Source organism: Hylobates moloch, unplaced genomic scaffold, assembly GCF_009828535.3.
Source record: "Hylobates moloch isolate HMO894 unplaced genomic scaffold, HMol_V3 SCAFFOLD_5, whole genome shotgun sequence".
NCBI lineage: Eukaryota > Metazoa > Chordata > Mammalia > Primates > Hylobatidae > Hylobates > Hylobates moloch.
The window spans coordinates 44,263,573-44,551,930 of record NW_026652280.1 but is presented as its reverse complement, the minus strand read 5'-3'; the positions used below and the strand labels follow the sequence as shown (position 1 = coordinate 44,551,930).

At 40.9% G+C, this 288,358-nt stretch overlaps 6 protein-coding genes and 1 long non-coding RNA gene across 25 annotated transcripts in view; 3 read left to right on the top strand and 4 right to left on the bottom strand.

Annotated features, from left to right (window-relative positions):
* MAPRE2 (microtubule associated protein RP/EB family member 2) overlaps positions 1-31,070 on the top strand; it is a 169,454-nt gene extending 138,384 nt beyond the window's left edge. For all 3 annotated transcript variants that reach the window (XM_032152522.2, XM_032152521.2, XM_032152523.2), the window contains 3 exons: positions 14,974-15,113; positions 20,071-20,229; positions 28,291-31,070. In XM_032152522.2, coding sequence (XP_032008413.1) covers positions 14,974-15,113; positions 20,071-20,229; positions 28,291-28,365 — 374 coding nt within the window. In that variant the 3' untranslated portion in view covers positions 28,366-31,070. The remainder of the gene's footprint in view (positions 1-14,973; positions 15,114-20,070; positions 20,230-28,290) is intronic.
* Positions 31,071-94,409: 63,339 nt separating this feature from the next.
* On the bottom strand, positions 94,410-131,901 carry LOC131383451 (uncharacterized). Its single transcript, XR_009213489.1, has 4 exons — positions 131,823-131,901; positions 107,006-107,121; positions 99,520-99,629; positions 94,410-94,564 (listed from the first exon to the last, which is right to left on the bottom strand). It is a non-coding gene; the product is annotated as an uncharacterized LOC131383451 (long non-coding RNA).
* Positions 131,902-131,956: 55 nt separating this feature from the next.
* On the top strand, positions 131,957-139,328 carry ZNF397 (zinc finger protein 397). Of its 3 annotated transcripts, none has more exons than XM_032152515.2 (4): positions 131,957-132,037; positions 133,305-133,853; positions 134,059-134,200; positions 136,156-139,328. In XM_032152515.2, the coding sequence occupies exons 2-4, from the start codon at positions 133,383-133,385 to the stop codon at positions 137,202-137,204; spliced, it is 1,662 nt and encodes a 553-aa protein (XP_032008406.1). In that variant the 5' UTR covers positions 131,957-132,037; positions 133,305-133,382; the 3' UTR covers positions 137,205-139,328. The 3 variants fall into 3 exon arrangements, with proteins under 3 accessions (XP_032008406.1, XP_058294430.1, XP_032008405.1); XM_058438447.1 differs by having other exon boundaries at positions 131,993-132,601; positions 133,305-133,796; XM_032152514.2 differs by having other exon boundaries at positions 131,993-132,601.
* Positions 139,329-144,072: 4,744 nt separating this feature from the next.
* ZSCAN30 (zinc finger and SCAN domain containing 30) lies at positions 144,073-183,207 on the bottom strand. Of its 12 annotated transcripts, none has more exons than XM_058438453.1 (7): positions 183,062-183,189; positions 161,361-161,440; positions 160,544-160,730; positions 160,121-160,348; positions 155,064-155,574; positions 154,641-154,776; positions 144,073-145,515 (listed from the first exon to the last, which is right to left on the bottom strand). In XM_058438453.1, exons 5-7 carry the CDS (start codon positions 155,469-155,471, stop codon positions 144,584-144,586), a joined length of 1,476 nt encoding a protein of 491 aa, XP_058294436.1. In that variant the 5' UTR covers positions 155,472-155,574; positions 160,121-160,348; positions 160,544-160,730; positions 161,361-161,440; positions 183,062-183,189; the 3' UTR covers positions 144,073-144,583. The 12 variants fall into 12 exon arrangements, with proteins under 12 accessions (XP_058294436.1, XP_058294437.1, XP_058294438.1 ...); XM_058438454.1 differs by having other exon boundaries at positions 161,361-161,402; XM_058438455.1 differs by having other exon boundaries at positions 160,544-160,639; positions 161,361-161,402.
* Positions 183,208-183,304: 97 nt separating this feature from the next.
* Positions 183,305-201,452, top strand: LOC116468612 (zinc finger protein 271-like). Its single transcript, XM_058438445.1, is given in 4 exon segments — positions 183,305-183,369; positions 184,007-184,229; positions 198,945-200,289; positions 200,291-201,452. Coding segments are annotated over 3 exon segments (2,010 nt in total). The 5' UTR covers positions 183,305-183,369; positions 184,007-184,180; the 3' UTR covers positions 200,907-201,452.
* Positions 201,453-225,208: 23,756 nt separating this feature from the next.
* ZNF24 (zinc finger protein 24) lies at positions 225,209-237,451 on the bottom strand. 4 transcript variants are annotated; one of them, XM_032152510.2, is made up of 4 exons: positions 237,325-237,451; positions 233,177-233,679; positions 232,777-232,924; positions 225,209-230,740 (listed from the first exon to the last, which is right to left on the bottom strand). In XM_032152510.2, the coding sequence occupies exons 2-4, from the start codon at positions 233,594-233,596 to the stop codon at positions 230,202-230,204; spliced, it is 1,107 nt and encodes a 368-aa protein (XP_032008401.1). In that variant the 5' UTR covers positions 233,597-233,679; positions 237,325-237,451; the 3' UTR covers positions 225,209-230,201. The 4 variants fall into 4 exon arrangements, with proteins under 4 accessions (XP_032008401.1, XP_032008402.1, XP_058294426.1 ...); XM_032152511.2 differs by having other exon boundaries at positions 237,315-237,410; XM_058438443.1 differs by lacking the exon at positions 237,325-237,451 and adding an exon at positions 236,791-236,947 and having other exon boundaries at positions 225,923-230,740.
* Positions 237,452-256,285: 18,834 nt separating this feature from the next.
* Positions 256,286-265,716, bottom strand: ZNF396 (zinc finger protein 396). Its single transcript, XM_032152509.2, is given in 6 exon segments — positions 256,286-257,019; positions 257,859-258,035; positions 258,038-258,202; positions 261,671-261,815; positions 262,091-262,579; positions 265,599-265,716. Coding segments are annotated over 5 exon segments (999 nt in total). The 5' UTR covers positions 262,508-262,579; positions 265,599-265,716; the 3' UTR covers positions 256,286-256,924.
* Between the last annotated feature and the right edge of the window lie 22,642 nt (positions 265,717-288,358).

Sequence of the window (288,358 nt, the reverse complement as noted above, 5' to 3'; positions counted from 1 at the left end):
TGTAATAATACAAGGAAAAGATGCATTTTTCTTACTAGCCCCATAATTAGCAAGACTTCTCTTCAAATAGATGTTAGTACTTCTCATTATTATGTAGAACACTGTTTCTTTCTTTCTTTCCTTCCTTCCTTTTTTTTTTCTTTTTTTTTTTTGGACAGAGTTTCATTCTTATTGCCCAGGCTGGAGTGCAGTGGTGCAACCTCTGCCTCCTGGGTTCAGTCAAGCAATTCTCCTGTCTCAGCCTCCCGAGTAGCTGGGATTACAGGCATGCACCACCATGCTTGGCTAGTTTTGTATTTTTAGTAGAGATGGGGTTTCTCCATGTTGGTCAGGCTGGTTTTGAACTCTCAACCTCAGGTGATCCACCCGCCTCAGCCTCCCAAAGTGCTGGGATTACAGGTGTGAGCCACCACGCCTGGCAGAACATTGTTTCTTTTACCCAACCCCTACCCCATATTAGCATTGCATCCTTTTGACCTGTTCATATTAAGAAACTCCCATTGCTAAGCTGCATACCATTTAATGCCTACTCCCTTAGCTACATCAAGACTTGGAGCAAATAGAAAGAAATATTCTAACGGCCCAACTAATTAAATTCTTGTAGAAGATCCCCTACTCCCTGGAAGAAGAGAGGTAGCAGTGGTTTTGTTCTTCTGGTTACATATATAAGATGTATAAAAGACATTGCTAGACATTGAGATACCTTTCTCCTCAAAGAATAACTGAAACTGCATTTCTCTACATTTTAGTCTGTTCAGGCTTCTATAACAAAATGCCATAAACTAGGTAGCTTTGTATAAACAACAGAAATGTATTTGTCACAGTTCTGGGGACTGGGAAGTCCAAGACCAAGGCACCAGCAGATTCAGTGTCTGGTGAGAGCCTGGTCCACATACATGGTGCCTTCTCATTGTTTCCTCAGATGGCAGAAGAGGCAAGCCCCCTTAGGCCTGTTTTATAAGGGCATTGATCTCATTCATGAGGGATCTGCCCTCACAACCTAATTACCTCCCGAAGGCCCCACCTCTTAATACTATTGTGTTGGGGATTAGGTTTCAACGTATAGATCTGGGGGGGGACACAAACATTCAGACCATAGTACTTACCTCTTATGATGATAAAAACCACAGCATAAAATATGAGCAGTGCCCTGCCTTGCCAGGACACTGAATATTTCTGAGGTTAAAATATTGAGCAGAGAGAAGAGCAGAAAATTATGAGGAATTCTGGAGTTTCAAATAGGAATCTCCTGGCAGTGTCTGTAGAAAAGCCCAAGGGCTTCTTCCTAGGAAGAGCCGTACATTTTTCATTGCCATCCTAATTTCTTTGCTTACTGAGGTAGCATTTTTGACAGATGATTTACTAATTCAATTTGCAATTTTTAATTATTTTGGCTTTCTAGGTCAAAGTATGTACATGGTTTTAAAAAAAAAAAAACTAGAGTGTTTTAAAGCTTAGAGATCAAAACCTACAGAATGTTGTGATACTATTACTTTGTAACTCAGAATCTGAATCTTAATATGAATAGAATTTTTCATGAAAGTTAAGGAAAATGAAAACATTTAAAATGTAGAAGGAAGGCCAAGCACATGCCTGTAGTCCCAGCTCTTTGGGAGGCCAAGGTGGGAGGATTGCTTCAGCTCAGGAGTTTGAGAACAGCCTGGGCAACATGGCAAAACCCCATCTTTACAAAAAATACAAAAATTAGCCAAGCATGGTGGCACACACCTGTAGTCCCAGCTACTCAGGGGGCTGAGGTGGGAGGATCACTTGAGCCTGGGGTTCAAGGCTGCAATGAGCCATGTTCATGCCACTACACTCCAACCTGGGCAACAAAGTGGAACCCTGTCCCAAAAAAATAAAATATAGAAGGAGTCATCAGTAATATTAGCAAATATTTATTGAGCACATATTAAGTGTCAGCTATTATCCTAAGAACTTAATATGTATTCAGCAATTCTAAAAGACAGATCATATTATTACCCTCCACTTTAAAGTTGAGGAAACTGAGGCACGGAGAGGTTTAGTAACTTGCCAGGGTCACGCACTAGAAGGAGAGGACTTAAGATTTAAGGCCTGACTCTGTGATTCCAGAATCCATGTTCTTTCATCATTGTATTATATTGCGTCTCTCATATGTCATGGATGTGGTCTTGTTTTCTCCTCTTACCTCCTCCCCACACTATACTGAACCACAGTAAATTTCACAGCCAAATTCAAATTACATGATGTATGGAGGATATAAAAAGCTCTGCAACGTTGCTTAGGCTTGAGACAACAGAACACATGCTGTTCTATTGCGATGACATTTATTTTTTTTATCGTGATTTTTCAAAAGTTCAAAAACATTTCCTTTCATCCTTACAGTAGGTTCTAGGGTGAGAGAGAGTTACTATACTGTAGAGTTACTGTCTACATTTATAGATGCAGGAAATGTTAAAACCATTTGTTCCAGGCCTTTTATCAGCTCAAAAGCAGAAGTGTATACAAAGCCAAGAATATTGAGCCCTAGATTAGTAGAATTACTAATCTCCGATTTTTTAATCCTTCAAGTCAATTAGCTGTCTGTGTGAATGGTCTGGGTGATCTGAAAGTGAAGGATAGACGCGATTGGCATGTATTTGGGCACGCAGAGTCTGTTCCTTCGCACAGAGCTCTGCGGAGGAGGGCGAGGGTCTCCATTGTTGTCCTCCCTGCACTGGAAGGCAGACCATCCTAGCCCTTTTTAAAACAGCATTGGGTCATTAATCTTATATAGCTGTTCCTGATATGTGTTGAAATATTAATTCTATAACTAAACCCCATGTGCTCATCTGATGGATCATTCCTTTTCTCTCCATAGGAATAATATCAGATTTTACTTCTCAGCCTAGCTGTAAACCTCGCCAGGCCACGCAAGACAGTGACTTAGCATTCATTCTTAGTTTCCACGGCAGAATATCATAGATTGTCTGTGAACCTATTTTTCTTTATGTTTGATACTTTTTTTTTGTTACTTAGTATATTGGGCAGGAATCGAAAACAGCTTTGACTTGTAGAATTTTCTAGAATCCCTTTGAATTGGGTGAACTGCACTATAACTCAACTCTGTCTTGTTCAATCATTGTTCCCCCATTGCCTGGTCTGTAGAAGGTCCTCATATAATTATTGAGTTGATGAGTTTAAGTTGAATCATTGCAGCATTCATCTGGATCAAGGAAGATGTAGTACTCAGTCAACACATGGCTGTTTTTGAAGTGCTCTCCAGTCATTTCCATCACCTGAGAAGCCCCTTACACTGTAACTTAGAAAGTATGCTAGTACACTACACAGTAGCTCAGAAAATGTTTCCTTTTGAAATTTTATTTCAGTAGTTTTTGGGGTACAGGTGGTTTTTGGTTATATGGATAAGTCCTTTTATGGAGATTTCTGAGATTTTAGTGCACCCATCACCTGAGCAGTATACACTGTACCCAATATGTAGTCTTTTATCCCACACTCAGCCCCCAACCTTCCCCACCCCCGAGTCCCCAAAGTCTGTCATATCACTCTTATGCCTTTGCATCCTCATAGCTTAGCTCCCACTTAGAAATGAGAACATGCACTATTTGATTTTTCATTCCTGAGTTATTTCACTTAGAATAATGGCCTCCAGCTCCATCCAAGTTGCTGCAAAAGATACTATTTCATTCCTTTTTATGGCTGAGTAGTATTCCATGATGTATATATACCACATTCTCTTTATCCACTCGTTGGTTGATGGGCATTTAGGTTGGTTCCGTATCTTTGCTATTATGAATTGTGCTGCTATAAACATGTGTGTGCATGTGTCTTTTTCATATAATTACTTCTAGAAAATGTTTCTTAACAGTTCCTACTTCTTGGATTCCTTGCTCTTTTTGTGAAAGCTTTACCTGAATTCTCATTCACTCTTTTTTACTAATTGATTTAGTTTGTCAACAAATGTTTTTTGATGCACTATAAGAGATTCTGGAGGTACACGGTGATTCTGACAAGACCCCTATTTTCAAGGAAATTACATCCTAGTGGGAAAATCTGACAATAAATAGGCAATAATAATAAAGAGAGGCGAGTTCCCTCAGCATATATAGGAAGAACACCTGGGCTAGTCTTAAACATCTTTTATAAAGGTTTCTGAAAAAAGTAAAGTTCAAGCAAAACTTAATGAATAAGTAGATGTTAGCCAAATGGAGGTGTGTTGAAGAACATTCCAGGCAGAAAGACAAGGATGCTGAAGTCAAAAGAATGTGCTCCATTCAGTAAAGTGCATGTTGTTCGGTGTGTATGTTGAGATATGAGACCGCAGAGGGAAGCAGGGCTCTTCTTATTGTTGCTACAAAAATAAAATCACAAACTTAGCAGCTTAAAACAACACTTACTCATTATTTCACAGATTGTAAAGTCCAGGCACAAGTTAGCTGGGCTCTCTGTTTTAGGATCTCACCAGACTATAATCCAGGTATCCACTGGGGTGGTGGTCTCATGAAAGGCTCAACTGGGGAAAGATTTGTTTCCAAGCCCCCTCAAGTTGTTGACAGTTTCCTCAAGGCTGCAGGACCGAGGCTTCAGTTTCTTGCTGAAAGCCACCCTCAGTTCCTAGAGACCACTTGGCACCTCCTTGCCTCATGGGCTTTTCCAACAAAGATGCTTACTTCATGGCAACTACTTCTTCAGGGCAGTAGGGGAAGTCTCTCTGGTGTGTTTTCCAGCAAGACAGTCATGTAGTAACATAATGGTAAGAGTGACTCCCATTACCTTTGCCATGTTCTGTGGGTTAGAGTCAGGTCACGGATCTTACATACACTCAAGGGAAGGCTATCATACAAAAGCATGAACACCAGGAGGTGGAGATCATTAGGGCAAGGGGATTACTGTAGGATTTGTTTGTCACACCGAGGTTACACTGTATAGTAGGGAGTCATGGAAAAGTTTAAGCAGGAGTGTGCTTTGTATTACAGAAAACACATTAGAGAGGGCACAGTTAGAATCTCGTAAACCAGCTAAGAGGCTTTACAGCAAACCACGTGGGAGAAGACAGTGGCCTTAATGAAGGTAGTAGCCATGTGGGTGATGGAGACCCTAAGATGATACAGTCAGCAAAATTGGATGATTAATGGGTTATGGGAAGTAAAGCAGAGGAGGAAATCGGGGATAAATGTTACACACGTTTCTGACTTAGTAGTCGGTTGATAGAAGCAGAGATCCCTGGACCAGGAGCCTGGTGAGCACGGGGCTCACCTCGGAGTTCTCCCTTCCCTGAGCTCCAGCCTGCCCTGTGGCCTCAGACCATGTCTCTCTTAGCAGGAGAGTCTGGATAAGATGGTGTTAATGGAGCACAACAGGCTGGCCACCATCAGAAAAACAACCGCAAACACTTGTCTTGCTAGGTATTGGTCAACAGGGGCTCTGACTGGAGTCTAAAGGACAAGACATTATAAACTTAGTACTTATGTTCCCCCAAAATGACCATTCTAGTGTATAAGCTTTTTGGTTAAATGACTGCTGCATACCCGGAGTGCAGTAGCACCCTCGATGTAGTTGTTGTGGTAACACCTGTGTGTCGTCTGCCCAGTGGGCTGGCTCAGTGTGCTGGGCTCTGTCACCGTCTTCCCCTGTTACTGCAGTAAACAGGTGAAGGGGGTACTCCTCTAAATTATTGTTGGGATGTGGTGTGTGTGGTTTTCACTGGGGTGAGTGAGCCTCACCATTTCTGTTGCTCTGAGAATGATCAAAAAATAATATTTTAAATGAACATAGTGATTGGATGTGATACCTAATGTGTTTTAAAGGACACTTAATATTTTACCAAAATGTGAGGTGTGAAAAGTCAGTAGTTTATCGAAAGAAATAGCATGTTGAAATAACTATTTAAAAGAGAATTTTTAATACTTGAGCCACTTTAAGATGCAGAACGCTTTCCTGTATTTTTCCCCCTATGAAAAATTCTCTGAAACCAGAGTGACTCAAGCAGAGCCTGGAAAATACTGGAGAATCACATGATGGCTAAAAATAAGCACATCATCTTTAGCAGGGACAGTAAGCAGCAGGGCAGAAGTAACTCAGTATGTGAAGGCTCACACTCACTGGACATGCTCAAGAGAGTCAGGCCCTCTGTCCTTGGCAGGGGCAGGCTTTGAGACCACCAGTCAGTGAAGAGAGGTCCTCAGGTTCTGGCCACTCTGTGCCGCAGCAGCCATGCCCTCGGCAGGCCCCTGACCTGCAGCGCGCCTCACTCATATGCTCTCCCAGGGGCAAAGCCATTCATTTTACACTGTAATGACCCCTAAACAGTGGATTGGGAGGGAAACAGGCTGACTCATAGCTCTCGTTACTGCCCGTTTTCTCTTAAGCCCTCCCCTTGGAATCAATAGCACATGCCATTGATCACAGAATGTCTTTTTGTTGCTGTTAACATTGCAAAACATAGGTTTTGTGAAATTGCTGGACATTTGGCGACTGTTCTGTAGGGTAAAGAATAGGGTTTCCTAAACTATAGCATTGCAAGTACTTTACCAAAAACACAACAAATCTTGTCTTGGGCACTCACTGCTCATACCCAGGAAAATTACTGCAGTAGCCACCTAGCTGGCCTTTCTGCATCTCCCCTCAGCCTCCCTGGTCTGTTCTCAACACAGCAGGCAGAGTGAGCCTTTTGAAAGCAAAGCTAGATCATGTCACTCTGTTCAGGATCCTGCAGTGGCTTCCCTTTTCCTTTGCGAGGTCCTTTGCGACCGGCCCTTCCAGTACATCTCTGACCTTCTATCTACCTACAGTATCCCATTCTTACCCTGCCCCACTCACCTGAGCTGGCTCCTGAGTGGAGAAGGCAGGGCCTTTGCACCCCCATTCAGCATTTCCTCTGCCTGGCCTGCTCTGCTCCTGGCTGTCCAGATGGCCACCTTCCTCTCCTGCCTCAGGTCTTGGCTCAGGTCTCACACTCACTGTGAGAGACCTTGAAGAAGGAAGGGTTACTCCCGCAACTGGCATGTTCCCTGCAGGGAACCTGGAAGTTGTGACTATGGAGTTTGTTACAAGATCTGTTGGCTTCTGTGAAGAATGATACTTCTGAGCCACGGTGACCCCACACAGGAGGTTCTCGCCTCCTGTGTCTGTGCCAGACTGCTGCAGGACTCCCAGCAAGAGGGGCACCTGGCGCTGCCCTGCTGGTGCTTGGTGTTCTGACCTCTGTTCTTCTAGGTGGCCTTGGTGTGAGTGTGGCCCATGAAAGTACCATGGGTCTGAGTTGAAAAACTGAAACTGGAGGAAGACCTGTAGTGGATGCTTAGGCCTTCCATGAAATTCCTATTTAAAATGCTACTCACCCACCCCCAGCCCAGCTGTCTCTACCCAACCCTGCACTGCTTTTCTCTTGTTCATAGCACTTATTTTCTAGTTTATTCTATCACTTACTAATTTATGTTATTATTTATTGTCTAATTCCCCTGTTAGAATGTTAATTCCACAAGGACAAGCATCTTTTGTGTTTCATTCATTGTTTGATCTCAACTGCCTGTTAGCTTCCCAGGTACATAATAGGGTTATGGCTCAGTAAAAATTTGCACAAGTGAATGAATTAGGATAATTTAGAAGAAGCACAGACGAAGATAGATAGGGAGTGCATGGAATGGAAGGAACCTGTGCCTTGGAGCCCATTGGTGGGTTATGGGTTAATCACATTTTTTGGTTCTAAAAACAAATTTATTGAAGCTGAGCATATTTACATGATGCAGTTGTGCATCTTTATACAGTAGTTGTTCACTCTGTAAAAACTGGGTTAATCAATTTTTATAAAAATTGTTCTTTAAATAAAAATGAGCCTTATTTTCTACTAAGAAATTTCAGCTGTTTTTAGTAGTATCTAGAAATGGGAAACAAGTGCACTTTTGCATCATTAGTTGAATCAGGTCTCATTTGCTGAGTAATAATAGTAATGTAAGCTACCATTTATTGAGCGCATACTATGTGCCAGACCCTTGTGTAAGCATTTTCCATGTATTAAATCATGTACCCCTCCCAACTCTGAGAAGTTGGCACTGCTCCTCCTTTCTTAAATGTAAAGCAAGCAAGGTGGCCACAAAGCCACACTAGTCAAGAAGTAGTGGAGCTGGGACCCCTAAGAAGGCTCTCTGGCTGCAGAGCCCCCACTCTTGACTACTGCACTCAATCCCTCCCTAGAGGCAGGTGAAGGATGTCCAATTCCATACCAGGTCTTCATTCCCATGAGATTGGTGTGGCTAGTGCCTGCCGTGTGGAGCTGCCCCTAGCTGCTCAAGGAGGACTGCCCACTCTTAAGAGCCTCCGCTGAAAAGGAAGAGCTGCAAACCTCACCACTGGCTGCACTGGTCAGAACAGAAGTCATAAGGGCTGTAAACTGCCAACTTCAGAATTAAAAAAACAGCCTCCTAGTAATCTCGTGAATCAGAGCATCCCAGAACCCTGTTAAAGTTTCATTTGGATGGAAATCTGTCCACTGAGGTGCTTTTTTGCCCTCAGCTCAGAGCAAATTACAGAATCTACAAAGTGACAGTATGGAGGCAGTTTTGAAGGAAAGACCAGGTCAATATAACTTGAATTTGCAGTAATCAGAATTCTGTAGGGACTGGCAACCCTATTGCAGTATGAGGGCTGTGGTGTCAGTTCAGTTACTGAGGAAGTCCTCTTCCTATGGAATTCACTCTCTTCATCAGTCTAGCCCATACCCTTTCTCCAGCAATGATATTACTTTTTTTTTTAACCAAGCTCATTATATGTTAAAAAATATAATCTCTTTGCCAAGGTGCAGGGGATAAGAAAGTAATATCAGATCCATCCACAATGAATCAATACAGATGCAGTGTATCTTCTGCCATAGTTGTTCACCTCTGGGTTTTCTTCAATTGAGTGAGAAGGGCTAGGAGGATGGTTTGGGAGGGGAAGGGGCTCTCAAAGTAGAGAAAAATTGGGAATGACCATGACCAGAAGAGTGGTGGCCGCCTGCATGTATGTGTGCATGCGCTCATGTTTTTAATGTCTCTTGTCAACAGTATTACTGTCATATTTTTAGCTCCTCTGTTTATGATTTTGGCAAAAGGAATAATATGGCAGATTATGTGAAAAGAATTTCTAAATTCCAGCAGAGTCTTGGCCATGAAGGATAAAGCCAAGTCCAGTGCTTTGATTTGCTTCATCCTTCTGAATCCATTGGGCCTCATACGCCCAACATGTTGCAGCATTTTCCATAAACATTAAGCAAGCTACTAGTTATTGATATTAGACACAGCAATGCCCTGGCTTCACTAAGGCAGTGAATCCGACCACTCCGAATTTTTTTTACAACTATGGTTAAAATGTCTTATAATCATATTTATACCCCCAAATCCTAAAGGCATTAATTAAGACACAACTGCTCAAAGACTAGCGTTGTAAATCATGTCCAGTGAGCAAATTCAGAGAATTACAGGGACTTGGACAGAATTTATGCTTATTTTCCTCTGCTTCTGAGATTCCTTTTTATTTTGAAAGGTAAAATTATGGAGGTAGAAAAGCTTGAGGGCAAAATGGTTACTTGTAAACAGGGCCACTACTAATTATGTTCTCAGGACATCATCAAATGCAGCTTGAAAAAAAATTTGAAATGTTTGAATCAGCTGCAAGAAAAAAAATCTATATCTGTATTACAGCCAAAGTAGGTGCACTGTCTGTAAAAGCTATTATGTAAATGTTTTCCACATAAGCATCATTGAGCCAAGAGGCCTGGTAAAGGTACAGAAGTCAAATCACTGATGGAGTGGGGCATTCTGGGAAGCAAGAAGATAGCTATTGAGGACTTTAGTATCTAAAACCAGGATTGGATGCTGTCAGAGACATGTTTGGAGCAGTTTACGAGATTGGAATACAGATGGTAGCTCACATAAAAGTATTCTATCAATGTTAAGTTTATGACATTGATAACTGTGCAGTTTTGTGAGAACATTCTTGTATAGTGCCCAGGTAAGGGGGAAAGAGTATCTGGCAGCCTCAGAAACTTTAGAGTGTGGTTGTTAGAAGACAGCGAGACCTAGAAAGCAAATAAACAAAAACAAGTTCTTAACTCTAAAGAGTTATGCTATATGTTAGGATGTTGTCTATTATTTATTCTGAAAAAACATGAAATCATTGAATATAATGAGGACAAAAGGTTTCATTTTTATTTTTATACATTTAGTATTTCTTAATCATGTGACAGCTGTGAGGGGTAAATTACTTCCATTTCAAATTGCAGCTTGGGATGATTTAATGAGCCCACTTTACATTTATTTGAAAACAAGCTTTTAGTTTAACCGTTAATTATGGGGTTTTTTTGTTGTTGTTGTTGTTTTACCCAAACCTCGGAAGATACTAAGATCTTTCCCATGCCTTTCCGGTTCTTTAATTTCTTCACATTTATTCATTTGAAGGTAAAAATGTAGTTAAGTAGGCCTGATCTCACATATCCTCATGCATCATTTATTTTCCTGTTACCAGTTTTTCTCCAAACAATAGAATTTCAAGATCCCTCTCATTTTAAATATCAAATACTAATTACCTAAGTGATTGATTATTAAATGTTTAGAATTTTTTTTCCATTTCTTCCTTCACTCAGCCTGCACTGTGTCCCTGTTAGTGAGGCTTAACAGTGGGGCAGAAGCGGTGCTTCCATCCCACATGTGCGTAGGCGGTGGAGCAGCAGAGGTTGCCGAGCCTCATTTTCATCGCCTGCACCTCTCTCATCTCAGAGGGATCCAGGAGGTGCACGTGTGCGTGCCAGTGGGAAAGCCCTGGGGCCCTAGGCCACCACCTGACCTTTGCCCGATTCATGAACACAAATGCCATTTTAGGGCCGAGACTCTGCTGAACCACAGCTTCGTGAGTCCAAGCCACACAGGCAGGTTGAAGTTGGGCTCTGTTAACAGCAAGGGATATTTCCTCAAGGGAAGAAAACAAAACAAAACCTGTTTCCCCAAGTGGCTGTGTGTGGCTAGAAGAGGGAGAGCATCAGTAACTGCAGCAGCTGTGCCCTCCCTCCCTGCCATGAGCCATGCTGAGCGCCTCCCGCGGCCGGGGATTCTCCCTGCATGTCTCACTGCTCTCCTGGCCAGTGTCCTCTGCTTCTTCATAGTTGCTCTTCCCTGATAATGTGGCTTTGCCCAGGGGTTTGGCTTGCCATGACCCCTTCTACATCTTATCAAACATTTCAGTTTTTTTTTCAAGCTCTATTTGATAATACCCTGAGAATATAATTAGTGGTAGCCCTGTATTGTAAGCAATCAGCTTGTTTCTTCCATGATTTTTTCTTTTTAAATTGACATCAGACTGGATAAGGCCAGATACCAGAACATGAGTGTGTCTGATGATCCTAGCTCAGTTATTGCAACCACTTTGTTGTTGCTGACCTGCCTATGAAAGACTGCCAGGGTGGGTGGGTCATCACATGCTATCTAGGGAAGCCTCCTCTGCAAGGCTGTGTCCCTCAGGAGGGGCCAGTGAGCATGGCAGAGGCTTGGACAGCCCAGCGTAGACCACTCAGAGTTAAGCATATACTGACCGAGTTTACTCCACCTCTCCTGATTGTGTAGGTAAGGAGCCTAAGTAATTTACACAAGGTAATCTTGAGAGGAAACTAAGGAGGAACTCTCTTTCTGGGAGGCTGATGGTTTTTATTTGGTTTCCTTCTTGTCTTGCTGGTTCTTTGTGTCTGTGACTTTGACACTGGCATCAGCTCCTCAAGCTTCCCCTGGTGTCCTTACCCTGGAGAGATGCCTCTGCTAGGTCTTATATAATGAATTATAAAAACTATTATTGAATTTCTCTGTGTTAAGCACTGTGATTGGTGGTGAGAGCATAAGGTGACTAAAACAGATGAAACACCTATGTCCTGGGGTTTACGCTCATGGGAGAAGTAGGCATTAAAGAAATAGCTGTACCACAACAGTGGAAAGTGTTCAGGGCACTGTGGCCTCCCAGACAAAGTGACATCTGAGCTGAGACTGGCAGGGTGGTAGACCTACTTGCTCAGAGGAGGTAGGGGACAGGAAGGAGGCAGAGGGAATACAGCCTGAATTGCATGGTGTATTAGTTCTTACAGTGCCGTAAAGAACTGCCCAAGATGGGATAATTTATGAAGAAAAGAGGTTTAATTGACTCACAGTTTCTCCGGGCTGGGGAGGCCTCAGAAAACTTAAAATCATGGCTGAAGGGGAAGCAAACATGTCCCTCTTCACATGGCAGCAGGAAGGAGGAAGTGCCAAGCAAAGAGGGAAAAAGCCCCTTATAAAACCATCAGATCTCGTGAGAACGCACTCACTATCACGAGAACAACATGGAGGTAACCGCCCCCCATGCTTCAATTACCTGCCACAGGGTCCCTCCCACAACATGTGGGGTTTATGGGAACTACAATTCAAGATGAGATTTGGGTGGGGACACAGCCAAACCACATCACATGGGATGGTCATGGAGTCATAGAACCCTGGCTTATTCCTGAGAACACTGAAGGTGCCATACCGGAAATTCTTAGATAGCTGTTGCTCTATGTGAGACTGAGCTGGAGAACAAAGACTGCATCTTAGACATTTTTAGGGAACTCCAGTGCATGGCCCATGGCAGGCACTTAACAATTATGTGTGTAAGGGGTGTTGATCATAGGTAGTCTTCACACTGCTTTCTGTTAGACTTCCTTTATATTAAAATATGAGGTATTGCTTATAAAAAGATCTGAAAGAACTTGATATTTCTGAGCTGTCTCCCCAGCTGTTAGGCTGGTGGCTGCCTCAGAGAAGATTCTTTGCCAGATCAGGTGTCCTCACCCTGCCTCCCCTGCCTGCTCATCTACATTGTTTTCTACACCCAGTTGGTTTGTCTTTGGGTTAAAGAACTTGGTCAGCGGGACATGGAAGTAGTGTTCCAGCAGTGTTTTATATGGGCTTCAACAGAGATGAAGCCCATATACCAGTCACATATACCAGTCACAAAGCAAAACATCAGCTCTCTAGAACGCTTGGGAAGCTCTTCTGCATAGGTGAGGTTTCCAGGGATCTGCAGATTTACCCTGAGAATATTCAAACTATTTTAAGTCTTTCCCAATTTAACCATTCTCATTTTAAAGTATATTAGGCACCTCCCTGTGTTTTTAAAGAAGTTTATTTTAAAAAAATTTTTAACAGAAAGGCATATATTTAAAGGCTATAATGCTGTCAGTGCTTCTAGAGGGTGTGACTTGCATCCCGAGCTAATGACCCCAGGCACCTGAAGACACAAATATAAATTTTATGGTCTTTCTGTTTGCTACTTTGTAATTAGGATGTTGGTTGAAACTCGTAACTGCTATCACATACCTGTCTTTATAACCCTTCGGTTCTTGCTAATCTGTTGGTACTAATAAACTGTGAAGTTGGAAATAAATGGTAAAATTGGAAACCGCATCACTAAAAGTTTTATTTACTTGTTTACATGGTTAAACTTTTGCTCTTTAACCAAATACATGTTCAGCTGAGCATTGTGCTATGCACTGGGGTTACAAAGATGAGTAAGGTGTGTTTCTTGCTCTAAATAAGAGCAGGGGTTGGGGGATTAGGCCAGTGGGAGCACAGAGAAGGAACACCTACACCAGACTGAAGGGATAGTGGAAAACAGAGATGCCACTTCACAGGGACTGTGTTCAGAGGAAAAGGGAATGGGCGGGCCCCCAGTAGTGGCTTGGAATTTCATAATCCATGAAGTACATTGCGTATACATTGGGACTTCTATTTTGGCCGCAGAGGCCATTCTTGTGTCTGTGCGTTGTTCTAGGTAGTGAGAGTCTGTTGTGAGCTGAGCTCCAGATAGGCGAGGTCTTACCTGAAACTAATGGTTTTTCTTTTTTCCACTTCACAACATCATTAGTGATGCTAAGTGGATCACTTCCTTAAGGTGCTGACTCTCAGATCTCCCCATTGTAAGGGTGTGTTTTCCCCTTTAGAGTAACACATGTAAATATGTTGTGCCCCAAAACCCTCTCAGCTGAAGTTTACATGTCCAGTGATGAGCCCTTTGTGAATCGCTTATTAGTTACGGATGTTGCAAAATTGTGATTTATTTTCTAGTTCCAGCATTTCTTGTACATTTAGTGGCTGCCAGTGTTCTTTAAAAAGGATTGAAGAGATCTTTATGTTCTTTTCTCTTCCCTCTCCCTGTCGCTGTCTTCCAGCCCATCTCTTTTTCAGTCATTATAGATTAATAGATTTTTATTTATCCAGTGCATTACAGTAAATGAAGCTATTGTTCTTCCTGATATTCAACTGTACCAAGTGTGACTAGTTGGGAGCCCCTTCAAGCTCTTGATATAAATCCTGGAGCACCTCCTTGCTTTTTGACACAAGTTATCCTAAGCTTACGCTGAACACTCCCTGCACCATCCCTAGAATCAGCCATTTCTCAAGAAGCCCTTTTATTGCAGAATAACATTTAGAAACCAAAGTTTGGGCATCAGGAGTGCCCACTGCTATGGAGATGTCATTGCTCTTAGGTGCTTTAGTGGCTAAAGCTAGGAAATGTTTTAAAAGAGAAAAAAATACATTTGTATTGATATTTCTTCTGAAGTATTAATTGGTTATGAGATCTTTTCTCTTGTTTGTTAGAAATTCAATTAGAGTGATACTTTTAAGTTTATCTAAAAAACCTTTCCTCTTAAAAATGTTAAAATCCCTTTGTTCTCTTACTCTTACATCTCCAGAGGGAGAAGGGGCAATGGCATTAACCTCATGTTACTTGAGGAAAAAAAAACAGCACTCACAAAGGTGAGATAAGTTGCCCAAAACAACCGTACTTTAACTGTGTACACTCCTGCTGAAATATTTATACTCCTTCTGTATCAGAAGGGATCACTGGAGGTATCTCTTATATGTTGCTGTAAGCTCCTTTTATATCATTCATTTTCTGTGTATCTAAAACACACTTTTAATGTTGCCAGTATTTATCATTTATTCTGATTGCTTTCAGGTGCAGCTAAATCAAGTCCAGCAGCTAAACCAGGATCCACACCTTCTCGACCCTCATCAGCCAAAAGGGCTTCTTCCAGCGGCTCAGCATCCAAATCTGATAAAGATTTAGAAACGCAGGTTATACAGCTTAATGAACAGGTAATGCATCAGCTCTGGCCACGCCTCTAGGAGCAGTGATGTGTGTAAGAGGTAGGGGGCCTAGGATCCCCTAGGACTGGGGTAAGGGAGGGAAGGTAAGGAAGAATCCTTGGTTTCAAGTAAGTAAGAATAAAAAGAATTGTTCGAAGACAAAGTCAGTAGCCCATGATGAATAAAAAGTGTTAGTCACAAATCTCAAAGCTGTACATTAAGATGGGGCAGATGGCTCAGCCTTGCTGCAGACTTCAGGCCACCTTCCCCTGCCCTGCTCCTCAGGACTGTCATGAGCTCCAGGCTAGACCATAGCCCATCCTGCCCACTTCTGGCCATTCTAGATAGTGCTGCATTAGGGTCAGTCTGTCTCCCTCTCTCTCCCTCCCTCTCTTTTTAAAGGCTGGGTCAGGGTTAGTCTGTCTCCCTCCCACTCTCTTCTTTTTTCCCTTCTTCCTTTCTTTCTTCAGCTATTAGTAGTTGAGCTTATTCTATATGAAAGATATTACACTTAATGCTGGTAATATAATGGTAGTAAAATAGATACCTTTCCTTCCTTCATAGAACTTGGAGATAACAGTTGCACACAGTAAGTTATTACACAAGCAAAACAAAAAACCTGATACTCCCCACAATGGCAGAAGTTGGGTGCTTTAGGAGCACCTAACCCAATATTTGGGGGATCTGAAAGGCCACAATTGTGTTTTAAGTAGAAGAGCTTTCCTTTTAATTTAATATTCCTCACAGTTATGGTAAAATCTAACTAGCTCCACTGTCTTTGAAATTTTCATTATAAAATCTTAGGTACTGGTCGTCTTTCCTAAGATTATATGTAGCTTAAAAGTAATAAAAGCAACGGGTAGTGGAGGGCCCATAGAGGAGAGCCTTTTATCCTGGCTACCCTGCCGCTATGAGAGAAGCCTTTACTTCAGGGCCCCAGGCTGTTCCCAGCCGCTCACTGGGCCAGTCGTGGTGATTAATCTTATTCTTGATGAGCCAGCAAGAGTTTAAAAACAGCTTTTGTGATAATTGTATATTTGTAATCAAGAATCTAGTTTAATGTAGGCAGTTTCTTAGCTAGGGTGTTTCTTTACAATTCTGATCACTTTATGGAAAAAGGTATAAAAACAAGCCATCCAGCAGGTAGGACTTGGATTTGGAAACTAGAGTGTTCTAATTACCTGCTGATTCTCAGTTCGAGCCCTGTTTCCAATAATTACTTCTTCTCAATTAAAAGGCAGTAAGGACAGTCATAATGAACCTTGGTCCACATGCCTCAGGCTCCAAGAAAATCAGAGTAGACCTAAAGGCTGTAATGCCTTGGACCTAAAGTTGGTCCTCCCATATCCATGGGTTACCACATCTGCACATTTAAGCAGCCAAGTATTGCAAATATTCAAAATAAAAAATAGCAATACAAACATAAAAACTAATACAAATTAAAAACAATACAACATAACTTTACATTGTATTAGGTATTATAAGTAATGTAGAGATAATTTAAAGTATACAGGAGTATGTGCGTAAGCTGTATGCAAATACGATGCCATCTTGTATCGTCTTGTATCAGGGACTTCAGCATCCATGGGTTTTCATATCTGAGGGACATCCTGGAATCAGTTCCTCTCAGATACCAAGGCCCAACTGTAGAACTCTTTTTCCTTAAGGAACCCAAATTCTTTTGGTATCTTCCTTATCTTGTGTTTCTTCACGACTCCTCCCTCTCTTCCCCATCTGCCACACCCAGTGTCCCACCTCTCCAGCTCAAAGTATAACCACATGGAAACCTTGAGATTCTCTCCCTGTTATAGCCTGAACCAGCCAGCCCCACTTCCCCTCCTTGGGGCTGGCTCTAGGCTCCTGTTAGCTCTCCAGATCACACACAGAGCCCCATCCCCAGGGAACTCAGACCTCTAAAATGCCTCCACTAAACCATTCTACCATCCACAATGCCACTCAGAGAACTGAGTGAGAAGAGAGAGGAATGGCCCAGTTCCACCTTCCTGTTATAATCCTTTCATTACTTCCAAAACGCCTCCCTCCCCATTTCTGCCCCCGACACCTTCACACCGAGGAATGTGCCTGCCCGTGTCTGTCCCTCAGAAGGAAGACACACCCTGAATTGTGAGTCCTTCAATCAGTACTACTGAGCACTTACTCCAAATTTATATCCGTGGTTCACTGTTGCCGTTCCCTCCTTTTTCTGTCTTGGAGCCAGCAGGATGCCCCCTCAAGCCTGGTAGGGGGGCCCCACAGGCATCATGTTGTTGGAACAAAGGACACTCGGGTGAGGAGAGGCTGAGGGCAGACCCCGATGCTGAAGAGTGAAGCATAGTCATCATTGAGAAAGAGACAAGTACCATAAACTTAGAGGAGTCTCATTCGCTTGGCCTCCTGCATTTTCTCAGGCAATTTCCCATGATGCACTAAAGAAGTACCACTATGCTAGACCATTCCCATGATAGAAATGAATCAAAAGATTTAGGAAAAGTCATAAAGAAAATAATTAGGGACTCGTTCTGTATAGTGGGTTAGCCAACCAGAAGTGGGTTGGAGTCCGTGGATTAGCCCACTGGAAGTAGGTTGGTCATCACTCAGGGAGCGCGGGTGGGGCTGGAAATGGGTGTCGGTTAGCCCAGGCAGAGACTATAGCCATCACTGAAACAGCAAGGCCTGCAGGAACCTGCAGTCTATGGCCACACTGGGAGGAGTTGGAAGAATCGTAAGAAGAATGCTGCTTCTCGTTTTCTAAGATCCATCTACAGCATCTCCTTCATCGCTTAAGCATCTGCCACAACACAAGAGGGATGAGGCTGGCATTGGTCTTTGTGAGTGGGACTATGACAGTGGAATTTTGCTTGCCAATTGATCTTTCATCATATAAGTTAGCTAGTGTTGGTTTTTACTAGGGAATGTTGGTAGTGGCAGCTGTTACCTAATGCATGTGGAATATCACTGAAGCCTGATTTGCACTAAAGGCTTGTCTGGAAAAGCCTCAGCTATTTGTTCATTGTGCAGAAGAAAGCCCTAGGGAGCCAGACAGACCTAGTTTTCGTGGGTTGGATGTGTCCTTGCCTGGTATAGGGGGCTGGGGGGTGGTGGCACATCTAAGCTGCCACAGATCCATCTGCCGGCACTAGCACAGGGTTGAGATGGATTTTGTGTCCAAACCTGGAGAGAGGTTGGTTTGTTTTAAAGCAGGAAAGGATTTCTAGAATAAGAGTTATCTTTTTTCTGGAATTTAAGCTGGTCGCCTTCAGTTTTTTTTACATCTTACAAATGTGCAAGCTATAGTATTAATAGAAATGAGTTAAAAGCAAACTGGTTCTCCACTGCTTTGTAAGCAGCCACATGGGGGCGTCAGTGAGGGTAACCCTGAATCTACAGGATGGATATGGTTTGCCAGGCGCACAGGAAGAGGATGGACACTGCATGGACTCAGTGTGTGTTTAAATGAATCAGTAATTCCCCATGGATAAAGCATACACAAAGGCCCAGAATTATTAGAAGGAGAGAGGAGGAAATTTTGCATTCCAAATGTAATTTTTTTGAAATTCTATTGGGGTGATTTTTAAGTAATGACAGAGAGATTTACCTAAGGAGGGCCATGAAGGACTTAATTTACCACCTGAAGCATATACCCTACATAAAAATAAAGGGTTTAAACAAGTGGGGATCCTCAGAGACCAGGAACGGGGTAATAGTTTGGGCCTGAGTGTAGCTGCTGCACGTGTAGGACTATGGTAGACTGAGATTTGAAACCAGATCTAGTCACAACCCCGTCAGGGTTTCTTTAGCTCTGGGTGTCCGAGTTCTTGGACCCTCTTTTGACCACTGCCTCCTCCCTTCACTTGGACTGTTGTGTAGCCACCCTGAGAAGCTGCACAACCCTGGAAACTCTGTGAACCAGGATCGAGGGGAAGAAAGAGGAATGAGGGCTACTGTGGTGAGGGAATAGGCCTTCCTTGCCCTCCTGCCTTCCCAGTGACGTACCCAAAGCCCGAACTAGAGAAATTGAGACGGATCCACTCAGCCAGGCTTTCGGTCTCACCCAGTTTTCCTCATGTCGCGAACCCCCAGTTTCTCCCTGGAGAGCGTTTGTCTAATGTGGCTCAGTATCATTTGTGAAAGGGTCTAGCTAAGGGTGGCTTCCATGTAAGTGATCTTAGGGAGGGAGAGTCCTCAACATAAATCTAAATAGCTGTGCTTACACCCTCTCTCTTCTGCTTCTCTTTCCTCCTCCCATTCTCCATTTCCTGCAGAAGATGAACAAGTATTTCAGTCTGTTCAGGCCGCTAGAGCAGAGTACTGTAGACAGGGTGGCTTATAAACAACATAAATTTACCTCTCACAATTCTGGAGACTGGGATGTCTAAGATCAAGGCGCCAGCAGATTCGGCATCTGCTTGAGGCCCCATTCTTCACAGATGGCACTTTCTCACTGTCTTCACATGCTGAAAGGATGAATGAGCTCGCTTGGGCCTCTTATCAGGGCACTCATCCTATTCATAAGGGCTCTACCCCCATGACAGCCACCTCCCAAAGGCCCCACCTCCTAACACCATCACCTTGGGTGTTAAGATTTCAACATATACATTTTGAGGAGATACAAGCTTTCAGACCATAGTAACAATTAGAGGAAAGATATGTTCCAGCCTATGTTAGCAGGAGACGAAAGCTCACTCCCAGCCTGCGGGGAACTGCACAAGCAGAAGGACCACTCTGTCCGTGGTTAATAAACGCTCAGTTGCCTGAAGGGAATGACCAGAGTGCTGTGGAGAATTGGATGTTTTGGCCCAGGGTCAAGCTCCAGACAACAGCCCTGTTGTTTCTCCCTCAGACTTACACACTGGTTATTTCTGCTGCTCTCTCTCTCCCTCTTTTGGATTTTATTCAAAGAAATTGCTGGTCACTTCTTATACTATATTTTGGGTGGGTTTTTTTCTTCACTCTCACTCCCTTGCAGGTACATTCATTAAAACTTGCCCTTGAAGGCGTGGAAAAGGAAAGGGATTTCTACTTTGGGAAGTTGAGAGAGATCGAGCTACTCTGCCAAGAACACGGGCAGGAAAATGATGACCTCGTGCAGCGACTAATGGACGTCCTGTATGCTTCAGAAGAACACGTAAGTGTGAGGAGCACGTGACTCCTGTGGTCAAAGCACAGTAGATCAGCACGCCTTAGAATACTTCCCCAGGACCTCAATGAGAATTACTGCTCAGCCAAGTGCACTTGATAGTCCCAAAGGAATAACCATCATTATCATCATGATCCATTGACCCATGCCTATGGGACAGGCAGTCATAAATTAATCTGGGAAGAGATGGGTGGGGTGGGGAAGGCTTTGACAGAAAAATATGCTTATGCAGCCAAACTCCAAGTGGTCTGCAGCTCTCTGAGCAAATGAGCATTAAGAATTTGTATACGGATTCCTCCTTCTTCATGCAAATACAGAGTATAGTTAAAGGAGAAAATAATCTAGATGCTTTTCCCATCCCCAGAAGCCCCATAATTGGCTGTTTTTATTCCGTAGCTGGTTGTCTTGGTTACTCATTGCTAGGACAGACCAGAGCTGTGGGACAGCCACATGCACACCTCCTTTATGGGGAGGACCTGCCACCAGAGTTGCTGTTCAGAAGTGCTGATGGAGACCCAGGATGTGGCTGTGTCAGCGTGATGAAAAGCAGATGTGAGAAACGGGGGAGGAATAAGAATCTAGGAAGCAAAGAGAGAAAGGGGGCAGGATGCATGGCAGAGACTGAGGCAAGGCACCCCAGGTCTGCCAGTGCCAGGAGAGAGAGGCCCAGCAGCCAGAGGCGGAGGTGGGAGCCCAATGTGGCTTCGCCTTCCACAGAGCCAAGTTGAGGGGTTGAGGTGTCCAGCTTCTCTTATGCCAGGCTGATGCTAGTGGAAGTGTCCCAGTCTCTTGGTGTTCTGAGCCTGTGATGTTCTGAGGGCCTCCAGTGGAGTTGTATGTGTTGATATTTCTATAGGACATAGCAAGCCATCAGCAAGTTTACTCTCTTATTCCAGCTGAATCCCAGGCAAATGTTTACTCCATTTATGCCTCAAAATACTAGCAGTGAAATTCTCCTAAACTGTAAGGCACTGTATCTGTGGTTTGGAAGCTCTCTACCACTTTTTTTTTTTTCATTTCTTCCAAATATTTTGGTTTAAATTATTTATTGGTTATCAATAGCTCAAAATTTGAAGCCCTGAGAATCCACCTGGTTTCCATGATGGCTTCATAAAATACGGTTCTCAGTATTTTCAGATCTGATGGAAGAAACCAGAGACTGATTTGTAGTATGTCCGCAGCTGCCACAGTGTCACATATATGACGTCCTGTGTGTACAGAGTGCTTGCCCTCTGTAAGCACTAAATGGACTATGGTTATTCTCTTCACAAGCTTGTTTGAGGCTAAATCAGCTGAGATCTCCACAGCACCGTGAGACTGAGCGAATGGCGCTGCTGTCTGCGATAACGCCTGCTAGTGGGAATAAGGCCGGCGTGCAGGATCAAAACTTCTTCCCAGCCCTGCACTTCAAACAGGGGGAAACCCTGAGTCTAACCTCATGCCAGATTTTGTCCAAAGAGGGAGTCCATGTGCAGGAGCACTGCCCGACAGTGAACTCCAAATGAAGTGTGGGAGAGGTCCACTGAATTCCCGGCTAAAGATGGGTGGACAGCCTCAGGCAAGAGCTCTTGCCTCCTGGGTGTGATTTCCAGGGGGTCTACCTAGATGACCGCACTCAGTTTCTGTTCTGCCACACCCATCACCACCCGACCCCACACACACATACATCCCAGCACCACCTTGCCACCATCCGGATTCAGAGAGCCATTCTTGCAATGTACATGCAACTAAAATGCAGGCACCCCAAGAAGAAATAACACTTTAAGGCCTCATCATTCATTAAGACTAAGTAATAAGTTTAGCAGACACCTCTTCTGAGACACCTGGGTTGGGGTTTGAGGTAGAAGGGTCTAGGACTTGATGTATATTAGCTTATTAGCTCCTATAATTCTCTAGAGAATCCTATTAGGTAGCTGTTGTTGTCATCCCATTGTACAGATGAGGGAAACTAAGGCAGCAGAGAGGTTGAATAACTTTCCCAAGTCTAAGAGCAGAATAATTTCCATTTGAACCCTGAAATCTGAATCCTGAGTTTATGTTCCCTTCTCCAAGTCTGAGCCACCTTTTAAGTGGTATTACGACAGTAGTAATGGCTAATACTGATTGAGCATTTAGCATGTGCTAGGGATTGTATTCATGTACTACATAGATTTCTGACCTTAACCACATCCCTGTGAGGTGAGTAATTACTTATCTACATTTTACAGATGAAATTACTCACCCAGTGGCTCATAGTTAATAAGCTCCAGCACTAGGATTTGAACCCAGGTTTATCTAACTCAGAGGCTAAAATCATAAGGACTGAGTTACCTCCCTCGCCGAGTGTTGGGTACCGTGGAGAAGGGAGGAAACGAACATAGTACCAGTTGGGGAAAGCCTCAAGATTAACTTTCTAATTGACAGTCTTCAGTTGAACACGCCCTGTGTGTGAAGAAGAAAGTTTCCAAATTTTTACGTGGGTTTTCTCCAAATAACTCCCCTTACCTCGTTTTGTTGATTTTCACCTTCAAAAGCCTAGTTGTGGCCTCTTTTTCTGGGCATTCATCTGATTTTAAATCAGCATCCACAAAGAACTTCAGTTTTCTTCTGGCCAGTTTGTAACTTTTTTAAACCCACTTTGTTGTTGTATCTCTGGCACTGCGCTGACATCATCAAATAGATTTAAGGGAAGGAAGAGAGAGGGAAAGAGACAGAGGCATTGCCCTGTAAGTATATGCTGGGGAGTACCCAAAATTCAAGAAGAGAATTACTCAGAGTAACCAGGCAGTTGAATCTGGCAGAGAAAACAGCCTTAACATAAATTGCATGTGTGGGTTACCAGAGCAAGATGTTCAAATGCAGTTGCTGACTTAATTTTTCTAGTTCCAGGGTATTTTTATTGCAACTTTGTGTCTGTAAAACTCCAAAAGAGACACATCAGGCTATACTGAGTTTTCTACAGAGAGTAAGCCGTTTGAGCTGGAATATGCCAGGTGTCCTCGTTTGGAATGTGACAAGACCCATTTGGTTAAACCTTGGTTTTTATGCAGAAAGAAAAGAAAGACTGCAGTGGGCCTGGACGCCGTGCTGGGTGCTTTCCATATCCTGTGCATGCATGACTCTGCCGAGAGGCTCGGGAGCAGCTAGGTACTCTCCTTTCTGCCCCCCAGCACTCCACCTCCCAGAGGTCCAAGAAATCATCCTAGATATCTTAAGGCCTCTAAGCATTTTCATTTCTTCCTGAGAATATGGAATCTGGTTTCTCTGGAACCACCCAGAAGCACATAGCCAGTCCTGCACTGGGGGAGTGAGCCTTCCTAAACCTGTACCCTTGCCTGCCTTCCCCTATGTCTATGGTCTGGAAAAGCATCAGTTTTGAAAAAGATGTGCTTAGTGGTTATGATGCCACCATACACCACTGCCCCCATCTCTGGGAATCCTGCTTTTGCCCCACTGTGCTTTCCCCTGACATTGTGTCCTGTTTTCTGGCCAGCCCCACACTTGTGTGGTGGGTAGATTTGCACCCATGTGCAGGGATGATGTGCATGGCATCTGGGAGGAAGTGCCAGCACTTTGTTCATGATGCTGTTGGTACAGCTGTGTGTACAGAGCTGAGACGGCACAGATGCCTGGTGGTCTGCCTTTCCCAGAGCCCTCCTGGAGCTAGAAGGCCAGGTTGCAGCACGTGCTGTTCAGCTAAACATAGATGGACATGCTTTGCTTTGACATTTGAGGTAGGAGTATTTGCTGGGGAGATCTCTTCCCCTGAATGATTATTTAACACTCTTATTTGGTGATGATTGGCCTCTGATTCTTATATTTAAGCCATCCCAGAATATGATGTTTGGAAGATGTGAAAATCCAGGTGGGAGTTTTGAGCAGAAAATCAACAGAGGTGGTTCAATTCCCAGTTGTAGAAACCTAATGGAAGTTTCCAGAGCAGATACTTATTCTCATTATGTTTTCCCCTGATACTTAACTTGGAGCCACAGGAGTCTGGGCTGAGGCATTGGCTACCTGCTCCCTGTGGATTCTGTCAGCTGAAGGGCACCAACTTATGAACAGTTACTTGTTTCCTGTGGGGACAGGCTGTGTTTCTGTCACTGGAGGGCCTCTTGTCACTGGGCTAAGTGCTGGCTATAGAAAAAGACCCAACCCTACCTCAGAGGAGCTCCCAGTCCCAGTAAGGGAGACAGACAGGGACGTGACTAACTGGAATATGGGTCAGATGATAACAAATGTAATAATGGAGACATAAATAAACTTGCGTGGGGAGCAGATAAAAGCTGCCTGGAGGACCACGCAGAGACTTCACAGCGAAGATGGTATTTGTGTTGGATGTTACAGGGTGACTGGGAACATCAACAGCTATCGAGCTAAGGTAGGGAGAAGCTCCATGAGCAAAGCAGAGGAGAAAGACCAGCAGCCACAGCTGGCGTGGTGGCAGGAGACAAGACTGCAGGGTGGTGCCTCCCACAGCTAGGAAGCCAGGAGCTGGTGGAGCTTCCTGATGGGCCTTCCTCTCTCCTTTGCCCCCATTTTCCTCCCACAGTGGCCTAGAGCCTTCTTCAATACCATCTTCCAGTTTGCCTCTCTATCTAATGATTATAAGGAAACTAAAGAATGATAGTCTTCTTACAATCACTCACAGCTAAACGGAAAGATGTGAATAGATTGATATGCACGTATTAGAATTATTAGGTGATGCTCTGGTGCATTAGTCTCATATTTGGTATAGGTTTCGCCTGGCCTCCTACTTAGACATGGGTTTAAGTTCTTCATTCTTGTATAAGGCATAGAAAAAGATTGTTTTTTCCTGTGAGCCTGCAATAGCATTGTGTGGGCTGTGAGCTCTCAGTTGTGATTTGTAACACCCCAGAATTACAGATGTGTTCTGCCAGACTCTCAGACTGCCTTAACTTGCAGGCCAAGCATGAGCAATCCATTGATAAATTGGGAGCTTTGCTGGTATTTCCCAGTGAGAGTTGTCTGGGGTCCACAGTTCCTGCAGATGCATGACATCGCAGAGGGGTCCTGTAACTGAGACTTAAGCTGGGTATGCATGAGGAGCAGCTGCCCTGGGCATCTGGAAGCCTCAGAGCCATAGACAAGGCCAGCAAACCTGCTGCCTTGTTGGATGTGTTTGGAAAGGAGGCCTAGCCTAGTGGCTTCCTGGCCCTCTAGTTTGTTACAGGCTCAATGATTACTTGAATCTAGGTCTTTCAACTTTAGCTCCATTAGCCCACAATAAACTCCCAGTTGTGACGTGAGCAAATGAGAATTTCTGCAAAATGTAAAACAGATCCTCATTTCTGAAATCTTCTTTTCAGCAGTCTAACATGCACAGAAACAATTATATAAAGAAAAGCATACTTTAGACCAGCTGAAGTTTGAGCAATACAATATGGAAGACACTACACTCACGTTCAAGAGTTAGGATGCTGAATAAAACAACATAACTCACCGTGGGGGGCTCAGAGCCCGGCTGGAGAGACAGATGTGTAGCCACCCAGCAGGAACACATGCGGGACTGTGGTGCGCCCTCCCACTGAAGCAGAAACTGAGGATAGGAAGCTTGGAGAGGGAAGCCATTAACTCGGGGCTGCAGGCAGTGAGAGAAGCTTCAGGGAGGAGTGGCTTTCTCGTAATTTAGAGGAGCATGTGGCGGGACAGACAGCCGGGAGTTCCCAGCCCACCATTCTTGTTAAACTCCCTTGAATGTTAGTTTCATTCTTCTCCCCTGGATGAGAGGAGAGCACTGGCTTAGGAAGGCCAGTAACTGTTTCTTGTCCTGCATTGGCCCAGGAAGAAGTTCTCTCCTGCTCCCCTGAGCATGTGTGGCCACACTGTCGGTGAGGCACTGACTCTGAGCTGAGAGGACCAGCCTCACGTGTGCCAGGCAGAAGGCAAAGCAGTGTGCAGAGGAAGTGCCAAGAGCACAGCTGCTGTGATGTCCAGGGGTCTGGGGTCGATCCGGCAGAAGGGCAGTAAAGAGGGGATCAGGGCTCTGAGATCTCCCCGAGGTCAAAGAGCACCTGCAATTAAGGAACTCGAGAGTACAAGGGTCAGGAAGACACATGATGTGATCAGAGAGAACAAGAGATTGGGCCTAACATTCCAGAGGTAGAGCCAGTTCTAGGTGGTGAACACAGGGTGGTCATGGGATAGATAGGGAGAGCTCACATTTGCTGAATAAGGGGCCTGTCGGCACACTAAGAGACAATGCCAGATTTTTTCCCAAGTTTTCAACACAATGTCACTGTCTACTGTTGATTGACACAGAAAGGGTTACTTTTTTAAAAAAATTAGTTGCACTTCTAGAATATATTCCAGAGTTCTCCCACTAAGAAATATAATCACAGCTCACATTTCTATTTACCATGTGCCAAACACGCTTCTAGGCACTTTACCTATTTTAACTCATTAACTTCTCTGTTGGATTCCAGGAGTCCTTTGATTCATTGACTAATGAAATGCATTGAAAATGCTCCTACATAGATACTCTTATCCCCAACTTTACAGATGAGGAAACTGGGGCCTAGAGCAGTTAAGTTCTAGACCCAAACCCACACGGCCTGTAAATAACAGAACTGGGATGTGAACTCGAGTCCATGTTGTAACCTTGACATTCTACTTACTGCCTCTCAGAAAATAAGTGGCTCGTGACCTTGGCTGATAGTCTGATAGTCTCAGTCATTCATTCTTGAATCCACTGCAATTTGTTCCTCTCAACACAACACGGATTGAGTCTTACATAAGAAAGATGTGGTACCGAGAATCCTATCCCTGACCTCAGTAACCTCAGCATCCAGTGGGTGGGGCCGAAAGGGTCAAGACAAGATTCCAAATCAGTGTCATAGCAGAGGAAGAAAACAAATGCTGCAGGAGAAGAGAGAAGGAATTCTGGCTCAGTGAACGTGCCATATTTGAATTGGCTAAAGATGGGTTTGTCCTAAGCTCCAAGGAAGAGGGGCCTGACAGACAGGGAAGGGCTTGGGCAGTTCAGTGCTCAGGAGCCAGCGTGCCAGGTGTGCGAGGCATGGGCACTTCCGTATGTCCCAGCACATGCTCCAGACTGCATCACAGAAGCTGTGTGCCCTTACTGAGAGAACAGGGAACTCCTTTGATTAGCCATGCTCCCTCAGCTTGGGTAAAAAACAGCAAATATTTTGTGTGAGTTCAGAAAATGAATGAATGTGCAGATACAGCTGATTGAGGCTAGTGCTCCCGGAGTTGGTGTTCATGCCATGCTTCACTGGGTTAGATAAAGGAATAAATAGGGCTGTATATTTCTAAATAGTGGGAAGAACAACTCACCTATCTGATTCTCAGTTGATAAACATAACGTAAGCCAAAAGGGCCCCAAGCAGTCTAAGTAGATGTCCCAAAGTCCTTGAGCTAAAAGCTCCTGAGCTCCCTCGTTAGGAGGGGCCTCCTTGCCTGGGGCAACCCAGGAAATGTGGCTGCTGTCCTTTCCTTAGCCTGGGAACCTCTAACACTGCTGCTCTGGTATCTAAGCCTACATCAGGTTAGTAACAAAACAAAGGGTCTCCTTCAGCCCGGCACTACCGAGCAAGAATGACAGCGAGGGAGGGACTAGGAAATGGAGCAAAAGCCCACATCCCTATCCATTAGTGAGGAGTGACACCCCCCCCCCGCCCCACAACATACCAGGGAGGCCAGGGGTGCTGCTTTTATATTACAACAGCTTTACTCATGGTTGTCACGATGCTCTTGAGTCATTGTGTTTGGTTTACTCTTTTACAAAGGTTAGGAAAGTATGCCATGTATTCTAAGATTTCCTTCCAAAACAAAATAGTTGGGTGCCTAAAGCCTGATGACTGTGCTTTCTAGAATGATCTGTTCTTTGATCGCATGGGGAAGCTAAGGCGCCCCTGCACGTTTCGGACACCAGAAGCTGGGAAATGTTTGCATGGCAAGTTGTGCCTAACTAAGCCTGGTGCCCTCCACAGCCTTCAGACGCCATGCTGGCAGTGGCAGTGGACTGGGACGCTGCAGGGCCCCATTCCCAGTCAATTATCTCAGCTGAAACTTCTCCCCCGCCCACAGGAGGGCCACACAGAAGAGCCGGAAGCAGAGGAGCAAGCCCACGAACAGCAGCCCCCGCAGCAGGAAGAGTACTGACCTGTCCCGGCTGCTCTTGACACTTCCATTGTGCATGGGAACGTTTCTTCTGGAGAATTGGAACATGTGTGGCCCCAAGCTCAACAGAAACCAGTTGTTCCCAATCTGCCGTTACCATCAACGCACTGTTGCATATGCCAGCCACTGCGCTTGGTTCCCATTTTCTTTGCCAAGGTGTATTAGCGGACGGCCCTCTGGCCGCCTACCCGAGAGATCGTAGGGTCACATACATCCAACTTCACCACTTGGCTGCTTGAGATTGGTTCTGCTCTTTTCTTCATTTCTTTCCAGAACAACTCTTTCCCACCCCAACACCACTGCCACCACCCCTCTTTTTATCCTGGTGTGAAACAATGGTAATTTGATATATGGTATTTATATTGGCATTTTTCAACCCAGTGTCACTAGATGTCACACACATTTGTGGTGCTTTGATGTTTGCAAGTCTAACCTCTGAACATAAATTTGGTCAAATAATTGGAACAAAGGGAAACAGATACTTGATATGAAAGCCATAATGACGGTGACTTGTGTCGTGGGGGAAAACATAAGGTCAGTTTCTCCCTCTACTCACAATACTAAAGGGAAAAAATGGATTCAAAGCTAGGATTTCAGGGCCCAGCAGTGTTCCTCCATCAGCATGTTAGACAGCTACACAGAATGTTGTTAGTTTTGAAAGACATTCACTCAAGGAAAACACCATCTCAACTTTGCCCTCTCACCATGTCCCTTGCCCCCATGTAGCCCATTTCCCAGGTTATGCTGTTTTCTTTCTCAGGATCCTCTTTGGTGGGCAGCCACTCCCCGAGATGTTGCCATCAGTTTTCTGCAGTCCAAAGAGGGTCTGGTTAGGTACAGGTCTTCCTGCCTCATTCCTCTTCCTCTTTGTGTAGGTTTCCGCCACAAAACTGTCATTCACTCTAGGGGACCCCTACTAAAGGGTAACTTCAGGTGTGCAGCCCTGAGCTCCAAGGCTCTGCACCATGCCACACACTTGCTGTAAGGCTAGAAGACCTTATTAATAGGATCATAATTGCAAGGGAGAATCATGGTTCTGCAGTCTGGTGTAGACACTGGAATACCAGCACAGAAAAATCTATGCCTCCCAATATCTTCTAGAATAAAGAATTTTCCTTCTTTAACACAAGGGCCCTCCTTGTCATTGACCTTAGCTAAACCATGGCAATTCATACATAGAGGAAACATTAATGAATTAAAAGCATTCCTTATTTTTTTAACTAATATTTGCACATTTTCTTAGCCTCTTTCCAAGTCTTTGCCTCTTTTTTTTTCTTTATTTTTATTTTTTCCTTTGACAGATGGTATCCCTTCCTGGATCATTCATTTCACCTTGGTTTCTAACTTTAGATTTACTTTCACTTGTTATTTGACTTAGCAGGTGCAACAAAAACAAGAAAAAAATGTGCCCACCCCACTTTCCGCTTAACTGAAAAGCTCAAAATAAATTTCTGAATTATGTTCCTGAAGCTTTGAAATTTCTTTATTAATTGATGAAATATGAATTCTAAATTCTAGCATTGAAGCTTTTCACCAAGTCTCTCCAAAATAAATCTTTTGCAGCAAAGTGATATTTATTGAGTTATATGGAAAAGATGGCTTGTATTTTTGAGATTACAACACACTGTGCAGAATTGGACAGATGTTCCGTGGTGTTTGGTTTCCCTTTCTTCTCTCTCCTGCTTACTCTGCATTATAGCGGCAGCTTATTTCTCTAAGGCTGGACAGCCTGGCTCTCGGCAGTGACGTCCTCCCACACCTGGTCACAAGTAGTAGTGGCTGTGCTATACACAGCATCATGCTTAACAGCCTGTTGCCCTTCTGAGCCTGTTGTACTCACTGATCTCTTTAAAAAAAAAAAATAGCTCTTGTAAAAGGTCACAATAACTCTATGCAGCTGATACTGCAGTGGTTCCTAGGCCATTCTTCATCTGCTCTGGACATCTCAGTCATACCCAATGCTCGGTGGCTCATGACCAAACTCCTGTCATGTGGATGCACGTGAGTGGGTAGCAGGGAGTCAGGATCCTGCCTTCTCCGGCAACCCCTTACTGCTGTATAACTTGCATAAGCCTCCCTGGTGACTCTTGCAGGAACCACTCCGTTGCCCTCCAGCTCCCCAGCCTTCTCAGTTATCAACATGCTGGCCAGATCTCTTAGCCTGCAAAGAGAACTTTCCCCAGTCACTATAGACCATTCTCCTTCCCGAAGGCATGGGGCAGGCCATTCGTTTATTTAGAGAAGAGCTATGCATTCTTTCTGGTCCCATCTTAAACGTCTTCTGTTGTGCTGCACCCCAGATGGTGTCTCAGATGCTTTGGGGAATCTTTAACAGCTGAATTTGAGTCAGTCCTCTTAGGCTGCACCTCCAGCCTCTGTGCAGACCCCCACTCGTTTCCCGTGGATGGTGGGACCCCATCATTCTCTCATCTCGGCATTCAGGGAACACTTTCCTTGGCGGCCCCTGGTCACATGTCATCGGCTGGGCAGGAAGCATCCCTGGGTGCGTGCTCTGCTCCTCCCTCTCAGGAAGCCCAGTTTCATCCTTAGTCCCCCCTCATGCCCATTGTCGGCTGGTTATAGCACTTCCACTGCTACTGTCAGATAGGAAGTGATCGAAGCAGGGGGCAAAGAGAAAGCCCATATTTGTTCAAAGCAGAAAAGCAGGAAAAAAAAAGAAAGAAAAACACCTGTTGACCTGAGAGAAGTAAATTCCAGAAGGGAACCAAGAACTCTTCCCTTCCCTGGTGAGTATTTCCATTATTCCGTTAAGGTTTAATATGCATTCAGATTACTTTTACTAAATAGTACACCATAAAGCTTTTGTTATATATTAAATGTAAACTGAAAGGAATGTAAACATATGTATTGTTAATTATAAATATAGATAAGTAATGACATAATAGATGAAAAAGTCTTATTCAGATGTATCACATTCATTTTACATTACCCACCTATTGTCGCATGGTAGAATAGTTTTTTGTCTCTGAATATGTGAATAACTTGACTTGCATTGATCTTTTTACATATTTAATAAAAAAAAAGTATATGTTAAAATCTGCCTGGAGTTACAGATTCTTAAATTTTTATGCTGAAGCTTCCCTTTTCAGTCAGCATGTGAATAGGAATAGATTTGTGTGGATTTACACATCTATCCACATTTTATTATGATTTCCAAGGGGCAGGGGTTGTCTTTGTTTTTATTGATGGCAAATGTTAACAAGAGTTACAGACTCGTATTTGATATCAAATGTAGCAGCTATAATACCTTTTAAAAACTTTACCAAAAAAAAAAAAAAAAAGACATAAAGAGAAAACATTCCCTTGGGAAACATTCCACCTGCAAGCAAACAGAATCCTAGCTCCTGCAGGTCCAGCATACTCCATCTGGACGAGACAGTGCTGGGCAAATAGGAAACTGTGGGAGAAGCAGGCAGATGTTTCTAAGTACAGCTTTGCGGCAGAATGACCTGCTTGACAAAAACCCTTTGAATAAGTGTTTGTTGACTTTAAACGGCAATGATTTATCGACATGAGCTATAACCGTAATAACAATTTAACAGATACAGGAATAGGTGAAAAGAGAAATGTATTTCAACTGGCCCAGTAATCACCTGTGGAGACTGCAGAGCAGGCCCCAGTGGGATGCAGACATTACCCTGGAGCCTGCAGGTTACTGGGCTTCAGCTAATATGCTTTTCACCCTGAAGAGTGCCAGCCTTCCCTACGCTGCTTCCAAGCACCACCTAGAGGCCAGTTTGGTTTCTCTACTGTCCTTTGGCCACTATTTTCCAGTCACTTGCCTTTAGGCACATTTCTATTAACATAAGTGGGAAAATAACAGAAAGCAAAGATGTTACCCCTCTTCTCCATCTACATTCATTTCCTCCCAAGGTACACTTGTGACAGAAGTTTGTGAGCCATTACCTGGGTTTGAAATCTCATGCTCAAAGTACACGTGTGTTTCCCATTTAATCCACGAACTCTGGGGTTTTAAACACTTGATCTTATACTTAGACATTTGTGCACAGACAAAAATACATGTGATTCATCTTACAAAATGTACACTGGTGGACTCTAGTAAATCTGTCACTGATGGTTCAAAGGTGGTGAAATAACATGCTTGTTCTATTTTATTAAATCTGACATCATTTCTAAAAATTTGTTGCTTCTGGTACTATGGATAGGCTCAAGTCCAGAGACACCCCTTCCCAAAAAAAAGTTAATGGAATTCCATTGAATTTGAGTTATAAAATGCCAATTCTCTAAAACACACACACAGACGACTTGTTTTATTCCTTTTAACTGCTAGAACACAACTATGATCATTAATTAAGGCTGCTATCACTAGTAATAACTTTTACTGACCCAGTTTCTCAGCACTGAGGCAATGTTGCCAAATAGCACAAATGATGGATAAAAACATCTCCCTGGATGTCTAATAGCTCCTGTCTTGCCGAACTAGGAACTCATAAAAGGTGTTTTCCACTCATTAGAGGAGTCCTGGCTTTATTTGCCTAAAGGAAAGCAAAGCTAAGGAGAAAATCCATTGATCCCTGGAGGACCCTCATGTGGCATTGGGACTTTGGATCACAAGACTGCCCCACGGGCAGACCCCCCAACTCTGAGCCGGACCCCGTGTCTTATATAGATTAGGAGTACACAGAAGGTGCATTTACTGAGGCTGTGCTTCTGTTTTGGGTTTACAAATGTAATCAAAATGGAAGGCCCAGCTGAAGTTAATTTGTTGGATGCCTTTTTCTCTCAATTCACTGGAAAAAAAAAATGTTTAACTTTTTAGCTTCCAAGTTTTAATTTCTAAAACAGGTTTCTTGTGGTATTTTGCAACGATTTTATCATCAAGCCTGGTGATAAATTGTTTTTAAAGGGTAAAGATGTATTAATGTACCTTTGAATTTATAATTCTCAGTAGGAAACTAGCCCAAGACCTAAATGTTTTCTTTTCTAGAGAATAAAAAAGTTAAGAACATGTTTCCTTCTGTGTAGCTAACATCCCTCATATTTTTACACTATGGTATTTCTTTAGGTCTTGAAGGTTATCCATATAAAATAAAAAAAATTAAGATATGTTTAGTAAAATGTTTTTTGTCAAATCTGAGAGCTTAAACTTTGGAAATTAAAAAGTAATGAAAAGGTCTCATAAATGTGTTCAGAACTTACTACTAGGATGCTGTCTTCTAATCTGATATATTTATTATGCAGATGAAACATGAACTTCTAACGGAACAGTTTTTCTTCCAGCTTGAAAGATCTTTTAGAAAAAGACCACAGAAAACCAGGCCAAATGTTAGTCTCTTTTAGGCTAAGTTATGTCAAGATAGGCTCAGAGGCCATCCTGTCCTGCAAACAAAGACGTTGTCCAGTCACCTGAGCTTTAAAAAAAAAAAAATGCAGAGAAGGAAAATGTGAATTTTTCCCCAGAACTTTTTTTTTATATTTTACTTTAAGTTCTGGGATACATGTGCAGAATGTGCAGGGTTGTTACATAGGTATACATGTGCCATGGTGGTTTGCTGCACCTGTCAACTCGTCATCTAGATTTTAAGCCCCACATGCAGTAGGTATTTGTCCTAATGCTCTCCCTCCCCTTGACCCCCAACTCCCCAACAGGCCCCGGTGTGTGATGTTCCCCTCCCTGTGTCCATGTGTTCTCATTGTTCAGCTCCCAGTTTCAAGTGAGAACATGTGTTTGGTTTTCTGTTCCTGTGTTAGTTTGCTGAGGTTGATGGCTTCCAGCTTCATCCATGGCCCTGCAAAGGACATCATCTCATTCTTTTTTATGGCTGCTTAATATTCCATGGTGTATATGTACCACATTTTCTTTATCCATTTTCATTGACGGGCATTTGGGTTGGTTTCATCTCTTTGCTATTGAAATAGTGCTGCAATAAACATACATGTGCATGTGTCCTTATAGTAGAATTATTTATATTCCTTTGGGTACATACCCAGTAACGGGATTGCTTGGTCAAATGCTATTTTTGGTTCTAGATCCCTAAGGAATTACCACACTATCCTGCTCTATGGTTGAACTAATTTACATTCCCACCAACAGTGAAAAAGCGTTCCCACTTCTCCACAGCCTCGCCAGCCTCTATTGTTCCTTGACTTTTTAATAATCACCATCCTAACTGGAGTGAGATGCTATCTCCTTGTGGTTTTGATTTGCATTTCTCTAAGGATCAGTGATGATGAGCTTTTTTTCATGTTTCTTGGCCACATAAATGTCTTCTTTTGAGAAGTGTCTATTCATATCCTTTGCCCACTTTTTTTTTTTTTTTTCCTGAGATGGAGTTTCGCTCTTGTTGCCCAGGCTGGAGCGCAATGGTGCAGTGTCGGCTCACTGCAACCTCCGCCTCCCGGGTTCAGGTGATTCTCCTGCCTCAGCCTCCTGAGGGTAGCTGGGATTATGGGCACGTGCCACCACACCTGGATAGTTTTTGTATTTTTAGTAGAGACAGGGTTTTGCCATGTTGGCCAGGCTGTTCTTGAATTTCTGACCTTAGGTGATCTGCCTGCCTCAGCCTCCCAAAGTGCTGGGATTACTTTTTGATGGTTTTTTGTTTTGTTTTGTTTTTGTAAATTTAAGTTCCTTGTAGATTCAGATATTAGACCTTTGTCAGATGGGTAGATTGCAAAAATTTTCTCCCATTCTGTAGGTTGCCTGTTCACTCTGATGCTAGTTTCTTTTGCTGTACAGAAACTCTTTAGTTTAATTAGATCCCATTTGTCAATTTTGGCTTTTGTTGCAATTGCTTTTGGTGTTTTTGTCATGAAGTCTTCACCCATGCCTATGTCCTGAATGGTATTTCCTAGGTTTTCTTCTAGGGTTTTTATGGTTTTGGGTTTTACATTTAAGTCTTTAATCCATCTTGAGTTAATTTTTGTAGAAGGTGTAAGGAAGGGGTTCAGTTTCAGTTTTCTGCATATGGCTAGCCAGTTTTCCCAGAACCGTTTATTAAATAGGGAATCCTTTCCCCATTGCTTGTTTTTGTCAGGTTTGTCAAAGATCAAATAGTTGCAGATGTGTGGTGTTATTTCTGAGGTCTCTGTTCTGTTCCATTGGTCTATATCTCTGTTTTTTTTTTTTTTTTTTACCAGTACCGTGCTGTTTTGGTTACTGTAACCTTGTAGTATAGTTTGAAGTCAGGTAGGGTGATGCCTCCAGCTTTGTTCTTTTTGGTTAGGATTATGTTGGCTATACAGATCTTTTTTGGTTCCATATGAAATTTAAAGTAGTTTTTTTCTAATTCTGTGAAGAATGTCAATGGTAGTTTGATGGAAATAGCATTGAATCTCTAAATTACTTTAGCAATATGGCCATTTTCACGATATTGATTCTTCCTATCCATGAGGATGGAATGTTTTTCCATTTGTTTGTGTCCTCTCTTATTTCCTTGAGCAGTGGTTTGTAGTTCTCCTTGAAGATGTCCTTCGTGTCCCTTGTAAGCTGTATTCCTAGGTATCTTATTCTCTTTGTAGCATTTGTGAACAGGAGTTGATTCATGATTTGACTCTCTGCTTGTCTACTGTTGGTGTATAGGAATGCTTGTGATTTTTGCACATTGATTTTGTATCCTGAGACTGTGCTGAAGTTGTTTATTAGCTTAAGAAGTTTTGGGGCTGAGACGATGGGTTTTCTAAATATGGAATCATGTCTTCTGCAAACAGAGACAATTTACAATTTGACTTCCTCTCTTCCTATTTGAATACCCTTTATTTCTTTCTCTTGCCTGATTGCCTTGGCCAGAACTTCCAATATTTTGTTGAATAGGAGTGGTGAGAGAGGGCATCCTTGTCTTGTGCCAGTTTTCAAAGGGAATGCTTCCAGCTTTTGCCCATTCAGTATGATATTAGTTATGGGTTTGTCATAAGTAGCTTTTATTATTTTGAGATATGTTCCATCAATACATAGATTATTGAGAGTTTTTAACATGAAGGGATATTGAATTTTATCGAAGGCCTTTTCTGCACCATTGAGGTAATCATGTGGTTTTTGTCATTGGTTCTGTTTATGTGATGGATTACATTTATTGATTTGCATCCCAGGATTGAAGCCGACTTGATCGTGAGGGGTAAGCTTTTTGATGTGCTGCTGGATTCCGTTTGCCAGTATTTTATTGAGGATTTTCACATCAGTGTTCATCAGGGATATTGGCCTGAAGTTTCTTTTTTCGTTGTGTCTCTGCCAGGTTTTGGTATCAGGATGATGCTGGCCTCATAAAATGAGTTAGAGAGGAATCCTGTCTCTTCAATTCTTTGGAATAGTTTCAGAAGGAATGGTACCAGCTCCTTTTTGTCCCTCTGGTAGAATTTGGCTGTGAATCCATCTACTCCTGGGCTTTTTTCGGTTGGTAGGCTATTACTGCCTTAGTTTCAGAACTTGTTATTGGTCTATTCAGCAATTCGACTTCCTCCTGGTTTAGTCTTGGGAGGGTGCGTGTGTCCAGGAATTTATCCATTTCTTCTAGATTTTCTAGTGTGCAGAAGTGTTATAGTATTCTCTGATGGTAGTTTGTATCTCTGTGGGGTCAGTGGTGATATCCCCTTTATCATTTTTTATTGTATCTATTTGATTCTTCTCTCTTATTAGTCTAGCTAGTGGTCTATTTTGTTAATTTTTTCAAAAAACCACCTGCTGGTTTCATTGATTTTTTGGAGGGTTGTTTTTGTTTTTTTGTTTGTTTGTTTATTTGTTTGTCTCTATCTGCTTCAGTTCTGCTCTGATCTTAGTTTTGTTTTTTTTTGTTTTTTTTTTTGTCTTCTGTTTTGGCTTTGTTTGCTCTTGCTTCCCTAGTTCTTTTAATTGTGATGTTAGGGTGTCGATTTGAGATCTTTCCAGCTTTCTGATGTGGGCATTTAATGCTATAAATTTTCCTCTAAACACTGCTTTAGCTGTGTCCCAGATATTTTGGTACGTGGTGTCTTTGTTCTCGTGGGTTTCAAGAACTGCTTGATTTCTGCCTTAATTTTGTTATTTACCCAGGAATCATTCAGAAGCAGGTTGTTCAATTTCCATGTAGTTGTGTGGTTTTGAGTTTCTTAATCCTGAGTTCTAATTTTATTGCACTGTGGTCTGAAAGACTGTTATGATTTTAGTTCTTTTGCATTTGCTGAGAAGTGTTTTACTTCCAATTATATGGTTGATTTTAGAATAAGGGCCATGTGGCCCTGAGAAGAATGTATATTCTGTTGATTTGGGGTGGAGAGTTCTATAGATGTCTGTTAGGTCCACTTGATCCAGAACTGGGTTCAAGTCCTGAATATCCTTGTTAATTTTCTGTCTTGTTGATCTGTCTAATATTAACAGTGGGGTGTTAAAGTCTCCCACTATTATTGTGAGGGAGTCTAAGTCTCTTTGTAGATCTCTAAGAACTTGTTTTATGAATCTGGGTGCTTCTGTATTGGGTGCATATATATTTAAAATAGCTCTTCTTGTTGCATCGATCCCTTAAATGCCCTTCTTTGTCTTTTTTGATCTTTGTTTGTTTAAAGTCTGTTTTATCAGAGACTAGGATTGAAACTCCTGCTTTTTTTTTCTTTTTTTGGCTTTCCATTTGCTTGGTAAATTTTCCTCCATCCCTTTATTTTGAGCCTATGTGTGTCTTTGCACGTGAGATGGGTCTCCTGAACACAGCACACCAATGGTGCTTGACTCTTTTTCCAATTTGCTAACCTGTGTCTTTTAACTGGGGCATTTAGCCCATTTACATTTAAGGTTAATATTGTTGTGTGAATTTGATCCATCATTATAATGCTAGCTGGTTATTTTGCACACTAGCTGATGCAGTTTCTTCATAGTGTCATTGGTCTTTATATTTCGGTGTGTTTTTGCAGTGGCTGGTACCAGTTTTTCCTTTCCATATTTAGTACTTCCTTCAGGAGCTCTTGCAAGGCAGGCCTGGTGGTGATGAAATCCCTTAGCAATTGCTTGTCTGGAAAGGATTTTATTTCTCCTTTGCTTATTGAAGCTTAGTTTGGCTGGATATGAAATTCTGGGTTGAAAATTCTTTTCTTTAACAAGTTGAATATTGGCCCCCACTCTCTTCTGGCTTGTAGGGTTTCTGCCGAGAGATCCACTGTTAGTCTGATGGGCTTCCCTTTGTAGGTGACCTGACCTTTCTCTCTGGCTGCCCTTAACATTTTTTCCTTCATTTCGACCTTGGAGAATCTGAGGATTATGTGTCTTGGGGTTGATCTTCTTGTGGAGTATCTTAGTGATGTTCTTTGTCTTTCCTGAATTTGAATGTTGGCCTGTCTTGCTAGATTAGGGAAGTTCTCCTGGATAATATCCTGAAGTGTGTTGGTTCCATTCTCCCTGTCTCTTTCAGGTACCCCAATCAATTGTAGGTTTGGTCTTTTAATGTATTCCGCTACTTCTAGGAGGCTTTGTTCGTTCCTTTTCATTCTTTTTTCTCTAATCTTGTCTGCATGCCTTATTTCAGCAAGGTGGTCTTCAAACTCTGGTATCCTTTCTTCTGCTTGATCGATTCAGCTATTGATACTTGTGTATGCTTCATGAAGTTCTTGTGCTGTGTTTTTCAGCTCCATCAGGTCATTTATGTTTCTCTCTAAACTGGTCATTCTAGTTAGCAGCTCCTGTGATCTTCTATCAAGTTTCTTAGCTTCTTTATATTGGGTCAGAACATGCTGCTTTAGCTCAGCAGTTGGTTATTACCCACCTTCTGAAGCCTACTTCTGTCAATTGGTCCATCTCATCCTCTCTCCAGTTCTGCACCCTTGCTGGAGAGGTGTTGCGATCATTTGGAGGAGAAGAGGCATTCTGGCTTTTGGAATTTTCAGCATTTTTGCGCTGTTTTTTCCTCATCTTCATGGATTTATCTACCTTTGATCTTTGAGGCTGATGACCTTTGGATGGAGTTTTTGTGTGGGCATCCTTTTTGTTGATGTTGATGTTATTGTTTTCTGTTTGTTTGTATTTCTTCTAACAGTCAAGCCCCTCTTCTGCAGGTGTGCTGCAGTTTGCTAAGATCTACTCCAGACCCTGTTCTCCTGGATGTCACCAGTGGAGACTGCAGAACAGCAAAAATTGCTGCCTGCTCCTTCCTCTGGAAGCTTCGTCCAAGAGGGGCACGGGCCTGATGCCAGCCAGAGCTCTCCTGTATGAGGCATCTGCCAACCCCTGTTGGGAGGTCTCTCCCAGTCAGGAGTCACAGGGGTCAGGAACCTGCTTGAGGAGGCAGTCTGTCTCTTAGCAGAGCTGGTGTGCTGTGTTGAGAGAATCTCCCTTGTCAGGATCAGCTGCTCTCTTCAGAGCCGGCAGGCAGGAAAGGCTAAGTCCACTAAACCTGCGACCACAGCCGCCCCTCCCCCCAGGTGCTCTGCCCCAGAGAGATGAGAGTTTTCGGCTGTAAGCCCCTGACTGGAGCTGCTATATTCCCTGCAGCGATGCCCTGCCCAGTGGGGAGGAATCTAGAGAAGCAGTCTGGCCACAGCCGCTTTGCTGCACTGTGGGGAATTCCATCCAGTCCAAACTTCCCAGTCTCCTTAGCACTGTCAGAGGAAAACTACCTACTAAAGCCACAGTAATGGCCATCGCCCCCCTTCCCACCAAACTCAATCATCCCAGTCCGACTCCAGACTGCTGTGCCCACAGTGAGAATTTCAAGCCAGTGGTTCTTAGCTTGCTGGGCTCCATGGGAGTGGGACCCGCTGAGCGAGACCGCTTGGCTCCCTGGCATCAGCCACCTTTCTAGGGGGGTGGACGGTTGTCCTGTCTCACTGGAGTTCTAGGCGCTGCTGGAGAATGAAAAAATCCTGCAGCTCAGTGCCTGCCCAAACAGCTGCCCAATTTTGTGCTTGAAACCCAGGGCCCTGGTGGTGTAGACTTAGGAGGGAATCTCCTGATCCGTGGATCGCAAAATTCCGTGAAAAAAGCGTAGTACCCCGGGCAAGTAGCACAGTCCCTCACTGCTTCCCTTGGCTGGGGGAGGGAGGTCTCAGGCTCTGTGCACTTCCCGGGTGAAGCGACGCCCCACCCTGCTTCTGCAGCTCTCAGTGGGTCACGCCCACTACCTAACTAGTCCCAATGAGAGGAACTGGGTACCTAGGTTGGAAATGCAGAATCACCCCCGCCTTCTGCATTGGTCTCGCTGGGAGCTGCAGACTGGAGCTGTCCATTTTCAGTTTTTCTTTGGAGAATGGTTTTGACGTATCTCAAGATGTTTCCCAGTCATACCTAAGACATCATCACCACAGCACCCAGGGTTTTGTTTAGTTTTACTTTCTCAAAAGTTTGGATACCATTTACTTCTGGATGAGAACCATTCCTTTTAAGCCAAAGATTTAACAGGCACAGAGTGAATGGTTGTGTTTGTCATATCCACAGTAGATATAAAAACGCTCAAATGTAAGAATTTCTCTCTCCTGAGAAGACAGTGGTAGAAATTGACAGGCATATTGTATCTCCACCATTTTTTAACTAAGCAAAGACTCTACAGCGTGGTTAACTCCTAGTTAGAACACACGATTTTGTTACATAATAGCCAGTTTACATACAACCTAAAAGCAATACTTTGGACCACACAGCTATGCACTCAACATATAACATTGTGAAATAACTTTATTTAAGTCCTAAAAAGAGAATGATTATCAAAATCCAGCATGCTTCATTGTGATGTTCTGTGACCCAAACTGGTTTCCAAGCTGCTGTGAATGCGTCTCCCATTTTCTTGTGTGACTGTCCTGCATTCCACAAAGCCAAAAAAGAAAAAAGTGGATTTATGTATAGAAGTGCCCCCAAACCCAATATGTATGTGCTTGTAGGCCTAAACTTATTATAAGCTTTGGAAAACCTAGAATGAGGGCTCCTGAACAGTTGTAGCTTTCCAAGCTGTGCCAGTATGGGCTTCCACTCCCTGGTTGACTCCCGTTTTCCATGGGAGTCCTTTTATGTAGTTTTCCTTCTTAAGGAAAGAGAGAGGAGAATAGAAAAGGCGACAATCGTATGAGACGTGGTCCCTCTTGCCTTCAAGATATTTTAAGAATATTCATGTGTCTGGGCCTGGGTGCGGTGGCTCACGCCTGTAATCCCAGTGCTTTGGGAGGCCAAGGCGGGCAAATCACCTGAGGTCAGGAGTTCGAGACCGGCCTGGCCAACATGGTGAAACCCCATCTCTACTAAAAATGCAAAAATTAGCCAGGCCTGGTGGCAGGTGCCTGCAATCCCAGCTACTTGGGAGGCTGAGGCAGGAGAATCACTTGGACCAGGGAGGCGGAGGTTGCAGTGAGCTGAGATCGCGCCATCAAACTCTAGCCTGGGGGACAAAAGCGAGACTTCGTCTCAAAAAAAAAAAAAAAGACTATTCATGTGTCCTTCAAGTCACTTGTTGCTGTTTTTAAAACAGCATGCTGAGGGATTTGGTCATATCATTAGCCCAGACATAGCCCGACAAGACCAGCCCTGTGTAATGAGATTGGTTTGAGGTAGGAACTGTACTTGCTTTGTATGATGGGCAAGAGGAGACCCCAGGCTCTGGATAGGAAGCTGAAGGGTGACTAAGGGTGGATGAGACAGAGGGCCTGCGAAGAGGACTCCACAGAGGCTACACGCAGGACAAGAGCAGCACTGGACTCCAGGCTTCATCCATCATATGGAGGTCTGTGGTCATTTCACCCATTCACCTTGCTTCTCTGGAGAACCCAAACCCCGGAAACCACAGAGGGAATCGACTGCTGCTTCACAGGAAGGGCTTCATTCATGGTCGCATTTCTTTACTGATAAAGATATATTGAAGCGTTGACTGCCTCCTCAAGAAGAAACAGGAAGTGATCATTACCAAACAGAGGCTCCCTTTAAATTTAAAATATATAGCCAAGAAAGCGGGTAACACTACCTAAGAAAGACCCCAAATAAATGTTTAAGCTAAAAAAAAGCAGAGGGTTGGGGATAGGGCATGTTTTTGTTTTGTCTTCCAATTTCACTCTTTTTAAAGGCTGAGCACCAACTATGGGCGAAGCACAGGAGTCAAAAGTAACTTTACTCCTAAAATACCATATCATTATCCTTTTTTTTTTTTTCTTGCTCTGTCGCCCAGGCTGGAGTGCAGTGGCCCACTGCAACCTCCACCTCCCAGGTTCAAGTGATTCTCCTGCCTCAGCCTCCTGAGTAGTTGGGACTACAGGCGCATGCCATGACACCCAGCTAATTTTTTGTATTTTTTAGTAGAGGCAGGGTTTCACCATGTTGGCCAGGCTGGCCAAAGTGCTGGGATTAGGCATAAGCCATCACGCCCGGCCTCATGTCACGATCTTTAAGTTATTCTAATGGAGCTCTATAGAGAGGGGTATTCTGAATCCATTAAGTTAGGTCTTGCCTTAATCCAAAAAAATAAACGAAAGCTGTCTGCATATTTTTAAGGCAGTATATTACATATAAATGAGGGAATCAGCATGAAGGGAAAGTAAGGCAGGAGGGAAAAGACGAAGGCAGAGGTAAAGTTAGGAGCCTTACACATGCCCTGAGGTCTTCTAGACTTTACTAGGACTAAAGGAGAAAAAATGACCCTGTGCTTCCTAGTAGCCAACAGAGAGGAAAGTACAACCAGCCCTCCGTATCTGCAGGGTCCACATCCACAGATCAACCATGTTATCAAAAATATTTTTAAATAAATCGAAAATAATACAAATTTTTTAAAAAATACAATATTAGAACTACATGTAGTCCCTGATATACAATGGTTAAACTTACAGTTTTTGGACTTTATAATGAGTTTATCAGGATATTGAATGCATTTTCAACTTATGAAATTTTTGACTTAAAAATGTGTTTATTGAGAAGCAACCCCATTGTGAGAGCATCTGTACTTACTTTTACATTGCATTAGGTATTATAAGTCATCTAGATATGATTTAAAGTACATGGGAGAATGTGTGAGGGTTGTATGCAAATACCATACCAATTTCTATCAGGGACTTGAGCATCCGTGGATTTTGGTAACTGGAGGAGAAGTGTGTGTGGGGGTGGGGTGGCGGAGGAGGGGTCCTGTTTAAACAAATCAGTTACTTGGGAGCACAGATACTTAGCCTAAGAGAAATTTCTTGGTGTTACCTCCTAGGAAGAAATTAAATGATGTAGGGAGCCTGACCTTAACAACGTCTCACAGCAAATACAGTAACACTGTAATAGGACTGCTTCCAACTATCCCTGATGATATAATGCCAAGATGCGGTTCAGTTGAAAGCAATGTACCACGGACTGGAACTGTCTGTGCATGTAAACAGCTCCTGGGAGGTTGGGCTTCATCCCAGGATAAACTAGAATCACAGGGCAGTGATGGGGGCGAGGGGAAGGGCACTGCAAGTGCTACTCCCTGCAGCCTAAGTTTAGTAAATACTGAATGGCAGTGTGACCTTGGCAACTACTAGAGGACAGACGCTGAATGCTGCTGATCAACACCCGGTTCTTTTCCCAAATTCCCAACAGTCAGCACATGGAGGGGAGGGGCTGTTCTCAGGCTACAGGCTGAGGAGCCCGGCCAGGCCACAAGCCACAGGCCACCCAGCCCTGGTGGGTGGGAGGAGGGGGGCCACGGTCCGGGTCACACTTTTCCCCAGAAGCATCATAAGGGTTTGACTTTTGTGTCTGTTTTGCGTTTGGTTTTGGTTTTTCAATTATCCTTGGCAATTTACTGATAGGGAAATTTTCAGTGTAGACTATAGATATGAAGCTATTAGCTGTTCCACACTCCTGTAAGCCTTAAAATTGTCCTGGAGAAAGCCCACTGACAGAAGGTATGCTTCCTAAGTCAAAACACAAGTCTGTAGGGGAAAAGAGAGTATTTTAATAAAAATCTTCTTATATCTATAAAACCCTTTGCAGGTTGCAAAATGGCTTCAAAGATGATAATTATTAAAGGAGAAAGAGAAAAGGCTTTGAAAATTACCTAACTGGATTCCAGTTCCAGCTACACCACTTCTACCTGTGTACTTTTAAATAAATTGCACATAATTTCTGAGCCTCAATTTCCTCATCTGAACATATAGATGATACCGACCTTGCACAGTTGTTTTAAAAAATAAGTAAAGATGGTGTGTATAAAGTACCTTGCACATAGTCGATACTTAATAAATGGTGGCCAGGCGTGGTGGCTCACACTTTAATCCTAGCACTTTGGGAGGCCAAGGTGGACGGATCATTTGAGGTTAGGAGTTTGAGACCAGCCTGGCCGACATGGTGAAACCCCATCTCTACTAAATAAATAATAATACAAAAATTGGCTGGTGTGGTGGCATGCACCTGTAATCCCAGCTGCTCAGGAAGCTAAGGCACGAGAATCGAACCCAGGAGGCGGACGTTGCCGAGAGTCAAGATTGCGCCACTGCACTCCAGCCTGGGTGAGAGTGTGAGACTGTCTCCAAAACAAAAGGCTGGGTGCGGTGGCTCACGCTTGTAATCTCAGCATTTTGGGAGGCCGAGGTGGGCAAATCACAAGGTCAGGAGATCGAGACCAGCCTGGCCAATATGGTGAAACCCTGTCTCAACTAAAAATAAAAAAAATTAGCTGGGCGTGATGGTGGGTGCCTGTAATCTCAGGTACTCAGTATGCTGAGGCAGGAGAATTGCTTGAACCCAGGAAGCAGAGGTTGCAGTGAGCCAAGATCGTGCCACTGCACTCCAGCCCATGTGACAGTGTGAGACTCCATCAGAAAGAAAGGGAAGGGAAGGGAAGGGAAAAGAAAGGAAGGTTAGCTATTATTACTAATTTTGGCTTCAATAGCAATCCTGTGAGGGAGGTAGTACAGATATTATTGATATTATAATAATAATCTTATTAGCCTGATACTAAACATTCCAACATCGCCCACTGCTTTCATTGCCCTGCAGCAAGAGCAGTCCTAGGCAGCCATATGTTACGTGGTTCAGAGTGAGCGTCTAACCCAGGGCCAGTCAGTATTTAGGGTTTTCAAGTGACTACATGGTCTGCCTCTATGATGGCAATTAGATCCTCCCTCTGCTCTCCCCTCCCCTCTCATTTGCACTAAGGATTGAGAACCTTAGCAGTGAATACCAGAGCTTGAAAGGATGCACAGGGAACGAAGCCACGAGGAAGGATCACAGCATGCTGATGTTATATATGAGCAGTTGCTCTGAAGTAGAAAAAAGGTGAAAGTGGTCAAAAGAAAGACCTGGGCACGGGGACTCCCACCTGTAATCCCAGCACTTTGGGAGGCTAAGGCAGGAGGATTGCTTGAGGCTAGGAGTCTGAGACCAGCCATGTCAACATAGCAAGACCCTATTTCTACAAAAAATGTAAAAATTAGCTGGGTGTGGTGACGCACACCTGTAGTCCTAGCTACTTGGGAGGCTGAGGCAGGAGGATGGCTTGAGCACAGGAGATTGAGGCTGCAGTGAGCTATGATTGTGCCAGTACACTTCAGCCTGGGAAGCAGAGCAAGACCCTGTCTCTAAAAAAAGAAAAGGAAAAAGCAAACATTCAGGAAAGAACCGAGGAAGGTTTTAAATACGATTTTCTGGAATCTAGTTGACCAGATTTATAAAGCTCACATTTATGTGTAATTAACCTAAGTCAGAGGTAACTTAAATGAGTCACTTCCTTGCAACCTAAGACATTCTCATGAAGTGAGGCTCTTGAAAGGGAATAACTTTCCCAAGTTTATAGAACAGAAGGGACCTTCAAGACAATCCAGTGCCAAGCCCAGCTGAGCACCCAGATGACAGCTAGCATCACCTGCCAGCCCTGTGCGGGAAGAAGCCAACTTGGGAGGGTGGAGCCAAGATGGCCGAATAGGAACAGCTCCGGTCTACAGCTCCCAGCCTGAGCGACACAGAAGATGGGTAATTTCTGCATTTCTGTTTGAGGTACCGGTTTCATCTCACTAGGGAGTGCCAAATAGTGGGTGCAGGACAGTGGTGAAGCGCACTGTGCGTGAGCCGAAGCAGGGCGAGGCATTGCCTCACTCGGGAAGTGCAAGGGGTCAGGGAGTTCCCTTTCCTAGTCAAAGAAAGGGGTAACAGACAGCACCTGGAATATCGGGTCAGTCCCACCCAAATACTGTGCTTTTCCAACGGGCCTGGAAAACGGCACACTAGGAGATTGTGTCCCGCACCTGGCTCGGAGGGTCCTATGCCCACAGAGTCTCACTGATTGCTAGCACAGCAGTCTGAGATCAAGCTGCAAGGCGGCAGCGAGGCTGGGGGAGGGGCGCCCGCCATTGCCCAGGCTTGCTTAGGTAAACAAAGCAGCCAGGAAGCTCGATCTGGGTGGAGCCCACCACAGCTCAAGGAGGCCTGCCTGCCTCTGTAGGCTCCACCTCTGGGGGCAGGGCACAGACAAACAAAAAGTCAGCAGGAACCTCCACAGACTTAAATGTCCCTGTCTGACTGACAGCTTTGAAGAGAGTAGTGGTTCTCCCAGCACGCAGCTGGAGATCTGAGAACGGACAGACTGCCTCCTAAAGTGGGTCCCTCACCCCTGAGCAGCCTAACTGGGAGGCACCCCCCCAGTAGGGACAGACTGACACCTCACTCGGCCGGGTACTCCTCTGAGACAAAACTTCCAGAGGAACTATCAGACAGCTGAATTTGTGGTCTCACGAAAATCCGCTGTTCTGCAGCCACCGCTGCTGACACCCAGCCAAACAGGGTCTGGAGTGGACCTCTAGTAAACTCCAACAGACCTGCAGCTGAGGGTCCTGTCTGGTAGAAGGAAAACTAACAAACAGAAAGGACATCCACACCAAAAACCCATCTGTACATCACCATCATCAAAGACCAAAGATAGATAAAACCACAAAGACGGGGAAAAAACAGAGCAGAAAAACTGGAAACTCTAAAAAGCAGAGCACCACTCCTCCTCCAAAGGAACGCAGTTCCTCACCAGCAACGGAACAAAGCTGGATGGAGGATGACTTTGACGAGTTGAGAGAAGAAGTCTTCAGACGATCAAACTACTGTGAGCTACGGGAGGAAATTCAAAACAATAGCAAAGAAGTTAAAAACTTTGAAAAAAATTAGAAGAATGGATAACTAGAATAACCAATGGAGAGAAGGGCTTAAAGGAGCTGATGGAGCTGAAAGCCAAGTTTCGAGAACTATGCGAAGATTGCAGAAGCCTCAGTAGCAGATGCGATCAACTGGAAGAAAGGGTATCGCTGATGGAAGATGAAATGAATGAAATGAAGCCAGAAGGGAAGTTTAGAGAAAAAAGAATAAAAAGAAATGAACAAAGCCTCCAAGAAATTTGGGACCATGTGAAAAGACCAAACCTACGTCTGATTGGTGTACATGAAAATGACGGGGAGAATGGAACCAAGTTGGAAAACACTCTGCAAGATATTATCCAGGAGAACTTCCCCAATCTAGCAAGGCAGGCCAACATTCAGATTCAGGAAATACAGAGAACGCCACAAAGATACTCCTTGAGAAGAGCAACTCTAAGACACATAATTGTCAGATTCACCAAAGTTGAAATGAAGGAAAAAATTTTAAGGGCAGCCAGAGAAAAAGGTCGGGTTACCCACAAAGGGAAGCCCATCAGACTAACAGCTGATCTCTCGGCAGAAACTCTACAAGCCAGAAGAGAGTGGGGGCCAATATTCAACATTCTTAAAGAAAAGAATTTTCAACCCAGAATTTCCTATCCTGCCAAACTAAGCTTCATGAGTGAAGGAGAAATAAAATACTTTACAGACAAGCAAACGCTGAGTGATTTTGTCACCACCAGGCCTGCCCTAAAAGAGCTCCTGAAGGAAGCACTAAACATGGAAAGGAACAACCGGTACCAGCCACTGCAAAAACATGCCAAATTGTAAAGACCATCGTGGCTAGGAAGAAACTGCATCAACTAACGAGCAAAATAACCAACTAACATCATAATGACAGGATCAGATTCACACATAACAATATTAACGTTAAATGTAAATGGGCTAAATGCTCCAATTAAAAGACACAGACTGGCAAACTGGATAAGGAGTCAGGACCCATCAGTGTGCTGTATTCAGGAAACCCATCTCACGTGCAGAGACACACATAGGCTCAAAATAAAGGGATGGAGGAAGACCTATCAAGCAACTGGAAAACAAAAAAAGGCAGGGGTTGCAATCCTAGTCTCTGATAAAATAGACTTTAAACCAACAAAGATCAAAAGAGACAAAGAAGGCCATTACATAATGGTAAAGGGATCAATTCAACAAGAAGAGCTAACTATCCTAAATATATATGCACCCAACACAGGAGCACCCAGATTCATAAAGCAAGTCCTGAGTGATCTACAAAGGGACTTAAACTCCCACACAATAATAATGGGAGATTTTAACACCCCACTGTCAACATTAGACAGATCAATGAGACAGAAAGTTAACAAGGATATACAGGAATTGAACTCAGCTCTGCACAAAGTGGACCTAATAGACATCTACAGAACTCTCCACCCCAAATCAACAGAATATACATTTTTTTCAGCACCACACCACACCTATTCCAAAATTGACCAAATAGTTGGAAGTAAAGCTCTCCTCAGCAAATGTAAAATAACAGAAATTATAACAAACTGTCTCTCAGACCACAGTGCAATCAAACTAGAACTCAGGATTAAGAAACTCACTCAAAACCGCTCAACTACATGGAAACTGAACAACCTGCTCCTGAATGACTATTGGGTACATAATGAAATGAAGGCAGAAATAAAGATGTTCTTTGAAACCAACGAGAACAAAGACACAACATACCAGAATCTCTGGGACACGTTCAAAGCAGTGTGTAGAGGGAAATTTATAGCACTAAATGCCCACAAGAGAAAGCAGGAAAGATCCAAAATTGACACCCTAATATCACAATTAAAAGAACTAGAAAAGCAAGAGCAAACACATTCAAAAGCTAGCAGAAGGCTAGAAATAACTAAAATCAGAGCAGAACTGAAGGAAATAGAGGCACAAAAAACTCTTCAAAAAATTAATGAATCCAGGAGCTGGTTTTTTGAAAAGATCAACAAAATTGATAGACCACTAGCAAGACTAATAAAGAAGAAAAGAGAGAAGAATCAAATAGATGCAATAAAAAATGAAAAAGGGGATATCACCACCGATCCCACAGAAATACAATCTACCATCAGAGAATACTGCAAACACCTCTATGCAAATAAACTAGAAAATCTAGAAGAAATGGATAGATTCCTCGACAAATACACCCTCCCAAGACTAAACCAGGAAGAAGTTGAATCTCTGAATAGACCAATAACAGGTTCTGAAATTGTGGCAATAATCAATAGCTTACCAACCAAAAAGAGTCCAGGACCTGATGGATTCACAGCCGAATTCTACCAGAGGTACAAGGAGGAACTGGTACCATTCCTTCTGAAACTATTCCAATCGATAGAAAAAGAGGGAATCCTCCCTAACACATTTTATGAAGCCAGCATCGTCCTGACACCAAAGCCTGGCAGAGACATAACCAAAAAAGAGAATTTCAGACCAATATCCTTGATGAACACTGATGCAAAAATCCTCAATAAAATACTGGCAAACCGAATCCAGCAGCACATCAAAAAGCTTATCCACCATAATCAAGTGGGCTTCATCCCTGGGATGCAAGGCTGGTTCAACATACACAAATCAATAAATGTAATCCAGCATATAAACAGAACCAAAGACAAAAACCACATGATTATCTCAATAGATGCAGAAAAGGCCTTTGACAAAATTCAACAACCCTTCATGCTAAAAACTCTCAATAAATTAGGTATTGATGGGACGTATCTCAAAATAATAAGAGCTATCTATGACAAACCCACAGCCAATATCATACTGAATGGGCAAAAACTGGAAGCATTCCCTCTGAAAACTGGCACAAGACAGGGATGCCCTCTCTCACTGCTCCTATTCAACATAGTGCTGGAAGTTCTGGCCAGAGCAATCAGGCAGGAGAAGGAAATAAAGGGTATTCAATTAGGAAAAGAGGAAGTCAAATTGTCCCTGTTTGCAGATGACATGATTGTATATCTAGAAAACCCCATTGTCTCAGCCCAAAATCTCCTTAAGCTGATTAGCAACTTCAGCAAAGTCTCAGGATACAAAATCAATGTACAAAAATCATAAGCATTCTTGTACACCAATCACAGACAAACAGAGAGCCAAATCATGAGTGAACTCCCATTCACAATTGCTTCAAAGAGAATAAAATACCTGGGAATCCAACTTAAAAGGGATGTGAAGGACCTCTTCAAGGAGAACTACACACTACTGCTCAATGAAATAAAAGAGGATACAAACAAATGGAAGAACATTCCATGCTCATGGGTTGGAAGAATCAATATCGTGAAAATGGCCATACTGCCCAAGGTAAGTTATAGATTCAATGCCATCCCCATCAAGCTACCAATGACTTTATTCACAGAATTGGAAAAAACTACTTTAAAGTTCATATGGAACCAAAAAAGAGCCCGCATTGCCAAGTCAATCCTAAGCCAAAAGAACAAAGCTGGAGGCATCAAGCTACCTGACTTCAAACTATACTACAAGGCTACAGTAACCAAAACAGCATGGTACTGGTACCACAACAGAGACATAGATCAATGGAACAGAACAGAGCCCTCAGAAATGATGCCGCATATCTACAACTATCTGATCTTTGACAAACCTGACAAAAACAAGAAATGGGGAAAGGATTCCCTATTTAATAAATGGTGCTGGGAAAACTGGCTAGCCATATGTAGAAAGCTGAAACTGGATCCCTTCCTTACACCTTATACAAAAATTAATTCAAGATGGATTAAAGACTTAAATGTTAGACCTAAAACCATTAAAATCCTACAAGAAAACCTAGGCAATACTATTCAGGACATAGGCGTGGGCAAGGACTTCATGTCTAAAACACCAAAAGCAATGGCAACAGAAGCCAAAATTGACAAATGGGATCTAATTAAACGAAAGAGCTTCTGCACAGCAAAAGAAACTACCATCAGAGTGAACAGGCAACCTACAAAATGGGAGAAAATTTTTGCAACCTACTCATCTGACAAAGGGCTAATATCCAGAATCTACAATGAACTCAGACAAATTTACAAGAAAAAAACAAACAACCCCATCAAAAAGTGGGCAAAGGACATGAACAGACACTTCTCAAAAGAAGACATTTATGCAGCCAAAAAACACATGAAAAATGCTCATCATCACTGGCCATCAGAGAAATGCAAATCAAAACCACAATGAGATACCATCCCACACCAGTTAGAATGGCGATCATTAAAAAGTCAGGAAACAACAGGTGCTGGAGAGGATGTGGAGAAATAGGAACACTTTTACACTGTTGGTGGGACTGTAAACTAGTTCAACCATTGTGGAAGTCAGTGTGGCGATTCCTCAGGGATCTAGAACTAGAAATACCATTTGACCCAGCCATCCCATTACTGGGTATATACCCAAAGGACTATAAATCATGCCGCTATAAAGACACATGCACACGTATGTTTATTGCGGCACTATTCACAATAGCAAAGAGTCAGAACCAACCCAAATGTCCAACAACGATAGACTGGATTAAGAAAATGTGGCACATATACACCATGGAATACTATGCAGCCATAAAAAATGATGAGTTCGTGTCCTTTGTAGGGACATGGATGAAATTGGAAAACATCATTCTCAGTAAACTATCACAAGGACAAAAAACCAAACACCGCATGTTCTCACTCATAAGTGGGAATTGAACAATGAGAACTCATGGACACAGGAAGGGGAACATCACACTCCGGGGACTGTTGTGGGGTTGGGGGAGGGGGAAGGGGGGAGGGACAGCATTAGGAGATATACCTAATGCTAAATGACGAGTTAATGGGTGCAGGAAATCAACATGGCACATGGATACATATGTAACAAACTTGCACATTGTGCACATGTACCCTAAAACCTAAAGTATAATAATTTAAAAAAAAATTATATTAAATATAAAAAAAACAAAAAAACAAACAAACAAACAAAAAAAAGAAGCCAACTTGGACATCCAGCCCCCTTGGGCCTTCAGATGACTCCAAGCATCTGTTCATCTGACAGCAACCACAGGAGAGACCTCAAGCAAGAACTGCCCCACTATCCCATGGAACCATAAGAGATAATAATAAATTGGTTCAAGTCACTAAGTTTAGGGTGGCTTCTTGTGACACAGCAACAGATAACTAGAACAATGTAGTTGACAGTGAAGGATAGATTTCATTTTGTTATTTTGTACAGGCATTATGCAAAAAGAATGTGAATTGAGTCACATTTATGCTGTAACAGCTGTGAAATAATTTGAGCATATCACTTTGGTGAGCTTCATAAAATTAAGTGTAAAATGAGGGAATGAGACTAGGTGATCTTTGACATCCCTTCTGGCACTTAAAAATTCTGATTCCCAATAAACTACACAACAAAAAACAACATGGCCCCCAGGGGATAGTTCCCTGAGCTAGGCAGAGCTTTCCTACCCTAGAAGCGGAGGATAGGAGGGGTGGGGAGAAGGAGGATAGGAATCAAATACAAGTATTTTTTATAGGCTGCTTCCCAGCACATAGTAGATGCCCAAAAAAGTTGTTTGAATGAAATGTCCCTTTCCTGGGTGCTTTGATTTAATTTGTTTTTCTCACTCAGTTATTTGATCTGAGGTCACGTCCCCCAGGAATCAGAAACACAGACAGGTCCAAAGTGAATTTTCGACATAAACGAGTTTTTAAATGATCTCCATTTTGTTCCTTCACTCTCCTCTATAGATTTATATTGAAGTTCCCAAAGTGTTCCAGGCAATGGGCATGTCTAAGCAACCTGTTGCCTCTTGGGTTATCCCACTCAGGGGGCTGAGCAGGTGGAAGCCACAGAGAAGTCACACATTATATACAACACTCATTCTTCATACAACCCACTCTCCGCAATAAGGAAGTGGCTACATCTGCCTCCACCTCATTTGTGGCACTTTTTTTCCACTTCCTGAAAAGAAACAAAGCATCATATATTTACCATGCACACTGTGTCATGGCCATTACTCAGTTTTTGATGCAGTGGATGGGACAAGTGTCAACTCCTCCAGCCTTTCCAGAGACCCTGTAACTGCAGAGAGGACCACAGGCCCAGGAGAAACAGGGCCAGTGAGAGACTCTGATGTCACTCCTCAGACCAACATCACTCTGCACTGTTGAACAGCAAACAAACACATATTATGGTGACCAGGGAGGTAGCTAGGCTAAAAGAAGCTCATTCAAAATCACCTTTATCTATAAAAATTTCCTCTTCTTCCTGCCCTGCTCTCTCCCCACAACTTCCTTCTCCTGAAAATACCTTCCTTGAACTAAGAACTAGAAAACCTGGGTTATTTCCAAAGGGAAGGTCATGGGAAATGCTTCCTTTGGACAGATTTCTTCATTGGTTATGATTTAAAAAACAGCTCAGGGGTAATTTAAAACACATATTTTACTGGACATGCGGTTCACTTCCAACACAGAAATCATGCTGTATACCTTTCTCCGTATTCCCAACTTCTGAATATCCAAGGAGGAAATCCAGTCATTGCCTCATTCATGGGGATAATGACTCCCAATTGCCCCATGAGAACCCACAGCACACTCTGCTTTAGCCACCTCTAATGATAACAAAGGCAGTGACCCACAGATGATCTATTCTCTGATCCTTCCCACATGCACTGAGTCATTCTTCTACCAGCTCAATGAATAAGGACTCATATTTTAAGTGTGGCAAGTTCTTGGGTTATTTACTGAAACTTACTCAGCTTCCTTCTCTGGAACCTAGAGACAATAGCAGTAGTCTTGCTGTATGCCCACAGCCTGGTATACAATAGGTGCTCAATGAATAATAGTGACATACATGTGCAGGGCACAGTGTCTCATGCCTGTAATCACAGCGCTTTGGGAGGCTGAGGCAGGAGTATTGCTTGAGGCCAGGAGCTGGCCAACTAGCCTGGGCAATGTAGTGAGACCCCATCTCTAAAAATACAACAATAATAATAATAATCATCAATTAGCCAGTCATGGTGGCATGCACCTGTAGTCCTAGCTACTCTGAAGGCTGAGCCAGAGGTTCAAGGCTGCAGTTAGCCTTGATCAAGCCATTGCATTCCAGCCTGAGTGATCTCTTAAAAAAAAAGTTACATACATGAGCACAGTGTATAATTAACTACCTATATATAATTACTAGTGAGATTATTTAGCTAATTTCTTTTCTTTTTTTTTTTTTTTTAATAGAGACAGGGGTCTCACTATTGTTTAGGCTGGTCTTAAACTCCTGGCCTCAAACAATCCTTTCACCTCAGCCTCCCAAAGTGCAGAGATTACAGGTGTGAGCCACTGCGCCTGGCCCATTTGGCTAATTTCTAACCTTTTACTGCTAAACTCCATGCACCATCACCATGTAGACTATGTCTGCCTGGCTCACCATCCTATCCTTAGCAACTAGCACACTTAACTAATACAAAGAAGGTGCACAATATACTTATGAATGAATGGAATGAAAAGTGCCTAGATGTAAGTTTGCTAAAAGGATGTAATAAAATAATACGTGCAAAGAGCTTATTATTGTGCCTGGCACATAGTTATACATTGTTGCCTGCTGCAATTAGTGGTGGTGATGGTGGTATTGGTATAGTTTCTCTCAGTCCATACCCAAACTAAAGTGTGATGTGCAAGAGAGATACTCTCTCTGTTCTCCAGAGACAGCCACCCAGAGATGGCCCCTACACTACTGCTCCTTATTAGGCCCCCAGCACAACCATTAGCACTTCTAGCTCTAAATTCCTGCCTTCCCTTCCCACAGTTCATCCGCCTGCCATACATTCAACTTTCTAATGTATGTTGAGTCCCCAGAAGAATAAAGACTTTCATGGCTAACTGCTGGGTGGTAAGCTTTCTGCGCAACACTGGGCACTGGATCTACAGTGCTTTTTGGATCTACACATGGTCTCTTTTGACAGAAGAGGATTGGAGATCATCAGTCACCTACCATTGTTTTAGAAGTCAGAAGTAGCTTGCCTCAGGTCACCACAGGTTTCTTCTGAAGGGATTAGATCTTCTCTTTTAACATATTAGGTTGTGATTGCTGGTGCTGAAGGCTGTGTTCACCCTAGGGCATGATTTTAGGGGAGGGACCATTTTGTCTACAAATTTAATGTCCCCAGCACCTAGTAGTTTTGATCACATAACAGAACTCAGTTTACCAAATAAAAATAAAAGAGAGAAGGGAAAAGGTGCAGTGGTGAAGTTTAACATCAGAATTATTTCCTGTATATTCATTTTTCTCTCCATTAACACAGAGAATAAAAATTTAATTTTACATCAGAGAAAATTTACAATCCAGGTGGTCAGAACAAAAGAGATGAAAATGCAGAATTGCAGAGAGCCATGAAGCATAACGTGACTCTCATGAGCATGGAAGTTTAACATCATGACTTTTAAAAACCTGTCATTTAACATATGATGTGTTTTCAAGCCTCAGAGACTGAATTCCATCAATGAATATTATATTCTGACTGCGTGCTTGTGTTTGATTTTGAACTTTCCTTATATAAGCCTCAAAACCAAAATTGAAAAGCCGTGTACAAGAAAAATAAAATGTCAAGTTAGAAAAAGATTTAGCAACACTGTACACCAATGATTTCAAATGTGATTCTGAGACCCCTGGAGAGTCCCCAAGAGCTTCTTAGGAAATCTTCTAAGTCAAAATTATTTTCCCAATGAGCCTGAGATGTTATTTGCCTTTTTCATTCTTATTCTTTCACCAGTGTACAGTGGATCTTTTCCAAGGTTACGTGAGGTGTGATATCACAGCAAATAGCATGCAGAAGCAGATATCACAGTCCAACTCTCTAACAGTCCAACTGGCAGAAAAGTAGTGCTTCTAGCAGTTGAGAGCAGCCACGTTGAGACTGGTGAAGTCAATGAACCCAGTGCTGGATGGCAGGTACTAAAGGTGGAGATGTCCTGCCAATATCAAGATACAGAACTGCAGTGGAGGTGAGTGGTCAGAACCAGGGATGCAGATTTAAAGGTTAGTCCTCTGTAATGACAAGTAGCACCCCGGCAGTGAATAACCCTACGGAGTAATGAATGCAGAACATGGAGATGTCCAAGGCAGCATCTGTGGGGACGGGCACATTTTTGGAGCGGGAGATAAATAAGAACCTAGATGTTGGGAAAGACTCACTGAGTGACGAGCTATGCAGGGCCCTGAAAAAAGTACCTTGGCATGACATAGCTGATAGACGGAAGGAAGGACAAAAGAGAGAAAGAAGAAAACCAGAGGGGACAGCTTCAAGGAAGATTGGTCAACAATATCAAAGTCACATGAAAGACACGAATGGTCAATTCCGATAAGCTAATGGATTTGACAAGAACTGGGTCATTGTCAGCTTCAAAAGAGAATTTTTAGTAAAGTAATGAGGTCAAAACAGCACATGAAAACTGCATGGGGAAAAGTCTAAAAGCAGAGCCCAGCATGGTGGCTTAACTCTGTAATCCCAGCACTTTGGGAGGCTGAGGCAGGAGGATTGCTTGAGCCCAGGAGAGCCAGGCCACAGTGAGCTATGATGGCATCACTGCACTCCAGCCTGGGCAACAGCATGAGATGTTGTCTGTAAATTTTAAAACTTTTTAAAAATAAAAATATCTGAAAGCAAAAGGAAAAAAATAAAAAGGACACAAAATCCAGCAAAGAAAGATTTTTGGTTTAAACCAAGACCATATACGGACATGAAGGCAATCCCCAAGGACCTCAGAGCCACTGAAGGTGCTGAAGGCAAAGGGAGGGTACCAAGGTATCTTGTGGGTACCAGGACACAGACTCTTCTCTTAAAACCACCCTGCTCATAAGACTACTTCCTGGTCCATCAAAACAGAATCCTAAGGAATCCTATTATTCACAGGTCAGCAAATATTAGGATGATGATGTAATGGTTAAAAGATCTACTCTGGTCAGATATCATTTAAAAGGCAACATTCAGATTTGAATAGGTCTTTTCTTGACATGAAGTACAAATAATAAAAATCCAAGCATCAGAATTTCATGTAGGAAAAGAAATTGCTAAAAAAAAAAAAAAAAAAAAGAAATTGCTATGACAACCACAACTCAGTCTCCATAGAAAATATAAATAGGAACCAGAATGAGAAAATTATAGAGAATTTTTTCTGATTTGGAAACAATTTCAACTATGATTCTTTAATGTTTTGCTCATTTGGCTCTAATATGAGAACAAGAAAATATTCTTCCATTTCAATAGCTTCTTTGTACTACAAATTAAAATGACCAGACCAGCACGTATTGGAATGAAACTAGAAACCAACACCATCTAGTGACTTACTCCACCAAGATACCCCATTCCCTTTACTGCTAACTTCTAATATTTAAAGGACCACACCTAAAATTAAAGAATAACTTGCATCAAATGCATTATATTTATATTACAGGCCAAATAGTAAAAGCAGATAACAGGGGATATGAAATCACTGCATCTTCAACTGCTGGGTTGTAAAGCTTCAAGTCAGTTGTAAAGGACCAAAGTTTCGTACCTTTTCTCCAGCATTTTCCTTTAACCATGACTATTCTGGACTCCTGCTATGAGGTTTGCTATTATCTGGATGATGAGAGAAGGCAGAGTAGGGCAGAGTCCAATATTCCCACTTCTCTCAGGATAGCCGAAGCACTCCCTGGAGCCCACTCTCCCGAAGCCAGAACAACGAGACCTGCAAGCCCAGCTGGGGTCTCCAGGGATTCGTTCTTTTGCACAGTGCTTTTGACTTAAGACATTTCCATTGCAAAGTGAGTGAGCGGATTGTATATAGCTCTGTAATTAGCCAGGTTGTCCAATGCTGCCCAGGGCTCTTTAGAGTTCTGCCTCTGACCTGCCCTTGTATATGCCCTCACTCAGTCCAGTGTCCTCAGATACAGTGCCCTCGCTTCAAGCCCAGTTTTTCTCTCCCTCCACTGGCGTGCTTCGCATCTGGTCTGGCACCTTACTCAAGCTTTGGCCTCGATTCTGTCATTTAATCATCCATGGCTCTGTGCTGTGCAGCTCACGGGCCAAGCCAGCCCTGCTCTTCCCCTAAACGCATCTCCAGCTCCAGGAATCTGTTTGGAACTTCAAGCCACTTCCTTGTTGGGTGGAGTGGTTTGGACATGGACCAATTCTAACTACAGGCATTCTCCAACAGTATCGAGCTTCCTCCCATGGCGCCCAAGTTCAACACCTTCCCAAACAGAAGGAAAATGATTCACTGATTCAGTGTGCCTGACAAAAACAATCAGTACATGAGAGAACTTTTGATGCTGCTATGGAACCATAAGAAGAATCATCCCCTGTATTACCCAAACTAATTAAAATCTGTCAGTTATGCCATAATAAATAAATTATAAGTTAAAACATTAATGTCATCATATGCAGAGTATATTTTGATAGGTCTTCCATAAATAAACTTACATAACTTGTAATCATTAGCAGGTACAAATGTCAAAACATACAAGTCATCCGAATTAAGTTCAAGTTCTATGAATCCAAGATCTTTAGTTTTGAGAATCTTCTATATACCAACCCATATAAACTCCAAGTCTTAATACAGGATCATCAAAGCTCAGGGCATCCTGAGATAACTTCAGCCATCCCTAGCACCTGAAGGCCTGGGCAACATAGTAAGACCCCCATCTTTACTAAAAATTGAAAACAAAAACAAAAACACATCTAAATAGCTAGTTGTGGTGGCATGCGCCTGTGGTCCCAGCTACTCAGGAGGCAGAGGTGGAAGGATTGCTTAAGCCTAGACTTTAAGGCTGCAGTGTACCATGATAGCGCCACTGCACTCCAGCCTGGGAAACAGAGTGAGACCCTGTCTCAAAAAAGAACAACGATAGATAGCTAATAAATATGCAAGTTATATTCTGCCTGGATCTATCAAAGCAAGCCTGGTTCAAGGATTCACATTAAACTTTGGAGGAGCCTTTGCCAGGGAAATGACAGTAGTGAGGCCTTGAGATCCTTATTGACATTGGACAAAACAACACCGGATATGAATATAAACATGGGATAAAGCCAAACATAAAGTAAAGACAAAAAACAAGAAGGCAGGAGACACCAAAGGGAGCAAAGCTTCCTGCAACCTATCTCTCTTCAGGCTTTTCTACAGATATGCCCTGCAAAGAAAAATACACAAATTAGCATTAGAAGACTTTCTAGTGATCATGCTAACTCTCAGAAGTCTAACATGCTTTCACCTTTGCCACACAGATGTATTTGAGCTAAATACTATCTTTTAAAAACATCGGGATCAGGCCAGGCACAGTGGCTCATGCCTGTAATCCCAACACTTTGGGAGGCAGAGGTGGATGGATCACCTGAGGTCAGGAGTTCGAGACCAGCCTGGCCAGCATGGCAAAACCCCATCTCTACTAAAAATAAAAAATAAATTAAAAAAATTACGCAGGCGCGGTTGCAGGCACTTGCATTCCCAGCTACTTGGGAGGCTGAGGCAGGAGAATTGCTTGAACCCAGGAGGCCGAGGTTGCAGTGAGCCAACATCATGCCATCGCACTCCAGCCTGGGTGACAGAGCAAGACTCCATCTCAAAAAAAAAAAAAAAAGAATCAAGATCCCCATTGTTGAGCACACTCTGGTTTTCCTGCCTCAGGGCTCTTTCCCCTTCCACCTCTGATTTCCTAGCAACCAGTGAACAAGGTGCAAGCCAATAATGGAAAAGAAAAAGGAGGATGGGAGAAGTTCAGACACTGCCTTTAATCTACTTCACTGCTCTTTGTTCCCACTAAGGCAGCAGGCCTGGCTGGGAACTACAGTTTGTCTTATGAAAGATCCCTCTTACTGGACACAGAACCTATGTCAAGCAGAATTTCATGAGACTCAGTGTCTTTTTTTTTTTTTTTTTTTTTAAACACCATTGCTGGCTTGAAGACTATGTCTTTTTCCAGAGGATCTAAGACGGAAACTGTGCCACACAGCTAGTGAGTTTCACAGCTGAGCTTCAAATTCAGCCCGATCAGAACCAACAGCCCCTTACTTTTTCCTCTAGTACCTTCTATTTTACCTTTTTAGGTTTAAATTTACCCGTAAATGCTGTGCAAAGTCTGCATAAAGGCAAGAAATACACAGCAAGCGGACAGAAAAAAACCAGACATTTATAAATGAAGACTTGTTTTAATTCCACGATAAGTTGTACCATAGTAAAAACAACAGAAATATTTTACTGTCTTATTATAACATAATATAGTTCTTGACCAGACATACTAAATTGCTCCCTGTAGCAGTAATGGCATCACTAACATAATAAGTGGTGTTGTTATATATATATGTTATTTTAGAAGTACCAGCTACAGGTTGTTAAGGTGTTTTAAAACCAGATGCCCATCATTCCTAATGAGAACATGATAGAAATCTTAAATTTCAAAGAAAATATCAATGCCAAAACAATAAATGATTTTAAATGTTCCTCCCACAGAATGCTGATTCTACATACCATGGCCAAGTGTACACATGTAATCATTAGCAGGTTCACTGGCACACAATGGACCAGATGCGAATGGGACTCTAAATCGCTCATTTAAGAATTCTGCACGTGTACCCCAGAACTTAAAGTATAATAAACAAATAAATTTAAAAAATAAAAATAAAATTTTTTAAAAAAAGAATCAAGCTCTCCAGACGCTGTTGGTCCTGAAAGACTGAATCAAATCAACCAATAGAGCACATACAGTGGGAAAGGGGATGTGGACGTCATCCAGACCAACTGCCCATTTGGCACATGAGTCTCCTTATAAGATCCCCAACATTCAGTCACCTGGATGCATGCCAGAGTGAGGCTAGTCACCCAGTGACACTGACGCAGAGCTCAATACATCCCGGAAGAGGCCACCGCTCCCGCTTTGAACAGCTCTGTTTCATAATTTGTTGTGACCATCAGAGCAAACAAATCAGTGATTGGTCTGAGGGCATGGCATTGAGTTTATTTTCCTCAGTAACACAAATAAACAAGAATGTCTCCAATCAAGTAAATCTAAAGGTAATTGTGACATGTATGTTTAGCCTAGTTGAAACAGATCAGGTAACTGGGCCAGCGAAGAAAGGATACCTAAACCATATGAACAAGCTCACATGAGGCATCCACATTATGCAGAGTTTTTGTCCTCTTAAATAAATTTGCCACCGACATAAAAAAAAAAAACCCTTAGATTGCTGATTCAGTACTGATCAGTAAATGCAGCATTTCAGCCAAAGGAGCTGGGTTTCATCGTTTGTATTAGAGTCATTGGATATAGTGGATCTTTCTCCAGCCAGCTGACCTAGAGAGGGGGGATGCTGCATGGAGCTGAAACTGGCAACGTGGAAGTTGCTGAACTACTCATATGGTTTGTGTAATTCGCTGAAATAGTAGAAGAACTAGCTTTCTAGATAGAAAATATAGGCATTGTGAACTTGGAATGTAGAGTGTTAAAAAGTAATATCTTACCCATACCACAGGCTGCCCAGGTAATGAACTGACACTCATATCAATTAAAAAAAAAAAAAAAAATTTAGAGAACCACTTTTTCAGTTCTTAAGCACTATTTTCATCTTTAATATTTTTGTTTGTTTTTCAGTATCTTTTTCTCAGAGGGAAGGTTTCTCCCTGAAATAGTGGAACAGTTTAAGGGCTTGTAATCTAAGTAAATAACCTAAATATATCTTCTCCACATGTACATGCTCAAGATTACAACTTGTATTCTCTGAGTTTACTAAGCACTAGAGTTTGACTGTTTCTCATTAAAAAGAGAATGGGAGTAAGGCAGAAATTCAATAAATGTTCAAGTAAAATACAGCCATCCTAACATCTGTATTATATTAGAGGAGACACAAGACAAAACATTGACTCTTGAGGTTAAATCTAAATTTCCTGCTGCAGTCCTGAAAGAGTTTGAGAGTCTAGATCAAAAAAGCAACAAAGAAAATGGGACCAAAAATGTCTTCAAGCATATTTCAAAAGCTATTAAATGCCTACACTTAGTTATTTCTTAGAAGCACCAACTTAGTCAGCAATTACCTAATAGCCACAAACAAAAATCAATAAAAATTCTGTGCCATGCTCAAATCCTTTTCCAAGTCAGAGAATATGCACCTGGAGTCTGTGTATCATAGGAGGTGTCAAAGCACCTCCTCTGATTCTTATCTCTCTTACGAGATGTTGTTGAATTTCCACATCTTCCTCTGTAATGTATTTTTACATCACCCTTGAATTTCAAAAGATATTATTTCAGCCTCCTTTTGGAATTGACTGATCTTTAATTTTATAACTCATACTGCAAGAAGAAAATCCAAGCTCTCAATGGGTCAGAGGGCAATAAGCAAGACAGATTATCACGGCAAAAACTAAAGAGCATGAAACCATGACCAGGATTCAGGATATTCTGTCCTTAAGCCTGGCTTGCAAGTCTACAACCTCTTCCTTGTCAAACTGGGGAGAGAAACTGAGATTTGAGGAAGTAATGTTGACCTACTATGTGGCTATGTGGAAGCTTCTCTAAAATGCTGCAATTAGTCAAAAGTATACAGAGAGAGGGAGAGAGAGAGAGAGATGAAGAGTTTGTTATTCTGAACTCAGAATGAAATAGCCTCTCATACCAAATTCCGGGGGAGAGTGAGGTGCATATTTCTAAACCTTGCACATTAGAAAAATTTTCTCAACCACGAAGATTCTGATTTAATCAAGGAACTAGGATTAGAAGGAGAGATTTACCATGAAGTCATTTTAGACAAGTCTTGTATCAGTTTTCTTTTTTTTGATGGAGTTGTTGCCCAGGCTGGAGTGCAACTGGCGCGATCTGCAACCTCTGCCTCCCAGGTTCAAGCAATACTCCTGTCTCAGCCTCCCGAGTAGCTGGAACTACAGGCACATGCCACCACACCCGGGTAATTTTTGTATTTTTAGTAGAGACAGGGTTTCACCATATTGGTCAATCTGGTTTCAAACTCCTGACCTCAGGTGATCTACCTGCCTCGGCCTCCCAAAGTGCTAGGCTTACAGATGTGAGCCACCGCAGCCGGCCCTATATCAATTTATATTTCAGTTTCAGCATCTAAGCCTTTTACTAATTTATGTATTGTCCTATCTCAACAGATTATTAGCTCTCCACTGGAGTCAAACACATCCTATCACTATTCCTTCTACCTCACTGGTTACTCCTTCTCAGTCTGTTTCGCTGGTTTCTCCCCTTAATGTTAGAAGGTCCCAGGGCTCAGCTCTTGGTTTTCTTCTCTGTCATTACTCACATCCTTGAGAGCTCATCCAATCTATGTATGCCCAGACTCTCAAATTTATATTTTCAGCTCAGATCTCTCTCCTGAACTCCAGACTTCCATCAACTGCCTATTTAAAACTCCAATTGGATGTGTAATAGACATCTCAAGCTTCACATGTCCCAAATTGAACTCCTGATTTCCCCCTAACCCATCCTACAAATTTTTTACTACCCCTACAGGCCTCCTGTTCTCAGCTGATGACAGCTCCATCCTTACAGTTCCTCAAGACAAAAACCTTAGTGTTGCACTTGACTCTCGCACTCCACATTTGATTCATCAGAAAACCTGTTCTGGAGGCCAGAAATCTGAAGTCAAGGTGCTGGTGTTGCTTTAAGCCATCCAGTTTGTTCTGTTGTTACAGCAGCCCTAGGAAACTAATACACCCATTATTTGGGGGCCATAGATTGAGCTGAGACCTGGTTAGATATTCACATTTTGAAATTATGCAGGTTGTAACACATTCCCTGAAACTGAAGTTCTTCAACTGATTATCTTATTTCTGAAGTGACTTTGTAATTATTACTTTAGAATCATTTCATTGATAAAATACATCATTGGGAATAAAGGAATTGTCTTTCTACTGTAGTTATCATAAAGATCCTCTCATTGCAGAGAAACGGGAACACTTATATACTATTGGTGGGAGTGCAAAGTAGTTCAACCATTGCAGAAAGCAGTGTGGTGATTCCTCAAAGAGCTAAAAGCAGAATTACCACAGCAATCTCATTACTGGGTATACACCCAAAGGAATATAAATCATTTTATTATAAAGACACATGTACAAATGTACAATAATGTTCACTGCAGCACTATTCACAATAGCAAAGACATGGAATCAACTTAAATGCTCATCAATGACAGATTGGATAAAGAAAATGTGGCACATATACACCATGGAATACTATGCAGCCATAAAAAAGAACGAGATCATGCCTTTTGCAGGAACACAGGTGGAGCTGAAGGCTGTTATCTTTAGCAAACTAACGCAGGAACAGAAAACCAAATACTGCATGTTCTCACTTACAACTGGGAGCTAAATTATAAGAACGTACGAACACAAAGAAGGAAACAACAGACACTGGGGTCTACTTCAGTGGGGAGTGTGAGAGGAGGGAGAGGAATTGGAAAGATAACTATTGGGTACTGGGCTTAATACCTGGGTGATGAAATAATCGTACAACAAACCCCCATGACACATGTTTACCTATACGACAAACCTTCATATGGATCCTCAAACCTAAAAACCAAAAAAAGTTTAAAAAAATAAAAGCCAAAAACAAAAAGATCCTGTGTTGTGAGTCCAAGAGGGGATGACTAAACGGCCTTATAATTTCTACATGCAAGCTGGCCTACAAAGCTGAAGGTTAGAAAACATTCTACACTATTAATTGGCAAGTACATGTTTGAATTGGATTCACAAAGGGGGAGAAATTTTGGAAAATCATTCAAATTTTCCAAGTATGACTAAATTCAACCTAATTGGATCAAATTTTAGAAAAATGTCTGGCTTCAGTTATCTGGACCAACTGTCCACAGTTCCTTACTTTCTAGAATAATATGCAACTAAGCTCTTGGCTTTGACAGCGTGGTACAACTATATTCTAAAAGGTAACAAACAAGAGCTACTGTTTTAAAGTTTATACTTCAGGAATAAACTCAGTTCCTTTGCAGGCTGAGCAACTCAGCTTATTAGACCTTTCATAGATAGGAGGATGAGAACTGAGTCACATTTGGGCATGAAGGACTTTGAATTGTTTTCTTCCTGCTGTGCCTTCAGATCAGATGACATCTGCCCAGCCTCATTTTTTCCTAGAGCTAAATGTCAATAACTAAGTATTTCCACGACTGCACTGTGCACAGGTCTAAAAAGAGAATAGTTAAAGTTTAAACATGCCTGTCAGTTACTGGATATTTTCCAGCAAATGAAGAATCACAATTAGCAAATCAGATAAACAAACGTCTTACTAACACTGCAAATTACAATATAAGTCTATCATCTATTGAGCAGTTTTACTAAAGCTCCAGATGTTTTTTAGACATTATCTGTAATCATCACAAAAACTATGCAAGGAAGATGTTACTCTCCATTTTACTAGGGAGAAAATGAAGTTCAAAAGGCTGACTGGCAGAATTAGGGTTTAAACCGAGACCAGCCTGGCTGCAGACTAAGCCACTGAACAACTACCATTACAAAGAGCCAGTTCCAACTACTTTCCAGAGCTTTACCTGTATTACCTGGGTCTTTAGTTTTCAGAATAGCCCTCACAGATGGGTATTGCTGTGATCCTATGTCACTTATGACAGGACAGGAGTTCAGGAAGGTTAAGGGACTTGCTCCAGGTCTCACAGCTAGTGGGCTATGGAACTCAAGTTGAATTCCAAAGCCTTTCTTCCATTAATATAAATACTTCCCTGTATTAAGCATTGGCCTAAGCTACTTAGAACCATTATAACCCACTCTACAAGGTAGTCCGTCTTCTCCCAATTTGCCATATGAGGAAGGTGAGGTTCACAGCGAGGACTTGACTTTTTGTGTCACAAAGCCATCAAGTGGCAGAACTGGGGTGAGCAGCCGGGTCTGAGGATTCCAAGCCCACGCTCCCGCCACTGCCCCAGGGTGCCTTGCACAGGACATTTAATAATTAAGCCAGTATCTTGTAGAACACCAGGCTAACTGTCAAGGGCCTAGTAAGGCAAAGGAGAGCACTTGAGGCAGCATAAAGGATTCAAGTGAAACAATTTGATGATACAGTAACAGCAAGAAAAAGTAAGATCCAAGGCAGCAAAAGGCAAGTTCACACTGCCAATGCACAGAGCAGCAAACATTCTCTATTTTCCAAGTAATCATGCTCTTAATTTGATTTGCATAAATTGAAATAAGTAAATAAATAGGTAAACATACATAAGCAGAAGAGGAAGGTATACCTTGCAAGAAATGAGCTAGGTATCAAGTGAGAGAGGCCAGTATCAAGAATTTCTATTTGTTTTATTGATTTTACTTCAGTTTCAGAGGCTCATTCCTGCCCGTATTCCAACCCTTGTTTTCAGTAACAGAATTCTCCTGCCTCTAACCAAAATGTTGGTTTGGCAGGAAATGAAGAGAAGGTCCCTTTTGAATTCAGACTATTGCTCTATGATAAACTCTTCTCCCTTGGGTGAGAATCTGAGGTCCCTTTGCCAAAAAGGCAAAGAGTAAGTTTACCAGACAATACTAGTCTTTCTGTGAAGTATTACAGTGTTACAAAATACTTCCACATACATTTTCTCACTGGATACATCCTCTCACTTTAGCCTTAGGAGGCAGACAAAGCCTACATCATAATCCTCATTTTACTGAGAATAAAACTGAAATCCGATTAAGTGACTTGTTCAAGACCATACTGCCAGTAAAACCCAGACTGGGACCCAGATATTCTGTTACTAAATCTCAGGTCCTTCCCATTCCACATTGGCACTAGGTTTTGTCTTGTTTTGTTTTGAGGCAGGGTCTCGTTCTGCCGCCCAGGTGGGAGTACAGTAGTGCAATCACCACTCACTGCAGCCTTGAGCCCCTGGGCTCAAGCAGTCCTCCTGCCTCAGCCTGCTGAGTAGCTGGGACTATAGATGCACACTACCATGCCTGGTTAATTTTTTTTATTTTTATTTTTTGTAGAGATGGAGTCTCACTATGTTGTTGCCCAGGGTGGTCTCAAACTCCTGGCCTCAAGTGATCCTCCCACCTTAGCCTCCCAAAGTGCTGGGATTACAAGCATAAGCCACAACACCTGGCCAGCATCAGGCTTTAAATTACCTGTGAAGTATCTATAATCATGATTACTTTGGGAACTAATGTTACCTAGGTCTCTCTCCTCCACCACTACATCCACCAGCCTCTTCACCCCACTGCTCACTGAGCATGGGGTTCCCAGTCCTCTTACTTCTGTCTAAACCTTCACTAAATCAGAATGCATAGTTCAACCAGGCCAGACTGATTGGGGAAACTGAGACACATTTCTAACAGGACTTTCGCTTTTACAGCCTCACAATAACTACTATTGCAACATTATACTAAAAATAGCGCTGATGTTATTCATAATAATGACAATAATTTATTAAGTTCTGATTATATATCAGGTACTTTACATATTTAATCCTCTCCAAAACTTTATGATAAAAGGTCCACAATCCTTATCCACAATTCTGAAATACAAAAAGCTCTGAAAACCCAAATATTTTTCCCTAAGTATATGCCAAACTCTTCTTCTGGTAAAACTTGACCTGAACCAACATGAATTTTTAAAAACTAATCTTCATTTATCCACTTAGAGTGAACATTCATACATTTTGCTGCCACACAGGTCACGTGTTTGAATTAGGGAGTGCTGCCCTAGGCCCTCCTGCCATGTCATATCTTATGTTCTTTGGAGTATATACACTTTTTTCTTTCTAAAATCAAAATTATCTAAATACCAAAATACATCTGGCCACAAGAATTTCAAAGATCCCCACTTTTCAGATAAATGAACTGAGATTCAGAAAGAATACATTTTTAGTATACATTTCCTCTAAGTCATCAGAGCCCTTTTACTAATGTAATAGTCAATACTTGTTATAGGCTGAATTGTGTCCTCCCAAAAGTCATGTGTTGAGACCCTCATCCCCAGCATGACTGTATTTAGATATGGGGCCTTTGAAGAGGTAACTAAAGTTAAATGACGTCGTAAGAGTTGGGCTTTAATCCGATAGGGCAGGTGTCCTTATAAGAGGAAGCAAAACCGTAGCACTCTCTCTCTCTCTCTCTCTCTCTCCCCCTCCCTCTTCATCCCCCTCCCCCTCCCTTCCTCCTTCCCTCCCTCTCTCCCTTTCCCCCCCATCCCTCCCCCACCCACTCCACCTCCCTCCCCACCGCCGCCCTGCACAAACACAGAGGAAAAGTCGTGTGAGGACACAGCAAGAAGGCAGCCATCTACAAGCCAGAAAGAGAGGCTTCACCAGAAACCAATCCTGATTTTGGGACCTTGGTCCTGGTCTCCTAGCTTCCAGAACTGTGAGAAAATAAATGTCTATTATTTAAACCACTCAGTCTGTGACAGTTTATTTATTTATTTTTTATGGCAGCTCAAGCAAACTAATACAAATTTTTTTTTTATTGGGAAACGAGTAGTTATTATGTCTGCATATAAGCTAATATTTGTAGTTAAGTGGACCACTTCAATATATACCCCCTTCAAACTATTTTAAAGGCCACTGGCTCATGGCTGATCTGAGAGAGCTGGGATTGCATTTATCATCTGTTGTCACCCTATCCAGTCTTTCATGAGAAAAATTCAGCAAACAGCAATGATTTACTATGTGCCAGGCACTGCTCTAAGTGTTTCATGTATATTAACACATTCAGCCTTCGCAACAACCCCTTGAGATAGACACTATTATATCCACTTTACAAATGATGAACTTGAGGCACGGAGAGGTTACATATATTGTCTCACTAGTAAAACTGGCAGAGCAAGCATCTGAATCTCAGCAGAAACCAAACAGGAAAAAATCCTTTTCCTCATAGTGCTTATAGGGAAAGGTAGGGCAGAAGGCAAATAAATAAAATAAATAAGCAAATTATATAGTAAAGTAAAAGGTTATAACTCCAATGGAGAGGAATTGTCTAAGCATTTAACAACTAGACCGGGCACTGTGGCTAGCTGGGCACCGTGGCTCACACTTGTAATCGCAGCACTTTGAGAGGCCAAGGCCAGTGGATCACTTGAGGTTAGGAGTTCCAGACCAGCCTGGCCAACATGGTGAAACCCCATCTCTACTAAAAATACAAAAATTAGCTGGGCATAGTGGTGGGTATTTGTAATCCCAGGTACTCAGGAGGCTGAGGCAGAATTGCTTGAACCTGGGAGGCAGAGGTTGCAATGAGCCAGGATTGCACCACTGCACTCCAGCCTGGGCAACAAAGTGAGACCCTGTCTCAAAAAAAAAAAGAAAAAAAAAAAAAAACTGTCTCACAGTGAATGGAATACCAGGTTTGGTGTCTGAAGGGTAAAAGAGAAATTTCAGCACAAATATACTAAATAATAAACTAAAGCAATCAAAACAATGCCTAAAAATAAATATATTTGTTAAAAAAATACATAAGAACCTTATGTAAAACTACAGAAGAACTATGATGGAGTCACAGGGGCCAGATTGTCCCCTCCTACCTGAAGGAATAAAAATTTTTAAAAACCAGACTATATATATGAAACGGTGATTCTCAAGACATACTGGATATCAGGTAATGAAGGACAGTGATTTCTGAGAGATGAGAAACAAATGAAGTGAGCCCTGTGATTTACCCAGCCTACTGGCTTGAGAGAATTTGAAGGCCATGGTACAGGGATGCAGAACCACAGTATAACCCATTATGAGATGCCACTAAAGCAGTACTTGAAGACAAATGTGTAGCTCTAACTGCCTATAAGAGAAAGAGAAAAGAAGAAAGGTTTTCTTTGAAAACCTTTGAATCAGTAACCTCAGCTTCCACCTTAAACTGGAAAAGGAAGAGCAAATTCAACCCTAAGTAAGATGAAAAAAAGATGATAAAGAATAGAGTTGAAATGATCAAGTGGAGAATGGAACAACAATAAAGAAAAATAGATGAAACCAAAACCTGGTTCTTTGAGAAGATGAACAAAATTGATAAATCTCTAGCCAGGCTGATCAGGGAAAAAAAGAGAGAAGAATCAAATTATCAATACTCAGGAATGAAAGTGGGGCTATCACTACATAGTCTACATATATTTAAGGGAATATTATGAACAACTTTATGCCAATAAATTCAACAACTTAGTTGAAATTAACATGCTCCTTGAAAGACATAAACTACCAAAGCTCACTCAAGAAGAAACAGATAACCTGAATACCCCTATAACTACTAAAGAAATTTAATTTATAGATTAAAATGTTCTGACCAAAACCAAAACAAAGAAACAAAACTTTTCAAGCCCAGCTGGCTTCACTGGTGCACAGGTGGATTCAACATTTTCTCAGCTACTAGGGAGGCTAAGGAAGATCACTTGAGCCCAGGAAGTCGAAGGTGCAGTGAGTGGTGATTGTGCCACTGCACTCCAGCCTGGGCAACAGAGTGAGACAGTATCTCAAAAAGAAAGAGGTATCATAGACCAAAATATAAAACCAAAAACTATAAAACTTCTAGAATAAAACATAGATGAAAATCTTTATGACCTTGAGTAAGACAAAGATTTCCTAGACACAATACTAAAAGTATTATCCATAAAACAACAAGTTGATAAATTAGACTTCACAAAAACTAAAACCTGTTGAAATTAAAAGAAAAGCCACAGACTTGGAGAAAATATCTGCAAAACATATATCTTATAAAAGATTTGCATGCAGAATATAAAAAGAATTGTCAAAATTCTAAACTGAGAACACACAAAACCAAATATAGATATGGGCAAAAGACATGAACTGACATTTTATCAAAGAAGATATACTTGTAGCAAATAAGTACATGAAACTATGCTCACCCTCATTAGTAATTAGGGAAATACAATTAGAACAACAAGAGATAGCACTACATACCAAATAGAATGGCTAGAATTACAAAGACCCACAATAGTGAGCGTTAGGGATGGTAATGAGTACCTCTCATACACTGCTGGTGGGAATGTAAAATAGTATATTTACTTTGGAAAACAGTTTAGTTTCTTCAAAAGTAAAATATATACCTACCACATGATCCAGCAATTCCACTCACAAGTATTAATATTTATCCTAAAGAAAGTGTACATCCATAAAAAGACTTATCTACAAATGTCCTTAGCAGCTTTGTTTGTAATAAATAAAAACTGGAAATAATTTAGATGCCCATTAATCAGTGAATGATTAAACAAATTGTGATATATGCATACAATGAATTACTCCTGAACAATGAGAAGGAATTTACTTATGATACACATAACAATCAGGGTAAATCTTAAAACAATTATGCTAAATAAAAAAAGACAAAAAAGCTTTCATATATATGAAACTCAAGAAAACGCAAACTAATCTACAATGACAGAAAGCAGATCAGTGTTGCTGCCTGCGCTGAGGAAGGGGAAGATGAGGGTGGGAATCAGAAAGGAGCAATTATAAAAGGGCACCAAGGAAACTTTGAGGGATGATGGATATGCTCATTATCTTGATTGTGTTGATGGTTTCATCAGTGTATACATAACACCAAAACTTACCCAGCACTATCTGCACATACTGTAAACATGTGAAGTTTATTATATGTCAATTGTAACTCAATAGATCATTTTTTACATTAAAACACAAAAAACTAAACTGAATTTTTCTGTCAAATTTAGTGATATTATACTCCTTTTACAGATAGGCATGACTGACTGCAAATAAACAAGTGGGCCCTGTACAAAAGCTGGGAAGGATTTAAAGTTCTTCAAAAGATTGTTATTAATGGGTCAGATTCAGAGACAATCAATAACTCTATTTCAAGGAGGAAGAGATTTGCTATCTTTCTTTGCCTTCCTTATAAAAAAAAATCAAGATTTCAAATATTTTATAAACAACTTTTAGCACAGTCAATAAATTTGTTTATTATGTATTCTGATTATCTACTGTTGCATCAAAGCCCACTCTAAAACTTGGTGTCTTAAATGCAGTTTGGGCAGAACTCAGCAGGAACAGCTCATCTCTGCTTCACTCAGAGTAATTTAGACTGGGAGCTGGGACTATCTGAAGGTTCACTGATCCAGTTCTGATGGATGAAACTGGCTGTCAGCTGAGACCTCAGTTGGGGCTAGACCTACAACACCAAGCCTCTCCATGTGGCCTGGGCTTCCTTACAACATGGTGGCTCATCCCAAGAGAGAGTCAGTCAGAAGCTGTGTCACCTCTTTTAACCTAGTCTTTTAAGTCAAAGAATTTGCAGACAGTTTTTTAAACCACCATACTGTGCTTATCAAAAATGCAGATTCCTCACCATTCCTTTCAAATATATGGCCATATCAGGAGCTTTAATGAAAGGAGCACTGCACCAAGACTCTGGGAAACTAGATTCAAATTCTGATACAGATTCAAGACTTTCAACATTTATGGATGTTAATTTTCCATGTTCAGAATAAGGACTAGAAAACTGGTGTGTTACAGATGAAGTTGAAGTGGGACAGAGAGATGCAAGGAGACAGATTGCACAGTTCAGGTATTTAGCAGAGAAAGGCAGTGACGGCAACTGGCAAAACACCGTATCTAAACTCCAATAAGATGCTTAAAACCACTGATGGGTCAATCCCATTAAAGCAGAGTGGAGAAGAGTGGTAGGCCTGTCAGCAGCCACCAGCAGTGACATCTTGCAACAGATAGCAGATGGCTTTGAGGCCACAATTGGGTTTTGGTACCCCTGTCCCTGGGCAGAACTGTGCTTCCTCTGGACCCTCAACTTTCTGCTATTATTGAATCAAGTCATATAGAACTATCATTGCATGCTTATATGACCAACTCTCCTGCTAAACAAATATGCTCCATATAGGCAGGGAATGTATTTTATTCATTTTTGAATCTCAGCACCTGTCACGTTACCTTCATTGCCCGGGACTCAGCAGGTGCTCATGAACAAATGGAACTGAACTGTCAAGGTCAGAATGGAAAGCCGGTCTCAAAGGAGTAAGAGTTTAGGGCAGATTGTCAGGCCAGGATTTAGAACTCAAGATAATAAAGGCCCAGTTATTAGATGTTGCGTTGGTCTAAATTCTATAACCAAGACAGACCATCAGTGACCTGATTCAGTGCTGAGGTCCTGAGTATGAGTGGCAACAAGGCCAATCTGCCTGAACTCTTAAATAAGGGCTCCTTAATTTTCCCCAAAATGAATCCTAAAGCCTGGGGTATAAGCCCTCAGGAAGGGAACAAGTAGCAGGGATAGGAAGATCTGTAGCTATCCCATGTGAAAGAGAGCAGCAGGCAGCCTGTGAGACTCTTTCTGCTCTTTGCTTCTAAGATCATTCTGCTTGGAAACGGGGCTGCCTAAGACCCAGTACACTCTGGATAACATGCCTGGGCATCTCCCACTGTGCCATGAGGCTTCTCCAGGCCAGACTTCTCTGCCGTGAGCCCATCTATCTGACTGCTTCTAGACACCCACAGGCATCCAATAGAGCTCATCGCCATCCCCCAAACCACTGTGCTCCTCTGCATTCCCTGACTCTGACTCCAAGCAACAGAATCGCCCCCAACCAGCTGGCCAAGCAGAAGACAGGCCTTGATCATGACTTCTTGCCTCACTCATTCCCAACTTGCAGTCCTGTTCCTTATCATCACTCAACATGGTCTCCTCTTCCAAGACACCCTTCCCTGACCCTGAAAGAGTTGCTGTGCCCTCTCTCCTGTCTTCCCATGGCATACCTTGATCATACCCTGCCATACTTTCGACTTCCCCACTGGACCGGAAGTATCTTCAGATCCTGGACCACGTGTTACTATACTGACCAAATGAAATGTTTGCTCAACAAATGTTTGTTGGCCAATGAATCAACAAACAAATTAATCCACAGTTCTTGTAAACCATGCCACCACCTAGCACTTCCTAACCCCTGACCCTTCTTCCTTTTTCTCCATAGCACTTACTGCCTTCTAACATATCATAAATTACCTTCTTTCTTTTGTGATCTCTTTGTCCTCAACACCGCTCCTTGAATGTAAGCTCCATGACAAAAAGGATTTTTTTGTTGTTTTACTTCTGTATCCCAAGGGCATGAATTGTGCCTGGCACTTAGTAGGTACTTAATAAATATGAATGAATGCTGAGTCTGTGCTGCTCGGCAAGGTTCAGATGGCCATGGCATTGTCTCGGCAGCTATTCCTCTAGGTTCTCTAGCAGTCATGCCTCCCAGTGTGCTACCCTTTCCCCATCTGAGACTTACTTTCCTCGTTGGCCTGAACAACAGCTTATTTTAGGGCAGCTGCTACTGCTGCAGAATCAGCTACCAAAAAAAACACTTCTCATCTCAGCATCTGGAAAACTCACTTTGTGTTTCAACTCTTATGTGCTCATGTGCCAGGAAAAGTACCTTTTTCATTTTTTACAGTCAAATACTCAAGTGACTAGAAAATATTATTTTCAAAATGCATTTATGAGGAAATAGTTGGTTCCTGAAAATTCAAATGTTTGTCAAATTTTAAGATTTTTTTAAAAATTTGGTTTCAGGGAATATTAAATTTTGATGTTCCTAAGTCAGTGCTAGGAAAATCACCTCTATTTTTATAATAACAAAGTCAAGGTTAGGGGCTGCCTATAGTCAGGAAAATTATGTTCTCTTTTTAAAAAATTCATATGAGGTCTAAAATGCCACTAAAATGATGTTTTCATGATTCCTTACATAAGAAAGGAAGAAACTACTGTTCTTCAGCACTTACCATACGTAGACACTTTAGATATGGCATACTGTTTAATTCTCATGACTCTGGAATATAGGTATGACTACACCCGTTTCAGAGTTGAAGAAACTCTAAATCAGAGCAGTTCAGTAGTTAATGTGATATATTAATCCTCAACAAAAAGAAAGAGATCTGAAATTAATATGGCAAAATAAGATTTGACACAGATAAAGGGTGGGTAAGCAGTTGTTCTCGTATATATTTTTCTGTGAGCTTTGAGATACTTCCTAACAAAAAAAAAAATCAGTAAATGATGGCAATACTTCACCCTCATTACAGTGCCAATTAGGAGCAGAGCCCACATGCAAATTCACACCTGTTTGATTCAGAAGTCTATGTTTTTTCCACAATATTGTGCTGCCTCCCCTGAGTAGAAGCTATTATATATGCTTGAAATAATATATAACCAAGTTAGAAGACCTGCAAGGTCAGTGTAACTCATCATTAAATAGAATTCATATTAGCAGTACTAATAACACAAATGTGACAAATATTTTGGATTCATATACTACCTTTTATCCAAATCATTGAGATGATTCCATAACCCTAGACAAGGAGATTTGGAAAAGTATCCCCTGTTCCTGTGCATCTTTGGCTATTGCCTATAAGCTTAAACCCAGACTCTCTTTCTTACAATTCAAGACAGAATTAAAAATAAGGAGCATTAAATTTAGGAAATTTTATGGTCAGAGAAGAAAATGTGAATAAACCAAAGAAAGTAAGTAGGTAGGAGGTAGCTGAGAGTGAGTTCTGGAAGAGGAATGAGAGAGAATTTTGAGACTCAAAGAATAAGAATAGGAAAGAGTGGGAGGGAAATGATTATATAAAGAAAAAAACATTAAAACAAGCAGAAAGTGAGGTGAAGTCTGAAGGTGGAGAAAGACAAGAGTTAGAGACAAGAAAAGGAGAAGAAAAATTAAAAATTAAAGAAAAGAGAGAGGTAAAGAAATCGTGAGGTAAAATGAATGGCATAAAGGAGAAGGCAGACACAGCATGCCAGTCATTTCAGAAATTAGTCCCATGTCCTGCCATGTGGGTTTTTCCCTCCCTTTACTTATAGTTACAAGATAGCAACTTTAAGTGATACATTTTGCAATAGCAAGGTAATAAATTAAAAGCATCAATGAGCAAACAGACCTCTCACAATGAAAATTAAGCACTGAGGAATGCTAATTTCAATTCCTACATGACATAATGCTTAGAAATGTGGCATGTGGCACCTAAACATGATGTTGTTCTGGAACCATTTTCAATTCTGCAGTGAGCCTCCAGACCACAGGCTGCTGCTACAGACTTGATTTCTTCCATCCCTAGTCCAGTCCACCAAGCTGTGGATTGGAATCTGACTCCATCTTTACTATCAAACAAGCAGGAGGAATCTTCATAGCATACCCCTAAACCCACACCCTTTCCTACCAGCATTCTTAACCAGCATGATGATGCGTGGAGCATCGCATCACATCAGCAGGAACACACATCAGTGAAAAGGTACACTGTTATGAATGAGTTTTTCTTCCGCTTTTTCAGGGGATTTTTTTTTTTTCAGAGATTTGCTCTGTCATACATACAATTATAATTTGTCAATTAAGAAAATTTTTCAAAAAAAATTAACCATATGCCAGACGATCTATTAAAGATGATCTTTATGTATAGGCAGTTTCTTTTCTTTTTTTTTTTTTTTTAGACGGAGTCTCGCTGTGTCGCCCAGGCTGGAGTGCAGTGGCGCGATCTCGGCTTACTGCAAGCTCCTCCTCCTGGGTTCTCCTGCCTCAGCCTCCCCAGTAGCTGGGATTACAGGCGCCTGCCACCACACCTGGCTAATTTTTTTGTATTTTTAGTAGAGACGGGGTTTCACCGTGTTAGCCAGGATGGTCTCAATCTCCTGACCTCGTGATCCGCTTGCCTCGACCTTCCAAAGTGCTGGGATTACAGGCGTGAGCCACCGTGCCCAGCCCTGTATAGGCAGTTTCTAAGGAAAAGTGACACAAATATATATACAACATAGACACACATATGTGAACCTATAAGCAACAAGCATATCTCACCCACTTTGCCATTATTTCAACCTCCTACCATTGAGAACCACTAACTCCCAACCTCCCATTGTGATGTTGAAAACTACCCCAAGCGGTACAACCACCAGAGCCCTGGATCTTCACTCCCCTGGCCCTTTCCTCGTACCTTCTGCCCCATCAACACTGCAGCCCCACTTGGCATATCCCACCCATCTCCATGACTGACCCAGCCTCCCACCTGCCCAGCCAGCGCTGTTTCCTGCATGGGACACCCCATGTGAAGCCCTGAGGGCTGCATTGCTGCTGCAGGTCAGGGGCGGAGTGAACGTTGTCCTCAGGCTCAGAAGAGCTGCGTTGGAGCCTTACTTACTAGTTGTGTGGCTGTGGGCAATTGATTTAACCTCCGGAAGCTTCAGTGTCTTTACGTTCAAAAATGGGGACAGGATCTCTTCTACTGTCTTCATAGGATTGTAGTGAAGATTTTGTGAGCCTAATATATGGGTAAGTATTTTCTAAGTGCAAAAGTGATATACACCTACTCAGAAGTAACCTTTTTACAGATATAAGGTGGTAAACAGTGGCTTAGTTTTATAAATTACAGTATAGTGGAAAGGTCACTGGCCTGAAAGTCAGGAGACATGGATCTGGTCTTGCCTCTGCTGGATAACCCTAAGCAAGTCCCTTAACCTCTCTGATCCTTTGTATAGTTTAATGGTGTTACTAAATTTGAAGATCTCTGACAACCCCTCAAGTACCAATAATCTGTGAGTTTAGAGCAGCATTGTTCGACCGCGCATGTATTAAGCTTTTAGGAGCCAGCCTGGGAACGGAACTAACCATATAACATTGCTTATATGGAAAAATGAGTTCTGAGCACCAACAACTAGCTTACAAGTGAATTTTTGGAACAAAATCAATTCACAGTTTGGAGATTGCTTGTGTCACTACGATAGATTTCCATTAAAAACAAACAAAAAACTGAAGTTGGGAAATATCTCCATGCTGTTCTGGAGTTGATTTTCCACAACATTGGTGCTCTGACACTGGATGAGATTCAATTTTTAGTTAACCAAACCACCATCATTTCTAAGGACAAAGTGGATTTCCCCTTTGGCACATGATTGTGTGTTTGTGCGTGTGTGTGTGTGTGTGCAAGCATTGCAGGGGCAGGGGAGGGGACTGACATAGGATTTTATTTAAAATGTGACATTATATGAAATTATGTTATAAAACGTGTACTGAATTTTTAGAAAAAGAAATCTGCAATAGCCAAACACGCTTTTATTGCTAATCTTTATATTTTTCCTTATATTATTCTAACATTACTCTTTAAAGTGAAAAAAGAAAGGGGGTAATGTATTCCTTAAAAATTATAATAAAGGCAATGGGATTATTACTGCTCTCTGGAATTAAAAATTAATAAAAAATTAAAATACTTCCTTCCTCAATTGCCCTCCTCCTAGCAGGGAAGATGTGGACTTACATTAACCCAAGGGTCCCGAGTGCAGCAGAGAATCTCTGGGCTGACTGCCCCTATTACAGTGATGAACAGAGAAGAATGTGCTGATAGATGGAATCCCAAAATATAGAAAAGTGAGTCTTTAATTTGGCTGGCCAGATTGATCAAAATTTCAGTGGGGTTATTTTCTTACTATAAGAGAGATTCAAACGGTTGTAGTAACCGTTTGAGGGTATGAAGGAGAGTGGAGAGATCCTAGGATATTGTTGTCATAGAATCTTAGGGATATAGAACAAAATCTTATCCTTGCCAAGCTCTGAATGGGGGACAACCCAGATGGAGGAAGAACCAACAGACCCAGAAACCTGATTTTAAAATCCCACGTAGAGTGGCTCCCATTCAATTTCAGAACCCAGTTCAAGTGCAGCCTCCATTCTGCCAATGGGCCCTGTCTAACTCAAGGAGATCTGGCAAAAAACAAAACAAAACAAAAAAACCCTTTTGTTCCTCCTCCAGAATCAAGAATCCAAGGAGCAATGAAAATGTCACAAAGGCAATATAAAGAAACCTCACTGTTGTGACACTGGAAAATAATTCATTTACCCAACTGTCGATCCATTCCCTTTGAGGTCCTAACGATCCCATGCTTTTCCTGCTCCCCCCATCCATCATAAACTTCCATGGCACAGGCAAAGTCCCCCTGAATATTCATGGCAGAAAGCCATTCCATCATGACCCAATTGATCACAGCTGCTGAGTGACAGAGGCACCAAATATATCATCAAAAAAGGAAAGTTTATGGACATACAGAGGGAAATAATAGACAGTGGGGACTCCAAAGTGGGGCATGGGGTAGGAAGGGGGAAAGGGTTAAAAAGTTACCAGTTGGGTACAGTGTTCACTATTTGGGTAATGGGTACACTAGGAGCCCACACCTCACCATTATACCATATACCCATGTAACAAACCTGCACATGTAACCCTTCAATCTACAAAAATTTTTAAATTTTAAAAAATAAAGGAAAGGTTGTAAACACTGCTTCCAATGATCTCATAGCTGTTTCGTTACCTAAATTGATTGTGAAGATGGCAAAATTTAAGTGGTAATTTTTAATTATTCTAGAAACAGAAAAACATTCTCCACAGAACACTATTGGAAATAATTAAATCAATGCCGCACAGACACAAAGAAATTATAATATTCTTTCTCTAGTGTATTAGTTTATTTCTCTATGCTGGATTTCATTCCAGAAAGGACTTGTGGTAATCAGAATGCCTTACAATCATGTGTTAAAGGCTCTGTTCTTAAAATGGCATTGAGTTTGTTCTTCAGGGTGAAACTACTTTGTTCTTGGCATTTCTTATGGGAACTGAAGTCAGGCCAAAGTGTTGCCAAACCAGAGCTGAGAATCTCTGGGCTGACTGCTCCTCCTACAGTGATGAACAGGTAAGAAGGTACTGATGAATGGAATCTCAAAACATAGAAAAGTGAGTCCCTAATTTGGCTGGCCACATTGACCAAATTTCAGTGGGGACACTTTCATATTATAAGAAGAGAGAATCAAACTAAAAGAAACACAGAAAGGGCCTGTTGTTTATAATGGAAAAATTGAGTGTATATAATAAGTAGCTAAAATGCAGTGTTAATGGGCTCATCTTACATGTTCCAAAATTAATGCTTTGGTGGATGGTTTTTAGGATAAAAATAACCACAACCTAAGAAATCACAATTATGAGGACGTTACTCTAAAACATTTTTCTCACATATTTTCTTTCTGTTGCAGATTAAGCTGTATACACTGTTGAGAAGTTAATGCTTTCCCATTCAACAAAATTTTATGTTCTACTCATTTTGTGGCTTATGATGAGATGCACAGATGTTTTTTCCAAAGTCATGTTTAAAACATCATATTTCTAAACAAAAATAAAATGAACTATCCATGGTTAGGTTCCAGAAATAGTCTGCCACACAGTTTTTCAGAAACAGTGCCAAGAATCCTGGCAGCTAATGTATAAGTCATTGTCCTTTTCCCAACCACGGTGGTATTGTGTCTCATGTACTTTCCAGAAATTATTACCATCCAGTAGATATTAACATTGTCACCCTCTGACAGTATAACATATTCATGGAAATGAAAAATCAAAAACAAAAAAGGTGAGTAATATCATTTTGTCAATTGTCAGACCTCTAATAGGAATCAAATTAGGGCTTCCAAGATTTAGCTGACTGGGCACAATGCTAAGCAAAGCGACAGCACTAGACCTACTTCCCCTCTGCAGGAGGTCAAAACAGCCCCTCAGGGGAATCTTTGTCTTAGTCAATAGATCCTTTTGAGATTAAGACCAAAGCAGGCATGTGTTAAAAATATGATCGTTGGAGGATTTGATCAGCTGATTACAATAAAGATGACACTGAAGTGGCTAGCATGTATTGATCATTGCTATGAGTGAAGCATCATACCAAAGGCTTTATATAAATTAGCTCGTTTAATCCTTACAACAACCCCTTGCGATAAGATTATCAACGCCATTTTATATATGGGGAAATAAGCTTGTAATGACTAACTTGCCCAAAGGTACATGGCTAAGAATTAGTAAAGCTGTGATTCAAATTCAGATGGGTCTGTGTGCCGACTTCTTCATTTGCCAGATTCACTCTCCACCTAACTTCAGTGCCAGGTGGTCAACCTCTATAAACTGCATACATGGGTGTCAGTGTCCTTCCTTCTGGATTCCAGTTGATTCATCCAATGGGAGCCAATCAGGAGATCAGAGGCTGGGGTACTTATTCCCTGGGCTCCCCTGCTGTGGAGTCACCTCAAGCTGTCTATGTCCCTCAACTGAAGATCACTGTGCTTCCCAAGATGGCACTCTCTACAAGACTCTCTCCCTCAGCTTCCAGGAACCAGTCTCTCCACTCCTTCACCCCTTCAAGCCAGAGGCAGTAACAGCTATACTGTTGCTAGCTCTGAGGTTCTGCACCATCCAATGTGATTTCACTTTATCCTTGTATATAGTCCCTGAATTAAATCTCTCATAAATTAAAATAATTTGAATGTATCTGTTGATTCCTGCTGGGACCCTAATAGAGTCTGATTCCAAAAATCATGCTCTCAACCACAAGGTTAAACTCCCCACTAAGTTATTTGAGAGTATTAGGTGTTTGTGCTCTAGGATAAAATTAACTGGACACCAGTATTACCTTAGGTATAGCCTTGAACACCGTGAGGTCCCTGGAATTACAGTCTTTGTTAAATCATTTCCTTACACCTTACTTGTATTACTTTATTCCTTTCTAAATCATATTACATTTTATATTATGGATGGAATTATCAGTTTAAATATTAATACTTATAAAATCAATAATTTCTGATGAAATTTGATCTTTCAGAAAAAAATGGCATGTTTTTCCTTTCTAGGTCTCAATTGTCTAGGACTTGGCTTTCTTTGTTTTTTGAGAATCTAAGCAGTAAAATAAAGACTGCTGTGAATATTTGTGTTCAAATTCTTTAGAATATTGAATGGCAAAGTAGCTTCTGCTGTCTCTTCCTCTTTCTTTTAAGGATAGTGGCCATATTGGATTAGAGCCTCATCCTTATGACCTCATTTAAACCTAACTACCTCTTTAAAGGCCTTACCTCCAAATACAGTCACATTCTAAAGTACACACAATTTAATCCACAATGGACGCATTATAGATTTTGTTGTTATAACAGCTTTTTATTGTTATAACAATGCTGCAATGAATAGTCTTGTAAATGTATCTTTGTACATGTGTCAGTATATCCATATAACAAACTCCTAGAAATAGAACTGCTGAGTCAAAGAAATATTTACATACATACTGCCAAATTGCCCCAAATTTGAACCTCCATCAACAGTGTCTGCGAGCAGTCATTTCCCCTCACACCCAACACATGGCATATTATTGAACTCTTTTTTATCTTTTCCAATCTGTAAGTGAAAAAATACCTTATTTTAATCTGCTGCTTTTAATTATAAGTGAGGTTTTCTATAATTTTTTATAAGATGATACCATCTTTTTTTATATGTGTTATCATTTTATAGTGATTGTTTACATTCTATATATTATTTTAGGGGATTAAAATTGCTAAAATATATTTACTTGAGTCTTATAGGCCACTATTGGCACTTTGGTTCCAATATATCTGATAATCCAATATAAAGAAGCAAGGCCACACATGCTTTGCATAGAGTCTGTTCTAAATAAGTACTTGCTGAATGAAACTGGTAATGATCCCATTTACTATCAGTTCTCAGTGCTAACAAAACAAGTCCCTAATTATCAGTCCATTGTTGAGTGGTTATGCGTCTCTCAATATCTTTAAATTAAGTCAAGTCTTTTTTCCTCTAGGGATTATTTTCCAGTTGGCATGTAGGTATGACCTAACCTAGTGTTGTCAAATTGGTTGAAAGAAAAAAAAGATTGGTTTTAACTTTAAACTTACCTGGAAAAGTTGGGCAAATAAATCAAATTTAATTTTTAGCCTAGGACTAGAGCATACTAAACTGTTCTTGTGCACCACTATGCTTTTAGAGCTTCTGTAAGGCATGATACCAGAGCAGCCTCAAGATAGGAGTCCCTATTGGAAATGGGCATTCAGTATGAACCAGGACAAGTTCAAATGAATAGGCAAGTTGTCGGGAGAAAGATAAATATGTTTACGATGGAACATAAAATTTTAAAAAGAAAAATTGCCTGCAAGACTTTGGCTGAGTGTATTTATTGGGATGGGGGCCCCATAGTGAGGGAGGAGATCGTTTTTATATTTAATAGAACTGTCCATGTTTCCCAAGTGCCTCTTAATAGCAGCAGTAATATTTACGAACAGATACACTAGTCAATTCTGTTTGCCACATGTAAATCGAAAAGTGCATGTTAAGTTTCCCATGTTCCAGGATTTCGTCATGTTTTTGGCAAGCATACAAACACATAAGGAGACCTTTTGTTAAACCACGTAACTCTGATCTTGTTTATGAGCTCTAAAATTAAATTATCTTGCATAAATGCTCAGACGGTAATTTTCATATTAGTCTCAATGGGCCACAGTACCACCACAAAAGATTCAGTCACAATTCATTCTGTGACACTGGGCAGCCTGTCAGCTTCATTGGTGGTACAATGTGCTGCTTCATGGGAGTTTCATGACCTACAGACTCCCAGGCATTTGCAGAGGGAAAGAGTAGCTGGAAACACTTTTGCCAGATCTGCGGCAAACACATTTACCATTGAATAAAGAAAATATACTACATACCAATGCAATAGAAGGAAGACTATAGTTCAGAGCCTGCAAACTTTTTCTGTAAAGGGCCAAATAGTAGGTATTTTAAGTTTTGCAGGCCATACAGTCTCTGTCACAGCTATTAAACTCTGCTTTTGTATCACAAAAACAACCATAGACAATACATAAATGAACAGGCATAGGAGTGTTCCAATAAAACTGTATTTACATAAAATGGATGGCAGGCCAGATTTGGCCTGTGTGCCAGTTTAACAACTCCTGCTTGAGACTATGTTGATCCCTCTCTTCTCTAAGATTTTCCCTCGTAAACATACACAGTTAACTATGTGTCAAGCCCAACTGAGCTTTTTAAAAATAATTCCATCCTCAAAACAACTCTATTATTATCTCTCCAATTTCATAGATGAGAAAACTTAGGCTGAGTAACTTTCCCAAGGTTGTACAACTAGTAAGTGGTAGAGCTAGAATTCAAACCCTGGCAATCAGACCTCAGAGACCACAGCTCGCCATCCTCTCCTGTGAGGTTTTAAACTGCGCTAGAGTTTGCAAAAATTCATCTGCCCTTCCAGGCTCTTCAACTCTGGCTGGTACCCAGAGCAGATTGTTCTTGGGGTCCCAGGTTGACTCTAATCCCTTGTTAGACTTCTAGAAAAGAAATACAAGGAGATTCTGAGGTTTCCAAGTCTACCCTGGTATTTGGAGATTCTCAGATGCCTTGTAATGGGCTCTGGAGCTTTATCCAGCACCTTTTCTCAATTTGCTATAAGTCAAGATGTTACTGTGTTCCCTAAGAAATAATTTAGGACAATATTATGCTACCAAAACATGCTATTTAAAAAACAAGAGAAGACACTAGAAACCTGCCATATTTCAGGTAAAATTAATGACTCTAGAAATAAAAATGTAGGCCCATTCATCATGTGAGGACATAGCTAGAAGGTGCCATCTATGAACCAGGAAGCAGCCTTCACCAGACCCAAATCTGAGGGCATCTTGATCTCAGACTTCCCAGCATCCAGAACTATGAGAAAAAATATCTGTTGTTTATAAACTAGGAGGGAGAAAGAGATTTACCCAAAGTTCTCCTATAACCCAAAAGTATGGTTCATCTGAATGAAAACAGATGAACTTTGTCATCTTAAGTAAGGGGATACTATCGTGAGGTTTGGAATTTATCTCTTGTAAATCTGAAAAAAGTAAACAAATCCTAACTATTGGTATTCTGATAGCACTGAGGACAGGAGTTGAATTGTAAATTGCTGCTTACCTAGCATTCTGCATGACTTGGTCTTCCCTCACCACCCTATCTTACCATCTGGATTTTTCTTTTGATCGACACTTAACTCTTTCAGTAGGATTAAAACCACCATCCCAGATAATTAAAGATGAAAGTAAACTGAACATTCCCTTTTGGAACTTGGAAACTCCCTGCGGTTGCCAAAAAGAACTTGAAATGCTTTAAGATAGAGATTATACATTCAGTCAAATCAGCAATTATAAATTACTAGCTTTGTGCAAGGCTTTAGAACATAAGCAGAATGAGAAAAGAGGTTATTCTCTGAAACAGCCTCTGGGAAGGGGAAGTGGGTGTTTTCATATCCCATTCATAAAACCTAAGGACAAGTCCATTAACTTTTCTCTGGTCTTTACTGCAGAGCAAAGAAAATCCACTGTTTCTATTTGTTAAAAAGCTTCAGCTTTTATGTCTTGTGAGAACAGAGAATGCTTGACCCTAAGGGGCCCACAAATCTTATGCGGGACCTTTTTTGTAAGTTAAAAAACAAAACAAGGATATTTTATCATGCAAATGTGTCTTGTCATTCATTAGAAAACACCACTGTGGTATTGTGACCTGGGTTCATAATAAGCTCTGAAGTGTTCATCCAATAGGAAAGATACGAAAGAGCGGAGGAGGAGGAAACATGTGAGGCCTACCATGTGCCAGATGCTGTGCTAGGAAATGTAATATGCATTGTTACACTAAGAAAATAGCTAGCTGTGGCCTGGCTCAGTGGCTCATGCTTGTAATCCCAACACTTTGGGAAGCAGAGATAGGCAGATCGCTTGAGGCCAGGAGTTGGAAACCAGCCTGGGAAACATAGTGAAATTAAATTAAATTTATTTAAAAAAAGAAAAAAAGGATAGTTGAAAATATCTTCTGTCTTCACTTTTTGTTTCATTTTCATTTTGAGATGGGGTCTCTTTATGGTGCCCAGGCACCATAAAGAGAGCTCCTGGTTCAAAGGTTTCTCCAGCTTTAGCCTCCAGAGTAGCTGGGACTACAGGCACACACCACCACGCCCGGCTGTGTCTTCAATTGTTGAAGATTGCCGATAATCATTTAAAATATTTGTCATCTCAACTGCTCTCTGGAAAATTTTAATTTTATTGGGAAAGCATTTCTTTCTTTTACACTAACACCCTCATTTAAAGCAGGCCAAGGAAAACTTCACTTTGAAGTCTTTATCCTGCTCGAGGTCAAGGATTGTACCTGCCCATTTTGTAACTGCTGTGAGAGCAATGGAAGCTCCGCAGCACTTTTAGTTATCAAGCTCTTCCTTTCCATCTCCCAATCCCCATTATAGACTAATATATTTTTCAATATGAAGGCTCTTGTGTGTTCATGACTGTGATAAATGAAGCATGGCTGAAGTGGCTTTGCAAGCAGCTGGAATATCCCCTGGAGAAGTCATTTACATAATTAAATCTTGGAGTATCTGAACATGGTTCAGACTGTGACCTACTCTTGCATCTGAGGTGCCTCAGAAGCAGTGTCGTATCATACACGTCCTGCAGCTGCTTGATCAGCTTCGCTTCTCTATCGAGCCTTCTCATTGTGACCTGGAGAGCTTCTTCAAATACCACCTACGAGCTGCCTTTCCTTCCCACTTCCCCTGAAAACTCACTTTCCTTAACTTAAACTAATTTTATCTTTTTGCTGTTTTCTGTGTGCCCTGGATATTGGAGGGATTATTTAAGCTGTTTTAATTTTTAAAATAAAGAATATGGGGCTCTGATTATAATCATTTACTGAGTACCTAGGAATGACGTCATACTCATTGCTCTGGACAATTTGTGTTTTCTTTATACAGATAATTCAGCTCCCTCATGTAATCCCCATAGCAACCCAGAGAGGTACATATTATTAGCCCTATTGTACAGAAGAGGAATCTGACCCTTACAAGTTAAGTTAGAAATGGATGGGACAGTGATAATGATTGAAACCTAAGTTTTGACTCCCGAATCCCACTGCTCTTAACCTTTAGGCAATATTGCCCATCAACTTCTCTTTATTCAAAATGCCTAACACAAAACCACACATAAATGCATCCTCATAAATTATCTTCAGCTATATATTTAAACTATATCTTTTTTTAATTACTGTTGTAAGGCTACATGTAGATAAGCTAGTTCTCAACATTATTTTGTTTGTGGATGCCATAATTTGACAAACACTACGGACCCTCCCCCCAGACAAAAGCACACATGCCACATATAAAACAGGTCTAGATGGCTGCCAACTTTAAGGGTCTCTTTCTGACAGATTGGACTCCTTCTCAGTCATAGGCTAATGTTGCCAGGTCACCTCTCTGCAGAGGTGAACGGCAGGTACTCTCATTGTTTGCTTTTATTTCTACTGAAGTGAAATGTACCCTTTCCATTACTACACCCTGGCCATGACACCAGGAGATGGCTTACAATAGACTTTCACACTGCTGAGTCCCCATGTCTCTAACAATGACATTAAAAACAGTGTGACCTTCTGCTCCATCAACCTCAGGGATGTGGTGTTGTTTTGCTATGCCAGTACATTTTTCCCTCCTGTTGAAATAGTCTTGACTTGTATATTACAACACATAAAATAATAAGGCACAATTCGTTTTCCTAACACAGAAACTTTCAGAGAAAAAGGGTTTGACCACAAGGCATAATAAAAAAAAAATACCTAGATATGAAAGGCAGTCTAGAATTCTATGGTAGTTAAGACACCAAGTTTTGGCTTAAGGTGGCTATGAATTCAAGTCAAGGTTCTGCCACCTACTTCCTATGTGACCTTGAGCAATTTACTTAACCTCTCTGAGTTTCTTAATCTGTGAAACAGGGACAATACTACATTCTGCATGGTGTGAGTTAATGTTAAATAAGATTTGATGAGAAATACACAGAGTATGGCATAGAGTAAGCACTTAATGATGAGTGCTATTATGATGTTATTCATGATAACAATTTTCAATGCACTGGCTATCTGGCATGATTATTAAAAAAAGGTATTCTAGTCAATAGACATTTTCCATATATATATTTATCATTGTTAAAAGTAATATGTGGAATTAAACTGTGGACATTTTGCCTGTACCCAAAAGGAAATTCAATCAATTGAATTACTTCTTTTTATGGAATTAGAATATAATAAAAATGCTTAAAGATGAAATTATATGATTACCCTATATTTTAATCATTTGGAAAGATCCTCTGGGCCTAGGGGTATAGTAAGAAATATTAATCATCATTATTATATAACAGATAGGAAGAAATACAAAGTAAGAGAGGCTACCTGATGATAAAATATCAACTATTCTTTTACTGTAGTAAAATATTCTATGATGTATCCTTTCATTAAGAAGTCATCTGGAAGATTTACTTTTATTGAATTAAAGGTCAAATTGAAAACTATAGATACCGGGCACTGCCTGAGCAACTTTATGTATTCTCTGTTATCATGACTCACAACTCCCTAGCAGGATAAAGATTATTATGACTCCTTTATGTTTAAAACAATTGTGTAATACACTGTGTAAAGTAACTAGTACACTTGGCCCTCTATATCAAAGTAGCTAGCACAGTTCTTCCTGGATATTCATGGGGTATATCCTCTGTAAATACTAAAATCCAAGGATGCTCAAGTCCCTTATAAAAAAAAAAGGTGCATTTTTTTGTTTTGTTTTGTTTTGAGACGGAGTTTCACTCGTCACCCAGGCTGGAGTGCAATAATGGCATCTCAGCTCACTGCAACCTTCCTTGCCTCCTGGGTTGAAGCGATTCTCCAGCCTCAGCTTCCCAAGTAACTGGAATTATAGGTGGCCACCACCAGGCCCGGCTAATTTTTGTATTTTTAAGAGACAGGGTTTCACCATGTTGGCCAGGCTGGTCTCAAACTCCTGACCTCAGGTGATCAGCCTGCCTCAGCCTCCCAAAGTGCTGGGATTACAGGCGTGATCCACCACGCTCAGCCTAGTATTTGTATATAACGTACACATATCCTACCATACACTTTGCTAAAATAAAATAAAATATAAAGAAGAATCTCTAAGTGAAAGGTTTTATTTGCGAATATATATAAAAACAGAATTGCAATTTGGGGTGTACTCACAGACCAGGGTGGTCTTCAGTATGTCCAAAGAACAAAAGAAAAGATTGAGGTTTCATTGGGATAGGGAAATGTAAAACATTTCAAAAGAAAGTTCACTGGCGCTAATGAGGTCTTTCTGAGTGAACAAACTGTGATTGGTGAGTGATGGCAGTAGGCAAACCTCTTAGAGTCAGGGCAGGTCCATTCCGCAGCTACTAAAGCTGGTCTTAAGATTATAGCAGGTCATTTCAGGGGCTGGGATTGCAAGACAGTTCTTGCAGCAGGCACTTTGTACCCTGAGTGCTTTTTTTCCCTGTTCCTTCGAAGCATAACTCCAATTTGTATCATCAATTTTCACAACTTTATATACTCTCTATATTACTTATAATACCTAATACAATGTAAGTGCTATGTAAATAGTTGTCATACTGTATAGTTTTTTATTTGCATTTTTTATTGTTGTATTTTTTTCCCAAATATTTTCCATCAGCAGTTAGTTAAATCCATTATGAGAAATCCACAGATATAGGAGGGCCGAGTGTAATTAGTACATCGAGATTCCAATATTGGCCTAATTTCCAAAACCATGTTGTTGCTACCATTCTCTGCTGCCTGCCAAATTATACAAAGAAAAATACAGAATTTTCCTTTTTTTTTTTTTGAGACGGAGTCTCGCTGTCCCCCAGGCTGGAGTGCAGCAGCACAATCTCGGCTCACTGCAAGCTCCGCCTCCCGGGTTCGCACCATTCTCCTGCCTCAGCCTCTGGAGTAGCTGGGACTACAGGCGCCTGCCACCACGCCCGGCTAATATTTTTGTATTTTTAGTAGAGACAGGGTTTCACTGTGTTAGCCAGGATGGTCTCGATCTCCTGACCTCGTGATCCGCCCGCCTCGGGAAAAATATAGAATTTTCAAACCCATCAGGATCTCTGCAAACAAAATGTCTTACTAGTTCCATCATCAATCTGATGGCCTCCTGAGGGGGGAAATGGCAAATTTTAAAGAATATGTATACAGAATCTGCTCTCTCTAGAATAAAGAGGGAGATTTCAAATTCGGAAAATAGAAGGTAAGAAGTTCAATAGAGGCTGGAGTGGTGGCTCACACCTGTAATCCTAGAACTTTGGGAGGCAGAGAGTGGAAGATTGCTTGAGGCCAGGAGTTCCAGACCAGCCTGGGCAACAAAGTGAGACTCCCTTCCCTACAAAAAATACAAAATTATCTCAGCATGATGATGCACAGCTGTACTTCCAGCTACTCAGGAAGCTGAGATGGGAGGATTGTTTGAGCCAGGAGTTCTAGGTTACAATGAGCTGTGATTGTGCCACTGCACTCCAGCCTGGGCAACAGAGTAAGAACTTGTTTCAAAAAAAGAAAAAGAAAAAGTTCAATAGAACTCTGATCTGAGACAACAATTCAATTCAAAAATACAACACTCTTTTTCTGGTTTATAATGTGTCTTCATATGAATGAGCTGCCATCCCAAACTAATTAAAACATCAGTTGTAAACCAAACTTGGCAATTTGATTACTTACTAATTTGAATAAAGCATTGCAAAGGGCAAAGGGAACATAACTGTATGCATAAATCACGAGAATTTCTCCAATTTTAATGAATCATATTTTTAGGAGATAAGCCACAGTTAAAAGTTAGTTTATGTGCCAATTAAGGAAGCTGTAATCATAAATAATTTGCCTATGTCTGGAATAAAATTTAATCAATTTAGAATCATTTCCTTTTCATCTGTGCAAAGAAAAGAGTACCAACTTATTTATGTAATTATTACCAAGAATTTGAAAAAATAAAAAGTATTAGAACTCAAGGACTAGAGTAGAACCAAGCATCAACTGGCAATCTAACATGAACTAATAATTCAGGCACTTCTATAGGTGCTGCTTAGCCCTTGAAATGTCTCCTGTATAGCCAAGAAGACTAATGAAAGATAAAGATCTGTTATGAGTTTTGCTAAGTCTCACAGAATACAGAAAATAAAGAAATTCTGTAGATTTAATTGTTTTATCCCCTTGAGACCCCTGGCTTCTCAAAATGGTACCAGGCCCCTTTGTTGTAGACGTTATCTGACTTAATTTTTCCATTAGGATCAAATTGTTATCAAGAGCCAGAAGTGTAGGTACAAAATGAGGTAAAATGTCTAAAGGTAAAATAATGCAAGTTAAGGCTCAGTTAGAAAAGCCAAGAAAAGCACTTAGATGCTTTGTTTTATTCATGAGACTGTGCCAGCAATCACTGACAGAAATGAACCAGTCAGGAAATCTCAGCCAAAGCCAAAGATTTCTTGAGAACTCAGTCTTCTCTCTTGAGCATAGCTGTGTCATGCAACCTAATAATAAAGTCCAGAAACCATGTTTTTCATAATTTTATGACAATACACAGACATGTTCAATGTTATAATGACTGTATTAATAGAAATCAAAGCATAGCACTCTGTCTCTGAATATAACAGAGGCAATGAAAACTTGCAGCCTGGACAACTGTTCTAAACTTTAAGTAGCAACAGAATTCAATAGCGTAGGAAGGGGTGATCAGAGTTTAGGAAACCTCCTCTCATGGTTGCTTAGGCATTCATTTTTCCAGCTCTTCATTTTTCCTTAATTTTCCTTTTTAAGCCACAGAAGCACTAAAGAAAGTTTGGGAAATAATTAAAGATCATCACCCATATCCCTGCCACCTTAAAACAATTACCACTTGTAATATTCTCATGTAGTCTTATTTTTTCATATATATAAAACCCCATTTTTTACATCAATAGGAATATATTACATGCACCTTGCTTTTTTTCACCTAAAATGTTTCTTAGAGAGAATTTAATATTGGCATGTAGAGCTGTCTCATTCTTTCTGACAGCTACATATTTGTTTGATGTGTGGATGTAGCATAATTTATTCACCCAATTCCTACAGAATAAAAGGAATTGGGTACGTTTTGCTGTGACAAATAATGCTGCAACAAGCATTCTAGTACTTAAATCTTTATGCAGATATGCAAGATATTGGTGGGATAAAATCCTAGCCGTGGACCTTTCACTTGAAGCTTTATGTAATTAAAGTCATTGAATAGACACATCTATCTATTCAATTTTGCATCCTGGATATCTCATATTGGATATTACACAGAGTGAACATTTTCCGTGTTGTTGTATAGCCTCCAAGATTAAAGTTTTAATGGTTTATTATTTCTTATTATGCGGATACACTCAACCTTTCCTCTATTGCGAGACAGTTCAACTGTTTCTAATTATTTGCCTCATAAAGAATGCAATGACTATCCACATCCCCTGTGTCTTACCCTTGGCCCACTTGCACTCTCTTCTCACTGCATTTTTATTCACAGGGAGAGGGACCCCCATTCTAGAACATGCTCCAGGTCCCCATGACCCTGGAATTCCCTAATTAATCCCAAGTCCAGTTTCTAGGCCCATGCATCCCTCTTCCCTGCATGCCAGGGGTGGTTGTTTGGGGAGATGCAGAGGGATGTGGAACTAGGGCTGCCAGCTGGGTCTCCACTTGCATGCACACATGGCCTATGTCCAGTAGGACATGAGCTAGGAGTGGCAGGAGAAGCAGGGAGCAGTCCCTGGACCTCCATTTATACTAGCTTACCCAGGCCCCCTAAATGTTGGAATGGTTTTACTATGACACCCTTACCTTGTTTTCCCAGATTCAATAGAGTTCTCTAAAGTAGATCACTGGATTAAAAGTAAAACCGATCAACCAACCAACAACAACAACAAAAAAACCCAAAACTTCATTTTCCAAAGTTATTTGTAAACTTACCTCTTTTGCACACCTGTCATATATTGCCAAAAATTATCATTTGCCAAATTTAAAGTCCTGTGCCATGAGAGATGATTTGAAATTGCAAAAAGGACAGTGGCAAGGAGAGCAGCCGACTTCACTTCTGATCTGTACTATCAAAATCCTGCTCTAGGGCTGGGCATGGTGGCTCACACCTGTAATCTCAGCACTTTGGGACACCAAGGTGGGCAGATCACCTGAGGTCAGGAGCTCGAGACCAGCCTGGACAACATGGTGAAACCCCGTCTCTACTAAAAATATAAAAATTCTCTGAGCATGGTGGTGCACACCTGTAGTCCCAGCTACTAAGGAGGCTGAGGCACAAGAATGGCTTGAATCTGGGAGACTGAGGTTGCAGTGAGCCAAGATGACACCACTGCACTCCAGCCTGGGCTACAGAGCAAGACCCTGTCTCAAAAACAAACAAACAAACAAATAAACCACCTTGCTCTATGAATTAGAGATCACTTTTCATGCCTGCATTTTATTTTTTATTTTTTTTGGAGATTTTATTATATGAAATCTAATGTCCTTTTTTATTTTTAATTTCTATGATTTTACATAACCAATTCAAACTTAAATTTTAAAATGCATTACTTTTTGTTCAAGCTCCTGGAGACTTTTACTGATCCCCCTATTTTGTATACAAATGTTTGGGTGTTTGTTCTTCGCTTTTCATAGTTCATTTGAACTTGAGTTCCTCTTACATGAAGAACATTATGGTGAAGAGAACAAAGACAAAATGAATGGCTTCTCTCTCAAAATACTTATAATGAGGCTCACATTAAAAATGAGGCTCACAACCTGACACTTAGCTTTTCTACTCCTAGGCAAACAGGGGGCAATGTACATCTAGTGCTAATTAAATTAAATACCCAAATACTGGGTTTTCAACAAACACAAACAAATTCAGAAGAGTGAACTATACTACTTTACTTGGAGTATCAATGACAGCCTAAGTAACAGAAGAATAAACCTGGATAAGAAAAACGCTCTGCTTAAGGACTTTCCCTGGTTACATGCTGATTACTATCGCAGTTGATGCTGATCAGTGGGGTTTTCACCCCTAGGAAAGGAATATCTATTTCCATCCCAGGATCCAGACTTTCACTAATGACTACAATTAAAGCCACTGTTCAATTAAGGCTTGAACAGTGGATGGTAACTACATAGTATAACTATTGGCCAATTTGGAGAATTTGGAACATAATCAATGAAACAATATCAATATTTATCATCCTAATTTTAAGTGACCTCCAAAAAACAACATGATGTTACATAATCTTTACATAATCCCTTTTTACTCTTTATAAATTATGAGAAATTCTTAAATTATGTTTTCTGTAAATTGTTAGCAGAAACATGATTTTCTCTGAGTCTTGCTGCTTGGTATAGATCACAACCCTAAGGAAAAAAGAAGCCTCCAGTGTTGTCCTTCTCTGGTGGGAAGTTAAGTAAGATAGTGCTCAGGAAGGGAACATCGTATGCACAGACATTTGTTCTCCCAACACAGAACTAGACTGAGATCTCCTCACATGCTTCTATCTATGGAATCTAGAATGAAAAAGAATTTTAAAAAGAAGTCGAACTCGAGAATGTTTTAAAAAAAATCTACTTCGTGGATTTTTACAGTCAATACAATATAGTCTTATGGTTCTTTCAGCGTATATACTTAAATTCAGCCTATTAAAATAGTATAATACGAATTAAACTTATTAACCAAAATTAAGAGTACATGGTGCTAAAACGATTGGTTGATTCAGTGACAGTATTTATAAGTACACTATAAACAATTCCCAAACTGGCAATCATCTTTAGAAACTTTAAATTTTTAACGTGGCTCAAGTCTGACTCTAAGCTTTTGGGTTTTCCATCTTAAGAAGCTCCCCTCCCTTACTCCCACATTGCCGCCCACTACATTATAGAAATATTCTCATATAGCTTTATTTGTTACATTTATATCTTTATTGCATCCCACTCATCTGTATTTGAACAAGCATTGCAAAAGATACACAGCAAACTGTTAACTTTGGTTATCTAGACTTTGCCTTTATACTGTATAACTGGATCCGTTATAATATACATATGTATTGCTTAACAAAGAAAGAAAACAGGCTGGGTGCAGTGGCTCATGCCTGTAATCCCAGCACTTTGGGAGGCAGAAGCTAGAAGATCGCTTGAGCTCAGGAGTTCTAGACCAGCCTGGACAACATGGCGAAACCCCATCTCTACAAAAAAAATACAAAAAGTAGCCGGGCATGGTGGCGTACACCTGTAGTCCCAGCTACTATGGAGGCTGAGCCCAAGAGGCAGAGATTGCAGTGAGCCGTGATTGTGCCACTGTACTGTAGCATAGGCAACAAAGAGAGACCGTTTCAAAAAAAAAAAAAAAAAGTAAGAAAAGAAATGAGAAGAAAAGAAAAAACAAAAACAAAAAACAAAGAATACTGTCTAGCTCTAAAAAACCATAAATGTAAACATTACCATGTTCACTGCCAAAATGAGAAAAAGAATAACATAAAACAATTCACTGGGGAATGTTCAAATGTAAAAGCCAAATATTAATCCAGATTCTAAATAACCAGTCCTTGTAAACTATAGAATAGTAACTTTTTTTTCTTTTCCCTCAAATGATTTAACCAAATGGAACAATAAATAAACCCATATTCCATGCCAGATAAAATTAAACTGTGGTTCACCTAAAGATCAAGCTTAGGCTAATTAGTAAAAGGGGCCAGACCAGACGGTGATAACCAGCCCAACGGAAAAAGAAACACATGATTAAGCAAACAGATGGCCACCTGCAATTTAATGAGCAGACACTTTTTGATTTGGTTTGATGGCCCAACTAGGGAAGGTCTTTAGCTTAAGCTTTTCCCTTGAGAGCCCTGTATGGCTGGACTCCAGTGATTTGTTCAGGTTTGAGCCCTTTTCCTCCCAGAAATGGCTTCCACAATTCATAAAAAGCTTAATGTTTATATCAAACAAGCACAGACCAGGGCTCCACACTCCTTTAGATGGGCATGCTAACTTACTCTTCACTTCCAGCCTCCGGAAAAAGCAGAGTGGAAGGAAAAAAACAATGCTTTTTCATTTTCCAGCGATCTTGTTTAAAAAAAAAAAAAAAAAGATTCGACAAAACTGTATCTTACTTAAATCATTTCAAGACCCACCTTAAGTCAATGTTAGCAAAAATTTGTTGACAGCCGTATGAAGGTAGAATCAGGCCACAGGATAAGGCCCAAGGATGGAAATGGATGAATTCAGGAGAGAGAAACAAGGTACAGATTTAAGAAGGGGCCAAAAGCATGCCTTCATATATTTCTCAATTTTGTTTAAAATGAGCACATCCTGTACCATTTATGATCAGCTCCAAAAGGTCTTCCCTAGAGCGAACTGTCCATACAAATAAAAAAGTGCCTGTTTATTAAATTGCAAGTGGCTATCATATGTAATAGAAAGAAATTCCAAACATCATAGATATTTCTGACAAGGTATAAGCAGAATATATACACCTTTAAGTATTTTCTCTTTCACGTAAACATTTATAAAAACCAGGTGAAGTAACAAATGGTAGAAAAGGAATTATGGGTCAGTCTAGGTATGAATTTTTCAAGGGGTTGCAGCTCAAAAAGTATTTAAATAAATAAAAACTGGTGGTTTTTAAAGTCAGTCTGAAGTTACTGCCATAGTATCTTGGGTTTTGTTTTTGTTTTCTAGATTTATATATATACAAAGCTAGGGAATGTAAAGAATATAATACATATTATAATATATAATAAAATATATATTGTATTCTTTTTCTAGCTTTATATATGTACATATGTGTTACATACTTATATATGAACATATATAAAGCTAGAAAAAGTATATGTAAGTGTATATATAAAATATATAATATATGAAATAATATAATACATAATATATATTTAATAATACATATATATATGGTTCTCTGTATTAATTCCCCTTAAAAATCAAAATTTTCCAAATTATTTCTCCCAGAGTCAATATCCTTTTCATTCACAGCAAGTTCTAAATTGAAGGCTTACAAATTAAAACTCAAACACTTTTTTCCCAAATAACTTCACACACACGTTAAACAGGAAAAGGAAGTTAGAGTTAGGAACTGCGAGGCTATAAGAATTTTTCCCAAAGGATTGGATATGACTGCCAACAATTCCGTGGTTTTAGCTGCTTTCAAAAAAAGGAATGTGATAATAGCTCCTGGGTGGAATAATTTTGGCTGGACTTGATTAAATCTAAGCTTAAAACTTACAGAGAACAGCTTGGACTGCATTTTCTTTTTTTTTTTTTTTTTTTTTTTTAAAAACAGCATTCAATTTCATTTTACTGTGTCTTTGCCAGATTTGGGGCCTTTGGGGAGTCTGGCACTAGATTAGACACTAACAAAGCGAGCTGTAATACCCTGGGTAATATGAGTTACATAACTCCAATCAACACTAATGAGCGTGTGTCTCTCTAAAACCCTGCACGTGTAATTTTGGAAAGGAGTCCTAAATGATTTTAAGTCCCCTTCCTTTCACAAAGCGCTATCTTATTCAGCTCCTAGAAAGTAATCATTACAAAAAGCACTAGCCACACCCAGCTGGTATTTTTGTTTGTATTCTACTGTCTTTTTCTTTTGGTAAATAAATCATCTTACATTCCCTAGAAAAGCATCTACATTTTGCAACCAATATCTTAAACTTTGTTCTTGACATTTTTCTGGTGACTTCAGGACACATGATTTTAACATCATTGGTGAGAATTTTAGAATACTTGAAAAAAATCAACTATATATTAGAGAGCTCCTCAACTCTTTGTTTTCCAAATTCTAATACAAATAATATTCAATACTAAATATTGTTCTATTAGTTTCTGGGTCCAGTACAAGATGGATTTCTTCCCACTCCTTCTGCTAAGTACGGCTAGAATCTCTGGATATTATATACTAAATACACATAAAAAGACTCTGAAAGGTAGAACAAAAAAAAGCAGCCTGTCTATGGACTTCATGATCCAAGAAAGATGCAGTGATAAGTTTCTTGGGTTTTCTTTTTCTTCACGTATTCCAGATGTGGAGCTGGAAAAGCCAGCAGCTTAGAAACACCAAACAGCCCAGAAAAAAACAAAATCTCTCAAGAAAAGCAAGCACTCTCTAGCTAAAAGACCTAGAAGCAGCAGCCTAGAAGGAGAGAAAACTTTTTTAGACACTAACTACTCTACTCCAACCAAACACCATGAAAAAAAAATGTGAACCCCACCAGGCCCCATTAGCAAAGGGCAAATGGGAAGCCTACACTTCTATCTGCATCCAGCTGTAATAAGGTATCACTCCCTGTGCCAAGCCTCTGTCAGAGAAGAATAAGTGGGGAGCTGGGACTTTCATCCCTGCTTGACAGTAACAAGGTACTCTTCTCTCTACTCAGGTAGTTTCAGAGAAGACTGAATGAAAAGCCTGGACTTTCACCAGCACCCAGAGTTGATGACACCCCCAACAATACAGCATCAGTGGGGGCCACCTGGAGAACAGTAACAAGATGCCCTTCCCTGTCCCAGCCAGTGTGGTGTCAGCAGAGGTCTAGCAAGAAGACTGAACTCCCACCTCTATCCAGCAGTAACAAGGCAGCCTCTCCATCCTGGGTGTCAACAAATGCCAAGTGAGGAACCTGGACTCCAACTCCAATATGGCAGTAACAAGGTGGTACTACTCTTGCCCCACCAGTGTGGATTCACAGAACGCCTGCTGAAAATACAAGATTTAAATAGGATCCAGAGTAGTCTCATAACAAAATACCTAATATGTGCTGGATATAATTGAAAACTCACTCATCATGCCAAGAACCAGGAAAATCTCAACTTGAATGGGAAAAGATAATCAATAGTCACTGACACCGAGATGATACAAATGTTGGAATTATCTGACAAGAATTTTAAAACAGCCATCACAAAAATGGCTAAGAACCCACTTGAAACAAAGGAAAAATACAAATGAAATAAAGCAAGTCTCAGCAAAGAAATAGAAGATATAAAGGAGAACAACATGGGAATTTTAGATCTGAAAAATACAATAACCAAAATTTTAAAACTTACCAGATGGAATGAACAGCAGAATGGAGAAGACAGATTAAAGAATCAGTGAATTTGAAGATAGAGCAATAGAAATGACCAATTTACCAATCTGAACAACAGAGAAAAAATACACTGAGAAAAAGATGAAGAGAATTTAAGAATTTGTGGGACTATAACAAAAGATCTAACATTCATGCAACTGTGGTCTGAGAAAGAGAGAGAAAAAAAGGCAGAACTGAAAAGGTAGTTTTTAAATGTATGCCTAAAAATTTCCCAAAGTTGGCAAAAGACATAAACCTACAGATTCAAGAATCTAAGTAAACTGTAAACAGAATAAACACAAAGAAATCTACACCATGACACAGAATGGTCAAACTGAAAACTAAAGATAAAGAAGAAAGTCTTGAAAGCAATGAGAGGAAAAAACATCTTACCTATTTTGGGTGGTAAATGGAAGGCGGTGGAAGAAACAGTTTCATTGACAGCAGATTTATCATAAGAAACCACGGAGGCCAGAAGGAAATGGCACAATATTTTTCAAATGCTGAAAGAAAAAAAACCCTTATCTAGTAAAAATATCCTTCAAGAATGAACAAGAAATCAAGATAGTCTCAGATGAAAGAAAAGTAAGAGAATTTATTGTTAGCAAATCTTCTCTAAAAGAACAGCTAAAAGAAGTTTTTGAAATAGAACAGAAATGATAAAAGGTATCTTGAACATCAAAAAGTAAGAACAAAAAAAGTAAAAATTGGAGTAAATACAATAGATGTTCCTTTACCTCTTGAGTTTTCCAAATTGTGTTTGATTGTTGAAGCAAAAGAAATGTTAACACCATTTGATTTGTTTCTTAATACAGGTAGCAGAGATAATTTAAGATCATTACATGATAAATGGGGGTAAAGGGGCTTTTAAAAAGTAAGGTTTCTATACTTTATTTGAACGGTTAAATGTCAATACCAGTAGACTACAATAGGTTGTATATATATAGAGAGAGACTACAATAGGTTGTATATATATACGTGTGTGTGTGTGTGTGTGTGTGTGTGTGTAATATAACACCCAGAGCAACCACTAAGAAAACAAAACAAAGACATACAATTAAAACACCACAGATAAATTAAAATGGAATTTTTTTTTTTTTGAGACAGAGTCTCTCTCTGTTGCCCAGGCTGGAGTGCAGTGGCACCACCTTGGCTCACTGCAGGCTCCGCCCCCCAGGTTCATGCCATTCTCCTGCCTCAGCCTCCCTTCGAGTAGCTGGGACTACAGGCGCCTGCCACCATGCCCGGCTAATTTTTTTGTATTTTTAGTAGAGATGGGGTTTCACCATGTTAGCCAGGATGGTCTCGATCTCCTGACCTTGTGATCTGCCTGCCTTGGCCTCCCAGAGTGCTGGGATTACAGGCGTGAGCCACTGCGCCCGGCCAAAATGGAATTATTTTTAGAAGTGTTTTAATAACTCAGAATAAGGCAAAAGAGAAAAACAGAGGAAACAAACAAAAAATAAAATGGAATAATTAACTACTAACATAGCAATAATTGCATTAAATAAAAATAGTCTAAATTTACCAATTAAAGAGATTGGCAAAGTAGATTTTTTAAAAAAATTAAAAGCAAAAACATGACCCAACTATATGCTGCCTACAACAAACTGCACACAACTTGGATGGCACTCAAGAGCATTATGCTAAGTGAGAAAATCCCTTCTTGAAAGAACACATGATATATGATTCCATTTACATAACATTCTAAAAATGACAAAATTATAAATACAGAGAACAGATTAGTGGTTGCCAGGGGCTAGGGATAATAGGGCTGGAGGGTGGAATAACTATAAAGGGGTAGAATGAAAGAGATCCTTGTGGTGACAAATAGTTCTTTATTTTATTTTATTTATTATTTTAAAGTCCTCTCTCCATCTGCGCTGAGGGGGGCAGGAGATGAAGGACTAATTCCTTAATTGCAGTGATTGTTATACAAATCTACACATTATAAAATGGCATAGGTCTATACACACACATTGTATCAGTGTCAATTTTCTAGTTTTAATACATTTTTCCAACTTTTTATTGTGGTAAAATACATATAATACATAAAATAAAATACATGTAAGAACAAAAATCTTAACCATTTTTAAATATACACCTCAATGGCATTAAGTACCATTCACAATGTTATGCAACCATCATCTCCAATAACTTTTCATCTTATAAAACTGAATCTCTATACCCATTAAACAATAACTCCCCATTAAGTAACCCTTTCCTCCCCCTATGCCCTGGCAACCACCATTCTACTTTCTGTCTCTATAAATTTGACTACTCTACATACCTCATATAAATGGAATCATGTAGTATTTGTCTTTTTGTGACTGGCTTATTTCACTTAGTGTGATGTCCTGATGGTTCATCCATGTAGTAGCATATGTCAGAATAGCCCTCTTTTTAAGGCTGAATAATGTTCTATTCTATGGATGTATCACATTTTGTCTATCTATTAATCCATGATGGACAATTGGGCTGCTTCCATGTTTTAGCTATTGTGACTATTGCTGCTATGAACATGGGTTTAGAAATATCGCTTCAAGTCTGTATTTTCAATTCCTTTGAGTATATACCCAGAAGTGGAATTGCTGGTTCACATAGTAATTCTATTTAAAATTTTTTGAGGAAACCACACTATTGTTTTCCACAGCAACTAGACCATTTTACATTACCACCAACAGTCCACAAAGATTCTAATTTTTCCACATCCTCACAACACTTGTTATTTCTGTTTTTTTTTAATTGGTAGTAACTATCTTAATGGGTATAAGATGGTATCTCATTATATTGTTTATTTGCATTTCCCTAATAATTAGCTTTTCATGTGCATATTGGCTATTTGTACATCTTCTGTGGAAAAATGTCTATTCAAGTCCCTTGCCCATGTTTGAATTGGATTGTTGTTGTTGTTGAGCTTTAGGAATTCTCTGCTTATTCTGAATATCAATCTCTTATCAGATATATAATTTGCAAATATTTTCTCTCATTCTGTAAGTTACTTTTTTTTTTTTTTTTTGAGATAGGATCTTGCTTTTTTGCCCAGGCTGGTCTCATATTCTTGGGCTCAACTGATTCTCCTGCCTCAGCCTCCTGAGTATTTGGGACTACAGGTGTACACTACTGTGCTCAGCTGTAGGTTGCTTTTTCATTCTCTTGATATTATCTTTTGATGCAAAAAATCTTTAATTTTTAAATTTTTTTTTTATTTTTTGAGATGGGGTCCTGCTCTGTCACCCAGGCTGGAGTGTAGTGGCATGATCAAGTTCACTGCAGCCTCGATCTCCCAGGCCCAAGCAATCCTCCCACCTTAGCCTCCTAAGTAGCTGAGACTATAGTCCCATGCCCCCACACCCAGCTAATTTTATTTTTTAAGTAGAGATGAGGCCTCACTATGTTGCCCAAGCTGTTCTGAATTCCTGAGCTCAAGCAGTTCTCCTGCCTTGGCCTCTCTAAGTGCGGGGTTATAGGCATGAGCCATCATGCCTGGCCAATTTTTAAATTTTCACGTAGTCTAATTTGTCTATTTTTTCTTTTGTTACCTGTGTTTCACATTTCAGTCTAGAGTTTCTAGCCCTTCTGGTAACCCCCAAAGTTTCTAATGAGAAATCAGCTGATAATCTTATTGAGGATCCCTTGAAAGTGATGAATCACTTCTTTCTCACTGCTTTCAAGGTTCTCTCTTTGTCTTTTCATGGTTTGATTAAAATGTGTTTCAGTGTACGTCTCTTTGAGTTCATCTTATTTGGAGTTTTCTAAGCTTCTTGGATGTTTATATTGATGGCTTTCATCAAATTTGGGGGACTTTCAGCCATTATTTTTTCTTTTTTCTTTTTTTCTTTTTGAGATGGAGTCTCACTCTGTCACCCAGGCTGGAATGAAATGGCATGATCTGGGCTCACTGCAGCCTCTGCCTCCTGGGTTCAAGCAATTCTCCTGCCTCAGCCTCTCTAGTAGCTGGGATTACAGGTGCCCACCACCACGCTCAGCTAATTTTTGTATTTTAGTAGAGACAGGGTTTCACCATGTTGTCCAGGCTGGTCTTGAATTCCTGACCTCAGGCAATCCAGCTGCCTCAGCCACCCAAAGTGCTGGGATTACAGGCGTGAGCCACCGCACCCGGCCAAGCCATTATTTTTTCAAATATTCTCTCTGTCCCTTTCTCTCTTCTTCTTCTAGAACTCCTGAAATGTGTATAGTCATCCATCTGCTTGATGGTGTCCTACAGGTCCCTTAGGCTCTATTCACTTTTCTTCAAACCTTTTTCTTTCTGTTTCTCAAACTCAATAATTTCCATGCCCTACCTTCGAGTTTGCTTATTCTTTTTTCTGCCTGCTCAAACCTGCCTGTGAATCCCTTCAGTGAATCTTTAATTTGTTATTGTATTTTTCAGCTCTAGAATTTATTTATTTATTTTAGCCTTTCTATTTCCTTACTGATACTCCCATTTTGCTCATGCATCATTTTCTTGACTTTCTCCACATCTTTCTTTTGTTGTTTGAGAATCTTTAAGACAGTGGTTTTTAAATCTTTGTCTAATAGTTCTGCCATTAGGTCTTTTTCAGGGACAGTTTCTGCTTATTTTTTAAATGAGCCAAACTTTCCTGCTTCTTTGTTTTCCTTGTGATTTTGTTGTCAAAAACTGGACGTTCAAATCAAATAATGTGGTAACTCTGAAAATAATATTCTCCTTTTGCTGTTTGTCTGCCATTGTTTCTGTTATTCTTTTTGTTTTTCTGATTGTTGTAGGCTGTTACAGTGCCTTTTTCTAAGCAAGTATGGTCACTTTCTAATTTCCTCATATATCCAGTTGCTTTTGAATGTTCCAGTCTTTAATGTCTGGCTCCCGAAAGGGAGACAAAAAAACAAAAAACTCAAGAGTAGGGGAAATATAGAACTGGCCCTTTAAATCCCCTGGATGTCACTTCAGCCAGAAGGAGAAAGGCTTGCAACAATGGGGGTGGTGTAGCAAAAGCAGCAACAATGGAGCCAGGTGATCAGAAGCAGCACTCAGCAATCAGAGCACAGATCCCCCATATTTGTAGAACAGGGCCCTTTTTGCCCTCCTTGGCTTCCACAAGCTGTGTGCAAGCTGCTCCAGGAATACATAACTAACTATCCCAGGACTGGAGGTGAGGGATATGAACTGTTACTGTCCTAACAGCTGAAATTGATTTAACTTAACTGCAATTTACTTGTGCAAGCCACTCTATAGAAATTGTAAGCCTTCAATTCAATAGATGCCAGAGTTCCAAAAATATTTACATCAGACAGATTCTGCCAGTGCAGTTGCTGTCTAGGTGAGGAGACAGATTCCTGAGACTTTTTACTCTGCCATCTCCCCAGAATCCTTCTAGTTTTAATATTGTACTCTCTAATGAGATGTAACTCTTTATGCAGTTCCCCCAGTTGCTACAACTTATGGTTAAATAAGATGGTTATATAAGTTATATAAATGTTTACATCTTATGTGCATCTTCTCCAATGACAAAACCACTGGGGAAAACTTGGTAAAGTGTATGTGGGACATCTCTACCATTTTTGCAGCTAACTGTGAATATTTAGTTATCTCAAAAACAAACAAAAAACAAACAGAAAAAAAAAAAAGCTTGCCAAACTTGAAATTCAGGCTCTATTACTGTCTGTGTGAACTTGGTCTCATTTAACCAATCTGTAACTTGGCTTTTTCATCCATAAAATAACAGTATCTACCAAGTTATGGTAAGAAATAACCGAAATAACATATCAAAAGAAAAACTGTTTACTTAGATCCCAGTTGTCACTTTTCACTTTCACTAAGCCATCATATCCCCTGTGACCTGCACATACACATCCAGATGGCTGTACACATCCAGATGGCTGGTTCCTGCCTTAACTGATGACATTACCTTGTGAAATTCCTTCTCCTGGCTCATCCTGGCTCAAAATCTCCCCTGCTGAGCACCTAGTGACCCCCACCCATGCCTGCCAGAGAACAACCCCCCTTTTTTCCTTTACCGACCCAAATGTTATAAAACGGCCCCACCCCTATCTCCCTTCGCTGACTCTATTTTCGGCCTCAGCCCGTCTGCACCCAGGTGATTAAAAAGCTTTATTTCTTACACAAAGACTGTTTGGTGGGCTCGTCACATGGATGCAAGTGAAATTTTGGTGCCGTGACTCGGATTGGGAGACCTCCCCTGGGAGATCAATCCCGTCCTCCTGCTCTTTGCTCCGTGAGAAAGATCCACCTACAATCTCGGGTCCTTAGACTGACCAGCCCAAGGAACATCTCACCAATTTTGAATCAGGTAAGCGGCCTCTCTTTACTCTCTTTTCCAACCTCTCTCATTATCCCTCAACCTCTCTCCTTTCAATCTTGGTGCCACACTTCAATCTCTCCCTTCTCTCTTTCCTTTTCTGGTAGAGACAAAGGAGAACTGTTTTATCCATGAACCCAATACTCTGGCGCCGGTCACAGACTCGGGAAGACAGTCTTCCCTTGGCATTTAATCACGCAGGGATGCCTGCCTGATTATTCACCCATGTTTCAGAGGTGTCTGACCATGTGGGGACGCCTGCCTTGGTCCTTCACCTTTAGCAGCAAGTACCGCTTTTCTTGGGGGCAAGAACCCCGACCCCTTCTTTCTGTGTCTCTACCCCTTCTCCACTTCCCTGGGAGGCAAGCACCCCCATCCCTTCTCTCTGGGTCTCTACCCTCTCTTTTCTCTGGACTTGCCTCCTTCACTAAAGGCAACCTTCCACCCTCCATTCCTTCTCCCTTAGCCTGTGTTCTTAAAAACCTGAAACCTCTTCAACTCACACCTGACCTAAAACCTAAATGCCTTATTTTCTTCTGCAATGCCACTTGACCCCAATAAAAACTCGACAGTGGTTCCAAATAGCCAGAAAATGGCACTTTCAATTTTTCCATCTTACAAGATCAAAATAATTCTTGTCGTAAAATGGGCAAACAGTCTGAGGTGCCTGACGTCCAGGTATTCTTTTACATCAGTCTCTCCCTAGTCTCTGTTCCCAATGCAACTCGTCCCAAATCTTCCTTATTTCCTTCCCACCTGTCCCCTCAGTCCCAACCCCAAGCATCGCTGAGTCTTTCTAATCTTCCTTTTCTACAGACCCATCTGACCTCTCCCCTCCTCGCCAGGCTGAGCTAGGTCCCAATTCTTCCTCAGCCTCTGCTCCTCTACCCTATAATCCTTTTATCACCTCCCCTCCTCACACCGGGTCTGGCTTACAGTTTTGTTCTGTGACTAGCCCTCTACAACCTGTCCAGCAATTTCCTCTTAAAAAGGTGGCTGGAGCTAAAGGCATAGTCAAGGTTAATACTCCTTTTTCTTTATCCGACCTTTCCCAAATCAGTTAGTGTTTAGGCTCTTTTTCATCAAATATGAAAAACCCAGCCCAGTTCATAGCCCATTTAGCAGCAACCCTGAGATGCTTTACAGCCCTAGACCCTGAAAAGTCAAAAGGCCGTCTTATTCTCAATATACATTTTATTTTATTACCCAATCTGCTCCCAACATTAAATAAAGCTCCAAAAATTAAATTCCAGCCCTCAAACCCCACAACAGGACTTAATTAACCTCACCTTCAAAGTGTACAATAATAAAGTAGAGGCAGCCAAGTAGCAATGTATTTCTGAGTTGCAATTCCTTGCCTCCACTGTGAGACAAACCCCAGGCATATCTCCAGCACAGAAGAACTCCAAACGCCTGAACCGCAGCTGCCAGGGGTTCCTCCAGAACCTCCTCCCCCAGGTGTTTGCTACAAGTGCTGGAAATCTGTCCACTGAACCAAGGAATGCCCACAGCCCAGGATTCCTCCTAAGCCATGTCCCATCTGTGCAGTACCCTGCTGAAAATTGGACTATTCAACTCACCTGGAAGCCACTTCCAGAACCCCTGGAACTCTGGCCCAAGGCTCTCTGACTGACTCCTTCCCAGATCTTCTCGGCTTAGCAGCTGAAGACTGACACTGCCCGATCGCCTTGGAAGCCTACAGGACAATCACAGACACTCTGGGTAACTATCACAGTGGAGGGTAAGTCCATCCCCTTCTTAATCAATACGGAGGCAACCCACTCCACATTACCTTCTTTTCAAGGGCGTCTCCCTTGCCTCCATAAGTGTTGTGGGTATTGACGGCCACGCTTCTAAACCTCTTAAAACTCCCCAACTCTGGTGCCAACTTAGACAATACTCTTTTAAGCACTCCTTTTTAGTTATCCCCACCTGCCCAGTTCCCTTATTAGGCCCAGACACTTTAAATTATCTGCTTCCCTGACTATGCCTGGGCTACAGCCACATCTCATTGCCGCCTTTTCCCCCAGTTCAAAGCCTCCTTCACATCCTCCCCTTGTATCTCCCCACCTTAACCCTCTACTCCCTCCTTGGTGATACCTCTACTCCCTCCTTGGTGACCGATCATGCACCCCTTACCATCCCATTAAAACTTAATCACCCTTACCCCGCTCAATGCCAATATCCCATCCCACAGCACACTTTAAAACGATTAAAGCCTGTTATCACTCACCTGTTACAGCACGGCCTTTTAAAGCCTAGAAACTCTCCTTACAATTCCCCCCATTTTACCTGTCCTAGAACTAAACAAGCCTTACAGATTAGTTCAGGATCTGCGCCTTATCAACCAAATTGTTTTGCCTATCCACCCCATGGTGCCAAACCCATGTACTCTCCTATCCTCAATACCTCCCTCCACAACCCATTATTCTGTTCTGGATCTCAAACATGCTTTCTTTACTATTCCTTTGCACCCTTCATATCAGCCTCTCTTCAGTTTCACTTGCACTGACCCTGACACCCATCAGGCTCAGCAAATTACCTAGGCTGTACTGCTGGCTGCAAGGCTTCACAGACAGCCCCCATTATTTCAGTCAAGCCCAAATTTCTTCCTCATCTGTTACCTATCTTGGCATAATTCTCATAAAAACACACGTGCTCTCCCTGCCGATCGTGTCCAGCTGATCTCTCAAACCCCAACACCTTCTACAAAACAACAACTCCTTTCCTTTCTAGGCATGGTTAGATACTTTCGACTTTAGATACCCGGTTTCGCCATCCTAACAAAACCATTATATAAACTCACAAAAGGAAACCTAGCTGACCCTATAGATCCTAAATCCTTTCCCCACTCCTCTTTCTGTTCCTTGAAGACAGCTTTAGAGAATGCCCCCACACTAGCTCTCCGTGACTCATCCCAACCCTTTTTATTACCCACAGCTGAAGTGCAGGGCTATGCAGTCAGAATTCTTACACAAGAACTGGGACCATGCCCTGTAGCCTTTTTATCCAAACAACTTGACCTTACTGTTTTAGCCTAGCCCTCAAGTCTGCATGCGGTGGCTGCCGCCGCCCTAATACTTTTAGAGGCCCTTAGAATCACAAACTATGCTCAACTCACTCTCTACAGTTCTCATAACTTCCAAAATCTATTTTCTTCCTCCCTCACACCTGACACATATACTTTCTGCTCCGCCCCCCGCTCCTTCAGCTGTATTCACTCTTTGTTGAGTCTCCCACAATTACCACTGTTCCTGGCCCAGACTTCAATCTGGCCTCCCACATTATTCCTGATACCACACCTGACCCCCATGACTATATCTCTCTGATCCACCTGACATTCACCCCATTTCCCCATATTTCCTTCTTTCCTGTTTCTCACCCTGATCACACTTGGTTTATTGATGGCAGTTCCACCAGGCCTAATTAACAGCAAAGGCAGGCTATGCTATAGTAGAAGCCACTAGCCCACCTCTTATAACCTCTCATTTCCTTTCCATCATGGAAATCTATGCTCAAGGAAATAACTTCTCAGTGTTCCATCTGCTATTCTACTACTCCTCAGGGATTATTCAGGCCCCTCCCTTCCCTACACATGAAGCTCATGGATTTGCCCCCACCCAGGACTGGTAACTCTTAACTCCCTGTTAGAGTGGATAGATGATCTTTGCTGGCAGGGGACCCTCCAATACTTTCACCCTGATGAAGTTCTATTCTTTACTTTTATACTCACTCTTATTCTCATTCCCATTCTTATGCCACCCTCTACCTCTCCCCAGCTATCTCCACCACACTATCAATCTCACTCACTCTCTCCTAGCCGTTTCTAATCCCTCCTTAGCGAACAACCGCTGGCTTTGCATTTCCCTTTCTTCCAGTGCCTACACAGCTGTCCCCACCTTACATGCAGACTAGGCAACATCTCCTGTCTCCCTATACCTCCAAACTTCCCTCCTGAAGAACTCATTTACTTTCTAGACAGGTCCAGCAAGACCTCCCCAGACATTTCACATCAGCAAGCTGCTGCCCCCCTCTGCACTTACTTAAAAAACCTTTCTCCTTATATCAACTCTACTCCACCCATATTTAGACCTCTCACAACACAAACTACTATTCCTGTGGCCGCTCCTTTATGTATCTCTGGGCAAAGACCCACTGGAATTCCCCTAGGTAACCTTTCACCTTCTTGATGTTCCTTTACTCTTCATCTCCAAAGCCCAACTACACACATCACTGAAACAATTGAAGCCTTCCAGCTCTGTATTACAGACAAGCCCTCTATCAATACTGGCAAACTTAAAAACATTAGCAGTAATTATTGCTTAGGAAGACACCCTGTATTTCACTCCCTCCTTGGCTACCTCCCCTTGCTCGTCAGATTCTCTTCCCAGGCCCTCTTCTTGTTTACTTATACCCAGCCCCGAAAATAACAGTGAAAGGTTGCTCGTAGACACTCAACGATTTTCTCCTACACCATGAAAATCGAACCTCCCCCTCTACGCAGTTACCTCATCAGTCCCCATTACAACCTCTGACGGCTGCCACCCTAGCTGGATCCCTAGGAGTCTGGGTACAAGACACCCCTTTCAGCACTCCTTCTCACCTTTTTACTTTGCATCTCCAGTTTTGCCTAGCACAAAGTCTCTTCTTCCTCTGTGGATCCTCTACCTACACGTGTCTACCTGCTAATTGGACAGGCACATGCACACTAGTTTTTCTTAGTCCCAAAATTCAATTTGCAAATAGGACCGAAGAGCTCCCTGTTCCCCTCATGACACCGACATGACAAAAAAGAGTTATTCCACTAATTCCCTTGCTTGTCAGTTTAGGACTTTCTGCCTCCACTATTGCTCTCGGTACTGGAATAGCAGGCATTTCAACCTCTGTCACGACCTTCCGTAGCCTCTCTACTGATTTCTCTCCTAGCATCACAGACATATCACAGACTTTATCAGTCCTCCAAGCCCAAGTTGACTCTTTAGCTGCAGTTGTCCTCCAAAACCGCCGAGGCCTTGACTTACTCACTGCTGAAAAAGGACAACTCTGTATATTCTTAAATGAAGAGTGTTGTTTTTACCTAAATCAATCTGGCCTGGTGTATGACAACATAAAAAAACTCAAGGATAGAGCCCAAAAACTTGCCAACCAAGCAAGTAATTACGCTGAACCCCCTTGGGCACTCTCTAATTGGATGTCCTGGGTCCTCAATTCTTAGTCCTATAATACCTGTTTTTCTCCTTCTCTCATTCCATTTAGTTTTTCAATTCATACAAAACCATATCTAGGCCATCACCAATAATTCTACATGACAAATGTTTCTTCTAACAACCCCACAATATCATCCCTTACCACAAAATCTTTCTTCAGCTTAATCTCTCCCACTCTAGGTTACCACACCACCCCAATCCCGCTCAAAGCAGCCCTGAGAAACATCGTCCATTATCTCTCCATACCATGCCCCAAAATTTTCGCCACCCCAACACTTTACCACTATTTCATTTTATTTTTCGTATTAATATAAGACAGGAATGTCAGCCCTCTGAGCCCAAGCTAAGCCATCATATCCCCTGTGATCTGCACGTACACATCCAGATGGCTGGTTCCTGCCTTAACTGATGACATTCCACCACAAAAGAAGTGAAAATGGCCTGTTCTTGCCCTAACTGATGACATTACCTTGTGAAATTCCTTCTGTTGGCTCATCCTGGCTCAAAAGCTCCCCCGCTGAGCACGTTGTGACCCCCTACCCCTGCCCGCCAGAGAACAACCCCGCTTTTTTCCTTTACCTACCCAAATCTTATAAAACGGCTCCACCCGTATCTCCCTTTGATGACTCTCTTTTCGGACTCAGCCCGCCTGCACCCAGGTGATTAAAAAGCTTTATTTCTCAAACAAAGACTGTTTGGTGGTCTCTTCACGTGGACGCGAGTGAAAGGGGATATGAACTGTTACTGTCCTAACAGCTGAAATTGATTTAACTTAACTGCAATTTACTGCTGCAAGCCACTCTATAGGAATTGTAAGCCTTCAATTCAATAGATGCCAGAGTTCCAAAAATATTTACATCAGACAGATTCTGCCAGTGCAGTTGCTGTCTAGGTGAGGAGACAGATTCCTGAGACTTTTTACTCTGCCATCTTCCCAGAATCCTCCTAGTTTTAATATTGTACTCTCTAATGAGATGTAACTCTTCACCCAGTTTCCCCAATTGCTACAACTTATGGTTAAATAAGGTGGTTATATAAATTATATAAATGTTTACATCTTATGTGCATCTTCTCCAATGACAAAACCACTGGGGAAAACTTGGTAAAGTGTACATAGGACCTCTCTACCATTTTTGCAGCTAACTGTGAAAATTTAGTTATCTCAAAAACAAAAAAAACAAACAGGAAAAAGAAATTGCCAAACTTGAAACTTAGGCTCTAACACTGTCTGTGTGAACTTGGGCTCATTTAACCAATCTGTGACTTGGTTTTGTCATCCATAAAATAACAGTATCTACCAAGTTATGGCAAGAAATAACTGAAATAACATATCAAAAGAAAAACTGTTTACTTAGATCCCAGTTGTCACTTTTTGCTTTCGTTGCAATTGCTTTTGGCATCTTCATCATGAAATCTTTGCCTGTGCCTACGTCTTGAATGGTATCGTCTAGGTTGTCTTCCAGGATTTTTATAGTTTTGGGTTTTACATTTAAGTTTTTAATTCATTTCAAGTTAATTTTTGTATATGGTGTAAGGAAGCGGTCCAGTTTCAATCTTCTGCATACGGCTGGCCAATTCTCCCAGCATCATTTATTGAATAAGGAATCCTTTCCCCATTGCTTGTTTTTGTCAGATTTGTCAGAGATCAGATAGTTGCAGGTATATGGTCTTATTTCTGGGATCTCTATTCTGTTCCATTGGTCTATTTTTTTTACCAGTACCATGCTGGTTTTGGTTACTGTAGCCTTATAAAATAGGTTCAAGTTGAATAGTGTGATGCCTCCAGGTTTTTTCTTTTTGCTTAGGATTGCCTTGGCTATCCAGGCTCTGTTTTTGTTCCATATGAATTGTAAAATAGTTTCCTCTAGATTTGTGAAGAATGTCAATAGTGGTTTAATAGTAATAGCATTGAATCTATAAATTGCTTTGGGCAATATGGCTGTTTTAATAAAATTCGTTCTACCTATCCATGATCATGGGATGATTTTCCATTTGTTTGCATCTTCTGTGTTTTCTTTGAGCAGTGTTTTGTAGTTCTTGTAGAGATCTTTCACCTCCCTAGTTAGCTGTATTACTATGTATTTTATTTCTTTTGTGGCAATTGTGAATGGGAGTTCATTCCTGATTTGGCCCTTGGCTTAACTGTTGTTGGTGTATAGGAATGCTAGTGACTTTTGCACTTTAATTTTGTATCCTGAGACTTTGCTGATGTTGTTATTATTTAAAAAAATCAAAAGATAACAGATGCTGGTGAGGCTGTGGAGAAAGGGGATAGCTTATACACTGTTGGCGGGAGTGTAAATTAGTTCAGTCATTGTGGAAGACAGTGTGGTGATTCCTCAAAGACAAAAATACCATTCAACCAGCAATCCCATTACTGGGATCCCATTATACCCAAAGGAATATGAATCATTCTACCATAAAGACACATGCGCAGCACTATTCACAATAGCAAAGACATGAAACCAAGCTAAATGCCCATCAATGACAGACTGGATAAAGAAAATGTGGTACATAAGGCCGGGCGCAGTGGCTCACGCCTATAATCCCAGCACTTTGGGAGGCCGAGGCAGGTGGATCACGAGGTCAGGAGATCGAGACCATCCTGGCTAACACGGTGAAACCCCGTCTCTACTAAAAATACAAAAACTTAGCCGGGCGAGGTGGCGGGCACCTGTAGTCCCAGCTACTCGGGAGGCTGAGGCAGGAGAATGGCGTGAACCCTGGGGGGCGGAGCCTGCAGTGAGCCGAGATTGCGCCACTGCACTCCAGCCTGGGCAACAGCGAGACTCTGTCTAAAAAAAAAAAAAAAAAGAAAATGTGGTACATATACACCATAGAATACAATGCAACCATAAAAAAGAACAAGATCATGTCCTTTGCAAGGACACGGATGGAGCTGGAGGCCATTATCCTTAGCAAACTAACACAGGAACAAAAAACCACATACCACATGTTCTCAGTTATAAGTGGAAGCTAAATGATGAGAACACATGGACGCATAGTGGAGAACAACACAAACTGGGGCCTTTTGGAGGGTGAAGGGTAGGAGGAGGGAGAAAATTTTAAAAAATAACTAATGGGTACTAGGTTTAATACCTGGGTGATAAAATAATCTGTACAACAAACCCCCATAACACAAGTTTACCTATGTAACAAATCACTTGTACCCCTGAACTTAAAAGTCAAAATAATAAAATAAATAAATAAAAAAAAAAGAAAAGAAAAACCGTTCTGTGAGTACTAAGTGATTACTCTTACATTTCTGTTTTTCCTGTGTTGTAGAGCTGGGCAAGATCAATCCTTCTTTCAATCTTTGATTATTTGCATGATCTAGTGCATGTCCAAATTATACAACTATTATCCAGAGCCTACATGACTAATAAAATGTTTTCAGCATTTCTCCATCACATCTTAGAAAACATTGTCCTTCAGGATAAACACAAAAGGACTAGACACTGAGTATACCAAGGTGCAGGCACAAGCAGGCTTATCATCTGACTTTATTCACACCTTACCTTAATGATCAGAATATGCCTTCCAAAGCACAGGATGCTTACAACCCCATGTTATTCATCAAATAAAAATAAACAAAAACCATATTAATGTTTAATAGAGCAAAAGACAATTAAGAAAACTGGCACATGTATAGCCAGACAAATCCAGGGGAAAAGAATAAAACATGAAGCTAAGAAATAAGTCAAGCATATATGGGGAGTTACTATATGAAAAGGTTGTCATCTGAAATTAATGGGGGGAAAGATGAACTATTTAATAAATGGCATTGTAATAATTAGATAGCCACCTAGAAAAATACATATGTTACACCCATATTCTACATCAGGACAAATTCTAAATGGATCAAATATTTAGATATGAAAATGTAACAATAAAATGCTAGAAGAAAATAGAATCTTTTTAATAATCTTGAAGTAAGAAAGACTTTTCTAACCATGACACAAAATGAAGAACCCATAGAAGAAACAAATGATAAAATTCACTATGTGAAAATCAAAAAGTTCTGCATGGTAAAAACAAAAACAAATCCAAAAACCAAAAAAAAAAAAAAAAAAAAAAGAGGAAAAAATACTCATATAATAGAAGGTCAATAATCTTTTGAAATGCATATGGTTATTTCTTATAACATTGCTTATAATAGTAAAATATTGGAAACAACCTAAATTTTCATCACTAGGAGGCTGATTGAATAAATTATGGTTTAATAAATTATATGTTATAGAATATTAGGCAATTGTAAAAAAACTGAGAAAGCTCTTTAAGTAAATAATATGGAAAGATCTTTAGGTATATTATTAGCTTTCTAAAAAGCAAAGTGAAAACTGGGTGTATAGTATGCTACCTTTTGAGTAAAAGGGGTAAAATAAGGAAACGTATTTTTTCATTGCTTCTGTAGACACAAAGAAACTCTGGAATGATTTATAATAAACCAATTATGCTGGCTATCCAGAGGATAGGCAGGTAAGTGGGAAATGAATAGGTAATTACAATTTTTCATCTTATACCTTTTGCAATTTTTTGAACCATTAAAAAATTTATCTGTTCAAAAATTGGATTACAACATTTAAGCAGATGCGAAAATATTATTTTATTCATTTTAACCTCCACTAAAAAATATCCCAAGAGATTCTTTTTTAGACTGAAAATATTCTGGAAAACACCTTCTAATCAGAGACCAGGAGACTTAAGATACTACAAAAAGCCCCTGGATTAAAATGCTGAAAGATGACTTCCCATTCAGCTGTCTAAGAAATTAGTTAAAATTTACTTTAAAATATGAACAATGGGCTGGGCGCAGTGGCTCATGCCATAATCCCAGCACTTTGGGAGGTTGAGGTGGAAAGATTGCTTGAGCCCTGGAGCTCAAGACCAGTCTGGGCAACATGTCAAGACTCCGACTCTACAAAAAATACAAAAATTAGCCAGGTGTGGTGGCACATACCTCCAATCCCAGATACTTGGGAGGCTGAAGCAGGAGGATCCTTGAGCCCAGAAGGCGAAAGCTGCAGTGAGCCATGATTGTGCCACTACACTCTGGGTGACAAAGCCAGGCCTTGTCTAAAAAACTAATAATGGTAAAGTAAAATAAAATAAAACATGAACATCGTATAATTTTTTGCAAATCTTAAAGGTATTAACAATTGAACCATATAAAATTCTGAGACCTAGCAATGCCATACTATATTAAAGGGACATAAAATATAAGAAAAAGATAACAATTAAGGTAAGCAATTGTGGGAGGAGAGAAAAAGGCTTTGCAGTAGACAGGTGAATAGTAGAAAAATATCAAAGATCTGCAGTTCATTACAGGAGTAACTAAAGTTTGAGAAAAATATTCCAGCAGGTCATTATATGTGTGTACTCTGTGTGTGTGTGCTTGTTTAATTGTTCATTTATTTATTTATTTTATTCATTTATTCATTCCAAACTGGCAACTTTTCCTTTCATTTTAAATACACAATTTAAAAACAGGAGGGAACTGTATTCCCAAAACTTATAGACCTACAGAAATAAAAATTGACTTAGAGGCCAGGAGCCCTGGCTCATGCCTGTAATCCCAGTGTTACTGGTGGTGGGTGTCCAGGTTCTTGGTGTCTTGAACAAAGAATTGGACAAAATGCACAAACAAAGCAAGGAAAGAATGAATCAACAAAAGCAGAGATTTATTGAAAACAAAAGTACACTCCACAGGGCAGGAATGGGCCTGAGCAAAGGGGCTTAAGAGCCCCAGTTAAAGAATTTTCGCCTTCCTTCCTTCCTTTCTTTTTTTCCCTCTGTGGCCCACGCTGCATTTAATCTACTCGGCTCGCTGCTGCCCCACACCGCGGACTGCCTGGGACTGCCAGCGTTCGCCAGCCTGCTTTTCCTCCTTTGGCTGCAGGCGCGGGTTCGCCATATTGGCCACGCTGCTCTCCGGCTCCTGACCCCGAGTGCTCTGCCCGCCTCGGCCTCCCGAAGTGCTGGGACTGCGGGCGGAGTCTCGCTCACTCGGTGCTCCGTGTGGCCCGGGCTGGAGTGCGGTGGCGTGGTCTTGGCTCGCGGCAGCCTCCACCTCCCAGCCGCCTGCCTTGGCCTACCAGGTTGCTGGGATTGCAGCCCCTGCCCGGCCGCCGCCCCGTCTGGGAGGTGAGGAGCGCCTCTGCCCGGCCACCCATCGTCTGGGAGGTGAGGAGCGCCTCTGCCCGGCCGCCCCGTCCGGGAAGAAGTGAGGAGCGCCTCTGCCCTGCCACCTCGTCTGGGAAGAGAGGAGCGCCTCTGCCCGGCCGCCCCGTCCGGGAGGAAGTGAGGAGCGCCTCTGCCCGGCCGCCCCATCTGGGAAGTGAGGAGCGCCTCTGCCCGGCCGCCCCGTCTGGGAAGTGAGGAGCGCCTCTGCCCGGCCACCCATCGTCTGGGAAGTGAGGCGCGCCTCTGCCCAGCCACCCATCATCTGGGGAGTGAGGAGCGCCTCTGCCCGGCCGCCCTGTCTGGGAAGAAGTGAGGAGCGTCTCTGCCCAGCCACCCTGTCCGGGAAGAAATGAGCAACGCATCTACCCGGTCGCCCTGTCTGGGAAGTGAGGAGCGCCTCTGCCCGGCCGCCCCGTCTGGGAAGAAATGAGGAGCACCTCTGCCCGGCCGCCCCATCTGGGAAGAAGTGAAGAGTGTCTCTGCCTGGCCGCCCGGTCTGGGAAGTGAGGAGCACCTCTGCCCGGCCGCCCCGTCTGGGATGTGGGAAGCGCCTCTGCCCGACCGCCCCGTCTGGGAGGTATACCACGGAGGCCAGAAGCAATCTGGGGGCTGGACGTGGTGGCTCACGCCTGTGGTCCCAGCACTCTGGGGGGCCGAGGCGGGTTGATCACTTCGGGCTAGGAGTTCGAGACCAGTCTGGCCAACATGGCGAAACATATGAAAAATACAACAGACAAACCAACCAACCAACTCAGTGACAACAAAACAGGTCTATCCTGGAGTCATACTCTAATTTTTTCTATTTTCCTCCCTTTCTGATCCTTTATCCCACTTTCTTTTTCTTCCTCTTCCTTCTCCTTCTTCATCAAATAGAGGATTGAGTTATTATCACTGATCCATATAAAGTCCCTCTCTCATTTATTTTGATTCCCACTCCCCATTTCTATTCCCCGTCTTCCCATGTGCAACCTTCCTAATATGTTTGATACGCATCTTTTTGTTTGTATGTATTTTTAGAAAATGTTTATTGTTTTTGTACGCAAAAAAATTAATAATAAAAAAAAGAATTTTCTGGGGCTTAAATACCCTCTAGAAATTTCCTATTGGTGACTTGGTGTACACCCTATGTAAATGAATCAGTCCTAGTGGTTGCAGAAAGCAGCTAATCAAAGGCTGAAGTGAAGTTACAGAATTACATCCTATGCAAACGTCTGATTGGTTTTGAAAAGCAACCAATCAGAGGCTTAAGTGAAGTTACAAAGTTATACTCCTATGCAAATGAAGACTTGGCCCACTACTAGCCTGATTGGTTGCATGAAGGAACCAATCAGAGGTACTTTCAATTTTTCATCTGCCAGGCAGAAAAGCAGGGGCAATACAAAGGGAATAGCCTCTGGTCCTTTTGTTACTTGGCTATGAAGAGTTGGGGTTTTCCTTTTGCTTTACTTCTAGGAAGTCAGTGTCAATTGGCCTTAGGTTCTCTGCCTCCAGACCCTATTCTTCTGCCTTGCCAGCACTTTGGGAGGCCAAGGCAGGCAGATCCCTTGAGGCCATGAGTTCAAGACCAATTTGGCCAACATGGCAGAACCATGTCTCTACAAAAAATACAAAAATCAGCCAGATGTGGTGGCACATGCCTGTAATCCCAGCTGCTCGGGAGGCTGAGGCATGAGAATCGCTTGAACCTGGGAGGTGGAGGTTGCAATGAGCCAAGATCACCCCACTGTAATCAAGCCTGGGTGACAGAGTGAGACTCTGTCTCAAAACAAACAAACAAATAAACAAAATCTATTTAGAGAAGAAGTCTTTACAAAACGTTAACCTAAATTATAAGATGGGGGACAGTATAATTATAATATCGGTAAGTGACCACAAAAAGTAAACATGATCATTCCTGAAACACCGACTATTAAGTCCAGAGAGATTATAAACATACACACTTTTATAACTGCTAGTCATTTCTGTCTAGGCTTTAGTTATTAAGTTAAATTATTTACATCTAAACCATGAAAAGAATTCACAATTTTTCTGAAGTTAAGTTTTTTCTTCAAGAGAAGAAAGAGAAAGAAATTTTACAATGAGTAACATACACTTTAGATGGAAATCTGACAATATAAAATTGGAGTTTAAATTTTTTGTGGGGCTGGGCATGGTGGCTCATGCCTGTAATCTCAGCACTTTGGGGGGCCGAGGTGGGTGGATCACGAGGTCAGGAGATTGAGACCAGCCTGCCCAAACATGGTGAAATCCCATCTCTACTAAAAATACAAAAATTAGCTATGCATGGTAGTGCGCACTTGTAGTCCCAGCTACTTAGGAGGCTGAGGCAGGAGAATCACTTGAACCCGGGAGGCAGAGGCTGCAGTGAGCCGAGATCCTGCCACTGCACTCCAGCCTGGGCAACAGAGCAAGACTCCGTCTCAAAAAAAAAATTTTTTTCGAAGATGTAAATTTAAGTCTGTATTTGTCAGTAGCCTCCTACCAAGTAAAAAATATTTACATTAATCTGGTGATACGGTTTGGCTATATCCCCACCCAAATCTCATCTTGAATTGTAGTTCCAATAATCCCCACATGTCATGGGAGGGCCCTAGTGGGAGGTAACTGAAACATGGGGGCGGTTACCCTATGCAGTTCTCATGATAGTGAGTTCTCTTGAGATCTGATGGTTATATAAGGGGCTTTTTCCTCTTTGCTTGGCACCTCTCCTTCCTGCCATCATGTGAAAAAGGATGTGTTTGCTTCCCTTTCCTCCATGATTTTAAGTTTCCTGGAGGCCTCCCCAGCCATGCGGAACTGGGAGTCAATTAGACCTCTTTCCTTTATCAATTATCCAGTCTTGGGCAGTTCTTTATAGCAGTATGAAAATGGACTAATACATCTGGTTTGTTTTTTATTTTCCATAATCTAAGCTGGGGTTCAGAGTTCTTCCTCAATTCTCCCCAAGCACTCTATATATACTGTACCTACTTTTGCTGTTCTAGAATACTCTTGATGTCTCTGTCTTACCCTAGATGGATTCTAGAGGCCCAGTCCCTGTGTCCTTTATTTACGGTTGACCCTTAAACAAAAAAAATTTTTGAACTGTGTGGGTCTGCTTATATGTGGATTTCTTCAACCTTTGCCACCCCTGAGACAGCAAGACCAACCTCTCCACTTCCTCCTACTCCTCAGCCTACTCAACATGAAGACGAGAAGGTTGAAGACCTTTATGATGATCCACTTCCACTTAATGGATAGTAAATATATTTCTCTTCCTTATGATTTTCTTAATAACATTTTCTTTTCTCTAGCTTACTTTATTATAAGAATACAGTATATAATCATATAACATACAAAATATATGTTAATCAACTGTTTATGTTATGGGCAAGGCTTGCAGCCAACAGTAGGCTATCAGTAGTTAAGTCTGGGGGGAGTCAAATGTGGGCTGGGGCACGGTGGTTCATGCCTGTAATCCCAGCACTTTGGGAGGCTGACGCCAAGGCATGAGGAGCACTTGAGGCCAGGCATCAAGACCAGCCTGAGCAACTTAGCAAGACTCCCCCATCACTCTCCCCACAAAAAATGTATATGTATATATGTTAGTCTGGCCTGGTGGTGCACACCTATAATTCCAATTACTCAGAAGCTGAGGCAGGGGGGTCATTTGAGCCCAGGAGTTCAAGGCTGCAGTGAGCTATGGTATGCCACTGCACTCCAGCCTGGACAACAGAGTGAGATTCTGTCTCAAAAAAAAAAAAAAATTATGCGCTTTTTTTTTTTTTTTTTTTTGAGACAGGTTCTCTCTCTGTCACCCAGTCTGGAGTGTGGTGGTGTGATCTCAGCTCACTGCAGCTTCAACCTCCCAGGCTCAGGTGATTCTCCTACCTCAGCCTCCCAAGTAGCTGGGACTCAGGTGTGTGCCACCACGCCTGGCTAATTTTTTATATTTTTAGTAGAGATGGGGTTTTGCTATGCTGCCCAGGCTGGTCCTGAGCTCCTGGACTCAAGCAATACTCCCACTTCGGCCTCCCGGAGTGCTGGGATTACAGGTGTGAGCCACTGTGCCTGGCCGATATGCAGATTTTTTACCTATATGTAGGTGCATGAGTTCCCCTAACCCCCAAGTTATTCAAGGGTCAACTGGTACTGTGGTATTCACAGAACCTAGTACAGTGCCTGGCTCATTGATGCTTAATAAACATTTTTTGTATTTAATTATTTAAAAATTAAGACATAGTAATATTTTGTATATTAATGACATTTTAAATACCCAACATTTCCATTTAGGCCAAAGTTATTTAGTTTTCACATACACTGTCACTTAATAAGTGATGCTGAATTTATAAGACTACGTTTAAGAGAAATTCAGCCTTAGGAGATTCACTGTAAAATTCTAGTAAACAAATTCTTCAGGGATAATTTTCTTTCTCTGTTCATATAACTCAAAAGTAGCTATAATAAAATTTGTTTTTTGTTTTTTGTTTTTGTTTGAATGAAGTTTCGCTCTTGTTGCCCAAGCTGGAGTGCAATGGTGCAATCTTGGCTCACTGCAACCTCCGTCTCTCAGGTTCAAGCGATTCTCTTGCTTCAGCCTCCCAAGTAGCTGGGATTACAGGTGCTCGCCACCACGCCCGGCTAATTTTTTGTATTTTTGGTAGAAACGGGGTATCACTATGTTAGCTAGGCTGGTCTCGAACTCCTGACCTCAGGTGATCCGCCAGCCTCAGCCTACCAAAGTGCTGGGATTACAGGAGTGAGCCACCGCACTTGGCCATAAAATTAATTCTTTTACAGCATCTTTATATTCAATTATTTTGTAGAAAGTATTCAAGACTATTTGGTTCCTTAGGATGTCATATAATTTTTATTTATAATTAAAATATTTGATAAAGCCTTTAGATATTTAAAATCCAAATTTCTATGTCCAGAAATTATGTGTTATTGGGAATGAGAAATTACACTGCAGGCTTCGCCAGGATCCTTCTGAACGTGCCCTGCTTTAAATGGCCAACAGGGGGCAGCATGTTCTAGGGAAATGTCTCCAATCCTGCAACAGTCTGTGACGAAAAACGGTCGCAGAACTGCCACCAGAACTCTTGGACTGTGGAATGCATGGAATGCAGGGTAAACAAAAATCTATTTACTGGCTCCAGTCAAACTACTTCTAAAGCAGTAGAAGTCATCTTATGGTTTCAATCATTTTACAATTAGTTTCAATACCACCACTAATTATCACCTGCTTGTTAATGCATAATAATAGGTGAATATAACACAAAATAGCAAGTTTCCTGTCAAGCCAGAGAGGAGAGAAGAAAGAGCTAAAATAATCTTGGGAATATGAAATATTGAAAAATGCTTAAGTAATCTGGAACACTTATTATTTGCACACTTAATGACCTTTCAGTCTAACATGATTAATATGTGATTTTTTACTGTTTATAATACTAACCCCTTATACATATTATTAACATAGATACTACTAATAGTAATGCACTCAGATAACTATAAGAACTAGTGAGGATTTTTAGGCTAATTAATGTATTCATTCTTTGTACAAGTAAATTCTGTAAAAACAGAAAAATTTATCCTATGAAATAGATTGACATTCAATATCACATATTTTACTATAACTGTAGGATGTTACTAGTATGGGGTCCTTTTATAGACTAATATACAGTAGTAAAAATTATGGTAAAATTGTAGGCAAGTTAGATTAGAAAGATAATTACTTTTTTATTTTGTTCAATTTGGTTAGATTTGTTCTTTAGCAAAAGGCATTCATTTGTGTATATTCTTAATTTTACTCTGCTATGTTGTCATGTTTACCTACAGAAACTGTTAATTAATAGTACCCTTGATTTCGAAGCTTGAAGAGATCCTGACATTCCCTCTATTTAAGGAGTCTTTGACTCCCTACTTTTGATGCAGTTTCCTAGGATACTGAGAAATCAGTTGCTATTTAAACATTGGCTAGACTTGTCTAACTTCAAATAATTTACTTGAGACTTGTTTAAAATTATATTAGCCACTAAGCTTAGAAATGTGTCAAGTAGGAGTCAGGTTATGACCTCGTACTTCAAATGAAACTTGAAGACTTGAAGACTTGGTTGGCTCTCATAATCTCAGCTAGTCCTCACTGATGGCTCTATGGCAGCACAGCACTGGAGAAGTACAATCAGGAAACATCACTCTAGTTCTATTATACAGTTCACTTAGTTGATGAGTGGTGAACCAATTATTACATTTTCCTGTACCTCAATTGTATGTAAACAGTGTAGATATTTGTTAAATGTTTGTCGAAGTGATTATGACGATGATATTACTTTGGTTTTCTAAGAAATCAAAAAGGAAATTTACAAATAAAGAACTAAATGGTAATGAAAAGTTCCTTTTAAGGATAATTTCTAAATATGAGTAATTTTAACTTTAAAAAGAAATTAACAGTATGCTCAAAGTGCTTTGCCAGGTCCTGAGAAGACTAACATAAATAAGTTAAGAGGAGCAGTGGCTCACGCCTGTAATCCCAGCACTCTGGGAGGCAGACATGGGTGGATCCCTTGAGCTTGGTGTTGGATCCCAGGAGTTCAACACCAGCCTGGGCAACATGGCAAACCCCATTTCTACCAAATATATATATATACACACACACACACACACACACACACACACACACTTATTAGCTGGGTGTGGTGTCTCACGCCTGTAGTCCCAGCTACTCTGGAGGCTGAAGTGGGAGGATTGCTTGAGTTGGTGAGGCAGAGATTGCAATAAGTAGAGATCAGGCCACTGCACATAGCCTGGGCAACAGAGTGAGACCCTGTCTCAAATAAATAAATAAGTCAAGAGGAGCATATCATAACAGAGCCCTTCCTAGGGAGCTGAGGAAGGTTTCACAAGGAAAATAACATAATCTGGCCTGAAGGATGCTGAAAATTTCAACCAAAAGCAAAAAGATTATTAAAAATAATAGGCCTGGTGCGGTGGCTCACGCCTGTAATCCCAGCACTTTGGGAGGCCGAGGCGGGCGCATCATGAGGTCGGGAGATCGAGACCATCCTGGCTAACATGGTGAAACCCCGTCTCCACTAAAAAATACAAAAAAATTAGCCGGGCGTGGTGGCAGGCACCTGTAGTCCCAGCTACTCGGGAGGCTGAGCCAGGAGAACGGCGTGAACCCGGGAGGCGGAGCTCGCAGTGAGCAGAGATCGCTCCACTGCACTCCAGCATGGGCGACAGAGCGAGACTCCGTCTCAAAATAATAATAATAATAATATACGGAGCAAATTCAAGGAAGTTGGACAGAATAGGATAATAGAAATGGCACATCACCTTTGGTGCCTGAGTATGTGGGGTGTACATGAGTATGGGTCAGAAGAAGGAAGATGTTAGATGGTATGGCAAGGGTATGTACCTTATATTCAGTGGACATGGCAAAGCAGCAAATATTTATAAAATAGCATGATTACGTAATCAAATTCATATTAAGACTCTGGCAGCAATCTGAAAGATGCATTGGACTAAGAGGAGAGATAAGAGACAAGGACTAAAAAGCTATTACAAGAAAGACAGCAAAGACCGGAATTGAAACAGCAGTAAGAAAAAGAAGATAAATTTGAGTTATTTCAAATGATGCTTTAATAGGACCACAGTTAAACAATGGCCAATTTTTCTGGTCCCTTACACTGGCCCTAAAATTTCTACTTAGTCTTGACAGTGTGAGGCAAAAAGGAAAGTTAAGAAAGTAAGATAATTATTCTATTTTAATAATTCATAATAATAACATGATTAATAATAAAATTTAAGATAGAGGAAGGTAGTCGAATTCGATTTGGCTGTGTGAATGTTGAGGCATTGGTGAATTGTCCAGAAGAGACGCTCACAGAAATTGGATATAAGATTTAGGGCTTGGTAGACAAGTCAGGGTTGGAAGTACAAATTTGGGGATAGTTTATGCATAAGTGGAAGAATGAAATCACTGCCAGAGAAGGAATATATATGGAGAAGAGAGGAGTGTTGAAGATGACTTCAGAAGGAAGTAAGCAGAAAAGAGGAGGCAGCTGTAAGGCAAAGGTGTGGATAGAGAGGCAGAGAAAAAATAGTGCCCAAAATCTAAAAAAATGGACAAGTTATCAACAGTGATAAATGCTAAAATGCAGGAAGGCTAAGGAATGAGATGTCATTATGTTCAAGGATGCAACGTAAGTGGAATGGTAAGAGGAAAGTGGATTGCCTCAGGTTGAATAGTAAATGAGAAGTGAGTTTGTATCCTTATTTCCATACTTCCATAATTTCCAAAAATCATACTTTGTGTGAAAGTAAATTATAGCCCTAAGAGTGTTCAATATACTCTGTAAAGAGATGGAAATGTACAACATAACTAGAATGTGCAAAAATGTGATAACTCTGGCTCTTGAAGAGGTAAGCTTCAGCTATCTAAAATGCCACTAGAATGAACATCTTATTTCCTCGACAGCAATGTCCAAAATGCATTTTTGTTTTTAATGTTTTTTAATACTGTACTTAATGCATGAGCACCAACAGTAGAAAGAATAGAAAACCACCATAGCCAGTGGGAGATATATCCAGAATCTGCAAATCAAAGGATAAAAACTGCAATACTCAAAAGATTCCAAGAAAATAGTATTTTATCTTTAATGTCTATTTTTCACAGTATTAAATTAAATAGCACTCTTACATTGATCTTAACACTAGTGTTCTTTAGTTCATTTACTAAAAAACAAACAAAACAGGGTTTCTGTTCCTGTTTTGATCTTAGAAGTAGATAAGGACACCAATTATATTAAACTGAACTTCAATTCAAACCACTGTCAAATACTTTTTGGTATTACAAATTTGGTAAATATGGGCCGGGCATGGTGGCTGAAACCTGTAATCCCAACACTTTGGGAGGCCAAGGCAGACAGATTGCTGAGCCCAGAAGCTCGATACCAGCCAGGGCAACATGGTGAGACCCCATCTCTACAAAAAAAAAAAATTACAAAAATTAGCCAGGCTTGGAGATGTGCACCTGTCATCCCAGCTACTCAGGAGTTGAGGCGGGAGAATCAATTGAGCAGATTGACAGAGTAAGGCTATGTCTCTAAAATAAAAATTTAAAAATAAGTCCATTAAAGTCACTCAGTGAGGCCCTGGTTGGTGCCTTAGAGTGGTAATCCTGGTATATACTATAAGGTCTATAACGATAAATGTAGAAATATTTTTATCAGATTTAGTATCTGCTGTAGCCAAAGAATGGTACACGTAGACATTTACACATAATTGTTTAATGGATGGATCAGAATCCACATCTGTCTGACCCTAAAGCCTGTACTCTGTCTACCAGATCACAGTTTCCTAAACTAATTGACAGTAAGAATCATCTGGGGTATTTGCTAAAAAATAGATAGAACCCCCTCCCCCAGGTGTTCTGATTGAAGGCCTAGAAATGTTTATTTTTAATAATGACCCTAAATTGTTCTTATCATTGGGCATATCCAAACCTGCAGAAATATTCCTTCTTCTAGCCTCCACATTCTCCCCACCGACTCAATACCTCCTCCCACAAATAACAATACACGTTTATTGTGCACTGTTCTAAACGTATTGATTCACTTGATGCTTACAACAATGTTATGAGGTAGACACAATAATTATCCTTATTTTTCAGAAGAAAAAACTGAGGTATACAGAGTTTAAGAAACTTGTACAAGGTCACAGAAGTAAGAATTAAGAGAGCAGAGATTTGAACCAGGCTTTCTCCAGAACCTGAACTTCTAATCATTATATTACTCTGTCCATACTCACTTGCCCCTTCCTCCCCAAGATGCTAGCCCCAAAAGTTCCCTTTGGATAATCATTTCCATAATCGGTAATGAAAGTCAATTTATTGTCTCTGTGTACTTGATTACATCAATTTCAAACTGGTAGATTATAAATAAAGGAAGTTCCACAAGAAGCTATTCAACTGGATATTTTAAATATAAGAAGTAGCCATTTATAAGAAAAGTATTACCTGCAGCAGTATAATCCCAGTCATAAAAACATAACGTATAAAATAATATATATAAAATAATTTTTAAAAGCTACACATATCTAGAAAGATAAGCAAATTATATTGTACCACCTGAAAGATATTTAAAAATAAAAGTATATTTGGCATTTAGGAGGCTTTAAGATAATTTGAGGGAATATATAAATTAGTTATTCATTTACCACTATGTTGCCAAGCAAGATTAAAAGAAATAAATTTATTAGACACTGTCAAACAGAAACCCAATGAGTATTAAATAAATTCACTGTCTATCAAGAATTCAATTAAAATCGAAATCTCCTTTTAATAATGATAGCTACAACAAAAGAATTTAGGCACATAATACAAGCTCAAGGCAACCAGATTAGATTTTTAAACATATCCACAGATTAGATTTTTAAACATATCCACCTTATCACATATAATAGGTGTAATGAAATGAGGTGAGTGTCTTTTATCACTTAATTCCTACAGCTTTTTTTTGATGCTTTCTCTCCAAAAGTGCTCGTTTCCTACCCACAAAACTATGAGAACGTGTGTTTTTCTTTTTATTACTCATACGCCATGCTTTTAGGCATTGCCATTTTTTTTAAAAAAAGTTCTTAGAATGTATCTATGTATCATGGTTGAATTATCCCTAAGACAGAACAGAATCCCAGTGGAAGATCTTTCTGAAGTGGCTGACAGAACTAAGAGCTGGGGTGGGACCCTGTCAAATGATTTATCATTGTGATTAACCTGAAAAAAGTAAAACAATAATAACAGCCTACCTGAAGCTTTAACTCTGTTCTATACATGATAAATACAAGAATGAATGTCAGGAGAAACCACAAAGGCTTTCTTTCACATTAGCAGCAAACAGAAACAACAGTAACTAAGGCCTTTGTTTACTGTTGTGGATACTACAAATAAGCACTGTCAGGCTCTGTTAATACATCCTATTATCTGTCTCTGAAAAATACAACTGCTAAATTAGTGACATCATGGAAGAGCCATAGAATACAATAGTACAGTGGCTATTCTTGATATCCTGTAATTGATGATGTGGTAGCTTATAGCCACTGGCCAGTGCTGGAGGCTCAAGGTTGTTTATACCTCTACCATCCCTGTGTTTTCTCAGGCCCTCAGAAATCTCACTACAAACCCTCCAGCCACTAGCCCCAATATGTGTGTTTTGCTTCCTGCCCACACATCTCCACTTTGCAACTTAACTGCCACTGTAGTAAGAAAGACTTATCATCAGTTCCTATCTCACTCATTCTCACTCTCCCTGCTTCTCCCTGCAAGAGGACCCATGGCATACCATGCATCTTATCCTCTAGAATTGTGAGTAATAAAAAACTCCTTTTGTAAAGGCAATGGCCTCTGTGTCTGTCATCTTACCATAAATGATAAAAACAAATCCTGGGTTCATATTAAAATAGTCTAAGCATATTATTAAAAATGTTCCTACCTGTATACTCCGTTTCTTTGAATGCTTCAAATACTATCACTAGTTTTTGCATCAATACTTCGTCTTGTATATATGTATTATACATTCATTCATTTATTCATCAAAATATCTACACAGTGCTAGGCCATACAGGAGAGACAACAATGGAAGACAAAATCCTTCCCGTCATGGAATTTATACTCTAGGAATTACAGTGATGAGTGAGGTGAAAGGGTATATATTTTACTTCATTTGAATCCCTACTTTTCTTCTCAGTGTTTCACATACACAAATATGTCATAATATTTGCTGAATGAGAAAATGATTTGGCCAGGCGTGGTGTCTCATGTCTGTAATCCCAGCACTTTGGGAGGCTGAGACGGGAGGATCACTTGAGCCCAGGAGTTTAAGACCATCCTGGGCAATATACTGAGACCTCGTCTCTATGAAAAACAATTTTTTCTATAAAAAATAAAAATAAAATGATTCCTTTCCTTTGTGCATCAGAAGCCATTTTCTCTATTCTTTATTATTGAATAGTTGTGTACAGTTAAGAGACTTTCAATGGGCTTATCTCACTTGATAAATATCATAAAGTAGACTGATGTTGTATGATACAGTAATTCAAGCAGTTGGACTTCACTGAATGAGAAACCTTACTCACTAATCACTGCTAATGCCTGGAGCTGACATTATTTCACACCTGTCATACATATCATTAAAAAAACAGAAACAAAAATTAAGAACACCTGGAGGAGGAGAAAAACAAAAATTATACTTCTCTACCCTTGATTCAATAATTTTGCAAATATTTTCACATCAAAGCAGACTGGATATGTGTGAAATTGGGGATGAGGGAAGATGGAGGGAATGATTTCAAGGGCATTGATATAATCGATAGCACTGAAAGTTAAATAAGTCATGGAAATTGTTGGCTAAGGTCCTTAAGGGGCTCTAAGGAGGCCCTAAGACCCTACAGTCCTAAGGGGTAATCAGTTGCTCTCTCAGTGGGAACTTAAACTATGTCCCAGAAACTAGCTCTAAATCTCTAATCTACATCTCTTGCAAGTAAGTAATTATTAATATTTTATATTTTAAACATACATAACATCTTATAAGGAAGGACAGGAGTCTGGATTTTTTCTCAGTGTCTCACTTTCTTACCTATACAAGGGAATCAGATTACCTATCAAAGCAGATATTACTGTTGCAAATTCAACATTCATCATTTATCTCCCTTTTCTGCCTTTTTAACACAGCCCTAATTTCATGCATTCTCCCCAGAGTGTCTGTGTCCTTTAGGAGAGGCTGGCCTTCTCCTTAGCCCTGGGATATAAATTTCAATTGTCCTAATCCCACCATGGAGGCCTTACCTCCCTTGTTAGTGATAGACATAAGCACTCAAAGCAATTTCAATTAATAAGACATGACAGAGAAATCTGCCAGGGTAAAAGAGTTTCCTCAATCTTATAAAGGGGCAAAAGATAAAGGTGTTCCCCTTTTTGGTCTCTGAACATTATCTGTAATCTGGAACTGAGGGAATCATTTTAGGACCATAAACGAAGCCAGACCGGAGAACAACACACTTAAAGATGGCAGAGCCAAAAGAAGGAAGAAACCTGTGTCCTTGACAATATTGTCCAGATGCAGAAGTAACCAACCCTGAGAATGATTTTATCTCCATGCATCTAGCTATTAGGATTTGTTTTAAAAAGGCTTAAACAGAAAGGACATTTAGTAAGGTTCCTGTTACTGCAGCCAAAAGCATTTCAACTGATATGCCTTCTCACTTTCAATAGTTTCATTCTTACATAGTAAGTTTCTCAATATAACAAGGTGTGTTAGGTTGGATGCAAAGATAATGGCCAAAATTTCCTCCTATGATCAAGCTGCTTAATGTCTATTTCCCTTTTCCACCATTCTAGTCCTTCTGTCATGGAATACTGCAGAAAAATATAATGCCACTTCCAGACTCAGGTTTCAAGAGAATTAGCATCTTTCCTCCTCCTTCACTCTCTTGGAAGCCAGTCACCATGTAAGAAAGCTTAGGCTAAACTCCTGAATGGACAGAGGCCTTGTGGAGAAGAATCAAGTAACTTCAGCCAAGAGGCAACACCAAGACTTCAGCAATGTGAGTGAAGCCATCTTAGACCTTCCACCCCATTTAAGTGAAGATAGCTGACACCTCATAAAGCAGAGACTAGCCATCTCCGCTAAGCCCTGCCTGAATTCCTGGCAACAGAACTGTGAGCAATAAAATATCTGCTGTTTTTAGTCACTAAGTCTCGAAGTGGTTCATTATGAAGCAATTGATAAAATTTATAAACAAATTAATATTATTTGGTTTTTTGCTTTGTAAAATTGCTGTAGTCATTTCACAATGATAAAGAATTATTTAGTGAGTCACTTATAGCTTTGAATGCTAATGAACATTTTTCTCAATTATGTGTTTTAACAGTCTTGGCTCACAAAGGACAATTTGTTTCTATGTATGTATGTATCGCTTTGTTATTATCCTATGTACTTTTTTTAATATAACATTTTAAAAATATGTAACATTTAAACATTAAAATGTAGCATTTTAAAAATAAATACAAATAAATGAGAAACGATTTGCAACAAATGAGTTGCTATCCTTAATAAGCAAAAAAATCTCACAAATAGAAAAGAAAAATCTTACTCCCTTAATTTTTTAAATGGGAAAAGCCATCTCTGAAGAACCATAAATGGTCAATAAACACGAAGGGGGACCATCTTAAGCTCACAAAGTTGAAACATGAGGCATCATTTTTCACCGACTAAATAGCCAAAGAAAAATTTAAACAGTAAAACAATACCAGCAAGCTTCCACTGAAGAACGGGAAGACCCTAAGATAGGCTCCTGGATTCTATGATACCAGTCTCCTTGAACTATGGGGACGTGGGCGTCCCTGGTCACAAGTTGCCTGACTTTGGGCGATGTCTACAGCTGTAAATTTGGGATTATATAGCCACAGCACAGAGCTGTTGTTAAGGCTCCAGTGATACTCATAGGCAAGAGCAATATAAGTGACTGTTAGTTTTTGTTCAGCCTACTCATCCTTACGTTTACTTTTGTCGGAAAAGAACTGGAATCACAGGAAAATCTGAATTTTTTTTTTGAGACGGAGTCTCGCTCTGTCGCCCAGGCTGGAGTGCAGTGGCACATCTCAGCTCACTGCAAGCTCCGCCTCCCGGGTTCTCGCCATTCTCCTGCCTCAGCCTCCCGATTAGCTGGAACTACAGGCGTTCGCCACCATGCCCGGCTAATTTTTTGTATTTTTAGTAGAGACAGGGCTTCACCGTGTTAGCCAGGATGTTCTCTATCTCCTGACCTCATGATCCGCCCGCCTCTGCCACCGCGCCCGGCCGAAAATCTGAATATTTCAGTGGAAAATTGGGAGTGGGATTCGGGAATTACTTGACACCAACAATGGTGGGTGGCACCGGGAGAAAGCTAGGGTGGGGACGGCCCAGGCGGGATGCAGAGCCCTCCAGGTGCCGCCGTTCACAAAGACCCCCAACTCCTAACGCACCCTCACCTGGGCTTGGAGGTTTCGCCGGGCTAGCGGCCACCGGGAGAAGGCGGTAGGAACGGTAGAGCCCGCGGCTCTGATTGGCTACCTCAGAGCAAGGGGCGGGGCGGCGGAGGACCCGAAGGGCGCGAGAGCGGAACACTGCGTACGCGCACTTCCGGTCTTTGTGGCTTGCAGCTCGGGGTGGGCGGCTCATTTCCTGGCCGCTCCTGGGCTTCGCGGTGAGGGACGTGGGCCCCTAGGAAGATGGAGGTGGGGTTGGGAGCGCGCGCCGGACAGTGGAGGAGCCCCGCTCCTCTGCCTGCCTATCCCCAGGTCGCGGCTCCTTGGCCTCCGCGGCGTCTCCAAGCGACTGGGGAACTCAGAGGAGGCCCGCACTCAAACTCCTGCTTTCCAAAGGAAAACGCAGTTCCGCTGACCCCGTGACTTCGCAAATGCTGCGGGTTTAACCAAGAATATAAAAATAGAAGGGCTAGTTAGTACGGCCGGACTGGTTAAACCTTAAATTTGTAGGCTAAATATTCTAATTAATCTCTAACGTTAACCGTAGTGTGAGGAATGAATTTTACTCGTCTGTCCTGACAAACTAAGGGCATACACTCCTATCGGTATCTCGCCATCCTAAAATCAGGTCAAGTTTGGTCTGTGTCACATTTAATACCTATTTGTTACCATATTTTGCTTTTGAACATTTTTACTCTTGGGATATTCTAAGCTTTTTAAGAACTGACGGATCTTTTTGCTTCTTTTGTGTATGTGGTACCTATCATGTTTTTGAACACGTGGTAAGCATTTTACAGATACGTCTTGGTTCTTGGTCAATTCCTCTGTAGACTCATTTATTCATAAGCAAAAATCTTAACCTAATGCTCAGTAAGTGCCTTAGTGTTTGTTGAAGTAATTCGGTAAACACCAAATGTGATCAAATGAGAAATATCCAATATTTACATCAACTCATATTTAATGTGAACTTTTAAAAAAATGTTATTACTACCTTAAATGAAAATCAACATTACTTGCTTTAGAAAGTAAGTAAAAATGAGTGTTTAAAATCAGCATTACTAAATTCTGCCTAAATATTTTTACCTTTGGAAGTGTGATTCTGAAGCCTGTATTTTATTTAAAAGAGAGTTCTACAAGTTTTATTAATACATACATGTTAAAGATACATTTTTCTCCTTGATACATTCAGAATTGAAAGAGAGTTGGAAAGGAAGTTTTCTTACTATGTGATTGATGTTAATGTTGATTTCACATGCTTAGGCTTCTAAAATAGTTTCTTCTAACATTAGTGGTAGGAATTCTTCATAATGGGAGACACTAATTGAGGTGAATGATTTTTAGTTTATCATCTCATTATTGTTTTATTTAGTGATAGCTCCAAATCTACTCCTTTTCAATATATTACTACAGTTACTCATCTTTATTATTACAAATACTTAGAGATTTTATTGATTGCTGTAAGTTAACTGCTTTTATATCCTTCAGGAAAGAAGAGATTACTCACACTCCTCAAGCACAGAACCCAGTTGTACTGAGCTTTTTGCTAAGCTGTTTCAGCCAAGAATGGCTGTGAAATCTGGAGTGATTTCAACCCCGATACCTCAGGATCCTCCGGAACAAGAACTAATACTAGTGAAAGTAGAAGATAACTTTTCCTGGGATGAGAAATTTAAGCAGAATGGGAGTACTCAATCCTGCCAAGAATTGTTTCGTCAGCAATTCAGAAAGTTTTGCTACCAGGAGACACCTGGGCCCCGGGAGGCTCTGAGCCGACTCCAGGAACTTTGCTATCAGTGGCTAATGCCAGAGTTGCACACAAAGGAGCAGATCTTAGAACTGCTGGTACTGGAGCAGTTCCTGAGCATTCTGCCTGAGGAGCTGCAGATCTGGGTTCAGCAACATAATCCAGAAAGCGGCGAGGAAGCTGTGACCCTGTTGGAGGTTTTAGAGAGGGAGTTTGATGACCCAGGGCAGCAGGTGGGAACAGAGAAAAGTGATGTGGGAAAAGGAATTTACAGCCTGGAGCATGTAATGGTATCGTAACAGTAGCATAAAAATTTTTATGTCTCTACTGAACCCTAACCTGAAGTGACTAATAGAGCCATACTTGTCTATACCCTTGAATGGTCTTTTTCCCCGTCCTTCATCCCTGGAGATGTCATCATTGACCTGAGATTTTTACTAAGCAAGTTTTCCTAGGGATTTTCTCACAAAGCTAACCATATTTTACTGATTTCAGGTCCCAGCTAGTCCACAGGGACCAGCAGTGCCATGGAAGGATTTAACATGTCTCAGAGCATCCCAAGAGTCAACAGACATCCACCTCCGGCCCTTAAAGACACAGCTGAAATCCTGGAAACCGTGCCGTCCCCCTAAAAGTGGTGAGGAATGGGAAATCGTCTGGAAACTCTAGACACTTAGGCCTCTGTTTTTGAGAATGCAGAATTAATTGCACTTGACAAACTTGCCACATGTGAACCTCACCTTTATTATTCTAAACCAGAGGTGCTCACTTTAGCAGCTTTGTATTCACAGCTCATGAATTGCTGTCAGCCCTCCTGTGTCAGTTTCCCTGTTATTCATTCATTCATTTCATTATGTTGTAACTTTATAAAGCGTCAATGTCTGGTACTGTGGTAGGCCCCGGGTCGCTATCTTAAAGAGGTTTCAGGTCTAGATGGGTGATGGACAAATAAAAAGACAGTTGCAATGTAGTAAATTATAGAATATAAGTAGGCACTGGGTACTGTTGGAGCACATCTAAAGGCACCTAACCCAATCTTAGAGGATCAAGGAACACTTCCTGAAGGAAGAAAATCTAAGCTAAGACTTGAACTATGAGTAAGAGAAAGCCAGGTAAATAGGTGGCAGGAGGAGTAGCCCAAGTAAAGGCCATACCATCCCGAAGGTGTGAGAATACAACCCATTCTGAAAATTGCAGGTAGTTTAATTTGACTTGAATGGAGAATTGACAGGTGGTAAGAGAAGAACCAGAGAGGAAAATAGGATCCAAGTCATGAAGACCTGTATGTCATGCTAATTTGTATAGTTTCTTAAGAGCAGTGGGATGCAGTTGAAGGATTTTGGACAAGGAGTGACGTAGTTTGATTTGTAGTTTAGAAGTTAGCTGCAAATGGAGAATCATGTGAGGAAGGCAAGAGTATAGTCCTATTAGAGACTGCTGTAATCCAAGTGGCCACAGTGTATTCAATCAATATGTGTTATGGTGAGCGGTGGAGAACATAAAAGCTGACTCCTGTTTATCAGCATTTAAGTTGCTTTGCAACATCTGGTAATTATTAAAACTGGAGTGTGAGGGAGAGGAGTTGAGGATGATACTGAGGTTTCAGTCTTCAACAGTCTGGTTAATGGTACTGTTCATGTGAATGAGAAAACATAAGGAAAAACAAATACATCTGATGATGTGTTTAGGTTGGTACATTTGGTGCTTGTAAAATATTCAAAAGTAAAATGCCCAATTAGCATAAGACTCTAGAGCTTAATAAAATATGGATATAATTGGGGATCTGAGCAGACATTAGTCAGACAATAGCTTACAATGTGTAAGTTGTAATGGAAGCCAAGGGTAGAGAGTTTCTAGAGCCCAAAACAGAATCTAGAGGAATGTTCATGTTTGAGTGATTTACCCTAGAATCTAAGAAGGAACAGCCACAGAAATCAGGCTAATACCACTGGCGGAGAATGTCTCTAGAAGGAAGGTGTGATCCTCAGTGTCAATGCTACAGAGAGGCTAAGTAATAATCTAGAAAGTGCCTATTGGATTAAAGAGCTATGAAGTGACCTTGATAAGAGTAGTATCAGTGGAAGTAGGGGATGGGGCGGTGGGGGGTGGGGCAGGACAGTAAGGCAGAAACCAGATTGTGGAATGAGGATACTTTCACTTGAAAGGCTGCAGACAACTCTTTCAAGAAACCATTATGAGAGAGTGAGGTTGCGAAACCACTATGAGAGAGAGTGAGGTTGCTTGAGGGAAATATGTAGGCAAGAAGGTTGATTTTAAAAGGTAAGAGACACTTAAGCTTATTTAAAAGCTGATGAACAGGAGTCAGTTGAGAAAGATTGTAAATAGTAGAAAAAAATTGTAGGTAATTTATCAATTGATGTCTCAAAAGAGGCAGGAAAGGATGAAATTCAAAGTGTAGATGTAGACTTTATTATTAGATAAGAGAGACCCCCTTTTGGCCAGTTGAAAAAAAAAATACTGGAGGACAGTGACATCTTTGTAGGTAGAAGCTTCTGTTTTCTCTTCATGTAGAAAGTATTGACAGTGACTAGAGAAATGTAATATCTGTTTTTTTGCTACTTATTGTTTCAGATTGTGAGAACAGTGAAACAGCAACAAAAGAGGGCATCTCAGAAGAAAAATCACAGGGACTCCCTCAGGAACCTTCATTTCGAGGAATTAGTGAGCATGAAAGCAATTTAGTGTGGAAGCAAGGAAGTGCTACAGGGGAGAAACTAAGATCTCCTTCCCAAGGGGGCAGTTTTAGTCAAGTGATCTTCACAAACAAAGCTCTAGGAAAGAGAGACCTTTATGATGAGGCTGAAAGATGCTTGATTCTAACTACAGACTCTATAATATGTCAGAAAGTTCCTGCAGAAGAGAGACCTTATAGATGTGATGTATGTGGGCACAGCTTCAAGCAGCATTCCTCTCTAACACAACATCAGAGAATCCATACTGGAGAAAAGCCCTATAAATGTAACCAGTGTGGGAAGGCCTTTAGTTTGAGGTCCTATCTTATTATTCATCAGAGAATTCATAGTGGTGAGAAAGCATATGAATGTAGTGAATGTGGGAAAGCTTTCAATCAGAGCTCAGCCCTCATTAGACATCGGAAAATCCATACTGGTGAGAAAGCTTGTAAATGTAATGAGTGTGGCAAAGCATTCAGTCAAAGTTCATATCTCATTATACATCAAAGAATTCACACTGGTGAGAAACCTTATGAGTGTAATGAGTGTGGGAAAACCTTTAGCCAGAGCTCAAAACTCATTAGACATCAGCGAATTCACACAGGAGAGAGACCCTATGAATGTAATGAATGTGGAAAAGCTTTCAGGCAGAGCTCAGAGCTGATTACTCATCAGAGAATACATAGTGGAGAGAAACCCTATGAATGTAATGAATGTGGAAAAGCTTTCAGTTTGAGTTCAAACCTTATCAGACATCAGAGAATTCATAGTGGAGAGGAACCTTATCAGTGTAATGAATGTGGCAAAACCTTCAAAAGGAGCTCAGCCCTTGTTCAGCATCAGAGAATTCATTCTGGGGATGAAGCTTACATATGTAATGAATGTGGGAAGGCTTTCAGGCACAGATCAGTCCTTATGCGCCATCAAAGAGTCCACACTATAAAGTAATTTGTGAATACTGTGAATAGTGTAAATACTTCAGTCAGATTTTTATGTTTGTTAGTCAAAAGAGTTTACTTTGGAGCAAAACTCCATAAAGGTTATAAAATACTAGGTCTTGAGTCTAGCTTGCTTTGTGCAGCATTTCCCAGTGCTAGTGTAAAGTGACTTGAAAGCTTTTCCTGTGACTAATCAGAACAGAATACAGAAGAATCATTACTTCCAGCTCTTCTCTTTTTAGGAATACTCAGGAAATACGAAAAGTGGGCATGTAACATTGAAACCTCATTTTGTATGAAAGTGTCATGAAAAGAATATAGCAACCCAGGCTCTGTCACTGCATCTGATTGTTAGTGTGCCAGGTTATGGAGCTGGTGTGGACTGTGTGAGGCACTTTGTCTCAGGAAAAAAAAAAAAAAAAAAAAAAAAAAAAAGACCAATAAAGAACAGTGACAGAGCAGCAAGAAAGGTGGGGAAATGGCTTCATCAATGATTTGTTGAGCCCAGGGCAGGCCAGGAATTAGGCGTGAGAAGAAAGAATATAATTTACCCAAAGGTTATTTTTTGAGTACCTACTTTGTCCCAGGAACTAGGAATACAGTGGAAAACAAGACTGTAATCTCTATAGTCTAATGGGCAAGGCAGCCAAACAGGCAGTGAAAGTGGAATGCTCTTATGTGACCTTAAAGAGCACCTGACTCAGCCTTGGATAAGGAAATGGGGGAAATGGCCTGAAGGATGAGGAGGAGTTAGCCAAGGTGGTACTCCAGGGAAGTGGTACCCCAGTAAAGAACAGTAGCCAAAGGTCAGAAACAAAGTGTGGATCGTTCCTTGAGTTCCTGTTGTAGTGAGGTCTTGTCTGTCAGAGAAGTCTGGGTCTGGCCAGACTCTTAAGCAGTGCCAATGAAGAAGTTCCTGTTAATAGACAAAACCTGGAGCCCTTGGGCCACAGGGTAGTCAAGAGCTTTGTCTTGGTTTATGTGACCCCAGGGAAAGGGCAAATATGTGGTTTCCTTGCCCAACCTGTAGGCTATTCTAGAACTTCCATGAGGGTAGTGGTGGGAATGAGGGTGAGAAAGAGCCCAGCCTATACCTCAAGAGTCTGTTAGAGTGTTAGGACTCTCTCTCCCATCCGTAAGATTCTCCTTTGATCCTTAAGATTCTCCTTTGATCCTAAAGACAGTATCAGAGCTGCTGTCAGGTTTCTTATAATTCCCAAGGCTCTGGATCAGAAGCTGCCATATCATTTGTTTCTGGGGCTATATGCCCACAATTCCTAGTACATTCCCTTGGGCTTTGGTGCTCAAAAAATATTTGTCAGTTGCTGGGTCTGTGACATTCTTTGGGCACCTCGCACATGTTCAGTTTTGTCTTATGTCACCAGTATTTCACAATATCTTTTGCAGTTTTTTTTGTTTGTTTTTTTTTTTGAGATGGAGTTTCGCTCTTGTTGTCCAGGCTGGAGTGCAATGGCGTGATCTCGGCTCACCGCAAACTGCCTCCCGGGTTCAAGCGATTCTCCTGCCTCAGCCTCCTGAGTAGCTGGGATTACAGGCATGCACCACCACGGCCGGCTAATTTTGTATTTTTAGGAAAGACAGGGTTTCTCCATGTTGGTCAGGCTGGTCTCGAATTCCCGATCTCAGGTGATCCGCCCGCCTCAGCCTCCCAAAGTGCTGGGATTACAGGCGTGAGCCATGGCACCCAGCCATCTTTTGCAAATTTTATTAAAGACAATGCTAAAAGGAAGTGACAACTGAAACTAATGGTCATAGTCAGTCGAGACTTCCCTTTTTTGAGGGGCTTAGCAGGAAGAGAATATTTAGACTGATGCTTAGTGTAAGATGGAATATTGTACAGGTTAACCAGCAACACAAAGACATATTCAAAAGACCTAATAGGTCGGAAGAATAACACACCACACCAAAAACAAATCTGTATGGAAATCTAGAATCATGTGCATAGAAAAAGAATTTTCATGAGGATAAAAAGAAGCAAAGAGAAGTAATGCTCTTGTTGGGGCGTACATCAGTGGACATGTGCTAACCAGTAAGAACAGGCCGGGCGCGGTGGCTCACGCTTGTAATCCCAGCACTTTGGGAGGCCGAGGCGGGCGGATCACGAGGTCAGGAGATCGGGACCACGGAAACAAAAATTAGCCGGTCGGTGGCGGGCCTGTATCCCATACTCGAGGGGGTGAGGCAGAAGGCTGAACCGGAGGCGGACTTGCCTGCACTCTAGCCTGGGCGACAGAGCGAGACTCCGTCTCAAAAAAAAAAAAAAAAAAGAACAGCAGGAGGCCTAAATGCTCATGTTTAGGGAGAGAATATGGAAAAAATGGATGGGATTATTTGGAAAAGATGTAGGATGTTAAAATACATGGTAAGAGCTACTCAACTCTTGTTTTCCTCCTTTTCCATAGATAAAGACCTGAACAAACTGAAAAGATAGGACATTAAGTAGGAATTGTAAAACGGAAATACTCTTTATATAAAAAAGCTCTACTGTATGTCAGTAAGCAATGTAATAGATAGGCCAAGCACAGTGGCTCACACCTATAATGCCAGCACTTTGGGAGGCCAAGGCTGGAGGATTGCTTGAGTCTGGGAGTTCAAGCCCAGCCTGGGCAGCAAAGTGAGACCCCATCTCTACAAAAAATAAACAGAATTTGTCAGACGTAGTAGTGCATGCCTGTAGACCCAAGTATTTGGGAGGCTGAGGTGAGAGGCTCGCTCGAGCCCTGGAGGTCGAGGCTTCAGTGAGGCAAGATCACACCACTGCACTCCAGCCTGGGAGAGCAAGACCCTGTCTCCAAACCAAGAAAAAAAAAGGAAAAAAATAAATGTAATAGATACTTGCTAAGGGCTTTGTATATACTTATTAATGTTATTTCTCAGCACGTATGTACCCGATGAGGAAATGAAGGCTAAAGGTCATATATCTACAAAGTGGGGAGGTCAGACTTTGAACCCACAACCTGACTTTGGAGCCACTTCAGTATACTGTCTCCCCATAAGAAAGTTCCAATAGAAAAAAAAGGCTACTTAAGTAGGGAAATCACAAAATAAGTGCCAATGAACAATAAATGTTCAACCTCACTACAGTTAAAATGTATATTAAAGCAAGAGTTGAGATGACACTTTTCCTTATAAAACAGACAGGGATTCAGGGACATTGGGACTCTAATGCTGCTGGTAAGACATGAATACATACATACTGTCTCTGGCAATCAATACCAGAAGGCTTAAGCATTGCTTGTTGACTTTGAAATTGTACCTGGAAATTTATGTTTCAGTAACCATCATGAATGTACACAAAATCCTGAAACTGTTAAAACTGATGTCACAGGCTGGGTGCAGTGGCTCATGCCTGTAATCCCAGCACTTTGGGAGGCTGAGGCAGGTGGATCTCCTGAGATCAGGAGTTCGAGACCAGCCTGACCAATATGGTGAAACCCCGTCTCTACTAAAAATACAAAACAATTAGCCGGTGTGGTGGCATGCGCCTGTAGTCCCAGCTACTTGGGAGGCTGAGACAGGAGAATTGCTTGGACCCGGGAGGTGGAGGTTGCAGTGAGCCGAGATTGTACCACTGTATTCCAGCCTGGGTGACAGTGAGACTGTCTCAAAAAAAAAAAAAAAAAAAAAACTGATGTCAATTAATATTAAATGAAGTATTCATGATATATTGTTAAGTAAAAATATTAGAAAACTATATGTACAGTATGATCCTATGTAAAATATATATTTATGTATTAAAAGAAAACATAAACTCAAAGTGCTATACTGGTTATCTATGGGTGCTGAGGTTGTAGGTGATGTAATTTTTTTCTTGTACTTTTTTGTGTTTTCCAAATTTTTCTATAGTAAACCTCTAATACTCTTAAAATTAGGGGGGAAGAGTGAATGGAATCCCAGGATACTTGAGAAAATATTTTAAACGCACTTGCTTTTCATAGCATCTCTTGTCTCTTCCAAGTTTCAGGAAATTAGCTAACTTGTTAACTCTGATCCCTTCATCACTGGTAAAATGACAGTGGTAAACATAACCGTCTCACACCTAGTATATTTAAAAGTCTACAAATTATAAATCCGGGCGCAAAAGGAATTCTTGCCTGAAAGATTTACAGTTGAGAAAAGCAATAGCTTTGAAGTGGAGAGCTTTGATTATTAGAGTTTTTCCATGTATTCCGTAGCCATAAGGAAGTCACCTTCCAACTCTAGACCCTCACTTTAAAGGAGCTGATGTAGATGATCTCTTATGGTCAAAGCTTCAATATTCCACTCTTTATGAAATGGAAGGGGCACCAATATAAGGTGGATGTCAAAGGAAATTTTTTCGTCTTCACCACTCTTGCTTGGAAGAAAAGTAATTCATGCCTTTCCCTTCTGCTCAGGGCTGTCCTGTTTCTCTTGGTATAGAAGCAGTCCGGGGAGTAATAATGTCTACCTTAAATGAGTTTTACACAGATTTTAAAAGATAATGTGCAATTTAGGCAGTGTTCTTAACTTTGGTTTCCTGCCTTTCCCCTTCCTCATTTCCATAGCCTGCAACTAATACGTCCAGCTGAAAGGATTGGAAACTTAAAGCAAATCTGACCCTCATCTCTCCAAGCTTATTGAGGACCTGTTGAGGGAGAAGGAGGTCATGGCAGGTCCACAGGTCTAAGCTTGGTCCTTCTCAGCAATTAGTGTTGAAAATTCCAGTCTGGTGCATACAGTCACCTCTACTAAAGGGAAGAGAAAGTCCTAATTCTGGTGAACACAGGACGTGTTTGTGTTTAAGAGGCTCCTTCTTGCTCTCATTCCCGTTGTCTTTCAACAACAACTAAATCTCAGATGTCCCCTCACTTTGGTTAACCGCAGCCCCAGAGACTGGCTATTTTAGTTTCCCGACATTTTTTGGCCCAGAAAATAGAAACTGAGAACACCAATTCCCTATCTTCTTCCCACAACCTCTTCCCCATCATCCTAGCATTATCTCCATTCATGTTATTGTGTTCCCTATTCCTGAATGAATAATTTCAAAGCAAACTTTTAAAACTCAAATTTTATTGCAATACTTCTTGCATTACACTCTAATAATAAATGGTTGAAGTATAAATTTTGAAATTAGTTACCAAAAATCATTTACTAAACAGTAGTTTTACTAAAAATACTAGGATTGGGAAAAATAAACACTAATAGAAAGTACTCCAAAATGTTAACAGTGTTTCTATGGGCAATGGGATTGGGGGTGGTTTATACTTTCTCATTTTCTGTATTACCAACACTTACAATTCACAATCAGGAGAAAAACCTATTAAATGATATTTAAAACTAAATCTGTCACCTATAGGAAAAGGCAACTCACTATCCATTTGAAGGATCCCTTTAGACTTCTGATCGACCTCACTCGATAACTGCATAACCTCTGGACACAAAGAGGCTGAATTGTCCCGCGCAATTTCACCTCCCCTATTACCCACAACAGCAGTGATATGGTTTGGCTCTGTGTCCCCACCCAAATCTCCAATTGTAATCCCCAGGTGTTGAGGGAGGGTCCTGGTGGGAGGGGATTAGATCATGGGAGCAGATTTCCCCCTTGCTGTTCTCATGATAGTGAGTTCTCATAAGATCTGGATGATTGATAAATCCCTGGCATTTCTTGTGAAGAAGATGCTTGCTTCCCCTTCGCCTTCCACCATGATTTAAGTTTCCTGAGGCCTCCCCAGCCCTGCAGAACTGTGAGTCAATTAAACCTCTTTTTTTAAAATAAATTACCCAGTCTCAGGTAGAATATTTTTAGCACTGTGAAAATGGACTAATACAAGCAGTGATCACCAAGTCGTCTTTAGAAATGACACTACCTAGAAGGATATCTTAGAAGAGGAATCAAACTTTCTCTTAGGTATTAATTGCCCTCAGCAATTGTGGGTTAATTAAAACTGCCAAAATAAAAATTAGCAGAGTTACAGGCAGAGGTTATAGCCCATACAATGGCATGAAGATAAGATAGGATCTGGAGACAGCCCATCATCAGGACTCTTCTCTCCAGCAGGAATTAGTTGTCATAAAGCCTGGCTCAGAATCCCCATGTGTTGGTTTTCCTCTTCCTACTTATAATCACTGAGTTGGGGAGCCTATTCTAGACCCAGAATGACCTGTGAGACTCTGAAGTGCTCAGGATTAGTGTGGTGAGAGACTCTGGTGCATTTTATGGGAAAAGGCATGTATACACACAGGGAAAGAATGCATATCAGAGGCTAGAGAGACAGTGGGGACTGGAGTGTTTGTGTCCCATGACTCTGGGACTCAGGAAGTGGGAAGCATAAAGGAACACAGTGATCTGCCTTTCCAGGCTCTGCTATTCCCCATTCCCTGCCCACACCCCTCCTTACCAGGCTTGCAGACCCTGAGCTGTTATACTTGAGGGCAAGAAATACTTGTTGAATTACTCCCTCAGATTCATTTTTTTTTAAATTAGGTCTATGACAATTTCTGCAGTAGAGAAGAGTCTTGATGGAGTGTCTCCAGATCCTGTTCTCTTCTCCCCTGCCCTTGCTGCCGTCTACCCACCTTTACGTCTGAGATACTATCATATCCAGGAAGTCTTTAGTGACTCATAGACCAGATTTAGGTATCCCTGCCATGTACTTTGGTGGAAACCCGCATTTTTCCTACCAAAGCACTTACCACACTTTACTGTAATTACTGTTTAGTATATATGCATATCCTATTAGTCCTTAACTCTGGGAGGGCAATGACCATGTCTACCTCAACGCCTAGCACATAGCAGGTGCTCAGTAAACAAGTAGACCTGAATTAACCTCAGCAGGAAGCTCAGGATTGAGGAGACAACTGGCAAGGGGGCAGAATGAGGCACCATTCCTCAGGTACTATTTTACTGCCCCAGATATTATTAAACTAATAGCATAATTCAATATTTTCACTACCTCTCAATTCAACATTTCAGATAGTTCAATAACTCTCAGCACATGCCTCCACCTGCCAAAATACAAATGCTCTTGCCAGGCACATTTGCCATCTTATAAGAAGCTCTTTCAGGATCTCTGCCCCAATCCTCGCATTACTGTGAAGGTGCCCAATGGAAATTATATCTGAGTTGGCAGGGAGTGGAGTGAAGGGGATATTGATGAGTCTCATCCAGAAAAGGGTTAGGCATTTCAAGGAAATATCTACCATTCTTTTTGGAGAAGACTTGGGTAAAATTTTTCTTCCATTTAACACTTCAATAATCATAACAAACATCTTTGTGTGGATGTCTTCTTATAGTACCAAACTGGGCTGGAAGGACAGAAGTTCTGCTCTCAGGAAACTTTTCTGTGGAGTCTCACCCCTACAGTGAACTCCTTGCATTTCACAATTGTACAACTCTTACCCACAGAGTTAAACTCTGGTGTGTGTTCTCTGATGCTGCATAAGGCCTGACCTATGCCTAAATGTTTTTCTACATTCACTACATTCGTAAGGCTTCTCTCCAGTGTGAATTCTCTGGTGCTGGGTGAGGGCTGAGCTCTGATTGAAGGATTTTCCACATTCATTACATTCATAAGGTTTCTCTCCAGTGTGAATTCTTTGATGTTCAATAAGGATAGAACTCCTACCAAAAGCCTTACCACACGCAATACATTCATAGCCTTTATCTCCAGTGTGAATTTTCTTATGCTGAATAAGGGCTGAGCTCCGGCTGAAGGCTTTCCCACATTCTCCACATTCATAAGGCTTCTCTCCAGTGTGGATTCTCCGATGCCTGATGAGCTCTGAACTGCCCCTGAAGGCTTTTCCACATTCACAACATTCATAGGGTTTTTCACCACTATGAATTCTCTGATGTCTAACAAGGTCTGAGCTCAAACTGAAGGCTTTGCCACATTCTTTACATGCATAAGGTCTCTCTCCAGTATGAATTCTCTGATGTCTAATCAGCTTTGAGCTCTGGCAAAAGGTCTTCCCACAGTCAAAGCACTCATAGAGCTTTTCCCCAGTGTGAACTCTCTGTTGTGTAATATCATTTGAATTCATACTGAAACTTCCTTCACTCTCATGAGATTCAAGTACACTGTGTTCTGTGGGGATTCTTCTGTTAAAGGTTACCAGACTGAAATGTCTGTCCTGGGAAGGAAGCTGACTGATTTTGTTCCCTGCAGCATTTCCCTTTTGCTTCTTAGAGTTGTCCAGACCTCCCAAAGCTTCTTCAGCTATCTGTTCGGAAGGTGTTTCTCCAGGAAGTTTTCCTGGAGATATCATAGCTGCTGAGGCTACACATTCAACAATTTCTTGCTTCGCCATCAACACTTTGCCAGCCACCATCTTGCCATCTAAAAATGTGAATAGAAAGTGTAAGTATCATTTACTTACCATGACAGAAGAAACTGTTGTAGCAGGAACACAAACCCAATGAAATAGGTATTTACCTATTAGGAGGACAGTTCTCAAAACTAGATTCCCAATCTAGAATTCAGAGAAGTGGCCTGGGGTAGCAAAATATGGCCCCCTCGGAGAGTAAGGTAGACAAAGAAATGAATTAGCATTGGAAAAGAGGGATGGTGAACAAGGAAAGACATTAATTAGACGGAATTGTGATAAACAGGAATATTGGTGATAAACCAGGAAGCTAGAAGACAATCTTGGGTTAGAGAAGATACGTTTTTAGGTAATGAGATAATCAGGAAAAAAAAGTTAAAAGGAATGATCAGGATAAAGAAAGATATCTAAGAGTCTTAAATCTGTGGTCTTCTATCAATATAGGAGAGCAGAAGATATGATTAGGAAATGCTTTGGGAGTTAGCACTGAACAGAGGTAGCTGGGCAGCAACTAGAAAGCATTAAGGCAATTTCAGATTCTGATAGGTTCCAAATGAATTAAATAATTATAAGTAAATAGAGTAAGACACAGACCCGGAGGAAAGAAATACAGGTTCCTGACTCATTCTCAGGTCAGGTGGGAATTTTTTTAACATTAAAAAAATTTTTTCACTTAAATCATCCATGGAATACAAAAGAATCTTATAGTTTTACTTTTTAAAATGTATAAGTATCAAAGAAGGGGATGGAGGCAACTCCTCCTTTGAGCATTTAAACATAAAAATATGACTGCCCAGAGCCAGACCTTCTGGCTCTCACAAAACATGCCCCATCTCTAGTAGTCTCCTGTTATGAGTTACTGGAAATCTCTCTAGATAACTACAGTAACTCATAATAGAAGGCTACTAGAGGTGGGGCATATTATATCAGCCATCTACTAGTTATATCTAGAGATTTCTAGTAACTAGAAATGGCTGATATAACTTGAATTATTTTATTCTGAAAAATACATCTTCCCAAAAGCCCTCTCAATGTATATGCATTTTACATATCAGGAAACTGAGGCTCAGAGAAGCTAAGTGAGGCCATAGAAGTAATAATTGTTAAGAGTTAGGATTCAAATAAAGATTCTTAACATCAAAGCTTGTAATCTTTATGCTATCTGCCTTCCCTATTGGAAGGATGCAGGGCTGTAGTTGCACTGAAACAAAATATAACTTAAAAATCATTTAAATTTGGCTTTGCAAAAGCATTATGCTTTTATATAAAAATGAATACCTATTTCTGAAATTGAGTTCACAACACTTCAAACACAACAATAAAGCACCACAGTTGATACCTGATCAAAGCAGAGGGCTGTCTGGCTTCCCGTTTCCCCCTTCCTTACCAGAAATTAAACACAGACAACATCACCTCTAAAATTCATATTGTCCTTGGATTTTAGATAAAATTTAAATTATTCATGGTTTCATTTATTCAAAAAGAAAACATTTATGAAAAATATACTTGCATACAATAGAGGCATAAAAATTAAAAGTACCAAATAGGTTAAAGTCAGAGACCCGACAACCTAATGAGAAATTTTCTGAAAGTAATAAATAGGTCAAATTATTAAGAGTATCAATTATAGGGTATAAAGTGGCAATATAATTGTGTAGGGACAAAATCAAGGGCAATGAAAATTAGAAAACCAATGTAACTTATGGGATTTAAATATGTCTTCAAATTCTATAACTATATGAAGTCAAATTATGAGACCAGAGAAAAACTTTGCCCTCAGATGTATACATCAGGAAGACACCAAGATTTTTATTTGTTCAACTATACATTTATTATTATATTTTAAAAATTGGCATAAATAGCTAACTAGAGTAATTCTTAGAAAAGACAAATAGAGATTACAAGTAGAGACTGGGCACGGTGGCTCACACCTATAATCCCAGCACTTTTGGAGGCTGAGGCAGGCAGATCGCTTGAGGCCAGGGGAGTTCAAAACCAACTTGGCCAACATGGCAAAACCCCGTCTCTACTAATATGAAAAATTAGCCAGGCATGGTGGTGCACGCCTGTAATCCCAGCTACTCAGGAGGCTGAGGCACAAGAATCACTTGAACCAGGGACGTGGATGTTGCAGTGAACCAAGATCACACCACTGCATGACAGAACAAGACTCTGTCTCAAAAAGAAAAAAAAAGATTACAATAAGAAATGGTCACTTGATTATTTAAAATACTTGCATAGAGATAACCCAATTACTATCTCCCAAGAATGAAAACTAATTTGTAATCAGGCCCAAGTCTGGAGGCTGGAGGGTAGGGTACAGATTTATAAGAGGCTCTTTGGAGGAGAAATAGGCATAGGTATCTCTGTTAGAAGAGCTCTTCTGTTTGTTGTTGTTGTTGTTGTTGTTTGTTTGTTTTTGAAACAGTCTTGCTCTGTCACTCAGGCTGGAGTTCAGTGGTACAATTACCAGTCACTGCAGCCTTGAAATCCTAGGCTCAAGTGATCCTCCCACCTCAGTCTCCCCAGTAACTAAGAGTACAGGTGCACATCACTGCATCCAGTTAATTTTTAAATTTTTTTTGTAGACACGGGGTCTTGCCATGTTGCCCAGACTGGTCTTGAACTCCTGAGGTCAAGCAGTCCTTCTGCCTCAGCCTCCCAAAGTGATGGAACTACAGGCATGAGCCACCACACCCAGCTAGCTTTTCTCTTTAACACACTTCCTGTTTTTCTTATTTGTTCTCTGGGGTGGCTCCTCAGTGAGTTCTGCCAGCTCAGCAGTTCAGTGAGCAATTCCATCCTGTTTAGTTTAAAATCCTTTTAACTAGGGATGTGGCCTTCAATTGCATATTGACAAGTAAGCTTTTAGCCTTAATGCTATGTCAGTGATGTTCCACTGCCCACCCAGTTCCCCTTTACCAATATGATGCCTCCTTCCCTCAGCCACTGTGAATGTTGGCTCCTCCAATGATCTGAATGTCTGTGTCTCCCCAAAATTCATATGTTGAAGTCCTAACCCCCAAGGTGATGGTATTAGGAAGTGCAGCCTTTTGGAAGGTGACTAGGTCATGAAGGCTTAGTGACCTTATAAAATAGGCCCTATGGTGCTCATTTGCCCCTTCCACCACGTGAGGACACAGTGAAAAGGTGCCATCCATGAGAAAGTGGGACCTTACCAAATAAGAAATCTGCTAGCACCTTGAACTTCTCAGCCTCCAGAACTGTGAGAAGTAAATCCGTGTTGTTTACAAGCCACTCAGTTGATGGTATTTTCTTATAGCAGTCCTAACTGATTAAAACAACTCCTGACTATACAGAGTTGCCTCCTTCTGTGGAGAATTACCCTGGCTGATAAGAGCCACTTGGCCCTGGAAGTAACTTCCACCCTCATTGCCCCATCTCTGCCTGAAGAAGAGACAAGTCTGCAGTGCAATTATGCTTCAGCGGCCCATGAAATGCTCCAAGGATTAGACCAAGGCTAGATTGTAACTGAGACCACATCATTGCTTGCTCTTTTCCCTTCCTAATCCTGCTTCTCTCCCTCCATTACAGATTTTTCCTGAAGAACAGATCCTCAATAAATCACCTACACCCAAATCTCCATCTCAGGCTCTACTTCTGGCAAGGCATATCATGAGGCTAGTGAAGCACCTACAAGAAACTTATAACTCAAGGTTGTAAAAATAGCATGGTGACTCTTACAATCATATCACAGTGGGCCCCTCCGGCAATTTAAACCTCATGACCTAGGTGAAAGCTGTAAAAGGATCTGCATTAATTCTTCAGAGGCAGGGCTAAGACTTTCAAGACTGAAAAGAGACTAGCATAACGAGACTTAACAGGAACCCAGTCAAGGGCATTCATGGCCATGGGACCACACATAAATGGAGAATGAGTAAATTTTGCTAAGTCCAAAGACATTGGAGAGATAGAACCACTATCACTGCTATGGTGACTGAGTCAACAACATACTGCCACTATGAAGTAATAAGAAAACAAAAAGTTAAAAAATGTAACAGATAACAGTTGGAGAGTGAATATATTTTAAATCAATCAGATCCTCATTAGAGTATTTTATTTTGTCTTGATCCCCAAACTTCACATGAATGTGGAGAAACTGAAGCATGTCCAGAGAAAAGTGGCAAGATATCCAGACAGACAGAACACAGATGGGATCAGATGGAGTGAGAGGCTTAGTTAAAACAAGGTCAGGGGGCTGGGCACGGTGGCTCATGCCTGTAATCCCAGCACTTTGGGAGGCCGAGGCAGGTGGATAACAAGGTCAGGAGTTCGAGAACAGCCTGACTAATATGGTGAAACCCTGTCTCTACTAAAAATACAAAAATTAGCCAGGCGTGGTGGTGGATGCCTGTAGTCCCAGCTACTCGGGAGGCTGAGGCAGGAGAATCGCTTGAACCCGGGGGGTGGAAGTTGCAGTGAGCCAAGATCGTGCCACTGCACTCTAGCCTGGGCGACAGAGCCAGACTCCATCTCAAAAAAAAATAAAATAAAATAAGGTCAAAGTGCAGTGTACTCACTGCATTCAAGTATAGATTATGTCTTATGAGGACTCTGTAAACTAAAGAAAGTGGATTATGAATAAATTAAAGCTGGGAGTATTTCATATTGACAGAAGGAAGAATTTTAATATAGTATGTTTGCTAGGGTTTCCATAACAAAATACCACAGAATGGGTGGTAAACAACAGAAATCTCTTTTCTCACAATTCTAGAGGCTAGAAGTCCAAGATCAATGTGTCAGCAGGTTTGGTTTCTTCCCTCTCCTTGGCTTGCAGATGATGGCCACCTTCTTGTTTTTTTGTTATTGTTGAGATAGTCTCACTCTGTCACCCAGGCTGGAGTGCAGTGGCACAATCTCGGCTCACTGCAACCTCCACCTTCTGGGTTCAGGTGACCCTCATGTCTCAGCCTCCCAAGTAGCTGGGGCTATAGGCATGCACCACCATCCCTGGCTAATTTTTGTATTTTTAGTGAAGATAGGGTTTCACAGTGGTCTCGAACTCCTGACCTCAAGTAATCTGCCTGCCTCAACCTCTTAAAGTGCTGGGATTACAGGCATAAGCCACCGCACCCAGCCACAGATGGCCACTTTCTTGCTAGGTCCTCACAAGATCATCCCTTGGTCTGTGTTGTGTCCTAATCTCTTCTTTTAAGGACATCAATTATTTTGGATTAAGGCCAACCCTAATGACCCCACTTTAACCTTTATAAAGGCCTTATCTCTAAAAAAATGCAGTCATACTCTAAGGTTCTGGCTGGTGGTTATAGCTTCAACATATGAATTTTGAAGGGACACAACTCATCCCATAACAAATAACAAATATGAAAAAGCCCAAGAAGCACTTACCACAGTCTCTGTTCCTTAAGATTTTAAAAAAAGAAAGTAAAAATAGTCTACCTAAATGATTTTGTCATTTACCTGATTTAAGGCAGGGGACTTGATGAGATGAATTTTCTTTTTTAAAAATTTGATTTAAGTTCCAGGATGCATGTGCAGGACATGCAGGTTTGTTACATAGGTAAATGTGTGCCATGGTGATTTGCTGCACCTATCAACGCATCACCTAGGTATTAAGCCCCACATGCATTAGCTATTTATCCTGATGCTTTCTCTCCCACCCCCACAGGCCCCAGTGTGTGTTGTTCCTCTCTCTGTTTCCATGTGTTCTCATTGTTCAGCTCCCACTTATAAGTGAGAACACGTGGTGTTTGGTTTTCTGTTCCTGTGTTAGTTTGCTGAAGATAATGGCTTCAGGCTCCATCTATGTCCCTGCAAAGGACATGATCTCATTCCTGTTTATGGCTGCATAGTATTCGATGGTGTATACATATCATATTTTCTTTATCCACTCTATCATTGGTGGGCATTTGAGTTGATTCTATGTCTTTGCTATTGTGAGTAGTGCTGCAATGAATATATGCATGCATGTATCTTTATAATAGGATAATTTATATTCCTTTGAGTATATACCCAGTAATGGGATTGCTGGGTCAAGTGGTATTTCTGGTTCTAGGTCTTTGAGGAATCACCACACTGTCTTCCACAATGATTGAACTAATTTACATTCCCACCAACACTGTAAAAGCGTTCCTACTCCTCCACAGCATTGCCAGCATCTGTTATTTCTCGACTTTTTAATAATCGCCACTCCAACTGCCATGAGATTGTTTCTCATTGTGGTCTTGATTTGCATTTCTCTAATGATCAGTGATGTTGAGCTATTTTTTATATTTTTTTTGGTGCATAAATGTCTTCTTTTGTGGTCTCTGTTCATGTCCTTTGCCCATTTTTTAATGGGGTTGTTTTTTCTTGTAAATTTGTTTAAGTTTCTTGTAAATCCTGGACATTAGACCTTTGTTAGATGGATAGATTGCAAAAATTTTCTCCCATTCTGTAGGTTGTCTGTTCACTCTGATAATAGTTTCTTTTGCTGTGCAGAAGCTCTTTAGTTTAATTACATCCATTTGTCAATTTTTGCTTCTGTTGCAATTGCTTTTGACATTTTCATCATTAAATCTTTGCCCATGCCTATGTCCTGAATGGTATTACCTAGATTTTTTTCTAGGGATTTTATAGTTTTGGGTTTTACATTTAAGTCTTTAGTCCATGTTGAGTTTATTTTTGTATAAGGTGTAAAGGAGGGATCCAGTTTCAGTTTTCTGCATATGGCTAGCCAGTTTTCCCAGCACCATTTATCAAATAGGTAATCAATCCTTTCCCCAAAGCTTGTTTTTGTCAGGTTTGTCAAATATCAAATGGTTGTAGATGTGCAGTCTTATTTCTCAGATCTCTATTCTGTTCCATTGGTCTATGTGTCTGTTCTTGTACCAGTACCATGCTGTTTGGGTTATAGTAGCCTTGTAGTACAGATTGAAGGCAGGTGGCATGATGCCTCCTGCTTTGTTCTTTTTGCTTAGGATCGTCTTGGCTATAAGGGCTCTTTTTTTTGTACCATATGAATTTTAAAGTATTTTTTTCTAATTCTGCGAAGAATGTCAATGGTAGTTTAATGGGAATAGCACTGAATCTATAAATTACTTTGGGCAGTATGGCCATTTTCATGATATTGATTCTTCCTATCCATGAGCATGGAATGTTTCTCCATTTGTTTGTGTCCTCTCTGATTTCCTTGAGCAGTGGTTTGTAGTTCTCCTTGAAGAGGCCCTTCACTTCCCTTGTTAGCTGTATTCCTAGGTATTTTATTCTCTTTGTAGCAATTGTGAATGGGAGTTAATCATGTTTGGCTCTCTGGTTGTCTATTGTTGTACAGGTGTGCAGTACAGACATAGAGATATAGGAATCTCTGTATATAGGAATGCTTATGATTTTTGCACATTAATTTTGTATCCTGAGACTTCGCTGCAGTTGCTTCTCGGCTTAAGAAGCTTTGGGGCTGAGACGATAGGGTTTTCTAGACATAGGATCATGTCATCTGCAAATAGAGACAGCTTGATTTCCTCATGATGAATTTTCAAAACCCGTTTTAATGTAGCACCTGCTTGGTGCAGAAGATACTTAAGAGGGCCTGCTTGGCTAATGGTAGTATCAAGGTATGATGCCTGGGGAAGGTTGGAAGGCAGTTTCCCAGAAGAATTCAGTGGATGGATGGTATAGACTCCTTTGGTGAATTGCCGAAGTCCAGGGTCTGGCCCTTGGGCTTAGGTCCTCATATACCTAATTTTATCATCATACAAAAAATAGATTTATCTCTTGGGGTAGACTCTTATTAACTAAGCCTGTGAGACTCAGTAATAAAAACAGAATGAGAATTAATGAGTAATGTAACCATCACATGGACTGGACTGAACAAATGCATTTTCTTATTACAGCTAAGCTTCATGGGAAGTTAATAAGATTGCTTGGTGAAGACGAAATCAGAAGGATAGTCAGATTTAACAAAAGATTAATGAGAACAAGCTGGTATGCCTGATATATCTGCTGCCCACAAGGATGATTTTGCTAATAACATAATCAAAGTCCCTTCAGTTCTAATCCCTGGCATCTGTGACAGCTATCAATTTATTGCCTCAGTTTCAAATCTGCCCTTCATTGTCCTGTCTGTGATACTGGAATATTTGCCAGCTGGCGTGATGTGAGCTTTATCAATAGAGGGGGTTGCAGAGGAACTGAAGAAAGGGCTTTTCTTCCTGGTTCTGGCATGTTCTTTGTGTTTGTTTCTGTAGCATATGGGACACCCAGCAGTGCACACCCCAATGAGTTCCAAAGGCCCCATCCCTATGGGTAGCTTCCCAGCAAGTTCTGTACCAGGTCAGCTCCCCATGGGGGGCTTCTAGCACCCCAGAGTGTGGCTCCTCATTGAGTTCTGCCAGATCAGCACTGCAGTGGCATCTCCATCCAGTGGGCTGTGACTGTGCCCTCTCCAACAAGGCCTGGATCTAAGACCTGGCAGGATAGGGGAAGTTGTGGCACCCTCCTGCAGATTTGTTCTTACCTTGGATGTTCTGCCTCAGCCCTAGAGACACTCTATATCTGTAATTCCTGTATTCTTTTGAGTTTCACTTTTTGTTATAACACTTAGTAGTTAATAATTCTTAACATTAAACTTTCCCTGTTCAAGTGATTATGTGGTTTCTATTACTGATACTGTATTCATCTCCATCTTAGGGACTGTCTTGCCAATGAAACCAAAATTAAATAACAGAATACTGAGCTTTGAATATTATGGATATTTAGCCAGGCATGATGGTGTACAACTGTAGTCCTAGCTACTCTGGAGGCTGAGGAATGAGGATCACTTGAACCCAGGGGTTCAAGGCTGCTGCAGTGAGCTGTGGTTGCACCACTGCACTCCAACATGGGTGATAGAGTGAGACCCCATCTAAAAAAAAAAAAAAGAAAGAAAAAAAGAAAAAGAAAAAAATAATTATGGTTATTAGAGAATTTTACTAAAGACTTTAATTCTTAACTCAAAGTTACAAATGATACTGGAATTTCAGATTCTAGGCAGAGCCTAAGGAAGAATATTTCTAGGCAAAGAAGCCTTTCCACAATACTTAGTGACAGCCACAAGTGGCTGTCATTAAGAAAATGAACCGTGCCACCGATGATAACTCTCACCTCCATCCTCAACCCCAAATGGACTGGGGCTTCTCACCTCTCTCCTGGAAAGCCTGGGACTCCTGAGTCTCAGTCTTGCACTGGTTCTCTAAGGGTTGCACCGGGCTATTCAGAGACTTCAGTGCTGTGGATGTCATTTCCTGCCAGAACATTTCTTGGCCATGAGTTGTGTCCTAGGAGTAATCAAGTACCAACACTATCATTCTGAGGATACACAAGCAGAAAACTCCTAGAGCAACAGGGCAGGAACGGAAGAATCAAAAACTCATTCAAATGATTAGAGAGAAAAAAAACAGGACCTTAAAAGCCCTAGTGACTTGAACCCAATGAGTGAATAATTAATAACCCAAAAGAAAGAAACGGTATAATTCTCTGAGAGCTGAGTCAATGCTCCAGTCATAATTATGGCTTCCCCATTAACTTACAATAGATCAAACAAACAAAAATGTTTACTTCTTACCTGCTGCCTTGGCTCCTCCAGTTCCTTTTCCAGCTCCTCCAGCATAGTCACGGCTTCCTCTCCATTCTCTGGCCGATGCTCTCGCAGCCAAGCTTGCAGCTCCTCAGGAAGGATGGCCAGGAACTGCTCCAACATCAGCAGCTCCAGGATCTGCTCCTTGGAGTGCACCTCCGGCCTCAACCACTGACAGCAAAGCTCTCGCAGCCGGCTCAGAGCCTCCCGAGGGCCAGTGGAGTCAGAGTAACTAAACTGCCTGAACTTCTGCCGGAACACCTCTTGGCTCCAGGGGTTTCCCTGAAGGCCAAAGTCCTGGCCCAAAACATAATTTTCTTCTTCAACCTTGACAACTAGAAGTCCTTCCTGTTCTTCTGGAGCATGGTAGGCCAAGACTGTGGCCTCTCCTGACATTCTGGGCAGAGACAGTCTGAAAAGGCTGCCCAGGTGAGGCAGGGAGGAGATGGAGATTTGCGTCTGAGAGATTCCTTCTGAATTCCAACTCCCCAGGACGCTCCTGAGGGTGAACAATGCTCACGTTACATAGGGAAAATAATGTACTTGGAATATAAATACAGGTTTTTGAAGCCCAGTTGCCAGGGAGCATAGTGCTGTAAAGAAAACTGACTAACAGGGCACTTCCACATAAATGATACATTTATAGATGACTCAGGATTTTTTCAGGATGTGAAAGAAAAATGTTAGTATGGCCGAAATCAATTTGGCCTTTAGTAATACTGTTAGAAACAACATTAGGGATAATAAAATAGTGCTTGTAGATTATAGAGAGCAAGAAAAGCACTATAGTATATGATTACATCTCAGAAATAACCACTATTTTATTGAGCACTAGCTTGATACTTAACATAAATTTTATATGCTTTTCCTAACAACTCTACAAGGACAATCAAAATTATGCCCATTTTCCTAATGAGGCTACTGAGTCTTAAGTTGACCAAAGACAGACAGCCAGTGAGCAGCAGAACTGGGCTCTGCAACCAAAGTCTTTAGCTCTTTCTATTATGCTGTGGGGCATCCCAAAAGAAGGGAACTCACACTTAATAAATACCTACTATGGGCCAAGCACTTTACAAATACTATTTTACTGGAGCTTGACAATAACACCATCAGGTATTATCATCTAAATTTTACAAATGAGGAAACTAAAGTTCTTAAAAGCCAAGTAATTTGTCCAAGGCTACAAACCGGTAAATAGCAAAGTCAAGACATGAACCCAGGTTGCAACTATACGGTACTTGCTCTTTTTATTTCTTTTTATTACAGAATGGGTTGATGCCCAGGACAATCTTGGCTGATACTAAATTAGAAAGATGGTGAAAATGTTAGGAAGGGATCATGGAGAATGAGCAAGGTGAATGTAGAAACAAGGAAAAATTATTATTGACTTTTAAGTCGCAACATTCTGAAACAGCACAAAGAAAAATGGATTCTTTCAACAAATACTTCAGCATTTACTCTGTGCTAGATAGTGTACTAAAGAGCAGTCTCAGAATTAAAAGATCTGTACCAAAGGACTCTTAGTTTATTATGGAAAAGCAACACGAAAACATAGTGATAAATCCAAGGACGGAGCGAAGTGGGCAAGGTAGCACAAGGGAAAGATGACTGACCAAGACCAAGGAGAGAGGGATAGGAAGAGCCAGAAAGAGCTGACTGGAGGAGACATCTCAGCAGAGTCTGATATGAGTGAGCTGAGTGAGATGGAGAGGAAGGTCACTCAGGCAAAGTGAAAATGGGTATGAGAGAATGTGGCCCACTGAGGAAACGGAAGGTAGTTTGGGGAGACCAGATTAATGGTTGTCACTTCTGACTACGGCTCAAAATCAGCCACGAAACATGAACCCCAAGGCTGACTTCCTGAGTCAGAATCTCCATGGGACAGGGCTTTAATAAGTGCCACAAGAGCTTCTGATGAGCAGCCTGGTTAAGAACTCTGCGCCAGACCCTGGGGCACGGTTAATGAATGGTGAGAGAGGAGGTCTGAGAGGTTGAACTACAGAGTTTGCATTTGATCCCCATGGCCACAGTGATGGCTGGAAGGTCTGTGTGCCCACCCAGAGAGTGGCGTGGAGAAGACATGGGAAGGGGTTTGTTGCAACCATTCAGGAGAGAGACTGTGAGAGACTGAACCATGGGAGGCTAAAGACAAAAAGATGGGAGATTTGACAGGACTTGACACACTGTATAAGGGTTTGGAAGAGAGATGGGTCAAGGACTCAAGTTTGTGGCTGGCCCTTGTGACTAGAGGATGATGGTGCTATTTGCTGAGCTATTCATTAAGAAAGTTAGGTCTGAGATGCCTACGAAGCAGCATCTCCTAAACCGTGCTTTGCCAGATATTAATAGATTTTTCATACACATCTAAACACAAGAAACCTGGGGATATTTCTCCTCTTCATTTTTTTTTTTGAGACGGAGTCTCGCTCTTTCGCCCAGGCTGGACTGCAGTGACGCTCTCAGCTCACTGCAAGCTTTGCCTCCCGGGTTCACGCCATTCTCCTGCCTCAGCCTCCCGAGTAGCGGGGACTACAGGCGCCCGCCACTGCACCTGGCTAATTTTTTGTATTTTTAGTACAGACAGGGTTTCACCATGTTAGCCAGGATGGTCTTGATCTCCTGACCTCGTGATCCTCCCACCTCGGCCTCCCAAAGTGCTGGGATTACAGGCGTGAGCCACCGTGCAGGGCCTTCTCCTCTTAATTTTTTAGTGTAAAATACTAGAGACCAAGCACAGTGGCTCATGCCTGTAATCCCAGCATTTTGGGAGGCCAAAGGCAGGAGGATCACTTGAGTCCAGGAGTTTGAGATCAGCCTGGGCAACATAGTGAGATCCTGTCCCCAGAAAACATTTAAAAATTAGCCAGGTGTAGTGGCACTCACCTGTGGTCCCAGCTACTCAGGAGGCTGAGTTGGGAGGACTGCTTGAGCCTGGGAGGTCGAGGGTATGGTGAGCATGATCGCTTTACTGAACTCCAGCCTAAGTGACAGAGTGAGACCCCATCCCTATTAAAAAAAAATACTACACACGTTTCTTTAGTTCTTATTATGTGACAACAGACATTTAAAAAATTTCATGATATCTTACTCTGAGCAGGGTAATAGGAAAAGTTTTTTTAATGAAATTTTGTGACAACCAATGAATGCATTGTTAGATCTGTGCATGGATGTGTACATAGCATTTCTCAAGAGCTACATCACATTAATGTGTGTTCTTCATTTAGTGACCACTAGTCTATGTTATGTACCTTGCCTTTTAAATTCAATATATTTGTGATATTATTCCATTTTATTGTAAATATTATGCCTCACCAACTAGTCCTCCATGGGTATGTGGCTGAGGGAAGATCTTGGTCATAAAGACTCGACCTCTGCTCCTTCCCCATCTCCTTCACAGGTCCAGCCTCTGCTACATCAGTCCATCAGGTGAGCCCTAAGTCCTCTATTGTCACTCTCTACTTTCCTCCTAGGCCACCTCATTCTAACCTTCAGTTACCATCCAGTCTAGACCTCCTATCTGAATTCCTGACCTATTTACCCACGGTTCCTCACTCCCACCACAACTACTCTTGAATTTCTCAAAAGGACCTCAAACTCAGCACATGCATAACCAACTCGTGATTCTTTCCACCCTAAACCTGCTCCTCTCCCAGTGGTCCCTCTCAAGAAGTAGGAACATCCATTTGGCTCCATAGCCAGAAACATGGAAGCATCCCTAACATGGTCCTTTCCCCCACCTCCTTCCTTCCTTTAAATCCTGTTAATTTTATTTTCTCTTCAAGAATCTGCCCTTCCCCATCTCTGCGACCATCTTCATCCCAGCAACTATCCCATCACACTGCACAACAACTCACCAACTGGCTCCCCACATTCACTTGGTCCCCATCAGTCTGTTAGCTACATTGTAACCACAGTGATCTTTACAGATTGTAAATCTGATTACATTCTTCTGACCAGTTTTTTAAAAGTAAAAACAAATCTTCTAGCTACTGTGAGCTTAGGTACAGCCCTTCCCTTTGGGAGAAAGTTAGTCCCCAGTCCTAGTCCGAGCAACCCAGATGGAACCTCCAGGGTACTTTTGGACAATCCTGACTGCAGCAGCATCACTGTTATTACAATGTACCTGTATTATAATGTAACAGATATTATAATGTATCTGTTTGCTTAATTTTAATAGAAAACGCTGAGGCTTCATTACAGAGTCAAGCCCTGTTTACCTGCTTTAAGTGTCTTATTTCATCTTCAGAGCACTCCATGGTGTAAATTCAACCGTTCATTTGAAGACAAGAGAGAAGTTATGTAATTTGTTCCAGGTCATGTGGCTTGTAAGTGATGTAGTCTGGACTGTTCTGAAACCAAATAATCTGACTCCAGAGTCCTTACTTAGACGCCTACTCTGCTAAAATGCCTTTTCACATCTGGACTCCCCACCAAATCAAAGAGCCCTTCAGAAGAGGACCGTGTTTTTCTCACATTTGGTATTTGAGTGCCTATTTGTGCAGGTATTTGTGCCAGGTGCTGAGCAAAGAGTTATAAACAAGACAGCGTCTTTGCCATTACAGAACTTAAAAATAGTAGAGACAAGCAGACGTTAAACACAAAGCATACATAATTACCTAATTTAATTGTGACAAAAACTACAAAGGGGAAGGCAGAACGTGTTCCGCGAGTGACTGAGAAAGACCTAGCCCAGACTCGGGGAGCCAAGAGGAAGGCTGAGACTCGTCTCAAAACCGAGCTTTGGCCGCGTGAGAAGTGGCCGGAAGGAGCCCACTGGCGAGTGTCAGACTCCTGAGCCTGCAGCCCGACACAAGACACGCTGGGTAAACGCCTGAGGAGTCAGCTGACCGAAAAGGCGGGTGGCTCAGTGGGCAAATGGAAACGGATGGCGGGATTGACCGACGGAGCGGCGGGCGCGACCCCAGATACAGCCGAGGCCCGGCCTGTGGCCAAGGGGGTCGAAGAAAGGCGGCGCGGAGGCCGGATGCGGGACAGGGACGGTTTGGGAAGCACCCGGGACCGCCCTGCTGGACCGCCCCACTCACCCTTCGCTCTACCGGCGGCGGCGGGCACCCACCCCCGGGAGAGAGAACAACTCCCGGCCGCATGCGCGCCGGAAGTAGGGCGGGCGGGGGGGGGGGGGGGGGGGCGCCCCTCTAGGAGCCCGGAGGACCGCAGCTTTGTGGCAGGCGCGGGTCGTGTCTCGCAGGAGCGGGGCGGGTCCGGCTCAGACCTGGCAGGGGCATCGCAGAGTCCAAACGGTTGACGCGCTGCTGAAAGGGTGGGGAGCATAAGATACATATTAAATATAATTATATATTCTATATATTTTAATACATACAAATATACGTATATATTCAAACATATTTTTCCTCGTTATGTCGCGGGCTGGTATACCATCGAGAAAATAAAAACCGAGAACCCATGATCTCTACATTTTGAGAGGAAGAGGAGCTGACCACGCTCACCGCGGACGTGCTGACTGCGAAGACGACAGTCCTAGGAGCTGCGGGAGGGCTCGGGTGGGGACGGGTCCTGCCCAGGAATGCCGAGGACGCCAGGTGCTGCGGAGGGGTCGGGGTGGGGGGCAGGAGAAGCTGTAAAAATTTCCTGGTGGACTCTGCCCTCGAGCTGCGCCTGGCCGCATGCTGGATGCTGACACAAGAGGAGGAGGAGCGCCACAGGTTTCCCGCGTAGGAAGCGGCAGGAGCCAGGGCACAGCGGGGCGGGGTTCAGGGCACGCTCAGAATTGGCCCAGCATCTTAGCTGGCCAGAAACTAGGCTAAGGGGTTGGTTAGAGTGAGTTAGGTTGTGGAGAGTGTCAAATACCAGGCTCAGGTGTTAGAAATGCATTGAATCATCAGTGCAGGGTATTCACATATAACGTGGCTGGAACAGTGTTCAGGGCGGTGTCTGTACCGTATAGAGTGGATTAAAGGACAAAAGAGATGAAAGAATGCAGGTGACACATGAATTTAGCAAAATATAACATTCTGTGAAAATATGATTGAAAATAGGGCAAGGGATGACATCGCCAAGGGAGGTCTTTTGGAAAATAAACGGGATTGTGAAACACCAACATTTTGGAATGGGGAGGAAAAGGAGATCGAGAAGAGGAGCTACTTAGGGAGCGCCCAGATGGTTCAAACATCATAAAAGCAACAGTGTTTCAGGAGAGGGAACAGGTGACTAGCAGATGCTGCAGAGAGCCGAAAAAGGGTGAGAACTAAGCTGATGGTGGAATTAGGGGGAATGACAGAGGAGGGCAAGAGAGAGAGATGTTACCTGTGGACTGTCCTTTCCGGTGGTTCAGAAGAGTTGGTAAGACTGAAAATAGACAATAATCTCGTTTGAGAATTGTGATACTGCAAGAAAGGAAAAAGGATATTGGTTGAACTAAGCAACCGGATTTAAAGTATTCTTATTTTCAAGGGTAGTGGAGAGCTAATTTGTAGAAAAGAAAAGGCAAAGTTTAGTAGGCACAAGAAATTGAAGATGGAAGAAAAGAGATACAGCTGATGGGGAGGAAATGAGACCAGATGGGCTGGTGAAGTTGTCTCAGAAAAGAAGGAAGTGATTTGTTCCTGAATACGAGGAAAGTGGAGGGTGAGTGCAAGAGAGACGGGAGAAGTTGAAGATGTTTATGTCAGATGACTCTGACCACAAAGGTGTTAATCAGAAGATGTTACAGTTGAGCCAGACTTTGAAGAATGTTACGACGGCCAATGACTGGAAGAGACGACTTCAAGTTATGTTCTATATCTACTATCCAATATGGAAGCCATTAGCCATTTATAGCTATGTGTAGGAAAGCAGCCTGTTGCATGACAAGAGTAATGCTATCTTGAAGTGAAACATCATAATAACCAGTGTTTGACTCTTGCATACCAAAGCGAAGAAACAATGCCTATAACATAGATAACCCCTCATAAAGAAACAATACCTGTAGCATAGAAAACCCCTCATAAAGATCCTTATCTAATTTTCCCACTGGTCAGAGTTTTGCAAGAGGGTCTCAGACATGACCAGCTGCACATGTTTTACCAAAAAAAAAGAAAAAAAAAAGCTTGCAATAGAAAGAATAATATCTGCAGGGCAGATATGGGGATCCACCATCTTAAGTCCTTTCGTCCCTACCAAATGTTTCCTTCTGAGAAACTGCATTTGTCAGCTCAATTCTCTCAACCTCTGGGAGTAGGTTTACATATATTTGCTCACTTGATATATGGCTGATAGGAATTGAGGAAGTAAAATTTTCATTTCACTGAATTTTAATTAATTTACATTTAAATTGCCACATGGGATTAGGGGTTCCATACTAGACAGCGAAGCTAGCATATACCGGTTAAAAAGAACCCAATGAGTGAAATGAACAAAGTAAACATAGCACATTTCTAATGAAGCAGATAAAATAATGACTGGCAAAAAAAAAAAAAAGACTGTAAAATTGTCTTCTACGTAAAAAGTCCATAAGGTTTATACACAGAACATACGCAATTTGTTCATTCCCTTAAAGGATCTAGCAACACACTTTTTAATGTAACTACCCAATTTCCCCATTTTTAATGAACAGATGAATACCAGTATCTGCTAACACTGTGGGGAGGGGAGGGGAGGGGAGAGTGATATATATCTAAGAAAATTAGCGACTTCATCAATAATAAACATTTCTCTATCATTTACTTATTTTCTTTTAAAAAATGTATTAACACCGAATAATGCATGGATTTTAGATAATGAAGTATCAATTTTGGTCAACTGATTTTGACAAATATGTCATATCAGTGAAAGATGGTAATAAAAAGAAATGAGTGTGAAGGTATATGGGATCTCTGTACTATCTATCTTTGCAATAATAGATAAATTGAATTTTAAAATATCTTAATAAAAAGAAGGCAGGAATAGGGGAACGAGGGAACAAATACCTTGTCTGCCCTTCTTTGCTGTGGGGCTTCAATAACCTGTTAGACTTACACACCATATCCTCTGTATCTTTTATATGCTCTTTTTAATTTTTGATCCTCATTTGTATATTTTACCACTTATTTTCCAATCACTAATTCTTTCTTTAGTGATAATGTACTTTAAAACATATCCCTTGAATTCTCAATTTCTGTAATTGAATTTTTTAATTCAGAATTTCTCTTTGGTTCAAGTTCGCATCCATTATTTTATTTTATTTTTTGAGACAGGGTCTCACTCTCTTGCCTAGACTGGAGTGGAGCGGCGTGATCTCAGCTCTCTGCAACTTCCGCCCCCCAGGCTCAAGCAATTCTCCTGTCTCAGTCTCGCAAGTAGCTGGGATTACAGGCACAGGTCACTACTGTGTCCAGAATTGGTGGGTTCTTGATCTCACTGACTTCAAGAATGAAGCCGTGCACCCTCGCGGTGAGTGTTACAGTTCTTAAAGATGGTGTGTCCAGAGTTTGTTCCTTCTGATGTTCGGACGTGTTCGGAGTTTCTTCCTTCTGATGGGTTTGTGGTCTCACTGGCTTCAGGAGTGAAGCTGCAGAGGTTCGCAGTGAGTGTTACAACTCTTAAGGCTGTGCATCTGGAGTTTGTTCGTTCCTCCCGTCTGGAGTTGTTCATTCCTCCCAGTGGGTTTGTGGTCTCGCTGGCCTCAAGAGTGAAGCTGCAGACCTTCACAGTGAGTGTTATAGCTCATAAAGGTAGTGCAGACCCAAAGAATGAACAGCAGCACGATTTATTGCAAAGAGCAAAAGAACAAACCCTCTACAATGTAGAAAGGGACCCCAGCAGGTTCCGGCTGCTTGCTCGGGCAGCCAGCTTTTATTCCCTTATCTGGCCCCACCCACATCCTACTGATTGGTCCATTTTACAGAGAGCTGATTGGTCCATTTTATAGAGAGCTGATTGGTCCATTTTGACAGGGTGCTGATTGGTGCATTTACAATCCCTGAGCAAGGCACAGAGTGCTGATTGGTGTATTTACAATCCTCTAGCTAGACTTAAAAGTTCTCCAAGTCCCCACTAGATTAGCTAGATACAGAGCACTGATTGGTACGTTTACAAACCTTAAGCTAGACATAGCGTGCTGATTGGTATGTTTACAAACCTTGAGCTAGACACAGCGTGCTGATTGGTGTGTTTACAAACCTTGAGCTAGACACAGAGTGCTGACTGGTGCATATACAACCCTCCGGCTAGACAGAAAAGTTCTCCAAGTCCCCACCTGACTCAGGAGCCCAGCTGGCTTCACTTAGTGGAACCCGCGCCAGGGCCGCGGGTGGAGCTGCGTGCCAGTCCCGCACCGCGTGCCTGCACTCCTCAGCCCTTGGGCAGTTGACGGGACCGGGCGCCACGCAGCAGGGGCGGCACCCGTCTGGGAGGCTCCGGCCACGTGGGAGCCCACCGCAGGGCAGGGAGGGGGGGTCTCAGGCATGGTGGGCTGCAGGTCCTGAGCCCTGCCCCACGGGGAGGCGCTAAGGCCCGGCGAGAATTCGATTGTGGCGCGGGCAGTTCTGTGGGACCCCGTGCCCCCTCTGCAGCTGCTGGCCCAGGTGCTAAGCCCCTTACTGCCTGGGGCCAGCAGTGCTGGCCGGCCGCTCTGAGTGCAGGGCCCACCGAGCCTGCACCCACCTGGAACTCGCGCTGGCCCAGTTCCTGCCCATGCCTCTCTCTCCACACCTCCCTGCAAGCAGAGGGAGCCAGCTCCGGCCTCGGCTAGCCCAGAGAGGGGCTTCCACAGTGCAGCGGCTGGCTGAAGGGCTCCTCAAGCATGGTAAGAGCAGACGCTGAGGCCAAGGAGGTGCTGAGAGCAAGCAAGGGCTGCTAGCACGTTGTCACCTCTCACTACCACCTGGCTAGTTTTTTGTATTTTTAGTAGAGACAGGCTTTCACCATGTTAGCCAGGCTGGTCTTGAACTCCTGACCTCAAATGATCCACCTGTGTTGGCCTCCCAAAGTGCTGGGATTACAGGGGTGAGCCACCATGCCCGGCCCATATCCATCATTTTAGAAAGTTTTTCTTTTTTTTTTTTTTTTGAGATGGAGTCTCGCTCTGTGGCCCAGGCTGGAGTGTAGTGGCACAATCTCAGCTCACTGCAACCTCAGCCTCCCAGCTTCAAGCGATTCTCCTGCCTCAGCCTAGCTGGGATTACAGGCATGTGTCACCACACCCAGTTAATTTTTGTATTTTTAGTAGACGTGGGGTTTCACCATGTTGGTTGGCCAGGCCGGTCTCAAACTCCCGACCTCAAATGATCTGCCTGCCTCATTATCCCAAAGTGCTGGGATTACAGGCATGAGCCTCCGCACCTGGCCCATTTTAGAAAGATTTTTATGGTAAAACACACATGCCATTAAATTTACCATTTTAACTATTTTTAAGTGTACACTTCTGTATTAGTCCGTTTTCACGCTGCTGATAAAGACGTGCCCGAGACTGGGCAATTTACCAAAGAAAGAGATTTAACTGGACTTACAGTTACATGTAGCTGGGGAGGTCTCACAAATATGGTGGAAGGTGAAAGGCATGTCTCACATGACAATAGCAAGAGGGAGAATGAGAGCCAAGCAAAATGGGTTTCCCCTTATCAAACCATCAGATCTCATGAGACTTATTCACTTCCACGAGAACAGTATGGGGGAAACCACCCCCATGACTTAATTATCTCCCATTCCCTCCCACAACACATGGGAATTATGGGAGTACAATTCAAGATGAGATCTGGGTGGGGACACAGAGCCAAACCATATCACCTTCAGTGGCATTAAGTGCATTCACAATGTCATACAACCTTCACAAACATCCATCTCCAGAACTTTTTCATCTTCCCAAACTGAAACTCCATACCAATTAAACAGGGATTCCCCATTTCTCCCTCCCCCAAGCCCCTGGCAACCACCATTCTACTTTCTGTCTCTCTAAATTTGACTACTCTTAAGTACCTCAAATAAGTGGGATCATACAGTATTTGCCTTTTTGTGACTGGCTTATTTTACTTAACATAATGTCTCCAGGTTTATCCATGTTGTAGTATATGTCAGATTTTCCTTTCTTTTTAGGGCTGAATAATATTCTATTGCATGTATATACCACACTTTATTTATCCATTCATCTGTTAACGGACACTTGGGTGGCTTTGACCTTTTGGCTATTTTGAATAATGCTACTATAAATATAAGAGTACCTTTAATCCATTTTTAATTTTTGTATATAGTGTAAGGCAAGAGTCCAACTTCATTCCATTGTATGTATCCGGTTTTCCCAGTATCATTTCATGAAAAGACCACCATTTCCACCATTGAATGGTCTTAGCACCCTTGTTAAAAATCAATTGACCACGTGTGAGGGTTTACTTATGAGTGCTCTATTTCATTCGCCTGTATGTCTATTCTTATGCCAGTACCACACTGTTTTGATAATTGTAGCTTAATGAAATCAGGAATTAGAGTCTAATAAGTCATTCTAAAAATAGCGTCTGGTTTTCTGTCAAATTCTTCTCAATCTTGTCTTTTATGTCCCCGAATAAAAAATAGTATTTTATCCAAATCTAATTATCCTAACATAAGAAACTACAGTGATTCTACTTCTATCGTCAATTGTTTCTGCTGGTTGTTCTTATCTCGCTTGTCTGGTTATCTTCTATCAGGAATTTTCATGAAAAATTGATATGGAAATAATTTGAAGGTACTCCTCTTCTTTATTTTATTTTTTGAGATGGAGTCTTGCTGTTGCTCAGGCTGGAGTGCAGTGGTGCGATCTCGGCTCACTGCAAGCTCTGCCTCCCAGGTTCACACCATTCTCCTGCCTCAGCCTCCCGAGTAGCTGGGACTACAGGCGCCTGCCACCATGCCCAGCTAATTTTTGGGGGCTTTTGTTTGTTTGTTTTTTGTTTTTGGTAGAGACAGGGTTTCACCATGTTAACCAGGATGGTCTCGATCTCCTGACCTCGTGATCTGCCCGCCTTGGCCTCCCAAAGTGCTGGGATTACAGGCATGAGCCACCATGCCTGGCCGAAGGTACTCCTCTTCTAGAGAGAATCATTGTTTGCTTCTGCCAGATATCTGGGAGCTCCAGTAATTGCAGGTCATCACAAACCAGTTTTAGGTACTGAGATTTTTCTGGGTCAACCAGATGACTTGCAGTTGGGCTACAGTCTGTGGAAGGGCTGGTTTACTACAAGTTCACCTTTATTCCTAGAATGTAGTTGCTTTTGGGTATAATTCAAAGTACCAAGGTCCCAACCCTTAGTCTCTGATTCCAACTTTCTTCTCTCTAGTCCTATGAGGCTATCAAAAATGACATTCAGTACCCTCAGCTGCCTCTTCCAGATAAGCAGATAATCTGAAAGTGAAAGCCCACTAGATGCTTTGGTTCACCTCACTGGACTTAGATCATTTTTTGGATCTTGTTCTAGTATTCTGTACTACCTTGACAGTTCTAATGCCTTCCAGCTGATTTTCATATTTTTATATGGATTTACTGGTTGTCCTTAAGGGAAGTGTGATCCACATTACTCACTGTACCAATAATGGAAGCTGAGTTCTGTGACTTTAATTTTCCTCTAAAAGATAGTATCTTTTGAAGAATAATAAGTTTTTAATTTTAATGTGGTCCGATTGAACTTTCCTTTTTATATATATTGGGCTTTACTGCCTTTTTAAAATATTTCCTTCCCTACTGTGAATTCATAAATATACTTTCACATATTTTCTTCTACAAATTTTACAAAAGGTTTGCTTTTCTCTCATGTATTTAATATACTTGTTATTTGCTTTGTTTTTTTTTTGTTTGTTTTGTTTTTTTTTTTTGTGAGACGGAGTCTTGCTCTGTCGCCCAGGCTGGAGTGCAGTGGCGTGATCTCGGCTCACTGCAACCTCCGCCTCCCGGGTTCACGCCATTCTCCTGCCTCAGCCTCTCCGAGTAGCTGGGACTACAGGCGCCCGCCACCACGCCCGGCTAATTTTTTGTATTTTTGGTAGAGACGGGGTTTCACCGTGGTCTCGATCTCCTGACCTCGTGATCCGCCCGCCTCGGCCTCCCAAAGTGCTGGGATTACAAGCGTGAGCCACCGCGCCTGGCCCTGTTATTTGCTTTGTGTGCAGTTATGAGGCAGAGATCTACAATAACTATTTCTAGATGAATAACTAATTATCCATTAATCACTTACTGAATTGTCCTTCTTATCCACACTGGTTTTCATGCCAGCTCATTCACCTACATTATTCATCTTTGATCCCACATATAGTGTTATGATGGAGATGGATATAGGCTATTCCATCCATCTATAAAGTTAGCATCATAAGAATGATTAAGATTACATGAACACTACAGGTCACTCAATATTGCTTACCAATCTTATGTTTTTCTAGTAAGCTCACCTTTGCACAAAGCTTATTTCAACCATCTTCTCAAGCATTATTCTCCTCACCCCTCATTCTTAAATGATGATATAACCTCCTTCTTCCCAATGAATTGGAACGTCCTCAGTTTCCCACTAACCTACCTGAGCTTGCACCCATTCTCTCCTATCATCTTAGCATAGGAGAAGGGCCACTCATATCTAAAGACCTATTCTTCCACTTTTATCTTGGATCCCATCTCCTTCCCCATCAATCATATGCCATCAACAGTTCATTCTCTTCCTGTGTTATCTACTCTCTCTCTCCTGGATTCTTCCTGCTATCTTTTACACATTTACACATTACATATCTTTCCTATCTTAAAAATTATCAAGCCACCAACCAAGCAAATAAACCATCCCTAAACTCCACTATTACCCTATTTATTTTCTTTTATTCATAACTGACTTATTGAAGTTGGTCTGTAATGACATTCTCCATTTCCAGATATCCCTTTTTTTTTTATCATGCTGGTTCTCTTCAACGTTTGCTTTTTATGAAGAGGTGTTGGATTTTGTCAAATGCTTTTTCTGCATATTTTGTCCTTTATTCTGTTGATATGGATTTGATTTTTAAACTGATGCTCAGATGGATTCCTGGGATAAATTCCACTTGGTTGTGGTAGAAAATCCTTTTTTATATGTTACTGAATTCAGTTTACTAGTATTTTGTTGAGAATAAGAGATACTGGTCTGTAGTTTATGTTTCTTGTGATGTATTTGATTTGGATATCAAAGTAATATTGGCCTCATGAAATGAGATCAAAGATATTCCTTCTTCTTGTTTTGGGGAGGGGGAGAGTTTGTGAAGAACTGGTATTAATTCTTCTTTAAATGTTCGGTAGAATTCACCAGTGAAGCCCTTGGGCCTGGGCTTTTTCTTGTGTGTCTTTTTTTTTTTTTTAAATTACTAACTCAATCTCTTTATTATATCTATTCACATTTTCTATTTCTTCTTTAGTCAGTTTTCTGCCTGCAGGGCATGTCAGAGACCTTCACAGCAGCCCCCCCATCACAGGCCTTGGGGCCTAGGAGGAAAAAATGGTTTTATGGGTGGGGCCCAGGGCTCCCCTGCTGTGTGCAGCCTAGGGACTTGTTGCCCTGCATCTTAGCCACTCCAGCCATGGCTGAAAGGGGCCAACGTAAAGCTCAGGCTGTGGATTCAGAGAGTGCAAGCCCCAAGCCTTGGCACCTTCCATGTGGTGTTGAGCCTGTGGACACACAGAAGTTAAGAATTGAGGTTTGGGAACCTCTGCATAGATTTCAGAGGATGTATGAAATGCCTGGGTGTTGAAGCAAAAGTTTGTTGCAGGGGTAGAGTCCTCATGGAGAATCTCTGCTAGAGCAGTGTGGAAGGGAAATGTGGAGATGGAGTCCCCACACAGAGTCCCCAACAGGGAACTGCCTAGTGGAGCTGTGAAAAGAGGGCCCCTGTCCTCCAGACCCCAGAATGTTAGATCCACTGAAAGCTTGCACCATGCACCTGGAAAAGCCACAAACAATGCCAGCCTGTGAAAGCAGCCAGGAGGGGTGCTGTACCCTGCAAAGCCACAGGGGCAGAGCTGCCCAAGGCCATGCAAGCCCACCTCTTACATCAGTGTGCCCTGGATGTGAGACATAAAGTCAAAAGAGATCATTTCAGAGCTTTAAGATTTGCCTGCTCCGATGGATTTCAGACTTGTATGGGGCCTGTACCCCCTTTGTTTTGGCCAATTTCTCCCATTTGGAATAGGTGTATTTACCCAGTGCCTGTATCCCCATCATATCCAGGAAGTAACTAACTTACTTTTGATTTTACAGGCTCATAGGCAGAAGGGATTTGCCTTTGGATTTGGACTTTTGGGTTAATGCTGGAATGAGCTAAGACTTTGGGGGACTGTTGGAAAGGCATGATCATGTTTTGAAATGTGAGGACATGAGATTTGGGAGGGGCCAGGGGCAAAATGATATGATTTGGCTGTGTCCCCACCCAAATCTCATCTTGAATTGTAGGTCCCATAATCCCCATGTGTCATGAGAGGGACCTAGTGGGAGGTAATTGAATCATGGGGGCAGCTACCTCCATGCTGTTCTTATGACAGTGAGTTCTCACGAGATTTGATGGTTTTATAAGGGGCTTTTCCCCTTTTGCTTGGCACTTCTTCTTACCACCATGTGAAGAAGGACATGTTTGCTTCCCCTTCTGCCATGATTGTTAAGTTTCCCAAAGCCTCCCCAGCCGTGCTGAACTGTGAGCCAATTAAACATCTTTCCTTTATAAATTACCCAGTCTCAGGTATGTCTTTATTGGAAGCATGAGAACAGACTAATACAGTAGGCTATACCATCTAGGTTTGCGTATGTATACTCTATGATGTTCACACAAAGACGAAAGCACCTAATGATGCATTTAGCAGAATGTATCCCTAGCATCAAGTAAAAGATGACTGTACTTCCTTCCTTCTGCTGCTCTGTTGTTGTTAAGTTTGCTCTCATTTTTAGTTTCTTAAGGTGGAAGCTTAGGTTTAGATAATTTTTTTTCTAAAATAGACATATTAAAGCTATAAAATTTCCTCTAACCATTACTTTTGCAGCATCCCATAAAATATTTTATGTTGTACTTCACTTTTATTCAGTTTAAAGAATTTTCTAATTTCTCTTATGATTTCTTCTTTGGATCATGGGTTATTTATATTATGTTATTTAATTTCCAAATATTTGTGGAGTTCTCAAATTATGCTGACTCAATATGCCCTCTGGGTCAGTGGAATCCTCACTGTCCCCAACCTCTTGGTCTATAGATACCCAACTGGTCCTATCCTCTGGACTCTAAGAGGCCTCACTGGTCCCTGAGCCACCCTCAGCTGAGGCGGCCCTGCCATCTCTGCCCTTGGTACTGTCCCCACCCTCTGGGTACCTCGTTTCCTGCTTTGGAATACCAGAAGTTGGACTGCTTTTCTTCTTTTCATCCTGTCTCTGTCCTCTTCAAAATTAGCAGTGTTTCTGGTGATAGCATTGTCAAAATCCTTGTTAGTTTTCTATAGATTTTAAGAGAATCCATATGATTAGGCACAAGGATTCTCTATAGATCCTTCCTGGGTAACCCAATTTCTATCCTGGATTCTGCTGAAATAGTTAATTGGGTCCATAAATCCCACACCTAATCGCTTCACCAAAACGTTTGTCCCAGTGCTGTCTCCAGAGCATGCTATCTGAGATAGGCTGAGAAATTTCCAAATCATCAAATGATTTTTGCTTAACAGTTTCCTCCTCAGTGTATCTCTTTCCTCTCATATTTTACCATAAGAAGGAAGGAAAAAACAAGCTACACCTTCTACTCTTTGCTTGGAAACATCCTCAGCTAAATACTCAAGTTCATTAGTTACAAGTTCTACTTTCCACCCAATAGCACAGCATGATTCAGCCAAGTTTCTGCCACTTCTAACAAGGATTGGTTGTTCTCTAGTTTCTAATACATGTTCCTCCTTTCATCTGAGATCTCACCAGAAGTATCTTTAATGTTATTTCTAGCAGCATTCTCTTCATAGCAATATATGTATTCCCTAAAATGTAACTTTCTCTACTGTCCTCTTTACTTCCTTCTGAGCCCTTACCAGAATCATCTTTAATCCTCCTATTTCTACAATCTCTTCAAGGCTTTTTCTATTAAGAATTTCAAAACTCTTCCAGCTCAATCACTTACTCAATTCCAAAGCCACATCTATATTTTTAGATATTTGTACATAGCACCCCACTTCTGGTACCACAAACAAGAAGGCATAATACAATAGAAATATACTCTCTCATAGTCTGGAGGTTAGAAGTACAAGATCAAGGTGCCAGCAGGGCCATACCCTCTCTGAAGGCTCTAGGGAAGTGTCTGTTCCATCCCACTGTCTTAGCTTTAGGTTGCTGGCAATCATTGGCATTCTTTGCCTTTTGGATGCATTACTCCAATCTCTGCCTCCATCATCACATGCATTCTCCTCTGTCTCCTCTGTGTCTGAATTTGCCTATCTCATAAGAACACCAGGCACTGGATTAAGGCCCACTCTAATCCTTTATGACCTTAACTTGATTATATCTGCAAGGGCCCTGTCTTAGGCCATTCAGGTTGCTATAACAAAAAATATCCTAGCCTGGGTAGCTTACAAACAACAGAAATTTATTTCTCATAGTACTGGAGGCTGGCAAGTCCAAGATCAAGGCACTGAAAGATTTGGTGTCTGGAGAGGGTCTGCTTCCTGGTTCATAGACAGCCATCTTCTCACTGTGTCCTCATATGGCAGAAAGCCTTGGAGCACTCCAAGTCCTATTTTATAAAGACACTTAATCCCACTCATAAAGGCTCTGCCCTTATAACCTAATTACCTCCCATAGGCCCATGTCCAAATACTATCACATGAGGAGTTACAATTTAATATATGAATTTTGGGGGGATATAACATTCAGCCTACACAGACCCTATTTTCAAGTAAAGTTATATTCACAAGTAATGGAGGTTAGGGCTTGAACCTATCTTTTGGAGGGATACAATTCAATCCACAACAATGTGATTAATATAAACCAAGATTTATTTAAACCACTGTGGGCCAGAAGCAGTGGCTCATGCCTGTAATCCCAGCACTTTAGGAGGCTGAAGTGGGTAGACTGATTGAGCCCAGGAGTTCAAGACCAGCCTGGGCAACACAGTAAAACCCCGTCTCTACAAAAAACTAGAAAAATTAGCCAGTCATGGTGGCATGTGCCTATATTCCCAGCCACTTAGAAGGTTGAGGTGGGCGGATCACTTAAGCCCAGGAGGTTGAGGCTGCAGTGAGCTGTGATCACACCACTGCACTCCAGCCTGGGTGACACAGTGATACTTTGTCTCAAAAAAAAAAAAACAAAAAAACAGACAGAGAGAGAGACAGAGAAGGCAACCACCATTTATAAAGAGAGAGAGAGAGAGAGGCAGAGAGAGAGACATAGAAGGCAAGCAACACTTACTGAAAAAAAAGAAAGAAAGAAAACACACACACACATACACACACAAAAAACACCATGACTTGGCTTTCAGTTATTTAACAGATAAAGATTTTTCAAGGTGATGCCAATGACCTCACTGACTAAAAACAAAGGGAATTATCTGACCTGAACTCAACTTTAAAGATCTTGGGAAATTATAGTATTTCTTGACACAAGGCCAGTCACTTCTGCCAAAGTGAACCTTGGGAGCTGTGATTACACTGGCCATTATTTTCTTTTCTGAATCAGAGTTTTCAGCACTGTTTCTGAGTTTTAGGAAGTCAGTGTCAACTGGACATGCACACTGACATGTCAAAGATGTCTTATTACCCATAATTTAAAGATCTTATTCACAACAAACGTGTTAATACTTGTTAATATTTATTTGAGCAGCAGCCTACTTGTTAATATGAGCAAAAGGCAAGTTAATTTTTAATGTGGATTCACAATTTTGATTTATTTCCTTTTTCCCCCCAGAACTGGAAATTGATTTTTAAATTGAAATCCCTTCCTTGTGAAAATTGTTTACATAGTCTAAGTATCAAAGAAAATTAATTTCCAATACAATACATGATAAGCAAAAGTCCACATGTAGGTCTTTATGTTCATTTATCTGAGGAAGAAGTTTGTAGTTTTTATCCTTTTCTTAAATAAATTTACTATCTCAAAAAGATTGAGAACCACTGCTCTAGAACGTATGCCTAAGTTAGACATATATTAGTACATATGTTAGTTTGACCTAGTTTCCCCCAAGTGAAATGAGAAATAGAATTCAGGTAGAATATTAGTGGTGGCCTATCAGTTTCATTCTTGAGAATTTTATATCACTTCCCATGCCTGTATTATCACTCCTAATATCTCTGGAAACCCTTCAATTCCATTTACTTCATTGAGAGGAACTTCCTCAATGTCAGCTGGTATGGACCATAGTTGGCTCTAGATTTGTTTTGGCCAGTCCAGCAAACAAACTCCAAGTTAGCTCATGAAATTCACACACAGAAAGCAACATCTCTGGCGAGACTCCATAAAGCTACAAATCTAACATAATCTGAAAGAATGGTTTGGCTTCCTTGGTCAAACACCCAGAAAATCTACGTTCATATCATCACTTTTGGGTAAAAGGTTAACAAAACACTTTATCTTTGTACATGAGAATTAACCTTTGGTTAATTTTCTCATTGTTTTATTGAAAACTTATTAATAGGTCAATTATGTTACCCAACAATATTGTTTATGGTAAAAATGTTTCCTGATTACCAAAATAATTATAAATGAACTATAAATACTGACTATGCTAATGGATACTATAACTTTGGGCCTCCCTGAGTATAGTGACTCTTGTAATTGGCAGGTCTTTTACAGAAATTCTAGAAGCTATGTCCATAGAGTTGTTATAAGACATATTAGCTCCTGTGGAAGTTTCTAATCCAGATGCATCCCACAGGCGCCCAGTGTAAGCCTCATCTCCTTGCATCTGAGCTGTCAACTTGGAATGGAAAGGCCAAAAAAAAAAAAAAGCCTGGATGCTTGTGTAAAACACTGAGTACCACTACCACTAAAGAGGGGTAGGTACTGCCTACTGGTCAGCTGTGGCTTCTGTCCTATCCTTCTAAGTGAATCTGATGCCAAGGGTGATCTGCAGTAGTCTTGAAGGTCTAAAAGTCTAGTTGAATTCAAGAAGAACATTCTGTTGGGCAATGATATACACCCAGCTTCTTTTGGAAACTACTTGAAAATTTATGTTTCTTCCTTCTCTCATCTTCTTATCATCTAACACAATATGTGTTAATAGTTAACTTTATATGTCAGTATTTAAGTTATAGGATATGAAAGAAGGAGTGTTATCATCTGGGAGCAGAATAAATGCCATTCATGGACCAAAAAAAAGACTATTTTCCTCTTTTGGGAAATGCTTAGCATGTTAATAGTTATGTGATAGTAGTGTTATGTAAGGTGAAAACACAACTTCATTATTATCATAATTTGGAGAATTAAAGTATGGCTTAAAGAAACATGTATGGTACTAAGTTGACAAGGGGCAGACCATGATGCTTTTATAATGTGTCATCTTGCTTAGAGTGCACCAGTTTTCCTAGAATTATTTATTTTATGTTTACAGTTTGGGTGGGCCAAAAAGGCAATTTTTGGGAGATGTGTAATGTGGAAAGGAAATAGTAGCCATTTGTAGTTCACATATGTTGTTGCTGACTGGTGACTCACTTTGTTGACTTATTTTGTTGCAGCTTGGCCTGCAACTACTCTACCATCCTCTGGATCCTCCTTCAGCTTCTCCAACTCCTGGCCTAGGTATGTGTGTTTATGACAAACAGCCCCAGCTTCTGAAGGATACCCTCACCACCAAGGTCAAAGGCAACAAAAACTAACATGGATTTCAGTCCATTTTCATGAGGTTCAAGTTTGTACTTGTGACTTCCAGCCTGACCTTGACTTCTCCCACTTTACTTCCATCTTCCTTTCTGACTACTCTGCCAACATCAAATTCTAGCATCAGACACAACAGCATTACAAGACTGCCTAACTAGCTCTCGTAATTGTGTAAGCCAATTCTCTTTAACAAATCCATATGTACATGTACATATATTCAATTACTTGTTGTGTGTCTCTGGTTGAACACTGACTGATATATCAGGGATAAAGAAGGTCTTTTCATTATGAAAAAGGAGTCAATCAAGAAGCATAACAGGCTGGGCATGGTAGGTCACACCTGAAATCCCAGCACTTTGGAAGACCGAGGCGGGCGGATCACCTGAAGTCAGGAGTTTGAGACCAGCCTGGTCAACTTTGTGAGACCCCGTCTCTACTAAAAAAAATATATATACAAAAATTAGCTAGATGTGGTGGCACGCACCTGTAGCCCCAGCTACACTGGAAGCTGAGGCACAAGAATAGCTTGAACCAGGAGGTGGAGGTTGCAGTGAGATGAGATCATGCCACTGTGTCACGGGATACTTGGGGTGTTGCTTTTCTGGTCAGAAACCTCTGTGGCCAGCGGTGCCTTTGCCTGAGTTTTGCTTGGGCCCACTGGGATCGTTCCACCCACTCAGCCTGCCAGGCTGCGCTTGGCTAATGCTACCAGTCTGGATCTCACCCCTGCCAAGGGTGAGCCAGGCGTGAAGTAGCAAGGGGTGTGTGAGCGAGAGAGTGTGGGGTCTGGCCACTGCACACAGTCAGGCACGCTGGCTGCTGCAGCAGGGTGGGCAGCTCCAGGTGCCAGTATGGGCCCTGGCTCACTGCAAGGCTGTGTCTGGACTAAGTACACTGCAGTGGTGCCCAGAAGCTTGGAGACTCCAGGAAATGCAGGGCCCCAAAGGGAGTCACAGTCCTGGCTCAGGGAGCTTCCTGGTCTGGGCTCCCTGAAGGCCACAGCTCTTCTCTCCTCTTTGCCTGCAATGTAGTGAGCAAGGGGCATGTTTCAGCTCTGTTTGTGTTACAGCTCTTTCAGCCCCACCATTCAGCAGGTCTCAAGTTCTTGTCCTGCATCCAGAAAGAATGAGGTATGCGGACAAGTGGAGGCTGAGCAAAGTGAAGAGGAGCTTTACGGAGAAGGACCCATTCCAGGGTCTCCTCTCTGCAGGCAGCTTGTCCCATCATCTCTGCAGCTGTCAGCAAAGAGGAGGCCCTAAAGTGGGTAACTCCTCTCTGCAGGTTGGTCCTCCTGTTGTCTCTGCAGCTCTCAGCAGAAAAGAGGCCCTGGAGTAGGTAGCTCCTCTCTGCTGGCAGGTCTTCTCCCCAAGTCTGGCTGAGTCCAGGGAATTTTATGGGCCTCAGAGAGAAGAAGTGCATGTTGATCGGTCCATTGGTGGCCATAGGCAGGTCCAAGAAAAAGCACCACCAGTTCCCCCTCCAGTCAGGGGGACTGGTGGCCTGGCCATTAGCCTTCAGGCCTTCTGGGGACCTGCCCCTTTCTGCCTCAGAGCATGTCGCCTCCTACTGCTTTCTATGGTGCCCAGGCTGTTCGTGGGGACAAGCACCTGCAGGAAAATGCCGAACTGCCCTCAGCCTTCCCTCAGCCTCCCTCCTATGTTTGTCAGCACCCAAAATCTGGAGGGGGCTGAGGCAGCAGGGGAATGGCCTGTCAGCACTGCCTCAAGTATGCGCACAACTGGCGGGCCACAATAGCACACTGGCTCGGCCCCAACCTTGCTCCTAGATCGGAGCAGTCACCAGGAGCAGGGAGATGCCAGGCAGCAGAAGCAGATACATCCAAGCCTGCTGAGGTGGGGGTGCCTTCCCAGGCCCCTAGAGTGTGCAGAGATATCCAGGTTGGTCCGCAGCCAACCTGGGTGGCTACAGCTGCACAAAGGAAGTGGGGGATGCAGGAAGGGCTCATGCCTGTTCCGGCACTCCTGCCTGCTCCGGCACTCCTGCCTGCTCCCAGCCTCCAAGAGCATGGTCTGTAGCAAGGACTTGGGTGGCTGCAGTTGCACCCGGGAAAGCGGGGCTCCTGCCTGCTCCCAGTCTCCAAGAACACAGGGAGGTTCAGCCAGCAGCCATGAATTGGGCAGCTGCAGCTATGCCCAGGCAGCTCCCACCCACCAACTTGGAAGGAACTGGGCTCCTGCTTGTTCCCGCTCCCTCTGGCTCTGTGAAGCTCGCAGCATGGGCAGAGCCTCCTGGCTGCAGCCAGCATCTTGGCAGTGGCCACTCGAGATGGTCCAAATGGCCCACCGTTGCCATCAACAATACTCCAGCCTGGGCAACAGAGTGAGAGACTCCATCTCAAAAAAAGAGAAAAAGGAAAAAGAATAACAATCCTAAACATTTATGCAAATTGTGAGCTTCAAAATACATAAAATTAAAACTGATAGAATCACAAGGAGAATAGACAAAACCACAATTATTGACAGAGAATTCAATACTCATCTTTCAATAATTACTTTTAAAATTAGTAGAAAATCAGCAAAGTATATAGTAAACTTCAATAATACCATTAACAAACTAACAATAATCAAATAGTCGACCCAACAGCAGCAGAATATATTAATGTATCCTTCTCAAATGTGCATGGAACATTTATGAAGACAGACCATGTTTTGGGCCATTAACAAGTCTCAATAGATTTTAAAGGATTCAAGTCATACACAGTATGTTCTTTGACTACAATAAAATTAAATTAGAAATATGAGAAAAATCTCTAGAAACCCCCCAAATATTTAGAAACTGAAATAATCCAAGTTCAAAGTATTCTGAACTGAATGAAAATAAAAACACAACACATCAGAATTTGTGAGATGCTGCTAAGGCAGTACTTAGGGGAAAATTTATAGCACCAAATTTCTATAACCCAAAATAAGAAATATCACAAATCAGAGACCTCAACTTCCACTTAAAGCAACCAGGAAAAAAAAAAGCAAATTAAACCCAAAGCAAGGAGAAAAAAGGAAATAATAAGGGACAGAGTGGAAATTAATAGACCAGAAAATGAAAGACAATTTTTAAATAAATGAAAAGCTGGTTCTCTGTAAAGATAAAAATGACAAAGCTCTGGCCTATCTGACAAGGGGAAATGGGAGAAGATACAAATTACTAATAGCGAGAATAAAAGAGGTAACATCACTGCAGATTCAGCAGATACAAAAAGGACAAAGTAATATTATAAACAACTTTATGACAACTTATACAAAATGGGCTGATTCTTTAAATGATACAAAATACTAAAGCTTACTCTAGAAGAAATATATAACCTGAATCGCACCATATCTATTAAAGAAACTGAATTTGTAATTTAAAACCTTCCCACAAAAAAACTCTAGGTCCAGATAGGTTCACTGTGAATTCTGCCAAATATTTAAGGAAGAAATAAAACCAATTCTGTACAAACTCTTTAACAATACTGAAGACAACGGGATGCTTTTTGAATCATTCTTTGAGGCCCACATTACCCTGATCCCAAAACTAGACGACATTATAAGAAAACTATAGGCCAATACTCTTCATGAAAAATCCAACAATATATAAAAAGGATAACACATCACAGTGAAGCAGGATTTTTTACAGGAATGCAGGTTTGGTTTAATGTTCAAAAATCAATCATTGTAAATCACCATATTAACAAACTATCTTCTCAAAAGATACAGAAAAGGCAATTGACAAAATCCATCCTACATTCCTGATATAAATTCTCACCAAACTAGAAGTAGAAAAAAACTTCCTCAGTCTGATAAGGGGTATCAATCAAAAACACCACAGCTAACATCATGCTTAACAGAGAAAGACAGGATGCTTAAGATTAAAAAAGAAAAGACAAAGATCTTCACTTAAGATTGGAAAAAAGACAAAGATTTCCACTTTCTTCATTTCTACTGAACATTGATATACATAAAGATCAGTTTTACTTCTTCTTTTCCAATCTGAATGCCTTTCTCCACCTCCCTTTGCCTGCCTTACTGCGCTGAAAATAAGAAAGGCATCCAGATTGGAAAGGAAGGAGTAAAACTGATCTCGTATGTAGAATATCTGATGGAATCTACAAAAAAAGCTAGTAGAACTAATAAATGAATTTAACAAAGTTGCAAGATACAAGATTAATATACAAAAATCAATTGTATTTCTCTATATTACCAACAAACAATCTGAAATTAAAGGAAAAATACAATAGCATCAAAATATATTAAATACTTAGGAATAGATCTGTCAAAAGTTATGAAAGATCTGTAAAATATTAAAAAGAACTATAAAATATTGGTGAGAGATATTAAGGAACACCTAAATAAATTAAGAAAAATATTGTGTTCATGGATCAGATGACTCAATATTGCTTTAACATGTCAATTCTCCCCATATTGATCTACAGATTCAATCCAATCCCAATCAAAATCTCAAATAGCTTCTTTGTAGAAGTTGACAAACTGATTCAAAAATTGATATGGAAATGCAATGGACTTAGAATAACCAAAACAACAAAATTAGAGGTCTCACACTACCTGATTTCAAGCCTTATTATAAAGCTAGAGTAATTTAGTGTGGTGTTGGACTAAAGAGAGATAAGTAGATCAATGAAAAAATAGAGAGGCCAGAAATAGACCCACACATATATGGATAACTGATTTCACAAAGCTTAAAGGAAACTCAGAGGAGAAAGAAATGGTACAGAACAACTGAATATCCACACACCAAAAAAAAAAAAAAAATTAACTTTACCCTAAATCTCAGAGTTGTATGGGTACAAACAAATTAATTCCAGATGGATCAGAGACCAAAATGTAAAACCTAAAAATCCTGGAGGAAATCTTGGTGACCTTATTTTAGGCAAAGATTTCTCAAATATCATACAAAAAGTATGATCCATAAAACAGCTAATTGATAAACTGTGCTTCATCAAAACTTAAAACTGATGCTATGCAAAAAATATTAACAGAAAGAAAACTGAAGGCACAATATATTTGCAAAGCATATATCTTCTTCTTCTTCTTCTTCTTTTTTTTTTTTTTTTTGCAATGGGGTCCTGCTCTGTTGCCCAGGCTGGAGTACGGTGGCATGATCACCACCCACTGCAAGCTCCACCTTCCAGGCTCAAGCAATCCTCCCACCTCAGCCTCCCAAGCAGCTGGGACCACAGGCACACACCACCACATCTGACAATTTTTTGTATTCTGGGTGGAGAAAGGGTGTCACCACGTTGCCCAGGCTGGTCTCCAGCTCCTGGACTCAAGCAATCCACCCACCTCGGCCTACCAAAGTGCAGGAATTACAGGCTTGGGCCATGGCGCCTGGCCACAAAGCATATATTTGACAAAAGACTGGTGTCCAGAATGGACGAAAGATTTGTACAGATACTTCACCAAAGAATATACACAGATGGCATATAAGCACATTACAAAATGCTATATATTATTAGTCAGTATGGAAATGCAAATTGAAACCACAGTGAGATACACAGTGAGTTGGTAAGGATGTGGAGGAACGGGAACTCTCATGTACTCATGTTAGGAATGCAAAATGATACAGCCACTCTGAAAAGTAGTGTGGCAGTTTTTTTAAACATTAAATATACATCTACCATGAGAGAGGGGGGAAAAAGCATATGTCCATATAAAGACGTGTGTACATGAATGTTCTCAGCTTTATTTGTAACAGTAAAAACCTGGAATAACCCAAATGCCCATGAACTGGTGATTGGATAAACAAACTGTGATATATACATACAATGGAATATTATTCAGCAACAAAAATTAACTATTGATACACACAGCAATAGAGATAAATCTCAAAACAAATGCTTAGTTTAACAACTCTGACAAAAAAAAAAGGACATTCTGTATGATTCCATTTAAATAAATATCTAGAAAATGCAAACTAATCTCCAGTAACAGCTGACCAGTGGAGGGGGCGTTGGGAGAGAGCCATTACCAATGGGCAGGAGGAAACTTTTGGGGTTTAGATGTGTTTATTATTTTGATTGCAGTGATAGTTCCACAGCTGTATTCATTTAACAAAACTTATCAAATTATATCCTTTAAATATTTGCTGTTTATTGTATGTCAGTCATACCTCAATAAAGCTGTTTTGTTTTGAGACAGAGTCTCGCTTTGTCACCCAGGCTGGAGTGCGGTGGCGCAATCTCGGCTCACTGCAACCTCCGCCTCCTGGGTTCATGGGTTCAAGCGATTATCCTTACTTGGCCTCCCAAGTAGCTGGGATTAAAGGCACACATCACCATGCCCAGCTAATTTTTGTATTTTTAGTAGAGACAGGGTTTCACCATTTTGGCCAGGCTGGTCACAAACTCCTTACCTCAGGTGATCCACCTGCCTCAACCTCCCAAAGTTTTAGGATTACAGGCCTAAGCTGCGCCCGGCCAAAAATAAAGCTGTTTTTTAAAAACTATCTGCACTCCCTACTTGGGAGGGCTGGACTCAAGTTCCCACATCTCTTTCCTCTTACGGGTATATTAAGGTCTTATTCATACATCCCTAAATTTCATATATCCCAACAGGGACTTAGGCTGGGACAGGAAGCCCTCTTCCTCCACCTCAACTACCACTTAGCCACTCACCATTTTCTCAAACCTCTTCCTTTCCCCACCAGACAGCTTAAACCAAGTCACACGTCTCATTGGTCTCAAACCAGAAATGAGGTCCCAACTCCTCATTTCCTAAGATATTTCCATGAACACAGCAATATCCTTTCCTACCCTGATTACCCCGCACCCTCCATTTTGGGTCCTTCTCATCCTGATCAGTGAGAATTGTTCTAGCAAGCAAACCTTAAATAGACCTCGTACCCTTTCTAGATTGCAAAGTAGATAAAAATCCAACTTTCCGTTAATTCAGGGATTAATTACTGAGCATCACTTATTTCTTGGGCTGTGGTTCTCAAAATGTGGTCCCAGGACCAACAGCTTCAGGATCACCTGAGAACCTGGGCTGCCACCGCCCCCTCCCCCACTACTAAATCAGCAACTCCGGAGTTGTGGGGCAGAAGTCAGTATTTTAACAAGGCCTCCAGCTGATTCTGATGCGCGCCACTCTTCTGGGGGTGTAAAAAACCAGAGAGGACAGGAAGAAAGTTAGAATTAAAGCATACCTACGAATCAGATAAGCGATAGGGGGAGGGGTGGTTATTTGAAAAACGATAACTAATTAAGAACTTGTATGTAGTAAGAAAACCTACCCTGCCCCAGAGAGTTTTCCCGAAAGATAATGGATTCCGACATTCACTTCAAGAACCGGCAGACAGAGCAGCAAGGGATCTGTCGCTGGCCAAGCAGGTCCCTGGCTAAGACACTGGTAGGGACAGCTCGCGGCGGTTCGGGGGTTAATTCTCGGCAACCCTCCCTCACCCGGTGCCCCACCCCCGCCCTGCGCCTGCGCGGTGAAGCGCCATAGAGCTGAGCACTCCTCCCAGATTCCTAGAGCGGACAGGGCGATGGCGGGTTCGCCGGGTGTGAGGCTTCACAGCGGTCCGGTGACCAAGTCGAGGTAAGGGTGATGTCGGCTCGCGGATAGCAGAGGAATTCCGGGTGATCTTGCCTAACGAGCGGCCTCACAGCGCCACCAGGAAACTGCGTGGTTTCTCGAGTCCTTGGAGAGTGAAGGCCCCCGGGGTCGCTCCCGGGCACGGAGAGCCGATTGGTTCACGGCCTAGTGTTCGGTTTGTCCCCAGTCAGCCCTTGCTGGCCTTGGGTTCAACCGAATGAACGCCAGAAACTCTGTGGGGTGGGTGGAGTCACCAAGCGTGGTGCATCCACACGAATCAGCCTACCGTACTGAGAAAGAGCCACCTGAATTTGTGAGTGTTGGAAAAAGCAAAAGGGGAAGAAAAATGATCAGTAGTGTTATTTTTGGATAGGAAGGGCAGCTAATAACGTAGTGTTAAACACTAGAATTCACTGTAAAATTCCCCCCTCTGCGTTATCTTTCCAGTTATACCTTTTTTTGGTAGCATTAACCCCTAATTTTGTTTGAACATTTCTAGACTTGGAATGGGGAATGTGTGTCTTAAGTGGGTTAATCCCCTGGCTCTTGGATGATGGGGAGGAAGCCTAATACATTCGGAGAGAAAAGCAACTGGAAGTCAAATGAGATTTTTTGTTTTCTCCTTCTTTTATATCTTGAGGATTTTTCTGGTGGTCTAGTCTCAGAGATCACATCTGTAGTCAGCACAATGATTCCCTTCCAAGCCCAATGGTGCCCAGTTGCCTCCAGGTCCCAGACCTTTATGTGGACAAGAAAAGCTTACAGAGGAAATGGTAATTCTCCACTTGCACCCTGAGGTGTCCAGTTGCAGCCCATGGAGATCCAGTTCAATTTTGAATCTCAAGAACATCACCTTCTGTCAGGTGAGAGGCAGGGTATTATATCTTTGTTAGTGGCTTTGGTGGGGTGGGGAGGACGAGGGGGTGTCACCCTATGCTAGTGTCTTCAAATGATCCCCCTTAACTCTGTTAGGCAGTATTACCTCTTTAGTGTACCAAGCATAGTCACATGACTTTATTTCAAAATCTGGCAATCAAATTCTCATGCAGCTCTCTCCACTTTTTTAAGACCCCAAAGTCATTCATTTTTCCCTGTATAATGACCTCATTGCTAATCTGTCAGTTTTGGTCATTTTTCTTATCTACTGTAGGGGCATAGTTAAAAGTTCTGGAGTCTGACAACCTGGATTCAAACAGTAGTTTTGTCACTTAACTGGCTCCATTAAGTTACTCATGTATTTTACGATTCTGTTTCCTCACTTTTCAAGTGCATAGTAATTCATACCTTGAAGTTATTTTGAGATTTGTATCTATGTATTACTCCAGAATAAAGAACCCCAAAATTTAGTGGCCTAAAACATCAGACTTCTTAAACCACATTATTTCTTATTGTTCTGTAGGTCATCAACTTGAGCTGGGTTCACCTGGGCAATTTTTTTTTTCTCTTGGTGTTTTCTGAGGTCATTTTGCAGTCATCTCAGGGCTGACTCTACTGGGGCCAGGGTCTAGGATGGTTTCAATCACATTGTCTCAATGTCAGACTGTTAGTGCTGGCTATGGCTTGAGTCCTCATGTCTTCAGCAGGCGACCCTGGACTTTTTCACAGGACAGCTTGTTTCCAGTCAAAGAGAAGGCAAGCTCTTTTCATACCTACGTTTGTGTTTCATCTGTTAATGTCTCATTGATGAAAGCAGGTCATATGACCAGTTCTAAAGTCATTATAGAAGGTAACTACACAGGGATATAGGTACTGGGAGATAGGATTCACTGGGGTACACTAATACTATAACAGGCCAGGTGCAGTGGCTCACACCTGTAATCCCAACACTTTGGGAGGCCAAAGCAGGAGGAATGCTTGAAGCCAGGAGTTCAGGACCAGCCTGGGCAACAAGGTGAGACCCCATTTCTACAAAAATGTAAAAAATTAGCCAGGCATGATGGTGTGTGTGTGCCTGTAGTCCTAGCTATTTAGGAGGCTGAGGTGGGAGGATTGCTTGAGCCTAGGAGTTCAGAGGCAGCAGTGACTTATGATTGCACCGCTGCACTCCAGCCTGGGTGACAGAGTAAAATGCCATCTCCAAAAAAACACCAAGAAAAAAAACTAAACAAGATCCTTAACGTAAAACTCTGAGCACAGATTTTGCTTACAGTAAATTCTTTATAATTGGTAGCCACTATTATTTTAAGTAAGATAATTTTGATCGCAGCGTTTTTCAGGTGTTCTGTAGGGTCTCATTTCCACATCATATGTTACTTCTTTTTGGTTTGTCCTCATTGCGCTGTTTTTCCTATGAGTCACCTTCAGTTGTTCCTTTTCTCACTCTAGATCTTCTGCTTCTTTTTAGTCTTGGAGCATCTTTATTTTATTTTACTTAGTTTTTCTCTCCTATATCTAGAACTTGTCCTTCCTTAATAATCTATTCCTAGACATCTAGCTCTTATCTTTCCTGAGAATCACTGCAGAATTGGACCTCCTCCTTGCAGTTTTACATAAATTGATATACTTAGTCCTTGTGTTTGTCTCTTAGAATATGTATAAAATAACATTTTATTATAGAGAAATACAGTTATACTAAAGTCAGTTTGTAAAGGAGAACACAAAACAAAATTTAAATAACCTTCAGCTCCACCCTCTAGAAATAGTCACTACTAACATTAATATATCCTTAAAATCATTCATCTAATTCACCAAATATTTATTATTGATAAGTGTTTACTAATAAGATCATACCTTATTAATTACTAGCCATATAATATTAGTTATTAAGGGTTTGCTATGTGCCAATAACTGTTCTAAGTGCTGGGGATATAGCAGTGAGCTGAACACCCAAAGCCTTTGCTGTCAAAGTGCTTATATGCTAGTGGAGGAAAGGAGAAAATAAATGAATGCTCATTATATTATCAGATAATGATAATGGTTATGGAGAAATTAAGCCAGGATATATCAGTCAGGATTCTAGCAGGAAACAGATGGCTCATTCCAGTGCAGTAATTCAAAGTTTCATGAAGAGGATGGGCATGATTACAGAAATCAGCAAGGGATGGAGAACAGCCATGGATCAGACAACACTGGGGAGCAGTTACTACCTGTAGGTCTTCGGGGACCAGGGGAAAGATTGATTACCAGGCCCTGGAAAGTATAGCTGTAGAATTTAGCCATCTGATAGGAGCTCTGGCCTTTGCTAAAAGGCTCAGCTAGTGGCCCAGCAAGGAGACAGCCAGGATGTAGGGTGACCAGTTCATCCCAATTTGCCTGGAATTTAGCACTGAAATCTGCAATAGCCCCTTCAGTTTTAAGCAAACCAGTACAGTTAGTCACTCTACTATTTTCCCACTTGTTCCCAAATCTACTTGCATACCAGAGGGCATGGAACCCCAGGTGGTGCAGTCTGTCAACATTAGTCTCCTGGTACAGAGCAGGGTGGGGCACAGAGCAGGTTGGAGAGTAGATCTGGAGGGGTAAAAGGACAATATTCATTATAATCCACCACTTTTATCCTGCAATATCCACCCCAACATAGCCGAAAAACAAAGTCCCTTAAGCTGCCATTTCATTTCAGGTTGACATAATTAAATCATATTCCCACCGGAAACCTGGAATTTAACTACCACTAGTGCCCTTCATATAAAACGGTGAAGGAGATGGGGAAAAGACATAATTAACATAAAACATGACGGCTACTGTTTTTGCTATTCACAAAGCCTAAATTGATAATCCTAATTTTCTTCTTCCATTACCCGTTTATATCTCCCTTACTCTCTGCCAGCACCTTGGTGGCATAAATTTCTTTACGTAGTTAAGTAATATAAAGCTGCTTTCCTGGATGATCTGGGTCCTCAGTAATCCTGCTTCTTTCAGGCTGCTTCAGTGTACCATTGACTAGGCCTACTAGACATGAGAGGACTAAGATGCATCCTATTGAATCCTCTTGAGTTCCAGACATAGACTTTCTTGCCCTTCCTATGTTGCCGCAACCAATTCCCCCTTGGTAATTGAGATCAGCCATCCTGGCCAGTAAAGTGATCCCTTCTATGTTGGTTCAGCAGCATGAGGATCCCAGAATGACCAGGAGACAGTTTCATCTTTGAAATTAACAAAATCATGACTTCGTTCCATGGTGGAAACATTTCTCCTTTGAGCACTAGAACTTCAAACTCACCATGCCAACAATTATGGGGATAGGAAGCAAAAATAATACAAGCAAATTATTAGGTCTCTAATAAGAGGAACCATTCTCACTCTTCCTCCACCCTTGGTTCCTGTACCTGTGTATGTATTCTGGCCACGGTGAAAAAAACAATATTTATTGTCCTTTGATTTAAGGCATATATTGCATCTATATGACAGCACCCCAGACTTACAGGGTGTTGTGTTGTTGACATAACTCAGCCTTTAGCAGATCATTCCACATACTTTTGGATTAATGGGCATATGGCAAGACCTATGAATTACATGTATGTGAATTCACTGCTATACTTTCTTTCCTGAAAAATGAGTTATTTGGAGGCAACAGAGTATCGAATACCGTGGTAATAAACATAACCTTAAGTCAATGCAAATTTGTACCTGGACTATGTATTTAATACTTTGTAAACAAATTGCTGCCCTCTTTTTGATAGAAGTGGTTCAATGTAATGAATCTGCCCCCATTTCCAGGGAATGGTACCTTTTTAGGGGCATGGTTTTGGTTTTGGCTGTTAGCTGCTTGGCCACATAGCAGTTGTGATAGGCATATCAATCTTAATGAGGGGAGGTCCCTATTGTTGAGCCCATATATAGTTTTCATTCCCGCTGCCATGACTACTTTGTACATGAGGCTATTGGATAAGCATTGGAAAAGGGACTCATTGACAGTCATAAAGTAGATCGTCGTGTCTGTCTGATGGAAAGGCTTCTCCACAGTGGATGCCCTTTGGTGAGGATTCACATGGGACACAAATATATTCACATTCATTGCCCATTCTGGGAATTCCATCCTCATACTTTTCCCCCAGAATCTTTGCTTCCAGTCCTCCAATCTTATTCTTTCCAGGTACCTACATAATCAAATAACCCATTAGTCACTACCCATGGATCAATATAAACATATATCTTAGGCTATGTTACCTTTCATGAAAAGTGGACAACTAGGTACATATGTGAAATTCTGCCCACTGGGAGGATTTGCCTTCACCAGTGTGTTTGAGGCCACTTCTGAGTAGGGGTGTAAATGAAAGCTATTTACTTTTGGCTGGTGCCACTCCCCACCATTTGTAAACCAGTTCTGTAATTTTTCCTCGGCTGTTAACTGATAATAGGAAATTCCCATGAGACTATAAACATAAATTGAGGGGCAGAGGTAGTGAAGCAATAGGACCAGGTACTATGGAATCCTAGTCACTTGCATATGGAATTTACTTTTCTTCTAGACTTTCTTTTGCAATGGAACGTTGCTTTGTGTGTGATTTGGTGGAATAACAACCAATACACAATGAGCAGTCTGATGTGTAGTCATTTGGTGCTCTGTGTTCAAGTGTGAAATCTCTGTCAGTGCCCAATAGTAAGCCAGGATCTGTTTTTCATATAGAAAATTGTTGCTGACAGAAGATGTGGCCCTACTCCAGGGTGGTTCTCTATGGAGGCTTGTGAGAGGCTCTATACAGCATCCATGACTGCCACTGGCACTTCCAATACCATTAGTTATCCTGGTAATAAGAGTCTCACTCAAAAGTAGCAACGTTACAAGTTAATTAAATTGGTCATTTCAGCTCATTGAGCTGTGGTATCTGTCACCTCAAAAATGCAGAGGCGCTCCAAGTCTTACACCTCCTTGCAATGGTAAAATTTGGGTAGAGCTATAAATGAAGTGAGAAAACAAGCCATATGACTATCTGAGAGTGTTCCAGGAAGAGGGAGTAGCAAATCCCAGTGGCTCCTAAATGTATCAGGAACAGAGGGAGCCTGGGGTAGACAGGTATTAGGGGTGGTAGTGGAATGAAATGAGGGCAGAGAGAAAGAAAGGGACCAGATCATGTGGAACCTTATAAACTATAGTAAGGACTTGGAATTTTATTCCCAATGTAATAGGAAGCCATTGGGGTTCTTTATACAGGATAATGAGAAAGGTAAGTTAGGGAGAAGAAATCAAATGTTTTAAGAAGAGAGTAATCAACTATTCAAATCAATCCAGAAAAAGATTGAGAAGTGACCATTGGCTTTGTCAAGATAGAGCCTATTAGGGACTTTAATAAATGCAGTTTTGATGGAGTTTCAGAGATAAAAGCCTAATGACAATGGACTAAAAAGAGAATAGACCAAATGTTGGTTACAGCATAGAACAATGTGAATTCCTCATACACCATCCTGATGGAAGTCTAAATTGGTTCAACTACTTTGGAAATACCTAGTTGAGACCCAAACAAGTCAAGGTTATATAAATTTGATATATAACTTATAGTTTATATAACCTAGAGAAACATTTGTATATATGTACCAAGATAGATATACAAGCATATTTGTAACAACATTGTTTATAATAGCAAAATGTTATTGTTTTTTGAAAGAGAATAGGTAAATAAATTGTAGCGTATGTTACGCTGTAGTAGCAAACATGAATGGACTACAGCTACATACATCAACATGGGTGGATCCTCCAGGCGTAATGTTGAGCAAACAAAACAAGCCACAGAATACAAGTAGAATTCCATAAATATATAAAGTTCAAAAACATCCTGTTTTAGTCTGCTAGTGCTACCATAACAAAATACCATCTACTGGGTGGCTTAACCAACAGAAATTTATTTTCTCACAGTCCTGGAGGCTGAAAGTCCCAAATCAAGGGACCAGCAAAGTTGGTTTCTCCTGAGGTCTCTCTCCATGGCTTGCACATGACTTTTCTCTTCACGCGGAGAGTGGCTTTTCTCTGCATGCATGCCTCCTGGTGCCTCTTCATCTTCTCCTGAGAACACCAGTCTTATTGGATTAGAGCCCTCCCTATGACCTCATTTAACCTTAATTACCTTCCTAAGGGCCCTCTCTCCAATCGCATTGGGAGTTAGGGGTTCAACATATGAATTGGGGATGGTGACAGGGAGGGAGGGGGCAGCGCACAAGCACAAGTCAGTCTATAACACATGCAAAACCAAACAATACTTTCTTAAAAATACAAATATTTGGTAAACTCTGAAGAAAGCCAGAGAAGGATAAACATAAAATTTAGCACAGTGATTGCAAGAGTAGGTGGGGGAAAGAGATTGGAGGAGGAAGACAGGAACAGGGAAGCATGCAGAGGGGAATTCTAGCGTATTGGAAACTTTATGGTAATTTTTTTTAAGTTGAATGGAAGGTTCAATTTTGTTTGTTGTATTATTTTTTAATTGTACATATATGCATATAGATGTATCCATATTTTTGTATATAAAATAATAAATGAGAAAGTAAAGTTTTTCAAGGAGAATTGCTATAAAGGGAAACAAATAAAGCAATAGAAGGATGGAATATAAGGTCAAGGTTTTTTGTGTTGTTGCTTTTTAATATATTTTTACTGACTTTTATTAAATGTACTTTAGTCAGGCATAATTTATGGACAATAAAACATACCTCTTTTAATTGTGCATTTAGATGAGGTTTTAGATGAGAATAGAGTCTCCCTCTGTCACCCCAGCTGGTGTGCAGTGGCACAATCATAGCTCACTGCAGCCTGAGCCTCCCAGGCTCAGCTCAATTGATCTCCCACCTCAGCCTCCCAAATAGCTGGCATTACAGTTGCACATCACCATGCCAAACTAATTTATTTTATTTTGTAGAGACATGATATTGCTATGTTGCCAGGGCTAGTCTCGAACTCCTGGGCTCAAGCAATCCTCCCACCTCAGCCTTCCTGAGTGCTGGGATTACAGGTGCGAGCCACCACACCCAGCTTGCTTTAGATGAGTTTTGACATGTATATAGACCATGTCCACTACCCTCCCAAGCAAAACATAGAATCTTTATATCAACACCCTTCTTCCAAATTTCCTTCCAGTCCATCCCCATCCCTAGATAACCATTAATATGCTCTCTGTGACTACATATTTGCTTGGGCTTCTCTAACATTTCATGTAAATGGAATCATACTTGCCTGCCTTCTTTAGTTCGGCATAATGTTTTTGAGATTCGTCCATATTGTTGCTTTATCAGTAATTCTTTTTTATTGCTAAATAATATTCCATTGTATGGATATATTATAGTTTGTTTATTGATTCACTTGATGATGAACATTTGGATTGTTTTCATTTCTGGCTGTTAATAAAGCTGCTCCAAACATTTGTGTACAAGTCCTTGTGTGGACATATGTTTTCATTTCTCTTGGATAAATATTAGTATCTAGAAGTAGAATTGCTGGGTTGTATGGTAAGAAAATGTTTAACTTTATGAAAAGCTGCTAGAATTTTCTAAAGTAGGTATACCATTTTGTATTTTCATCAGCAGTGTTTGAGAGTGCCAGTTGGTCCACAGACTAGTCAGTATTTAGCCATTAACTATGTTAGTTGTATTGTCAGTAATGGGTATTTACCAGTAGCTCCTTGAGGTTGAATTTTATTTCCCTGATAACTAGTGATACTGAGCATTTTGTCATGTGCTTACTAACTATTCATATAACTTATTTTGTGAACTGTGTATTCTAATCTTTTGTTCGAGTTGTATTGTTTTTGAGTTGTAAAAGTTCTTTGTATATTGTAGATATATAATCGTCAAATATATGCTTTGTGAATATTTTCTCCCAATCTGTAGCTTGACTTTTTTTCTCAGTAATGTCTTTTGAAGAATAGAGGTTTATAATTTTGATGAAGTATAACTTACATTTTTTATTTTATGATTCATGCTTTTGGTGTCCTATCTAATATCCTTGTCTGCCCCCAAATCATAAAGATGGTCATCTCTGCTTTCTTCTAGAAGTTATATACTTTTAGCTTCAATGCTTGGATTTATGTTACATTTCCAGTTAATTTTTGTGTATAGTGTGAGGAAATAGTTGGGGTTCATTTTTGTCATTATGATATCTGCTTCTGACACTTTTGTTTTGTTTGTGTGTTCATTTGTTTTTGGAGACAGGGTCTTGCTCTGTTGCCCAGACTGGAGTGCTGTGGTGCAATCACAGCTCACTGCAGCCTCAATCTCCCAGGCTCAAGTGATTCTCCCACCTCAGCTTCCCAAGTAGCTGGGACTACAGGTGTGCGCCACCACACCTGGCTAACTTATATTTTTTATAAAGACAGGGTTTCACCATGTTGCCCAGGCTGGTCTCGAACTCTTGTACTTAAGCGACCTACCTGCCTCAGCCTCCCAAAGAGCTGGGATTACAGGCATGAGCCACCATGCCTGGCTTAGTTTCAACACTTTTTGTTGAAAAGAGTTTGTCCTTTCAATATTGAATTACCTTGCCACCTTTATTGTAGATCAGTGGTACATACGTTTTTGGATCTATTTCTCAAATCTGTTCTGTTCCATTAATAGGTATGTCTGCACTTATGCCAATGCCACCCTGCCTTGATTACCGTGGCTTTAGAGTAAAGCTTGAAATCTGGTAGCGTAACTACTCCAGTTTTGTTCTTCTTTCTCAAAAGTGTTTAGCCTCTTCTATGCCTTTCTATATAGAGTTTAAAACTAATTTGTGTTCCCCAGTGGGCAGGTGGATGCATACCTGCCCCCAAAGGCCAAGGGAGCTGAGAGGCCACATAAAGAGGCTAACAAATCCAGTTTCCTAGAAAGAATCACTTAGTAGAGATGAGGAGAAGTCATGTCTGAGGTGGCCGCAAGATTGTGGATCCCCACCCTCATCCTCAAGAAAACACTCTTTATGTAGCAAGCTTTTTTTTTTTTTTTTTTTTTGGTAAACATGTGCAGCTTGTCATGTCTCAGACCCTCTTAAAAACTCCGACCACTGGGGAAGTTAGATAAGCATCTTTATGAGGGGTTATCCCTGCTACAGGCAACATTTCTTTATGAGGGGTTATCTATGCTACAGGAATACCTTGGCATACAGGAGTCAAACATAGGTCATTATGGTGGTTTCATTTCAAGATGGCATTACTCTTATCATCAACAGGCTGTTTTCCTCGAGTGTGTCAGTTCATCCAAAAAAAGACCTGCTGGGATTTTGATTGGCGTTGCTTTGAATCTGTAGATCAGTTTGGAGAGAATTACCATCTTAACAATATTAAATGTTCTTATTTATAAGTAATTGTATATTTCTGTTCTTTTTTAGTTTATCTGAGCAGTTTTGTTTTCATTATGCAAATGTTGCACATATTTTGTTGAATTTCTAAGTATTTCATTTTGGGGTACAATTAAACATTTTAGACTGTGATTGTTAATTGCTTGAATATATAAATACAGTAGGGTTTTGTATTCTGTTCTAGTAAACGGATTTAAAAGTTCCCATAGCTTTTTTGAGATAGGGATTTTTTGGTATATGTGATTGTGTAGTCTCTAAAGACAGTATGACTGTTTTCTTTCCTATTTGTATGTGTCAGTTATTTCTCATGTCTTATCTTATTGGCTAGGAATGTTGAGTAGAAGTGGTACAATATTGAAGAGAAGTGATAAGAGTAGGCATCTTTGCCTTACCCCCTTGTTCCTAGGAGAAAGGCATTCAGTATTTAACCATTAACTATGTTAGCTGTAAGTTTTTCTTTGCTTTTTATTGGAGTAGTCAATTTGCATAGAATATAATTGATATGCTTAGATTTAAATGTACCAGCTTCTTATTTTGTTTTCTTTGTTTTTTATTCCATCTATTTCTTTTTTTCCTTTTTGTCCAATTTTAGATTATCAGGTTTTTGCACTTTTTCTTCTGTTAGCTTATTATTTATACAGTCTTCTATTATTTTAACAGTTATCTCATCCTAGGCTTTCTCATATGTGATTCTGTGAAAGAATTAAGCCCCAACGCTATCAGGCTGTCTTATACATCTACTGTGGTATTAACTGTGTACCATCATTGGAGAATTAAGAAAATAGTCACTCAATTCATTTTCTGTTTCATTCTCTTTTGGAACTCTCGTTGAAAAAGGCTGTCTTAGAAATTAGAACATGTACACTGGATTTATTAGAGTTTAATTTACTACTTCTAAGACAATGCTGAGACCCTATAATACTGTAGTTCTTCTTATCCCCTCCTCTTGTGCTATTTTTGCCATATATTTTAATTTATGTATTTTGTAAACTCCATAAAACATTCATATTGCTTTAATCAGAAAGTACACATTTAGATTTACCCAGACACTTTACTTTTCCAGTGCTCTTCATTCCTGCATTACCTTGCTTTCATCTGGGATATTTTTTATTCTTGAAGAATTCCGTTTAGTATTTATTTTAGTGCAGGTATATTTTTAAAAACCTTTCTTGGTTTTTATTTAACTGAAAATATCTTTATTTTAACTTTTCTTGCAGGCGTTTTATCTTATTATGCAAGTCTATGTTGGCACTTCTTTTCCTTAAGCACTTGGCAGATGACATTCCATTATCTTCTGGTTTTCATCATTTCTATTAAAGTTAGGGTTGAGAGAGAATTCTCCATGGGCTCTTGTGGATCTACACATCTTTTAAGTAAAGGAATTGCCTGCGTTTGTTCTGGACTGTTTTAAGAATGTTGTGGCCGGGCACAGTGTCTCACACCTGTAATCCCAGCACTTTGGGAGGCTGAGGCGGGCAGATCACGAGGTCAGGAGATCAAGACCATCCTGGCTAACACGGTGAAACACCGTCCTACTAAAAATACAAAAACAAAATTAGCCGGGCGTGGTGGCGGGCGCCTGTAGACCCAGCTACTCGGGAGCTGAGGCGGGAGGATTGCTTGAACCCAGGAGGCAGAGGTTGCAGTGAGCCAAGGTTGCAGTGAGCCGAGATCGCACCACTGCACTCCAGCCTAGGCAACAGAGCAAGACTCCATCTCAAAAAAAAAAAAAAAAAAAATGTTGTATAGCAGGCAACCTTTGAATATAGTGATAGTGTCTCCCTCTAAAGCAGAGGACAGGTGTCCTTATGTCCCTGCCTCAGGGTTCCTGTCCTGCAACACAACTTACTTGTGTCACCTTGTGGGAATTAGGGTTCAGGAAGGCAAATACTGCTATTCTGTCTAATGCTGTTGCTGTGAGTAATAAACTGTCATTTGTTTCTTATCTAGGATTCTCATGTCTTCTGCCAGGGGCTGTGAAACTGGGTAGATTGACTCGTTAGCTTGCAAGCAGGGTAAAATCCCAGATTTTTCAACTTTTGATAGTGTTGGTAATAATGATGGGATGCTGACAGAGACATGACTTTCTGGAAGAGGAAGTATAAGGGCCTCACGGGCTCTTTAACAGATTTTGAGGGAAGTCCGTGAGAATTGGTAGTGAACATGTTGACCAAATTGTATGGTTAACAGAGCAATAAATGTTTCTTCATTTTATTGCCTCTTAATGAGTAGGAATTCAGGAGGTGATTGCAAGCCAAATCCAGGAAGAACGTTCAAAGACAGCTATCTAAACAGTACCCTGATTGTTGCTAACTCTCTTCCAGGGGAACTTCAGCCTCAGTGGTCGGCCTCAGGTGTGTGCCATTGTAACAAATAGCAATTAGGATTCATATTGGGTGGACAAAAGTGTCCACCCACTTTCAGACAGTTACAGAGATATGTAGCTACACTGAGCATAAAAGGAGGAAAATTGATGAACACTATGGACAGAAACCAGGTGAATTGTTAGAACTTTGGCTGGTTTGCTTGTCTTAGTTGCTTAAAGATTAAAGAAGAATGGAAATAGCTGAGCCATCTTACTACTTAGTCCCTCCTGTAGTCTGTCATGCCAACCTTAGATCCCTTTGCAGATGACAGTAAAAGTCATTTCAGAGTTCTTTTGCAGTGGATCTAAGATGTGATAGAGGAACTTTGGCACCCTAGGAGAGAGGGGGCTTTCCCTCAGACAGACAAAACTCCTGCGAGATACCATGGACAAGATATTAACTTGTATCCAGGCTCTTACAGCTCCACACTGCAATTACAGTGCTGATGAAAATGACCAACTTGATATGAAGAATTAGATAAAGTGTACTGTTGTTACTGTTTCTATATCTGAATGTTTAGTAGGTATTAGTTCTTGTATTTCAGTATCACTTAAGTCCCAGAGGGGATCCTCCCTATTGCAAAGAACTGAATATAGGGAAGTGCCAGAAGTCCTTTGGGACCCCTAACAAACATAATGATTCCTTTGAGCTAGTCTTTATTTATAACTAATGATTCTGCTAATTGGAGCCTTTGGCAAGAGGGAAGAAGCCTTCACTTGGAAGTACCCCTTTAGGTTTTAGACTTTCACCCAAATTGAATGTGTTGTCAGCTCTCCAGACCATTTGTAGTCTGACAGTGATATGCCTTTTGTAATAAACACCACTCAACAATGGGCTGATAGCCAAGAAATTCGATGGGAACCGGTGCTGTGGCATAGGCCTGTAATACTAGCTACTTAGAGGGCTAAGGTAGGATTGTTTGAGCTCAGGAGTTTAAGATCAACCTGGGCAACCTAATGAGACTGCATCTCAAAGAAAGAAAAAAAAAGAAATTCAGTGAAGCTTTCATGTGCCCTACCATCATAGGTATCTGGTATTGTTGAGTATAGGAATGGCTCCTCAAAAGTCAACTCAAAAAAGGTATCTAACTCTACCTTCCCAGCCTTTTTCTGGTTCACACTCCTTAGTAAGGAAGTTTGTTCACTGAATATGGCTGTTTCCAGAAAGGGATTATGTCTTCTTGGTCACTTCCTTAGAAATAACCAGGACAAAAGAGGTAGAAATTTTTTATAGACCTCATTTTGAAAACTTAAGATTCTGTTCTGACCATTCCTGGGCATGATGTTTCTTTCTTTCCCCTAATCGCAGTTGCTGGCCAGCCTGGTTGGTGGTAGGTATACCTTCCTGGTTACAGCCTAGCCAAAATGGAGCTTATGGGGTTCAAATTTAATTCTGGTCCAGCTATCTGGATTCTTTTATTGGATAGCATGTCCTAAATCATAAAGATAATGATCACTCAGTTGATTGCACTGCTTGCAGAGTACACTTACAGTGGCTCATATAGACCATGACACAATACATTTTCTTGTAACCAATTTTCAGAGTGATTTATATTATCACTTTGTGGTCTGTGTTTACTGCTACAAATTGTCGTATACAAATATAGATCCCTTTTTTTTTTCCGTAATTCAATAGTTTTACTTACTTTGGTATGTGAAAGGAAAATAAATCTCCAGACCCCAAAATCACTAAGCTAAAAGGAAAAGTCAAGCTGGGAACTCCTTAGGACAAACCTGCCTCCCATTCTATTTAAAGTCATACCTCTGCTCACTGAGAGAAATGCATATCTGATTGCTTCCTTTGGAAAGGCTAATCAGAATCTCAGAAGAATGCAGCCCTTTATCTCTTATCTACGTATGATCTGGAAGCCCCCCTCCCTGCTTTGGTTATCCCACCTTTCAGATCGAACCAGTGTACATCTTACATATATTGATTGATGTCTCATGTGTCCCTAAAATGTATAAAACCAAACTGTGCCCTGACCACCTTGGGCACATGTCATCAGGACCTCCTGAGGCTGTGTCACGGGCATGTCCTTAACCTTGGCAAAATAAAATTTCTAAATTTACTGAGACCCATCTCAGATATTTGTGGTTCTCAGGTATATTCATTTAAAAAAATAGCTAATGCATGCAAGTGATGAAAGAGTCAAGCATTATCAAACTCTATGCAATAAAAAGTTTCTCAGAATTCCTCATACTCCTCACCATGTGACTCCCAGTTTTCTTCTTATTGTTATTTTCCTGGATATTCTTCCTAAAGACATTCCTATGGGCAGAACTAGGATGGCCCTCCATTTGAGTGAAAATAAAAACCATAATTTTCATAGTAAGATGAAAGGTATGCAGCATTATCCCATTTGGAAGCCTATTGATGTTTTCACATAACAAATTGAAACAGTTGTATGAAAACTCAATATTGAAGTGATTGCTGTACTTAAGGACTGGGATCATTCTTGTTTGTGGCTTTATTATATAAGGTATTGAGAGCATAGTACATGCTCCACTGGTGTGTTAACAATCAATCTTGTACCATTTCTAAAAATTGATAGAGAAGATGCAAATAAAGTAATTGAAGCATTTTCTTTTCCTTGTTTTTGTTTTTCTCTTTTTTGTAAATACCATACTTTTAATCCAAATCGATGGGTAGTGGTAAGATAAAGCCCAACCAACTTCTTTATCTTTTTTGAGATTCACACTGCTTGCCTTATATATGTTAATAAAATGCTTGTGTATTAGTTCTAATTTAGTCACAATTTACTAATCACTAATTAGGTTTCAGTATTCCTAGATCTCCTGTGACAAACATACAGAGCATATCTGGTACTTCACTTCTATAAATGATTAATGTGATCCATTACTTATTGAATCTTTCTAGGTTTCCTCAGAGGGTAATGTTCATTTTTTGGAACACTCACACTATGATCACATTTTATAGGTAAATACTAATCTGTGTCACCTGAAACTTTCTTACAATATACAGAACACATTCCATTTGGATTTTGTTTATTGTTCCAGATGGTGAGAACAAGACCAAGATTGGAAAGCCAGCTTCAGAGGAGGGAATTACAGCAAAAATTGAACCATTGACAGAAGAGTCTAGCAGTCTCAGAGAGAATGTTCTCCAGGATTCTGAAGGCAGAGAATTCTGTGAATTTGGGGATAAATTAAATGAAAAAGATCAGAACGTCTTTAAAAGGAGACCTCATAACTGTGACGAATATGGGCAAAGCTTTGTTTGGAGTACAAGCCTTTTTAGGCATCGAAGAACCCACTGTGAGAAACCTTATGAATGTGATAAGTGTGGAAAGGCCTTTAGTGTGAGCTCAGCCCTGGTTCTGCATCAGAGAATTCACACTGGAGAGAAACCTTATTCCTGTAATTGGTGTTTTAAAAGTTTCAGTCGGAGCTCAGACCTTATTAAACACCAAAGAGTCCACACCGGTGAAAAACCTTATAAATGTGATGAGTGTGGGAAAGCCTTCAGTCAGAGCTCAGATCTTATTATACATCAGAGAATCCATACAGGAGAAAAACCCTATCAATGCAGTCATTGTAGTAAAAGTTTTAGCCAGCGCTCCGATCTGATTAAACATCAGAGAATCCATACTGGAGAGAAGCCTTATACTTGTAACCAGTGTAACAAACATTTTAGTCAGAGTTCTGATGTGATAAAACATCAAAGAATCCACACTGGGGAGAAACCATATAAATGTGATGTGTGTGGGAAAGCCTTCAGTCAGAGCTCAGATCTTATTCTGCATCAGAGAATCCACACTGGGGAGAAACCATATCCATGTAATCAGTGTAGCAAAAGTTTCAGTCAGAATTCAGACCTTATTAAACATCGAAGGATCCACACTGGAGAGAAACCCTATAAATGTAATGAATGTGGGAAAGCTTTTAATCAGAGCTCAGTCCTTATTTTACATCAGAGGATTCATACTGGAGAGAAACCCTATCCCTGTGATCAATGTAGCAAAACCTTCAGTAGGCTTTCAGATCTTATTAATCATCAACGAATTCACACTGGAGAGAAGCCTTACCCATGTAATCAGTGCAATAAAATGTTTAGTCGAAGATCAGATCTTGTTAAACATCACAGAATTCATACAGGTGAGAAACCCTATGAATGTGATGAATGTGGGAAAACCTTTAGTCAGAGCTCCAACCTTATTCTTCATCAGAGAATCCACACTGGAGAGAAACCTTATCCATGTAGTGATTGTACTAAAAGCTTTAGTCGCCGTTCAGATCTTGTTAAGCATCAAAGAATACACACTGGAGAGAAACCATATGCATGTAATCAGTGTGATAAAAGTTTTAGTCAAAGCTCAGACCTCACTAAACATCAGAGAGTACACTGGTGAAAAGCCTTATCATTGCAATAGTTGTGAGAAAGCCTTCAGTCAGAGTTCTGACCTTATTCTTCATCAGAGAATTCACACTGGAGAAAAACCGTATCTATGCACACAGTGCAGCAAAAGTTTCAGTCAGAACTCAGACCTCATTAAACACCAGAGAATCCACACCGGGGAAAAACCATATAAATGTAGTGGGTGCAGGAAGGCTTTCAGTCAGTGCTCAGCTCTTATCCTACACCAGAGAATCCACACTGGGGAGAAACCAAATCCATGTGATGAGTGTGGCAAAAGCTTTAGTCGGCGTTCTGATCTCATTAACCATCAGAAAATACACACTGGTGAAAAGCCATATAAGTGTGATGCATGTGGGAAAGCCTTTAGCACATGCACAGATCCTATTGAACATCAGAAAATCCATGCTGGGGAGAAACCCTACCAGTGTGTTCAGTGCAGCAGAAGTTTTAGCCAACTCTCTGAACTTACTATTCATGAGGAAGTCGATTGTGGAGAAGACAGTCAAAATGTGATGAATGTGAGAAAACCTTTAGTGTATACATCAACTCTATTCAGTACCAGAGACACCATACCAGGAAAAAAATCTAATGAATGCTGTTGATATTGATGAGTATGAAAAAGGTTTTAATCAGTGTTCAAGTCTTATGCTACATTAAAACCACACTGGATCCATGTATGGTGGCTCATGCCTGTAATCCCAACACTTTGGGAGGCAGAGGTGGAAGTATCATTTGAGCCCAGGAGTTTGAGGCTGCAGTGAGCTGTGATCCCACCATTGCACTCCAACCTGGGCAACAGAGCAAGACCCTATTTAAAAAAAACACCAGTACCACACGGGAGAAAACATTAATTCAGTTTTTATAATGAAAGTTTAACTCAGAGCTCAGACATTACTAAAATTAAGAAAAATTCTCCAGCCTGGCCAACATGGTGAAACCGTGTCTCTACCAAAAAATAAAAAATAATTAGCTGGGCATGGTGGCAGGCGCCTGTAGTCCCAGCTATTCGGGAGGCTGAGGCATGAGAATCACTTGAACCTGGGAGGTGGGGGTTGCAGTGAGCCGAGATCTGCCACTGCATTCCAGCCCGGGCAACAGAGTGAGACTCTGTCTCAGAAAAAAAAAAAAAAAAAGAAGAAAAAGAAAAACTCTGAGGAAGAGTCCTGTGAGTTGTGGGAAAACCTTCAATGTGAAAAACATTTTTACTGAATGTCAGTATACCACAATAGAAACATTTCTATCTTTTCTATAATGCTGGAAAAGCTCTAGTCTTATTCAGACATAACCTACAGGAAGAGAGTTGTATTACTGTAAGAGATCTAATGCAGAACTTATCGGATATTGTAAAAATCAGTGTGGGAGGTATTCAGTCAAAAGTCAGAAGGAAATGTATTATTGTTATAATGTCAAACCTTTAGAGAGCCTAAATTACCAGTTGCATATCAAATTTTTTTCGATAATGTAAGGAAAACTTAAATCCTCTCCATATCCTAATTGGCATTTATAATAAAATGACACTTAACCTTGACAGCTAGAGTCTTTCTTTATGCTAATGCTAGATATCTATTTTTAAATTCCACGTGTGTAAACATGCTATACTATTCTGATATTAAACTTACTAAGTACATAATTCCAGTGCCCCCTTTTCTCGAAGTTTTGTTTTTAGTTTTAGGGGGTATAGTTTTGGTTTTCCTAGTGCACATCAGTTTGTGCAAGTTCTTGTAATGTTCACAGCAAATATAGATTTATTTTGCTTTGAATAATTCAGCCCCTAAACTTTATTGGTTTGAAAGTTCTTCACTACCATTTAATCACAGCTTCTAAACATGTGAAACAGAATCTTTAAAAAAATTTTCCATATGTCAGAGTGTAGAGATGTTTCTAGCAGCATTTATCTTGTCATCTATAGATTGAACAAAAAGTGGTAGCTGTGAAATTGTGATTTATAATAAATTTATAATAAATATATATTTGGTCTTCATCCCCTGGTACAGAGCTCCTAAAACTCTTGAAATTTCCTGAGTAGTAAGAATAAATAGGATGACAAGCCCTTTAACCACACCTGAGTTTATGTTAATGGGATTACTTTTGGAAAGACAGAACCACAGGATGGGGGCTAGTTGCCACGAGAACCAACCATGTGATTAGAGGGTTGGAACTTTCAGATCAACCCCACCCTACCTTGACCTCTGGGAGGAGAGAGGCTGGAGACTGAATTCAGTCACCAGTGGCCAGTGATTGAATCATTCATGCCTACGTGATGTGGCCTTCATAAAAAACTAAAGGACAGGATTCAGAGAGCTTCCAGGTTGAACTTGTTGAGATGCTAGGAGGGTGGTGTATCTAGGGAGGGCATGGAAGCCCAGTGTTCTTCCCGCACACCTTGCCTTATGCATCTCTCATCTGGCTGATCCTTCATTGTGTTCTTTTACAAGAATCTAGTAAATAAACTTTTCCTACATTCTATGAGCCATTCTAGCTAATGCTGAAACTCAAAGAGGTGATTGTAGGAACCTTGGATTTATAGCCAGTTGGTCAGAAGCACCATTGAAAACATGGACATGAGATTGGTGTCTGAAGTGCAGATTGGTGTCTGAAACTGACACAATTGGTGTCAGTTGTAGAACTGAGCCCTTAACCTGAAGCATCTATGCTGATCTGATTCCAGGTAGATAGCATCGAAATTTAATTACAGGGCACTTAGTGGGTGTCCACAGAAAATTGGAGAATTGTTTGGTATGGGAAAACCTCATACACTTCTGGTGTCAGAAATGTGAGTATAGAGAAGACAATAAGTTTTTCCTATACAGTAGCTAAAGTACCTACATGATTAATTTGTATAGTATATTCTGTGTAAAAATAAAGACTTTCTGATATTTTTTTCAAGTGGCAACATTCAGACTTTTTTGATTTCTGACATACATACTGAAAGCAGGCAACATACATGCAAAGTTTTCCACTGAAAAATAGAAATAGTTTGAAAAAATAAAAAATTCAAATTGTCCTTCTGGTATTAACAATTTGATAAGTTCTGCTACTAATTAATAGTACTACAAAGTTGTTTACTTTGATTGTCCCCCATAATTGTCCAATTAATATTTTAATTTAGCAGACATTGTTAAATTCTATTCCTTCCTTAGGAGTGTGATGCTAAGGCAAGGCCTTTTGGGAGGTTTTGTAGTACATTAAAAGAATATACTATCTCTTCCAATGAAGTGTATATTGTATAGTGATAGAGACTAATATGTACAGAAAACACATGGCTCAATGTAATCATAAAGGTAGGACAGGCTTGTAAGAACTCAGAGTCAGGGTTCAATTCTAATTAGAAAAGGGAGAGCTTTGTGGAACTCCTGAAGTTTTAGCCTTGAAGGATGGTAATAGAGGCATAAAGGCAGGGAGGGAATAATCAACAAAGGCACAAAAGTAAGGAAGTGCAAGAATTGTGGAGCATGGTGGTTATCATTTATTCAATAAATATTCAGTGTCAGGCATTGTACTGGTTCCTGTTGAAGAGGGGCGAGGGAAGGGCCCCTGCCCTCAAGAAGCTCACAAACAGTTACGATGCATTAGGAAAATGCTTATTGAAACATATATTTCAAAGGGTAAGAATAATGTGGAAATGAAAATCAAGTGGGAAGAAAAAGGAGTGTGATGCTAAACAAGCAGGCACTTTAATTTTCTGGGCTGTAGCTAATTATCTCTAAAACAAAAGTACTTGGAGTGGTTAGACTAGATTTTATGTTTCTGCATTTTATTCTCAAAGTAATGAAAAGCCATTAAGGTCTTTGAATGATCTTCCTACTTTAAAAAGAGTTTCAGATTAAAAGGGGGAGAGAAACAACAGAAAGGAAACCCATTTTTAAAGTCTGGAAATAAAATCACGAGGTCCAGAGGTAGAGGAGCTAAAAGGCATTGACATGATGATAGGTTGAGAAGTGGGTAAGAGAAAGGTAAAATTTATTATCTGTTCTTTGGAGAATTTAAAAAGCAAAGAAGAAAAAACAGGGTGGTCTCCAAATCTGTTTCTGAAGTTTAGCTATCTCTCGTGAGAATACATTTTGAGAGCTTACTACACATTTCTCTATTCAGTGTCCTATGGGTAAACTCAAATTCATGAACTTAACACACACACACACATCCATGATTTCCTCCTCCTGAATTCCCTATCTTTATGAATTACACTACTAAACACCTTGTCATCCACATAAAATAACTGGTAATCAACCTACACTCCTGACCTCCAGTTTTCCAAATCTAGTTGCTTACTAGGTCTTAGAAGTGGGTTGCAAAATTGCAAAATTCGAACAACTGTCAAGAATATAGAGTGGAAGGGAAATACAGAGAAATGGGCCTGACACTTTATGCCAGTTGATTCTTCCAGGCATTTGCTGATTCTTGAACTGACAGGGCAAAGGGCCAAGAAATCTATTCAAAGAATGGAAGGTTAAATGAAACACAGCTGACTCATGCTAGGGAATAAAAATTAGAGTATAAATTGCGCCAAGTAGGTAGTGTCTTTGTAAACACCCCACATTCTCAATGTAAACATTATATGGCTACACCCCAAGAGAGGATAAAACCTGACCAAGTCTTAAAAAGACTGAATGCAATGTCAAGTAAGGTCAACCTTTTAGTGAACTAAGTTATCTTGCCCTAATCTGGCTGCTAGCTAGAAAAGAGGAAAGGGTGAATCCTCTCTGGAGGATGGCTATCCAGATTCTACAATTTTTCATGCACAGTATGTTCAATCAAAAATTTTAGAATCAGAAGCATCAATATGAATTCATATATACATTTTATGCATACACAGATGGATTATGCAGAAGCAGTTATAGAACATACATCTATACATATGTTAGTATGCATACATACACTACCTAGCTCTTTGAGAGGATCTAGAAGAAATGACACCCGAGCATCAATGAGCATAACTAGACCTTGGTTTCTAAATATCATTCTCCAAATAAAAGGAACCAGGGCTCCTTTGAGAAATGACTGGTTGTAGGGCTAGGACAGGGAAAACGCAAGATGAGCCTAGAGCATCTTGTAGTACAGAAAGTAGGTAAGAGTTCAAAAAACAAAAGGATAGGGGCATGTGAAAGGAACATAGGAGACAAACTGAAGGAGTTCCCAAGGCCAAATAAGCATACATGCATCCGTGCTGATATATAGGTATGGGAGAAGAGACAACTCTTCCTTATGGAAAAATTCCAAATTATATATTTAGATTCTCTCCTCCAGAGGAAGCTGGAACTGTTGACCTACTTCCAAAGAATAGAGTATGGAAAAGGAAAAACTACAGTGGAGAAATCTGACAAAAGCTATCATAAGGCAGGGCTTGTCAACCTTAGCACTATTGACATTTTGGGGCACATAATTTTTTGCTGTGGGGAGCCGTCCTGTGGACTTATTGGACATTTGATACTATCTCTGGCCTCTATACACTAGATACCAGTGGCAACCCTCCCCCAGTTATGACAGTCAGCCAAAAATGTCTCCAGCCACTGCCAATGTCCCCTGACGGGCTTCTCACCTGCCTAAGATGCACCACCTAAAGTGTAACATCATCAGTGAGTGATATTATGTGAATATTATGTACCACTTGGTATGATGTTACAAGAAAGTCACTTCAAATTGTAGTATTCTTTTAAAAAACCTATAATCCCCAAATTAACTAAAATCAGAAATAAAAGAGGGCATGTTACTGCTGTAATTTCAGAAATAAAAAGGATTAGAAGAAACTGCTAGGAATAATTGTACACCACAAATTGGATAACCTAGATGAAATAGACAAGATCCTAGAAACACACAGCCTACCAATGAATTGTGAAAAAGTAGAAAATCTAAATAGAACTATGGCTAGTAAGATTAAATCAGTAATCAAATACCTCCCAAAAAAATAACCCAGGACCAGGTGGCTTCACTGGTGAATTCTATCAAAGAAGTAACACTAGCCGGGCGCGGTGGCTCACGCCTATAATCCCAGCACTTTGGGAAGCCTAGGCGGGCGGATCACAAGGTCAGGAGATCAAACCATCCTGGCTAACACGGTGAAACCCCGTCTGTACTAAAAATACAAAAAACAAAATTAGCCAGGCGTGGCAGTGTGCGCCTGTAGTCCCAGCTACTCGGGAGGCTGAGGCAGGAGAATGGCATGAACCCGGGAGGCGGAGCTTGCAGTGAGCCGAGATCGAGCCACGCACCCCCACCCGGGGCAAAAAAGAGAGATCCTTTCTCAAAAAAAAAAAAAAAAAAAAAAAAAGTAACACCAACTTTTTAAAAATTCCTACAAAATATTACAAAGGAAGGAACAATTCCAAATTCATTTTATGAAGCCAGCATTAATCTGACACCATGCTCGACAAAGACACTACAAGAAAACTACAGACCAATGTCCCCTATAAATAATCCTCAACAAAATTCTAGAAAACACAATCCAACAATGCTTTAAAATAGTTATACACCATGTCCAGGTAAGATTTATTTTTGAAATTCAGAATGATTCAACATACAAAAATCAATCAATGTAATACATCACAGTAACAGAATGAAGGAAAAAACTGTGATTAACTCGACTGATGCAAAAAAGCTGACAAAATTCAACGCTTTTATGGTACACTCAACAAACAAGGAATATAAGGAAACTACTTCAGTATAATAAAGGCCATATTTTAAAAAAAACCTACAGTGAGCATTATAATGGTAAAAGACTGAAAGCTTTTTCTCTAAGAGAAAGAATATGCCTGCTTTCACCACTTCAACATAATACTGGAAGTCCTAGGCAGATCAGTTTAGCAAATAAAAGAAATAAAAGGCATCCAAATTGGAAAGGAGGAAGTAAAATTATCTCTATTTGCAGATGACATAATCTTATATGCAAAAAACCCTTAAGATCATACACACACACACACACACACACACACACACACACACACACACACGAACTAATATATGAATTCAGCCAAGTTGCAGGATACAAAATCAACACCCAAAAATCAGTTACATTTCTATATACTGGCAATCTACAATCTAAAAAGGAAATGAAGAAAACAATTTCATTTACAACACCATCAAAAAGACTAAAATACTTAGCAATAAACTTAACCAAGTAAGTGAATGACTTGTTCCCTGAAAACTACGAAACATTGCTGGAAAATGCGAAAGAAGGCACATGTAATTGGGCAGATATCCTATGTTCAATACTACCCAAAGAAATCTACAGATTCAATGCAATCCCTATGAAAATTCCAATGACAAGTTTTGCATTAATAGAAAAACTAATTCTAAAACTCGCATGGAATGTAAAGGGATCTCAATTAGCCAGAACAATCTTGAGAAGCAATAAAGTTGGAGGTCTCACACTGCTGATTTCAAAACTTACTATAGCCAGGCGTGGTGATGCATACCTATAGTCCAAGCTACTCAGGAGGCTGAGGTAGGAGGATCCCTTGAGCCTGGGAGTTTGAGAACAGCCTGGTCAACAGAGTGAGACCAAGTCTTTGGAAAAAAAAAAAAAAAATACAAAGCCACAGTAATCAAAATAGTGTGGTACTGGCATAAAGACAGACACTTGAGGAAGACAAGAAACTTTTAATCTGAGGAATGTGAACCTCCTTTAAATTATCAGGCCCAAATAGATATTGAAATGTGACAGTAGTCACCTTTTACTCCATGCTTGAGTTAACTATTTCTAATCTACCTGCTATAGGGACTCTAGACTGTCACCACCAAGTAGCCATAAACCTAACAATGCCTTACCCTGGACACCATAGCTCATACCCTGTAGTTCAACAATGTATAGCTAATCACTAATCAGTGTTATTTCTATAAACCAATAAGAATTCCTGAAACTTTTGTAAATTGCTGTCTCTTTTGATTCATCCTTTTCTTTTTTCTTTAAAAGCCTCAAGACTCTTCTTTGCTCTCTGAAGCACTTCCCAGTGGTTCCCAAATTCCAGTCCTCAACCTTGGCCAAAATATACTCTCTACATTAATTTTGCCTCATTTTCTTCCTGCAGGTCAATACACATAGACCAGTGAAATATAATAGAGAGCCCAGAAATAAACTCTCCCATATATGATGAAATGATTTTTGACAAGGGTGTGAAGACCATCCAATGAGGAAAGGACTATTTTCTCAACAAATAGAATTGGGAAAACTCCATATTCACATGCAAAAGAATGAAGTTGGACCCTTACACTATACCATATACAAAATTTAACGACAACAACACAAAAGATCAAAGACCTAAACATGAGAGCTAAAAATATAAAGCTCTTACAAGAAAATAGGGGAAAACCTTCATGACATTGGATTTGTCAATGATTTTACTGGATATGACAGTAAAAGCACAGGCAACAACAAAACCCGATTTTAAAATGGGCAAATTGCTTGAATAGATATTCCTCCAAAGAAGATATATAAATGGTCAATAATCACCTGACAAGATGCTCAACATCATTAATCATTAGGAAAATGCAAATCAAAACCATGATCAAGGCCAGGTGCGGTGGCTCACGCCTGTAATTCCAGCACTTTGGGAGGCCGAGGTGGGTGGATCACGAGGTCAGGAGATTGAGACCATCCTGGCTAACACAGTGAAACCCCGTCTCTACTAAAAATACAAAAAATTAGCTGGGCATGGTGGCACGTGCCTATAGACCCAGCTACTCGGGAGGCTGAGGCAGGAGAATCACTTGAACCCAGGAGGTGGAGGTTGCACTGAGCCGAGATCGCACCACTGCACTCCAGCTTGGGTAACACAGCGAGACTGTGTCTCAAAAATAAATAAATAAATAAATAAATAAATAAATAAATAAAAACCATGATGAGATACCACTTCAAATCCATTAGACTGGGTATTTTCCAAAGAAACATACAAAATCAGAACTTGTTAGCAAGTATGTGGAGACATTGGAACCCTTGGGCATTGCTTATGGGAATGTTGGTGGCTCCTGAAAAACTTAAAAATAGAATTGCCATATGATCCAGCAATTCTACTTCTTGATATATACCCAAAAGAAGTAAAATCAGGGACTCAAGCAGATATTGTACATCAATGTGCATGGCGATTACTACTCATAATAGTCAAAAATTAAGGAATAATATCCTGTCCTGAAAAACAATTTTAGGAAGAAATGAAGAGGCATGGAAAGAGTAAATCTGAAGGTAAATGTAAATGAATATTGACTGCAAGATAATAATCCCTAAAATCAGGACATTCTCAAGGAAGTAGTAAAGTACCAATTTATAATGGATTCTAATAAAAACCAAGGAGGCATGTTATAATCTCTAGGGTAAAACAGGAGTATATCTAGCAACTTAATGGAAGGTAAAATGCATTAATTAAAAGTATTGATTAAAAGAATGCAACAAAAATAGAAAAAGAAACATAGAACAGGGAAGACAAATAGAAACAAATAGAAACACAGTAGATATAAACCCAAATACATCCGTAATTATATTACATGTAAGCGAACTAAACGACAAATATTCTTCATTTAAAAAATTAATTATATGCCACTTACACAGGACACACAATAACTATAAGGACTCAGGAAATTTAACAGTAAGAGTACGGAAAAAGATGCAATATTCAAACACTGAAGAGAGCTGTTAAATAGCTTTACTAATGTCAGAAAAGAAGTAGACCTTAAGACAAAAATATTACTAGAGATAAAGTAGAACATTCTATTGATTAAAGAGTCAATTTGGCAAAAATATAAATATTCTTAAAGTATATACATCTAATAATGAGACAGAGTAGGGATGGGACTCAGCCTACCACCACCAATGTATTTTTTCATAACATACTTGCTGACCAGAGGTTAGCAAGCTCTCTGAAAAAAACTAAGATAAGCAGCATCCCACCATAAATCTCACTCAAAGGAGTTAACCCTGTTGCCCTGATGTGCACAAGACCAGAAGAATGATCTTTAACACATGCTTCATTATAATACTAAATTTCCCACATATCTGCCATTTTGTTTCGTTGAGGTGTTGTTGTTGTTTTTAGGAGGGGGTGTTGTTTGTTTTGAGACAGGATGTCACTCAGTCACCCAGGCTAGAGGGCAGTGACATGATCACAGCTCATTGCAGCCTTGACCTTCTGGGCTCGAGTGATCCTTCCACCTTAGCCTCCCAAGTAGCTGGGACTACAGGCGCACACCACCATGCCCTGCCTAATGTTTTTATTTTTGTAGAGACAGGGTCTCACCATGTTGCCCAGGCTGGTCTCAAACTCCTGGGCTTAAGTGATCCTCCCATCTCACCCTCCCAAACTGCTGGGATTACAGGTGTGAGCCACGGCACTCAGCTTATCTGCCATTTTGATCATGTGACATGTATGTTACCATGATTCCTTACTGCATCTGCCCACTCTGCATTCCATCCTGCACATGTAGTGATGCTCACCTACCTCATGAATTATGCATGTCATCCTCGTTAAGACACCGTGATGCAGTCTCCTCAGGGAGTCAGCCAGAGAACACTTTTTCCTGTGCTATTTCCCTTATGCCCAACATTTCTGGCATAAGTCTTAATAAAAGTTAATCTCAGAAAAGTTTGTCAGGTCTCATATTAATTTCTATTACATTGAGAGCTGACAATGTCATACTAATAACATATTTCTTGGGAACCATGAAGGGATTGTGAGGATTTTTGTCCTTATTCTGGGGTTGAGAGCTAGCGGGACTGGTTGATGTGACCCTTTTTGCAGCTAATGAGGAGGTACCTGAACCTTTGATTCAGTGTCACCACAAATGGTAAGTCTTCCTCTGGCCTCATGGGGCCCCTTGCTCACCCATAAACAATGTTCTCTTTTCCTTTCTATCTTCATTTGCTCCTTTCAGCACTCCTTTTGTTTTTTCTTCACTTTCCCCGTAGTTTTACTATTTTGGATTGCCTTAATAGACATCTGTGAGAGATGAATTAAAACAGTTTCCCCCAGGGTCTGATTAACCTGGCAGGCAGCAGGACAGGTTGCGTCCCTCCCCTGGCCTACGTGGTCTGGTTTGGGTTTCAGTCCCGAAGAATCAGGCAGACTGGTTTGGGCTGGAGTCCCAAAGAATCTGGTTTCTGGCACTCTGGCTGTTGACTCTGTAACTTTGTTTAAAAGCCCTCTCTACTTCATTTCCCTGTGTCACACTTAGTGGGGAAGAGAGATCTGTGACTTTTCCTGATGTTTGTCTGTCCAGTGTGTAGTCCTGTCAGTTTGGGTAGACTGCCTGAGATGGTGCCAGGGACACCTGGCTGGTCTTAAGGAAAGCATCAGGGATGCCTGGATGTGACAGTCAGTGTTGGTTTTCTGCACCGTAAGAAAAGTTGAGAGCTCAAATGATTAACCTGCAACTATGGAGTTAAGTAGAGTCTTCTAATACTATCTTCCTCTCTTCTGCCTGCTTTGAATCTGTTGCTACTAAGCTGTTGGTGCTGAGGTAAGACTCATTATTTATGGTCTAACTGAAATATAAACATTGGAAACTCATTTGAAACTGAAAGAAACAAAGGGTAAAAGAGGCTTTTTAAAACAAACTATCATAGAGACTGCTTTACCCAAATTTTGGTCCACAACTTTCCTTGGATTATCTATTGGGGTAAACAAAATTTAGCCATGTGAACAGGTTCCAATTTTGTAAAAAAAAAAAAAAAAAAAAAAAAATCATTTGGATCCATCTATCTTTTATGATGTGTTGACTTTGTATTGCTATCATATATGGATAGAATTCTGAGGTAAGAGCTATTGGATCTTTATGTGTATATATACGTGTTTAGATGTGTTTATGTGTGTATGCATTATGTTAAGTGTTGTGTCTAGCATGCTACTAAATTGGCTTATAAGTAAATGAATACTCATAAATTAAGTCCAATGCTATTTTAGTTTATATGACTTTAGCAATCTTTGACAAAGATCATTTTAAAGATTATTGGCAAAATAAAAACATCTTCAAAATTCATACCTTTGGCCTCAATTAGGCAGGTTAAAAGACTGTGCTTGCTAGATGCTTTAACATCATAAACTGCTTCTGTAATTTTTGATAACTGTTCAACTTGCCTGCTTGGAAGCCATTAGATTCTAGGCAAGGCCCGGGGACATGTGGAGTTAGCCATGCCCCTCACTATGATGGAAAAGAGTCAGATATTATCCTCAGTTCCTGTCTCCTAGGCTCTGCACCTGGTATATAATTATAATTGCTTACACTAAAACTTAAAAGCGATTTTTTTTTTATAAAAAGGCATGGGGATGTGGTTTATTAAAGAGAAAGTAATTTTTTCCAGTTTAGAGGGTTTAAAAATTATTTTGAATTAAAGAAAGGATAAAACTAAAGGTTTAAAGGAATTGTAAAAGATTTATAAAAGACTACTCTTGTAAAAAAAAATTACATGTGGGAGCAAGTTGAGTTACAACTAAAAGGGTATTATTTACTTTTTCCACAAATTAAACATTAAAATAAAAGCACATGATGCAAAGCCAAAATGGGGGCCCATGTGTCGAAATAAAAAGGGTTTCTCGGAACGTTAAGTTGCTCTAACCAAAAATTGTAAAGGGTTATTTATGGGCATCTTACCTTGTGGTCAAACTAAGTAAAATTAGATAGATTTGTTTAAAAGATTTTATTTAAAATTAACCTTAATGCTAATAATGCATTAATACAAAGGTAGAATTTGGTTTTCTCTTTTAAACAAGATTTTTCTGTAATAATTAAAAAGATAATAAAAGATTTCAAAAGGAGACAGATTCAGTTGGTCTTATGATGTCTTCACCAGATCTTATTGTCTGGAAAACCAAGTCTCTACCAAAGAATAAAAGTTTTACTTTTAAAATATCTTTAAATTATTATTATTTTTGCTAAATAAATGGCTTATAGTGACCTGGGATTCTATTTTGTGATATCAAGTGTTTTAAACATTTGCTATTGACAAATTTTCCAAGATCAATTTCTAAATTAAATCTGTTTTTTTGGTCCTAATTAACTTTTTAACTATTAGGTCCCCTGAAGTCCAAAAAAGACATATTGAGCTTAGTTGGTATATTAAGATCATATAGAAAACATTGTCAAATATAAAATGGTGTTTAAATTTCTTTGGGTCATAGTCATATAAATATGTTATTAATTTGTGTTCCAAAATTGTATTTTTGGAACAAAATACAATTTTTTTCCTAATTCTCATTCTGATTTGTCTATAATTCTGATTTGTCTCAGTATTTGTTATCAGTAATAATTATGGTTATGTGAAATTATTGTGTGCCACAGAGATGGCTAGATTTCCTTGTTAATTGTGTCTTTAACTGTGACTGTCCTAAGACTTTTGTCATCCACGGATAATTGTTGTCTTGATCCTTTTCAAAAGGTGGTTTATAATCAGCTATAAAACTCTCATGGGTGCCCTTGAATGAAGGTTTCTGATAACTTTAGAGATTTTGCCATTGAAATAGAAAAAAAAAACTTCCAGGACTTGCATAGAGAGCCAATGTGTTCATGAGGACTGTTGGCCCAATATTGGGCAGAACAAGAGTTAATTGCATGGACTTAACTAGTAGAAGACTGAAATAGGCCAGGCAAGGCAGCTCATGCCTGTAATCCCAGCACTTTGGGAGGCTAAGGCCAGAGGATCACTTGAGCCCAGGAGTTTGAGACCAGCCTGGGCAATATAGGGAGACCCTGTCTCTACAATCAATCAATCAATAAGCTGGGCATAGTGGCATATGCCTGTGGTCCCAGCTACTCAAGAGGCTAAAGTAGGAGGATTGCTTTAGCCCGGGAGGATGAGGCTGCAGTGAGCTGTGATCACACCACTGCACTCTAGTCTGAGTGACAGAGCCAGACCCTGTTTCAAAACAACAAAAAAGACTGAAATAATCTTTCTTAGACCTTTTTATTTAAAACATTGCTGATCCTATTTGTTAAGTTTTTCAGAATCAAGAAAACTTTTTTCTCTTTTAAGCTATTTATACCTTTTAACAACTGAGTAAAGTATACTTCTGTAAGCAAAATTTGGGGCATGATTTCTTTCTCTCTAGTTAACTTCTCCAGAATTTGAAGATTATTTGTGAGTATTCTTAACTTGCAGCAATATAGTTGGTTGCCTAAGTGCAATAAGAATCTGTCTTCTTTTGTAACAGGCACAATTAGAGACACTTTTTGTTTTATTAAGGCTTTGACTGGAATAGCATGCTTTCAGATTGCTTTTAAAAATTGGGGATTACTTACTTAGAGAACCAATAAAAGCTCCTTGGAGGAAATCATCTCATACTTTGTCTATGCAGTCCCCGCGCAGGGTTCCTGACCTGTGGAAAAGAATGTCACTTTCTGACAGGTCCAGGAGCCTCCAAACTATTATAAGACTTCTAGAGGAAAGGAGTTCACCCAATTCATACAAGTATTTGTAGGCGCAAATACATCCACAGTGGGGTTTAAGGCTTTAAAAAGTCTAACCAGAGATTCCTATGGAATAAAGTTCCAGCAAAACCAATTTTTTTAAAAAAAGGATACTATATGGCAAATGATTATTCTTGCTATACTTTATGCAAATAATCACACCAAGTATAATAAGATAAAACGGCCAGGCATGGTGGCTCACACCTATAATTCCAGCACTTTGGGAGGCCAAGGCAGGTGGATCATACGAGGCCAGGATTTCGAGACCAGCCTGGCCAACATGGCAAACAAAACCTTTTCTCTACTAAAAATACAAAAATTAGCTGGGCATGGTGATGCACATCTGCAATCCCAGATACTCGGAAGGCTGAGGCACAAGAATCACTTGAACCCAGGAGGCAGTGGTTGCAGTGAGCTGAGATTGCACACTGCACTCCAGCCTGGGTGACAGAGCAAGCTTCTGTCTCAAAAAAAAAAAAAGGCTAAAACTTACTGCAAGATAAGTTTCAGTCTTGTCATACCATGTCCTAGCATGATTTATCTTTGGTAAAACTGGGAGACTGGACAGGAAAATTACGTTTTGTTTAAAAAGAAAATGTATAGTGCACCAGTTATTGGATTCCAGTTCTTGTCTGTTGTTTTTGAGTTTTTATTATTTTCTACAATTTGGATTGGCTCTTCAATTCTTTCTGGGTTCCAAACCAACATTTTCATAATTTTCTTCTATTTTTCAGACTAGGACTCAATGAAATTGCTGCTCCCATGTTCCTGAGGCCCTGCAAGCTGAAGCTTATTTCTCATGATACAAGCAAGAAAAATCTGTCAGATTGCCACCACCTTCCTCCCTGGTAACTAAAGATATTTTGAGTCTAACATATAGATACATTGTGTCCAACATTAACTTTTGTTTTTCTTCTGTTTCCATAGAAATGCCTCTTGTTAAAAATCTGTTTGCCTTCATTAATATAGAGGCTCAGCCTGTTTGCCATGCCACCTCCTGGAATAAGACACGGTTGTTTAACTAAACTAATCTATTCTCAGGACTAGGAAGCTGACCCAACAAGAGTGTGGATAGTCGAAGCTCGTATCTTCCAGGCTTCAACAGTACCCAGTCAAGTTGATGATGGAACAACATATACTATACTAGGAGTATCTAAATCCCTATAAATCATTAGATCAGTCAGCAAGAGATTTTTACAACCTCCAATGTTAGGCAAGGATAACAGTCCAGTTCAGGAAGAAGCAGCTCCAGAAGACAAGACCTCCATCCCCTTCTCCTTAAGAATAAGGAGGGTAAAATCTCTCAGGGGGAATGAAACAGGGTAGGGATGGGACTCAGCCAGCCCCCATCAATGTATTTTTTCATACATACCTACTGACCAGACCTTGCAAACTCTCTGAAGAAACTAAGATAAGCAGCATCCACCATAAATCTTACTCAAGGCACCATATCTGCTGATTGTGGAACCTTGAAAAACCAAAATAAGCAACACCCAACCATGAATTTCACTCAAAGGAGTTAACCCTATCACCTACATGTGCACAAAACCAGAAGAATGACCAATCTTTGACCCATGCTTCATTATAATACTAAAATTCCTGCCCAAGGAGGGGCTTATCTGCCCTTTTGTGGTCATATATGTTACCAAGATTCCTTACTGTATCTGCACACTGCATTCTATCCTGCACATATAGTGACACTCACCTACTTCATGAATTCTGCATGCCACCCTCCTTAAGACATCACAATGCACTCCCCTTGGGGAGTCAGCCCAAGAACTTTTTCCTTTCTGTCTCCCTTATGCCCAACCTTTCTGGGGGTAAGTCTTAATAACCCTTGTCTAGGAAAAGTTTGCCTGGCCTCATCTTCATTTCTATTACTAATTTCTGTTGAGAGCCAAGAACCTCATGTACATAACAATAATTTCACTCCAAAATATATAAAGCTTAAATTGACAAAACTAAAATAAGTGATAATTCTGTAATCCTAGTAGGAGATTTTCACAATTCTCACAATTTTTTCTTTTATGTATTTATTATCATGACCTCTACACACTGAAACAACTCTCACATTTGTAAAAGATAGAACAAACAGAAAAAAAATTCTAAGGAATTACAGTGTAGGTTGACAATTTAATTAACAAAATGGCCTCACTGATGTATAGATAACAGTGCAACCAATGGCAGAAAACTTATTCTTTTTAGATGCACAGAGAAAATTTACCAAAACTTAGCATGAACTGGTTTATAAAGCAACTTACAACAAATCTCATCAGATGGAAATCATTTAGAGTAGTGCTGTCCAATAGGACTATTTTTGTCCTATTTATATTGTTGAATACAGTAGTCACTATAGTCAACACAGTAGTTACTAGCCAGATGTGGTTATTGAACACTAATATATGACTAGTGTGGCTGATGAACTAAATTTCATTTCAAATTAGTTCAAATAGCCACATGTGGTTAGTGGCTATCATATTGGAAAGCGCAGACTCACCATATATTTAAACAATCACACACACACACACACTTACAGTGTAAATAACCCATGGGTCAAAGAAGTAAGCACAATAGAAATTAGAATATACTTTTATCTGAATGATAGTTGTGGCATACAGCTAAAGTCCTGATTAAAGATAAATGTATTCAGTGTATGTATTAGGGAAAAAAGGCTGAAATGCAATGATCTAACTATCCCAAGAAGTTATAAAAAGAAAGCAAATAAATCTAATGAAAGTAGAAAGAGTTCAATGGTAAGGAGTATGAATTAATGAAATAGAAAATAAACATTTACAAAAGGAAAATAAAGGCAAAATGGATTTTTTGAAAATAATAAAATTGATAGTCTCCAGTAAAACTGATCAAGAAAAAAAGGACTGTCTGTCAAACAAAGAATGCAAAAATGTCCATCAGCCCAGATCCTGTGGTCATTACAGATATAATATAAGGGATAATACAAAATTAGCCAGGCGTGGTGGCACATGCCTGTAATCCCAGCTACTCGGGAGGCTGAGACACGAGAATCGCTTGAACCCAGGAGGCAGAGGTTGTGGTGAGCCAAGATTGCGCCATTGCACTCCAGCCTGGGCAACAAGAGCAAAACTCCGTCTCTAAATAAATAAATTAAATAACCTTAAAAAATTGAAAATCTGTCCAAAATATACACAAGAAGAAATCTAAAATCTGAATAGCTCTGAGTCTCTTAAGGAAATTAATTACAGTTTAAAATTTGCTCATAAAATGTATTCTAGGCTAGATAGTTCAATGAAGAATACTTTCAGCATTAAAGGAAAAAATAATTAATTGTACACAATCTCTTCAAGGTAATGGGAGAAGATGGTATACTACCCAACTAATGTTATGGAATCTGTGGATTATGCTCTTTAGAAAGGTAGATTTCCTCCCTCTAACAAGACCAGAAGGAGCCTGGTTTTCCCTAGAATTCTCCTCACACCTCCCCAGGACACCCTCCAGGCCTTTGTCAGGTAGTTACTGCTGAGCCTTTCATCATCATTTAAAGGAATCTCTTTCCAACAGTTAGCATTCACTTCTCTGGCAGACTGAATCTAACTATCTACAATATGACAAAATATACATTTATCACTTACATTACACTCCTCTACACAAGGTGCTTGTTATTTGTAAAGATGGTTTTCATTTAATTTATTTTGGTCTGTTTACTCAATAATATAACTAATTACACAGGACCAGTCAAAATTCCAGACTGCCAGTTGGTCTAGGGGGCTCCTCAGGAAGCCCCAAAGCAATGAGAACATTCCTTCCCAGTAAGCCATGCTATAGGGAAGTAAGTGGCTATATAAACCATGAGTTAGCAAACTATTTCAGGAAGGCCAGATAGCCACTGGTTTTTGCAAATAAAAAGTTTTCATGGAACATAGTCATGCCCATGTTATCTGAGGCTGCTTTCTGCTATGATGGCAAAGTTAAATACTTGGAACAGAAACTCTATGGCCCTCAAAGCTGAAAATATTTACTATCATGTCCTTCAGAGAAAATGTTTGCTGACCCCTGATCTAAATGAGAATTTTCTTCCTTTTAAAATGTTTTACTGATTTCCTGCTGATTATAAATTTACTGATAGCTTATTGTAAAAAAAAAAAGAAAAAGAAAAAATAACATACAAGAGAATAAAGATAAAAGTCATGTATTGCCAGAAGCCTACTTAGCAAATTGTATCTATAATGGTAAACTAATTTTTTTCTATTATGTCGTATTTTACATGTCCATAACATAGCTCTATAACATCATTTAAAATTATGTCTATAATGGGTGGATGTTAGTAATTCCTTTCTTGATATTCCTCCTTCTCCCTCCCTGACCCAAGCTTTCTCAGTAGCCACAGCTGCCCTGATTTTCCTTTAAGTAATGCGCTGTTTTCCTGAGACATTAAGTTTTGTTAACTTTGAATTTTGACAATTTCAAAATTATATAAAAATTGAAAGAATAATACAGAGAATTCCTGTATATCCTTTACCCAGAGTCCTCAAATGTTAACATTTTACCATATTTACTTTATAATTCTCCATCCTACCAACTCTATCTAATCTTCTTACCTATCTAGACATTTATCTATATATAACACATCTAGACATACTACTATACCTATTACTCTTACATATACCTATCTAGGCATATTTTATATATATGCAATATGTACATATATACATTATATGTATATATATATTTAATTTTGGAGAGGAGAAAATGTATACAAATTTATTTAATATGTATACACAGGGAGAATCACAGAGTGATTGCCCCACATATGTAGAATATTTGTCTGAATTATTTAAGAGTAAGTTGCAGACACTATGCCCCTTTGACATTTATGTAGAGTAAGATGGGAGAGCATTTTGAGCAGAGGAGTGACATGGTCTGACTTATGTGATCTAGGGGCTGTGTTGAGAACTGAGTGACGTAGGGCAAGCAGGGAAGCAGGGAGGCTATTAGCCTGAGCAACTGGAAGGACAAAATTACCGTTTTCTAAGAGGAGGAAGACTAAAGGAGGACATGTCTGGGGAAGAAATTTGCTTCTGGGTATATTAGGTTTAATATGCCTAATCAGTCATGGTACCAAAGCCAGTTTATAAGGCTGCTTATGTTTTCAGGGCCAGAATTTTCTCCTCTTATGATACTGATGATTCTCTAAGATTGCACCATCCACCCTGGAGGTTGCTGACTCCCACTTGATTGCTGGCCTGCCACTCATCGTATGCTGTTTTCTTGGATCCTGACCTCCTCAGTGATTGCTGCTGGAGAGGCTGAATCGTGCAACCTGGAAGTGCGGAGTAGCTGATGCTCTGTGGTGGAAACCAACCATATAGAGGGAGGAGTCTGCAGAGAAGTCTTTTCTTTCTTCCTCACCCCATAGTAAGGTAAGATGCAGTACTTTAGTTCACATGGCTTGTGCCTTGAAAATGATCAGTGACACTAAGCAAACAGCTGTGCCTTTAGAAGCTACAGACAGCTCAGTAACACCTCATATTTGCTTTCTCTCCTCTGCTTCACTTCTCATTTACCTTCAGTCATGCTTTTCTTGAACTGCATCACCCTAATTTGTCTTAGTAATATGGTTTTGTCTTAGGCCCTATTTTCTCAGGAATCCAGACTAAGACAGGTTTCATAGTGGAGATGTTTATTAGGCAAAGGGATACATGAGTCTGAAGTTCAGAGAAGAGGTCTCTGGGCTGGGGATATAGATTTTGGATTTGTAGATAGTATTGAACAAGATAAGACCATGAGATCAACTAGGAAGTGGATATAGCTAGAAAAGAAAAGAGAGCTGAACACTGAGCCCTCAGGCACTCCAATATGTAGAAGGAAGTTCAAAGAGGTGAGGAAATGCCAGCATTGAGACTGAGAAGAAACAGCTCATGAGGTAGAGGGAAATCAAGAGTGTTGTTCAGGAAGCCAAACTAAAATATGTCAATTATACAAAATACTATTCATTGGTAAGCAATGTAAGTCTGAGAAATGAGAATTAGAATCATCAACACTGAGGTTATCAAACTTGGCTAGAACTCTATGTTGAGAAAAATTGTATAATATATAGTAATGTCACACCTCTCATTCCTGATATAATTTGTATCTTCTTTTTCTCCTGATCAATTTGGCTAGAAGTTTATCAATTTTACTGTTATTTTTACAAGATACTTTTGGTTTAAATTGAGTATAGAAATTCATTTTTTGCTCTTGTTTTTCCGCTTCCTATTTTATTGATTTCAAATCTAATCTTTATTTCTTTTCCTCTCTTTATCTTGGGTTTACTTTATTCTTATTCTATCTTATTAAGTTGGAAGCTGAGATAATTGAGAACGTTTTTCTACTATAATTGCTTTATTGCTATGAATTTCCCTCTAAGTAATACTTTGGCTGTATCTCATAGATGATGATGAAGTTAATGATGATGATAATGATTTTAATATATATTTTTTGAAGAACTGTTTTAGGTTCACAGCAAAATGGAGCAGAAGGTACAGAGATTTCCCATATATGCCCTACCCCCACACATGCATAGCCTCCTCCATTGTCAACATCCCCCACCAGAGTGGTATATTTGTTACAACTGATGAACCTATGTTAACGCTGCATTATCACCCCAAATCCATAATTTACATTAGGGTTCACTTTTGGTGTTGTACACTACAAGGGTTTGGACAAATTTATAATGACATATATCTACTATTATAATATATACAGTAGTTTTACTGTCCTAAAAATTCTCTGTGCTTTGTGTATTCATTTGTATTCATCCTCTCTCCCCTCTACCAACCCCTGCAACCACTGATCTTTTGGATGTCTCCAGAGTTTTGATTTTCCAGAATGTTATATAATTGGAATCATACAGTATGTAACCCTTTCGTACTGGCTTCTTTCACTTAATAATATGCATTTACATTTCCTCTGTTTTTTTTCATGGCTTGATAGCCCATTTATTTTTAGCACTGAATAATATCCCACTGTCTAGATATTCCATAGTTTATTTACCCATTCACCTACCAAAGGAAGTTTTGGTAGTAAATGTAAATCTAATCTTTATTTCAAATCTAATCTTTATTTCTTTTCCTCTCTTTATCTTGGGTTTACTTTATTCTTTACTTTATTCTTATTCTATCTTATTAAGATAGATAATTCTGGCCCAGAATGTGGTCTCTCTTGGTGAATATTCCATGTGAACTTGAGAATAATGTGTATTCTGCCATGTTAGATGAAATGGTATATAGATGTTCATTATATCCAGTTATTGGTGTTGTTGAGTTCAACTATGTCCTTACCTGCTGGATCTGTTCATGTCTGATATAGGGGCATTGAAGTCTCCAAGTGTCATGGTGGATTCATCTATTTCTCCTTGCAGTGTCATCAGTTTTTGCCTCATGTATTTTGACAATGTTGTCAGGCACATACATGTTAAGAATTGTTATGTCTTCTAGGAGAATTAATCCCTCTATCATTTTGTAATACTCCTGGTTGTCCCTGATACCTTTCCTTGTTTTGAAGTCTGCATTTTCTGAAATTGATATAGATGCTTCCACTTTCTTTTGATTAACATTAGTATGGTACATCTCTCTCCATCCATTTACTTTTAATCTATTTTTGTTTTTATATTTAAGGTGGGTTGCATTGCTTGTAGACAATATATACTTGGGTATTGTTTTTTGATCGACTCTGACAATCTCTTCCAATTGATGCATTTAGACCATTGATATGCCAAAGTGATTATTGACATACTTGAATTACCATCATATTCGTTAGTTTTCTATTTGTTGTCCTTGTTTTTTGTTACTATTTTTGTCTTCTACTCTTTCTATGCCTCTTGTGATTTTTCCTTTTTTAAAAAAATGTGGTCTCACTATGTTGCCTGGTTGGTCTCAAACTCCTTGGTGTAAGTGATCCTTCTGCCTCAGCCGCCTGAGTAGCTGGTCGATAGGCATGGGCCACTGCACCTGGCTCATGGGTCTTGTAATTTTAATTGAGCATTTTATATGATCCGCCCTCCTCGGCCTCCCAAAGTGCTGGGATTACAGGTGTGAGCCGCTGGGATTACTGGCGTGAGCCACTGCGCCTGGCCAGGTGTTGGGTATTTAAAAAATACACACACATACACACATTCGTGTCTGATACAGGGACATTGTATTCTTGAACTTTCTTCTGGGATGTGTTTAAGTTTTATCTTCTCAGGTCTTGCTTTTAAGTTTTACGCAGTGTTTAGGGTTTATTTTTCTCCACAAAGTAGGCAAGATCCTTCCCTAGTACTCTAACCAGGAGTTTTTTCAAACCTCAGCACTACTGCCATTTGGGGCTAATTCATTGTTATAAATTGTAGGATACTTAGTAGCATTTCTGGTCTCTACCCACTAAATGCCAGTAGTGCCATCTCCTCTGGTTGTGACAACTAAAAATGTCTCCTGGGGGACAGAATTGCCCTTGAGAATCACTGCCCTGATGCTCTATGAATTATGAGGTTTTCTACTCTGGCTGCCATTCCTGTCTCTTTGTGAGTTCTGGTGATTTTTCCCTCTAATCCTTTTGGATAATTCTTTCCCCAAACTCAGGTAGTCTCCTTACATATATATGGTCATAAGTACTCAACTGAATACTTGAGAGGGACTCTGCAGATCTCCACTGTTGTCTTTCTGTGCACTTATCTCCTCTCTGATACTCTGTCCTGCAAAAGCTAGCCACCTTGGCCTCCCAGGACTTCTTGCTCCATCTTCTCAACTTAAGAAAACTGCCAGGCAGAGGCCTGAGCCACCCTCCCCGTGCTGAGGCCTGGAAATTCTCCCCAGGCAAGTAAATGGGCAATCCAAGTTTGCCTCATTTGTTTTTTGTCTCTCGGGAATCCCATCTTCCCATTCTTTGCCTCTGTCTGCTATATTTTGTCTGATATTTTATTTATTCAGGCAGGTTAGATCTGATCCCTGTACTCCATCTTGGCCCGAAGGTTTTTGTGTGACAAAAACAGCATATTTTTATGTTAATTAGAAAAGTTCAGAAGACAGGAAAAACTGATAATGTGGGAAAGGTGAGGATTATTGGAGTATGTCTTTCCATAGGTGTGAGAAGACAGCTTGGATCTAGTGGAGAGGTTAGCCTTAGGCAGAAGCAGACAGTTGATCTAAAGTTCAGGGGAAAGAAGGAAGCTGTATATAGACTATATAGACACATTTTTTTTTCTAAATACGTATTTGTTGTGAATAATGGTGTGATATGGATGGGGAGAGGTATACAGATGGAACATTTATATAGGTGTATAGAGAATAAAAAATGTTACTGGGATGTTACTAGGATTATGGATTCCTGTGACTTTTTGGGTGATTTTTATTTCTAAACTTTTCCTATTACCTTCATAAGAAAATATGTAAAGAAACATTTTAAGAATTTAGATAAACTAGATGGAGTTTTTTGTTCAGCTGTTCTCAGAACCTTGTCACATTACTCATTTGCTTAAAACCTCTAAAGGTCTCTCATTACATTCAAAGAAAAAGTTATAGTTCTATCAATGGCTGACCAGGTCCTCCATGATCCAGCTTCTCCCTGCCACCCTCACCACATTTGTCTTTGAACTCACCTAGTTCCCCCCATGTTCATTCTGCTTTAGCCGTACTGGCCTCTTTGGTTTCTTGCACAAATGGGGCATTGCTCTTACATCAGCTTGCTTTGCAGTTGGTCTTTTCATGCCTGGAACATTCTCCAGTCTCATGGCTTGCTTCCTTATACTATCTTTTCTCCAGTGTCACTTTCTCAGTGAAAACCTTCCCTGGCCAGCCTATCTAAATTGCACTATCTTTCCTTCTTGACATTTTGTATCCCTTTCCTATTTTCTCCCTAACCACTTGTCATCATATGACATACAATATGCTTTCTTAAAAAACTGTTTCTCACTTACTTTTGGTTTTCCATTGCCACATACAGTTTTTCACACACACAAGCAACAGATGTAAATCCCAGAACAGTGCCGGACCCAGAGTAGGCATTTAAATGTGTTGAATACAAGCTTGCAAAATGTTTTCCTCAATTTTGAAAGACATCATCTCTTTGAAAACACCATCTTGGGAGATGTGATTAATAGAGGTGCCAGGTGACATAGAGCACTGCTACATTTCTGGCCGTGGGGCTGCTCAGGTCTGTGTGTGCTCATTCAGGTCTTGAGTCTGCAGGCCTGAGAATGAAACAAAGAGCCAGAGAACCATGGAGTTGGGATGGAGGTCATTGAAAGGGCTCCAAGGGTTGTATACAGGGAATGCTTGAGGGGAATCCCCCAAGAACAATGGTAGGAGATGGGTACAGCTCTCAGCAGTGTAACCCTTAAAGTCCTAGGTTAATGAGTCTAGAGGAAGAGTAAGAAGAGAACTGCCAAAGAGGCAATTGTGTAAAAAGCTGTTCATCCACATTCCCAACATCAATGTTCAGTTACTATTGGAATGTAAAGTGTATGTGTGAGGGGTGTGTGTTATAGGGAGAATGGAGTAACAAATGGCAAAAGTTGACACAGGCCAAATCATGGAAGGCCATGCTAATTTTATTAACTTATATAGTGCATAAAGTCTAGAATTTAAAATTACAAAGGTTTTCTACAAATCAATAAGAAAATACAAATAACCTATATTAATCAGAACAGAAACCCAATTCAATTATCTTAAACAAGAAAGGGACTTTATTGGCTCACAAAACTTTAAAGTCCGGAGGTAGGGCAGGCTTTAGGCACAGCTGGATCTAGGGCCTCCAGAAAAATGACATCAGAACTTAGTTCTCTTTCCATTTCTGCTAGCATCCGAGTTTCTCCTCAGACAGACTCTCTCCACATGGTACAAATTCAGGCTCACATGGTCCTTGGTTCCTGGGATCTCCATAAAGCCTTCTTTCCAGTAGTCCCAGCAGAAGTTCTGTTGAGGGCTCTCCTTAGCCTAGCTTAAGTTATATACCCATTCTTTAATCACTGTGGCTAGGAAGCTGTGGGACTCAGGAGGCCAGGCCTGGTCACATGCTCACCTAAGCCACAGGGAATAGGTTCCCCACAAATAAATAAAGGTTGTGTTACCAGAATATGGGGAAGGAGATGCTGAACAAATAAAAACAAGATATCCACATATAACCCAACAGAAAGCAGGTAAAGGATACAAACAATCCACAGTAAACTATAAATGGCCAATAAACATGAAAATAACCCCAATCTCACCATTTTTTTTATAATCAGGGAAATGCAAAATAAGAAAAGATTCTTTTTCGCCCAACAGATAAAAACTATCAAGTGTAGGTATGGTTATATGGGGAAATGAACATTTTCCATACACTTGGTGAAAATACAGTTATGAAGGCCTTTGGGAAGACTGAAGGTGGACAGAGAACAAACCCTTTGACCCAACAATCCACCTTACTGGACTCCAGACTAAAGAAATATTCACACACATGCACAAAGACATCTGAATAGGATGTTTACTTTGGCAATGTAATAGCGAGAGGAAAAAAAATTAAGGGAATAGTTAAATAATGGCATTTTCATAGTATTTAATCATATTCAACCATTAAAGAAATTTAAAGACCTGTTATCTTTTTTTGAGACCAAAATTTTAAAAAGCTACAGAATATGAGATCCTATTTATGTAAAAAGTGTTTTCATGTGTATGTATATTCATATGGAAAGGTGACTAGAGGATGTATGTTAAACTGTGTTAAGTGGAATGTGATTGGTAGCATTGGAGAAAAGGGTCTCTCTATTCAAAGAACTGTGTTTTTTATACAATGAGAAGGTAGTCATTAGACTTTCATAATTAGAAAAAGGAAAATGGGCAAAAGCAATTCATAATAGGAAATGCAAATGGCCAAGAAACATGAAAAGATGTTCCTCCTCATTAATATCCAAAGAAAACAAAGAAATTTTGCCTATCAGATTGGCAAAAATTTTTAAGGATTCAGGGTTGGCAGACTATAGGCAAACAGGCATTCTTACTAATGATGGAGTTGTAAATCTTTTTGGTGGTAGTTTTCAAAACTGCAAATGCGAAATCTGATCCAATAAATTTCTAGTTATTCATCCTATAGAAATACCCACACAAGCAGCAAAATACATGTACAGGAATGTTAATTACACTTCTATCTATAATGAACCTAATTATCAATCCATAGGGAATTAAATAAATTACAGAATATTCATGCAATGGAATAGTATATAGTTATGAAAAAAGAACATCTTCAATGTGGGGAGAGAGGAGGCAAGTCTCAGTGTAGTGCATGTGAAATGGCATGTGAAATGGGGTTATGTCCTACTTTATATGGTAGCTGAGGATTAAGAGTTAATCCATGATAAAGCACTTCAAACAGTGCCTGTCACAGCAACCACAGGTGTCAGCTATTAACACATTATTAAGTAAGTATATGCCTAAATGTGGAAGAACAAATGAAATTATCATGACTGTGAAAGGAAATATCCTTTTTCATTTTACATTTGTGCACTGTAAAAAATTCAAACCAGCAATGTTTAATAGCTTTCACATTTGTTAACCATAAACACAAATTAATCAAGGTTTAATAGCCACCACCCATGGCATGGTGAATATGTCCCTGGAGTCTACAGAACCAGATTTGAGTTTTATCTCTAGGCCACATGCAAGTCACATGATCTCTGAAATCTTGCTTTCCTAGTCTACAAATCTAAGTGAGATAGGTACAGTGTCTAAGCCAATGCCTGGCATGCAGATTATTTCAGTACATGTAACCCTCCCTTCAATTTACATGAATATGAGACATATTGCTAAAGATCAAGTACCAACTGGGTATGACTACAGAGAGTTTAACCTCCAAGAAAGCCAGAAGAAAAAACCAGCAAATGCTCAGTGGCTACTGGGCAGGTATCTGCAATCTGCATGACCTAAAATGACTGCTCATTTGCTAACCAAACGGATACTCTGGCGATGCCACTGCTTGGCAACTGCCATATCACCACTTCATCAGAAGCTAGGCACTCCCCCAAATTTCTTGATTATCTGTGTGGGTAATAAATGAATGTGTGGATGGAATTTAAAAATCACTACATAGTACTTAAAATCAATTTGTCTAGTGGGGACTAAGCCTAACCAGAGATAGAAAGTACACATCTCATCATTTCCTCTTCTTGTGTGCCACCATCCAGTTTTTTTTGGTCCAGTCCCTTTTTCCCGCAGAGCTTTGCCTTAGCCTCAGAATCCTTTCTGAACAATGCAGGTATTAGAGCTGCCAAGACAAAAACAGTATTTGCCAACCCTAATACTACTTTTTCTACACTCACATTACCAAATATCTTTGGCATTTATGACACATCTACCACAGGGAAGCTTCCTTGTATATAGGAACTGTATAACGATCTTAAAAAGCATGACATAATAGCCATTGAGAGGTTGCTCCCTTCTTACCTACTCTGATACAAGAATTCTGTCATCCCAGCCGTCTTCCAAATATGCCACCTCAAAACCTACTTGGAAAGAAGCCAGTTATAAATAAATAAATCACATCATTTATCTTAGAGCAGAGGAGTTTACAGCTTTATTGGACATTGACTTGTTTCCCCTCAGCCACAAAGAGAAAAAGACCCAAACAAAAGTCCCTACATTTTCTTGTATAACTTAAAATACATTATATCATTACTACATATTTATACTTCAATAAATCTTAATCTATAAAGCACATTTTTTATAATTGTTATCAGAAAACCTATAAACAAGCTCCATTCTGCCTCACTTTTCCACCAGCTGGCCTAGCATTTATTACTATGCTTTTTAATAGGCTCATGCAAAATCTCACCTTCCATTTTTAAACTTGATCCAAGCACCAGATATAACCAAAATCTCTGAACTAGGAAATACTTGTATTCACATGGGTCATTTTCCACACAATGATGCCCATTATAAAAAAGCCTCCTCTCATATTCTATAATTTAACTTCCAGAGTTTTCCACTAAACAGTAGAACCACAGTACTTGGAATTCTCAGCCAAAGAGTATATAATCCTACTACTACAATGTATTACTTTAATACATTTTTTAAAATGTGTTAAGACTGAAAATTTAAAAAAAATTCAATTCTGATAGGTTAATAAACTAGTTGTTAATAGTCTAGTTGTTTATTTTTTAAATAGAACAGTCCATTCAACTTAATATGTAGGTACAACCTCAATGCTATTAGAGATTGATTAGTTCTTTAAAAAGATTCACAAAGTTCCAAATTGTGGTAAGAGTATGGTGGACTCACCTCTGAACACTGGAGAGCCAGCTAGCTCTTTGAACCGAGTCCTCCTCCCCCTCCAAATACAACACCCTGGTAAAAGAACTACAGTTCTGGGAACCTCACAGGTGACCTCCCCTGAGGAATGCTCAGACAAGGGGAAGAGGCTAACTCACATAAAACAGCAAACTACTATGATTTACAGTGGAAGAAATACCTACCTACTTATGGTAGGATTACAGTACCTAGCACAGTGCCTTGTCGGTAGAAAATGTTTAATAATAAATGCATGGCTGCTTTTTTAGCCTGACGTTCAACCCTTTTGTACCAAAGGAATAAAAAATAGGTAACCTGATACTTGCCCACCTGTCAGGGAATTTTCTGTCCTTAACAAAGATGAAGGCAAAATAATGATGAATTCGATCATCTTTTTCTAAAAGCCATGACAGACCATTACCCTTAAGTTTACATTTGCCTTCAACACTGCCATCCCCTACAAATTTTTCCCTAGTGTTATAATTTCTACCTTCATTATTTTACAACTATTTGTTTAGACTGTATGCTTTTTAATAATATATGGGAAAACATTATTTTCATTAGTAAGATGACTCCAAATTATAGAGAGGATGAGTAGCTTTTGAATTTTCCTGCAGGCAGAATATAAATTGATACACTTCAATTCTTAGATCAAAGTATTTGTATATCTTCCCCAATCAAGGTGTTCCATTCACTTTTTGATGTTTTATCACCATCACTTCTTATCTGAGATCTTATGGCTCATTTTGAGGCTCTTAGCCATCCTTTATCCTCTATTTTCTCAAATGCATATTCAAATTAGGTAAAAGGAAACAAGGGTAAATTTTTAAGATGGTTTAAAATGGTTTTCAGACTTTGTAATTCCTGTTGCCTTTTAATATATAAGGGAATGTATCCTTATAAAGAACATTTCAATGATCAATGCAGAAATAATGTATTTGTCTTAAAAAAAAAAAAAGGAAACTTTCAAGAAAGGGACAATGAATCAGGTAGTTCATTATTTGGAGAAGTAATACAGACTATAAACATCACACGGCAAATTTAGGCATTAAGACCTGAATTAAGTTTAAAATTTCAGTTTCTAGGCAGGTACACCACCATTTCTTTCAAGATAAAATCATAATGGTGAGTGAAGATTTTTACATTTCCCAGTGGATTTTCTGACAGTCAATAGGGAAAAAACTATTCTGCATCATTTCATATTTTAAATTTTGTCTTCATTTCTGAAGAAAAAGACCTGAGTGCTGATTTTTTTTTTTCAATTTCTTAAACTTTCACAACATTCAGAAGTTTTTCTGCATTGTGTCTTCTCTGATGTCTAAAAAGATTTGAGCTTTGACTATACGATTTCCCACACTGAACACATTCATAAGGTTTCTCCCCAGTATGGATTCTCTGATGATTAATAAGCCCCGAATTCTGGCTAAAGGCTTTCCCACATTCAAGACATTTGTAAGGTTTTTCTCCAGTGTGGACTCTCTGGTGTTGCACAAGAATGGAACTTCGGCTGAATGCTTTCCCACACTCAACACATCCATAAGGTTTCTCCCCACTGTGAATTCTTTGATGAAGAATAAGGGCTGAGCCCTGACTGAAGTGTTTTCCACATTCATCACATATATGTTGTTTCTTTCGAGAGGGATTTCTCTTTCTTTCAAACCTGCCCTTGGGGAAACAGGTTTCTCCATATTTAAAAATTTGAGGAACACCCATATTGAGAGTGCCAGGAACTTCATGGGATTCTACTGCTGAAGGAAGCTCCTGCTTTGGAGCTAGTGCTCCATTTTCAGTCCTACCATCATCATCTGAAATAAACAGAAAATGTAAATATCATTCATTATCTATTAAGGGAAAAAGAAACCTAAAAAAAATTTTTTTTAATGAACTAAAATAGCTTACATACATCTATAAACCACTCTGACACTGGTGTTAAGGCCTATTCTCAAAAAAGAAAAAAATGAAATTACTCTGAATAACAGTGTAACATCATGATATAAGAGATATCTGAATAAAACATAGGCAAGTGGTTTACAAATGGTAGTCAGAACACAAAGGTCAGAAAGATGGTAGATTCTAAGATGGTTAGGGAGATAATCAAAGTGATGTGGCTAGGTATGGATGAAACTTTGTAAGAATACAAATAAAATAAAATTGGCCACTAGGAAATCATTATAATGTTCTTTTACTTTGAGAAAGGGAGAAATTACATCAAAATACAAAGATGTAAATTAAAAAAACATGTCAGAAAGTGGCTATTTCTGAAATGAACAAGACAAGTCAGGTCACAGCCATGTTAGACTAAAAGCAGAACACAGGAGTCTTGACAAGGGGCTGAAGATAAGATGGGGGCATCCTGTGTTAACCAAAGACATGACATAAAAATTCAGTATGCCCCTAATAAATGAAAGTTTTCCAATAAAAGAAGCTTGTTGCGTGTGGTATTTGTCATGGTACTTGGAAAAATGGTTATTTCTAAGCCTCAGTGAAACATGTCCAATGAAAGAAAAGCCTGAATTACCAACATGGGGTAGCATCACTCACATGCAGGCAAAGATAACAGCAAATGTCATTTAAGACTTTTCTAAAACTTCATGCCTTAAGGAGTAAAGATCCAGTTCATATAGGGTTAGCAACTGCCTTCAGCAAAGAGGAAAACAGTAAATAATTAACAAAAAGATAGTCAGGAGATAAGGCTAAGAGAGAGAGACTGAAAGGTTAGAGGAGGATAGTGAGGCTTGGAGACTTGAAAAACAGAGGAGTGAGTGTGAAGATTAAGTGGAGACAAATGGCACACAGGAAACAAATTCCCAAGTGTGGAAGAGACTAGACAGCTGAAATAAGGAACACAGGTGAAAAGTCACTCTAAAATTCAGATGATGAAAAGTTGAAAATATTGCCCCCACATATCAAGAATGATACTTCTCAAACTTTATTGCACAGAAGAATGTCCCATGAAACATGTAAAACTGCAGATTTTCAGCAGACTTCAGCCCCACCCCAAAAATTGATTGGCTGGCACTGTCCCCTCAGATGTGAAGAAAACCTGCTCAGACCTCATTCAGCGGCATACCAGCAACATCTCCAAATACCTCAAGGAATGATTACTAAAGCAGAGTCAAAGTTTCATTTTAGTTCATATAAACATGAGAAAGCAATCCAGCAGTTTTAGGAATATACTGGGCCGTATCAAAGGATACACATAAGTATATGGCCAATATATTGGGAAAGACTGGTCTCGTGAATTAATACAACTTTGAGCTTTTAAAAAAGCTTTTTCTGCGTTTAAAGCATGTTATAGCTAAGGAGCCTTTTGCATACTTAGAAAAAGGAAAAAAATCACTCCAAATATTTCTACAAAAGAAGCTTCTTAGAAGAAAATGACTCTAGATAGACATTGAAGAAAATCAGAAATAAATATTTAGAAAGACTTCAGTGATATACAACAAAGAGATTAGAAGAGGTTTTCAGGTAAGCTTACTGTACCAATGGAATTAGGTAGGAGATTGAAAGTAAAAGGATGTAAAACGGATGACAAGTAATACTGAATGCAAAATAGAGGGACTTGGTCCATGGGTGGGTGCTGGCTCAAAGTAAGGCAAATGCTAGCCTGACATGGGCAACTCTTTTTAGGAAGGAGACTGAAAGGGAAGAAAAGGCTGAAGATGTTAATGTCTAGGAATAAAAGGTCTGAGGCCAGCAAAATCAACTTAATCAGAAAAAAGCTGAGGTATTAGATTAAGAGTGATATGATCCCCCCCACCAGTGAGAACAAGGAAAGTTCTGAACAAAAGGCCTACACTCTCTTTCACCCTCTAGCCCACACAAGAGTTCTGGTCCTCACCACAGTGCCTTAGGGAATGGAGCTCCCAGGATGCCCACTTGAGCTGGTTCTCCACAGCATCAAGCTCAGAACTTGGTAATCCCTGAGCTTCTTCTTGAGATACCATGTCTTCTACTAGTACTTCCCGTTTTCGTCGACGGAAAGAAACCTGGAAACAGAAAGATTTGATTCAGAGAAGGAACTGTAATGAGAATCAGAACTAAAAACATGTAAGAGAAACCCCATAAAACAAATACTGCAGAAGCCTAGATGGCAAAGCAGCAAGATAACAGGGAGTGGTAGGGGAATGGGGGAAAAGGCATAAACATAATTCTAACTTAGTTGAGTGGAATTAATTCAGCAGCTTTGCCTACTACTATGCCAGTGTTTCTGACACAGGAAATGACACAAGCAGGCTCACCGGTTGTCCAGGGTCATCAAGTTCACTCTCCAAATCCTCCAGCACTGTCACTGCCTCCTCTCCATTCTCTGGATGATGATCTCGAACCCAAGTCTGTAGCTCTTTGGGTAGGATGGCAACAAACTGCTCCAGCACTACCAGCTCCAAGATTTGTTCTTTTGTGTGCGTCTCTGGCCTGAGCCACAGACGGCAAAGTTCTCGGAGCTGGCTCACAGCCTCGCGGGGCCCAGGTGAATCCTGGTATCCAAACTGCCTGAATCGCTGTCGGAAAATCTCTGGGTCTGGGAGATGGTTCCAGGAGATACTTGATCCCTCTTCACCATCAGGATCCTCCTCCAACTTCACTCTCAGAATTTTGTCCTCTTCATCTGGAGTTGGGATGATAAGTATTGAATCTTCTTCCACTGACTGTGCAGACATTCTGATTTATAAAATTTCAAGAAAAGACAACTGAGGCAGAATATAAGCCTCAGGGCAATATCCCGTTTTCTTCACAGGCACTCCTGAGGCATAAGAAATAAAAGATATATAAATAAGCAAAAATATCCTAAGAATTTGGACTTACACTGGTAAAAGTAAAAGATACTTGTTCTTTGACTGAGTTAAAAATTCCAATCAATAACCTACACCAGGAATTGGCAAACTACAGCTTCACAGCCAAATCTAGCCTGCCACCCATTTCTGTACAACACTTGCACCAACAATAATTTTCACATTTTTAAATGGCTGTGGTCTTCACCACAGTGCCTTAGGGAACAGAGCTCCCTAAAGTCAAATGAATACCTAATGATATTTAGGGAATGGAGCTCCCCAAAATCAAATGAATACCTCATGACATGTGAAAATGATATGAAATTAACATGACTGTGTCCATAAATAATTGTACTTATTCATACTTCACGCTACAATAGCAGAGTTGAGTAGTTTCAACAGAGTAGATGGCCTAAAAGAACCCAACACAGTCATGCACTACAAAATGATGTTTGGGTCAGTGAAGGACCACATAGATGACAGTGCTCCCATAAGATTATAATGGAGCTGAAAAATTCAAGATTCACCTAGTGACACTGTAGCTGCTGTAAGGTCAATACATTACTCACATGTTTGTGGTGATACTGGTGTAAACAAACCTGCTGTGTTGCCAGTTTAACACATACAGTTATGTATGGTACATAAAACTTGATAACAATAATAAAAGACTATGTTACTGGTTTATGTATTTACTATTTATACTATACTATTTTAGAGTGTGCTCCTTCTACTTATTAAATAAAAAAGTCAACTGCAAAATGGCCTCAGGCAGGTCCTTCAGGAGGTATTATAGAAGGCATTGTTATTATGGAGATGACAGCTCCATACATGTTACTGCTCCTGGAAACCTTCCAGTGGGACAAGATATGGAGGTAGAAGGCAATGATATTGATAATCCAGACCCTGTGTAAGCCTAAGCTAATGTATGTGTTTGTCTTAGCTTTTAACAAAAACAGTTCCAAAAGAAAAAAAAAAATTGGCCAGGTGCAATGGTTCACACCTGTAATCCCAGCATATAGGAGGCTGAGGCAGGAGGATCACTAAAGACCAGGAGGTCAAGGCTCCACTGAGCTATGATCACACCACTGCATTCCAGCCTGGGCAACAGAGTAAGACCCTGTCTCTAAAAAATGAATTTAAAAATAGCAAAAAGCTGCGCCGGGCGTGGTGGCTCAGGCCTGTAATCCCAGCACTTTGGGAGGCCGAGGTGGGCGATCACGAGGTCAAGAGATCAAGACCATCCTGGCCAACATGGTGAAACCCTGTCTCTACTAAAAATACAAAAATTAGCTGGGCGTGGTGGCTTGCGCCTGTAGTCCCAGCTACTCGGGAGGTTGAGGCAGGAGAATCTCTTGAACCCGGGAGGTGGAGGTTGCAGTGAGCCAAGATCGCGCCACTGCACTCTAGCCTCGCGACAGAGCGAGACTCTAAAAAAAAAAAAAAAAAAAAGCTTACAGAATAAGGATATAAATATATTTGTACAGCTGTACGATGTGTTTGTATTTTAAGCGAAGTGTTATTACAAAAAGAGTAAAAAAGTTAAAAAAAAATGTAAAAGTTTGCAAGTGAAGAAGTTCCAGTTAGCTAAGGTTAATTACTGAAGAAAAATGTTTTCTTAATAAATTTAGTGTAGCCTAAGTGTTCAGTGTTTATATAGTCTATAGGAGTATACAGTAATGTCCTAGGCCTCCAAATTCACCACTCACTCACTCACTCACTCACTCACTCACTCACTGACTTCTTTGAGCAACTTCCAATCCAGCAAGGTCCATTCATGGTAAGTGCCCTGTACAGGCATACCTTTTTCTTTTCAAACCTTTTATATCATATTTTACTCTTATCTTTTCTATGTTTGGATACACAAATAGTTAGCATTGTGTTACAATTCTCTACAGTATTCAGTACAGCAACATGCTGTACAGGTTTGTAGCCTAGGTGCAATAGGCTATACCAGATAGCCTAAGTGTGTAGTAGGCTACGCCATTTAGGTTTGTGCAAGTACATTCTATGACGTTCGCACAAGGATGAAATAGCCTAACACATTTCTCAGACCATAGCACTAACATTGAGTTATGCATGACCTTATTTACCATATGGCCGCTTACAGAAAAAGTTTGCCAATCATGACCTACTAAGACGACAAACCCTATGTCAATAATCAAAAGAATCCAAGTAAGAACCAGACTACTTCAGTGCTTTCTAAATGTGCCTGACCCTGGAACGCATTATTTCCAACTCAGGATTGGTGTTTCCTGACACACACAAGTCAACTCAAAAGGAAGGTTCGCTTTATTATTATGTGCTTAAAAAAATTTTCTTTACCATTTAAAAAATATTTTTAAGGTGTTTAAGAACTCCTTAGACTTAAAACATATGTGAAAAAATGTTCACTTGCTGAGTAGCAGATCACATAATATTGAAAAGATCATTTTGTGAAAAACAGATCACATAATTTTGAAAAGTTATCTTGCACATAATACGTAAATATTGAGTCTTCCACCACACCATACGTACATTTATATTTATAAAGATAGGCATTAATCACAGAAAATTCTATTAAGAAAAGGCACTCGCATAAGCACCTTAACTTCTTGCAGTGGTCCAGTGTCTTGTCCTTACACTGGATGACTCACAGTTCCCCAGCTTCTACCTTCAGGGAAACTGTATGCTGCTTCTGGACCTTTATTATTTGCACGAGCATGCCCGTGCTGTTGTTTACGACACATACTAGCAACGAGCCATTCAGCCTATTTATTTACTCAGGGCCCAAAATCTGAACAATAACAACTTAAACTTATTGTAACCCAAGCAAGATGAAGACTGGAATCGGAAAAGGCCTTATCAGACAAGTAATACATACTGGTTTAATTAAATACCCTGGAGTGTGGTGGCCTTATAAATAAAGTCTAGCCAACATTCATTCGTTTCTATTCCAAGACCCTGCTTATCAACGGTGCAAGTATTTCTACATAATTTTCTCTTCCTTTTATGCTGTAGAGCATACTGCTTGGGGGAAATGGAGGGAAGGCCCACGGTCCCGACAATGTTTGGGCAGGGTACCTCGTCCCAGGTAGATCGCCCACCTTACTGCTGCATAGACCTGCTGTGTACCCCGACCCCGGCCCGACGTCCTCTAGCCCCTCTTCCCAGCACTCAGGACGGCGGATTTCAGATGACCAAAGGCCACCCTGGGACAACAGCGTCGGAACCACGGCACTTCCGCCTGCGGCCGGCGGGACTACAAATCCCAGCAGCCTCGCGCAAGTCTCGCCCCACTACCACCTCCTCCCATCACGACTCCCACAACCCTCCGCGAGACGCCAGGGCCTCGAAATAGAACAAAACCGGCCGGTGGGGGAGGGGGAAGGTGAGGGGCTCGGAGGACACAGGGGGTTAGAGATCTCTCTGCAGATGCCGAAGACCCAAGCAGGCCTGCCGCCTACCTCTCCCCGCCCCACAACTGCTAGGCGCGGAGACCGCGGCCTGTTCCCCGCGCCTCCCGGGAAGCTGAGGAAGGTCCCGGGCAGGCTTCCCCGCCGGCTCCCGCTAAGAGGTCCGCAGACCCTAGCCCGGTGTCCCCCTCCCTCTCATAACGTTCCCCGCACACCGGCGCAAACCTCCGGCTCAGGAACCGCAGCAGCTTCGCTGTCCACGGCAGACGCAGAAACGCCGTTCACAAGCCTTTTCCCAGAAGCCCCCGGCGCGGGCTGCTTCCGGTCTGCGGGTCTGAGGAGGTGGGGAGAGGTAAAGCCCACGTTGCCATGGAGAAGCGCCTCGGACGGGGGAGGGGCGGCCCCACGACAATGACCGCATTGAGGCTGCGCTTGGCCTCGCGCCTCTCCTCGAACAGCCCAGCGTCCTCTGGACCGTTGGAAAGAAAAGAAAAAGAGAGGACTCTACCATTAAGATAGTCCTTACAATTTCGCAAGCCCTTTCACGTGCATTATCTTGTGGATCCTCTCAGTAATCCCCTGCAAGAAGGAATGAAAGCGAGTATTTGTGAAAGCTTAACTGCATTGTGCCAGGCGCTCTCGTCGTGCTTTACATGTCACTTATTTTTTCACAAATAAGTGATGTAGGAACTTTCATTATCCCCATTTCACAGCTGAGATAGTTGAGGCACAAATACAGTAAATAACTTGACAAGAGCTCACAACTCATTTGTGGGTAGCAAAATTTGAAACCAAGACGTGATTCAAATCTTTGGCTCCCACTAGTTATGTCACGGAGCTTTATTCTGTCCTATTTATCTGTCAGGAAAACTAGATAAGATTTGGCAGTGATGTCACGGTGAATTTGTAGAATACATGGTCATCTTAAAGCTGGGCATTTTATACCATAAAACAACTGCTGACGCGATCATTTAAAATTACAAATCAGACGACTTCACTTCCCTATTTAAAGCCCTCCAATTTATCTCATAATAGTTTATGACATAAAAACTCCTTATAATGGCCTGTAAGTCCCCTGTGGTCCGTTGCCTGCCCGCACCCCCAGACCCTGGCGCCCCCAGTCACCTCAGCTCTTCGGCTCATCGTGGCCCAAGATCCTCAGCCTCACTGCCTGCCTTTCATGGCACATGACCCTTCATGGCACTGTTATTAATGTAAGTGATCTCATTTATTTACTTGTTTTTTGTTTTGTCTTTAAGTTCCTTGAGGGCAGGGACCTTGTCTGTCTTGTTCACCACAGTATCCCATCCTAGATCCCGGAAGCTGACTGCCTGGTAAATAGATAACTCAATAAATATTTGTTGAATAAATAAATGAATTGTGGGATGGTTACATTGCTGCCTTTAGCTAGGTCACATGATTGGCATCAGATACCACACAAAGGAGCCCTGTTGTTTAAGGATTGGTCAAAAGTGTAGATCCAGCCTAACATAAGCATTTCAAGATCCTCAGGCTTTGACTTTTTGCCTCATTCGAGAAAATGCCCTCTGAAAAGTGCCGTCAGCCTCTGCTGGATTCATGCATGAGAGAGCAAGTGAGGGAGCAGCTGATGGTATACCACTGCTTTTCACTCTGACAAGAGCTCTTCTCACAACCCCTGCTAACGCTTCTCTCTTCATTGCAGGAAGTTTCAGAAATACAGCCTTTTCACTCTGCTACTTGGATACGGCCCCTAAGCAACTTGGCTGCTCTTCCCAACCTTTCCCTCTTTTCTGATTTGTAAAGGCTAGCTGAAGGCATTTTTGTTTTAACAGTTTTTACATCTAATTAATGTTGGAAAACAAAAATAATAAATCTCAAACGAAACCTTGGGGAAGTTAAAAATATTGCAAAATTTTACAAAACCCTTTTCCTGTGATTATATTGTTTGTTTTGTTTTTGAGACAGGGTCTTGCTCTGTCACCCAGGCTGTAGGGCAATGGTGCAGTCTTGGCTCACTGCAGCTTCAATTTCCCAGACTCAGTGATCCTCCCTCCTCAGCCTCCTGAGTAACTGGGCATTTTATACCATAAAACAGCTGTTGACGCGATCATTTAAAATTACAAATCAAACCACTTCATTCTCCTATTTAAAGGCCTCCATTTTATGCTGTAATAATTTATCTTGAAATGTTTATGGAAGGCTGGACTTACACTTTTGATAAGTCCTTAAACAACAGATGTGCTCCACCATGCCCAGCTAATTTGTTTGTTTTTCAGAGATGAGTTCTTCCTATGTTTCCCAGGCTGCTCTCCAACTCCTGGGCACAAGTGTCCCTCCTGCCTTGGCTTCTTAAATTGCTAGGATTGCAGGCATGAGCCACCGTGCCTGGCCTCCATTCTATTATTATTACTTATTTGTAAAATACTGAATGGAAACCACAGTAAGGTTTTCCTAAGTTACTCCTTTGAGGGCAGGGGCTACTAACACCCACTTTGAAACACCATCCTTCTGAGGTCCTCTGGGATTTTTTCCTGAATGGTGGCCCTTGTTGCCATCTTAAAGATCTAGTCAAGAAGAAACATCATGTTCCTCTGGACAACCTGAATGGAGGGAGCAGCTTCATACCAGGGCCTGACAACCTCGCACATATCCACATAGGCCACATAGGCAATGCCTGAACCACAGCTGATCTGAGTCTTGGCAGAACACCTTGGGATCCTCCCAGAAGATGAGCACATGAGAGGCTTGTAAGCAGGTACTGCAAGGCCATTTCCCACTCAGCTCTCTGTCTTCCAAAGAGACTATCATGAGGCAGTTTCTATTGCTTCCTGGGTTCCAATGAGCCATTCTGCCTTACCCCCTTAGAGTACAGCTGCAGGTTATAACAAGGCTTAGTTGCAGCATGGCATTAACCCCTCAGCAACAAGGTGTCCACAGTGTTTGCTGTAGTCATCCAGCCCCTTCTGTTTTGGTGTCATCATTTTGGTATCCGAGACAAAAGCTCATGGAGAGTTGGCACTTGCTTTTGCTTTCAATGTCTGTGCAAATAATAATATGTCTAAATTCAAAAAGGGCTTATTTCTTTACCAGCCAAATCTTTCAACCTTGCCTTGATACTAAACATCTGATTCATTAATTAATGGTAAAACGAACAAAACGACCAGACAGAAACTACCCGGGTACCAGAGATATACAGATGAATAAAATGAAGTTATGATTCCGTCTTTGTTTTTCCATTTAAAAGAGATGAGGTCTCACTCTGTTGCCCAGGCTGGAGTGCAGTGGCGTAATCATAGCTTGCTGCAGCCTCAAACTCCTGGTAGGGATCCTCCCGCCTCAGCTTCCTAAAACGCTAGGATTACAGTTGTGAGCCACCATGTCCAGTTTGATTCCTTCTTTTAACATTACCATCTTGTTAAGGAAATAACAACAACAGAAAAAAAAACAAGTATTCACAAGGCAGTGTAGAAGTGCTACAGTAGAGAAGAGCAGAAGGCCTGGAAGGGCTCCTAAATGAGATGGTATGCTGAGAGGTAAGGGAGGCACCCTGAAATGGAGGAAGCCAGCCAGAAAAGTTTTCAGGCTGGGCATAGTGGCCTGCACCTTTGGTCCCAGCTACTCAGGAGACTGAGGTGGGAGGATTGCTTGAACCTGAGGGGTTGAGGATGCAATGAGCTCTGATCGCATCACTGTACTTAAGTCTTGTGGACAGAGCGAGATCCTGATAAAAAAAAAAAAAAAAGTGTTCACATTGGAAGGAAAGCATAGACCTTCAGATTTGGTGTTACCAGATTCCATCCAAAACTGATTTTTTTTTCCAGGCTTTGGAGCTGTCAGTCCCCTTCAGCTCAAAAGTATCTCCCTCTGGGCACTTTAAGTACATTGCTTAAAGATTCCATTTTAGCTAGTAAGTATACAGTATGAGGAGTCTTTTGATTGCAAGTGACTGAAAACCTAATAGGCAAACATTGTTATCTTCCCACACAAAGCGCTTCCCCTTACTTCTAATACACTCCTGATTTTTTTGGATGGAGAGGGGGAACAGTGTGCCCAGCTGTAAGCAATAAATTGTAATTGAGCTAAGCTATCCATGACCATTCTGCTTCCCTGTGCCAGATACTCGCTTTGCCTTGCTGGCACTGAGGAATGAGATTGTGATTCATTTCTGGTCCATGAGATATAAGGGGAAATAGTTTGTATCTTTGAAGAACTCTAATTCATTTAAGTTGTCAGATTTATTGGCATAAAGTTGTTCACAATTATTTCCTTAATATCTTTAATTAATAATACTAAATAGTTCCTTAATATCTTTTAAATATTTGTAGGGATGTCCCCTCTTTCGTTCCTGACATTGCTAATTTCTGGTTTCTTTTTTCTTAATCAAGACTTCAAGTTTTGCTCGAGTCTTATCAATTTTATTAATTTTTCAAAGAATCAGCTTTTGGCTTTATTTGTTTCATTATTTGTTCTCTATGGAGTTCTTCTCTTTTAATAAAATTAACAGCAAAATATGGCACTTTGCGGGGGGGCAGGTATTTCTGAGTTTTAGATTTGTGAAACCACCACCAAAATCATGATACAGAATAGTTCCATCATTCAATAAAACTCCATCAAGTTGTACTCATGCCTTCGCCACATCCCAATTCATGGCAACCACAGATTTGTCATCTGTCACAATAGTATTGACTTGTCCAGAATGTAATAAAAATGGAATCATAAAATATGTTATCTTTTGAGGGTGGTTTCTTTCATTCATCATAATGCCTTTGAGATTCATCTGTGTTGCCACACATATCAATAGTTGATTCCAGGTCTATTACTGAGTAATATTCCACTTGTATCTATCATAGTTTGTTTATCCATTCAACCACTGAAGGACTTTGGGGTTGTTTCTGGATTTGGGTGATGATGAATAGAACTACTATAAATATTCATAGACAGAGGCCAGGCGTGGTGGCTCATGCCTGTAAACTTTGGGAGGCCGAGGCAGGCAGGTCACTTGAGGTCAGGAGTTCGACCAGCCTGGCCAGCGTGGTGAAACCCTGTCTCTACTAAACTAAAAATTAGTCGGGCATGGTGGCACGCACCTGTAATCCCAGCTACTTGGGAGGCTGAGATAGGAGAATCGCTTGAACCTGGGAGGCGGAGGTTGCAGTGAGCCGAGATTGCGCCATTGCACTCCAGCTTGGGCAACAGAGTGAGACTCTGTCTCAAAAAAAAAAAAAAAATTAATGGACAGGTTTTTATATGAACATTGATTTTATTTCTCCAGAGTAAATATCTAGAAGTGGGATTGGTGGGTCGTATGGTAAGTATATGGTTAACTTTCAAGGAAACTGCTGAACTGTTTTCCAGAGTGTCTGCACCATTTTGCACCACCAGCAATGCGTGAGTACTCCAAATGCTCCCCATCCTTAACAGCACTTGGTGTTGGCTTTTGCTGCTGCCGTTATCCATTCTAATGTATGTGTTGTCTAGCTCATCATGGTTTTAATTTGCATTGCCCTAAAGGCTAATGATGTTGGACAACTTTTCAGGTGCTTTTTGCCACCCATAAGAACTCTTTTATGAAGTGTCTGCTCAAGTCTCCTTCCCCATTAAAATTTTTTTTCTTACTATTGAGTTTTGGAAATTCTATGTTGGACATAAGTCTTTTGTCTAATTTGTGATTTGAAAATATTTATCTGAGTCTGTAGCTTATATTTTCTTAATAGTGTGTTTTGCAGAGCAAAGCTTGTTAATTTTTATGAACGTCAATTTATCTATTTTTGGTGCTTTTAGTGTCATATCTAATAATACCTAATACCAGACCATGAAGACTCTCTCATGTTTTCTTCTAAGAGTTTTACAGTTTTACATTTCACATTGAATATATGATTTAGTTTGCATTAATTTTAGTATAAGGCATGAACTATAGGTCAAGGGTTTTTTGTTTTTGTTTTTGTTTTACATAGAGATGCCCAATTGTTCTACTTGATAAAAAGTGCATCCTTTGTCCATTGAACTGCCTTTGCATCTCTATAAAAAATCAATTGGTCATACTTCTCAATTCTCTAATCTGTTATATTATCAAGCATGTTATCTCATATCAATTGATATGATCATGTGGTTTTTCCTGTTGAGACTATTAATATGGTAAATTAGCTTCACTGATTTTTGAGTACTGAGTCAATCTTACAGTTCTGGGATAAACCCTACTTGGTCATGATGATTTATCCTTTCTGTACATTGCTGAATTAAATTTGCTAGTATTTTGTTAAGGAGTTTTGTGCCTATGTCTCTGAAGGATATTGGATATATATCCTTCCATTCATTCACCCTTACTTTCAAAGCATGGTTATAAAACTTGCCTTAAAGTTTTTTCTGTGAACCCTAACATCTGTATCATCTAGGTGTTGCATAACTTGATTTTTTTTTCTTGCAAGTGGAGATATTCCTGGTTCGTTTTGCAAGTGGAGATATTCCTGGTTCGTTCTGTGCCTAGTAATTTTGCATTGTATCCTGCACATTTTCAATATTATACTGTCAGATCCTGGGCATTATTTAAGTCATAAGGAGAATGTTGATGTTTTTTGTTTAACAGACAACTGCCCTAATTAGGGTCAGGTTGCAAGTTCTGATCTGCATTGTGTGGGCTGTAGTTCCAATGTCAGTTCAGGTTTCAAACATTTCGAGTTCAATTTGGGTCTTTGTGTGTGCCACCCAGTGGCCAATCTGGGGCCTAAGTGGTAGTCTATCTTGTAGCTCAGTTCTCAATGCCTGTGATGTGCCAGTTAGGGTCAGCTTCACACATGCGCAGTTTAGAGGTGAGCAGACGGGGCTCATACAAAACTTTAGGGGATCTCACTTGATCTCCATCCTCTTTGCAATAACTTTATCACTTTTCTGGCTCCCTGGGGCCTCTCTTACCAGTTCTTCAGTTAGAAAGCTGGGGTTTTAGTTTCCTGGTTTAGTTCTGCTGTTTACTTCTCCCAACTGCATTCTGCATCCTGGTCCAAGCAGCCAGAGGACACAGAGAAAATAAAAGCAATGGGGATTTGCTGCATGCTTCTGGGACCAAAGCAACTCTGTTCAGAACAAAGTGTTCATCTCCCTCTGAGTTTAAAGTGCCTTCCCACAGCCTGGGTGACAGAGTGAAGCCCTGTCTCTAAAATAAATAGATCATTAAATAAATTAATTTAATTAAATGCCTTCCAAAAGACCACTGCCATTGCAGTGCTGCTGACGCCAATGCTACTGCCATACTATTCCCTGAAGACTGGGGTAGAAGAGAAGGGAAATAAAGCAAAGAATACTGTATGTGGGATTTCCCCATTCTCTCTGACCCTTAGAACCCCCCTTTCCCATTCCAAACTTTATTAGGGCAGGGATTTTTTTTTTATAAAGCAGCTTCAATTTGTTTCTTCCAATACTTTTGTTTTTCATTGTGGTAAAATATATGTAACATAAAAATTGATCATTTTAACCATTTTAAGTGTACAATTCCTTAGGCCAGAGACAGAACTCTTACCTTGGAACTTTCTATTCATTCTCGGTGTGCACTTCTGGGTTTCAGGCTGCCTTTGAGTCTAAGCAAAGAGATGCCAAGTGGGGAATATCATGCGCATCTGTGTGAAGAGACCACCCAACAGGCTTTGTGTGAGCAACAGGGCTGTTTATTTCACCTGGGTGCAGGTGGGCTGAGTCCGAAAATAGCAAAGGGTGATAGGGGTGGGGCCGTTTTATAGGATTTGGGTAGGTAAAGGAAAATTACAGTCAAAGGGGAGTTGTTCTCTGGCGGGCAGGTGTGGGGGTCACAAGGTGCTCAGTAGGGGAGCTTTTGAGCCAGGATGAGCCAGGAGAAGGAATTTCACAAGATAATGTCATCAGTTAAGGCAGGAACGGTCATCTTCACTTATTTTGTGGTGGAATGTCATCAGTTAAGGCAGGAACCGGCCATCTGGATGTGTATGTGCAGGTCACAGGGGATATGATGGCTTAGCTTGGGCTCAGAGGCCTGACATTCCTGTCTTCTTATATTAGTAGGAAAAATAAAACTAGATAGTGGTAAAATGTTGGGATGGTGAACATTTTTGGGGGTGGCATGGAGAGATAATGGGCGATGTTTCTCAGGGCTGCTTCGAGTGGGATTAGGGGCAGCGTGGAACCTAGAGTGGAAGAGATTAAGCTGAAGGAAGATTTTGTGGTAAGGGGTGATATTGTGGGGTTAGAAGAAACATTTTCATGTAGAATTATTGGTGATGGCCTGGATACGGTTTTGTATGGATTGAAAAACTAAACGGAATAAGAGAAGGATAAATACAGGTATTAAAGGATTAAGAATTGGGAGGACTTAGGACATCTAATTAGAGAGTGCCTAAAGAGGTTCAGCATAGCCTTGCCAGCAAAGATTATTTATTTACTTTAAGAGTTAAGAGTGGCAGTTTGGGGATAGCACCAAGAGATATCAGCTGTGATGGCTTGGAGAAACAGTGTAAACCAGCAGTGTAAACAAGAGCAGGGCATGTATGAGTAGTTGAGAACGGTGAATAGGAGTATGACTAGACAGAAGATAGTAGGGATGACAAGTTTTTTGGGGCACAGTCCAAGTTGGTCTGGTGTCTGGGATGAGACTGGGGCCTAATAAAAAGGAGCATCTATACAGGAGCTCAAATCGGCTGTACCCTGTAGCATTCTGAGGACAGGCCTATATTCTGAGAAGGGAAAGTGGTAAAAGTATTGTCCAGTTCTTTTTAAGCTGGTGGCTGAGCTTGGTGAGATGTGTTTTTAAAAGACCTTTAGTCTGTTTTACTTTTCCTGAAGACTGAGGACTGTAAGGGATATAAAGGTTTCACTGAATACTAAGAGCCTGAAAAACTGCTTGGCTGATTTGACTAATAAAGGCTGGTCTGTTATCAGACTGTATAGAGGTGGGAAGGCTAAACTGAGGAATTATGTCTGACAGAAGGGAAGAAATGACTGCGGTGGCCTTCTCAGACCCTGTAGGAAAGGACTGTACCTATCCAGTGAAAGTGTCTACCTAGACTAAGAGGTATTTTAGTTATCTGACTCGGGGCATGTTGAGTAAAGCCAATTTGCCAGTTCTGGGTGGGGGCAAATCCTCGAGCTTGATGTGTAGGGAAGGGAGGGGGCTGAATAATACCTAAAAATGAGTAGAATAGCAGATGGAACACTGAGAAGTTATTTCCTTGAGGATAGATTTCCACGATGGAAAGGAAATGAGAGGTTTTAAGAGGCGGGCTAGTGGCTTATACTATAGCATAGCCTGCCTTTGCTGGGGTTTGGCGATTAGGTCTGGTGGAACTGCCATCAATAAACCAAGTGTGATCAGGGTGAGGAATAGGAAAGAAGGAAATATGGGGAAATGGGGTGAATGTCAGGTGGATCCGAGAGATACAGTCATGGGGGTCAGGTGTGGTATCAGGAATAATGTGGGAGTCCTGACTGAAGTCAGGGCCAGGAAAAATGGTAACTGTGGGAGACTCAACAAAGAGTGAGTACAGCTGAAGGAGCGGGGAAGCAGAAAGTATACATGTCAGGTGTGAGGGAGGAAGAAAATAGATTTTGGAAGCTATGAGAACTGTAGAGAATGAGTTGAGCATAGTTTGTGATTCTAAGGGCCTCTAAAAGTATTAGGGCGGTGGCAGCCACCGCATGCAGACTTGAGGGCTAGGCTAAAACAGTAAGGTCAAGTTGTTTGGATAAAAAGGCTACAGGGCATGGTCCCAGTTCTTGTGTAAGAATTCTGACTGCACAGCCCTGCACTTCAGCTGTGGGTAATGAAAAGGGTTGGGATGAGTCACGGAGAGCTAGTGTGGGGGCATTCTCTAAAGCTGTCTTCAAGGAACAGAAAGAGGAGTGGGGAAAGGATTTAGGATCTATAGGGTCAGCTAGGTTTCCTTTTGTGAGTTTATATAATGGTTTTGTTAGGATGGCAAAACCGGGTATCTAAAGTCGAAAGTATCTAACCATGCCTAGAAAGGAAAGGAGTTGTTGTTTTGTAGAAGGTGTTGGGGTTTGAGAGATCAGCTGGACACGATCGGCAGGGAGAGCACGTGTGTTTTTATGAGAATTATGCCAAGATAGGTAACAGATGAGGAAGAAATTTGGGCTTGACTGAAATAATGGGGGCTGTCTGTGAAGCCTTGCAGCAGTACAGCCTAGGTAATTTGCTGAGCCTGATGGGTGTCAGGGTCAGTGCAAGTGAAACTGAAGAGAGGCTGAGATGAAGGGTGCAAAGGAATAGTAAAGAAAGCATGTTTGAGATCCAGAACAGAATAATGGGTTGTGGAGGGAGGTATTGAGGATAGGAGAGTACATGGGTTTGGCACCATGGGGTGGATAGGCAAAACAATTTGGTTGATAAGGCGCAGATCCTGAACTAATCTGTAAGGCTTGTTTAGTTCTAGGACAGGTAAAATGGGGGGGAATTGTAAGGAGAGTTTCTAGGCTTTAAAAGGCCATGCTGTAACAGGTGAGTGATAACAGGCTTTAACCCTTTTAAAGTGTGCTGTGGGATGGGATATTGGCATTGAGCGGGGTAAGGGTGATTAAGTTTTAATGGGATGGTAAGGGGTGCATGATCGGTCACCAAGGAGGGAGTAGAGGTATCACCAAGGAGGGAGTAGAGGGTTAAGGTGGGGAGATACAAGGGGAGGATGTGAAGGAGGCTTTGAACTGGGGGAAAAGGCGGCAATGAGATGTGGCTATAGCCCAGGCATAGTCAGGGAAGCAGATAATTTAAAGTATCTGGGCCTAATAAGGGAACTGGGCAGGTGGGGATAACTAAAAAGGAGTGCTTAAAAGAGTATTGTCTAAGTTGGCACCAGAGTTGGGGAGTTTTAAGAGGTTTAGAAGCCTGGCCGTCAATACCCACAACACTTATGGAGGCAAGGGAGATGCCCTTGAAAAGAAGGTAATGTGGAGTGGGTTGCCTCCATATTGATTAAGAAGGGGATGGACTTACCCTCCACTGTGATAGTTACCCAGAGTGTCTGTGATTGTCCTGTAGGCTTCCAAGGCGATCGGGCAGTGTCAGTCTTCAGCTGCTAAGCCGAGAAGATCTGGGAAGGAGTCAGTCAGAGAGCCTTGGGCCAGAGTTCTAGGGGCTCTGGGAGTGGCTGCCAGGTGAGTTGAACAGTCTGATTTTCAGTGGGGTCCCGCAAAGATGGGATATGGCTTAGAAGGAATCCTGGGCTGTGGGCATTCCTTGGCCCAGTGGCCAAATTTCCAGCACTTGTAGCAAGCTCCTGGGGGAGGAGGTTCTGGAGGAACCCCTGGCAGCTGCGGTTCAGGCGTTTGGAGTTCTTGTTTGCTGGAGATGTGGCTGGGGTTTGTCTCACAGTGGAGGCAAGGAATTGCAACTCAGAAATATGTTGCTACTTGGCTGCCTCTATTATTGTATACCTTGGAGGCAAGGAATTGCAACTCAGAAATATGTTGCTACTTGGCTGCCTCTATTATTGTATACCTTGAAGGCAAGGTTAATTAAGTCCTGTTGTGGGATTTGAGGGCCGGAATTTAATTTTTGGAGCTTTATTTAATGTTGGGAGCAGATTGGGTAATAAAATAAAATGTATATTGAGAATAAGATGGCTTTTTGACCTTTTAGTGTCTAGGGCTGTGAAGCGTCTGAGGGTTGCTGCTGAAGGGGCCATGAACTGGGCAGGTTTTTTAATATTTGATGAAAAAGAGCCTAAACACTAACTGATTTGGGAGAGGTTGGATAAAGGAAAAGGAGCATTAACCTTGACTATGCCTTTAGCTCCAGCCACCTTTTTAAGAGGAAATTGCTGGGCAGGTAGGGGAGGGCTAGTCATGGAACAAAACTGTAAGCCGGATCAGGTGTGAGGAGGGGAGATGATAAAAGGATTATAGGGTGGAGGGCAGAGGCTGAGGAAGAATTGGGACCTAGCTCAGCCTGGTGAGGAGGGGACAGGTCAGATGGGTCTGTAGAAAAGGAAGATTAGAAAGACTCAGCGATGCTTGGGGTGGGGACTGGTGGGAGGGGAGGAAGATTTGGGACAAGTTGCATTGGGAACAGAGACTAGGGAGGGACCGATGTGTAAAAGAACGCCTGGACATCAGGCGCCTCAGACCGTTTGCCCATTTTATGACAAGAATTATTTAGATCTTGTAGGATGGAAAAATCGAAAGTGCCATTTTCTGGCTATTTGGAACCACTGTCGAGTTTGTATTGGGGTCAAGTGACATTGTAGAAGAAAATAAGGCATTTAGGTTTTAGGTCAGGTGTGAGTTGAAGAGGTTTTAAGTTCTTGAGAACACAGGCCAAGGGAGAAGGAGGAATGGAGGGTAGAAGGTTGCCATAGTGAAGGAGGCAAGTTTAAAGAGAAGGGTAGAGACACGGAGAAGGGGGTGGTGAGCAGCCAAAGCAGGCATCCCTGCAATTGACTTGCCACCAAGGGAATGTGGGTGAATGATCAAGGCAGGCATCCCCACGGAGATCAGATGCCAGTGGAATGTGGGTGAATAATCAGAGAGGTGTCCCCACAATGATTAAACACCAAGGGAAGGCTGCCTTCCCGAGTCTGTGGCCGGCGCCGGAGTTTTGGATCCACGGATAAAATGTGTCTCCTTTGTCTCTACCAGAAAATGAAAGGAATTGAAACTAAGAGAAAGGAGAGATTGAAGTGTGGCGCCAAGATTGAAAGGAGAAAGAGGTTGAGGGATAGTGAGGGAGGTTGAAGAAGAGAGTAAAAAGAGGCCGCGTACCGGATTTGAAATTGGTGAGATGTTCCTTGGGCTGGTCGGTCTGAGGACCCGAGGTCGTAGGTGGATCTTTCTCATGGAGCAAAGAGCCAGGAGGACAGGGGATTGATCTCCCAAGGGAGGTCCCCCAATCCAAGTCACGGCACCAAATTTCATGCGCGTCTGTGTGAAGAGACCACCAAACAGGCTTTGTGTGAGCAACAAGACTGTTTATTTCACCTGGGTGCAGGCGGGCTGAGTCTGAAAAGAGAGTCAGCGAAGGGAGACGGGTGGGGCCGTTTTATAAGATTTGGGTAGGTAAAGGAAAATTACAGTCAAAGGGGGGTTGTTGTCTGGCGGGCAGGAGTGGAAGTCACAAGGTGCTCAGTAGGGGAGCTTTTGAGCCAGGATGAGCCAGGAGAAGGAATTTCACAAGATATTGTCATCAGTTAAAGCAGGAACAGGTCATTTTCACTTATTTTGTGGTAGAATGTCATCAGTTAAGGCAGGAACTGGCCATCTGGATGTGTACCTGCAGGTCACAGGGGATATGATGGCTTAGCTTGGGCTCAGAGGCCTGACAAGGGGGAGTGTGCTTACTCTATCTTCCCTGGAGTCAGAGCCTCTGTTCTTGTCTTTATCATTCTATGCCCCCTCCTACTTCCTTGGTTTAAGTTGCTTTTATGTTTTTTTTCCCCTAGTTTATTAAGGTGGATGATTAGATAATTGATTTTAAATATTTATTCTCTTCTACTATAGCTATTTAAAGGAATGGTACACCAGGGCTTCAGTCTTGCTTTCCTGTAGTTTTCTATTTTTTCCCTTCATATTTATCTGCTTAAAATCCTGCAGTTTTCATAGCTCTTTCCTCTACATGTGTCAGCTTCGTCTTCTAGCTGATGCAGCATTTCCTAGCATCATAACCAGTCACAGTAACATGTGGGAATAGGACGATATCGTCTGTATGTCTCTTTTATTTTTTGGAAGAAAGCAAGCTTTTCCCAGAAGTCAGGGGGCAGACTTCTCCTGATGTCTCATTGGCCTGGATTGGGTGAAATACTCATTCCTAAACCAAAAGCAGGCAGGTGGAATTGTTTTTAATTTTTTTTTCTTTTTAAAAAGATGGAGTCTTGCTTTGTTGCCCAGCTGGCCTTGAACTCCTGAGCTTAAGCAATCCTCTGGCCTCAGCCTCCCAAAGTGCTAGGATTACAGGTGTGAGCCACCATGCCTGGCCCACAGGTGGAATTGGATGATCATGATTGGCTTGGACTAATCATTTGGGGTAGAAAAAGTATTAAGAAGTCAAACTGTAAAACCACCTAGGTGACAAGACTGGTAATAGCCAAAAAATAAAAAAAGTTTAATAGGCTGATCCAGTTCTGATGCAGCACATTAACATGTCCAACTGGAGATATTCTACCTAGAATCCTGACAACTACTTCTAAGATAGATAGACTGGAGCCCCCAAAGCTATATAGGAAAAGATACCAAATGTCTATGTGGTTGATCATTAACTATGACACTAGAGTTCCGCACCTCGTGTAAGCTGTTTCTCAATGTCATTGTCACCTTTGAATAAAAATGACCCTTCAGTTGAAGACAAACCATTTAGATTCAAAGACAACTAAGGTTAATACACCCAGACAATAAGGTACATCCATTGAGCAAAATCTCAGGAATCAGCAAAGTAATTAAACATATAGATTTCTACAAGAAAATAATTTTGAATCTAAGGAATTACAACCAATTTTTATATTATTTCCTAGCCATTCAGGATTTGTGGCCTATATGTCCAATGTCCATTTGAACATTCTTCCAGGGCTCCTTGGATAATCTCATCATCCCCTGTCCTCAATGTTTAGTGGCAAAGGGAACATTATTTGGGCTTACAGTCAGTCAGTCCTTTCACCAAGGACATCTGGATTTTATCTTTCAGATTCTTTGCTTTTGAATAACATTCTTTCCACGGGGTTTTTTTTCTTTGCTAGAATATAAGCTTTATTATGGCAGGGATTATTAAAAAGCAGGTTCATTTTTGTTTCTTCCAATGCTTTTGTTTTTCATTGTGATAAGATATACATAACAAAAATTTATCATTTTAACCATTTTTAAGTGTACAATTCAGTGGTGTTAAGAACATTCGTAATGTTATTCAACTATCACCACTTTACATTTCCAGAACTTTTTCATAATCTTAAACAGAAACCATGTATCCACAATAACTTCCATTCCCCCTTTCCTCTAGCCCCTAGTAATCATTATTTGACTTTATGTCTTTATGAATTTGCCTATTCTAGTTACCTCAAATAAGCAGAATCACATTTGTCCTTTCTTGTCTGGCTTATTTCACTTAGCATAGTGTTTTTAAGGTTCATCCTTGTAGCATGTATCAGAATTTCGTTTGTTTTTATGGCTGAATAATACTGTGTTGTATGTCTATACCAAATTTTGTTTATTCATTCATATGTAGATGGTTATTTGTGTAGTTTCCACCTTTTGGTTATTTCAAGTAATGCTGCTATGAACATTGGCATACAGACACCTGTTTGAGTCTCTGCTTTCAGATCTTTTGAGTATATACATAGAAGTGGAATTACTGGATCATATGGGAATTTTGTTTAACTTTTTGAGGAACCACCAAACTGTTTTCCATAGCAGCTACACCATTTTACATTCCCAATGGCAATGCACAAAGGTTCCAATTTCTCCTCATCTTTTCCAATACCTATTTCTTTTTAAAATAATAACCATCCTAATGGTTGTGAAGTGGTATCTCATTGTGCTTTTGATTTGCATTTCCCTAACGATTAGTGACATTGGCCATCTTTTCATGTGCTTATTGGCCATTTATGTATCCTCTTTGGAGAAGTGTCTATTCATGACCTTTGCCCATTTTTGAAATTTCTGTTGTTGAGTTGGAAGGGTTCTTTATATATTCTAGATAGTAATCCCTTATCAGATATATAATTTTCAAATATTTTTGTTCCACAAGTATTTGAGTGCCTATTATGGGCCACGTACTGTGCCAGATGCTTGGGAAACAATGGTAAATGAGGCAGCTCATGCTCTCAGGCAGCATGAAATAGTGGAGCCAATACAGAAATAGATATAATCTCCATTTAGCAGGGCAAAAAGTTATCACATTGCTTCTCAAATAAGCAAACAAAAATGTAGTTTATTTTTTATAACTGATAATATTTTTATCTTGAATCCTTGCCCCATTGGGTGGGTGGGTGGGTGGTGAAAGAGCTGAATTAAATTGTTATATTTAGTTATTATTAAATTGAATTATTCAGTCCATTTTAAGTTCAACTCCCTCTCATGGCTATTTCTCACTCTGCCCTTTTCTGCCACCTGCTTGAGAAGGTGAGGGGGGCATACATTCCCTGTGATGAGGTGGTTCTACGGATTAGGTGTTAGCTGGGCTTGCTGTTCTGATCTTCTCTGGTTTCTATTCTGTGCAGCTGGTCTTCTGTGGTGCTTGCTCACCAAACCTGCGGCAACAAATCATCTGTTTTTTTGGTTGGGCTGGGGGCCAGTGTCTCTTCCTTGGTGATTTGCCTCCACTTTGTTTCTAGGAAGAGCTATAGGTCCCCAGTAAGGTCTGGTGGGCCCTGCAGCTCTTAGCTACAGGATCCACAAGGTTACTTGCTCAACTATCCCAACTTTCCAGCTCTATAGTCAGCTATTTTCCAAGATTCCCACTGGGCACAGAGAACTGCCATATCTCTTTCAAGCCACATATTAGCTGATAGAGGCCATTTACCTAACACTGAATTGCCGTTTTTATGAGAGTTCAGTGTTGGAGCACCAGCAGTCTGTTCAACAATTTTCCTCCCAATGCACTCAATGGCAAGGGGGCACAGCCCTCTCCCCTTGATTCTCCCCTAACCCCCTCCAAAATTCTGCAGGGGTTGGGCAACAGAGGTGAAAGGACACCCTGTGCCTGACCCTCTCATTGACTCACTCTTCCCAGGACTAGGAGAGCCTTAAAAATTTTTCTTTTTGCTATTCCATAACTTTTTCCATCCCAAGGTGTCATTTATTCTCCTCTTCCTTGTGGCCATATTTGCAACTTAATACTTTAAAAATATTTTATTTAATGAGATAAATGTAATGGTAAGGATAAGAACAGACTGATATGCAATTAACATAAGAGTGTGGTGGTGCTCCCCAACCTACTCTTTGGGTGTTAGGGAAGAAGTGGTACCTAAACTAAAACATGAAGAACACACAGGAATTAGGTAACATGTGAAAACTATATAGGAGTTCAAAAGGAGGACATGGAAAGGTCCAAAGGCTGGAGGACTTCTGATATTTCAAAATGGCTGAAGCATAGAGGCAACGGCAAGAGCTGAAGCTAAAGTGGTAAGCTGTGGTCAGATCACAAAGAGCCTTAACAATCTTGTTTAGCAGTTCTGACTTTATCCTAAAACAAGGGAAAGCCTATGTCTTAGACAGGGAAAGGGCATGATAAAATGTATGCCTTAGCAAGATTACTCTGGTTGAGAGATGAATGCATATGAAGAGGGCAAAGTTAAGGGCCACATAATTCCCCTCACTAAGGGACTAGCCACCATCTTGAATTTTGCCAGTGTAAGCTGGAAAAATATAGGGTAGGAGGCAGGGTCACAACGCATATTTAAGTGTTGAAGGGATGGATGCAGAAGGAAGGCAGAGAGTGAAGAAATAGAAGAGAGGAAGAATGACTGGCAGCCAAGGCCTTTCAGAGGTGAGAATGCTAAGGCTCAGAGGGGAGAGACCTCTCCCTCATTCTCAGAAGAGGGAGAGGAAATGATGGGTAAAGTGTAAATAATTTGGCAAATTTAGTCACAGGAACTTGTAAGAGTTCTTATCTTTTTTTCCTTTAATGCAGGAAGCAAAACATAGTTGTCTGCCCATAAGGAGGAAGGTGGCAAAGGATTAGTACGGCAAACACGGTTGGCTAACCCAATGTCGTCCTCAACCCCTATCTGGCCTGCTTTCCCTCTAGAGGTTGAAAACGCTTGCCTACCTTGTTGCCCTTCCTTATGCAACAAGGAAACATAAGCCGGATTTTGCTAGGGTTTTTGGAAAGCTTTTTGCTTAGCATGGCTGTCTTTCTCCTTTCTTCCTGACTTAATCCCAGTTCCTAGAGCTGTGATAGCTCTCTCGAAAATCAGATAAAATAGCATGAGGTAAAGCTAGACCAGTCATCATTCCAGCTGCAGATTGAGAGCCAGCAACCCATCTTCCAGATTTCAGGTTGAAAATTCCTATTTGTTTAAACCACCAAAGTTGGATTTTGCATCCAGAAGCATTCCTAACACAGAAAGGCTTGCTGTGTTAAGCCACTGTTGTAAGGACAGTGATGAACATTTGACTTGGTCTCTGAAGAGAATGGGAGTGGTAAACAAAAACAAACCATATAGGATTATTGGTAATCTTGAAGGCCCAGATGAAGTGAAAGCCATAAAACAATACCAATTTCATTTTGGAGTATTTACTCTCCATGAAAATTAATATAATGGGGGTGCTAATAAAATGCTAATTTTTAAAACCAAGGTTAGCTCAACTAATTCTCCTTTTATATAAACTAGTACCATTCACTCATTAGGATACCTACATAACTGCAAAATAATTCAAAGTACACAGAAACACCCTTTAAAGATTCATCATATACTTAGACAATATGATTCACACCACTTTCTGGTGGAGACATTCAAATTATTCACAATAAAGAGAATGCAACCTTACAAAGTTGATGGCAGCACCAAGTGAAGATGGGTGCTTCCTTCAAAATACTTGATTTAGATTCTGCCATCTTATTCACATAGAACCCAAGAAACTCTTTCCATAATTAAGCAGTAATTCACAATATATACATCTCTGAGGCACTTGTTGTTTCAATAGATGGTTTGTTCCTCTCTGTAATTACAAAGACAATGAGCCCCAAATAAAAAGTATCCTACATTTTTAGTGACTCAAAATACACACAACTCAATATAAAATTCATATTCACTAGAGCTACAAATCATAATCACTATCAGGAAATTCTATAATAAAATTTACATTCACTTCTCCTCCTACTAATCTTACATTTATCAGCATACTAACTAAGCACAGTGTGGTAATTCCACATATTTGGAGTTCCTCTAAGCCAATTTCTGGAGATACTCTAAGATATGGTTGGATTTTCTGAGAATGAAATGTTTTACACTTTATGAGGAATCCAACCAGACAAAGAAGTTTACTATGAGTCTCTTCTCTTATTCCAAGGACTTTGATTTCTGATGTTTGCCTCCATATTGGGTAACTGTAGCACCATGGAAAACACAATACATGTATTATTGTAGTAACATTACAGAGTTTTATCAAGAATCTCTGGAAAACATAATTATGTTGTTTGTCCACTGTCAGAATAATTTTAATAATGTACAATTCAGTAATTTTATTTTTAAACAGGGAATCTGGCTGAATTAAATATAGGTAAAACATAGCTACTCATATCCCATAGATAAGCCAAATAAGATATCCCATAAATGTCTTAAAATTTATAAACTATAATGGTTAGGTTCAACAATTGTTTATAAGGGACTGCAGTGGACCCTTTAAATTGAACTTCAGTGATTTGTCCATATGTACAAGAGCATCAAAATCCAGGGTCTCATTTCACGACAGCATGTCTAGAAACTCATCTTACTAAGAATACAGAAGACTCTGAAAAGGTTGTCTTGTGATGCTTGAAACATATTCATAGTTGATTTATGCCAGAAAAGGGGACATTGAAGCATTGTCATCAGCAGTTAAGGGCTTCCTCTTCCAGTTAAGCTGTGGTACATTTCTCCGTCACACACTGTACTTGTCAACACTTGTGGTACATCAGTCTTGTTTGACAATTTTGTTCATCTCCCTTTTTTCTTTATATTAAGATGATCATCCACCTTACAGAAGCGCCCATAGAATAATATTGTTATGAAAACGTTCCTTATGTTTAGCCGACTCCTTGTAGACAGGCAGTCATTTTCATGTTTCCATTGACTTATTTCCAAATTACATTGCAAAGGAGATTATTTTTTTCCAACATGGGAAATTAACTTGATATCAATAGTATGGAGGCTCTCGTGTGCTTTCATAAAAGATTAAGGCCCTTTATTTATCTGCCTCCTGAAAGTGACCTGGGACACTTCAGCCTAGTCTTGAAGTACAAATTCTTTTGGGCCTCTGCAATCATATGTTCATATTTTGAATCTGGTAACAGAAGACAAAATAGGAATTTATTTTTATTTTTATTTATTTATTTTTTTTAGAGACTGAGTCTTGCTCGTCCGAGGGGTCCAAGCAATTTTCCTGCCTCAGCCTCCCTAGTAGCTGGGATTACAGGTGCACGCTCCAATGCCTGGCTAATTTTTGAATTTTAGTAGAGACGGGGTTTCGCCGTGTTGTCCAGGCTGGTCTTGAACTCCTGAGTTCAGGCAATCTGCCCGCCTGGGCCTCCCAAAGTGCTAGTATTACAGGCATGAGCCACCGTACCCAGCCAGGAATTTTTTTTGAGTGCTTTAATTTTTGGTCTTTAGAATTCTAGTGCTCAAGTTATGAAATGGAGGAGAATGTCTATTTTTACACAGGGTAACTCACACATTCCTTCTCAATGAGGGAAAAAACACACTTGTCTAAAAAGATATATACTAGTTCATTATGTGTGTTAATAATGAAAATAGTAGAACATTGAGAATGCCTTTTCAAGGGCTGCATAGGGATGGAAATCTGAATTAAGCTTTGGAATTGCAAACATCAGAATTGAGACTGCATTGATAAGCAGAAAAGCAAATAATGCTGACATGAGATCTTCAACCTTCTCTCCTGTGGCTTTCATGATTCTTGAAAGGAGACTGGTGCTTACTAAGACCACTGCTTTATACTAAGGAGCATTTGCACCTTGTGTCTTCCCTTGTGCTGAAATAGCTCTAAGTAAATGCTTTGATTCCCTCATGCTACTTATGGGACTTTTTGTCTTTTCCTATGTCTAAAAAGATTCGAGTTCTGACTAAAGGCTTTGCCACAGTCATGACACTTGCAGGGCTTCTCACCAGTATGGGTTCGTCGATGCTGAATCAGAATCACGCTTCGGCTGAATGCCTTTGCATACTCGTCACACGCATAAGGTTTCTCTCCACTGTGGATTCTCTGATGTAAAATAAGGGCTGAGCTCTGACTAAAGATTTTGCCACATTCATCACATTTGTGTTGTTTTTTCCGAGAAGGTTTCCTTGTCTCCTTTCAAACCTACCATCTTGTTCATAGGTTCCTCTATATGTGGAAATCTGGGAGGCATTCATATGAAGGATGTTGGAAACATCGCAATGCAGTTCTATGCCTAAAGAAGTCTTTTGCCTTAAAGAAGATTTCACATTTGTAGTTTTGATGTCTTCATCTGAAATAGAAAAATGTCACCAGGAAAGAGAAAGGATGATCCAAATGAAATATACATGATTATTGCTAGCATGTTTATAAAACTACACACAATGTGAAGGATGGAGAGTGTAAGACAAAATATTGAGAAGATTATATAAGACAAAGAGAAAGGTTTACATACTGAGGAGGCAGTCAACTAAACTATAAAGATGCAAAGTTCTATGGAAAAGACAGAATAGGGAATAAGGATAAAAAGATATGTTAGAGACTAAGGAAAGTCTGGAAGGAAAGAAAGGGCTTAGAAAGAAGAAATGATTGGAGATAGAGAGACAGCTAGAAGGAGAGGAATCCAATGTGCCAGTGGGAGTAAGAAACAAGATTTAGGACTGGGGTGTCAATAAACAAAGCTTAATAATCATAAAGGAATCAATAACTATGCAAAGAAATGAGCTGAAGAAAGCCAAGGGGCCAAAAAGGAATGTGGAAAATAAAGTAAGAAAATATAAGTTAGGCAAATAAAGGGAAGATTATAGACTGGGATAACTAGTACCTCAAAAGATCAAGGGTAGCAGAGTACCCATCGATGAAAAACCTCTGCTCCTGTATGGATTTTATATTACTGGTTGAATCGCTGTTTGTTGTATTATTTTGTATTACATTTAACGTCCATGAAAAATGTACATGGCTGCTTATGGGCTGCGGCCACTCAGGCGGCACACAAATCTGGCTTGATGCAGAGGGCCTTATGACTCAGGGTGCCTAAAGCTCCAGCAGAACTGCTAACTCGGATGTGAAAATGCCAGTGTAATGTGGATGCATTACCTGAAGAAATCACTTCAGTTATCCTCATGGTGGCATTTTAACTGAAGCTGCTGAAAGACAGGAGCTTAAAATGAGTTTATAAAAGCAAAGTACAACAGTTTTGGACATGTCTGGGGACATGACTTGGCTGGGGCTGACTGTGACTACTGGGGATGCCTTTATCTGAAGTAATTATATAAATAAGATTAAAAGCAACCCAGAGAGGTACTGATGATAAGTGATCCCCTGGGCCCTCTCAAGGCCTAATCAAAAGGATGGGGTGAGAAAGGTGGTCTGGGGAGAACAGTTAGTGATGGAGTGTGATACTGAATAAGAAAACTGAGTTGTTGTTTTACTCTTTAGAATTTACTTAAAATGGATCTACTTGCTGTCTCTACAATCTCCTTAGAATCACCCAACATAAGCTCAAATCTAACATAAGCCCTTCCCAATTCCTTGTTAATAACACACCCCATAGTTTCTGTGCCGTGTTCTCTTTCTTGCTGCAGCAAACTAAATAAACCTAATTTAAAAAATACATAAAAATCAAATCAAATCAAATGGGTCTAAATAGTTATTACAAAAGGAATTTAAAATTATTTCTTGTATTTATTCACAAATATGGTGTCTCAGTCCATTTTCTGTTGCTTAGAATAGAATACCTGAACTTGAGTAATTTATTTATAAAAAGAATTTATTTCTTATAGTTATGGAGGTTGAGAAGTCCAGGGTGGAGGGGTGCATCTGGTCAGAGCCTTCTTGCTGGTGGAGACCCTCTGAAGAGTCCTGAGGCAGTGAAGGGCATTTCATGGTGAGGGGGCTGAGCATGCTAATATGCTAACTCAGCCTTTTCTTCCTCTTCTTATAAAGTTACCAGTTCTCCTATGATAACCAATTAGCTCATTAATCCATGAATGAGTTAATCCATTTATGAGGGCAGGGTTGATAATCCAATTACCTCTCAAAGGCCTCACTTCTCAATACTGCCACACTTGGGATTAAGTTTCAACATAAGTTTTGGAGGAGACAAATATTCAAACCATAGCATATGGCATACTCATTTATTATTACTAGTTTAAGTGGAAATCATTTTATAAATGGTAAGGATTCTGTCTCAAATTCATTTTTGATAGTTTATATTCCAAAGTGACCTCAATGATTAGTCATTACTATCAAAATCCTCGCATCAATTAGTACTTTACAGTACTGAGACCAAGATCATCTCCCAGAAGCTTTGATAAGACACGACTCAGTACCACAGAAGTCATGTTGTGGCCTTAAGAAATGGTTTTATTATTCTATCAAATGATTCTGGTTCTCTCTGCCTTGTACTGTAAGATCCTGGACCCGTTGCATTCTGTTTCAAATTTCTACGAATCTTAAAAAAAATGTAGGAAACGCCTCCATGAGGACATTCACAGGTAAGATGTGGTTCTTGCCACACCTGGCTTTGAGGTTGATCACTTCTGTAGTCACCACCACACCAAGCTACTGAGGCTGGGATGGTCTCCCTCCCTTTCCTGGTGGAAAATACTTTTTTGTGAAAAGACTTTCACTTTTATAAGTAAACCAAGACAATTTCTAGACTGGAGGTATTATGTGTCCCAGTATAAGCCTTCAGAGAGCCAGTACTTGCTAAGTTAGGGTGAACAATGTTTTCTAAATCTCTTTCTAAATTACTGTATTTACTTTGTGTAGTTTCTTATAAAAATTCCCTTGGAAAAACTCTAACCTTGCTTAGCTATCAGCCACTCCTGAACTATGGAAGCAGTGCTGGAGGGAGGAAAGGAGATGCCCCCAAGTAGGATTTCCCTCTTAATCTCTGGCTCCTATTTTATCCAGGATGATCATCTAGAAGGAGGGTCTCTGCTCAAATGTTGCTTCATCAGAGAGGCCTTTCTACCACTCTATATAATAAGATCCTATCCCACTATTAAAGTAGCATGGCCCTTTTATCAAATGAAATTTTACATTGAGTTCCAATATATAAAACAGACGAAAACGCAGCTACTCTGTCTGAAGCAGGAGCAGTCACAGCCTACAAGGCCTCTAACTCAGCCTTATTTCCACTTCTTACCTTCCCTCTAACCCCCTTATTCTTTGTTTTGTTTTTATTTTTTCCCCATAGCACTTATTTGTTTAGTATCTGCAGTGGAAGAATAGATTGCTACACAGCTATTCTGGAGCACTTATAGAAAGCAATGCAAATAGCAGTTGAGGCCAGTTGAAGATGTGAGGGAGTAGAGAAGTGTATTCAAAGCACGTATGAGAGCAAAGTTATCTTAGCAGCAATATAGGCGATTCTGCTACTATATCCCACCAGTAACTGAGCAGTTATATAGGAAATGATGATGAGGATCAGTGGTCTCTGGGCTGTGTACCTTGGGGTCCCACAGAAAGGCCTCAAGGGCTGCCTGAGGATAAAAGGGCTACTTTAAAAAGGCATGAAAACCCTGATGGAGATGTCAGGGATTTAAAATCTGAAGATTTTATAAGAATCTCTGAAAAAGAAGCAAGAACAAAATACTGAAGATCTTCATTTAGTAGGACAAATAACAGAAGTTCCCACAGTAAGAAGGAGATGAGAGGGGGAGATTTGAGGCCTCTTGCATAAATCAGCTGAGATGTGTGTGGTGAGCAGAGGGCCCCCACACCTTCCACCATGAACTGAATCCTGCCCCCTCACCATGTGGTCTTAAGGACTGAAGCTCCCATGATGCTCCCTGGAGCTGCTTCATCACAGGCATGAGCTGGCTACTTGGCAATTCCTCAGTGATTTCTGAAGGTGCTAGCTTCTCTGCAATCATGTCCTTCCTTTGTCCAAAAAAGATCTAAAAACAGGAATAATTGAGGCTGAACAACACCATCAGATTGGGACTTGAGGATAAAATAACAGAGAAGAAACTATGCAGAAAGTATGACGGACACAGGAAAAGGGAGGGAAAAAGTAGAGCCACCTTCTATTTGCTGGGACACCCATTAGTACTTTCACCCCTATACATCCAGTTGTGCTGAGTGGGAATACAGTTTGAGAGCTCTACTCCCAGTGATGTGCCAGCGCTCTTGACTGAGCCTGGGGGTTCATCTCCACAGGCATCCTTCTTACCTGCTGTGGTCCATCAAGCTCTCTCTCCACATCCTCCAGCATAGTCACAGTCTCCTCTCCATTCTCTGGATGATGCTTCTGCACCCAGGCCTGAAGCTCTTTTGGGAGGATGGCCAGGAACCGCTCCAGCACCAGCAGCTCCAGGATCTGCTCCTTGGTGTGCACCTCTGGCCTCAGCCAGAGATGACAAAGTTCCCGGAGCTGGCTCAGAGCCTCCCAGGGCCTAGGTGAATCCTGGTAGCCAAACTGCCTGAACTGCTGGTGGAAGGTCTCTGGGCTGTAGCTGCTGCTCCAGTGGAGGCTAGAGTCCAGATCACAGGTCTGCTCTTCCTCTTGCATCTTCACTGTCAGAATCCCATTACACTCCTCTGAAGTTTTTGTTAGGAGTGATGATGACTTTCCCAATTTTGCAGACATTTTGACAGGCAAATAGCTCAGTACTGTTAGGCTTTAATACTCAAGGAGGTGAAGCTCTCCTGATGGACATGCCTTAAATATGATTAAAGAAACAAGTGGAAAGAAGACAAAAGACAAATGCTTCTTAGAACAAAACCATTAAGATTAGAAACATAAGACTGTATAGGAAATACTGACCTTAGTCTTAACAGAAACCATGCTTTTATTTATTTATTTATTTTTGAGATGGAGTCTTGCTCTGTTGCCCAGGCTGGAGTGTAGTGTTGTGATCTCGGCTCACTGCGACCTCTGCCTCCTGGGTTCAAGTGATTCTTGTCCTAAGTAGCTGGGACTACAGGTACCTGCCACCACTCCTGGCTAATTTTTGTATTTTCAGTAGAAACAGGGTTTCACCATGTTGGCCAGGCTAGTCTTGAACTCCTGACCTCGGGTGATCCACCCACCCTGGCCTCCTGAAGTGCTGGGATTACAGGCTTGAGCCACCACGCCTGGCCCAGAAACCATGCTTTTGAAGAATACTTCTTTAAGAGAACCAAACAGCTAAGACTCATTAATTTATATGCATAAGTGATTCACAATTCATTCTGAAAACCATGCCCACAAGGCTACTGAATATTACAATAAAAGATGAGCCAGGATTGCATAGAAGCTCCCAGATAATGGAAATAAGGGAAGCCTGAGAAATGCTCTCTGAAGCTAGTTGAAAGAGCCAATCAGTTTTTAGTGTGCTGCAAAGAGCTCAAAGAAATAGTCTCATGAGGGAAGTACTTTTGTGTGACTTTTTTCAGCTTTTACTGTTAAAACATTACTTTGACATTAAAGGAACCATTAAAAAAAAAAAAAAACCCAATCAGCTGGGCACTGTGCTCATGCCTGAAATCCTAGCACTTTGGGAAGCCGAGGTGGGAACTGGGAGGATCACCTGAGCCCAGGAGTTTGGGACCAACCTGTGCAACATAGTGGGACCCCATCTCTACCCCACACACAAAAAAAAAGAAAAACAAAAAAGGCAATCACATTCCTTCATCTGAATGTATTTCCATTTTTTTCATATTCATATTATTTACTTATTTTAAAATACTTAGGTTGCTTCTAATTTCACTATTATAATTAATGCTGGGAGGCACATCTTTATGAATATACTATTTTTCTCCTTTCAAGCATGTCCCAAGGCCTCTGCTTGTTGAGGATCAAAGGAGAATAGCAAATTTTCTTGCTATGTATTATCAAAATATTGCACAAAGACTGTATCAATTCACAATACCATCACAATCATAGTGACTTGTAAGGGCAACGATTTCTTCAAGTATTATTAGCTCATTAGCAATAAAGGGGGGGCACAGCACTTTTCTTTGTATCATTTTACTGTTAAGTATCACCAGTAACTAATCGCATTTTGTTGTTGTTTTGTTTTGTTTGAGATGGAGTCTGGCCCTGTTGCCCAGGCTGGAGTACAGTGGCGGGATCTTGGCTCACTGCAACCTCTGCCTTCAGGGTTCAAGCGATTCTCCTGCCTCAGCCTCCCAAGTAGCTGGGATTACAGATGTGTACCACCACATCCGGCTAATTTTTTTGGGGGACGGAGTCTCCACATTGTCGCCCAGGCTGGAGTGCGGTGGCACGATCTCGGCTCACTGCAAGCTCCGCCTCCCAGGTTCATGCCATTCTCCTGCCTCAGCCTCCCGAGTAGCTGGGACTACAGGCACCTGCCACCACGCCCGGCTAATTTTTTTTTTGTATTTTTAGTAGAGACGGGGTTTCACCGTGTTAGCCAGGATGGTCTCGATCTCCTGACCTCGTGATCCGCCCGTCTCGGCCTCCCAAAGTGCTGGGATTACAGGCGTGAGCCACCCCGGCTAATTTTTATAATTTTAGTAGAGACGGGGTTTCACTATGTTGGCCAGGCTGGTCTTGAACTCCTGACCTCAGGTGATCCATCTGCCTCGGCCTCCCAAAATGCTGTGAGTACAGGCGTGAGGCACTGCATCCGGCCTAATCACATTTTTTAAATTGGGCAGGAGGTGTATGATAGTGTTTGTACAACTTCAGCAAATAATGACTACTTTAAAAATCTTACGTGCGCCTCCATCTTCCCTCGTTAGGTATCCTGCCATTTGATTTATTTTCTCACTTCACCAAGTATTGTTCTAGGCCCTGTATAAAGCCTGTGAGTTCATAAAGCTTGTTACCAAATAAATGATACAACTTTACACAATGATGTGCTATGAAACAAACAACAGCAGACACACATATTAATAGAATTTACTATGTGCCAACCACTGTTTTGAACACCTTAGTAAAAATAAACAAAGGTTAAATCCTCATAAAAGCCCTAGATTATTTTTACCCCCATGTTGTAGACGGGGAAGCAGTCACAGCAAAGCCAGGTATTCTGGCCAAGGGCAAAGCTGGGGTCTGAATCCAGGGCGTCCACACTTATCCATGGTGCTGTGCGGTTAAGAGGCTATAGGCAGCAGGGGCCCCTGTGGTGACCCCTGCGCGTTGTCTCAGCGCAGAGGAGGAAGCGGAGGCAGGCAGCCGCGCTCCCAGATGAAGCGGGGCCAGAAGAGTCTGGGGAACAGGACCCGAGAGGTGGGAAGGGTTGAGGTCACCGGTTTGGAGCCGTCAGGTGCCCTAAGGGATATATGAGGGACCCCGGGGCTAAAGCAGCCTCTGGAAGAGAGTGGCCGCCCTGTTACTTCAGCACCAGGGGCAGAATCTGTGCTAAACTTGAGGGGGGAAGGAACCCCCGATACCGCACGACGGCCAGAAAGAACGGGGTCCCTGACGGGGAGGCTTCGGTCAAAGCCTGGGACGCAGGGGTCTTTCCGCAGGGGACGCTGCTCTCGGCTCCACCCTGCTGTGGCGGGCCGGCTCCGGGAGGGCTGGCTTCCAACCGTCTCTGGACCTTCCGTGCCCACCGCGCCGCGCCGCGCGCCTCCCAGGCTGAGAACCGCCGGGGCGAAGCGGCAGGTAGGGCGTGGGGCCGACGGGGCAGCGTGTGGCGCCGGCAGGGGGCGCAGGTTCAGCCGGGAGGGCAGGCGCCGGGGTCCGCCGGGGAAGGACGAGGGGAAGGGGTGCGCAGACTCACTGGCAGGCAGCGAGGTGGGGCAACGGGGGAGAGGGGCCTGGGGATCTGGGACGGTGTAAGGGTGCTGCACTGGTGCGCGGTGGGAGTGGTAGCGCCGAGTCCGCGGCCGCCTCTCCGCGTCCCCCTTCCAACGCCCGGGAGACACCGCTTCTGACCGCAGCTTGGGGACCCTAAAGCAGCCTCGGGTCTCACCTCCCGACGCAGTCGGGGGAGAAACCGGGGAATTGCCCGCTGCGCAACAGCTTCCGGTTCTGGTGGTGGATGGGGGCGGGGCCCGGAACGCGGGGACGTTGCCATGGAGACGACCGCCGCGGCCGCGCACTTAGGACAGGGAAAGAGAACTGGGAGGCTCGACCGGTGGGAATCCAGCTGCTCTGTTCAATGTTGCGTTCAATAAACTGGCATTGTTGCTTCGGAAAGTGCTTTTGCTTACATTATTCATCTACTGCGATAACTCAGTAAGGTTATTCCCATTTTACAGAAAATAAACTCAAATGTCCTGTGACTTGCCAAGGATTACAGAGAGGGGCTAATGCTGTGCCGTCTACCGCTGAGTACAATCCCTAATACTACTCCCTCTCCCGAAGTGGTTACACTCCAAGTACTGACGTTTTAAGGGACAAGTTTGACATCCGCAACCCCCATGCTTTCACAGGAGAACACAATGGCCCTTGAAAAAGTGAGAACTGACCCACATAAAATTTGTCACAATACATACACATATATTTCCTCAGATAATCTTAACCGCAATTGAAAAATAAGTTTGAGGCCAGGCACGGTGGCTCATGCCTGTAATCCCAGCACTTTGGGAGGTCGAGATGGGCAGATCACATGAGCCAAGGAGTTCGAGACCAGCCTGGCCAACGTGGCTAAACCCCATCTCTACAAAAAATACAAAAATTAGCCGAATGTAGAGACGCACGCCTGTAGTCCCCGCTTCTTGGGAGGCTGAGGGGTGAGGATCATCTGAATCTGGGGAGCTGGAGACTGCAGTGAGCCATGATTGCGCCTCTGCACTCCAGTCTGGGCTGCAAAGTGAGACCGTCTCAAAAAAATAAAAAATAAAAATAAATTTGAGCCTAAATGCACCACAGCCCCACCTCGTGACTTCCTCCTCTAGCCCCATTCCCTAGGGACTCCTGGAAAATGTACTTGTACTCGTAACTGAGGCATTAGGGAGAGGACGGAGATGCTTGAAAAGCACTTGCTAATTAACAAACAATAACAAAAAATCCCTTTTGGTATGACGTCCCCCCAAAAGTATGTTAGTACCGGAATCTGAAGTGAAGAAAGAAGAGGCTGGTTTACTCAGTCTATGATGCTAGGGGTCTAGGGAGAGGTTTGGATCCCAATTACAGTACAATAAAACTAAATTTGAAGAAATTCTTGCTTCAAACAAGGGGCTTTCAGAGGGTAAGACTTGTTGCTGAGTCAGCTGCCAACACAAATAGCAAACAGCCCAAAAGTGCAGGTGGGAATGTGTTTCTGGCGCTGGTGGATAGGGTAGGTTAAATGACTCCCATCAGTGGAGAATTTGAAACAAGGGCAAGGCTTGGCAGTGGCACAAAGTCACAGGAGACAATTGAAGGAGAATATGAACGACAGTCAAAAACTTCAAGGAGAAGGAGGAACTGTGGGATGTGGCAAGAGGTCAGGGATGATGAATTCATGGGTATGGTCCACCAAACAGCCAGATATCAGAGGCCAAAGTTAAAAACAACAACAACAAAAAAGGGAGCAGACATAAAAGATTGATTTGAAAAGTTTCACAGTCAGGTAGGTAGAGCAAGAACAGGTTTTTGTTTGCTGTTTTAATTTTTTTTTAAATGTTTGGGGGTAAAGTGAAAAGAAATTAGCAGGAATAAGGTCCCAGTAGAGTGAGCACCTACTATATACCAGTTGTATGGTAAACACTGGGAATTCAATGGTAAAATACAGATTCTTGCCCTTTAGGGGCTGATAGACTAATTAAAGAGAAAGATGAATAATTTGACTTTTCTAAACAATGTGGCAACATTCTGATGGAGGCAACTGCAGGATACTATAAAAGCACAAAGAAAGGGAGGTCCTGGAGAGAGACTGGGATTGGAGTTGATGGAGAAAGCTGGTGTTGATACATTTGAGACTGAGGTACCAGTGTGGGATGTTGTTTAGATTTGCTGGATTAAAGGACAGCAGGATGAGGGGCTGAGGATGAGGCTGAAGAGGCAAACAGCAGCCTAGTTTTAAAGGGTTTGACAGGCCAAGTAAAGGGCTATGAACTAAGGTTTTAAGCAGAAACTTGAATTAGTGGCATGCACACATCTGCGATTCAGGTAGGGCTCTCTGATAGCAACACGAAGGATAGATTTGAAGGGAGGCAAAACTCGAGACAGGGTTACCAGCTCTGAAGCTGTTGCAAAGATTCAGGCTGCAGCCGGTGAAAGTCTGAACTAGCACAGAGGGGACAAGAATGGAGGCAGATTCTGGAAACACTTGGAAGGCTGGTGCTTGCTTAGATGGAAGACTGACAGATGATTGGGTACATAATGTGTCATTCAGGGAAGTTAAACAACAGAGTATGTTTGACAATGGCTCATGTGGACATTTGAGGGGAGTTTTGGGTAGACTGGATCAGAAGCTGAATGGGATGCTATCATCAATAACTGCACATAATTGGATATTTTGTGTGATCATGTGAAAATAAATATCAAACATGCTTTATATCTGAATGGTTCCCTTATATAGGTATGTAAAGATCTCTATGACTTTTATGAACCATTTCTAAGGCAGTCACTCTACAATGACACTATAGAGACATTTATTTCTCAACTTTCTACTCTTCTTCACCACTCCCTTCATCCCAACATATTTGCTCTCCACCTGGGTAGAAGCTTTTAGGGGCATGGATCTGTGTCTGTCTAAACACATAACCCTAGTTTTCTTTGACCAGAGGTGCATGAAGCAGATGTATTATACACAGCTGCCATGTTTCTATAGGATAAAGAATTAGAAAGTTAAGAAATTTAGGTTGGCTCAAGCATGGTGGCTCATGCCTGTAATCCTAGCACTTTGGGAGATCGAGGTAAGAGGATTGCCTGAGCCCAGGAGTTCGAGACTAGCCTGGACAACATGGCAAACCCCATCTCCACAAAAAAATACCAAAAATTAGCTGGGCATAATGGCATGCACTTTTAGTCTCAGCTTCTTGGGAGGCTGAGATGGGAGAATCACTTGAGCCCAGGAAGTCAAGGCTGCAGTAAGCCACGATCATTCCACCGCACTCCAACTCGGGCAACAGAATGAGACCCTGTCTCAAAAAAAAAAAAAAAGAAAAGAAACTTAGGTTTATAAACACTGTATGTTCTCATTTATAAGTGAGAGCTAAACACTGAGTACACATGGACACAAAGAGGGGAATAATAGACACTAGGGCCTACTTGAGTGGGAGGAGGGGGGATTTCAGAAACTACCCACTATGCCTATTGCCTGGGTGATGAAATAATAGGTACACCAAACCCCCATTCAATTAATCTGTATAACAAGCCTCCACATGTACCCCTGAAACTGAAATAAAACATTAACAAAAATAAAAACTTTAAAATTAAGAAGAAAAATTTAGATTGAGCAATAAAAAGCAATTTGCCTACAATGGAACTATGGTTTCCAAGCAAGTGGTGGATGGGGTGTATGTGTAGGAGTCCAAGTGTGGGTACACAGTTGTCAACCTGAAATAATAAAAGGGTCAGAATCCAGTTTTAAAGAGTTTATTCAAGCAAAAAGCTGGGAATAGCCATTCCGGGACACGTAGACTCTAGAGAAATGGGATCAGTGCTCCAAAGTTAAAAGTTAAATCTTGTTAATATAGGAAGAAGACAAAGAAATTTATCAGGATTACAACATTTTCTATACAAGCCTGGCTTAATAGTTTCAACAAATTAATTAGTTACAGTTTGTTTTCTTTTCCATACAGCTTGTTTTCTTTATAGTTGGTTTTCATTTGGTTTCCAATTTAAAAGAGTATATTTAACATTCTATCTTAAGGCAATGTGATAGTCAAGAAGTCTGTGTGTGAGAAAGGTAAGAGAAAAGTGAATCTATAATAAAGGCCAACAGTGGAGAGGGAAGGGGTCTTCCCTTTGGCCATATATAACATTTTACAAAACAATGCAGGTAAGGGAAAAGGCTTCATCTGTAACCAGAGAAACGGAAGGTTATAGCTCCCTAGTATATAGGTGCCTATCATGTGACTCAGGATCAGTAATAACATTCCTCCAAGTCCTAAAATAATTTAGAGTTCCAGCAGCTTAGATTTCGAATGACTCTTTTTCACACAGTGAACAGATATGAGAGTTTGTGTGAGGGAACTAGGGGAGCTATCTCTCCCTTGGTGGAAGATGTGAATAAAGTATCAAGCTGGGAAAACAATTAAGGAAGTGTATTAGTCTGTTTTCACGCTGCTGATAAAGACATACCTGAGACTGGCAATTTACAAAAGAAAGAGATTTAGTTGGACTTACAGTTCCACATGGCTGGGGAGGCCTCACAATCATGGCAGAAGGCAAAGAGGAGCAAGTCGTATCTTACGTGGATGGCAGCAGGCAAGAAAAAAGAGAGCTTGTGCAGAGAAACTCCTGTTTTTAAAACCATCAGATGTAATGAGACCCATTCACTTCATGAGAACAGCATGGGGAAAGACCTGCCCCCACGCTTCAGTCATCTCCCACCGGGTCCCTCCCACAACACGTGGGGATTATGGGAGCTACAAAATGAGATTTGGGTGGGGACACAAAGCCAAACCATATCAGGAAGTATCCCAAACTGAGTTCATCTTCTCTCCCCATCACCCTCAATAGGCCAAATTCCTTGCTTTGATAGTGAAACTGCTGTTAGCTCTATGTTCCAGGCAGTAAGTCTTAGGAGTCATCTTATACATTTTTCTTTCCCTTGTTTATGAAATCCAATGTGGTCCCAAAGTCAACAGACAAACCTGGGTTCACTCCCCAACTCTGCCACAAGCTACTGTGGGTTAAGTCCTAAAATTCTCTAATCCTTATTTCCTGATTATAAAATTGGGATCATAATAATCTGAAGATTAAATGAAATAATGTAGCTAAAGCTCCCCAGGTGATTCCAGTGGGCACCTGTATTAGCTTCCTGTGGCCGCTGCAACAAATTATCACAAATCTGGTGGCTTAAAACAACAGAAATATATTTCCTCACAGTTCTAAAGGCCAGAAGTCAGAAACCCATTGCACTGGGCTTAAAGTGTCAGCATGCAGGGCAGTCCTCCTTCTGGAGGCTCTAGAGGAGAATTCATTCCTTTCTTCCTCCAGCATTTTTTGGCTGCCAGCGTTCCTTGGCTTCTGGCTGCATCACTCCAATCTTCAAGGCCAACATCTTCAAATCTCCCTCTACCTCCTTTTCATAAGGATGCACGTGGTTGCCTTTAGGACCCACCCAGATAATCCAGAATAATCTATCCATCTAAAGACCCTTAATTTAAACACATCTGCAAAGTCTCTTTGTCCAAATAAGGTAACATTGGTAAATGTGGTGTAAACATTTGTAAATGTTCCAGAAATTAGGACCTGATATCGTTTGGGGCCATTTTTTAACCTACCACAGCAGCCAAGGGGGAGAGTCTCCATATTTGCTAAATAAAGAATTGTCTCAAAAAAAAAAAAATCTTTGAGAAGACAAGCATTTGAGACGAATTTTAACCCTTGATCTATGGCTTTTTGTGTACCCAATGTGGTAACCACTAGACACCTGTGGCTAATTACATTTAAATTTTAATTAATTAAAATTAGAAATTCAATTCCTCAGTCACACTTGCCACAGTTCAAATGCTCACTAGCCTCATGTGGCTAGTGGTTCCCATAATGGACAGCACAAGTATAGAACATTTTCATCAGCACAGAAAGCTCTAACAGACATTGCTGAGTACCTCTTGAAATATGTGTTTCTAGGTGCATATGTGCATTTTTCTTGGGGCAGCGTCTAACAGAAGACACAAGCTACAAATCTTGACAATGACCAGTCTGTTGACATGTTCTATTTCGCCCATTGTTTTAAAATTGAATTGGTTGTTAACTTTTAAGTTTTGATTTAAGACATTATACAGAAAAACAAACTACAAGGCCAGAGGATCACTTGGGCCCAGAAGTTTGAGACCAGCTTGGGGAACATAGGGGGACCCCACTCATCTCTACAAAAAATTAAAAAATTAACCAAGAGTGGTGGCACATACCTGTGGTCCCAGCTACTCAGGAGGCTGAGATGGGAGAATCACTTGATGTAATTAGTTCTGCTAGCTTCTGCTAGCTTAGTCGAAACTCTGTCATCTGAGTTAGACTGTGTGAAGGTGACAGTGGTGCAGGTCTCCCTGTGGACTAGATACCCCAATCTTGCCTCGCCCTTGATAATGCAGGAAGGACCCCCTATCTTATGACACAGGGCAGGAGGGAAGACAGCCAGCTCTACAGGGTCCACATCATGTGCAGTCACCAACAACTGAGCCTTTTCATTCTCCACCAAGGTGGTGACAGTGTTAACCCTGCTGGAAGGACAGGTGGCCTCTTAGTGGAGACATCCCCTTTGCTGGCAGCTGTCTTCTCAGCCCATGACAACAGCCTTTGCTTCTCTCGCTTTGTCTCTGGTCTGTACTTGTGGGCCAGCCCAAGCAGTTAAGGAGCTCATTGGCAGTCTGAAGTCTGGGTAAACTAGTTAATCACAGGAGGCATTTTCTGCTGCTCATAGGGGATAGCCCTTTGCCGCTGCAATCAGATATAGCTGGGCCATTTGATAAAGCAAGTGAGGTCCCTTTGGGGCTGAATGTTCTGTCCAATGCCAAAATTCTTCGGCCTTTTCTCAAACAAGGGATTTACCACCTTCTTAGCCTCCTGCTTCTTTGAGACAGCAGGGGCTGGGGCCATCTTCTTCCCCTTGGCCTTCTTTTCCTTTGGCATCTTGGGCAGCTGGAGGAGAAAGAAAGGAAAGGGAATTCTCTCCTCCATCTTCTGAGCACCCCTGACTGTTCCTCTTGTTCTGCAACCTCACATATTATTAGCATTCTCCATCGTTCTGCCTTTAGTTCCTGCACTTTTCATGCTGTAGGCTCTCGGTGGCTAGCTTATCTATTGCCACCTATGAGGCTTCAACTACCATATCTAAAGTAATTAGTTCCAACCTATATCTTGAGCCTGACCTTTTTTTTTGAGTCTCTTCTCCATAGAGTTGACTGCTACTAAACAAAACTGCTTGTTTCCCGACACCCTACACTGATCATGAATTATTCCTCTCTTTCCCTCTACCTGCCTCTTTTCTCCTGTATCTTCTATCTTCTGGACTACCACTGCCATTCACCCATTTTCTCCAACAGAAATTTGGGATCTTCCATAATGTGTCTATTTCACTCATGTACATGTTAGGCAGGGTCTGCGTCTCATTTATCCTTGTGCTGTCTATGTCCGTGCTCCATAAAAACATAATAAAAAAAGGAGAGGAACAAATTGATAAAAGAGTCAGTTTGCTCATAGCAATGGGCTTATGAGTGTGGACTGGAAACAAGAGGATGTGAAGTTTGATTCATATTCGTTATGGGAGCCCAGTGTAAGATAGGAAGGAAATGAAGGATGAGGTCAAAATGTTAAATCTGAAATTTAACAAAGATGATTCAGACAGATTTAAAGGCATAGTTACCAGAGAAGACAGATAATCTATGAGGAGGATTTATTTTGGAATAAAAAGCATAATGGGGCCAGGTGCAGTGGCTCACACCTGTAATCCCAGAACTCTGGGAGGCCGAGGAGGGAGGATCACCTTAGGTCAGGAGTTCAAGACCAGCCTGGCCAATGTGGTGAAACCCTATCTCTACTATAAATAAATAAATAAATAAACACTAGCTGGGTGTGGTTGTGCATGCCTGTGATCCCAGCTACTTGGGAGGCTGAGGCAAGAGAATTGGTTGAACCCGGGAGGTTGTGGTGAGCTGAGATCGTGCCACTGCACTTCAGCCTGGGTGACAGAGCAAGACTCTGTCTCAAAAAAAAAAAAAAAAAAAAGCATAATGGCTTCATGACAATTTGAATGTGAAGAGATTAAGAGAATACATCTCATGCAACACTGAAAATTCATGTCGGGAAGACAGCAAAGCATGCTGAGAAAGAGACGTGTTGGAGCTTCAGGGTCTACTATAACATTGCATGCTCAGCACACTGCCCCGTATGAAGTCTTGCTCCCCACTTCTCTTCCAAGGCGTGGGGCTCCATGTGTTCATCTTCAAGTTGGTTCTCCGCAGACTGGAACTAAATATTTAGCCATATGTGAGGTGATTCTTCTATGAGTTTCCTCCCTAGGAAATTCATACTCTAACTACCACAAACTTCGTGGCTTGAAACAACAGGGATTTATTATCACATGGTTCTGAAGGCTAGAAGTCTGAAATGAAGGTGTTGGTAAGGTCATACCCTCAGTGAAGGCTCTAGGGAGGAAGCCTTCCTTGTCTCTATGATTCCTGCTGGTTGCTGGCAGTCTTTGACATTCCTCATCACATGGCCTTCTTCCCTCTGTGTGTGAGTGTGGTTCCACATATCATCTTTTTAAAAGACACCAATCGTTGGCTTTAGGAGCCACCTAACAATCAAGTATGACCTCATGTTAATTAATTACATCTGCAAAAAATGTACATTTCCAATAAGGTCACATTCTGAGGTTCTAGGTGGACACAAATTTTGGGGGTATTCAACCCAGCACGCTGCCTTTGCCAGCTAGTAATTTGTTGAAATTCACCCTTCTGTGACTGCTATGTAACATGAAATGGGTCTTTTAAATCTATTTCCTTAAGGCAGAGAATGAAGGAAAGGGGCCTAAGAAAGGTGGCAAGTCCTGGATGGAAGGTGGATTATGACACCTGCGAAAGCAACATCCGTAACGGGTGGAGAGACTCAAACCACAAATTTGAATACAAGTCATTCTATCCAACTGTCTGATGCCTTTGGAATCTACCCCTTGGCAAAGGCCACGACAAAATATGGTAAACAGAATGTAAGGCTACAATGGGATGTATTTATAACCACAGGAAAATACAGGGCTCTGCTTTGTGGAGGAGATGAAATGGAAACGAATGTGATCTATAACTAATCATCGCTCACTTAGTACATTCATAACATTTCCCGGAAGCAGGAAACTGGAATGAGAATAGGCAAACTGGAAGCAATGCACTGAGCAGTTGTTCTGCCTCCTTTCTTTTCTAGATAACAAAACTAAAGACCCCCACAGTGAAAATGCTTATCCCAATTTAGCCAGCTATTAAGTGGCAGAACCCAAACTGGACCCCACATCTCCTGACTCTGTTCTTCCTATTTTATCTTGATGCCCCTCAGGAAAATGATTAGAATAAAATAAAAACATACTTCTTGCAAGCTCTGACAATTATTACCTAGAAAGAGGATTTGAGGAAATGGCATTTTTGAGGAAATGGTGAGAAATTTGCCTTTAATTCACCTGTGTGTGAGGGAGAGTTCATTTAATTTCTTAGTTTAATATTAAGTTGTAGAAACAGTGTTTGATAAACCAAATCACAGGAGGAAAAATAAGAAAAAAGCTCCTTAGCAGTAGGCGTGATGTTACAATTTGTCAGCAGGAGGCGCTAGAGAGACATTGCAGGAGGAAGGACTTCCCTCCTGGGTCTGGTGCGCACAGCTTCTCTAGCATCCAGTAACAGCTCCTCCCTGTTTGCTCTTGCATCCTCTTGGGCAGTTTTGCAGCTGAGTGTCTCCAGTGAGAAGCCTCCCAGTGAATGGCTGTCTCTTGCACCCTAGAGGGAAGACTTCTGGTAAGTTCTGAAGGGTAGATTTCAGGAAAGTTTCACTACCATGGCAAAACAGTGACTTTTCTGCTATACAGTAAGCCAAGGCTATGTACCACAGAGGAGGTGCCTAACAATCAGGTGGACAAAATGACACTCTTGGTGAATATAAGTCAGTCTCTTTCCCTAGTGCTTGCTTAACGGACTGTAAACGAAGTAGCCACAGTGGCAGGGATGGAGGCTATGTATGGGCTCAAAAACAGGGACCACCCCCACTCACCAAAACTGACCTAGCGAGCACCACCATGTGTACCTACCTTGTCAACAGCAGAGGCCAATACTATGCCCTTCAAATGGACCTCCACCGTTTGAAGACGGCAACACTAAGCCCTTCAAATAGTCCATGGGAACCAGCCAGCCACCTGGTGGCAGGTTGATTACATTGGACCATTTTATTCATAGAGGAAACATATTAATCCTCACTGGAATAGACATACATTCTGAATATGGATTCACCTTCCCTGCCTGTTATTCTTCAGCTAGCCCTACTATCTGTGTACTTACGAAATGCCTTAGTCATCTTCTTGGTATTCTGCACAGCATTGTTTCTCATCAAGGAGCTCATTTCACAGCAAACGAAGGATAGCAATGAGTTCATGTCTGTGGAAGGAATCAGTTGGTCTTACCACCCACATACTCCAACATCCAGAAGTAGCTGGCCTAACTGAAAGTTGGAATGGCTTACTGAAGACTCAGTTACGGTGTCAGTTGGGAAATAGCACCCCAAAACAACAGCATTCTGTCTTACAGGGTATCATACATGCTTGGAATCTGAGATCATTATATGATGCTGTTTCTTCATAGCCAGATTACATGGATCTGGGCATCAAGGGTTAAAAGTGAGCATGACTCATCTCACTTTTATACCCAATAACCCATTTGCAGAATTTTTCTTCCTCATTCAGAAACTTTGAACTATGCTGGTTTGGAAGTCATAGTCCCCAAGGGAGGGTTTCTTCCACTAGCAGACACAATGTTTCAATTGAATTGGACCATTGAGGAAGGTGAAACTGCTTCCTAGACATATTAGACTTCTTATGCCATTGGACCAACTGGAAAATAAAAAGGAGTTATATAGGGGACGTGCTTGATCATGGTTACCAAGAGGAACTTGGGTTGCTACTACACTATATGGGCAAGGACTGTGCCTGAAACTCAGGGAGTTATCTAGGGATGCCTCTTATACTTCTGTGGCCACTAGTAAAGGTTAATGGAAAACTACAGAAACCAAAAAAGTCAGGGTTAACAACTTAGATTCTCCAGGAATAAAGGTTTGGGTCACTATACTGGGTAGAGAACCCCAACAAGCTGTGTTTTTGGCTGAGGATGGAGGATAGGTGGACTAGTTAATGGAAGAAGGAAGAGGTAGATATTCAGTTTCACAAATTACAAAAGCAAGGACAGTAATAGCTTTGTGTATTTTCTATTTGCTTATTATATACATTTGTTTATTTTATATTCCAACCATTTTCATCTTCTCTCTCCACATTGTCGTTTTATATACAAATAGTTGAAACTTAACTTTACAATGTATTCTTTAGGTTACAGAATATTTAGTGGGACTATGACTGAATTTGAGGGGTAATTAATATAACCAGTGATGAATACAATGACTGCCAGGACTGTGCATCTCTACATTTTAAGGAAATGGTGAGAAATTTGCCTTTAAAAAAGATAGTTGTATTTTATTACCGAAGAAAATTAGAGTTGCTTTGTTGATGTACAGATGTGCTCAAAGATGTGAAGAAGGTTGCACGTGTAGGTTGAGTAGTCAGAGTCCTATTCTCACTTGAATCTCTGTGCTTTCGCTCAAGCTATTCTACGAGGGAAACTTCAAAAAGTTCATGGAAAATGTGTATTATGAAAAACTATGCATGGATTTCAAATTTTTTGCAAATAAATTCATACTAACTTGATATGACATGTCTGAATAGAGCCTAGTTTGAGGCACTAAGAAGGATAAGATATCAATTTGAAAAGAGCCCCTATTGGAGCAACATGAATTCTGCTAAAATTGAAGCAAGAACAGACATTGAATTTATGGTGATGCTTGCATGGAAGAATGGTGAAATCACTGATGCTTTACAAAAAGTTTATGCGGATGATGTCCCCAAATAAATCAGCAGTTTACAAATAGATAAACCACTTTAAGAAGGACAAGATGATGTTGAAGATGAAGCCTGCAGTGGCAGACCATCCACATCAATTTGCAAGGGAAAAAAGAATCTTGTTCATACCCTAATTGAAAAGGACTGACAATTCACAGCACAAACAATAGCCAACACCATATATGTCTCAAGTGGCTCAGCTTACATAATTCTGACTATGTAAGATAATTCTGACTATGTAACCCAGGCTCTCCGCTCACTGCAACCTCCACCTCCCGGGTTCAAGAGATTCTCCTGCCTTAGCCTCCTGAGTATCTGGGAAGACAGGCCTGTGCCACCACGCCTGGCTAACTTTTGTATTTTTTAGTAGAGTCGGGGTTTCACCATGTTGGTTACGCTGGTCTCGAACTCCCAACCTCAGGTGGTCCACTCACCTCGGCCTCCCAAAGTGCTTGGATTACAGGCGTGAGCCACCACTCCCGGCCTACACCCATTTCTAGTTTTTAATATAATTTCCTATTTCTTAACTTGAAGATTGCTTTACTTTTTTTCTCATACAAATGTTTTTGTTGAGATATAATTTACATACTGTAGTAAGCAGCAAAATGGTGCTCCAAAGAAACCCACATCCCAATCCCTGGAACCTGTGAACATGTTGTACTACATGGCAAAAGTGAATTAAGGTTACAGGTGAATTTAAGGTTGCCAACTAGCTGACCTTGAAATAGATTATTCTGGGTTGTCTGGTTGGGCCCAAAGTAATCAAAAGGGTCCACATAAGTGATAGAGAGGCAGAAGAACAGTCAGATTGGTGTGAGAAGGACTCAATCTGCTATTGTTTCTTTGGAAGATGGAGGAAGGGGCCATGAGCCAGGAATGCAGGCAGCCTCTAGAAGCTGGAAAAGCCAAGGAAACATTTCCCTAGTAAGCTCCAGAAAGGAGTGCAACACTGCTGACACTTTGCTTTTAGCAAAGTGAGACCTGTAACAGACTTCTGACCTCCAGAACTGGAATATAATAAATTTGTCTTGTTTTAAACCAGCCAGGTTGTGACATTTTGTTACAGCAGCAATAGGAAACATATACATGCCACAAAAATTCACCCTTTTGAAGTATATGATTCCATGTTTTTAGTATAGTCACAAAGTTGTATAACTTCACCATTATCTAATTACAGCATATTTTAATCACACCCCAAATAAGTTCCATTATCAGTCACTCCCCAGTGCCTCCACCTCCCAGCCCTTGACCACCACTAATCCACTTTATATCTCTATGGATTTGCCTGTGCCAGATATTTCACATAAAAGGAATTGTACATGTGTCTTTTTGGGTTTGGCTTCTTTCCTTTACCATAATGTTTTCAAGGTTCATCATGTAGCATGGATCAGTACTTCATTTCTTTTTATTGTCAAATAATATTCCATCGTATGGCTATATCACATTTTTGTCTATTCATCAGTTAATGGACATTTGGCTTGTTTCCACTTTGGGGGCATTCTAAATCTTGCTGTTATGAACATTGGTATACAAGTTTTTGTGTGAACATGTTTCCAATACTTTTGCATATATACTTAGGAGTGGAATTGTTGGATCATATAGCAACTCTCTGTTTAACCTTTTGAGGAACTGCTTAGCTATGCTCCACAGTGGCTGCACAATTTCATATTTCCACCACCAATGTATGAGGGTTCCAACTTGTCCACATGCATGCCAACACTTATTTTCTATTTTAAAATTACTATTATAGCTATCCCCGTGGTTTTAAGGTGGTATTTCATTGTGGTTTTGACTTGCATTTCCCTAACGATTAATGATGTTGGGCATATCTTAAAGTGCTTATCATCCATTTATATTATTTCTTTGGGGAATGTCTATTCAAATTCTTTGTTCATTTTAAAATTGAGCTATTTGTCTTTATATTGTTCAGTTGTGAGAGTGCTTTGTGTACTCTGGATACTAGTCTGTTATCAGATATATAATTTGCAAATATTTTCTTCTTAGTGGGTTGTCTTTTCACTTTTTTGATAGTTACTTTGAAGCATAGAAGTTTTTAATTTTGATGAAGTTCAATTTTTTCTTCTTTAGTTGTTTGTGTTTTGGTGTCCTATTTAAGAAACCACTGCCCGATCCAAGGTCATAAAGACTTATTCCTATTTTTTTCCTGAGAACTTTATACACTTAGCTCTTGCATTTAGGTCTCAGATCCATTTTGAGTTAATTTTTGTATGTGGTGTGTGTGGTATAGGTGCAACTTCATCCTTTTTCATGTGGAAAAATCCAGTTGTCCCGGAACCATTTGTTGAAAAACCCATTCTGTCCCATTGTATGGTTTTGGCACCTTTGTCAAAAATCAGTTGACCATAAACATATGAATTTATTTCTGGACTTTCAATATAATTCTGTTGATCAATGTATCTGTCCTTATGCCAGTACCACATAGTTTTGATTACTGCAGATTTGTGGTAAGTTTTGAAATCAAGAAGTGTAAATTCTCCAGCTTCATTCTTTTCCAAGATTGTTTTGGTTATTCTGGATCCCTTGCATTTCCACGTGAATTTTAGAATCAGCTTGTCAGTTTTTCTAAACCAGGCAGCAGTCATTTTGATAGGCATTGTGCTGAATCTGTAGATCAGTTGAGGGAGTATTGCCACCTTAATGTCATATGTTTTCCGATCCATGGATATAGAATGCCTCTCTGTTTTTTAAAGTCTTTTAAATTTCTGTCAACAGTGTTTTGTAGTTTTCAGTATATAAGCCTTCAGACTTATTTTGTTAAATTTATCCCTAAGTGTTTCATTATTTTTGAGGCTATTGTAAATGGAATGCCTAATGTTATTTTTGGATTACTCATTGCTGCTGTATAGAAATACAGTTGATTTTTGTATATTGATCTTGTATCAATTACAAGGTTCAGCAACATTGCTGAAATTGTTTATTAGTTATTAGTTCTAATAGTTCTTTTGGTGGTTTCTTTTTTTTTTTTTGAGACAGAGTTTCACTCTTGTCTCCCAGGCTGGTGTACAATGGTGCAATCTCGGCTCACTGCAACCTCTGCCTCCCAGGTTCAAGTGATTCTCCTGCTTCAGCCTCCTGAGTAGCTGGGATTACAGGCATACACCACCACGCCCAGCTAATTTTTGGTATTTTTAGTAGAGACAGGGTTTCACCATGTTGGCCAGGCTGGTCTCAAACTCCTGACCTCAGGTGATCCACCTGCCTCCCAGTGGCTCACACTTCTAATCCCAGCATTTTGGGAGGCCGAGGCAGGTGGTGGCTTCTTTAGAATTTTTCTTTTCTTATTTTTAGGAACAGGATCTTGCTCTGTTTCCCAGGCTGGAGTGCAGTGACACAATCACAGCTCACTGCAGCCTTGACTTCCCAGCCTCAAACAGTCCTCCCACCTCAGTCCCCTGAGTAGGGGATACTACAGGCATGTGCCATGATGCCTGGCTAATTTTTAAATTTTTGTGTAGCGATGAGTTTTGCTTTGTTGCCCAGGCTGGTAGAATGTTCTTTGTATTACTCATATCATTGGAAAATAAAGATAGCTTTACTTCTTCCTTTCCAATCAAGATGCTTTTTATTTCATTTTCTTGCCCAATTTCCCTGGCTAGAACCTGCAGTACAATATTGAATAGGAGTGGTGAAAATGAACATCTTTGTCTTATTCCTGATTTTAGGGGGAAAATTTTCCATTTTTTACCATTTAGTGTGATGTTAGCTGTGAGGGTTTTGTTGTTGTTGTTTTGAGTCAGGGTCTCACTTGGTCGCCCAGGCTGGAGTGCAGTGGCCCAATCATGGCTCATTGCAGCCTTGACCTCCTCAGGCTCAGGTGATCCTCCCACCCCAGCTTCCCGAGTAGCTGAGCCCAAATGTCCACACTATCATGGCTGGCTAGCTTTTGTGTTGTAGAGATGGAGTTTCACCACGTTGCCCAGGCTGGTCTCAAACTCCTGATTTCAAGCGATCCACCCGCCTTGGCCTCCCAAAGTGCTGGGATGAAAAGTGTGAACCACCGCACCTGGCCAGCTATGGGTTTTCATAAATGCTCTATATTAGGTTAAGGAAGTTCCCTTCAATTTCTAGGTTTGTTTTTCTCATGAAAGGATATTGAATTTTTGGTCAATTTTTTTGTGTGTCTATTGAGATGGTCATGTGGGTTTTGCTTTTTATTCTATTGATATGGTATAATTACATTTATTAATTTTCTTTTGTTGAATTGTCTTTCTTAAAAACCATGGTATATATAATTGTTTTGTAGTCTGTATCCAATATTTTTAGCATCTGAAATTGTTGCATTTGCTGTCTCTTTCTCAAGGATTCTAGTTTTCTTACATGTTTTGTGACTTTTGACTATAACTGAAGTTACTTGTAGAAATAATTTGAGATTAGGATGATGGTACTTTCCTCCAGAGAAGATATTTATTTGCCACTTACAAAACAGCAGGAAGTCTACCTATCCAGGACCAACTCAAATCATATGAAAGCACTGAGATTTCCTGAACAACCTAGGTGATTCAAAAGTGGCCTGTAATTTTGCACAAAAGCATTATAATTCACCCCCACTTCAAGGAAGTTTTCCTCTGACTCCTAACTGTGTGTGGTATCTGTCCCCCTTACCCTGTTAGTTCTCTAAAAGGAAAGTTGGAATGTTCTGTAATAGGAAAATATACTAAAAAATGATGTAGACCCTTACCTTATATCATACACAAAATTATCTTGAAATGGATAACTAGCCTAAAAATATAACAGCTAAAACTTAAACCCCTAAGAGAAAATCTAGAAAAAGAATCTTTGTGATGTTGGGTTAGTTAGAGGTTTCTTAGATAGGGCACACCAAGTAAAAACCATAAGAAAAAAATAGATAAATTGAACTACATCAAAAATTAAAACATTTTGCTCTTCGAAAGACACCATTAAGGAAGACATAGAAAATATTTGCAAAACATATCTGATGAGGGATTTGTATTAAGAATATGTAAAACTCTTACAAACCGTAAGACAGTCTATTTAAAAAAAAATGGTAAATAAACACATGAAATTTGGTCATTATTAGTCATTAGATAAATTGCATTTTAAAGCCACTATGAGGTGCTGGGCACAGTGGCTCATGCCTGTAATCCCAGCACTTTGGGAGGCTGAGGCGGTTGGATCACTTGAGGCCAGGAGTTTGAGACCATCCTGGCCAACATGGTGAAACCCTGTCTCTACCAAAAATACAAAAGCTAGCCAGGGCCGGCCGCGGTGGCTCACGCTTGTAATCTCAGCACTTTGAGGGGGCCAAGGTGGGCGGATCACCTGAGGTCAGGAATTTGAGACTAGCCTGGCTAACGTGGCAAAACCCTGTCTCTACTAAAAATCTAAAAATTAGCTGGGTGTGGTGGCGTGCACCTGCAATCCCAGCTACTCGGGAGGCTGAGGCAGGAGAATTGCTTGAACCCGGGAGGCAGAGGTTGCAGTGAGCCGAGATTGTGCCACAGTACTCCAGCCTGGGCAACAGAGCGAGACTCCATCTCAAAATAAAATAAAATAAAATAAAATAAAATAAAATAAAATAAAATAAAATAAAAAAAAATAAAGCCACAATGAGCTCTTACTGGAGTGCCCTAATGATTCTTGAATCACTCTTGGAAAAACAGATCTCCAGCAGACTTTCAGCTTCTTCAATCTATGGTCTCTGTTCCTGGAGGTGGGCTGAAGCTCCTTAGATAGAAAGGACAGAAACTATTACAGTTCTACTAGAAGCTGCCCTTTCAGGTACATTTCTGGTTTCAGCCACTGTTGACAGGGTCCTTGAAGGGTCCGGAAAGAGACTTACGAGGTCCAGGTGAATCTGGAGAGCAAAATTTCCTGGCATGTTTTGGAAAGACATGTGGTTCATGGCAGTTACTTCACTCCAGGCTGGAATTCCTGCTCTCTATGGATAGTGTTCTCTTCCTCCTTTATATTTATACTTATTTCTCTTTCATTTGCAACCCAGTACAGTACCTTTTTAAAATTCAACAGTCATCATGGCTGTGGAGTGAAACAGCAAAACAGTTATTACTATGAGTTTCCCTCCTCAGAAATCATTTAGGAATGGCAAATTGCAAACCTTCCTTGGGTCATAGATGTCTCCTAGAAGAAGGCAATACTTAATAATTTTATGAATGGAAACATAATGAAATTTCCTAAGTAATTTGCAAGGCTGCTGTAACACTGTCATGCACATAGTCACATTTATTTTAAAATAATGCTTTGTTTTGTAGAGCACTAAGAGGAACTCAGAATAAGGAGATTGAACTTCTAATGGTATTAAAATGTGGCTCCAATTACAGTTAACAAAAGATATTTTCCCTGCTGAAGGAACTGCCTTATAGTGACAGTGATCACCTTTCTATAGTGCTATAGAAAGAGAGACACTCTTTTCCTCTGAGATAATGAAGGCTGGAGAGAAATACAGATTTTATACATTTCCAAATTTTTTCCCACACAAGACAGCCAAGGAGCATAAGTACTAGATTCTCCTTTTCCTATATCAGAAATCGATTTACTAATCCTAGCAACAAAACAGCTCACATTTCATAGGCACTTGATACTACTGTGACAAGTGCCTCATACACACCATCCCACTGAATCCTCTCTGCAGACAGGAAGTGCCTGTTAACCATTGAGCTAAGGCTGAGCTCCTCTCCAGGATTCATTCCTTTTGTGCTTCAAAGCATCCTGGAGGCTGGAGGCTCGCTCCTTAGTGGCTTCAGGAGCAGAGGCTGCTCCTGCATGGGTTAGGTCCTAGGAGTCTGCCACGGGGGCTTCCTCCAGGGCTTCCCTGCCCAGGACCATGAAAATCCTTATCGAATTGGACAGTACGAAGATCTTTGGTCCCCTTTCCTAGAACTGTTTACAGGGAAGGCTTTGAGTGAACGTGAAGATTGCAATCAGTTGAGGACTAAATTAGAGGAGCAGAAAGGAGGCATTAAGTATAGACGTTTGTGATAGGATAAGACTCTGAAACAGGAACTTCTGATGATGCTGTTCTCAGTAAATTTCCTTCTCACCTCATAGCCTTTCTATCACTCAAGTCATGAGCCTGAAGTGGGTATTGTTTCAAGGGACAGAAAAGCTTAGAGTTTTTCCAAATAGTTTTTTTAACCACATAGTGGGAACAATAGTCTTTAAAACCAATATTTTAAAAATTCCAATAGAACATTTTTTTTTTAAATAGTGGGCTTTTTGCGAAATTTCCTCATTCCTTTCCTTTCTTTTCTTGAGTTATAAAAATTCATCTTTGAAAATCCAAAGCTGACATCTGAAGGATCTCAAATACAAAGTTCATATCATAAACAATAGTTAGTGGGGAAAACGCGTGCTGGCATGAGTTAAAGTGTAACCAGCTAGTAGAATGGGAAAACTAGAAAATGGGAAGGCAGGTGACTAAAGCTTAGGAGCTGGTGGCTTTCTAAGCATGCACCATTAGTTGCCTGCCCAATAGCAGTTCTCTCTTTTTGAAACCAGTCATGGTAATCCAACTCCTTCTCTTTTCATTACCTAGTTACATTTCCAGCCTCATTTCTTGCTAGGATGAATGGCCAAGAGATCCAGTTATTAGCAATGAGAATAAAGGAAAAATGACCTGGAAAGCATCTGGGAAAGACTTTGCTGTTGATAAAAGGAAAGCCCTTTCCCCCTTGCCATTTTCTTCCTGACTTCAATGCAGTTGTGTAAGAAAGTGATGCTTGAAGCTGCACAGTTTGGAAATCGTGAGATAATAAAGTAAAAAATGAAATGCAAGCACATTGAGAATGACAGGTGTGGTAGACAGACTAATGTTCCCCAAAGATATCCATGTTCTATCCCTGAAACCTGTGACTATGTTATGTTACCTGGCATGGGGGAATTAAGATTGCAGATGGAATTAAGGTTGCTAATCAACTAACTTTAAGGAATTATCTTGGATCATCCTGGTGGGTCCAGTGTAATCACCAGGGTCTTTAAATGGAAGAGGGAGGCAGAAGAAGAGGTTAGAGTCAGAGAAACGAATGTGCTGCATTGCTGGACTTGAACGTGGAAGAAGGGGCCATGAGCCATGGAATGTAGGTGATCTCTAGAAGCTGGAAAAGACAAGGAAACAGATTCTCTCGTGGAGCCTCTAGAAGGCTCCAGGGCTGTTGGCACAGCCCTGACAACACCTTTGTTTTAGCCAAGTTAGACCATTTTACACTTCTAACTTACAGAACTGTAAAACAATAAATTCATGTTGTTTTAAGTCACTACGTTTGTGGTAATTTGTAACAGCAGCAGTAGGAAATGAATACAGCCACTCAAGGGCAAAACACCTCCCAGCCCCCCCCATGCAGCAAGGTGTGACCATGTGTGTAAGTTACTTCCCACTCATATCCTGAAAAGAAAGCTCCTTGCTCTCAGCTTGCGTTTTATTTCTATAAAGTAGAAAATGGTCATGCAAATGATTGGCCTATTTCTATCTGGTAGATGTGAACAACCCTGTAGGGGTTGGCTGAAGCCACAGACGGAATAACCTGGATCCCTGAATAATAGTAAGATGCAGAGACACATACATTCCTGGTTCACCTACCTACTGAGACTTTCACACCAAGGGGAAATAAACTCTCTGTCTTGTTTAAGTTACTGTTATTTAGCATGTACAGAAGTCTTGTAACCAATATCCTATATTTCTCTTGGAAACATAGAATTGAGCAGACAAAAAAAATCAGCAAAAATTTAGAAGATATGAACAATTCAATTAATAAACTAGATTTCTATGCAGAATATAGAATATATATTTAATATATACAGAATATACAGAAGACTACACCCAACAACTGCCGAATACATTTTCTTTTCAAGGACGCATGGGATCTTCACCAAAATTGACCATATGCTGGGCTCTGAAGTAAGTCTCAACAAATCTCACAGGGTTGAAAATCATATACAATTTTCACAGGATTAAAATTATACAGAAAAACAATTATACAGAATATGTTTGCTTACCAGAATGCAATTAAGCTAGAAATTAATTACAAAATTACAAAAAGATAACTTTAAAAATATTCCTATGTTTGGAGATTATAAAATATATTTCTAAATAATCCATGTGTCCAAAAATAATTTACAATGAATATTATAAAAATTTTCAATTAAATGGTGATATCTTGAATCACCGAGTAGATTTTAAATGTTCTCACCACAATGATAAGTACATAAGGTAATGAGTATGTTAATTAGCTTGATTTAGCCATTCTACAATGTATACATATTTCAAAACATCATGTGGTACATGATGAATATATCCGATTTGTCAATTTAAAATAATTTAAATATAAATTAATCAAAAATACTAAAATGAATAACAATTAACTCCCAATTAAAATAAGTTAATTAAATGGCACTAAAATACTACACATTAAAATGTAAGATATAGCTAAGGCAGTACTGAAAAGAAAATTTGTAATCTTTAGTGCATAAAAGGTGAAAATCAACAGAGAAAGCATTCACTTGAAAAGGTTAGAAAAAGAACAATAAAATGTAGCAAAATACAGTAGAAGAAATAACATATTAGAAATAAAATAAAAACAATAAAAAATAGAAAACTGTCATACAATAAAAATGATCAACAAAGCCATAGTTCTTTCGAAGACATCCAATCAATAAACCACTGGTGAGACCCTTCAAGAAAAAAAGAGAAGACACAATAAGAGTGACTGTAATTTATGTCTACACCAGGGCATGTTTACACTGAGAAAGGCCACTGAATGTAATTAAATTATATACTTTTTTGAAACACTTATTGACAAATTAATTTTATTATACCAGTGAACCTATAGAATACTTTTATTCAAAAACTATTCTCAAAAATTCTTTCTAAAAAAATAAAAAGAGCATGTATAGCAACGCAGTCACTGAATTTTTTTGACAAGTGTATTTTTTTCAACATGATCATATTATTTTTACCACCTATATAAAATTGCCTGCAATCCTTTTTTAAAGCTGGAAGAAGCTTTGAAGGAGCTTCAAAGCTTCCTCAGCTATGATCAATTTATAGTTGGATTGGGTTGGGTTCTTTTGGAAAAAGATTCTGAGATGAAGTTGACCGAGCAGTCTGTTTGAGGAATGTCTTTGGGATCACTGTGTGTGGGAGGAAAAGGAAGGAAAAGTGAGAGAGCAAAGAGCCAGTTGGGCTGTGATACAACCTAATGGCAGCCTTAATCAACCTCACAGGGAACTCTGCTACTAAAATGACCTGTCATTAAAATGACCTGTCAGAGTTGTCCTGTTTGTGTCACAATGTCCAGATCTTTACCCCCCACCAGTTGTTGAATATGGACCATTGCAGGAAGAGCAGGGCTTTAGGCAAGGCAGTCCTCTAGCTGAGAGAGGCCCTGAAAGCATTGTATCTGTCACCAGCCCTGCAGCCAAAAGTCATGATGGAAGCTGCTCAGTGCACATGTGTTTTATACACTACTGGGCCACATCATGGCTGAAGCCTGAATGAATTCCAAAGTGAAGATTGACCAAAACCATTATGGCTTATTTAAATTCAACTATTGATGATAGTTAAATTTTGTTTCTCTAGGGAAAAATGCTAAACTGAATAAGATGCGAGGAAAATAGATATAAACTGGGACTGTCCCATAAACATCAGGTCCATTTCAGGCAAATCAAGATGTATGATAGCCCTACAAATAACTGGCGTTAGAAATGAAAATGGAGACATTGTTATAGATTGGCAGAGATTAAAAGAATAACAATTTGAAATTTAGAAATATTCATTTGAAATTCCTCGAAAATACCATTTTCCAATT

Excerpts from the sequence above, each read along its gene's own strand:
- ZNF397 (XM_032152515.2), top strand. The coding sequence starts at position 133,383 with ATGGCTGTGAAATCTGGAGTGATTTCAACCCCGATACCTCAGGATCCT. Across the intron at positions 133,854-134,058 it reads ACAGCCTGGAGCATGTAATG|GTCCCAGCTAGTCCACAGGG; the intron begins GTATCGTAACAG and ends TACTGATTTCAG. Across the intron at positions 134,201-136,155 it reads GTGCCGTCCCCCTAAAAGTG|ATTGTGAGAACAGTGAAACA; the intron begins GTGAGGAATGGG and ends TTATTGTTTCAG.
- ZSCAN30 (XM_032152518.2), bottom strand. The coding sequence starts at position 155,471 with ATGTCAGGAGAGGCCACAGTCTTGGCCTACCATGCTCCAGAAGAACAG. Across the intron at positions 154,777-155,063 it reads TGGAGGAGCCAAGGCAGCAG|GACACAACTCATGGCCAAGA; the intron begins GTAAGAAGTAAA and ends GATTACTCCTAG. Across the intron at positions 145,516-154,640 it reads CCAGGCTTTCCAGGAGAGAG|ATGGCAAGATGGTGGCTGGC; the intron begins GTGAGAAGCCCC and ends TCACATTTTTAG.
- ZNF24 (XM_032152510.2), bottom strand. The coding sequence starts at position 233,596 with ATGTCTGCACAGTCAGTGGAAGAAGATTCAATACTTATCATCCCAACT. Across the intron at positions 232,925-233,176 it reads TTGATGACCCTGGACAACCG|GTTTCTTTCCGTCGACGAAA; the intron begins GTGAGCCTGCTT and ends TTCTGTTTCCAG. Across the intron at positions 230,741-232,776 it reads CCATTCCCTAAGGCACTGTG|ATGATGATGGTAGGACTGAA; the intron begins GTGAGGACCAGA and ends TGTTTATTTCAG.